The sequence below is a fragment of the Tachyglossus aculeatus genome, chromosome 2 (assembly GCF_015852505.1).
Source record: "Tachyglossus aculeatus isolate mTacAcu1 chromosome 2, mTacAcu1.pri, whole genome shotgun sequence".
Classification (NCBI taxonomy): Eukaryota; Metazoa; Chordata; class Mammalia; order Monotremata; family Tachyglossidae; genus Tachyglossus; species Tachyglossus aculeatus.
The window spans coordinates 14693444-14967559 of NC_052067.1; the positions used below are offsets into that span (position 1 = coordinate 14693444).

Below are 274116 nucleotides of genomic sequence, written 5' to 3' on the forward strand. Positions count from 1 at the left end.
ATTTCGGTCCAACTCAGATTCAAAACTTCTAGAGCTCCTGCCCGAATTTCGGAAAAATGAGGTAGTCAACCATTCAGATAGGAGCTGATAGGGAGTCCTCCGCCATTGCTTAGTAATCTCGCTCATTTTCAGAATTAATAATTGGTGAAATCTGACAAAATGTCTGCGTTGCACTGATTCTTACTCAATTGGCAGCAAAAACCTGAAGCAATCAGGTGCTCAGAGACTGTTACCCATCTTCATGCTAACTGAATCTCAAACTGCCTTGCTTTGAAAACATTAAGCTTACATAGGCAGGTAAGGCCGCATGTTTCCAAACATCCAGCTGCTGCAGCTTTTGATGACTTCAGCCCCGAAATTGGCTGCTGTCCATCAACCACTGGCTTAAAGTCTACCGGATTCGAGTGGGCAGAACGACTTCTGTCTTGAAAGACCAATGAAAACTGAACATCAGGCGTCTGGGTGATTCCCCTCGTCGAGCTCTAGCTCTGCAGCCTTTCGGCGGCCTCTTGTCTCTGCCTCTATCTCCGCAGGCACTTCCTGATGACCTCAAGAGCTCTCGTAGAGTGGAAAATCGGCTCGATAATCGGCCATATCATCCCCAGCCGAAGCACCTCGGCCAACCTCAAAATTAAAGTGGGAGAGAAGGGACGATCCGTGGGGTGATCCACATTGCTGGGCAGATTGTTCATGCTGGGGAGCTGGGCCCACTTTCTTCATCCCGCCCTTGACTGTGGAATGGATGCCGAGGTCGCCAGTTGCCTTTGGCAGTGGTGGAGGAAAAGGAGGTTGGTAAAGAAAGAGAGGGTGGTTTCTGCTTTCACTCTTAGTAGTGTAGCTGAGCCCCAAGGAGTGCACCTCAGGGGGAAAAACAGGCACCATCTATAACACATAAATGTATAGGTTTCCTCTCTATCCAAACTGCTACTATGCTGATTCAAGCACTTATCATATTATTTATTATTGAATTAATTATAAGTAATTTAAAATTACTTATTTTGTTAGTATGTTTGGTTTTGTTCTCTGTCTCCCCCTTTAAGACTGTGAGCCCACTGTTGGGTAGGGACTGTCTCTATATGTTGCCAACTTGTACTTCCCAAGCGCTTAGTACAGTGCTCTGCACACAGTAAGCGCTCAATAAATACGATTGATTGATTTTATTGATATTAATGTCTGTCTCCCCCTCTAGACTGTAAACTCATTATGGACAGGGACTGTGTCTGCTAATTCCGTTGTATTGCACTCTCCTAAACGCTTAGTACAGTGCTCTGCACGTAGTAAGTGCTCAATGAATATGACTGGTTATCATATCTTGCCTTGATTACTGTGTCAGACTTCTTGCTGACCTCCCTGCCTCCTGCCTCTCCTTACTCTGGTCCTTACTTCATTGTGCTGCCCAGATCATTTTTCTGGAAAAAAGCAAAACATTCAGCCCATGTCCTCGCTCGTCAAGAACCTCTAGTGGTTGCCCATCCACCTCCCCATCAGACAGAAACTCCTTACCATCAGCTTTTAGAGAAGCAGCGTGGCTCAGTGGAAAGAGCAGGGGCTTTGGAGGCAGAGGTCATGGGTTCAAATCCCCGCTCCGCCAATTGTCAGCTGGGTGACTTTGGGGAAGCCACTTCACTTCTCTGTGCCTCAGGTCCCGCATCTGTAAAATGGGGAGGAAGACTGTGAGCCCCACGTGGGACAACCTGATCACCTTGTAACCTCCCCAGCGCTTAGAACAGTGCTTTGCACATAGTAAGTGCTTAATAAATGCCATCATTCTTATTATTATTATTTAAAGTGGAAAATCAGCTTGGCCCCTCCTACCTTACCTCCCTGATTTCCTACCACAACTCATCCATGCTCGCTTTGTTTCTCTAATGCCAACCTACTCTCTGTACCTTGATTTCATCTATCTCACCACCGGCCTCTTGCCCATGTTCTCCCCGGGCCCGGAACTCTCTCCCCCTTCATATATGACAGACCACCACTCCCTCCACCTTCAAAACCTGATTAAAATCATAATTCCTCCAAGCAGCCTTTCTCAACTAAGCTCTGATTTCTCATGCCCCTTCTCCTTTTTGTGTCGCCTACGCACTTGGATCTTTACCCTTTTGAGCACTTACTACTCCCATCATTTATGTACATATCTATAATTTAGTTTAACTTCTGTATCCCCCTCTACTCTCCTCTGAATCAAAACCTTATTGTGGCAGGAGACTTTTCATACGATAATGAAGCAGCGTGGCTCAGTGGAAAGAAGCCCGGGCTTTGGAGTCAGAGGTCATGGGTTCAAATCCCGGCTCCGCCACTTGTCAGCTGTGTGTCTTTGGGCAAGTCACTTAACTTCTCTGTGCCTCAGTTACCTCATCTGTAAAATGGGGATTAAAACTGAGAGCCCCCCGTGGGACAACATGATCACCTTGTAACCCCCCCAGAGCTTAGAACAGTGCTTTGCACATAGTAAGCACTTAATAAATGCTATTATTATTATTATTTATAACGAAGCTTAGAGCTATGCCATTCAGAGATACCCTTTCAATCAGGGTTACCCATAATGGAAAAGTCTAGGCCAAAGCATTAGACAAAATTGATTCACCTTTGCTGGACAGCAGCAGCACGGGAAAGAGTCAAAGGCAGATGATCGAAATGTTGATCAGAGACAATGGCAGAGATTTAAGTTTTTACTGTGCAGAAGAAGGCCATGGTAAACCACTTCTGAATTTTTTCCCAAGAAAAGTCTATGGAAAAAGAACCATAAAGTTACTGTGAATCAGACACGACTTGACGGCATCTAAGGAGAAGATATAATACTAATAATCATCATCATCATCAATCGTATTTATTGAGCGCTTACTGTGTGCAGAGCACTGTACTAAGCGCTTGGGAAGTACAAGTTTTGGAATCAGAGGTCATGGGTTCAAATCCCTGCTCCGCCAACTGGCATTTATTAAGTGCTTACTATGTGCAAAGCACTGTTCTAAGCGCTGGGGAGGTTACAAGGTGGTCAGTTTGTCCCACGGGGGGCTCACGGTCTTAATCCCCATTTTACAGATGAGGTAACTGAGGCCCAGAGAAGTGAAGTGACTTGCCCAAAGTCACCCAGCTGAGAAGTGGCGGAGCCAGGATTTGAACCCAGGACCTCTGACTCTTTCCACTGAGCCACGCTGCTGCTCTAAGATCTCCCTCTAGGCTGTAAGCTCCTGGTAGGCTGTGTCTGCTACTCTCCCAAGCGCTTAGTAGAGTATTCTACATGCAGTAAGTGATCGATGCATACCAATGATTGATAGCATTTGAGTGTCTGTTGTGTGCAGAGCACTGTATTAAACACTCGGGAGAGCACCACAGAATTAGTAGGCACGATCCCTGTCCTCAAGGGAAGACAATCTAAAGTAAATTACTGAGAAGAGGAAGTAATAGAGTTAATGATGTGTACCTAAGTGCTACAGTGGTTTATGAATATTCATTCATTCATTCAATCGCATTTATTGAGCACTTACTGTGTGCAGAGCACTGTACTAATCAATCAATCAATCAATCGTATTTATTGAGCGCTTACTATGTGCAGAGCACTGTACTAAGCGCTTGGGAAGTACAAATTGGCAACATATAGAGACAGTCCCTACCCAACAGTGGGCTCACAGTCTAAAAGGGGGAGACAGAGAACAAAACCAAACATACTAACAAAATAAAATAAATAGAATAGATATGTACAAGTAAAATAAATAAATAAATAAATAGAGTAATAAATATGTACAAACATATATACATATATACAGGTATATACATATATACAGGTATACTAAGCACTTGGGAAGCACAAATCGGCAACATATAGAGATGGCCCCTACCCAACAGCGGGCTCACAGTCTAGAAGGGGGAGACAGACAACAAAACAAAACGTGTACACAGGTGTCAAGTTGTCAGAACAAATAGAATTAAAGCTAAATGCACATCATTAACAGAATAAATATAATAGTAAATATGTACAAGTAATTAGACTGATAAATCTGTACAAACATACATATAGCAAATATGTACAAGTAATTAAATAGAGTGATAAATCTGTACAAACATACATACAGGTGCTGTGGGGAGGGGAAGGAGGTAGGGTGGGAGGATGGAGGAAAAAGGGGGCTCAGTCTGGGAAGGCCTCTTGGAAGAGGTGAGCTCTCAGTAGGGCTTTGAATACTGAACTGCTTAGGTTTGGTGGAAGTGCTGAAGTGGCAGCTGGGGATATTGTATTTTCCAAGCGCTTAGTACAGTGCTCTGCACACGGTAAGCGCTCCATAAATTCGATTGAACGAATGAATGAATAAAGAGGGGAAGATAGAGATTAACTGGGAAAGCATCCTGGAGGGGATGTGATTTCAGAAGGGGTCTGAAGGGAAGAGCTGTGTCCTTCTGGATAGGGAGGAGAGGATATGGAGTCTAGGATGAGACACATTGAATAGGTTGGCTTGGAATAAACGAGGGGTGTGATCTGGGGTGTGGGATGGGAATAGTGGTAACTGGGTAGGAGCGAGAGAGCTAGTTTATTAAGTACTTTAGAGATGCAGCGTGGCGTAGAGGATAGAGCACAGGTCTGGGAGTAGGAATAATAATGATGGTATTTGTTAAGTGCTTACTATGGACCAAGCACTGTTCTGGTTCTAATCCCAGCTCTACCGCTTGACTGCTGGTTGACCTTGGGTAAGTCACTTCACTTCTCTGTGCCTCAGTTACCTCATCTTAAAATGGGGATCGAGACGGGGAGCCCCATGTAGGCAAGGAACTGTGTCCAACCTGATTTGCTTGTACCACCCCAGCACTCAGTAAGCCTGGCACACACTAAGCACCTAACAAATACCGCAATTATTATTATTATTACTTTAAAGACAATGGGCAGGAGTTTCCGTCTGATGCAGAAAGGAATGGGCAACCACTGGGGGATTTTGAGTAACGAGGAGACATATGCAGAACAATGTTTTAGAAAATTCATCTGGGCATAGCGAAGTATGGACTGGCGAGGGGAGAGACTGAAGGTAGGAAGGTCAGCGACGAGGCTGATGCAGTAGTCGACCCAGAATATTAAAAATGCCTGGGACAGCATGGTGGTCATTTGGCTACAGAGGAAGGGGTGGAACCAGAAATAATGCGGAGGAAATACCAACAGGGTTTGGGAACAGGACTGATTATGGAGGTCGAAAGAGAGTGGAGTCAAGGATCGTGCCAAGACTTGTGAGTTCGCGGCAAAAGAAAGGTCAAGCGGGGCAGGTGAGGTAGACTTGAAAATCCTCCTCCTAATCCAAGAATCAAGGGTATTTATTGAGCACTTACTGTGAGCCGAACACTATACTAAGTGCTTGGGAGAATACAATACGGCAGAATTAGTAGACAGGTTCTCTGCCTATGAAAAGCTTATAGTGTAGAGGAGGAACAATGTAGAGGTGGTAGCGAAGGCTGTGGGAGTGGATGAACCCTTCAATTAATATTATTATTCTTATGGCATTTGTTAAGCGCTTACTATGTGCCAAGCACTATACTAAGTGCTGGGGTGGATACGAGTCAATCGGATTAGACAAGGTCCCTGTCCCGCATGGGGCTCACAGTCTTAATCCTTCCTCTCCTTCCTCTCCCCCTCGTCCCCCTCTCCATTCCCCCGTCTTACCTCCTTCCCTTCCCCACAGCACTTGTATATATGGATTTATGTTTGTACGTATTTATTACTCTATTTATTTATTTATTTATTTTACTTGTACATATCTGTTCTATTTATTTTATTTTGTTAATATGTTTGGTTTTGTTCTCCGTCTCCCCCTTGTAGACTGTGAGCCCACTGTTGGGTAGGGACTGTCTCTATATGTTGCCAACTTGTACTTCCCAAGTGCTTAGTACAGTGCTCAGCACACAGTAAGCACTCAATAAATATGATTGATTGATTGATTGATTGATTGATTAATCCCCATTTTACAGATGAGGGAACTGAAGCACAGAGAAGTGAAGTGACTGGCCCAGGGTCCCACAGCAGACAAGTGGTGGAGCCGGGATTAGAACTCCCAGGCCCGGGCTGTAGCCACTACACCATGTTGCCAACTTGTACTTCCCAAGCGCTTAGTACAGTGTTCTGCACACAGTAAGCGCTCAATAAATACGATTGAATGAATGAATGCTTCACGGAGTGAACGTAAATTAGAAAGGGAAGGGGACCCAGAGCTGAGTCTGGCAAAAGAGACTGCAGAGGAGCCTTGAAGTAGTGAAAGGAGAATCAATCAATCAATCAATCGTATTTATTGAGCACTTACTGTGTGCAGAGCACTTTACTAAGCGCTTGGGAACTACAAGTTGGCAACATATAGAGATAGTCCCTACCCAACAGTGGGCTCACAGTCTAGAAGAACCAGAACCAGAAGAACCAGGAGAACCAGAAGATAGCTGTGTTTGAAAAACTAAGGCGAGGTCCACAGTGTTGAAGAGACTGGAGAAGGAAAGGACAGAAAATTCTCTGCCTCTTTCCCTTAATTCACCAGATCCCCATTCTTTGGAATGGGTACGGCCTCACATGGGTGCGTAAGAAGGGGGAAGCTGTGTTGGTGCCTGACTGTGATGGAACACCAGTTTAAGTAGGAGTCCTCGGCAAACATAGCCCTTGAGGCCCCACACATACACGCATGGAAGTGCCTGGGCATCTACTTAGTGCCTAATCACATTGCAAAACTTTCTCACCCTTCATCCTTCCAGAAGGCAGGTTAGGCACAATTATTAGAAGTAACCAAACGAAGACATTCGGGTCAGGTACAGGCTTTGCCCTCGCATGGCTCGCCTTGGCTTGGGCCAGTCCTGAGCCCCACGGTTTTGACCCTTGCAAGTCTTCTCTTTCAATTCAAACATTTCTTCCTGTCAGTGGCACGCACCAAAAGCATGCCCGGCTTGATGCTCTCCACCCACATTTTCGAGGAAAATCGCGGATGAGGGTCGTGCTAGGGTTTGCGTTCTCCTGGAGAAATGCACACGTGCTTTTCCAAAAATCCTCCCTTGCTCTAACATTCCAGTAAGAGAGCATTAGAACGGAAGAAGCAAAATTAAAGGATGAACCTTCAGAAGGAAGAACAAATACTTTCAGGCTTTGACACCTCCAGATTTATGCGGGGAATCTGAAGGCATCTGGAGTGGACTTACAATCATCTGTTCCCCAACTCTACTGATGACAGAACAAGAGGAAGTGGAATTAAGTCTCAGCGTGAGGGATTTAAGTAACACATAGGGAAGAATTCTGTGACAGGGGGTTGTTAAAACACTGGAATGGGTTACCAAGGGAGGCGGTGGGATTTCCTCCTCTGGAGGTCTTCAAAAACAAGGTAGATTCTCCTCTCTCTGGGATGTTTACAATATGGTCCTGACTGAAGACAGAGGAATGGATTGGATGACCTTTCAAGGAGGTCTCTTCCAGCCCTACAGTTTATATATATATAATGTTTAATATATATTTAATATATTTAATCGTATATTTAATATATAATTACATATTAAATTATATTAATTGTATATTAAATAATATGATTTAAATATAATTTAATATAACATTTAATAATATTAAATTATATTAATTATATATTGAGTAATATAATTAAAATATAATTTACTATAATATATAGTATATATTATGATTTTAGGGGGGAAAGGATAATGATCTAATACGTATCACTTAGTCCCTGAACTTTCCCCCTCACCAGCAGCTATCCCTTATGTCAAGGGTACAAGTAGAGTCCTGAAGGGACCACAGCTTTAAAGTGTAAGCTCACTGTGGGCAGGGAATGTGTCAACCAACTCGGTTGTATGGTAATAATAATAATACTAATGGTATCTGTTAAGCGCTTACTATGTGCCAAGCACTATTCTAAGCGCGTGCTCTTTCCACTGAGCCACGCTGCTTCTCTAACCTCCCCAGAGCTTAGGACAGTGCTTTGCACACAGTAAGAAGCAGCATGGCTCAGGGGAAAGAGCACGGGCTTTGGAGTCAGAGGTCGTGGGTTCAAATCCCGACTCCGCCAGTTGCCAGCTGTGTGACTTTGGGCAAGTCCCTTAACTTCTCTGGGCCTCAGTGACCTCATCTGTAAAATGGGGATGAAGACTGTGAGCCCCCCATGGGACAACCCGTTCACCTTGTAACCTCCCCAGCGCTTAGAACAGTGCTTTGCACATAGTAAGCACCTAATAAATGCCATCATCATCAGTAAGCGCTTAATAAGTGCCATTATTAGCATGGCTCAGTGGAAAGAGCCCAGGCCTTGGAGTCAGAGGTCATGGGTTCAAATGCCGACTCTGCCACTTGTCAGCTGTTTGACTTTGGGCAAGTCACTTCACTTCTCTGGGCCTTAGTTACCTCATCTGTAAAATGGGGATTAACACTGTGAGCACTCCTTGGGACAACCTGATCACCTTGTAACCTCCATAGCGCTTAGAACAGTGCTTTGCACATAGTAAGTGCTTAATAAATGCCATTATTATTATTATTATTATTATTATTTCGGATGAATGAATCCCTACTGAGCCCTTAGAACAGTCGTTTGCACATAGTAAGTGCTTAATAAATGCCATCATCATTATTATTATTACTGTGAGCTCACCTCCTCCAGGAGGACTTCCCAGACTGAGCCCCCTCCTTCTTCTCCCCCTCCTGCCCCTCTCCATCCCCCGGCCTTACCTCCTTCCCCTCCCCACAGCACCTGTATATATGTATATATGTTTGTACAGATTTATTACTCTATTTATTTATTTATTTTATTTGTACATATTTATTCTATTTATTTTATTTTGTTAATATGTTTTGTTTTGTTGTCCGTCTCCCCCTTCTAGACTGTGAGCCCGCTGTTGGGTAGGGATCGTCTCTAGATGTTGCCAACTTGTACTTCCCAAGCGCTTAGTCCAGTGCTCTGCACACAGTAAGCACTCAATAAATATGATTGATTGATTGATTAATAATAATAATAATGGCATTTATTAAGCGCTTACTATGTGCAAAGCACTGTTCTAAGCGCTGGGGAGGTTACAAGGTGATCAGGTTGTCCCACGGGGGGCTCACAGTCTTCGTATTTATTTGTTTTACTTGTACATATTTATTCTGTTTATTTTATTTTGTTAATATGTTTGGTTTTGTTGTCTGTCTCCCCCTTCTAGACTGTGAGCCCGCTGTTGGGTAGGGACTGTCTCTATGTATTGCTGACTTTTACTTCCCAAGGGCTTAGTCCAGTGCTCTGCACACAGTAAGCGCTCAATAAATACGACTGAATGAATGAAATCCCCATTTGCCAGATGAGGGAACTGAGGCCCAGAGAAGTGAAGTGACTCGCCCAAAGTCACACAGCTGACAAGTGGCGGAGCCGGGATATGTTGCCAACGTGTACTTCATTCATTCAATACATACGATTATATACACCTGTATATATGTATATCACCTGTATATATGTTTGTACATATTTATTACTCTATTTATTGATTGATCTTACTTGTACCTATCTATTCTATTTATTTTATTTTGTTAGTATGTTTGGTTTTGTTCTCTGTCTCCCCCTTTTAGACTGTGAGCCCGCTGTTGGGTAGGGACTGTCTCTATGTGTTGCCGACTTGTACTTCCCAAGCGCTTAGTCCAGTGCTCTGCACACAGTAAGCGCTCAATAAATACGATTGATTGATTGATTGATTGATTGATGTATATATGTATGAGGTATATATGTATATACCTGTATATATGTATATATGTTTGTACATATTTATTACTCTATTTATTTATTTATTGATCTTACTTGTACCTATCTATTCTACTTATTTTATTTTGTTAGTATGTTTGGTTTTGTTCTCTGTCTCCCCCTTCTAGACTGTGAGCCCACTGTGGGGTAGGGACTGTCTCTATGTGTTGCCGCCTTGTACTTCCCAAGCGCTTAGTACAGTGCTCTGCACATAGTAAACGCTCAATAAATACGATTGATTGATTGATGTATATATGTATGAGGTATATATGTATATACCTGTATATATGTATATATGTTTGTACATATTTATTACTCTATTTATTTATTGATCTTACTTGTACCTATCTATTCTATTTATTTTATTTTGTTAATATGTTTGGTTTTGTTCTCTGTCTCCCCCTTCTAGACTGTGAGCCCGCTGTGGGGTAGGGACTGTCTCTATCTGTTGCCGACTTGTACTTCCCAAGCGCTTAGTACAGTACTCTGCACATAGTAAGCGCTCAATAAATACGATTGATGATGATAAGCGCTCAATGAATACGATTGATCGATTGATTGATTGATGTATATATGTATGAGGTATATATGTATATACCCGTATATATGCATATATGTTTGTACATATTTATTACTCTATTTATTTATTTTACTTGTACCTATCTATTCTATTTATTTTATTTTGTTAGTATGTTTGGTTTTGTTCTCTGTCTCCCCCTTTTAGACTGTGAGCCCGCTGTGGGGCAGGGACTGTCTCTATGTGTTGCCGACTTGTACTTCCCAAGCGCTTAGTACAGTGCTCTGCACATAGTAAGCGCTCAATAAATACAATTGATGATGATGAGTAAGCGCTCAATAAACATGATTGATCGATTGATTGATTGATGTATATATGTATGAGGTGTATATGTATATACCTGTATATGTATATACCTGTATATATGCATATATGTTTGTACATATTTATTACTCTATTTATTTATTGATCTTACTTGTACCTATCTATTCTATTTATTTTATTTTGTTAGTATGTTTGGTTTTGTTCTCTGTCTCCCCCTTCTAGACTGTGAGCCCGCTGTTGGGTAGGGACTGTCTCTATGTGTTGCCGACTTGTTCTTCCCAAGCGCTTAGTACAGTGCTCTGCACATAGTAAGCGCTCAATAAATACAATTGATGATGATGAGTAAGCGCTCAATAAATACGATTGATTGATTGATTGATTGATGTATATATGTATGAGGTATATATGTATATACCTGTATATATGTTTGTACATATTTATTACTCTATTTATTTATTTTACTTGTACATATCTATTCTATTTATTTTATTTTGTTAATATGTTTTGTTCTCTGTCTCCCCCTTCTAGACTGTGAGCCCGCTGTGGGGTAGGGACCGTCTCTATGTGTTGCCGACTTGTACTTCCCAAGCGCTTAGTCCAGTGCTCTGCACATAGTAAGCGCTCAACAAATACGATTGATGATGATGAGTAAGCGCTCAATAAATACGATTGATTGATGTATATATGAGGTATATATGAAAATACCTGTATATATGTATATATGTTTGTACATATTTATTACTCTATGTATTTATTTATTTTACTTGTACCTATCTATTCTATTTATTTTATTTCGTTAGTATGTTTGGTTTTGTTCTCTGTTTTTTTTTTATTCGTATTTATTGAGCGCTTACCGTGTGCAGAGCACTGTGCTAAGCGCTCTGTCTCCCCCTTTTAGACTGCGAGCCCACTGTTGGGCGGGGACTGTCCCTCTATGTTGCCAACTTGTACTTCCCAAGCGCTTAGTACAGTGCTCTGCACATAGTAAGCGCTCAATAAATACGCTTGATGATGATGATGATTGATTAAATAAATGATTGAATGAATGAATGAATGAATGAATGAATGACGCCCGCGCCTCGCGCTCGGCCGCGCCCCCCGCGTCTCGCGCCCGGCCACGCCCCCCGCGCCTCGCGCCCGGACACGCCCCCAGAGGGTGACGTCATCGCGACGGGAACACCGCGGCCAATCAGGCGCCGGGAGGCGGGCACGCCCCCGCGTCTCGCGCGCCGGGCACGCCCCCCTTGGGTGACGTCAGCGCGAAGGGAACGCCGCGGCCAATCAGGCGCCCGGAGGCGGGCACGCCCCCGCGGCTCGCGCCCGGCCCCCGCGGGTGACGTCATCGCGAAGGGAAGGCCGCGGCCAATCAGGCGCCGGGCGGCGGGCCGCGGGGGCCAATGAGAGCGCGCCGTTCGCGGGGCGCGCGGGCGGGGAAGATGGAGGCGTGCGCGCGGGTCTTGAGGCGCCTCGAGGGGCCTCTGAGGAGAAGGAGATGGCGGGCGGTCGGGATGGGGATGGGGTCCGGAACCGTCGTCCCCGTCGTCCCCGTCGTCCCCCGTCCTCCCGGGGCGTCAAGCCGGGCCGTTGTCGGTCCGCCTCCGGTCCGGCCCTCGCCCTCCTGGCTCTTCCCCTCAGCGCGCTCCGCCATGTTGTCGCGGGGCCTCCATGACGGCGGCCCGCCGGGACGACGGCCGCCCGACCCTGCAGGTACCCGCTCGGCCCCCCCCGTCCCCATCCCCTCCTCACACCACCTCGATGGATCTTTGGACTTCTAGACCGTCAGCCCGCTGTTGGGAAGGCACCGTCTCTCTCTAATAATAATACTAATGGTGGTATTTGTTAAGCGCTTACTAGGTGCCAAGCACTGTTCTAAGCGCCTGGGGAGAGACGAGGTGATCAGGTTGTCCCCCGTGGGGCTTACAGTCTTCATCCCCATTTTACAGATGAGAGGGCTGAGGCCCAGTGAAGTGACTCGCCCAAGGTCACACAGCTGACAAGTGGCTATGCTGCCAACTTGGACTTCCCAAGCGCTTATTCCAGTGCTCTGCGCACAGTAAGAGCTCAATAAATAATAATAATAATAATGATGGCATTTATTAAGCGCTTACTAGGTGCCAAGCACCGTTCTAAGCGCTGGGGAGGTGACAAGGTGATCAGGCTGTTCCCCGGGGGGGCTCAGAGTTTTCATCCCCATTTTACAGGTGAGGGGACTGAGGCCCAGAGAAGTGAAGCGGCTTGCCCAAGGTCACACAGCTGACAAGTGGCTATGTTGCCAACTTGGACTGCCCAAGCGTTTAGTCCAGTGCCCGGTGCACAGTAAGCGCTCAATAAATAATAATAATAATGATGGCATTTATTAAGCGCTTACTAGGTGCTAAGCACCGTTCTAAGCGCCGGGGAGGTGACAAGGTGATCAGGCTGTTCCCCGGGGGGCTCAGAGTTTTCATCCCCATTTTACAGGTGAGGGGACTGAGGCCCAGAGAAGTGAAGCGGCTTGCCCAAGGTCACACAGCTGACAAGTGGCTATGTTGCCAACTTGGACTGCCCAAGCGTTTAGTCCAGTGCCCGGTGCACAGTAAGCGCTCAATAAATAATAATAATAATGATGGCATTTATTAAGCGCTTACTAGGTGCCAAGCACTGTTCTAAGCGCTGGGGAGGTGACAAGGTGATTAGGGTGTCCCACGGGGGGCTCACAGTCTTCCTCCCCGTTTTACAGATGAGGGGACTGAGGCCCAGAGAAGTGACTTGCCCAAGGTCACACAGCTGACAAGTGGCTAGGTTGCCAACTTGGACTGCCCAAGCGTTTAGTCCAGTGCTCGACAGTAAGCGCTCAATAAATAGTAATAATAATGATGGCATTTATTAAGCGCTTACTAGGTGCCAAGCACCGTTCTAAGCGCCGGGGAGGTGACAAGGTGATTAGGGTGTCCCACGGGGGGCTCACAGTCTTCCTCCCCGTTTTACAGATGAGGGGACTGAGGCCCAGAGAAGTGACTTGCCCAAGGTCACACAGCTGACAAGTGGCTATGCTGCCAACTTGGACGGCCTAAGCGCTTAGTCCAGTGGTCTGCGCACAGTAAGCGCTCAATAAATAGTAATAATAATGATGGCATTTATTAAGCGCTTACTAGGTGCCAAGCACCGTTCTAAGCGCCGGGGAGGTGACAAGGTGATTAGGGTGTCCCACGGGGGGCTCACAGTCTTCCTCCCCATTTTACAGATGAGGGGGCTGAGGCCCAGTGAAGTGACTTGCCCAAGGTCACACAGCTGACAAGTGGCTATGCTGCCAACTTGGACGGCCCAAGCGCTTAGTCCAGTGCTCTGCGCACAGTAAGCGCTCAATAAATAATAATAATAATGATGGCAATTACTAAGCGCTTACTAGGTGCCAAGCACCGTTCTAAGCGCCGGGGAGGTGACAAGGTGATTAGGGTGTCCCACGGGGGGCTCACAGTCTTCCTCCCAGTTTTACAGATGAGGGGACTGAGGCCCAGTGAAGTGACTTGCCCAAGGTCACACAGCTGACAAGTGGCTATGTTGCCAACTTGGACTGCCCAAGCGTTTAGTCCAGTGCTCGACAGTAAGCGCTCAATAAATAGTAATAATAATGATGGCATTTATTAAGCGCTTACTAGGTGCTAAGCACCGTTCTAAGCGCCGGGGAGGTGACAAGGTGATTAGGGTGTCCCACGGGGGGCTCACAGTCTTCCTCCCCGTTTTACAGATGAGGGGACTGAGGCCCAGAGAAGTGACTTGCCCAAGGTCACACAGCTGACAAGTGGCTATGTTGCCAACTTGGACTTCCGAAGCACTTAATTCAGTGCTCTGCACACAGTAAGCGCTCAATAAATAATAGTAATGATGATGGCATTTATTAAGCGCTTACTAGGTGCCAAGCACCGTTCTAAGCGCCGGGGAGGTGACAAGGTGATTAGGGTGTCCCTCGGGGGGCTTACAGTTTTAATCCCCGTTTTACAGATGAGGGGACTGAGGCCCAGTGAAGTGACTTGCCCAAGGTCACACAGCTGACAAGTGGCTATGTTGCCAACTTGGACTGCCTAAGCGCGTAGTCCAGTGCTCTGTGCACAGTAAGCGCTCAATAAATAATAATAATAATAATAATGATGGCATTTATTAAGCGCTTACTAGGTGCCAAGCACCGTTCTAAGCGCCGGGGAGGTGACAAGGTGATTAGGGTGTCCTACGGGGGGGCTCACAGTCCCCATTTTCCAGATGAGGTAACTGAGGCCCAGAGAAGTGAAGTGACTCGCCCAAAGTCACACAGCTGACACTGGGTGGACCTGGGGCTTGAACCCATGATCTCCGACTGTCTCTACATGTTGCCAACTTGTACTTCCCAAGCGCTTAGTACAGTGCTCTGCACACAGTAAGCGCTCAGTAAATATGATTGATCGATTGATTTATTGACTCCAAAGCCCGGACTCTTTCCATTGAGCCACGCTGCTTTTATACGATTGAATGAATGAATGAATGAATGAACGAACTCTATTTTACCTGCCCCAGACTGAGCCCCCTCCCCATCTCCCCCGTCCCCATCCCCTCCTTCCTTCCCCTCCCCACACCACCTCGATGGATGTTTGGACTTCTAGACCGGGAGCCCGCTGTTGGGAAGGGACCGTCTCTCTATAATAATAATAATAATAATAATAGTAATAATGGTGGTATTTGTTAAGCGCTTACTATGTGCCAAGCACTGTTCTAAGCACTGGGGGAGATACGAGGTGATCAGGTTGTCCCACGTGGGGCTCACAGTCTTCATCCCCATTTTACAGGTGAGGGAACTGAGGCCCAGAGAAGTGAAGTTACTTGCCCAGGGTCACACAGCTAAGTGGCTATGCTTCCAACTTGCACTGCCCAAGCGCTTAGTCCAGTGCTCTGCGCACAGTAAGCGCTCAATAAATAATAATAATAATGATGGCATTTGCTAAGCGATTACTATGTGCCAAGCTCCGTTCTAAGCGCTGGGGAGGTGACAAGGTGATCAGGCTGTCCCCTGGGGGGGCTCACAGTTTTAATCCCCATTTCACAGATGAGGGAACTGAGGCCCAGAGAAGTGAAGTGACTTGCCCAAGGTCACACAGCCGACAATTGGCCATGCTGCCAACTTGGACTGCCCAAGCGCTTAGTCCAGTGCTCTGCACACAGTAAGCGCTCAATAAATAATAATAATAATGATGACATTTATTAAGCACTTACTAGGTGCCAAGCACCGTGCTAAGCGCTGGGAGGTGACAAGGTGATCAGGCTGCCCCCCGGGGGGCTCACAGTTTTAATCCCCATTTGACAGATGAGGGAACTGAGGCCCAGAGAAGTGAAGAGACTTGCCCAAAGTCACACAGCTGACACTTGGTGGAGCTGGGACTTGAACCCATGACCTCCGACTCTAAAGCCCGGGCTCGTTCCACTGAGCCACGCTGCTTCTATACGATTGAATGAATGAATGAACTCTATTTTACCTGTCCCAAACTGAGCCCCCTCCCCATCCCCCCCACCTCCTTCCCCTCCTCACAGCACCTGGATAAATATTTGTACTTATAGACTGTGAGCCCACTGTTGGGTAGGGACCGTCTCTCTATGTTGCCAACTTGTCCTTCCCAAGCCCTTAGTCCAGTGCTCTGCACACAGTAAGCTCTCAATAAATACGATTGAATGAATGAATGGATGAATGAACTCTATTTATTTTACCTGTCCCAGACTGAGCCCCCTCCTCCCCCTCCTCCCCTACCTCCTTCCCCTCTCCACAGCACCTGGATAGATGTTTGTACTTCTAGACTGTGAGCCCACTGTTGGGTAGGGACCGTCCTACTTGTCCTTCCCAAAAGCTTAGTACAGTGCTGTGCACACAGTAAGCGCTCAATAAATACGATTGAATGAATGAATGAATGACTGTGAGCCCACTGCTGGGTAGGGACCGTCTCTCTATGTTGCCAGCTTGGACTTCCCAAGCGCTTAGTCCAGTGCTCTGCACACAGTAAGCACTCAATAAATACGATTGAATGAATGAATGAATGACTGTGAGCCCACTGCTGGGTAGGGTCCATCTCTCTATGTTGCCAACTTGGACTTCCCAAGCGCTTAGTCCAGTGTTCTGCACACAGTAAGCGCTCAATAAATACGATTGAATGAATGAATGGATGAATGAACTCTATTTATTTTACCTGTCCCAGACTGAGCCCCCTCCTCCCCCCCTCCCCCCCCCCCCCCACCTCCTTCCTCTCTCCACAGCACCTGGATAGATGTTTGTACTTCTAGACTGTGAGCCCACCGTTGGGTGGGGACCGTCTCTCTATGTTGCCAACTTGGACTTCCCAAGAGCTTAGTCCAGTGCTCTGCACACAGTAAGCGCTCAATAAATACGATTGAATGAATGAATGAACTCTATTTTACCTGTCCCAGACTGAACCCCCTCCTCCCTGTCCCCATCCCCCCTGCCCTACCTCCTTCCCCTCCCCGCAGCACCTGTGTATATGTTTGTACGTATTTATTTCTCTACTTATTTTATTTGTACATATTTATTTTATTTTGTTAATATGTTTTGTTGTCTGTCTCCCCCTTCTAGACTGTGAGCCCGCTGTTGGGTAGGGACCGTCTCTATATGTTGCCAACTTGTACTTCCCAAGCGCTTAGTCCAGTGCTCTGCACACTTTAAGCGCTCAATAAATATGATTGAATGAATGAATAATACTTTGGCAACTTCTGAGACAAGCATCCTCCTTCCCCTCCCGCCCGCCCTACCTCCTTCCCCTCCCCACAGCACCTGTATATATGTTTGTACAGATTTATTACTGTATTTATTTTACTTGTACATATTTACTATTCAATTTTGTTAATGTGCATTTAGCTTTAATTCTATTTGTTCTGATGACTTGACACCTGTCCACAAGTTTTGTTTTGTTGTCTGTCTCCCCCTTCTAGACTGTGAACCCGCTGTTGAGTAGGGACCGTCTCTATATGTTGCCAACTTGTACTTCCCAAGCGCTTAGTCCAGTGCTCAGCACACAGTAAGCGCTCAATAAATGCGATTGAATGAATGAATGAATGAATGAATGAACTTTTATCTATCCCAGTGCTTAGAACAGTGCTTGGCACAGAGTAAGCGCTTAACAAGCATTGTTATGGTTATTATTTATGGCACAGTACTTCTGTGTGTCCAACCTGATGAACTGCACATAGTAAGCGCTCAATAAATACAATTGATGGTGATGACGATGATGAACTTGTATCGTCCCAGTGCTTAGAACAGTGCTTGGCACATAGTAAGCGCTTAACAAGTATTATTATTTTTAACTATTGGGCACTGGGGCCACAAGGCCTTGATCTCATCTCTCAGCCCCTTTTGTGCTGTCACTGGGTTAGGGGTGCTTGACACCCCCAGCACACTTTACGAGGACGATTTTTGCTTGCTGTTGGGGGTCAAGGTAGAAGGTGAGGTTCTCCGTCCTTTACCTTGCTGAGTCTTTTTGTAAGCGGCTTTAATTTCTTGTTAATAATCCTGACAGTGATATGTATTAAGCGCTTATTGTGTGCCAAGCCCTGTGAGGGAAGCCAGGGTCAGTACGAGATAAGCAGATCAGACGCAGGGCTCACAGTCGTCGAGGTTGAGAGAACAGGTTAGAAGTCGAGAGAACAAGTAGGTTATCCCCCCTCTTTAGAGATGAGGTGCAGAAAAGTTAGTTGACTTAGCCAAGGTCACACAAAAGGCAGGTGGCAGAGCCGGGACTGCTGCAAGGGTCTCCTGACTCCCAGTCTCACACTCTTTCCCCTAGGTGAAGTGTAATCACAAAAGCATTTAGAGATGTTCTTCGAGCCTGAATGGAGATTAAAAGAATCTTTCTGATTCTTAAGGCTTTTTCTTGCTGGTACTTTGCTCCGAAATCACGTCTGGATCCAGGCTCACAGTTTCTTTCCTCCGAACCAGCTGTAGTAAACAATCTCCCTAGATCGGTGCTGGCTCTCATGAATATCTGTAACATGACAGCATTAAAGTGGGATTTGCAGTTGGCACCAAGTAGTGGTAACAAGGCCATCGTTCGTGTCCTTGAGTGTCTCCGGATCATTCTGTGACTTCATATCCGTTTCCCCACTGAAGTAAAAAGCAGGAGGTTCTGCTTGTGCATTGTGCTGTTTCTCTGCCTCTTCAGAGTGGCAACAGATGATGGGAGAAAGGCATGGATTGTCTGTCACCATCAATATAGTCTGAAGGTCATCAACCTTGCTAACCCTAAATGCCTAGGGATGGCCCGTCCCAAACACGCAGTTGGCAAAGGGGAGTGGAGAGAAAAGAAAGAGAAAGTGAGAGAGGGAACGTGTCAGCCAACTCTGTTTTATTTTACTCTCCAAGTGAATAATATAGGGCTCTGCACACAGTAAACACTCAATAAATACGACTGATTGACTGATGGGAGGAGGCCTAAAAACGGTCCGTTCAGCTGCAGCATTCTGGAGCTCTGGGTTGCCGTGGTCATTGTCCTTGCGTCCTTACCTTATTTTGTCTTGATCCAGGCTTTTCCCGTGGGCCGATACCAACTTCCCAGCCCCGCCTTTTTAGGTTGTCAGCCCCCTGAGAACCAAGGACCAAATCTACTTTATTCTTTATTGTAGTCTTCCATTGCACTCAGTATGGGTATGCCCAGATTCACAAGCCGCACAGTCTGGAGATGGTGTTCGACGTTGGCAGCTCGAATGTCTCCAAACTTACGGCAGTGGCTGAACCTCCCCTCACTCTGACTCCACCATGCCATTTTATCAGTCACTGCTTTGACTGGTGTTGTAAGGCAGAGATTCATTCATTCCTTCATTCATTGTCATATTTATTGAGCGCTTACTGTGTGCAGAGCACTGGACTAAGCGCTTGGGTAGTACAAATCGGCAACATATAGAGACGGTCCCTACCCAGTAACAGGCTCACAGCCTAGAAGACAGTAGTCACATAATGAGTCGGGGTGGAAGGGGCAATCAATCAACAGTCGTTTTTGAGTGCTTGCTCTGTGCAGGGTACAGTACTAAATGCTTGGAAGAGTCCATTAGAACTAATAGATAGGCTCTCTGCCCTCATGGAACTTAGAACTGATAATAATGATAATAATAATAGATACTAAACTAAATTACTGATAGAAGGAAGCAGTAGAAGATCAATATATGTTATGTTCCTAAAGTGCAGCAGAATAGGGGAAATGAATACCCAAGGGCTGAGATGATGCCAAAGTGCCAACTGCAGTGGGAGTTAATTGGGTGTGGAGCTGAGTAATCAGGAAAGGCCTCCTGGAGGAGATGTGATTTTGGAAGGACCTTGAAGATAGGAGAGCAGTGGTCTGCTGGATGTGAAGGAGGTTGTTCCATGCAGCAGTGAGGATGTGAGGAAGTGGTCAGGGGAAAGGAGAGATGAGAAGCTGCTTGGCCTAGTGGAAAGAGCACTGGATTGGGAATCAGAGACCTAGGTTCTGAAGTCGTCTATGCCACGCTTACTGCATGACCTTGGGCAAATTACTTCTGTGCTTGTTACCTCGTTTGTAAAATGGGGATTAAGACTGTGCGCCCCATGTGAGACATGGACTGTATCCAGTCGATTAGCTTGTATCTACCCCAGTGCTTAGGACAGTTCTGGCACATAGTAAATGCTCAACAAATGTCATTTAAGAAAAAACGATCTAGGCAGGGAGTAGGTTGACTTGAGGGAAACGGCGCACAGGAGAGTAGATAGGTAGGAGAGAGAGTACCAATTGAGTGCCTTAAGGCCAGTAGTCAGGAGTTTCTGCTTGATGTAGAGTGGAATGAGAAGCCATTTGAGGTTTTTCGGCTGTGAGTAGACATGCTCTGAATGATATAGAAAGATTATTGTGGCAACCAAGTGAAGTGCAGACTGGAAAGGGGAGAAATGAGGCCCGCGAAGGGGCCGACTCAGTCATCAAGTCGGACTATGACAAGGACCTAGACCAGTGTGGCGGCTGTTGATGGAGAGTGGCGACTTGCAGTTGCTGCCCCAGGGCTCTGCTGTCCTATACAGTGGCCGAGCTCTGGAGTAGAGTCCTAGGGGCTCTCATTCCTGGGGAGAGTGCAAGGGCCAGATGGGAAGGTGGCAGCCAGCTCCTCACCCCTGGGGGTGAGGAGGAGGGGCAGGGACCCAGGTGTCTAGTTATCTCAACGGGAACCTGGTGACACTTTATGCCCCCCCCCCCCCCCCCCACTTCCTGCTGACTGGCATTTCCTGGGTGTCCTCATTGCCATAACAAAAACCCAGGGGTTTGGAAGTGCATGAGGGACGCCAAGCTAGCTCTCTTCCTCCCTTCAAGGCCCTGCTGAGAGCTCACCTCCTCCAGGAGGCCTTCCCAGACTGAGCCCCTTCCTTCCTCTCCCCCTCGTCCCCCTCTCCATCCCCCCATCTTACCTCCTTCCCTTCTCCACAGCACCTGTATATATGTATATGTGGTTGTACATATTTATTACTCTATTTATTTTACTGGTACATATCTATCCTATTTATTTTATTTTGTTGGTGTGTTTGGTTTTGTTCTCTGTCTCCCCCTTTTAGACTGTGAGCCCACTGTTAGGTAGGGACTGTCTCTATGTGTTGCCAATTTGTACTTGCCAAGCGCTTAGTACAGTGCTGTGCACATAGTAAGTGCTCAATAAATACGATTGATGATGATGATGATGGAACAACTGATGGGGGTAATGGGCATGGGTGTCATTAAGGGAAGAAAAATAGTTTTTCCTGGCAGTGGAGAGGGAAGAGTTAAGGCAGGAAAGGTTTTGTTCTCTGTCTCCCCCTTTTAGACTGTGAGCCCACTGTTGGGTAGGGACTGTCTCTATATGTTGCCAATTTGTACTTCCCAAGCGCTTAGTACAGTGCTCTGCACATAGTAAGCGCTCAATAAATACGATTGATGATGATGATGAGGGACCGGAAAGATTCTAGGCAGATCAGGTGAGGGGGCAGAGAGGGGTCTGCAGTCTAATTCATCTCTTCCAGTAAGGCTTGTTAGTCGGGCCTGGACTATCCTGGAGCAAAATTTAACTAATTGCATGTAAGTCTATGGGGAAACATACCCTGTGACACAGCCTCATTGTTGAGGAAGGTGGTATGGCTTTATTGTGGGGCACACGGATTCGGTGCTTTGCTGAACATGGTAGGCCCTCAGTGCCATTCTGTGAAAGAATCAGGGGGAGCAAAAAACATGAATTGTGTTGCGGTCCACTTAATGGCACTGGTGCTACAACTTGTCTAATAGTAATAATAATAGCGGTTTTCATTAAAGACTTACTCTGTGCCAAGCACCGTTCTAAGTGCTGAAATAGATACAAGGTAATCAGGTTGTCCCACGTGGGGCTCACAGTCAATCTCCATTTTACAGATGAGGTAACTGAGGCACGGAGAAGTTAAGTAGCTCCTCCAAGGTCACACAGCAGACAAGTGGCAGAGCCGGGATCAGAACCCACGTCCTCCGACTTCCAAGTTCATGCTCTTTACGCTAAGCCACGCTGCTTCTCTCGTCTGCTAGCTTAGAGGCTTTTGTAGAGCCCCTAACAGAAAATCAAAACAGAAAATGAACTTTCCCTTTGCTGTATTGTAAAATCAATATCTCAGTTCCAGTTAATTCTGGTCTTGGAGTATTGTAATGAGACAGGGTGCCCCAAAGCAATCTCCAGATATACTCCCGTCCAGGTTCTGCGCGTCATGATACCACGAGGAAATCTTAGCGGAATCCGTCCCCTCTGATCGACCCTAGTGTGCCGGGCTTGACCATCCCTATCGGCTCAGACCGGCGGTCCAGCCTGCTCTCCCTCCTCCAAACTCTCTCCCTTCTCTCTCCACCCCCACGTGACTCCTTAGCTTGGGAGATCCTAACTGAAGGCTGGTTGCGTTTCAGGTCCCACCGATCCCAAGTTTGACATTGACACGGTTGTATCACTCCTGAGGCAAGAAAATGCAAAAGATATTTGTGTGATCCAGGTTCCTCCGGAAATGAAATACACAGATTACTTCCTAGTCGTGAGCGGATCCTCCACCAGGCACCTGCATGCTATGGCCAACTACATAGTCAAAGTGGTAAGGATGCCTTATGTCTATTATGGGGACCTTTAGTCAATCCATCGGTCGTATTCACTGAGTGCCTGTTGTGTGCAAAGTACAGCTTGGCACATAGTAAGTGCTTAACAAGTGCCATCATTATTATTATTACTAAGCGCTTGGGGAAAGTACAGTAGAGTTAGTAATAATAGTAATTGGGGTTTTTGTTAAGCACTGGACTAAGTGCTGGGATAAATATAATACAGTCGGGTTGGACAGAGCCCCTGTCCCACTTGGCGTTCACAGTCTTAAATAGGCAGGAGAATAGTTATCAGATCCCCATTTTACAGATGAGGAAATTGAGACACAGAGACATTAAGTGACTTGACCAAAGTTACACAGCAGGCAAATGGTGAAGCAAGGATTAGAACTCGGGTCCTCTGGCTCCTAGGCCATGCTGCTTCCCCAGAAGACACGATCCCTGCCCTTAAGAAGTTTATCATCCAGATGGGGAGACGGACACTGAAATACACTATAGGTAAGAAGGAAGAATATAAAGATATGTCCAGGGGTTGTGATTACATAAGTGCCTAGGTGACATCAGGTTGGTTGATTGAGAGGGGGAGGTGAGAAATCAATTGAGGAAGGTCTCCTTAAGGTAATGTGATTTCAGAAGTGCTGTGAAGATGGGGAGAACAGTGATCTGTCAGATGTGAAGAGGAAGGGGCTTCCAAGCGGGGTGGGGTGGGTGGGTGTGTGTACATGCACAAGCACATACATGCACAAGAAGCTGGTGTTGGGAGAGGTCAGAATGAGGCGTAGTGAGCATGTGAGCTTTGGGGAGTGAGGGTTAAACTCATCTGAAGTGGGGGAAAAGATTGAATAAGTAGGAGGGAGAGAGATGATTGAGTGCTTTAAAGTCAGTGAGCAGAAGTTTCTGCTTGATGTGGAGGGGAATGGGCAGCCATTGGAGATTTTTTCCATTGTGGAGAGCCATCTGTGCAGAGCAATATTTCAGAAAAATTATCCAGGCAGCGAAATGAAGTGTGGACTAGAGAAGGGAGGCTGGAAACAAGGACATTAGCACCCTGGGCCAGTGTAGTTGCCGTTTGCATGGAGAGAAGGTTGTGGAGCAAGAACCAGTAGGATTTGGTGGCAGATTCAATCTGGGGAAGTTAGGTATAGGAGAGGATATGAGGGCGGCAAAGATGAGTTGAGTATTGGACACGTTGAGTTGAATTGGCAGGAGGACATATGGGTAGAAATGGTCCCAGGGGCATGAGGAAATGCCAGATTGCAACAAACAGGTTAGAGCTAGTGTCAGGCTCCACACAGAGGATTATATAGCTCTGTTGTGATGCCACAGAGATCATAGAGGTTGAAGTCGTGGAAGCAAATGAGCTCCCAGGAGCCTTGATGAGTGGTTGGCAGAGGAAGGGTCAGCGAAAGACTGAGAAGAGATGAAAAAGAACCAGAGAGAAGTGTATGAGAAACTTTGTCTAGATAGTGCTTCCAGATGAAGGGGGTGGTCCACGGTGCTGAAGGCAGCTGAGAGGATTAGGATGGAGCAGAGTTCTTTAGATTCGGTAAGGAGGAGGTCATTGGAGAAAGCTGTCTCGATGGAGTAGGAGGGGCAAAAACTAGATTGTGGAGAGTCTAGGAGACAGGAGCTATAGGAGTGGAAGTAACGGCATTGGGAGCTTAGACCAGTTGGAGGAGTTAAGGCTAGGAGTGGGAAGAGAGAGATGGGGAGATGGCTGAATGGCACAGTGGGATCCAGCAAAAGTGTCCTTCCGCTGTGGACAGCACCGACCATCCTTCCCGTCTCACCAGCCCCTAACCTTGGTGTTATTATCTGTGACTCATCTCTGTCAGGTCAGCCTTCACAGCATCATTAAAATCTGCCCTTTCCTCTCCAGCTAAACTGTTTCCACGTTAATCCAAGCGTTTCTCCTATCCTGCCTTGATTACTGCATCAGCCTCCTTGCTGACCTCCCTGCCTCCTTTCTCTCCCCACTCGAGGCCATACTTGACTCTGCTGCCCAGATGATGTTTCTGCAAAAACATTCAGTCCATGTTTGTCCACTCCTCAGGTACCTGCAGTGGTTGCCCCTCCACCTCCGCATCAAACAGCAGCTCTTTACCCTGGGCTTTAAAGCACTCAATCACCTCGTCCCTTCTTACTCATTTCACTGCTGTCCTGCTACAACCCAGCCCGCAGACTTCGCTCCGCCAGTGCCATCCTACTCACTGTACCTCATTCTCGTCTATGTTGCCGCCGACTTCTCTCCCACCTGATGCCCCTGGCCTGGAATGCCCTCCCTTTTCATATCCAACAATTACCTCCCCACCTTTAAAGCCTTATTGAAGGGCATCTCGTCCAGTAGGCCTTCCCTAAGCCCTCATTTCCTCTTCTCCCACTCCCTTTTGTGTTAGCCTGATTTATTCATCCCCTGCCCCTCAGCCCCACAGCACTTATATACATATCTGTAATTTATTTATATTAATGCCTGTCTCCCCATCTAGACTGTAAGCCTGTGTGGGCAGGGAATGTCTACCCACTCTGTTATATTGTACTCTCCTAAGTGCTTAGTACAGTGCTCTGCACACAGTAAGCGCTCAGTAAATATGATTGGACAGAACGGGACATTAGAGATGACTGATTGAAAATGGCAGCCAGGGAGGGAAGGAGAGAGGGCCAAGGGGTTTAGCTGTCTCCTGACTTGATACTAATACTCTGTCACAGTTCAGCACAAAAGGGCCACTTGACAGTGAGAGATTCTTCTGCAAGTTTATCGTTTTGCCTGATAAGCTGGCAGTTCAGCCTCCGTCCCCCCAGCCCCCTTACTGCCACCCTGCTTGCCCCGGGAGCCCCATCCTCTGGCCGCAGTGACGCACCCAAGGTCACACAGCAGACAAGTGACTGAACTGGAATTAGAACCCAGGTCCTCTGACTCCCAAGCCTGTGCTCTTTCCACTAGGCCATGCTGTTCTTTGAACGGCAAACTGCCATCTTGGTTTAAATTTGCAGATAATGCAGGAAAATTCTCTTCAGTGTTTCTCTAAAGTAAGCACAGGCAGTGTGGCTCTGCCCTTGGGGACTTTTTCAATTGGGACGGTCCAAAATTATCAGCTTCCAGTTACTAGCATCGGGCCCACATTCATTCAGGAAAGTTGGTTGTCAATTCTCCTATAACAGCAGGGTTGTGTTAGTGAAGAACTCCCCCCCAACCCCCCATGTGGGCAAAAACATTTATTCCAACACCGAGCTGTGCTCTGTGCAGGCAGGATTATGTTGTTGTGGAAGTGGTCTGTCCTAAACGTTTGGGATCATTTCTCTTCTTGTACTCTCCTGAGCGCTACTGTGCACACAGAAGTCGCTCAGTAAGTGCTACTGATTAATGAAAACCCTGTCCTGGCAAAACTGCCGGAGCAGGGAGTAGGAGTAACGTTCCAGGTGAGGATGTCCTGATCCAAGGTTGGATACTCCTTTTACCAACATTATGCAGTCGGGTGATCAGTTACAGGCAAGTAATAGAGCTACACCGATTGATATGGGCATCGGTTTCCACGACAGGATAGCTGATTTTCTTCTTTATTAAAAGTAAAGTGGATATGTTGCCTCTCCTCTCCCGCCACACCTCTTAAACGTTTTTCCCCCATTTCCCTGTGGCCGCTGGGTCCCGCCAGCGTAGGGCCCTACAGGAGGCTAAAGTCAAAACTGCCCCATTAAAAAGCCGCAAGGTTTAAACGTAGAAACATCAGCTCCATTTCTCAGAGACCGCCTCTGTTACTTCCACGCATTTTTTTTTTTCCAGTACAAGCAACTGAAATGCCCAAGTGAGCCTCATGTTCTCATCGAGGGGAAGAGCACAGAAGACTGGCTGTGCATCGATTTTGGTATGTTTCGCATGTGCGATGACTGCGGCAGCTGTCGCAGAGGTGGCCGCATCCGACAGAAGACACCACTTCCCAACTGGGGCGAGGCTTAGACATTGTGTTTTCAGAGGGGCTAGACAGTAGGCGTCTTTTGATCACGGTTGCCTGTGGTGGTGAATGCCGTCTGGCCTTAGACATTAAGCTGGCCTGTTGGCAGTTTCAGAGCTGCGAAACTTTCAACACTGGAATTTCTCAAAACCGGGGGATGATTTTGAAGTCTGGTTTTGGGTGTGTGTTTTCATTAACATGCAGAGAATTTAAGTAGAGCGGCCGTGAACGTAATGTGCTTCAGCTTCATTAGAGGGAATTGACCATCCGTCACGCTGATCCTGCCAAATGGGACCGGGCACGTGTTTTGTTTTTCCTGTACCTTTGTGGTCAGTAACCTCCTCCCCCCCCAAAACCTAAGGTTGGGTCATTTAAAGAGGAAAGCGGGATGTAAACATTGCACTTTATGTAGTTTCAAAGGGCAAATGCTGTTTGTTCATATGGAAAAAGTTTCATGGGCCACTTTGAATCCCCCCTCCCAGGGGTTATAGTTAAAATTAAACAGTAAAGGCTTGTTCAAAATGGGTATTTCTCCCCCAACCCCTTTTCTATCGGTGCCACCTAAGCAGCTGCTTAGCACTCGTGTTAGTAAATACCATCATTAGCGGTTCCTTTTTTTAGCGCTCAATACGTGCCAAACACCGGAATAAACGGTCAGATCAGTCCTCTATGACTCACAGTGGCTCATGGTCAGAGTGGGGTGGCAGGGGGAGAGGGGAGGAGAAAGAGAAAGAAAAGAAGGGTCTAGTCCACACTTACGGAGGAGGAACCAGAAGCACAGACAAGTGTAAGCACCGTGTCTAAAGTCACACAGGAGGCCGGGGCAGAGTCGGGACTAGCGCCTGGCACTGACAGCCAAGCCCTTCCTTCTTGCCACATGGAATAGGTTTGCTTCTGCCCCTGAAGTGCAAACCCTCCAAGGGATTATGTTGCCAACTTGTTCTTCCAAAGCGCTTAGTACAGTGCTCTGCACACAGAAAGCGCTCAATAAATACAAATGAATGAATGAATGAACTTTCCGTTGTCTTTCCCCATGCACCCAGTGAGGTGCCCTCCCCAAGAAGCATTCAGGACTTCAATGAATAGAACAGTGCTAAGCGCTTAGTACAGTGCCCTGCACACAGTAAGCACTCAATAAATACGATTGATGAATAAGGCTGGAAGAGAGCTACCAGTGCTCATTCAGTAGCTCTTAACACTGCATGGACACATCATGGGTCTCACTGCAACGCTGCTTTGAAAAAAAATGTAAAAAACAGTCTAACCCAAACCCGCTTAGTGCTAATTTGAGGTATTTTAAGTTTTATTATGAATACAGTATTCAATATACTTGATTAACATCCGCCCCAAATCTTTAAATAACCTTTCAGTGCCTTAAATCTGTTAAATGGGCAGAAGTCTCTTTGCTTGCATTATTACAGTAACTTTAAGGATAAAACCTGTGTACACTAATTACTGTGGAAACACTCAGCTCCCCTAATGGTTTCACTGGAGAGTTAAGTGAGGATGGCCTGAAGTGGGAAGGCTTTCTACCACCGTTCTAGTGTTCCTTCCTCCCTTTAAGAGATAACAGCAGCACAAAAGCGTCACCATTTGCTCTCCCGTCACTTGTATCTCTCCTTCCTACTTCACAGGCAAAATGGTGGTACATCTGATGCTCCCCCAGACTCGTGAGTTTTATGAATTGGAGAAGTTGTGGACGCTCCGCTCTTTCGACGATCAGTTAGCTCAGATGGTCACAGAATCATTACCGGAAGACTTCATTCTTGACTCCGCAGAGGACGATCCTGAATATACGGTGTCAGAGGTCGACAGCAAGTAGAAGGGGAGTATTTACTTCTTGGGATCCTCCCACTTCGCCTTACTCTTTCCCCGGTCTTTAAGATCGTGGCAGGGCTAGACTAGGGGGAAGCCCTTGACAAAGGGCAGAGCCCGCCTGCGAAGCAGAGGGGTGAGAAGGGAGCTCGGCCGGCCCCCTCCAACTGAGGCGCTGGCCCTGCAGAGAGACTAAGGTGGCAGCTGAAGTGCTCAAAAGGGCTGGCTATTTTGGCTACGACGGGTGGTCTCACTTAAGAAAGGCACCTGTGCACTACAGACATCATTTGCCTGGCCCCCCTGGACCTCAAGCAGCACCAGCTCTGCCTTACAGCGGGACCGTGCTTGCAGGTGAAATAAAGTTGAATGACACCATTTTTTATGGTGGAGTTCCTTTTCTAAGGATATAACATTTCACGCCCCCGGGCCTCCTGCTATCCTGCGACCAACTACGGTGTTAACGGGGGGTGGAGGTGGAGAATGCAGCGGCTCTGATGGATGTATTGCCACCAGGAGGGTTAGATGGGGGGCCCCTTTGGGCCACTCCTTACCTTTAAGGTGGAGCACCCATTCCCACAACATTAATGTCGTTTCGTGGGTGGGCGGGTAGGCAGGCAGGTGGCCCGGGGAGGACCGACGGTTTGACCCGAGAGACGACGGCCGCGATCCGAACGTGTCCGGTCCTAGGCCCCCTGAATTCCAGCTAGAAAAAGAACAGATGCCTCTGCACCTCGGCTTTAGCTTTACTCACGTGAGTCCGATAAAAGCACACGCACACACACACACCACGGCACCTAAGGATAGGAGTTAAACTCTTTATTCCATTCAGAGGCATCTGGCAAGTGGAGCTGCATTGGGGGGCACGTTACAGATGAGAAATGATCCATACTTTGCGGGTATTAAATTCCTTTACAGAAGAATTACTTCCTAGCTATTCCCAGATACTCCAAATGACCAAGTCTTCATTGAAAAATAAAATGATTCACCACACTAGACAGGCTAGAAATTCAAGAGAGATGACAGTATTTAAATCAGCAGATGGAAACGTAGCACCTATTTGCAAACAAACTTTACGGAAAACAAAAGTTTCTCTCAAATGTTAAGAAGGCGTGGTGGGGCTTAAACGTGCCTCAACCAAAAATCCAAAACACTAGCTCATGACTGTAAATACTTCAGTAACATTAATTCATTTTAAGAAAAAAAAAAATAGCTAAATACTAGGTGAAGTTCACTGTCAGGAGGAAAAGAACTGTTCATTTCTCTGCTAAAACTACAACATAAGTTTGAGGGTTTTCAACCAATTAGTAAAGAAGAGATGCAGGAAAAACACTTCAGACCATTTTCAAAGTTAGCTAATCTGTACAATAATGATCTTTGGGAGAAAAAAAAAATTAACTATTCTATGTAGAAATGCCTCTATTTCAATATGAATCTAAGAGGTAGATCAACAAAATGATGAAAAATGGTTTTGCTAGTTGTGCCCCTCTAATCAGTGCAGCATGGTGATGCTGATCATCTCATGCACAAAAACATCACAAAAAAAAAAAAATAAAGGTTCAGAGGTAAATAGCATGGCTCTGTGTAGACCACACCCGCACGCACCCGCACACACCCATACACACAGCAGTCTTTATGCACCAAGTGTTGCCGCCACATTTCAAAACTGAGGTAGACTGAAGTGTACTGTGGGAACTCGAACGTGTTGTGTCACCACAATCGTTACTCAAATTACATTCTGAAATGAAAAGGAAATTTGGTAGCTTTCCCGGTTTCCCTGCCTTTGATGATTTTTGTTTGTAAAAAATGGTTCAGAATGTGCATAAATCCTGCTGCATTCTATTGTAAGCCAGGCTAGGAGGGTTTTTTTTTTCTTTTCCTTTCTTTCTCTTTCCTTTAATAGCGTTTTCTCCACGTTCCTTGTTTTTGTCATTTTGCTTAAAACCTTCAAAGTGGCTTAGTGTGGCCCATGACAGCGGCTCGTTTTTCTTTAAATGTGGTCAAATCGGGTTTGACCTCCTCCCAACCTCCCTCCCCCACACCTCCCCCCCCCGCCCCCCGGTCGTCGTAACGAAGCATTTAATGTTGTGGCCTGCTGCGAGCGGAGACTCGACGGCCTCAGAAATGCCCAGCAGACGGTGTCCTATGAAAACTGAAGAAGATGAAGCTTGCTCTTTGAACAGAATGGCAAAGTCCAAATGGGCTGCACGTTTCAATGTAGCATCATTTCTTTAGGTAGTGATGGTCAAAGGCACAAAGGGTTCATGCATTCAATCAAATAGCACACGCAAAAAAAAAATTCAGCCTCCTGCACCCACCTCAACTTCTCCCCGACCCCAGCCTCTTGCCATCACTCCCTTGTTCTGTTCCCAAAAAAAGTACCGTCACAAACTTTTTTCATCCCATCTTAAAAAGAAAAAATAAACGGCATTGCTGCTCTCAGAACGTTGGCATCATTCAGTATCTTTAAACATTCACTGAATTATTATTTTTTTTTTTAAACAAATGATGGTGTCAGTCTCAGAAAACCTGAGGTTCTTTTTTTCCAACTTACTCCCATCAGCCATCAGCTAGAAGCCGCACACCCTCTTATTCCCAGTAATCCTGTAGTACTCCTGGCTGGTGGCTGATCAAATTTTAAATTTTTTTTTAAAAAAATAAAATGCTCAAGAACTATTAGCTTTATAAAGTATACAAAATACCAAAAAAAAAAAGAGCAAAAAAAGGAACAATTTTTCATTGAGGTACTAAATGCCTGAGGTAGTTTAGTAAAAAATGCATATTTCTCTTTTCATGCCCTGGACAACACCATGCAACACTTCCCTTAGGTTATTCTTGGCAGTGTTAGGTAAAAATGCAACCAATCATTTTAAAAAAATGCCATTTTCTTTAACATCGGGTCTAGCACGTAAACTCTCGTTAACATCTCGGCTCTAATTCTAACCCACCCGTAAGCCCGCCCGCCTAATTTTTTTTTTGTTGTTGTTGTTTATGCAACTGGACCTATAAGAGCAATGCCTTTTTTTTTTTTTTTAAACCAGTAAACTCAGAAGAGAAAGCTTCATTAAACCAAGTCCTAAAATTGCTGGGGGTTATTAAGAACAATAAAACGAAAAAAAAAAAAAACTAGCAAATTTACGCTAAGTTGTGAGAGTAGAACGAAAGGGAAGTGAAGGGGTCCTTATCTTTTTTTAAAGCTGGGTTTCGAAAGTTTGAGAGAGCGTAAAGAATACATTCTCACAGAGACAGGAGCTCAAAGGTTGCCTGGTCCTCCAAGAAGCGACGGGCTAGGTGGAACTTGCGCACGTCACCCTGGCGACGGGTGGAGGGCACCCGTCCGTCTTGTCCACAGTCTGTCTTTGGTCTGGCGTCTGTCTCCGCGATGGGCCGTTTCCCGAACCTCTACTTCCGTCTGGGCTGAGGCTGTCCGCTCTGCGCCGTCTTCTGCTGCTGTTGCTGCCTTCTCACCTGGGCCAGAATCTCCTGGATCTTTCTCTGGGCAAGCTGAGAGAGGGGACGCGGCCTTTTTTTTTTACGGTGGGACACCGGCCATTCGGTCGGACTCACCGGGCCCGAGGACCGACCGTCGACGGAGTCGGCGGAGACGTTCTCCGCCCTCAACGAGCTTAGAGGATATTCGCGGTTACCCGGCGGCTGTTCGATTTCCTCCAGGGGAGCCCCCCCGCCAACAACCCAAACGCTCTGGAAAGGGCTGCCCCGGATGCAGGAGAAGCAGCGTGGCTTCGGGGATCAAGCACTGGCCTGGGAAGCAGAAGGACCCGGGTTCTAATCCCGGCCCTGCCCCGTGTCTGACGCGTGACCGTGGACGAGTCACTTCACTGGGCCTCATCTGTACCGTTGGGCAGGGACCGTCTCTATATGTTGCCAACTTGTACTTGCGTGCAGTGCTCTGCACACAGTAAGCGCTCAATAAATACGTCTTGATCCCCATTTTACAGATCGTCATCATCATCAATCGTATTGATTGATGATGATGACGATCTGTAAAATGGGGATCAAGACTGTGAGCCCACAGGGACGGCGTCCAACCTGATTAGCGGGTATCTACCACAGAACAGTGCTCGGCACGTAGTAAGTGCTTACCAAGGGCCAGTATTAGTGCTCGTATTATTATTGTAGCAAGACCGTAGCCACCCACATCGCCGGGAAGAAAGCAGGAGGATGCGCCTCTTACCTGGCACGCGTAGAAATGGCCAGTTATTTTGACAACCACTTGGTCGTTCTCATCGGGTGTCTGGTCACGAGGAACTACCACTTCCGCACTGGTCAAATTCTGCAGTTCGTTTACCTGCGAGGGGAACCAGTCCGTGAAACGTCAGAAATCTCAGAGAGGGATTTTTGCCCCCGCTGAGCGGTCCCGATTCTCTTCACCCACCCCAGCAGGACTGCTTGCTTGGAGGAGAGGAGGGGAATGCGTTTACGTGAAGGGAATTCTGCCGCCATCCCACGGCCTTCCGGTTCTTTCCCAACCAGCTACACCGCTCGGCGGGTAACGTGTGGGGGTTTGATGTGGGGGTGGAGAGGGGGAAGAGAGGAAGGCGGAAAAAAAGATATACTGTGTGTCAGACCATGCGCCCGTACGGTACAAAACGGACCACGCTGCTGGATACACACTGCTTAAATACCGTAACTAAATAATGGGCAGTTTCACCACCTTGAACTGAAGTTGAACCCACACGCCTTGCGGTATCGTACAGATTCCACACCTGTGCGCATGGGATAGCTGAACGTACCGTCGGGAAAAGAAACTATTATTTCAAGACACTACGAACAGGTCGCCAGACATACGTGACTAAGGAAGGGTGAGGAATTTAGGCTTTCCCCACTGCCCACCCTTATTTTCTTCCTTCAACCCAACTGGAGACAGGAAACTACCATCCACATCAGGAACACACATCTTGAAGGCCAAATGTTACAGTTCTCCCATGCCAAGAGCTGCTCATTCTAAATGCTCTAAAGCTTTCGGTTACGGTCAGAATACCTTGTTTTTATAGCATATGGCATTAACCTTGCCCGGGGAATTAAGATCCCACTAACGACACACCTTTACGAACTGGTTTAAAACCCTCAATTTTATGTTGTAGACGTAGCAGAGAAACGAAAGAGCCGGTCAGTGACGGGGCCGTGGTTCAATTACGGTCATCCAGGTGCAAAATTATAGATTTAAAAACTGCAACTCACATTCTCAGAGGACCCGGCCGGTCAGGAATGCCAACAGCCAGAAGTCACTGGGCTGCCAGAACACCACCGTCTTTTTCCCTTTGACAACATGACACGGATTTTCTAAAGTACTTGCCGTTTTGCCTCCTTTACCAATGACTCTACCAGCAGCATAAGATGGCACTTTTATATGAGCTTCAAGTTTCACTTCTTCTTTAGGTCCAAAGAAGTTTTCTTCTTTAAGCTTCCCGTAGATTCTTCCTTGAGCCTGGGAGGTGAAAATACACCATCAAATTATTGATTCCATGCACCAACTGAATGACACCTGATCAGTGCCAAATAGAAAAACAAGGGCAATGGGTAAAAGGCTCCGCCAAATAACAATCTGAAGCTACTGTTCCACAACCGGATCTTATTAGGACCCATTTAGTCATTTCTAGAGCTGCAGAGAGATACTGGAGGTCAAAGAGGAAGAGCCCCACACACTCTGCTCTCCAATTAATTAAGTGGCTTGAGCAAAAGCAGAAGCAGCGTGGCTCAGTGGAAAGAGCCCGGGCTTTGGAGTCGGTGGTCATGGGTTCAAATCCCGGCTCCGCCAATTGCCAGCCGCGTGACTTTGGGCATGTCACTTCTCCGGGCCTCAGTTACCTCATCTGGAAAATGGGGATTGACTGTGAGCCCCCCGTGGGACAACCTGATCACCTGGCAGCCTCCCCAGCGCCTAGCACATAGTAAGCACTTAACAAATGCCATCATTATTATCATTAAAAGCAACAAACATTTTTTTTTTGTTTTAAAAAAGGGCAACAGTCCCAAGACAGTGCACCTAAAGAGGACCCCAGAGGACAAAACTTGGAATTTGGTGGGGAATGCGCTCAAAAGGAGCAGCCGAGGTCCAGAAATCTGTGGTTGCTTACAACTCGCCCCGGAAAATGGAGTCGGCCAGTGGTCCAAATGGCACGCAGGGACTTGAACTGCTATATCCCTTAGCCTGCCTCACTGGCCCGTCAGAACATTACCTATACGGCCAGGCAATCAATCAGTCAGTCGTAGTTGAGCACTTAACTGTGTGAAGAGTACTGTACTAAGCGCTTGGGAGAGTACAATAAGCAGCATGGCCTAGTAGAGAGAGCACAGGTCTGGGACTCTAATAATAATAATAATGGCATTTGTTAAGCGCTTACTATGTGCAAAGCCCTGTTCTAAGCGCTGGGGAGGTTACAAGCTGATCAGGTTATCCCACAGTCGTAATCCCCATTTTACAGATGAGGTAACTGAGGCCCAGAGAAGTTGTGACTTGCCCGAAGTCACACAGCTGCCAACCGGCGGAGCCGGGATTTGAACCCATGACCTCTGACTCCAAAGCCCGGGCTCTTTCCACTGAGCCACGCTGCTTCCCATCATCGCCACTCGTCTGCTGTGTCACCTTAGGCAAGTCACTTCACCGTGCCTCCGTCACCTCATCTGTAAAATGGGGTTGGCCGTGACTGCACATGGGACGTAGATTGTGTTCAACCTCATAAACCCGTATCTACCCCAGAACTTAATACAGTGCCTGGCACATAGTAAGCACCTAACAAGTGCTATTAAAAAAAACAACCAAAAAGAGTTTACGGTCTAGGGGGCAAGGATGGGGAGAGTGTTTCCTCTCCTAAGAACCTGCCTACTTAAAAAGAACCGTACATTCGTTAAATCATGCTCAGTCGCCATATAAGCCATGTTTTCATTTCTTACCGGCCACTCTCAGGGGCTCGTGGAAGTCCTTAACGCTGCCCATTTTAAAAATTTAAGAAATTTCCTCTACTGACAGCACTTCCCACTTAGTTCCTTCAGTTGGCTCACCTCAATTTTGTTAACATCGCCCAAAAAGAGCCAGTAGAAACCGGTGAGAGATCCAAACTAAGATGATGATGGCATTTGTTAAACGCTTACTATGTGCAAAGCACTGTTCTGAGCCTTTCTTTAAACAAATTAAAAACCCTCCCCACAAAATTTGACATACTTCAGCCTTCCACTGAAGTTAGCTACTTGTTGCCTTGCCCAGGGAGGCTCCTGACACTAACCACTCAATGATTTTCACTCAGTAACCATCATCGTCATCAATCGTATTTATTGAGCGCTTACTATGAGCAGAGCACTGTACTAAGCGCTTGGGAAGTACAAATTGGCAACATATAGAGACAGTCCCTACCCAACAGTGGGCTCACAGTCTAAAAGGGGGAGACAGAGAACAAAACCAAACATACTAACAAAATAAAATAAATAGAATAGCTATGTCCAAGCGCTTCCTCAAAAGGAATGAACACTTTAAAAACTCCACTAACTGCCCAAAGGAAACTTTCCAAGTCATCTCATCTATACGGTTGAAACGGCCACGTGTTCACCAAATGAGATGAGGGGTGGGAGGGGGAAGGAGATGTAGGAAAGGTGGAGAACAGATAGTAACGATAAACACCAGTAATAATAATTATGGTATCTATTAAGCGTTTGCTATGTGCCAAGCACCGTACTAAGTGCCGGGGTGGATACAAGCAAATTGTGTTGAACGCAGTCCCTGCCCCACATGGGGCTCACAGTCGCGATCCCCATTTTAAAGTGACTGAGAAAGCGAGGTGACTTGCCCAAGTTCGCAAAGCAGAAAAGTGGCAGGGCTGGGATTAGAACCCAGGTCCTTCTGGCTCCCAGGCCCGTCCTCTAAACACAATACCATTCGGCTTCCCAATGACAGTGACACCCAAAAATCGGCCCACTAAATACTGTTGTAAGCGCTCAATAAATACGATTGATGATGATGATTTGAGCCTCTGTTCACCCCGGGGAAAGGGGTGGGAGAGGGAGTCCGGTGGCCCTCCTTTCCTGGCAATCCAGTCATTTACAGGTTAATTTACCAAGGGAGTCAGGTGGGCAAATAAAGTTGGACATCGATATTTGTATTTAAATAGGGGCGGTGTTAAAAAATTGAAGGACAGGGAGGAGGAACACAGGCCTCCCAACCTCACAGATAAGCAAACAATTTAACAGTAGCACAGTAAACCTTTGAAAGGCTATGCAAGTGAGAAATCTCAGCAGTAGTTGGGTTATAATAGGAAACACAGTTCTGGCCATTACGGCCAGAAAGTCCGGGTGAAATGCAAACACTTTGGCTCTTTCCGTGCAACTAAGCAACTTCTCAGATCTCCAGAAATCACCTTGAAAGCATTCAAAACAGCAAAGGGAAAAGGCAGCTTTCTGCCCAAGGTCAAAGCAACCATAAACCCAAACACAACTGGCTCGAAACCAACAATCCCATCAAAACAAGCACAGGACAGACTTTGCACCTAGGTTGCAAAACAAGTCACTTATCAAGCGTCCAGCTAATTTCAACTGTGCGACTGCGGATCGTGCTGTAATTTCTAGCGAAAGAAGTCATTCGCAACCCCTTCCTTGTATTTTAGAAGTTACCATGGAAGCCGAGCGAAGATAGAATAATAATAATGCTGGTGATATTTGTTAAGCGCTTACTATGTTCCAGGCACCGTTCTAAGCATTGGGGTATATGCCAGGTAATCAGGTTGGGCTCACAATCTCAATCCCCATTTTACAGATCAGGGAACTGAGACACAGAGAAGTGAAGTGACTTGCTCAAGGTCACACAGCAGACAAGCGGTGGAGCCAGGCCCAGAACCCAGGTTCTTCTGACTCCCAGCCCGAGCTCGATCCACTAGGCCATGCTGCTTCTCAAATCAATCAATCGTATTTATTGAGAGCTTACTGTGTGCAGAGCACTGTACTAAGCCCCCATCCCGTACGGGACTCACCTTCTACGTGGAGCAACAGGTTTTTGAGTCCCCATTTTACAAGTGAGGAAACCTGAGGCCCAGAGTGTTCGAGTGCCTTGCCTAAAGTCACACAGCAGGCACCAGAACCCAGGTCCCTTATGAGTGTGAACCTGAGCGGAGAAATAGGAAATCTTGCTTGTCTTCAAGGCAACCATTTGGAGGAAAAGCAAACGGGAAGAGTTTCCGGATAAAGAACTCGTCTCCTATCCAATCTTTATCAGCTGTATTCTTTAGGGAAAAAAGCATTTAGGCGACATTCCTCCCCCCGACCAAGGATATCATCAGGTTGTTAGGTAATGATACAAACCTCTACGTCGCAGAACCTACCTTAAACTGAGCCTCTGGCGGTCCTGTGATTATCACTACTCTCAGCTTTGCATCGGGTCCTTCAGCGGGTGCAATCTGCAATACAACGTCCCCCATCAACTGGGTTCAGGTAAACTGCTGAAGTTAGCAACCATATCTAGGCAGGGTCTCTTAATAAATGGATTTGGCAAAGGGCTATTTAGAGGGGAACAACCCTTTTCCGCTACAGGAGAGCCGGAGTGAATTCTTACTGTGTACCCTTCTCCAAATCAAAAGAGGAAATGCCACCCTCTGAAAGGAATATTGAAGATGGAGCAGTCTAATGCTTTACCGCCTAGTTTGGGGATAGGGAGGAAATCAGAATGAACTCTAGAAATCATGACTCTTTAAAGTTCGGATGATAAGAAGAAAGCTACTTTGTGCGATGGACCTTCAGACCCAAGTTCAGAGAGTACTAAATAATTAAAGCCTATTTCTGGCAGCGTGATTCAACCTTTTGTTGACTTCAACTGTCGTTTTCAGTGGTGGGTCTGATATTACATAGTAATTACTGACCAGGCAATGTATTAAAGATGAAAAATGCTCCTATGCCAGAAGCCAGGATCACACTCTTCAATGTTTAACAGCTCTGGTTTTAATTCATCAGGCTGTAAGTGACGGTATCCTTTTCACTCAAGTTTTTCACATACTACTCATATTACAGCCCATGCTCAAAGGAAAATAGCTTTGCATACTACAGACAATTAAATCCTAATATTCTGCATCTAAGCGGTTGTCAACACCCTACATTCATCTGACGAACCTAACAGAGGTAAGACAGGGCAGGCAAAATTCACATGATATAAAGATGGTGGGTCTTGACTCTGCAGATATTTTAAGATATCTTCATGACATCCATATTGGCATTCTCAATACAGCCTTAGATAACATTTTCTTCCTTATTGCAGATTATAATACCTGCTATTTTAATAAATATTTGTCTTGGTTCACCCGTACAAGGTCCGAGATAGAAAGGACGAGTTTGCCTAGCCTCGCCTAACAGAATTTTGAAAAAGTGAACCTGTGTTTGAAACGGGTCTTTGTTGGGCAAAGATAAATTCAAATACAAACGTGAATCTCATCTCATAACCTCAGAAAGGGACACATGCTGTTTAGCAACCCTAAATGGGCATTTCCCCTGCGGTAAAAAGCCGAGTTAAAGGAAAAAGGAAGCATCCCATTGCCCACCCAGTTGAAGTAACATCACCTTGTAAGCGCATTCAGAGCAAGTTCCAAAGAACGTATGAAGTTAGCCCTGCGACTCAGAATTGCTTAATTTACAAATTTACCAATTTCCGATCGATGGTGTAAGGTTTAATGTGGGTTTCAAAAGAGATCATCATCGTTTATGTATTTCATTCCTATTGTACACCCAAGTTCAGTCATGCATTGTCATATTTATTGAGCGCTTCCTGTGTGCAGAGCACTTGGGAGAGTACAATCTAACAACAGACACATTCCGTGTCCACAACAAGCTTACAGTCTAGTACTTACTGTCAGGTCCAGCGTTACACTGAGTGTCCCCTGACTCAGTGACGCCCTGACTTGCTCCCTTTGTTCATCATCAATCGTATTTATTGAGCGCTTACTATGTGCAGAGCACTGTACTGCAAATATCCACAATATGTACAAATATCTGCTTTGTTCTTCCCCCTCCTAGCCCCACGGCACTTCATTTATTTATTTGTATTGATGTCGGTCTCCCTCCTCTACACAGAAAGCTCACTGTGGACAGGGAACGTATCTGTTTATTTTTGTACCGTACTTTCCTAAGCGCTTAGCAGAGTGCTCCGCACATAGTAAGTGTTCAATAAATACAACCGAATGAACTCAGCCTGCATTTCTCGCTGACCATTGAGTCAGTTCCTGGGTGTGAAGAATCCAAGATGCCTTATTAGCCAAGGCCCTCAAGTAGCCTGGATGGCTCAAACTATCTCGTCTTTGAAGTAGCACCCCCGACGTGCTAAACATGATACAAACGTGTTCTCAAATATCATCGACAACACGGACGTTCGTATAAAGAGCAAGAGCTCAAGATCTCCGAACTGATCCTTTGGGATTAACCGAAATGGACTCAGTAGTTATGTGGAACTACCCTGTTCTCTTTGGAAGTCCAGTGCTCTCTGCTATTGTTTCCAAAGACACGACAAATGGAATTTTTCCTCTGAGAAGTCCAGGCAACAAAGGTGGCAAGTGCTCTTTACACCTCAACAGTTCACGCTTCAAAATCCTCACTAGGTACGTCCAATTCCCTCACTGTTTTCGGTTCTTAAAAAACGGGGCTGTTAAAAAATGTATCGGTCACACACGAGGAGGGGCGGGAGGCAGGACGCAGCTTCTCCGGAACGTGTTATCGAGCCAGATCTGCCCAAAAGCATCAAGATTAAGTGATACGGGATGAAGTCAACAGTACCTTGATAGAAGCTCCAGCAAAACGAGAAAGCTGTTTGATGTGTTGTCCCTGCTTGCCGATAATGGCTCCCACAGCCAAGGCTGGAATGAACAGATGAACGGTCTCTGATTCGGGTTGTTGCTGGATGGGAAAAGATAAGAGGAAGTAAACGTTTGGGTTTGCCGAGGATCACATCGAGAAGCCCCCTCCGTCTGGGGAGATGGCACTCTACCCTGAATGCTGACGGCAAAATAAAGGCAAGGGAGAAAAGGAACGGAGCGCGGCACGTCAATCAGTGGCGTTTGTTGAGCGCTTCCAATCTGCAGAGCACTGTGCCAAGCAGTTGGGAGAGTACAAGAGGTAGTTTACAGTCTGGTACTTCCCGAGCGCCTAGTCCAGTGCTCTGCACACAGTAAGCGCTCAATAAATACGATTGATTGACTGATTGATTAGCGGGGCAGTGCTCTGCACATAGGAAGCGCTTAATAAATGCCATAAAAAAAATAAATAACTGTCCGTGGAATGATCTGGGGGCAGGCCTAATGTTGAGCAGGGAAACGCATTTTCGGCAGGATCTTGGAGGCAAATCTAAAGCTATTTGGAGCCAAGTTACCTGAGTGTTGTTTCATGGGGCTTGCCTCTAGAAGAGCAAAATGGCAAACAATAAAAAAACCCACACCCGTGACTACTGAGCACCGTTAATGTACAAGATTATAAAAAGCTTGTGATGTCATGGGTATTTTAATATAGAAAATAGATAATGATAATAATGGTATTTGCTAAGCACTTACTATGTGTCAAGCTCTGTACTAAGCGATACACACAATCGTCTACACTGGAATAATCCCCAACACATCGCCCACGAACTGAATGACCGATGAAAGATGACCCGAAAGCTCGCTGTAGGTAGGAAATGTGTCTACCGACTCTGTTGAATCATACTTAACTGACCGCTTAGTACGTGTTCTGCACACAGTAAGCACCCAATAAATGCCACTGACTGACTGATTCATATCTGGTTTTTAGTCTAAGAAGATTGTGGGCAAAATTAATTAGGCTAAAGGTGAACGGCGTGAGCTCTTTCTAGATTTCCTTTTCGTTTGATTGTGGAGGTAAATACCGCTGAACTTCGCACGTAAATTGCATAACAGCCCTTAGGAGTTTCATAAATTTTATGGCTTCCTTTGTGTAGGAGTGATCTGGAATGATAAACAGCCAACTTTAAAACTGCCAGTGAGCCCTCTCTTGTGCAAGATTATGGAACAGTCAGCCAGTTGGCAGCCCTCCTGAAGACTAGCAAATTAAATGCTAGGCCGCTTTTCGACAAGTAACAGTGTATTCTCAAAGACCTGAAAAAGACACATGTGGGGTTTCGCATGTTGTGTCTTTAAAGTACACCATTTACCGACACAATCGGCAGCATACTTACTAAAAGAAAAAAATGTCTTCGGCTATTATGAAGGACGCTGTGTCACTGGACACAGTGATTAATACTGATTTAGATGCCAGGACCGATTTAGAAGATTTCTGAGCCTCAAAGGAATCTGAGATTCTAATACAATCCGTTATTCTGCTCCATTTCAGTGAGCTTTGAAGAAGCCTGAAATAAGTTCTCTAACACCACCTTTTTTAATGGCTTTAACCACGGCACGGCATAGTGAATAGAGAACAGGTCTGGGAGCCCGAAGGTCGTAGGTTCGTAGGCTCCGCCACTTGTCTGCTGTGTGACTTTGGGCAAGTCACTTCACTTCTCTGGGCCTCAGTTCCCTCATCTTGAAAATGGGGACAGACTGTGAGCCCCACATGAGACAAAAACTGTGTCCAACCTGATTTGCTTTATATCCCCTCCCAGCACTTAGTATAGTGCCTGGCACATAGTAAGTGCTTAAATACCACAATTATTATTGCCCGTTTTACTTATTTTCCCCTTCTTGCTCTTGACATTGTGTATTAATCATCATCACCATCATCTTCATTGGGATTTGTTAAGCACCTGTAAGCCAAGCACTGTATTAAGTGCTGGATTTGTACAAGATAATCAAGTTGGACACGACCAAATCACATTGTTCCAGATTTTCTATTCTTATAGCCTGCACTTTTGCCAACCTACACAGAAACTCCCAGTGCGTCCCAGAGATCACAACACCCTCATAAAGAGCCACAGATTGTGTGTACTTCTTAAAAAAAGGCTATATCTATTTATTGGGCTTTCAAATGTGTGGTGTAAGAATTAGGTCATGGAAGGGCTGGCTCGGAACTCAGGAGCGTGACATAGAAAGCACAGGGACCTAGCTCATTTCATTTTCACTTGCCCTGCCTGCTGACAGATACAAGAAGAAGGTAACAAAGCCCGGGAGAGGGAGAGGGAGAGAGTGTGTGTGCGCGTTGGGGGGGGACACACCACCAGACACATTTCAAGGTGAAAAAATAAGAACATGCCTAGAGTCCACATAACATCATTTATGAACTTGGTGCCTTCCAAACATTTTCAACTTACAGTTAAAAAAAAGTGCACACACTACAACCCATTACTTTTGTACTAAAGGCTTCAATTAATGAGCCATTTGCTCCTATTTCAGAAAGACATATTTCACCTCCCCATGATCTGGTATAATCTGGTGGAGGTTCTCCTATCCTCCTCCTATTCATCCACGGCAAATAACCTCCTGTTATTCAGAAAGTAACTGCTTTTTCCCCTCCCCATGCAAGCAAAGCCCATCTTCTCCGAAACCTCTGGACTAAGCCATAAGTCACCGAACCCTTCTCTAACCAGACTTCTGCTGGAAGTCCCCAAATCTAATTTACTAAGTCGTGTTCCACGTTTTTTCTGGTTTTGTCCCACATACACTAGTCTGGCATAGAAATGAATTCACTTTCACGTCATTTCTTCAACAGACATTCCTGCCCAGCAGTTTAAGTTAAATTTAACACCAGAGGCTTCCTTCTCTGGAATCACTCTCCTCCAAGAAATCTTCCCCAGCTAATTTCTGTCCTGTCCCCCCAAACCAGCGCCTATTCCCCTACCCCATTAGCACTCCCACCCCGACTCCACAGTTGTGTACTCACAATCATCTGCAGCACTTTTCTACAATCAATCAATCGTATTTATTGAGCGCTTACTGTGTGCAGAGCACTGTACTAAGCGCTTGGGAAATACGAGTTGGCAAGACATAGAGACAGTCCCTTTACATATCAGTTTACCAGACTAACAACCACTAGCTCGCACACACATTCACTTAATTCTAGCCACAAATTATTTCTGGGTCTGGGTCCTTCACTAGACTTTAAGTCAGTACTATTGTACTCTCTCAAGGGCTTAGTATGGTGCTCTGCAGAGCAGGCCCTCGATAACTACTGTTTTTTAATTTATGGTATTTTTTTTTCATTAGTGGTATTTTCCAGGCACTGTTCTAAGTGCTGTACTAGCAGCTAACTAGTTTTCCTTTTGCAAACAAAACCTGAGGGAGTTAAGGAAAGCATCATCATCATCAATCGTATTTATTGAGCGCTTACTATGTGCAGAGCACTGTACTAAGCGCTTGGGAAGTACAAATTGGCAACATATAGAGACGGTCCCTACCCAACAGTGGGCTCACAGTCTAAAGCAGCCAGAAGCCATGATGACATATCCGTTTTTCAGAGATTTCTGGGAGAGTGTGCACGTGAGAAGAGTACAGGGTACCCTCGCGATGACATCTCACGCTCTTGCAATTCCCGAACTTCAACTCATCCAAGTTCTTCAGGAACACGCGAGACATCCCTGTGCCACGCGCATCTCCTTCGCAGGATGTGCCTTCATCATTCCGCTTTCTAGGAATTGTCTGCTCAGCTCGATTCCAGCAGGGCTCTCCCCACAAACCCCTCTCCCTTGTTGAGCAGAACTAAGTGGAATACAACGCAGGTAGGAAAAAATATCTAAATTTCCAATCTTGGCTTCTGGATAACTATATGCTCTTCCAGTTAAATAAAATTCCCCACTACCCTGCTACACCTCCAATGCTTCACTTTAGAAAAACCACCATTTCAGTATCTCCCCTTCAGGCATCTGCCCTGTCCTCCTGAGTGAAGTTGTGGATACATGGTCTGTGTTGTCTGAGGTAAAGCTAAATAAACCAGAGGTCTCCTGTAATCAATCAATCGTATTTATTGAGCGCTTACTGTGTGCAGAGCGCTGTGCTAAGCGCTTGGGAAGTACAAGTTGGCAACATATACAGTCCCTAGACTGGTAGCTTTTATGTGGACAGGGACAGTGTCCAATCCAATTACTTTGCCTCTACTCCAGCGCTTAGTACAGTGCCCGGCACACAGTGAGCGCTTATGTGCCACAGTTATTATTATTGCTACTAATAATATTAATCACACACCACAAATTATTATTATTATTATTAATGATGGTTGTGATTTTCCCTTTTAGACTGTGAGCCCACTGTTGGGTAGGGACTGTCTCTATATGTTGCCAATTTGTACTTCCCAAGCGCTTAGTACAGTGCTCTGCACATAGTAAGCGCTCAATAAATACGATTGATGATGATGATGATGATTTTCCTCATTTTCTGTTTTTTTCCTCACTGACACCCCAAGTTCTATTTTAGAAGCTTACTACATCCTCAAGACCCAGCTGACCGTGCAACAAATTCGGCGGCTAATCATCTCTTTATTTGGTGGCATTTTAAGTCCTTTCCCAAAACAGATTTGTTATTCTTAGCATCAAGAAAAGAGATAAAAAATATTTCCCTGAGATGAACCAAAACCTTCCTTTTTGAAGGGTGGACAACGGCACGCAGTTTCCACTGGTCAAGTTGGGAAGCCAGGGGCCAGAACAAAGAAATAAAAGATAGAGAGTGATAAGGAGGTCTTTGTATGAATAATAATAATAATAATGGTATTTGTTAAGCGCTTACTATGTGCCACACACTGTTCTAAGCGCTGGGGTAGATCCAGAATACAGATACAGGATTTATAGAACTAAGGAGATAAAAAATATTTCCCTAAGATGAACCAAAATCTTCCTTTCTGAAGGGTGGACAACTGCACACAGTTTCCACTGGTCAAGTTAGGAAGCCAGGGGCCAGAACAAAGAAACAACAGATAGAGAGTGATAAGGAGGTCTTTGTATGAATAATAATAATAATAATGGTATTTGTTAAGTGCTTACTATGTGCCACACACTGTTCTAAGCGCTGGGGTAGATCCAGGATACAGATACAGGATTTATCGAACTACAGAGGTTGAAACAATTGAAAAGTCAATCTGTTGCCCTACCTCGTGTTCACATTTACACAATCCCAAATTAGTGGCATTAAAAAGAGCAGAAGTGTGAGGGCTAAATAAATATATAAAAAACACCATTTAAAATACTGTTCAGGGTTTATTTTGTGTGGTGGCCGTTGCCTACTGAAGAAAGATTCCACTGCCAGAGTGGCAGGCAGGCACCCTTACAGTTTGAACTGTGGCCCCACTGGCACACACGAGTCAGTGGCCAATCAATCAATCGTATTTACTGAGCGCTTACTGTGTGCAGAGCACTGTACTAAGCGCTTGGGAAGTACAAGTCAGCAACGCATAGAGACAGTCCCTACCCAACAGCGGGCTCACAGTCTAAAAGGGGGAGACAGAGAACAAAACCAAACCTACTAACAAAATAAAATAAACAGAATAGATATGTACAGGTAAAATAAATAAATAGAGTAATAAATATGTACAAACATATATACATATACACAGGTAATAATGGCATTTATTAAGTGCTTACTATGTGGCAAAGCACTGTTCTAAGCGCAGGGGAGGTTACAAGGTGATCAGGTGGTCCCACGTGGGGTTCACAGTCTTCATCCCCATTTTACAGATGAGGGAACTGAGGCACAGAGAAGGAAAGTGACTTGCCCGAAGTCACACAGCTGACAATTGGCGGAGCCGGGATTTGAACCCATGACCTCTGACTCCAAAGCCCAGGCTCTTTCCACTGAGCCATGCAGCAGACGAGAAGCGGAGCCAGAATTAAAACCCAGGTCCTAAGGCCAGCTAAGGCCAGCTAAGGAGGCTATTCCGCCCAGAAATCATCATCATCATCATCATCAATCGTATTTATTGAGCGCTTACTATGTGCAGAGCACTGTACCAAGCGCTTGGGAAGTACAAATCGGCAACATACAGAGACAGTCCCTACCCAACAGCGGGCTCACAGTCTAAAAGGGGGAGACAGAGAACGAAACCAAACATACTAACAAAATAAAATAAATAGAATAGATATGTACAAATAAAATAAATAAATAAATAGAGTAATAAATATGTACAGGAATATATACATATATACAGGTGCTGTGGGGAGGGGGAGGATGTAAGGCGAGGGGGAGGGGGAGGAGGGGGCTCAGTCTGGGACAGGTAAAATAAGTAAATAGAGTAATAAATCTGTACAAACATATATACAGGTGCTGTGGGGAGGGGAAGGAGGTGGGGAGGGGAAGGAGGTAGGGCGGGGGCGGGTGGGAAGGAGGATGCTTGTGTCAGAAGTTGCCAAAATACTATTCATTCATTCATTCATTCAATCGCATTTATTGAGCGCTGTGTGCAGAGCACTGTACTAAGCGCTTGGGAAGTACAAGTCGGCAACATATAGAGATGGTTCCTACCCAACAGCGGGCAAAATGGTGAGAGCCCAGAGAAGAGACAGCTGCTCTGGGCTTCTGCTCAGCACCTTCCCATTTCCCTAACCACAAAGTACTGATGGATCCCCCGCGGCTCCGCCCCCACCATCCCTATTTCCTCCTCTCCGAGGAATCCTAAAATCATAATTTGCTTTCTTCCCCACCAACCTCAGGGGGTTTGGGTTGGGCACCACAAACGTTAACCCCATCAGGCCTGCCACCTTTCCTCCCCATCGCCCCCGCCGCCCTACCCCTTCCCCTCCCCACAGCACCTGCGTATATTTGTACATATTTATTACTCTATTTTATTAATGATGTGGATGTAGCTGTAATTCTATTTATTCTGATGGTATTGACATCTGTCTACTTGTTTTGTTGCCTGTCTCCCCCTTCTAGACTGGGAGCCCGTTGTTGGGTAGGGACCGTCTCCGCATGTTGCCGATCTGTACTTCCCAAGCGCTTAGTACAGTGCTCTGCACACAGTAAGCGCTCAATAAATACAATTGAATGAATGAATAAATGAATGAATAGAATGATAAGGACCCTGCCTCACATGGACAAGTGGGGGCCTTGTCCTTCATCATCCTTCCTAGCAGGATTGGCAAGGGGGAACCGATCTAAAGGGAAACTCAGGCTAAAGGGGAAAACAATGGGAAGATAGTCGGACACTATCTAATGTTAGGAATCTTGGCAGGTCGGGGGAGAACACACGGGGGAGGGAAAATGCATGGACAGGGTGTATACTCCACCCCTCTAACACACATCACACATTCAGGGCACTTTTCCTGTTTGTGGCTTTCAAAATCTGGGTATTTCAACCCACTCGTTCAGTTCCCCCAAAGCCAATCTTCAAACTGGGCTTTGCTTTCGACTCTCCTGCCTCTACCCTCGTTCTCAGTTTCCCTCGGCTCGGCTCTCCTCCCTACCCTCACCCAAATCCTTTAGATTACAGTTCTCCCCGTGTTCAAGCGCCTTCCTGACACTCCACCTCCTCCCATGTTTTCTCCAATTAACTCCCAGCTTTCCGTCCGGCATAAGCGCCCACTGGCCATCTCTACCATGAAGGTACCTACTTATACCCATCCTCGGGTATAAGTTGTATTCTTATTATTCTGTAAATAAGCACTTTAATGTCTCTATCCCCCATTTGATTATCAGCTCCTTGAGGGCAGGGGATGTCATTGGCTTGTTTTGTATTTTCCAAGCAGAGTGCCCCAGGAGCACCAAGTGGGCATTCAATATCAACTACTACTACTACTACTTGTCAAGATAAAATTAACTTTTGGGTACATGGAGTAGTCTCACCAGCCATAATTAGATGTGCAGCATTGTACGGGGGTTAAAACTGATTCCTTAAATGCAGCCTGGATGCAACAACTTGAAACTTCCTCTTTCTACCGCAGCGTTACCGTTGAGGGAGGCGGGGAGGGAGAAGAGTATTCTGCAAGGTCGGAGGCAGCCCTCGTTCTTATTTAATCGCTTCCCCCTAGCATTTTCTTTATCACACCGGGGAACACCTGCAGAGCCTCATTCTGACACACTTGATTTCTCTAAGTCAATGAGGAACTGCTCTTAATTCTTCGTAAAAGGTATAGCACAAGCAAACATCGGGTGGCACAGACTTATCTGGGGGAAGGAGGAACCCAAGGAGTCAAAACACAGAATGGAAATACAGATTTACACGTACCAGGCCTAGCTTTGGGGCACACGGTAAGTATGCCAGTGAATCCCTTGGCTTGGAAAAGAGGAAAAAACAAAAATAACCGAGTGGAAAGTGTTCTCCAGGCACAGAGTTTCTGCCTAGGTGAGATCCTGTCTGAGGGTGACAGGGACCATCAACTTAAGCTGTACTGGCTGCACGACCAGGTGGGAGCCAGGAAAGGGAGGGAGGTTTGAGCTTCCCCGGGATATGAGCGAGTGGCCTAGGCAGCGGCAGGAGGAGGAAGAGACATAAGCTCCCCTGAGGTCTGGGAAGCAGCGCGGCTCAGTGGAAAAAGCCCGGCCTTTGAAGTCAGAGGTCTTGGGTTCAAATTCCGGCTCCACCAACTGTCAGCTGTGTGACTTTGGGCAAGTCACTTCACCTCTCTGTGCCTCAGTTCCCTCATCTGGAAAATGGGGATTAAGACTGCGAGCCCCCCGTGGGACAACCTGATCACCTTGTAACCTCCCCAGCGCTTAGAACGGCGCTTTGCACATAGTAAGCGCTTAACAAATACCATCATCATTATTATTATTAATATATGAGCGAGTGGTGACCACGGCATGAGGGGCAGGGGTGCGGGGGTCCGGCTTTCCCGGGACACGGGCAGGGGCGGACTCCAGTGCTCTGCACACAGAAAGTGCTCAATAAATACAAGTGGCTATGTGGCTCAGTGGATTGCCATTCCCCACAGCACCTGTATATATGTATATATGCTTGTACATATTTATTACTCTATTTATTTTACTTGGACATATCTATTCTATTTATTTTATTTTGTTAGTATGTTTGGTTTTGTTCTCCGTCTCCCCCTTTAAGACTGTGAGCCCGCTGTTGGGTAGGGACCGTCTCTATAGGTTGCCAATTTGTACTTCCCAAGCGCTTAGCCCAGTGCTCTGCACATAGTAAGCGCTCAATAAATACGATTGATGATGATGATGAAGTGACTGGGGGGCTCTGGCTGCCGGTGCTGTGGGGCTGTCAGAGATCAGAGCCGGGGCTCCAGCTTCCCTTCCACCTTCTCCTCAGAGAGCTTGGGCATCCTCTAAAGCTCACTTTCTCACTGTACCTCCATCTCGCCTAGCTGGCCGCCGAACCCACATCCTGCCTCCGGCCTGGCCTGCGCTCCCTCCTCCTGACAGACAATCCCTCTCCCCCCATCTGAAGCCTTACTGAAGCCACATCTCCTCCAAGAGGCCTTCCCCGATTCAGCCCCCCTTTCCTCTTCTCCCTCTCGTGTCGCCCTGATGGGCTCACTTTATTTGCCAGAGAAGCAGCGTGGCTCGGTGGAAAGAGCCCGGGGCTTTGGAGTCAGAGATCATGGGTTCAAATCCCGGCTCTGCCAACTGTCGGCTGTGTGACTTTGGGCAAGTCGCTTCACTTCTCTGGGCCTCAGTGACCTCATTTGGAAAATGGGGATTGAGACTGCGAGTACCACGAGGGACAAGGGACTGTGTCCAACCCAGTTTGCTTGTATCCATCCCAGCGTTTGGTACAGTGCCTGCCACATAGTAAACGTTTGTCATACCATTAAAAATAAATACTACTGACTGATTGGAGGCGGGAGATGCAGCCCCCGGCGTCCTGGAGCCTGGGTGGGACATGGGGTGCCGGGGAAGGCCCCCACTTCGGACCCCTTTGGTCTCGCGGGTCCAGTGGACAACGCACAGTATTTCTGTGGCCCCATCCCCCCCGCTGTACCTCCTTCCCCTCCCCACAGCACCTGTATATATGTATATATGGTTGTACAGATTTATTACTCTATTTTGTTTGTACATATTTATTCTATTTATTTTATTATGTTAATATGTTTTGTTGTCTGTCTCCCCCTTCTAGACTGTGAGCCCACTGTTGGGTAGGGACCGTCTCTATATGTTGCCAACTTGTACTTCCCAAGCGCTTAGTACAGTGCTCTGCACACAGTAAGCGCTCAATAAATACGATTGAATGAATGAATGAATGAAATGGGGATTAAAACTGTGAGCGCCCTGTGGGACAACTTGATCACCTTGTAACCTCCCCCAGCGCTTAGAACAGTGCTTTGCACATAGTAAGCGCTTAACAAATGCCATCATCATCATCATCTCCCGCCCACCAGCCCCACGGCACTTATGTTCATATCTGTCATTTATTTATTTATACTACCATGTTTCCCCCTCTAGCCTGTAAGCTCGTCACGGACAGGGAATGCGTCTGTTATACTGTTCCGACGACTTGACACCTGTCCACATGTTTTGCTTTGTTGTCTTGTCTCCCCCTTCTATAATAATAATAATAATAATGATGGCATTTATTAAGCACCTGTATGCACAGATTTATTACTCTATTTATTTGACTTGTACATATTATTTTATTTATTTTGTTAAAGATATGCATTTAGCTTTAATTCTACTTATTCTGACGACTTGACACCTGTCCACATGTTTTGTTTTGTTGTCTTGTCTCCCCTTCTTCTAGACTGTGAGCCCGCTGGTGGGTCGGGACCGTTTCTATATGTTGCCAACTTGTACTTCCCAAGCGCTTAGTCCAGTGCTCTGCACACAGTAAGCGCTCAATAAATACGATTGAATGAATGAATGAATGTTACGTGGTTCCCTCCCAAGTACATAGTACAGTGCTCCGCACACGGTAAGCGTTCGATAAATACAATTGACCGAATGACCCTCCCTAAGTCCCTCCTGACTTCACAGCGGTCAACCTCAAGGAGCAGGTTCCCAGGCTCCAGCCGTTGCACTCTGGAGTTGGAAGAGGTCTGACCCCGATAATAATAATAATAATAATAATAATAATAATAATAATAATAATAATAATAATAATAATTGCAATTGTTAAGCACTTACTATGTTCAAAGCACTGTTCTAAGCACTGGGGGGGATACAATGTGATCAAGTTGTCCCACGTGGGGCTCACAGTCTTAATCCCCATTTTTACAGACGAGGGAACTGAGGCTCAGAGAAGTTAAGCGACTTGCCCAAGGTCACACAGCAGACTTGGGGCGGAGCCGGGATTCGAACCCATGACGTCGGACTCCAAAGCCCGGGCTCTTTCCACCGAGCCACGCTGCCTCGCCTCCAGGCCCAGCACGCAAACCCTGGCCCGCTCGTGTAAGCGCTTAGTACGGTGCTCTGCACGCAGTAAGCGCTCAATAAATACGATCGATTGGTGGCAAAAAGACGACGGTGGGATTGGCTGCGCGAGCGGATTGACGGCCCAGCAACCAGTGAAAAGCCACAGGAGGATTTACACCGGTGGGACTGTTTGGAGGAGGGAAGGCGTCAAAGGCCGAAGCAATAAGAGCCCTGATTAGCAGGAAACGCTAATTAAGCATCCAGACCTGCCACCATGTCCTGGGAGAGAGCGGGAATAGAGGCGCTTGGACCAGAGTGAGTTGCTATTGCACCTCACCTCTCTGGGAAACGGCAGCGGAAAGACGTATCACTTACGTTTGACGGATTGGGGAGTCGATCGTGTTAACCCACACCAGAAAGAAGAGGAGAGATCACTCTGCTCCCCTCCCTCACAAATCCTAAGCCCCCGATCCCTCAAACAAACCCACAAGATGCCCCTCAAACAAAACTAAAATAAAGCAAAGCATACGCCTGACTTTATTGCTGCCATCTGGCCGGCCGGGAGAAAGATCCTAAAGAGGTTGAAGCCGTCACAGGGAACAGCAGGTTTCGATGGTCTTGAGCTGACACCTTCCAAAAAGAAGTCTGCGGCTCAAAGGACTCTACCACCCGCGGGCTCGGATCCCCGCGACTCGGTGCAACCAGTGTGGGACGGGGGACCGTGACCCATCCGCATATACTGTGTCTACCCCAGCGCTTGGCACATAGGAAGTGTTCAAGCGCCACAATTCTTATTATTCCAAACATTTGAGTCGGAGTATTTCCTCTCCCTCCGGTCTGCACGAAAAATGAGTGTTCATTAATTGGTTCCGAAGGAACGTACCTCGGATAGAACCAAATTAAATGCCGTTTCCCCCTATCTCCCCCCACTATCCCAAACAGCAGCTCGGCGAAGCGAATTGTTATAGAATTACTCCCGGCCCCCGGAGAGAGGCCTGGGAACTTCATGAAGGAACTACGAGGAATAGAAATTCAAAGAGATTCCAAAGGCTACTCCTGCCAAACAGCAAAACAAGCTGCCAACACACCACCAGCTATTGGTGTCTTAAGCGGTGCCAACTCAACTCCCGTTCTCGCCACGGGCTGCCAATCCCGTCTCTCTCGCTGTTGGAGCATTTCTGGAAGTGGCACTTCCTGTCAATTCCACGCCAGAAGCGCTGCCAGCTCGGGGCTGGGAGAGCCAACGGCGTGGCAGGGCCTGGACATTTCGAGGCTGTTTTTGGAAAAATCAATCTGGCATGGCCGGTTTCCCGGAGGCGGGGAGAAAGATACGTCAGCGGCGAGGGATCGATCTAAAGGAAAGAAGGGATGACTTTACCTGGACATTCCAAAGGAGGGATAGGAGGGGCTAGGGAAAAGGATCTCATGAAACTTAGATCAGGGAAAAGAAGGAAAATGGATTTTTACAAGCCCCACTTAATTTCAGAGCTTTATGGACCTCATTAAGTAGGCCTAGATTCAGGGAAAAGAAAAGACCTAGTGAGGAATAGTTCGGCTTTACTGGAAAGACCATGGGAGTGGGAGTCTGAGGATCTGGGTTCTAGTCCTGGCGCTGCCAGTTTGCCTGCTGTGTTGCAACTTAATAATAATAATGGCATTTATTAAGCGCTCACTATGTGCAAAGCACTGTTCTAAGCGCTGGGGAGGTTACAAGGTGATCAGGTTGTCCCACAGGGGGCTCACGGTCTTCATCCCCATTTTACAGTTGAGGTAACTGAGGCCCAGAGAAGTTAAGGGACTTGCCCCGGGTCACACGGCTGACAATTGGCAGAGCGGGGATTTGAACCCATGACCTCTGAGTCCAAAGCCCGGGCTCTTTCCACTGAGCCACGCTGCTTCTCCATTTCTCTGTGCCTCTGTAAAATGGGGGTTTAGTGCCTGTTCTCCCTCCTAACTTCGACGAGAGCCCCAAGTGGGACGGGGACTATGGCTGACTTGATTAACTTGTATCTACTCCAGTGCTTAGAACTGCGTTTGATGTGTAATAAAGCATTTAACGCCATAATATTTTTTTTAAAAAAATCAGGCCAGAAACAAGCATGATTAACAGGTGAATCTGATCAGCAGGGAACAGACGATTGTGATTGTGCTGTTCCTCCCTCCACGTTAGCCTTGGGCCCTGTTAGGCCAGAGGCCCGGGAAAATTACGCCATTGCCGCCCCTTCCCACCTCCGTCACTCGGGAGAAAGAGGGCAACAGAAGCACGAGGCCAAGAGAGGACTGTGGCAGAAGCTGCTACGATACAATCCGCTCAGACACTGTCCCTTCACCCCTTGTGGCTCACAGTCTAAGTGGGAGGGGGAACAAGTATCTTAGCCCCACTTGACAGATGAGAAACTGAGAAGTTAAGCGGCTTGCCTATGGTCCCACCTTGGGCAAGCGGCAGAGCCGGGACTTGAACCCAGGTTATAAGTGATTTTATAGTATGGCTCAGATTAGGTCAATCAATCGTATTTATTGAGCACTGAACAAAGCATTTATGGGAGTACATAATGGAGTTGGCAGACAAGTTCCCTGCCCACAATGAGCTGACAGTCTAGAGGGAGAGACACTGGGGGATTCGGTCAACTCTTCTCTTTTTTGGGGCTACCAAAGCCCGACCACTTCCACTCAACAGAGACCTTCAACAACCCCCACCTCCTTTCGCTCACTCCACCCTCACCTCTGCCTGGAAGAAGGTGCATTTATCAAGGACGTTAGAATACTGAAATGCCGTATGTGAGCAGTGAGCTTCACAGAAACCCAGGATTGAAATGTCAGGCATTTTTCCCCCCCACCTAACATGGAGTTTTAAATGTTAATTAAGCCCGAGGAGGCCTCAAGTGCTGCACAGAACACAAGTTGGATTTCCTACTGAACTCCAAATCTGAGCAGGCTTGTAAGTCCCAAAATTGAAAAAAGAAAAAAAAAACCCAAAACAACCAAACAACCACCTTATTGTATCAGGAGAATGGGTTAAAATTGGTCTCTTTCAACTCATTGTGCTGTTGCCATTGTCTACGAAGCCCTACATCCTGCCCTCGGTTCTCCCTCCTCTGTGCAGGATGGTATCACTAAGAACCCACTAGTTCATTCATCTTTTTTCTAACACATTTGGCAGGGGAGAAGTTCCGCAGTTTTAGGCGGGCAAGTGTTGAAAATACTTCTTAATCCTCTCCCTCATCTTGGGGGCATTCTGGCATGGAAATGCAAACCTACAGATAAACTGTCCCATTTTCCAGAGGCAAACATGTTTTTAAGGTAGATCTGTGGAAAGGCAATGAAAGAAGCAACAATTTTCAGTTCACAGTGACGCCTCCTGCTCCTTTAAATTTATCTTTAGTCACAGAATACAGACCTGTAAGGCAGATGCTAACTCACACCCCTGGAAACAGTGCCACAGTTGGGGGAGAACAGGAAGAAAAAGTGACCAAAGCACAAGGAACAAGATGAACGAGCGCAGCCCGAGCAGCTAGAATTCTAAAAGAAATATTTAGACCTGCTGTGAGACTGCAGCAGAATTTGAAAAATATTGAAAATTAAAGAACGTTAAAAAAAAAATGTCAGATGGTTTGCACTTGCTGCGGGTGAACAGATTGTATCTTTAAGTAGCTGATACTGTTTAAGGATTTTCGGCTACAACCAACAAGTGCAAATTCTCTGCCATTTTTGAAGGCCCTAATTCTATCTCTGACCCATTCTGAATGCCAAGAAAAGTTTTTCTTATAGGCATGTCATCAGTGCTACCCTGGTTATCTACAGGGAAGTTTCTTTTACCACAGAGGTGAATATATTCATTCATGGACTCTTGCCCCGTGTTTTACGACAAGGCTACAATATTATGATATTTGCAGCTCTACATTTCTCTCCTTGACAACGCTCTGATGACAGCACATACCCTACAATATGTACGAATACTTTCCTCGCTTTCCTCTCTGGGAATAAATCCCTTCAAATTACTGGGCTCCTCTTAGCTCCTCTGAGAGTTGCACCCTCCAGGAGTAACTCGATTATGGTTTCCGTTCACCTGCCCCCGACAGTCTGAGCCCTAGACTTCCTGATAACTAAAGGGCGATGAGGGGTTTTAGAAAGTCATCCACATAATCATCACTTATACCACAACTGCTTTGACACATTTGAGTGCAGTGACCAATTTTTCCTTAGATCGTTTGCCACAGATAAAGTGCAAAGAAGAGCCCACACTCCTTTCCTCAGACTCCCAAGACTCCACGTTGCTCCTTGTAGAAAACAAAAACATCTCAGCACTGACTTCAGCAGGCTCCATCATCGTTCATACCACAACTGCTTTGACACATTTGAGTGCAGTGACCAATTTTTCCTTAGATCGTTTGCCACAGATAAAGTGCAAAGAAGAGCCCACACTCCTTTTCTCAGACTCCCAAGACTCCACGATGCTCATTGTAGAAAACAAAAACATCTCAGCACCGACTTCAGCAGGCTCCATCTCCATCAGCGGGCAGCCTCTTGTGTCATCTGCTCTATTCTCCCGCCACATCTCAACTGGGGCTCTGTGCTCTCAAACTCCCCTACCCTTTTCTCCCAGGAACACGGTTTTACCACAACTTTGCCAAACCAGCAAAGGGCAGCAGTGTGGCTTAGTGGATAGAGCGGGGGCCTAGGAGTCCGAAGGACCTGGCTTCGGTTCTAATCCCGGCTCGGCCACTGCTCTGCGATGTGATCTTCGGCAAGTCAGTTAACTTCTCTGTGCCTCAGTCACCCCATCTATAAAATGGGGATTACAACTGGGAAGTTGGACTTTGTCCAACTAATTTGTATCCACCCCAGTGCTTAGTACAGGGCCTGGCACAAAGTAAGCACTTAAATACCATTAAAAAAAACATTCTCCCAAACAGGTCTTTCCTCCAATACTACTAATTGATTTGTAATCCCACTCAGTAATTGCATAAATCCACCACCTGTCATCTCCTGCTTTGTGCCGTCCCACCTTTTCCCGAAGCCCTTCTTTAACTTCCTCTTCCTTCCCCTCTCTCCACTGCAGTTACTGAAATCATTTCCCCATTTCCTCCTGAATTCCGTACACTCCTCACCTAAATCTCCCATCGTCCCTGGCATGTGATGCAGCCTATCAGCCACTTCAGTTGCATCGATTATTTACATTTTACTGTCTCCCTCTTAACTATGGATTATTTGTTCATTTATGTCTGTTATCGCCAGCAGATTTAAGCTTCTCAAGTGTAGGGACCTCATTTAACTCCTTTTCTAGGTCTCGCACGCACTGAAGAAGTGTCGCACAGTAGGAACTAAAATACTTTGGATACTGACTGCACTATGGCAACTGCATTTAGTAGCTCAGTGTTTGCAAATTCAGTTTTAGTAGTTTGGACTCAAATTTCACAAATTTCATGTCTTTACCCTCCAGTGACTGCCCGTCCACTTCTGCATGAAAGAGATACTCCTCACCATCGAACTTAAAGCACTCCATCAGATCACCCCTATCTACCTTACCTTCTGATTTCTTACTACAAGCCTGCCTGCATATTTTGCTTCTTAATGCCAACCTACTCACTGGACCCCAATCTCATCTATCTTGCTGCCGACGTCTCACCCACATCCTCCCTCTTCGTACCCAATAGACGATCACTCGCCTCACCTTCAAAGCCTTATTCAAAATCACATCTCCTCCAAGAGGCCTTCCCTGACTAAGCCCTCATTTCCTCTTTTCCCACTCCCTTCAGCGTCACTCTTGCACTTGGGTTTGGAGCCCTCGTTCACCCTACCCTCAGCCCTACAGCACTTACGTAATTATCCATAATTTACTTATTTATATTAATGTCTGTCTCTCCCTTAAGACTGTAAGTTGGCTGTGGGCAGGGAATGTGTCTACCAACTTTATATAGAACTTTCTCAAGTGCTCAAAACAGTGCTCTAAACACGGTAAGCACTCAGTAAATATGACTGATTAAGGTAAGGCAAGCAAAGAGGTTGAATCCTTCTCTACTTTGGGTGGACAACATAAGAAAACAAGGGATGCAATGAATTTCCCACAGTGCAAAAGCCACCTGTTCTTCTAACCACTAAGCAATAAAAAGGGAAGAAGTTATATTCGTTTCTTTGAAGCCTGACTCCTGTAGGAGTCAGAGTCCCCAACAACATGCAGAACTGTAGTTTTGATTTGGCAAGAGAAATGGACTGCTAAACTGTTCAGGGATGCATTGCCTATAGGACAGATAATTCATTTGATACGATAGCCTAAGGAAAAAACTTTGCAAGTTATATCGAAACTGAGTCTGTGAAAAGTTTTCACAAGAAAACAAGATACAGTGAACAGTATCTACTGTTGGCAATATTGTCACCACTATCATTTCTACTCAAGAAAGCCCTTCACAATTCTTGAAAGAGAGAGAATATAGAGAAGAGATAAAGAGATGATTTTGGTCCCTTGGCCTTCCTGTACCTATTAGTGCAAAATTACTACTGTTACTAGTAGTAAATTTTTTAAAAAAACAACCCTTGTTTGATAATAATGACTACGGAACTAAGTTTTGGCACTTTATCTGCAAGGATGCATTAAAAATTGTGATTACAAATATGGAGACCCAAAAGATTTCTTATTGCTGCTCTGATTTGATGACATGGACACGTGATAGTTTTAGGGTACAGTTTTGGGGAGGCAGGCTGAAGAAGAGATCTGTGAAGGTGGGATGGTGCAAACCTGAACACCTCTAAAGGTTCAGAAGCTGCTCGTACTCCAGATATGAATCCCTGAAGCTTGCCTCCCCAAATAAGGCAGAGGGGAAAAGTACAGCGTTCCTTACCTATCTCTGAAGTTTAGGTCACCCTCATTTTCATCACCATGGAAAGCCCAAAATATTCACAAAAACCAAATTTGGAGATCCTGATACTATGGTAGTTCCTGAGCTATCAAGTATAACAACTTTTTTTTAGAGGAATAAACCAAAAGCTGGTATCTGAATTATTCTTTTTAATTCTTGGCCCATTTCTCAGCTATTTCATTAGAGGTTCTCTCACAAAGAACCAACATTGGATAGCATCACTACTCCCATTGCAAATCATTTTCACCTGCAGCAGAGTCAAACTCGTGTTCAACAACCAAGCAGGGATGGTGACTGAAGTAAATACACAACTGTGCCTGCTTCCTAAACCATTGCCACAGCTCTGACGCGACCAGTGGTCTATTGGGTCTCCCAACTTTATTCTACTGTACTTCTCCAAGTGCTTAATATGATGCTCTGCACACAGTATGCGCTGAATAAATACCACTGATTGGTTTCCACTTGCTTCTGAAAATCTCCCCCACCCGGTTGAGGATTGGTGAAATTCAGGAATACTAGTTAGCAACAGTCCTTTGAAAATAATCTGATGAAACCATTTGGGAACAAGGAGGCAACCAGAAATAGCAGATCTTACCCCAAATGGCGGATAGGAAGTAGCAGCTGCGGCTGAGGCAACTCCCACTGTGGGAGGGGGTATCCCTGAAGAGGAAGGTGGGAACAGACCCAAGGCATTCAGATTTAATCCAGGAATTAAATGTGCTTGAAGCTGCAACAGGAGAAAGACCACTTTAGTGTACAACGGATATGAGCAAATTTCATTTTGAGAATTCACGTTCCCAGACAGGTCATTAAATCACCCCACATCTTCCTCGACTCATTTCAAAAGGCAACAAGCAATTTTTGACGTGATGTTCTGGTCGGAGATGGACCAAGCACTGATGTCTTTCGGGGGAAGTCACACTGGCTAAACCAAAAAACACAAACCAAAAACAAACCAAAACAAATAAAAAAACACCCTAGAAACCCCAGGCTTGTCCCGGTGTTTCACACCAAGTCTTGTTCTGGACACTCACCACCCTCCCAGCACTGACCCACTACCTCTGAGGAGCAGGATAAGGAATGGGAAAGTCTACTGCAGAGCCTCAACACCATTAAAAAAAAGACAGATTAACTCTCAGGCCACAATCAACCGATAATTCCTTTGAAAATACTCTAGAATCTTCATCTTAAGGACAGCCTAATTTCTCATCCCTTGCTCCAGATGTTTCCTTGTCATCTAAAGTGATCTCTCAAAAAAGCTCTACCATTACTTATTACGAGAAGCAGCGTGGCTCAGTGGAAAGAGCCCGGGCTTTGGAGTCAGAGGTCGTGGGTTCAAAATCCAGCTCTGCCGATTGGCAGCTGTGTGACTTCGGGCAAGTCACTTAACTTCTCTGTGCCTGTTACCTCATCTGTAAAATGGGGATTAAGACTGTGAGTCCCTTGTGGGACAACCCGTTCGCCTTATAACCTCCCCAGCTTAGAACAGTGCTTTGCACATAGTAAGTGCTTAATAAATGCTATCATTATTCTTATTATTATTACTGCAGAGTTTTCATGGTCTCTGAGTAAGGCAGGAGACAATACCTCCAGCAGTTTTTCGACCTTAAATCAAGAAGAGTGTGGCCAGAAAAAACAGTCCCACAGCAGTCCTTCAAGAACACTAGTGTGTCCTTTTTAAATACAGATTTGGGTAGTGGGAATTGTTTACACCAGAATGTGTAATCATTACTATTGGAAGCTACAATCTAACATTTATTGCTTAAAGAACTCAGCACAACATAATTTGATCCAACAGTTTAAATACACTAACACACACACACAGTTCTCATTCTGTGAGAGTTAGCAAGGCTGCTTTCTCATATACGAAAGAAATAGAAAGAAAAATAACATCAGAATGAGTGCCTAAGAGTAACCATACACTGATCAGAGCCGATGTTAAAGCACAAACCATCAGTGATAAAAGGGGCCATTTGGTAATAGCATTTGAGTTCAGAGGTTCCCAGTTTCACAGTTTCTTGAAGATGATAATTCCAGTCCCAGTCCAGATTTGGACAAGATGAGAACTCAGCAGTGAAAGGTCAGAATCTATCCTTATTATCAGTTAAATTCAATGATACTTATCACCTCTGCTGATAATGTAAATTACTTGCTTACTAAGATAGGGAAAGCACTTTATTTACATAAGGTGGCAGAATAAAATGGAGCATTTTCCTTCTTGTTACAATTTAAAAACGGATTTAGAAAGCTGGGGTGGAGTCTAGATACAGAAATGGAACATATCCCATTTTTCTTAGTCCCCTGATAACTCCTCCCTTGCCCCAATCACTGAACTAATTAACCAGTTATCATCAATCATTTGGATACTATTTTTTCCTCCTCTTTGGTACTGTTAAATATCAAATTGTGTCCTGACAGGAATTACCCTGGCCTAACACGGGCCCCAGATTATCTCAAAAACAATCAGATGACTCCTTTCAATTCTCCACGTGGCAAAGCAACACTAACCTCCTAAAGGATCACGGGAATGACTAGAAAAAGGGGAAACATCCAAACAACTCTCCACCCCATCATGTAACAACTCACATTCATAGCAGCAATATCATTTTCATAAGACTCCCTGATTTTCTTCATTATTTCCTCCTCAGCCTTGGCACAAGTTTCAATACTGCCTTTTACTGTAATGGTCCTTTCTGGGTTATACAGCGTTAAGTCCTGCAAACTGCAGGGGGGAGGGAAAAAAAAAAAGATAAGAAGACAGTTAATTAGCATTTAGTCACAGATGGCAATCAAAGCCCAACCACGGAGGCTAGCAATATCTGAAAGTGGGTGGGCCAACGTGACAAAGGAATGAGCAAGATGTATTTACTGGAGACTAAAAGGCCTAGAATACAGGAACTGCAGGAGGGAAAAGAGGAAAGAGCTTTTGCTCCAAATTGGTGTCTGAGGTTCCGCTTAGTGTTTTAAATGTGCACATATCGGGATCAGTAAAGGTAAAGGATGTTCATCATTTAACTGAGAAATACAGGAAGACAACAGTTCTGAGTGGAATGCAGGTTTTGAGGTCGTTCAGTAAAGGATTTTACAGCACCTTTAAATGTGCTCTTATTGTACACTGAAAAGCCCATGGGCTAGTCTAGATATGATACACGCATACAGAATGCAGGGCTGACTTTCTAGATATTCAGCTGTCTTAATCGAACCCACCACGCACGTACACAAATGTTTCTCCCGACATCGGCGTTCTGTCCCGATAGCTGTATATTATCAAATCATCCCTTAATTTCCTACCAGAGGTGTAGCCGATGTGTATAATGAACACTCACGTAACGGATAAACCGATTGGACTGTATCCATTTGCCATAATGGAAACCCCAGAGGCTTTATGGAGGCATCTGGAATTGTTCCCCCGATTCCCACCCCCAAACAATGCTTCTTGGAGTATCCAAAGGGGAAGCGGCATTAAGAGCTTTCAACATGGTAAACTGCATCTTGGTGGCTTTCTCAAGTCTACCACAACCTACATTTGGTAAGATAATGTCATACGTGATTACGTTACAAAAAAACACCCAAAGATAGTTAAGCAGCTTGAAAGATACAACTCAAAATGGAAAGATAATGCTCCTCTGGTGTGGAGCTTCTCTCCCTGGAGGAAGCATTCAGAGGCATTTTGCAGTTTGTTTTTAATGTGACTTTTCAATGCTAATAATGTTTACCCTTCCTGAAGAAAAGGGCAAAATACTCCATTCTACTACGTATAAATTCTTACTCATTTTGAGCATGTAGAGAATGTCTATTATTTAAATTAAAGCAAACTAGTTTCTAAAAACAGAACTACGGAAATCTTAACAGATTCCACTTTGTATAATTTCAGGGAAATGTTCTCAGACAACTTTCTATTGGTGCACACACAGATATCTATACATGTAGATCTTGCGTATATTTGTACACTTATTACTCTATATTTTTAATGATCTATTTATTTTATTTTGATAGTACTATTTGTTTTATTTTGTTAGTCTATTTTATTTTGTTAGTATTATTTATTTCATTTTGTTAGTTCTATTTATTTTATTTGTTAGTACTATTTATTTTATTTTAGTTCTATTTATTTTATTTTGTTAGTACTATTTATTTTATTTTGTTAGTACTATTTATTTTATTTTGTTAGTCTGTTTATTTTATTTTGTTAGTGCTATTTATTTTATTTTGTTAGTATGTTTGGTTTTGTTCTCTGTCTCCCTCTTTTAGACTGTGAGCCCACTGTTGGGTAGGGACCGTCTCTATATGTTGCCAACTTGTACTTCCCAAGCGCTTAGTACAGTGCTCTGCCCACAGTAAGCGCTCAATAAATATGATTGATTGATTGATTGATCCCCCCCAGCGCTTAGAACAGTGCGTCACACATAGTAAGTGCTTAACAAATGGCGGTGTTATTATTATTATTATTATTATTATTATTATTACACAGATCAAAAGGTAAACTGTAGCTGAGTGTTCTTTTAGCCATTTATACCATTTGCAAATATTGGAAAGCCAGCAGGATTACCAAAGAAGCTGTTGCCTGGAAAATACTGCTCTATCAATCAATCAATCAATCGTATTTATTGAGCGCCTACTGTGTGCAGAGCACTGTACTAGGCGCTTGGGAAGTCCAACTTGGCAACATGTAGAGACGGTCCCTACCCAACAGTGGGCTCACAGTCTACGTGAATCATAAAAGTAAAAACATGTAATTACTCTGCATATCTTGTAGAGAAGCAGCGTGGCTCAGTGGAAAGAGCCCGGGCTTTGGAGTCAGAGGTCAGGGGTTCGAATCCCGGCTCCACCACAAGTCTGCTGTGTGACCTTGGGCAAGTCACTTCACTTCTCTGAGCCTTAGTTACCTCATCTGTAAAAATGGGGATTAAGACTGTGAGCCCCACGTGGTACAACTTGATCACCTTGTAACCTCCCCAGCGCTTAGAACAGTGCTTTGCACATAGTAAGCGCTTAATAATAAATGCCATCATCATGTGTATATAGCTATAATTCTATTTATTCTGATGGTTTTGACACCTGTCTCCTTGTTTTGTTTTCTGTCTCCCCCTTCTAGACTGAGAGCCCATTGTTGGGTAGGGAACGTCTCTATATGTTGCCGATTTGTACTTCTCAAGCGCTTAGTACAGTGCTCTGCACACAGTAAGCGCTCAATAAATACGAATGAATGAATGAATGAATAAATTAAAGCAAAATAGTTTCTAAAAGCAGAACTACGGAAATCTTAACAGATTCCACTTTGTATAATTTCAGGGAACGTTCTCAGACAACTTTCTATTGATGCACACACAGATATCTATCCATATAGATCTTGCGTATATTTGTACACTTATTACTCTATATTTTTAATGATGTGTATATAGCTATAATTCTATTTATTCTGATGGTATTGACACCTGTCTCCTTGCTTTGTTTTCTGTCTCCCCCTTCTAGACTGAGAGCCCATTGTTGGGTAGGGAACGTCTCTATATGTTGCCAATTTGTACTTCCCAAGCGCTTAGTACAGTGCTCTGCACACAGTAAGCGCTCAATAAATACGAATGAATGAATTCATGAATGAATGAATACCAGGTTAACCCACCTCTTTCCAGCTTCCCTTATTTTGCAATCTTATCTGTATCCTGAATAGTCCTATTAATTGGCAGCCTCTCTGCTATAATAGGAAAAGTATTTCTAGTCCTTTCTCTGACCCTGAACACACACTCTCTGCTCTACATTGTCTCTATCCTTCCACACTCCTCTCTTTCCATTTTACCCCAAATGCAAGGATAACTCAAGTTGGAGTATTCAAACCATTCAGCACTTACTCATCATCATCATCAATCGTTATTTATTGAGCGCTTACTATGTGCAGAGCACTATACTAAGCGCTTGGGAAGTACAAATTGGCAACATATAGAGACAGTCCCTACCCAACAGTGGGCTCACAGTCTAAAAGGGGGAGACGGAGAACAAAACCAAACATACTAACAAAATAAAATAGAGTAGATATGTACAAATAAATTAAATAAATAAATAGAGTAAAAAATATGTACAAACATATATACATATATACTCCTTCCTGCTCTCCACTGGATGATGTTCCCCTCGGTCGCAAATGGAAACAGTAATAGTGGGCAGAAAGATGGAATGGGTGTCATGTCAGTACCAGTTCTGCAATATCGGAGTTGACCAGAACGTCCTTAGAGATTCAGGGAACGTATATGTTTGTACATATTTATTACTCTATTTATTTATTTATTTATTTATTTTACTTGTACCTATCTATTCCATTTATTTTATTTTGTTAGTATGTTTGGTTTTATTCTCTGTCTCCCCCTTTTAGACTGTGAGCCCACTGTTGGGTAGGGACTGTCTCTATAGGTTGCCAACTTGTGCTTCCCAAGCGCTTAGTACAGTGCTCTGCACACAGTAAGCGCTCAATAAATACGATTGATGATGATGATGATGAATACGAGCCCGAATGAACACTGGAAGAAACTGCGTATGTCTATGTGCATGCTGTTGGAAGGAAAGAGTACTTGTGTGTTTTCTTTAATGCGGGTTTTTGCCACAAAGCAACCCCATTATAACAGAAAAATTGGGTCTTCAAAGCCCAGGCCTCTCCGCTATTGATTAAAGCAGAGAATTATCTAGGTGGCTTTTGAGAACTGAAGAGGAGAGTGTTCCCCATTTCACAGTAAATCTTAATTCCTGCTCTCCCTCTGCAAATGTGTGTACTTACAACGCATGTTTTCATTTGGGTTTGGTTTTTTTTTGGCTTCACCTTCAAGCTCCTTAAGGGCGGGGACTGTATCTGCTATTTCTTTTGTACATTTATTCCTCCTTACCCATCCACGCAAAGCCGGACGTGTGCTTCGAACTCAGTGGATGCTCGGAAAATCTCCTCAACCTCATAAGCACTGGGAAGGTTTTAGAGAGAAGGGCTTCAATATCATGGTCCAACTGATATATTACTAAGCCCATGACAACTTCAGAGTCCATGATGCAGGCAAAACTTTCACCACGACACTACTTACGGGGATATTGTGATTTTAGTGTCCGTGTCCTGTTCAATTTTTTTAAGATTTCTTCCTTCTTTGCCGATAAGTCGACCCACAAAGTTGTTGTGTGCTAAAATCTTCAAAGGTATTTCTTCAGTACTGAAAATGGAAACACGGAAGATTTTGAACGGGGACAGGCATGTTACAGTGAACTGCATTACAAAACAAACTCAAATTAATTTAGACCGTAAAGTCATTGTGAGCAGGGACTGTGTCTACCAACTCTTTTGCATTGTACTTTCCCAAGAACTTAGCCCACTGCTCTACATACAATAAGCACTCAATAATTACCATTAAATTCACTGTTCAAGGATGGCTGCATGGAAAAGCCCCATGAAAAATATTGTCAACAGACTGGGGTGAAGGTTTTAACTGGAATGCTTCGTGGTTTGTGGAGTTTCTTTAAAATTGAAAATCTCTGACATGGTTCGGGGAAAGGTTTTTCAGTACTTACCAGGAGGAGGCCCAATTTAATAATGGTGAAAGGATTAAGATACCAGTCCCCATCTCTTTTTCCTGATTAACAACTTGGTATGCCACTTGAACTAACAATAAAATAGTTGACACCTACTATGTGATCCTTCAAAGCTTTCCAAAGACGGTTTGTTAGTCCCCCACTGCCAGGGCTTACACCTGACAGATCTCAGATCTGGTTCCTTTTTTTAAGTAGGTGTGAGAAGAAGAGGAAAAATGCTCTTGTTGTCATTCAAAACCTGCATTGTTACCATGCCTTCTATAGCAGCTTCCTGGGACATTGCTATTCATTATATAATCAAAACCCTAGCAACACAAACTAATATAGACTAAAGGATTTTGTGTTCCAGACACCAAACACCCAATTGGAGATTAAAGAGTTCCTTAAAGACTTCCTTAAAGAAGTAATAATAATAATACTAATAATAATGGTTTTTTGTTAAGCGCTTACTATGTGTCAAGTACTGTAGTAAACACTGGGGTAGATACCAGATCCCATATGAAGCTAACAGTCTAAGTAGGAGGGAGAACAGGTTTCAAAACCCCTTTTACAGATGAGGGTACTGAGGCACAGATAAGTTAAATGACTTGCCCAAAGCCACACATTAGACAAGGGACAGAGCCGGTCTTAGACCTGTGCTCTTTCCTCTAGGCCACGCTACTTAGCAGTGTAAGCGAAAACACCGCAAATCCAAGCTATATTTTCCCATCCTTAAATGGAAAATCAGCAGCACAGTTATTGTGCCATTTGGAGTCATTTTCAATTTGAGCAAGTTTGGGACCTGCACCTAACTGAAAAGTCCCCAGGATCAGTTCTATGCCAAAAGGTTTTTGCCAAACCTGGTATTAAGTCTCTGCTTCTACAAAAAAAAAAAAAAAAAATAATGAATGAATGAAATCCTTCCTCAAAGACGATCAGGCAGAGGAACTCCCGGCTACGTCACTAAATCGGCTTTTTTCCTACTCGGTACCTATTTTGGGGCTAAATGTACCGGGGAGTGAGATTGGTAAATAAATTTGTTTAGTTAGCAAACACGCTGCTCCTCAAGTGCCCTCTGGTGCTAGATTTGTGATGCTGTTGGAAAACAGATACCCCGTAAGCTAGCGGGACAGCTATAACCGGGAAATGGATTTTGAAAATAATGATTCCACATAACTACTTTTCGGCAAAAAAGAATATCAGAAGTAACTCACCATGTGAAGGAATACAGCAAGATATAAAATGGTGAAAAATAAGAACAGCGTATTTCTTCCGATAAACCCAGAGGGCATGATATACATTCCGTTTTTACCACACCATACAGGAGCTAATGTTTTCCCCATTTCAGATGCAGGTAAATTAGATATTAATTAATTACGACAACTGGAGTATTTGTCAAGTGCTTACTGTATGCCACACAGTGTACTAAGCGTTTGGGATATAGGATAATCAAGTCCCACATGTGGCTCACAAAGTAAGTAGGGGGGAGAGAACAGGTACTGAATGCCCATTTTACAGATGAGGGAATTGAGGCCCAGAGAAGGTAAGTGACTTGCCCGAAGTCTCACAGCGGGTAAGTGGCAGAGCAGAGATTAGAACTCAGGTCCTCTGATTCCCAAGCCAGGCAATTTCCACTAGACCACACTGCTTCGGGAGTAAAGGGATTTGTCTGATGTTACACAACTAGCTCCCTAGCGCTCTATTGTTACTTGAATTCCATAACTACTTTGAAAAAAAAATGGAAAAGTCACCAAATCTTTGACTTTTACATGCCTTAAAATGAATCATTCCTGAGTTCTGGAATAGTAAATTATAATCTTAAAACAGAGAGCAACTGCTACCTCATCATATTTGCACTACCTGACCGCTTGTGAACTCACACGCAGCCATAGCACATATGTACATTTTACAGACCTGAAAAGTCACCAGCTCCTGTACATCTTGCCCTTCTTCTCTTTCCTTCTATCTATACTTTATTTCGAATCCCAGCTCCAGTTGTCTGCTGTGTGACCTTAGACAAGTCACTTGACTTCTCTGGGCCTCGGTTACCTCATCTATAATATGGGGATTAAGACTGTGAGCCCCATGGAGGACAGGGACAGTGTCTTGTATCTACCCCAGTGCTTAGTATAGTGCCTGGCACATGGTAAGCACTTAACAAATGCCATAAACAACAACATGTTTGCCTCCTCCACTAGAATGTACAGTTCTTGGGTGTCAGGATTTTTGACTAACTCTATTGACCTGTCCCAAGTGCACTAATAATAATAATGATAATAATGGCATTTATTAAGCACTTACTATGTGCAAAGCACTGCAAAGCGCTGGGGAGGTTACAAGGTGATCGGGCTGTCCCACGGGGGGGCTCCCCGTCTTAATCCCCATTTTACAGATGAGGTGACTAAGGCCCAGAGAAGTTAAGTCACACAGCTGACAGTTGGTGGAGCCGGGATTTGAACCCATGACCTCTGACTCCAAAGCCCGGGCTCTTTCCGCGGAGCCAAGCTGCTTCACAAAGTAGATGCTCAGTAAATACTATTGACTGATTAAATACTGGTTTTTGTAGTGAAGGCTTAGCTAATCCAGGGATGAGAACACGATAGACTAACACCAATAAAATTCTGCAACCCAACTAGCCAGTTGGCATAGGGTGCCCAGGCCAAGAGATATTCCCAGCACCTGTATATATGTATATATGGTTGTATAGATTTATTACTCTATTTATTTTATTTGTACATATTTATTCTATTTATTTTATTATGTTAATATGTTTTGTTTTGTCGTCTGTCTCCCCCTTCTAGACTGTGAGCCCACTGTTGGGTAGGGACCGTCTCTATATGTTGCCAACTTGTACTTCCCAAGCGCTTAGTACAGTGCTCTGCACACAGTAAGCGCTCAATAAATATGATTGAATGAATGAATGGTCTCAGACAGTGTCATAACCCTTGACAGTTAGCCCCCCTCCTCTCCCCAACCCCATCAAAAACAGAGGATTAATTAAACCTAAATTAACACAGTAGTATGTGAAATAAAGTGATTCACCTGTATTTCTTGATGTACACAGCAGAGCTTTGTTTCAGTGGAGCCAACATGAGGCAGTACCGGCATGTCAAGTTTTTAGAATAAAGCTTTCTTTACTCACAATTTTGTATCTTGAGCTTCCTTTTGCATAATCTCCATAATAATTTTACATGCTGTCGAGCAGCCTTCGGGCGTAGAGTGGATAGTAATTGGCTTCTCAGCGGCACCTGCATTTTCTTTACGATGAATATCAATTCTTCAAGTGGGAGCAATAACAATGGAAGAAAAGGTGAGCAAAAAGCACTGGTCTATTCTTAGTAACCACAGCAGGAATTATCAATCAATCAATCATATTTATTGAGCGCTTACTGTGTGCAGAGCACTGTACTAAGCGCTTATCAATTATCAATATCAACCTATAGCAGGATTTCTTAAGCTAGTTGTTGAGTTATTATACATCAAAATAACTACACACCGATACTCAAAATATCCAATGAAGAAGAAGCTCCTCTTTGGTTTAAAACAGCGATGCACAAACTTTTGGGGGCCTACTTTTTCAAGCTGAAATCACTGATTTCACCACTGCTCATTTAATTTTTTTTTAAACTACGCTCTATTTACCAACCTTCCCCCAAACCCTGTTTCTTTACCTCACAAATTGTCCAGAGCCTTGTTTGCATCCTCACCTGCTCTTCTTCTATATACTTATGCTTGAAAAACCCCCTTCAGTGCTATCCTTGCATTCTAATACATACAAGACTCCCACGTGGGAATATACTGCTTTCCAAACTTCCTAGAATACTCCCCAGTAACAGCAAAAAAGTATATGATCTACTTTTTTGTGCACTGCAAAAAAGGAGCAATGAGAGTATCTATCAAATTCATGGGAACCACCCACCAATAAAAAAAATTCTGTGTCTTTTTCCTAGTGGAAAAACCCATTTTAATTTCTGGGTGGAATTGGAGAGAGCTTTTTTTTTAAAAAAAGAAAAAAGGAACGGAGCTGGCGGGGAAAGTTGGGAGAGGTGAACAGCATGGGAAAAACAAGACTACAGGACTACTACCACATTTCCAGTTAATTCCTCTCTGAGATTTCTCCCTCATTAGTTTTGTGACCACACTGCTTCAGAATAGAACTCATGGGGTCAGGGAGCATTCCTCCCTTTGCGCTGATATAATAATAATAATAATAATAATAATAATAATAGCATTTGTTAAATGCTTACTATGTACAGAGCACTGTTCTAAGCGCTGGGGGGGATACAAGGTGATCAGGTTGTCCCACGCGGGGCTCACAGTCTTAATCACAGTCTTCATCCCCATTTTACAGATGAGGTAACAAGCACAGAGAAGTTAAGTGACCTGCCCAGAGTCACACAGCTGACAAGTGGCAGAGCCGGGATTAGAACCCATGACCTCTGGCTCCCAAACCCGTGCTCTTTCCACTGAGCCACGCTGCTTCTCAAGCTCCCAAGCTTTGGTTTTCCCTATGTGGACCAATGGCATGACTCTGACCCTACAATCCTTTTCAGAAACCCTCCTGAAGAGCTGAAATCTGCCTCTGCAAAAAAGAGCAGGGCAGCAGACTTTTTTTTTTTGGTGGGCAGGGGGTTGGGGGGTAAGAAGGAGAAGAGGGGGTGTGTTGAGAATGGTCCCAACTACCCTACCCTCTACTTTTCCCCTCGTAAAGAGTCACCAAATACCTATTCCTCGATCTTGACTCACAGATACACTTTTAAAAGACATTTCCAGAGCGCCTTCTGTTCAGCAGATGCCAATTCTGCCAAAAGAGGTGCATGGCACATCTTCGGGGTGGAGGTGCCAAGCTTTATAACGTGGGTTTTCCCCCAGATTACTGGGAAACAGAAACGAGGGACTGAAGTCAGGGATTTGACAGGCCCAACTGGCTTTGATGCTAAAGTGAAGAGCCAGCTCTCTCTCAATCAATCAATCAATCGTATTTATTGAGCGCTTACTGTGTGCAGAGCACTGTACTAAGCGCTTGGGAAGTACAAACTGGCAACACATAGAGACAGTCCCTACCCAACAGTGGGCTCACAGTCTCTCGTCCACCCCTTTCCTAGCAAGTTGGTGAGACACAAGCAGAGGCTTGCAGAATCACATCTACTCCCAGAGTCACCAGGAGAGGAGTTGGAGATGGAGAGGCGAAGGACGGAAGATTTAAAAAAAAAAAAAGAAATGCTAGTCACATAATCCACTCGCTTCCAAGAGACTAGGGGGGTTGGGAGAGGGTACTGGAGGAGAAAAAAAGCCAAGTAATTTATGAGAGGCATGGTGACATCTTCACTGCACGCATTCATACGACCAAGTGACCCAAATACGGAACTCGAGATTAAGATAGCATCCTCTTCCTGGAGCTCTGCTGATCAAGAGCCAGAACTGAAGTGAGGGAGCAGAACCCCGCAAACCACTGTTCTGTAGCCACTCCGTCCAGTCTGAACTATGAAAAAAGCATCAACGGGGTATTCCTGCTCAAGAGGTGGCAGGATAACCCCGGCTTCTGGTGCCTCGCACGATATTTGAATTTCAAACACGGTCCGGTTTTTGTGATGTGCCACACCACCTCGGCCGCCAGTATATTTCCATCCCTTTGCCAGGATGGAGATTATTTACTGGGGGGAATCCCTTGAGGGCAGAGAATGTTATGCACTGATTAGGCCGGCCATCTGAGACTACTCCAGAAACCACAGGGGAAAATAATGACTGATTTTTGTGGCAAAAGTTAATTAAATCCTGTGGCAGGACAAAGGAAATGAATCGTTGGAAGGAATAAAGCCTCTACACCTCCTTTTTCTCCCCCCGTATCTCCCGCTTCACCTCCTGCTCCCATCTTTTCCAGCCCGTGGCACCCCAACAAATTTTTCAGAGTTTAAAAAAAAAAAAATTAAAACAATCAGAGAAGCCCACAGGCACATGACTCATCAAGGTACTGTGACCTAAACAAGCAAGAGGAATGGTATTTATTGAGCACCTAAGTGCCGCATACTGTAGTGAGCACTTGGGAAATTACCACAGAAGCTGCATGGCCTAGTGGATAGAGCACGAGTCAAAAGGATCTGAATTCTAATCCCAGCCCTGCCACTTGCCTGCTGTGTGACCTTGGGCAAGTCGCTTCACTTCTCTGTGCCTCAGTTCCCGCATCTGCAAAATGGCGATTCAGACTGAACGCCCCATGTGGGACAGGGACTGTGTCCAACCTGAATATCTTATAACTCCCCCAGTGCTCAGAACAGCGCCTGGCACGTCGCGCTTAGCAAATATATCTATAATTCTATTTATTTTGATGGAATTGACACCTGCCTACTTGTTCTGTTTTGCTGTCTGTCTCCCCCTTCTAGACTGTGAGCCCACTGTTGGGTAGGAACTGTCTCTAGATGTTGCAGAATTGTACTTTCCAAGGGCTTAGTACAGTGCTCTGCACGCAGTAAGCGCTCAATAAATACGACTGAATGAATGAATACCACAATTAGTACTGCTATTATCATCACAGAAAAGCAGAACCCACGTCCAACTTATCTTGTATCTACTCCAGCACTAAGCACAGTACCCGGCACATAGTAAGAACTTAAATACCATTAAAAAAAAAAAGGCCCACCATTTAGAGGGTGTGGGTTTCAGAATACACCTACCTCCTTTCTGCTTCCCTCCACCCTAAATTCCTTATACGTAAACTCCGAGAGGGAGGGGGATTTTCATTCTATAGGTACAACTCCTTATCTTCCCTCCCAAACCCTGCCCTCTCCCTGACTTTCCCATCACTGTAGACGGCACCACCATCCTTCCCGTCTCACAAGCCCGCAACCTTGGTGTCATCCTCAACTCCGCTCTCTCGTTCACCTCTCACGTCCAATCTGTCACCAAATCCTGCTGGTCTCACCTCCGCACCATCGCCAAGATCCGCCCTTTCCTCTCCATCCAAACCTGTTGGTTCAATCTCTCATCCTATCCTGACTGGATTACTGCATCGGCCTCCTCTCCGGGGAGAGGACCTCGGGCACGAGCACCAGAGGGTGAAAAGCCGTGATTCTCAGTCAGGGGCTTCTGGTGGGCTAGTGCAAATCATCACCGCTCTTGGCCTCTTCGAGACCGAGGCTGTCTGCCAGACCACCATCAGCGACCGGCCCCGGGGCACCAAAAAAGATGCCCTCCTTATCCTGACTCAACTGGGGTTAGCCACAAGACAAAAAGTGGTCTGTTCGCCTAGACCCGGAGGAGCATTTTGTGGTCCTGTTAGCTCGTAGACAGGAAGGTGGCAGGGACATCTCAATCACCCCTTGATGTCAGGAAGGACATTGGGAGAGGGCCGGAAACAAGTTGGGAGGTGTCACACAGACAGCTCGATTCTCCAGCAGCTGCAATGGTAAGCAGCTGTGGCCAGAAGATAAGAGGGAGGAGGGGACGGGGCAAAATTTGAAAATCCTTTCTATGTGCAAACACAGCAGCTCTTCTGGGTTTCCTCTGTGGGAGAATTTTAGGGAAGCAGGGCGGCTGGGTGTAAAGAACAGAGCCCAGGAGTCAGAAGACCTGGGTTCTAATCTTGGCTCCGCCACATGTCTGCTGAGTGACCTTGTGCAAGTCACTTAACTTCCCTGGGCTTCCACGGTAAAATGGACTGTGAGCCCGTGTAGAAAAATGGACTGTGTCCATGTAGAGAAGCAGCGTGGCTCGGTGGAAAGAGCCTGGGCTTGGGAGTCAGAGATCGTGGGTTCTCATCCCGGCACCGCCACTTGTCTGCTGTGTGACTTTGGGCAGGTCACTTCACTTCTCTGGGCCTCAGTTCCCTCATCTGTAAAATGGGGATGAAGACTGTGAACCCTACGTGGGACAATCTGATTACCTTGTATCCCCTCCAGTGCATAGAACAGTGCTTGGCACATAGTAAGTGCTTAACAAATACCAACATCATCATCATTATTATTATTATTACCCCAGAGTCTAGTATAGCACCTGGCACACGCTCATCCTCTGGCTGTAAGCTCACTGTGGGCAGGGAATATGTCTGTTTATTGTTATACTGTTCTCTCCCAAGTGCTTAGTAGCATGCTCTGCACAGAGGAAGGGCTTAACCAATACCAACAGCATCATCATCATTATTATTATTATTACCCCAGAGTCTAGTATAGCACCTGGCACACGCTCATCCTCTGGCTGTAAGCTCACTGTGGGCAGGGAATATGTCTGTTTATTGTTATACTGTTCTCTCCCAAGTGCTTAGTAGCATGCTCTGCACAGAGGAAGTGCTTAACAAATACCAACATCATCATCATCATCATTATTATTATTACCCCAGAGTCTAGTATAGTGCCTGGCACACGCTCATCCTCTGGCTGTAATCTCACTGTGGGCAGGGAATATGTCTATTGTTATATTGTTCTCTCCCAAGTGCTTAGTAGCATGCTCTGCACAGAGTAAGTGCTTAACAAATATCAACATCATAATATCATCATTATTATTATTACCCCAGAGTCTAGTATAGTGCCTGGCACACGCTCATCCTCTGGCTGTAATCTCACTGTGGGCAGGGAATATGTCTGTTTATTTTTATACTGTTCTCTCCCAAGTGCTTAGTAGCATGCTCTGCACAGAGTAAGTGCTTAACAAATACCAACAGCATCATCGTTATTATTACTATTATTACCCCAGAGTCTAGTATAATGCCTGGCACACGCTCATCCTCTGGCTGTAAGCTCACTGTGGGCAGGGAATATGCCTGTTTATTGTTATACTGTTCCCTCCCAAGTGCTTAGTAGCATGCTCTGTACAGAGTAAGTGATTAACAAATACCAAATCATCATCATTATTATTATTATTACCCCAGAGTCTAGTATAGTGCCTGGCACATGCTCATCCTCTGGCTGTAAGCTCACTGTGGGCAGGAAATATGTCTGTTTATTGTTATACTGTTCTCTCCCAAGTGCTTAGTAGCATGCTCTGCACAGAGGAAGTGCTTAACAAATACCAACATCATCATCATCATCATTATTATTATTACCCCAGAGTCTAGTATAGTGCCTGGCACATGCTCATCCTCTGGCTGTAAGCTCACTGTGGGCAGGGAATATGTCTGTTTATTTTTATACTGTTCCCTCCCAAGTGCTTAGTAGCATGCTCTGCACAGACTAAGTGCTTAACAAATACCAACATCATCATCATCATTATTATTATCATCCCAGAGTCTAGTATAGTGCCTGGCACACACTCATCCTCTGGCTGTAAGCTCACTGGGCAGGGAATATGTCTGTTTATTGTTATACTGTTCTCTCCCAAGTGCTTAGTAGCATGCTCTGCACAGAAGAAGTGCTTAACAAATACCAACAGCATCATCATTATTATTACTATTATTACCCCAGAGTCTAGTATAGTGCCTGGCACACGCTCATCCTCTGGCTGTAAGCTCACTGTGGGCAGGGAATATGTATGTTTATTGTTATACTGTTCTCTCCCAAGTGCTCAGTAGCATGCTCTGCACAGAGGAAGTGCTTAACAAATACCAACATCATCATCATTATTATTATTATTACCCCAGAGTCTAGTATAGTGCCTGGCACACGCTCATCCTCTGGCTGTAAGCTCACTGTGGGCAGGGAATGTGTCTGTTTATTGTTATACTGTTCTCTCTCAAGTGCTTAGTAGCATGCTCTGCACAGAGGAAGTGCTTAACAAATACCAACAGCATCATCATTATTATTACTATTATTACCCCAGAGTCTAGTATAGTGCCTGGCACACGCTCATCCTCTGGCTGTAAGCTCACTGTGGGCAGGGAATATGTATGTTTATTGTTATACTGTTCTCTCCCAAGTGCTCAGTAGCATGCTCTGCACAGAGGAAGTGCTTAACAAATACCATCATCATCATCATTATTATTATTATTACCTCAGAGTCTAGTATAGTGCCTGGCACACGCTCATCCTCTGGCTGTAAGCTCACTGTGGGCAGGGAATGTGTCTGTTTATTGTTATACTGTTCTCTCCCAAGTGCTTAGTAGCATGCTCTGCACAGAGGAAGTGCTTAACAAATACCAACATCATCATCATCATTATTATTATTATTACCCCAGAGTCTAGTATAGTGCCTGGCACACGCTCATCCTCTGGCTGTAAGCTCACTGTGGGCAGGGAATGTGTCTGTTTATTGTTATACTGTTCTCTCCCAAGTGCTTAGTAGCATGCTCTGCACAGAGTAAGTGCTTAACAAATATCAACATCATCATCATCATCATTATTATTATTACCCCAGAGTCTAGTATAGTGCCTGGCACACGCTCATCCTCTGGCTGTAAGCTCACTGTGGGCAGGGAATGTGTCTGTTTATTGTTATACTGTTCTCACCCAAGTGCTTAGTAGCATGCTCTGCACAGAGGAAGTGCTTAACAAATATCAACATCATCATCATCATCATTATTATTATTACCCCAGAGTCTAGTATAGTGCCTGGCACACGCTCATCCTCTGGCTGTAAGCTCACTGTGGGCAGGGAATACGTCTGTTTATTTTTATACCGTTCTCTCCCAAGTGCTTAGTAGCATGCTCTGCACAGAGGAAGTGCTTAACAAATACCAGCATCATCATCATTATTATTATTATTACCCCAGAGTCTAGTATAGTGCCTGGCACACGCTCATCCTCTGGCTGTAAGCTCACTGTGGGCAGGGAATATGTCTGTTTATTGTTATACTGTTCTCAGTAGCATGCTCTGCACAGAGTAAGTGCTCAATAAATATGATTGAATGAATACCATTAAAATAGAGCTTCAGGTTTACAACAAAGCGGGGTTGACGGGCTCCAAGTTTCAGTGATCACCCACAGGAAGTCCATCCCTGATGTTTTACGAGGGGAGGCGAAAACCTTTCCCACCCTTTCCCACCTTTCTGTCGTCAAGAAGCCAAATTTAAAGCCCATCGGCGAGTAAAGCCGCAACGACTCACTTGGACTGCGTCTGCTTAGTGATGTTTCGGATGGTTGCGCCTTCCTTGCCTATGATGGCTCCGACGAACTGGGTGGGGACCAGCATGCGTAAAGGCACGTCCGACTGGGGCTTCTGCCTCACGGCGGCTCCGGGGGATCCCTGGCGCTGCGGACCCCGCTGCCCGAACCCCCGGCGCCCTGGGGGGTGCGGCTGCGGGGGCTGCTGGGCCGCCATCTCGTCCGGGATGTAGGCGACTTTCAAAGCGTAGTTCTCCAGCTGGAAGCCATTCAACTTTTCTATTGCTCTGAATTTGCACCGAGGGGAAGAAGCGGTGGGGGGGGAAGGAAAAAAAAATAAAAAGTCACACACACGCAGGTTTAACTCTCAACGGTGGGATGAGGGGAGGTGAGCGCGTTGTGAGAAAGGTGCCATTTAAACAGCGACGAAGCCGGACCTTACAAGCTCGGCATTCAAGGATCCTGATTCCAGGGACCTTCACGACAACAAAGAGCAGCGATGAAGGTTTACCCTTCCCATGAAGAGGCCACAGTTCCCGCTTTAGTCTGGATGCCACACTATACGTTGCAGAGTTCCTCACTCACCTCATGTAACCACTGGGACTGTCAGTGATTGCTTGGACAAGCCAGGAGAAGTCTCCAGGGCTACTCAAACTCAATCCCCCCCAAAAAGCATCACCCGACCTCTTGTAATCAATCAATCGATCGTATTTATTGAGCCCTTACTGTGTGCAGAGCACTGTACTAAGCGCTTGGGAAGGACAAGTTGGCAACATATACAGTCCCTACCCAACAGTGGGCTCACAGTCTAAAAGGGGGAGACAGAGAACAAAACCAAACATCCTAACAAAAATGGAATCGAATTGTAACCCACAGACGTCGTCGAAACAAATTACTGAATTAGCAACAATAGAAGATGTGTTCATTACCTGGTAACAGGAGAGGCGGAATGGGAGAATTTTTTTTTAAAAAAAGAAATAAGCCTGGCCTTACAGGAGAAAAATGATTAAAATAAATGTAAATCTTGACCCCTAACTGATCAAATTTTTTTTTTAATGGTATGTGTTAAGCACTTAGTATGTGACAGGAACTGTATTAAGCATTGAGGTAAATACAAGCAAATGAGGCTGTCATCATCATCATCAATCGTATTTATTGAGCGCTTACTGTGTGCAGAGCACTGTACCAAGCGCTTGGGAAGTACAAGTTGGCAACAACTGTCCCACACGGGGCTCACAGTTTTAATCCTCTTTTTACAGATGAGGTAACTGAGGCCCAGAGATGATAAGTGACGGAGGCAGGATTAGAACCCCGGTCTTTTCGAACCCCAGTCCTGAGTCCCAGCCCTCAGAGAGCATGCTGCTACTCTTTGAAATTTACAGTCCGTGGCTATTTCAGGTTTCCCTCCATTGTGTAGATTTTAGTGTGGGGTGGGAAGAGAGAAGTTATATCTTTATAACCTCTCTCCCCAACCCACACTAAAAAAGGGGAGGGGGAAAAAAAAGAAAACCCAAAGAGTACACTTCTCACTAGGTCCTGAGAATACAATTTCTGAACACTGTGCCTATCAGAGACAAACTCAAGAAAGAAAAAGGTAAGGATCAACGAAGAGGGCAATGGGCATTTAATGATTGTTTTATTAACGCTTAATATGTGGCAGGCACTGTGCTAAGTGCTGATAAACAAGACAGTCGCTGTCTCACTCAGGGCTCCCACAGTTTAAGAGGAAGGGAGACAGGTATTTCTGTTTTCCCCATATTAGTTCCCACCCCTTAGTGGAGTTGAGAAGCCCAAAGATATTTATGTGACTTGCCCAGGGACACAGGCAGGCAAGAGGTGGAGCCAGGCCTAAGACCCTGGTCTCCTGATTCCCTGTTTCATCATAATAATAATAATAATAATAATAATAATAATAATAGTATGTTAAGTGCTTGTTTTGTGCCCAGCACTGTTCTAAGAGTTGGGGTACATAAGAGTTGGACACAATCCCTGTCCCACGTGGGACTCAAGGTCTTAATCCCTATTTTACAGATGAGGTAACGGGCACAGAGAAGTGAAGTGACTTGCCTAAATTCACACAGCAGACAAGTAGCAGAGCCGGAATTAGAACCCAAGTCCCTCTGATTCATAATAATAATAATAATGGCATTTGTTAAGCGCTTACTATGTGCAAAGCACTGTTCTAAGCACTGGGGTATACAAGGTGATCGGGTTATTCCACGTGGGGCTCACAGTCTTCATCCCCATTTTACAGATGAGGTAACTGAGGCCCAGAGAAGTTAAGTGACTTGCCCAAAGTCACACAGCTGACAATTGGCAGAGCCGGGATTTGAACCCATGACTTCCGACTCCAAAGCCCGTGCTCTTCCCACCGAGCCACGCTGCTTCATGTTATTTACATCACGAAGCCCAGGGTTGGGTTGGTTTTAAGGGAAGGTTGCAAAGGATAGTCACGGACAGCCCTTAGGACGTCAGGGAAATTTAGATTAGCTTTGTTTAAAAAGAAACTAAAAACAAAAGCAAGATGGACATGGTAATGCTAAACCCGAGTGCTGGATACTGAGCAAATGGTCTCACAAAGAAAGGGAAGTCTGGGGACCGGGCAGTGAGGGTGTTAACCTGGTGAGAACTTTAAGTTATATTTCTAGGAGGTGGATCAATAAAAGCAGCAGCATGGCCTAGCTGATACAGCATGGGAGACACAAGGACCTGGGTTCTAATCCCGACTCTGCCACTTCTCCGCTGTGTGACCTTAGGCAAGTCAGTTCACTTCTCTGTGTCTCGGTTACCTCATCTGTAAAATGGGGATTAAGACTGTGAGCCCCATATGGGACAGGGACTGGGTCCAACCTGATTATCTTTTATCTACCCCAGTGCTTATTTTATTTTGTTAGTATGTTTGGTTTTGTTCTCTGTCTCCCTCTTTTAGACTGTGAGCCCACTGTTGGGTAGGGACCGTCTCTATATGTTGCCAATTTGTACTTCCCAAGCGCTTAGTACAGAGCTCTGCACATAGTAAGCGCTCAATAAATACGATCGATGATGATGATGGCACATAGTAAGTGCTTTAAATACCATAAAAGGGGAAGCGGGGCGGGGAGGAGGAGAAGATATGCAATGCGTGGCTCAGTGGAAAGAGCCCGGGTTTTGGAGTCAGAGGTCATGGGTTCAAATCCCGGCTCTGCCGATTGTCAGCTGTTTGACTCTGGGCAAGTCACTTCACTTCTCTGTGCCTCAGTTACCTCACCTGGAAAATGGGGATTAAGACTGTGAGCCCCCCGTGGGACAACCTGATCCCCTTGTAACCTCCCCAGCACTTAGAAGAGTGCTTTGCACACAGTAAGTGCTTAATAAATGCCATTATTATATGCAATGATGTGGGAAGGGCTGGGAGGGGAACAGAAAAGAAAGCTATAACTTTTCAGGACATGTACATGCTTTTCAAACACTGGTCCTTCCTCCCTTCTACCTCCCCACCAAATGCATGATGGCGCAGATGACAAGGAGGAGTGACTGGGGGTACTCGGGAAGCACTACCCTTGACTTCACTAGGATATGAAATCACGGCTCACCATCTGGATGACATGGAATCAAGGATGTTCAGGGAAGACAAGTAGGAAAACTAGGTAGGTAAGGTACTGTCATTTTGAAAGTGAAGATTACCTTCTGCTTGTTGGGCCTAAGAAATACAGGAGGCCCAAAAAGCAGAGAGGATCCAGATTAAAGGAGAAAGGACTTTGAAAGACTTGGAAAATTGGGTTTTTTAACCCAAATCTGCGGCAGCAAAATAGAACTTTAAGCAGGAACTGTCCCACGAAGACATTACTAACACTTTGGTGACTGCAGGAGGACCAAAACAAGGAGGATGGTGGTTCAAGCCACCATCTGACCGGCAGGTAAGATTTTGAGCTTTTCAAGCGTCTCATCCTGGTTCCTCCCTCCCCACCTTTCTGGCTTTCACCTCTACTCAGCTGTCCTCAGGGGAATCAATCAATCAATCGTATTTATTGAGCGCTTACTGTGTGCAGAGCACTGGACTAAGCGCTTGGGAAGTACAAGTCGGCAACACAAGAGACAGTCCCTACCCAACAGCAGGCTCACAGTCTAGAAGGGGGAGACGGAGAATGAAACCAAACATACTAACAAAATAAAATAAATAGAATAGATATGTACAAGATAAATAAATAGAGTAATAAATATGTACAAACATATATACATATATGTGGGGAAGGGAAGGAGGTAAGATGGGGAAGATCTAGAGAGGGGTGAGGGGGAGAGGAAGGAAGGGGCTCAGTCTGGAAAAGCCTCCTGGAGGAGGTGAGCTCTAAATCACCAGCCGGGCTGGCAGAGTAGGATGCGGGAGAACAGTACGGACACCAGCATTTCAAAGGTGGGTCATCGACTGGGAAAACTTTCAGTCAGTGCTTCCCCACAACACTGGGGCAATCTGGGGAAACTGTCAGTTCTGTCCTGAAAACTTTTGGTCTTCCCCAACTACTCCTAAATTGTGACGTCTGAGTGCGCAGATCTGGGGACACTGGCTTGCAAGTTCAAAAGCCCTTTGGAGCCTAGATAGAAGCATCTAAAATGGTGCCCCCGATTGGGGTGTTCCAAGTTGGGAGTCAATGACCCAGGCAAAACAAGTTCATCCCTAAAGGACACTTAAAAATAAAAATAAAAAAAAAATAACTGACTCCAGGCCAACAAGAGGTGAACAATGGTGTCCTCTTGGAGTTCACCCACGGGCCAATTTCCAGTTTTTTACTGGCTATGTTTGAGCGATGTCCCGGATGAAGACACAGAGCATGATCATTAATGCATGATCAGTATGCATTAATCTGGGGGATGTGGCTAAGCACTAAGGAGACGAGGACAGCGAATTTAAAGTGTCCTCGATAAATTGAAGGAGCGGGTCTTAACTGGGATCCTATTCAACAGGATCAAGTGCGAATGGGGAATCTTAAAATCTGCACAGATGCAAAATGCGTGGCTGCCTGGCTGAGCAACGGGAGTCGCTGTGTGACTCGACCCAAGTAGGATACAGCAAGCTAACCTGACCCTGGGGATGTGTCTATTTATTGTTGTAGTGTACTCTCCCAAGTGTTTAGTACAGTGCTCGACACACAGTAAGTACTCAAAAAGTACGACAGAATAAATCTATTAAGGGTAATGTGATGTTCATGACCTGAGAAGCCATCTCTTAACTACACTCCCCGTTTGTCAGACTGTGCACAGTTACAGAGTCCACATTTTAAAAAGGATGTTGAGAATCAGGGGAGTATTTATTGAAGGGTAATAAATGTGATTGGGGGGAAAATGGCCTCTTTGAGGAGAAATTAAATGATTTGGGTTGTTTAGTGTGGAGATGAGATGACTATAAGGTCTTACAGCATATAAAGTTGTTACGATCGGGAGCAAGCAAGAGCAAATGAGCTTAGCTGCAACAAGAGAGCTCAGACACAATTGACTGTATTGGTGATTAAACACTGGACCACAGGGGAGAGGATCAGATTTTTTTTTTTGCACAGAGAATGGACTCTCCACTACCTGGACATCATATTAAAAATAAGACAATTGACTGCCACGAATGGTTTCGATGGAAGGCTCTAGAGGCTCCTTGCCGGACTAAGATTCTAAATTTAGCAAGGGCCAAAATTCCTGCTTCCTTTGGGTTTCCATCAGCTCTTTCCATCACTTTCCCAACCTTGCATAATTCTTCCCAAGTTGTTTTTCTTCAAAAGTAAGCAAACTGGTCTCTGGGTGATGGGGCTGGGGTCGGGGGTGAAGGATGTGCTTTTCTTAAGGAAAAGCACAGCCCTAAAGGAAGTCTTGGAATCCTGTGAAGGATACAGCAACACTGAGGGGGAATACAGAGGATGAAAGGAATGGATGAAAGGTGGAGGACTGCATGAGTGTGTTACACTTTTTCCAATCCTCGAAGCAACAAAGGAAAAGTATCCCTCGGTAATTAGAATGTAAACTTTTTTTAAGGGAGTTTCAAGAAGTGACAGCCTTACAAAGGTTATGAACGGGCCTAGAGATGGGGAATTTTCCGGCTCCGATTGCATGCCGCCAACGTTCGAGGTGAGCGTGTGTGTTTGTACAAAACACCGCAGCTGCTGCTCCCGGCGATCTCACAGCAGAAGTATTTACAAGGAATTTCTAAGTTGCGTAACAACTTATAGGAATAAAAATAATTCCACCCCATATTATTGTTTGTTGTTAAATACAGACGCTTACCTACAAACTGGATTCGAATCTGGTCCAGTCCTACCTCCTCAGAAAAAAGATCCCACTATGACAAGACTGCAAAACTGAGGGCCTGAGATAGTTGAATAAAAATATGATCCAGAACCTGAGATATCATGGTGTTATTTGGACATTGAAGCTATCCCGTCTGGCCAGGATGCCAACTTAACAGAGAAGCAGCGTGGCTCAGTGGAAAGAGCCCGGGCTTTGGAGTCAGAGGTCATGGGTTCAAATCCCAGTTCCGCCAACTGTCAGCTGTGTGACTTTGGGTAAGTCACTTAACTTCTCTGTGCCTCAGTTACCTCACCTGGAAAATGGGGATGAAGACTGTGAGCCCCCCGTGGGACAACCTGATCACCTTGTATCCTCCCCAGCGCTTAGAACAGTGCTTTGCACACAGTAAGCGCTTAATAAATGTCATTAAAAAAAAAAACTTCAGCCCCCACTCTAAGCTCGTCGTGGGCAGGGAATGTGTCTATTTATTGGTGTTATTATTATTGTACTCTCCCAAGCACTTAATACAGTGCTCTGCACACAGTAAGTGCTCAATAAATAGGATTAAATGAATGAATAGATTGAATGCAGAGGCTGTATTCTTAAAGAACCAGCTCACTGTGGGCAGGGAATGTATCCATTAGTTATACATCACTCTCCCCGGTGCTTAATACGGTGCTTTGCACATACTAAGTGCTCAATAAATACGAGTGAATGAGTGAGTGTGGAGGAGAATTAATCAATGACATTTACAGGCGTCTACTGTGCGAAAAGCCCTGTACTAAGTAATCACGCTCATGTGCGCAACTGCTTTTTCTGACACTGGATTGCAATCTTTCCAGACAGGTGAAACAGTGTGCAGAGAATGTTCCCTCCATTCCCTAATTCTTCAAGAGCTTTCCATTCAAACCACATGATGAAAACCCACAGGACAGCAGAACTGGCTATCGCCACAAGACTGAAAAACACTCATTTACAAGTAAGGTAAACAGAGGCCGGTTGGCTTACTATCTTCCTTTGAAAGGATTCAATCACACCTAAGAACCAGAAAGCGCTTAACAAATACCATCATTATTATTATTATTGTTATTATATCATGGCAGTCTAGCGGCCAGGTTGCCCAGGGAAAGAAGTGAAAACACTTCAGCACCGATAACTCAATATATATATATTTACTCTTCCATAAAATGAAATGTCAGTTGTACGAAGTGTCTTTTCTGCTTCTCTAGGTCCCTTGTACAAATTACCACCATACTTTATCTCGAGAAATCTTGAAGCAGAGTGGTCCAGGGGAAAGAGCATGGGCCTGGAAAACAGAAGGCCTGGGTTCTAACTCCAGCTTCACCACCTGCCTGCTGTGCGAACTTGATCAAGTCATGTAACTTCTCTGTGCCTCAGTTCCCTCATCTGCAAAAAAATGGGGTTTCAAAACCTGTTCTCCCTCCTACTTAGAATGTGAGATCTGACCCTCTAGTAATTACCCCAGGGCTTAGTACAGTGCTTGGAACATAGTATAAGGACTTAAATACCACAATCACTACTATTATATTAGAGTTTTATGTACTTGGTCAGTGTCCACTTACAAGCCAGCTCTTCACGAAGCTGGATTAAGTGTAGATAGATGCTGAGCCCCTAAAAGCTGTCATTCTGATCGTGTCATTTAGCCTGGAATCCACATATATTGTTCCCAATTTGATTTGTCATTTAAGCTGTCAAAGTTTTCCTTAGTTCATCTGCTTTACCCTACCACCCTTCAAAAACAGCCCTTTCTCCATAAATTGTTAAAACTCACTCTCAATTATTCTCCCGGTCTCTCTAAATAATGAAATGGTCAGATGATGGGCAGTCCCTAGCACTTTCACTAGAGGTTACACAAGGAAAATAGATTAAGTCGGAACTGGACTATTTTTGCTTTTTTTTTTGTAATAAAAAAAGGAAGCTGAAACTAAAGACAAAATTAGGTGTTGGCATTATCGGTGGATTTCATATAACCACGGTAGTTCTATCCTCCTGCCCTGTTTCCATGGAAAAGCAATAGTTAACTGTGCAAAGTTCTTTTCCATCTTCTTTATGAATGATTAATTTTATACAGCGAATCTCCTCTGATCCAAAACTGCATGAGATAACGTCTAAAGAATGCTCTGAGCTCTTCAGAGATAGACACTATGTAAACAGGAATGCATTGAAAAGTTATTAATAAAATAAATTCTTGTTTGCATCTTCATGCCATGACGTAGACAGGCCCTAGAAAGCAGCAACTGGGAAATTCAAGGAGATTACTTCCCTACCTTCCAGATACGGATCTTAAAAAAAAAACAATCAAGAAAAGGAAGGCTTCAGCTAGGGTTTTTATTGTTGGGGAAGGGTCAGTTGGAAATCTGCCTTAGGAATGACTACTTTAAGGAGCTGGGGTGGGGGGAAAAATGGGGACACATCTCCCTTAATGCTCTCTAGACAAAAACCTGGATTTGCAAAAGTTTGTATTTGGTATTTTTGCGTCTGGTTATGTTACATTACCCTGTTGATTTTACTTAGCCACAAGGTGGCAGGAATTTCAAAGTTAAAAAAAAAATAATCAAATTCACATGGTATTTTATGCCTAGGAAAAAGACAGTAGTATAAAGGGGGGCAAGGAGATGGGGAGGGGGCGGCAACTGGATGAGAAAGGGAACCAGACTAGCTAAATCAGATCCCTCAAGTAAACAAAACTTCAGCGAGGGACCATGGGTTACAATTCAAACTGAGGCCATTCCATCTTAAAAGAAAATAAAGAACTTTAGGCATGCTCCCAAGTACTACCGACTGAAATTTTATTGGTCTGCTGTAGGGAATTTTCAACCACCGTATCTATACAGTGATACACCGATTTTTCAGAACTGGGAGGAGCTCAATTTGGAAGTTATGAGAGCCCATTGCATGGCAGCATTTGTCGATCACGTTAAATTATAACTGTGGATTGCCAGAAATGATGGAAAACTTCGTATGAAAGTTCTTGAACACACACACACAAAAAAGAGATGGTCAGAAGTCACAGGCAAACCCGAGTCAAAATAACGTTACAAAAATAAGATTACATTTTACTAGATAGTTTAACAAATTACATAATTCATAAAAGCAGCCAATGTGGAGAAATCAAAATAAGCTGGCAACAATCCAAAAGCTTATCTTTTCTATTCCTAATCCCATAGAATAGGTGGGGAGAGGGGGAAAGGCTACTGTTGCATATCCCCTTACCCCCACCCCTCCTTTTAATACTAACTGCACAAAAGTTAGTAGAAATACTTCTGATACGGCAATAATTTAAGTAATTTAGGAGATGAGTGACAAGGCAAAAAGTTCTTAAAAGTACTTACTGCCTAGCCTGGTCCTTGTTGGCGTACGTTACGTTTACTACTGCAGTCTCTGTGTCAGTGTTCACTAGAGAGAGAAAAATGCAAACAACAAAAAAAAACACTTAAGTTTCCTTTCCATATCTTCCTTTGGCAAATTTGAAAGCAACTTAGTTTAGAACACAAGTACCTTGCTCACAGTTCTCCACCGTTCCATATTGAGCTAATAAACTATCCAGCACCTATCAGAAGGAGGGGAAAAAGTTACAAATTTTGAGTTCTGTAATTGTTAGCAAGGACAGGAATAGATTTTTAATCACAAAGAACATTATAATGGAAGAGAGCCAGAAGATTTATTTGGTCTTTGATCTAAAGAATTGAGGGCATGATGCCATAGGGTGAACGTGTAGCTTGCTTTTTGCTCTCTCTACTGCCCATCCCTAGATCCCTGGCTTTGAATCCAGCTTCCGCTGGCTAAACTGGAAGCATGAAAGCTTGGCAGCAATGTAGAAATCAAAGGTACCTTCTTTCTAAGGTTGGAAGAAAATGGAAGAGAAAGCTCTCTCTCTCTCCTCCCTCCCACCCTCCATAAAACACACCGGCACTAACCGAGATGAAGTTAAGACAAATTTCCCAAAGAACTTAATATTTCAAAGAATTTCTCTTTGGACTGGGAGATGGGCATCAATGCAACATTAAATTCTAGGGCATGGGTAGCAAAGAGGAAGAAACAGTATTAATGCCAAAGCTCTACCGGGGCCTTTTTCAAACTGTGAAACCTAAGACAGATACTATTAGAAACATGATTTTGATAACAAAACACTTTACCAGGTGAACACTCCTCTCATATTTAGGCATCTTTAGAAGACAAAAAAGGCTACTTCCCTATTTTTCCATAGGGAAGTATTTTTTTTTTAACACCTTTTGAGAGTTGTCATTCTCAGCTTTGGCACAACACAGGTTTTAACGCCACGTTTTGGCTAGAACGCTGTTAAGGAATTAGCGACCGTCCGGCTGACAATACAAGCCTGCCGGGTTACAGCACACGGCCGAGTGGGAACAAGGACATGTGCATGCATGAATGTGCAGCGGACGGTGACTACTATGAGCTTCCAATCACTCAATCGTATGTATTGAGTGCCGACTGTGCAGAGCACTGTACTAAGCGCTTAGGAGAGTTCAATATGTTCAATATGTTCCCTGCCCACAACCAGCTTACAGTCTAGAGTGGGAGCTTACAGTCTAAAGCGGGTATTTCTGAATGTGCCTTCTGGGTTGCACGGAGAATGAAAACCGCTCTACTTCAGATTAACGCAACTAGATTGAAAGGGAAGAGTGAATTGAAAAAAAAACATTCTTAAATGTCACTCAGTACTGAATATACCCCTCCTTCTCATAATGAACATGTGGATTTTTTTTTTTAAATAGCCGTAGTCGCAACAATCTGGGATTCATCCTTAGCTCCTGGAGTGGTGAACGCGAAGTCGACCAAAGCAGAAAAACCATGAGGCAGAGAAGAGCTATTTTTCCTTCAACAGCTCTAGCTTGAACAGATAGAAAAATCAAGGCTCTGGGCAACCCAGAAGAGAGGGAGAGGGAGAAATCTGATTGCCTACTTCTCCTGACACAGTACTTCTTCTGTCCCCTACCCTCGGTTTCCTCATCTCCTCATTGTAGCCCTCCTCTCTGCTTCATTTTCTCATTTGTTCCTTCCAGCCCCACCTTCCTCCCTCAGTGAGCATGGCAGTACCTCGCCTCTCGTTTCCTGCTTTTTTTTTTTCCTAGGGGAGCCATTTTCCTCTGGCAGATTTCTGCAATAAATGCTATATTCATGACAGCATACAGTAGAACTTCACTCTTGATCACCGCGAATGTAGAGTCTGAATTCATGGACTTTCATGGTAACCTTTCCCATTACAATCATAATTGAGACAAAGCAATCCACAATAATATGATTCATATTTTAGCTTTAAATCACATATCCTAATACAGTAGCTAATCCACTCGAAGAGTCTTTCTATTCACACTCCTCCAGGCCTCCCCACACACACAAAAAGGAAAGAAAACAACTTGTAGGACAGTATGGTTTGACGCGTAGTTTAAAGGTCAATATACCATCATTACTGATAATGAAGACATGGTGGAAGAGAGCAATTAAAACTTCTTTCAAAGCCTGGGAAATTCTAGCCACCTGTCCCAAACTAAAAACAAAACAAAACAAAAAACTAGGGCTTCTGAGCATCATATGCACCTACATTTTTAAGACCAGTTTAAAAAAACATCAAAATGCAACTCACCCTCCTCATAAGAGAAGACAAAAGAATTCTGTCAAAGATTTAAAAGCTGTTCGCCATTAGCTTTTACTAAAGTACCAAAAAACTGTGCATAAATCTATTGATTAATTGTTTCAACTGAGCTAGTTAATCAGCGACGTTGTTTGCCAGTTTGCTGTCCTTTTCCAAATCAAAGGCAAGCCCCATGTCACTATTTGTAGTACAATATTCATTCAATTTATAAACCGTGAAAGGCAAAAAAAGTTGAGGGAAAAGTACAACTAGATTAAAACCTAGGCTAAACGACTTCCTTTTATGTGTTACCTTAAAGCAGTTTAGCTATTCAGTAATTAAATATTGTCTCATATGCCGCACACAATTATACTTCATTTAGATTAAATATTGAATAAATGAAACTCCTTTAGGAATAGATGTGTTAATTAAGTTCTTTATATTCCAAGTTAATGAGAAATATTGAGAAATACTTCTACACTGTTTACTAACCTGGTACCAAAACACTGGCTTTCTCCTTTCCATTTTTACAGCTTCACAACCATTCAACATATTCACTATTTGCCTGTGATTTCACCAGTTTTAAATTAGTCTAATTCTTATTTACTAAACATCCAGGAGAAGGAAAATCTCTTAATCGTAAACAAGATTGAGAATCAACGGCCTTTTTATATGGCTGCATACTTGCAGACCAAAGAATAATGAAATCTGTCATGTCCCGATTGTAACCATTCGACAACCATTAGGAGTTAGAAGCCCTGGATCAAAATTGGTACAGCGACTCCAATAAATAAGTTGTTTAAACAGGTTGCACCATTTATTAATCTTAACTCATGAAATACAAGGTTTACTTGCTGCGGCACACATCAAGTGACCCCTCTTGACATCCCCTGAAGGTGTAAATCAGCGATATTTATTGAGTGAGCACTGTACTGAGCGCTTGTGAAGTGTCCTGGCAGAACCTCAAAGGTCAGCCTGCACAGGAAGCCTAAATTAGGTAGGGATCAGACCCCATTCCTCCCTAAGCCCAAAATACTTCCTGCCTATACCAATTTCCACTAGAACTGGAGTACAGATAAAGTTGAATGCAAAAATCACCATCTTGAAAGGAAGGCAGGTGGGATCAGCCAGCATGCCCACGTCCCCTTTGAAGGAGAACTCCCACGACAGGAAATAATCCATGTTTCACCTACAGGACCCACAAAAGGATCATTCTGGGGTGGCCCACTGCTTACCCAGAAAATCGGGGCAAACCTGTCCAAAAAGCTGCTGGAGACTCAACCACAGTAAGCCTCTGGGGAGGCTCTATTTAGGCCGAATTGAAGGAAAATCACCTATGGGTTGCCCCTTTTAGGAACATATCATATGGACTGGGCTGCCACAGAGCCCTAAAGAGGATATCCTAACCCCCAGGTACGTTTGAAGACAATTCATCCTAAATATACAGTCATGGCTGTGTAAGAGACAATCAACGCACGCAATGCAGAATGTCATGCCCAGGCCTAAAGTGGGGAGACTGGCCTCCTTGGGAGAAAGAAAAGGATAGTTTCCTGATTAACACAGAGGCCTGAAGTCACCTGGAGAAGGTGGTCTGATTTTGGTTCTTGGAAAATCCTGACAGAGACACAGCCGAAACCTGAGGCCAGGGAAATAAACAGCCAAATACCCCCAAAACTTCCATGAACATTTAACCGCAAATGTTCCATAACCCTGTCGAATGGCTTCTTGCCCACAACTTCGAGGCCTGGCAGTGGTGTCGTGGCTATAGCGTCAATCATCTACATCCGCCGAAAAGCGACAACGAAAATATTTGGGACGCGCGGGGGAGGAGGCGAATAGGAGGGCAAGAGGTAATAATAATGATGACATTTGTTAAGCGCTTACTCTGTGCAGAGCACTGTTCTAAGCGCTGGGGGTGGATACAAGGTGATCAAGTTGTCCCACATGGGGCTCACAGTCTTAATCCCCATTTTACAGATGAGGTAACTGAGGCCCAGAGAGGTTAAGTGACTTGCCCAAGGTCACACAGCAGACATGTGGCGAGCTGGGATTCGAACCCATGACCTCTGACTCCAAAGCCCGTGCTCTTCTCCACTGAGCCACACTGCTCCTGTTATAATGATGGCATTTATTTATTTTTTTTTAATGGCATTTATTAAGCGCTTACTATGTGCAAAGCACTGTTCTAAGCGCTGGAGAGGTTACAAGGTGATCAGGTTGTCCCACGGGGGGCTCACAGTCTTAATCCCCATTTTACAGATGAGGTAACTGAGGCCAAGAGAAGTGAAGTGACTTGCCCAAAGTCACACAGCTGACAACTGGCGGAGCCGGGATTTGAACCCTTGACCTCTGACTCAAAAGCCCTTGCTCTTATCCATTGAGCCACGCTGCTTCCTATCCCTTTGAGGTCCTTTGAGATCCCTTTGAGGGAGGCACAATTTATCAATCTGGTAGCAGGTGAACCGGTTATTAAGTGTGCAGCCCATCCCGATCCTCCGTTAGCAGGTGGCTGGGATCCCTCCTCAGAGCCTTTAGGCAAGGACTGCTGTCATCATCATCATCATCATCATCAATCGTATTTATTGAGCGCTATGTGCAGAGCACTGTACTAAGTGCTTGGGAAGTACAAATTGGCAACATATAGAGACAGTCCTTACACAACAGTGGGCTCACAGTCTAAAAGGGGGAGACAGAGAACAAAACCAAACATACTAACAAAATAAAATAAATAGAATAGATATGTACAAATAAAATAGAGTAAAAAATATGCACAAACATATATACATATATACAGGTGCTGTGGGGAGGGGAAGGAGGTAAGATGGGGGGGATGGAGAGGGGGACGAGGGGGAGAGGAATCAATCAATCGTATTTATTGTATTTATTGAGCGCTTACTATGTGCAGAGCACTCTACTAAGCGCTTGGGAAGTACAAATTGGCAACACATAGAGACAGTCCCTACCCAACAGTGGGCTCACAGTCTAAAAGGGGGAGACAGAGAACAGAACCAAACATACCAACAGAATAAAATAAATAGGATAGAAATGTACAAGTAAAATAAATAAATAGAGTAATAAATATGTACAACCATATATACATATATATAGGTGCTGTGGGGAAGGGAAGGAGGTAAGATGGGGGGATGGAGAGGGGGACGAGGGGGAGAGGAAGGAAGGGGCTCAGTCTGGGAAGGCCTCCTGGAGGAGGTGAGCTCTCAGCAGGGCCCTGAAGGGAGGAAGAGAGCGAGCTTGGCGGATGGGCAGAGGGAGGGCATTCCAGGCCTGCTGTCCCTGCTTATTCCACTCCAGAGACAAAGTGTAGGGAGAACAGGTCCGGCTTGGCCCATTATCAGTTATGAAGTTTAAGGAGACCAACACGTCATCTCTTCCGATGGAGTAGGATAGAAGCGTTCAGGGGTTCCCTGGTTAACTGAGAGGGGTGGGGGGGGGAGAGTCAGGTGTTGGATATGGTCAGTGAGTGATTTTGTTCTCCGCACTTGCTGGCTCATCAGTTCGATCATCTGCTGAGCAAACAGTCTGGCGCTGCAGCGTGCGCTGATGTTGCATGCCTGGGTGAGCTTGGAGGCGGGGAGCTGGGTCGCTCAGTCCTACCACGCTGAAGCCTGGCAACTTTGGCAGGTTTTGCACGGGATTTTTAGGCCGTGGATGAGAAGGGAGGAAGGGGGAGAAGCAGCGGCCAGAACGCAAGACCTTCCAGTCTTCACTGCCCTCCTGGCTGTACCGCTTTCGACTCTTCCAAATTCATCCCCTCACTCACCGTGTTTCCCCAGCTTGGGACTCCCCTAATTTGGTGACCTCGGCATTTTCCAAATTCAAATAATAATAATAATAATAATAAATAATAATAATGGCATTTATTGAGCACTTACTATGTACTAAGCGCTGGGGAAGTTACAGGGTAATCAGGTTGTCCCACGGGGGGCTCACAGTCTTAATCCCCATGTTACAGATGAGAGAACTGAGGCACAGAGAAGTTAAGCGGCTTGCCCAAAGTCACACGGCTGACAATTGGCAGAGCCGGGATTTGAACCCATGACCTCTGACTCCAAAGCCCGGGCTCTTTCCACTGAGCCATGCTGCTTCTCAAAGTCCTCCTAAAGTCCCATCTCTTCCAACAGGCCTTCCCTGGATTTTCTAGCACTTGATGTATAAACTATGAGCTAATTCTACCACTAATGAATTTACAGCCAACTTCAGCACACTTGTACAGTTGTTTAATTGTGCACTGTAACTTCTTTCCACTACTCGAGTTGAAAGTGATTATATGCATCTCCTTTCAAGTGGACGCGCTATGGAGAGGGGGCATATCACTCTATATTCTGTGCTTCCCAGCACCTAGTATAGTACACTTCACCGAGTGGACACTCAAGAAACGCTACTACTTAGTAATAATTGTGGCATTTGTTAAGTACTTACTATGTGCCAGGCCCTAGGGTAGATACAAGATAATCAGGTTGGACACAATCCCTGTCCCATGTGGGGTTCACAGCCTTACTCCCCATTTTACAGAGGAGGGAACTGAGGCACGGAGAAGTGAAGCGACTTGCCCACGGTCACACAGCAGACAAGAGGTAGAGCCGGGATTAGAACCCAGATCCTGAGAAGTCCCAGGCCCGTGCTCTATCCACTAGGCCAAGCTGTTTCTCACATTCCTATTTGTCCCCAAGTGGTATAGAAGCCCAGAGGGGAGAGCAGAAGTGGAGAGTCCACCCAACATGACCTGAAACTTCTTTAGCTGCTGCCAAAAATAGTGATAATTATAAATGACATTTTTGTTAAAGGTTTACTACGCACCAAGTACTGTATAAAGCACTGGGGCAGATACAAGATCAACAGGTGAGATACTGTCCCTGTCCCACATGGAGCTCACAGTCTACGTAGAACAGGTACTTGACCCTCATTTTACAGATGAGGAATCTCTGAGAGAGTCGAGTGAGATGACTTGCCCAAGGTTACGCAGCAGACAAAAAGGGTTGTGCTAGGATTAGAACCCAGGTCCTCTGCCTCCTAGGCACATGCTCTTTCCACTAGGCCCCACTGCTTCTTATTCCAGTAGAAACACTGATGGGGCCACAAATCTCCTTACAGAGGAGATAGATATCTGCAAGAGAGTCAAGGCCTTGGGAAAATCTGGGAACAAAGCCTCTCAAAAACCACGTTTATAGGGCAACATGGGAGGTAGCCACTTCCAGACAGCCGAGGGGAAGGAATGTTTTCCAGGCATGGAATTTGTGAACATGGGGCTCCCCTTCCAACAGAGAATCCCAGTTTAGCCTAAGGCAGAAAACCCTCAAAACATCAGTTGTGTCTCTCGGGGCGGAGGGAGAGAATTTGTAAGTGAGCGTGCCCTTTCCTCCCAAGCTGGACTTTTGAGTCCTGAAGCTGTTGGAGAAGGATCCTGGAGGTGTCTTCTCTTGTCTTTTCCGGAGGGGAGGAGATTCCTGTTCAGGACCCTGAGGATGGAGAGTGGGACCCTACCTGGGGCTAGGACCCTCTAAGTCCTTTTTTTTATGGCATTTATTAAGCACTTACTATGTGCAAAGCCCTGTTCTAAGCGCTGGGGAGGTTACAAGGTGATCAGGTTGTCCCACGGGGGGCTCGCAGTCTTAATCCCCATTTTACAGATGAGGGAACTGAGGCCCAGAGAAGTTAAGTGACTAGCCCAAAGTCTCACAGCTGACTAGTGGCGGAGCCGGGATTTGAACCCACGACTTCTGACTCCAAAGCCCGGGCTCCTTCCACCGAGCCGCGCTGCTTCTCCTAGCAGGTAGGTCTTCAAGCCTTGGCGATAAGCGTCCTAGGAGCAGTTTAGTACGGGTGATCATCTGGGCCATCCCTTTACTCAGTGATGCTGCAAATGTCCTGCCTGGAATTCCGGTTCAGCATCTATCTGTACATGGCCTTGGTTCAGTTCTAGCTTTAGAGAGACATATTGTAAGGCAGTAACAGGTCACCCACTATGCTAAGCCCTCGAGGGTTCCCCACAACCTTCCAAATTCCTGGTCATGAACTCTTATCAATTTACATTATTTTTCATCTCTCCATGTCCACCGCTAGCAATCAATCATGCCTGTTCATTTCCCCACATCCAATTGGAGATCTTTCTGCTTCCCAGTACCCGAAACACGTCGTTTTTCCCACCCATGTAATACTTCCTTTAAACTTTAAAGTAGCTCTCTGAGCCTTTTTCCTCCACTACACAGTCTTACTCAACTAGCTATAAAAGAGTAGTCTTTCATCTATTCTTAAATAATAATTATTATAACGACGGCATTTATTAAGCGCTTACTATGTGCAAAGCACTGTTCGAAGCGCTGGGGAGGTTACAAGGTGATCAGATTGTCCCACAGGGGGCTCACAGTCTTCATCCCCATTTTCCAGATGAGGTAACTGAGGCCCAGAGAAGTTAAGTGATCTGTCCAAAGTCACACAGCTGACAGTTGGCGGAACCGGGATTTGAACCCATGACCTCTGACTCCAAAGCCCATGCTCTTTCCACTGAGCCACGCTGCTTCTCTAAGACAATTTGCCTTCTCCAACCTAAAAGATTTTCGCTCTTTCTGCAGCCTAACCCCACCTTCCCCTAAACCTTCTGCACAATGGGTAGTCTAAATAAATATTCAGTGGAAGAGCTCCTAGGTTCATGCACAAATCACCCTTAGACACATGTGTGGCAATGGGCACTCCTCAAGTTCAAATCCAATATATGCATTGGCCTCATTAACCGAAGTCTTTCCAGGCAGCAAAGATCACACGAGCAGTTAACCCACCAGCCTCTACAACCCTTCTATTCTCTAAAGAGCTCCTCAGATGAAAGAAAGAAGGAAAAAATAAATAAAAAAACAAGTTTGGACAAGTTTCAATCCCAATGGAAAACACACACGCACACACACACACACACACACACACACACACAAAAAAAAGACAGTTTAGTGAGAGCCTGGGGGGAAATACCTATGTGGAATTTCCCTCCAAATTGTGGATTTACATCAGTGGTTTAAAAAAGTTTGGGGTTTTGTGGAAATACCTTATTTAATTTGCAGCTTTTAATGTTTGACTATAGATGAAGTACCAACCCAGAACACAGTAAGCTGGTCTGGCAGATAACTATGGGTCACATCATTAGTAAAGAATTCCCATTTTATCTTTTTAGTCCTTAAGGTGGGGTGGAAAGCCGGTGAGCATCTTCATCCTTATCTGCAAGCCTGAGTGCTTGGCACATAGTAAGCGTTTAAGAAATACCATCATTATTAAGAGACCCACTGGAATGTTGCTTCGGGAATTAATCACCAGATCTCACAGACCGATCAACCGATGGCATTTACTGAGTGCTAATTGTGTGCACTGTATGAAGCACTTAGGAGACAACACCACAACAGAATCAGTATATTTGTTCCCGTCCCACTAGAACCTTACAGTCAAGACGGGGAGACAGACGATAAAATTATAGATGTGCCCTTACGTGTATAAATGCTATGGGGCAGAAGGTGGGATGAATAAGGAGTGTTTATGGGTTCAAATCCAAGTGCATAGATGACACAGAAGGGAGAGAGTAGGGGAAATGAGGGCTTAGTCATGGAAGGCCTCTTCCATAATAAGGGTTTGAAGGTGGGGAGATTGGTGGCCGGGGGATATGAAGCGGGAGGGAGTTAATGGACGAGGGGTCAGCAGGGAGGTAGATAATAATAATAATAATGGCATTTATTAAGCACTTACTATGTGCAGAACATTCATTCATTCAATCGTATTTATTGAGCACTTACTGTGTGCACAGCACTGTACTAAGCGCTTGGGAAGTACAATTTGGCACCATATAGAAACGGTCCCTACCCAACGGCAGGCTCACAGTCTAGAAGAAGGGGAGACAAGACAACAAAACAAAACATGTGGACAGGTGTCAAGTCGTCAGAATAAATAGAATTAAAGCTAAATGCATATCTTTAACAAAATAAATAAAATATGTACAAGTAAAATAAATAGAGTAATAAATCTGTACATACAGGTGCTTAATAAATGCCATTATTATTATTATTATAGAAGGGGGAGACAAGACAACAAAGCAAAACATGTGGACAGGTGTCAAGTCGTCGGAACAGTATAACAGACACATTCCCTGTCCATGATGAGCTTACAGGCTAGAGGGGGAAACATGTTAGTATAACTGTTCTAAGTGCTGGAGAATTTACAAGGTGATCAGGTTGTCCCACGTGGGGCTCACAGTCTTCATCCCCATTTTACAGATGAGGGAACTGAGGCCCAGAGAAGTGAAGTGACTTGCCCAAAGTCACCCAGCTGACAAGCAGCGTGGCTCATTGGAAACAGCACGGGCTTTGGAGTCAGAGGTCATGGGTTCGAATCCCGGCTCCACCACGTCTGCTGTGTGACCTCGGGCAAGTCACTTAACTTCTCTGAGCCTCAGTTCCCTCATCTGTAAAATGGGGATTAAGACTGTGAGCCCCACGTGGGACAACTTGATCACCTTGTATCCCCCCAGCGCTTAGAACAGTGCTCTGCACATAGTAAGTGCTTAACAAATGCCATTATTATTATTATTATTATTATTAAGTGGTGGAGCCGGGATTTGAACCCATGACCTCTGACTCCAAAGCCCGGGCTTTTCCCACTGAGCCACGCTGCTTCAAAGTACAGCGAGTAGGCTGGCGCTGGAGAAGTGCAGGCTGTGTTGTAGGAAATCAGCCCGAGGAGGAGGCACGCTGATTGAGTCTTAACGATCGTAGAGAGTTTCTGTTTGCTGTGGAGGTGAATGGAGCGGGAAGAGAAAGGAGGCAAGATGGACTATGGCACCTGCTTGGGTCGGCACAATAGCAGTTTGGACGGAAAGGAAACGGCAGATTTTAGCGATGTTGTAAAGATCGAATGGACAGATTTTAGTGACAGATTGAATGTGGCTTGAATGAGAGAGATCACTCAAGGATAATATCAAGGATCCGGACTCGTTCAACAGGGAGGACGGTGGTGCTGTCTACCATGATGGGAAAGTCAAAGGGAGGGCAGGGTTAGGGTGGGAAGATGAGGAGGGCTTTTTTGGGCATGTTAAGTTCGAGGTGTTGGTGGGACATCCGTGTAGAGACACCCTGAAGACAGGAGGAAATGTGAAACTTCAGAGAAGAAGAAGTGAGATGAGGACAGAGAAGGAGATTATCTGCAAAAAGATGGGAGTTTAAAACCATGGGAGCTTGCGTAATAATAATAATGATGGCATTTATTAAGCACTTACTATGTTCGAAGCACTGTTCTAAGCGCTGGGGAGGTTACAAGGTGATCAGGTTGTCCCACGGGGGCTCACAGTCTTAATCCCCGTTTTACAGATGAGGTAACTGAGGGCCAGAGAAGTTAAGTGACTTGCCCAAAGTCACACAGGTGACAAGTGGCGGAGCCGGAATTTGAACCCATGACCTCTGACTCCAAAGCCCGGGCTCTTTCCACTGAGCCACGCTGCTTCTCTACCCCCACGCTGCATCTACCCCAGCGCTTAGTACCGTGCCCAGCCCGTAGTAAGCGCTTATCAAATCAATCGTATTTATTGAGCGCTTCCTGTGTGCAGAGCACTGTACTAAGCGCTTGGGAAGTACAAGTTGGCAACATATAGAGACAGTCCCTACCCAACAGTGGGCTCACAGTCTAAAAGTCTAAAATGCAATTTTAAAATGTGCTTAACCACTCCATGTTGATGCTCCTCAGATTTACCCATTAAAATGTTTGGCAACCACATCGGATAACAAGATCTCATCTCCACGGACGATATGACCCGTCACCAGAGCTCCGGAGAAGGTGCAAAATGAAGAGTCATGTTTGATTCTTCTCAGAAATTGTATTTTCGGTAAGCAAGCTTGACCATTCTCATTATCACAGGTGAAGCTACCTGTAAAGCTGTCCAAAGCATAGACTGATCAAGCCTATTCTGAACTGAGAAGGGGAAAGAATCTAAGCCTCCCACAACGATTCTGCCCACTTCTCATTTCACATTATCTCTTACAAAAGAAAGCTGGAATGGAAGACTGTTTGCTAAGAAATCTGATGGTATTCAGCAAATGTTCCAACACCGGTTTATGGGACCCAATCTCGACCTACCTGAAAGCACCTAATTACTAAAATGCCACAACAGTGTCTTTCGACCTTCAAAACTAACCAAAAAAAAAACCCTAGTTATTTACTTCAACCCCTCTGGGGAGACTAGGAGCAGTAAAGTATCCCTCCTCTCCCCTACAGTTGGCCCAAAAATCCTTGGTAGAACTTGGGGGAAAACACAAAGGACAAGACACTCATATCCAATCTGGACTCGTTCCTTGGATACGTGAGTTAAAAATCTGAACTGACTTGACGGGTGTGTTGATGAATGACATGATTTCTTTCCACTCCACCCCCTACAACTTTTTATATCATTTGTTTAGGCATGTTGCCTGCCTTGTTAGTTTTGGAATTTCATTTTATTAAGGCTTGTTAAGGAGTCCAGAAGCCTTTGGGGATGTTGAACTACAAAACAGGATGATGAATGATTACGCCGCTCAGCGTGGCCAGCTGTGTCTAAAGGGAATGTCGAGTAACCGACGTATGATAGGCTTGAGAGTGAAGCTCATGCCACGCTCCTCTTAGTTTGCGTGCCCCATTCACATAACCCAATGATCCTAAAAGAAACATAAGCCTATTGTTGTCTCTCTAGAGCCGGAAAAGGGTAAAAATGCAGAAGACCATCCCCATGCGGAGGGGCAAACCTTTCAGTGTGAGTCCAGGAGCAAAAAACGGGGCCAGGGGAAGGAAGACAGAGGTGATGGGCCTTAAAGAGCTGATCGGTCAGGTCTTTTCAACTCTGACCAGAAACCTCTCAGGTTTTGTCAGACTCGGAATGAACCAGTCGGGGAGTCCAGCTCAAACAGCTGTCGGGGACAACGGTGAACTGAAAGTAAAATTAAAACCGAAGACACGCTTCCAAAGGAACCATAGTGAGTTATTCTCAAGGGAAAACTGGTTTCAGATGGGTGGGGTGAGGACGGAGGTGGAGGTTTTATGGGAAGGGGAGGAGAAAAGTAGGGGGGGAACGTGTACCCCATTTTTTAAGACAGAAATTATCTGTCAAAAAAGGTTCTATCAAGTGGGGTAGAAGAGGGGATGAGGGGGAGAAAAGAGACACACACACACACACAAAAATGAAGAATGTGCCTGTTGGTACTAGCAAATGCATGAGTTCTAGAAGCACAATTAGTGTCCGGGACATTATCCCAGGAATGTTGCCTCTTGTTTCAAATCAACAACATCATTTATTTAGCACTACCAATGGGCAAAGCACTGTAGTAAGTCCCGAGAACACATGGACATTAAATCAGACACGGTCTTTGATCCAGAAGGATAAAAAGTGACAATCGGGAACAGTAGTACAAAATAAAGCAAACCCCACCACCACGAATAACAAAAAAAAAAACCACAGTACATTCCTCGATTCATCAAGCTTCTCCTGCTCCAATCTTGGTTGCCCCGTTCAAAAACAGAATTCTCCTATAATGATGGGGGTTGTATCCTTGAGGAACCTTGATGTTATGGGAAAATCATGTTGTAATAACTATTGACTCAACTGAGATTTAACGGGTCGGGAGTTGATGGTTCAGCGATACCATCCCGACTGACATTTTGATACAAATTCCTATATTATTATGTCCAATGCTAGCAGACTGCTTTTATACCCTTGGCATCCATTGCTATTTTATGGTATTGAATACTGTAGGGTTGCAGAAACACAACTGACTGTGTGGTACAGAAGTTCAGTAAGGCAGAGGCTGGGAAATGCAAATACACAATTGTTTTTTCATCCACCAAAACCACTTGCAGCCAACTGGTAGACCACGCTACACCAGAACTAACTCATGTAATGGGAATTTTCCCTAATTCTTCCATCAGGTTATACTCAAATGGTGTACAAAAAACACACGTTAAAGCAGAACTCGTACTCTAAATAATGGCCAGGACAGGCTCTCTACCAGTGATGGACAGGGAGATGGAGGCAGTCTGGGGTCAGTCTTCCCATCTGGGCCACAGAGCATCCGCTCCGATATTTGACACTGCCAAACAATTTTCACATACTTCTATCTGGGGGGAAAGTAATTTCACAGGGAAATTCCATATGAAGTGGGTTTAGATAACCAGCTCTTCTATCAACCAACTGTATTTATTGAGTGTTTACTGCAGGGCACTGTTCTAAGCTCGGGAGGGTACACGACAACGGAGTTGGTAGAAATATTCCCTGCCCCAAACAGCGTAGCTTGGTGGAAAGAGCCCGGGCTTGGGAGTTAAGCATCGTGGGTTCTAATCCCGGCTCTGCCGCTTATCAGCTGTGTGACTTGGGCTTTGGAGTCAGAGGTCAGGGGTTCGAATCCCGGCTCTGCCGCGTGTCTGCTGTGTGACCTTGGGCGAGTCACTTAACTTCTCTGAGCATCAGTTACCTCACCTGCAAAATGGGGATTAAGACTGTGAGCCCCACATGGGACAACTTGATCACCTTGTATCCCCCCAAGTGCTTAGAACAGTGCTCTGCACATAGTAAGCGCTTAACAAATATTATTATTATTATTTGGGCATGTCACTTAACTTCTCTGCGCCTCAGTTACCTCATCTGTAAAACGGGGATTAAAACTGTGAGCCCCATTTTGGGACAACCTGATTACCCTGCATCTACCCCAGCACTTAGTGCTTGGCCAGAATATGGCTTAATATTATTCTCTTGATCCACAGATCCATAAATATTTTCACAAACATTCAGTGGTGTTCTCATCCTCTACTCTTAATTTCTATCTCCCCCCTAGACTGTAAGCTCACTGTGGGCGGGGAATGTGTCCGGTTATTGTTAGATCATACTCTCCCAGGCACTTAGTACGGTGCTCTGCACACAGTAAGCGCTCAGTAAATATGATGGAATGAACGAAGTAATGAATACCATGTGCACATCCACTGACTGGAGTTTCCACTTGAGCAGAAAAATACACCAGGCTCATGGGTCCATGCATTCAGAGTAAGATGTTAGCAGCAAAAGTGCCATATTTTCAATAGAGAAAATATCAGCATAATGCATTATTAGCTGCTGCGATCTTCTATCATTTCTCTCCTAGAGAATTATGGCTATAGCACTGAGGATATAAGACCTACATGTGGTCTGTGGGTCTGTGTGCCCCATGTGGGACAACCTGATTACCCTGTATCTACCCCAGCACTTAGAACAGCGCTTGGCACATAGTAAGCGCTTAACAAATACCATCATTATTACTATTAATAAAATGAGCTCATAGTCTAGAGGGGACTAGTAACTAAGGTCTGGACAATATTAGAAATGTCCTCTTGAATGTGCATGGCAGAGGGCAGAAGTGAGGATGAGAAAGTGTCTAACTAATGGAAGCCTTTTTAAAAAACTGGACCACCTTACGTTTATGGGCAACAAAAAGTGGCAGAGAAATCCCTGCCTCTACAAAGCAAAAATGGATCATGTATTAAAGCTCATCTTTAAATGGACAGTCACCTCCTAAAGTTTGTAAATGGAAAATTGCATAGTAAAACTGGGAACGAGTGCTTGGGCATCGGTGAGTATGAGTATCTAGTGACAGGGGAATAGTAGTGATTTTCCCACTTAAGTCCCCAGGTTCCTAGAGTATTAGAGCCCAAAATATAAGCAGACACCTAGTCCAGCCAACTAATATTATTAATAATAATAATGATAAGATTTGTTAAGCACTTACTATGTGCCAAGCACTGTTCTAAGCGCTGGGGTAGATGCAAAGTAATCAGGTTGTCCCACATGGGGCTCAGTCTTCATCCCCATTTTACAGATGAGGGGACTGAGGCACAGAGAAGTGGCGTGACTTGCCCAGAGTCACATGGGGACAAGTGGTGGAGCCAGGATTAGAACCCAGGACCTTCTGACTCCCAGCCCGGGCTCTTTCCACTAAGCCACGCTGCTTCTGCGTCTGTATTTCTCAAGTGCTTACTGTGCACTGAGTATATACTAAGTACCTGGAAAGTATATTACAATAGAGTTAGTAGGCATGATCCCTGCCCACAAGGAGCATACAATCTAGACAGCCACTCCAAGGTGTCACCACCACTACCCTTCCCTTTCCTTAGCCATCTTTCCACCTAGCCCCAGGCTAAACCTCAGTACCCCTTTTACCTCTCCCTCCCAAGAAGCCATATCTTAAGTACAAGATATTAAGAAACTTCAGGGCATTCAATGGTAGGGGAATGGGTTGGACTATAAAATGATCCTCTCTCTTTTTTAGACTACATGAAGCTTAAATCATTTTTTTTTTTGGTTCCTAGTGTGGCATCAATTTAGGATTGTATTTTTAGGAATTAGGCAATACAGCAGTTACGAGTGTCAGAGGAGAATTCACCAGTTAGAATGTGCCTGGAAATTCTTATAGGAGGGAAAGAGGATTATGGAGGTGGGAAGGTAGTTCTCCATTTTGGCTTCTAAAGCCCAGTTCAGGACTCAGCACCCTGCTTCTGGGGTCCCCTGAAGAATAATAATAATGATGGTATTTGTTAAGCGCTTGCTATGTGCAAAGCACTGTTCTAAGCGCTGGATATGCTATTTGTTAATCAATCAATCAATCAATCATATTTATTGAGCGCTTACTATGTGCAGAGCACTGTACTAAGCACTTGGGAAATACAAATTGGCAACATATAGAGACAGTCCCTACCCAACACTGGGCTCACAGTCTAAAAGGGGGAGACAGAGAACAAAACCAAACATATTAACAAAATAAAATAAATAGAATAGATATGCACAAGTAAAATAAATAGAGTAATAAATATGTAAGCGCTTACTGTGCGCCAGGCACTACACTAAGCACTGGGGTGGTTACAAACAAATCAAGTTGGACAGAGTCCCTTGTCCCATGTGGGGCTCACAGTCTCACTCCCCATTTTACAGATGAGATAACTGATGCACAGACTAGCACAAGGTCACACAGCAGACAAGTGACAGAGCCAGGATTAGAATCCATGACTTCCTAATTCCCAGGCCTGTGGTCTATCCCCTACGCCAGGCTGGTCCTCAGCCTGTGGGGCCAAAAGTGACCTGTGTCAATGACGGCCAAAAGAACAGGCAGGAAGCCCAGGGCAAAGGCGCTGTTTATTTTATTTTGTTAGTATGTTTGGTTTTGTTCTCTGTCTTCCCCTTTTAGACTGTGAGCCCACTGTTGGGTAGGGACTGTCTCTATATGTTGCCAACTTGGACTTCCCAAGCGCTTAGTACAGGGCTCTGCACACAGTAAGCGCTCAATAAATACAATTGATTGATTGAGAAGCTTCTGACTCTGAAGGGGCAGAGACGTAAGATCCCGATTACTAACCCTAGAGGTGGCTGCCATGTTATGTTGCCAACTTGTACTTCCCAAGCGCTTAGTACAGTGCTCTGCACACAGTAAGCGCTCAATAAATACGATTGATGACGATGATGACGCCATCCTTGTTTGAGTTTCACAGGCGTGGCCAGTTCTTTGGGTATGTGAAATGTGACAAGAGCATTGAAATAATTCCTTGGAACCCAATGGGCTATGAACCCCGAGGCAACTGACTGATGAACAAGGTGAAGCTACTGACCTGCGAAATGATATAGGGGAATCAATCAATCAATCAATCGTATTTATTGAGCACTTACTATGTGCAGAGCACTGTACTAAGCGCTTGGGAAGTACAAATTGGCAACATATAGAGACAGTCCCTACCCAACAGTGGGCTCACAGTCTAAAAGGGGAAGTAAAGGAAAGGGAAGGATGATATGCAGGGGGACTGTCCACCCGAAAAGAACCTGGTCAAAAAGTACATTTTCCCCATAACATAAACCTGCTAGTAGCAGTTGCCTACTTGTAGTTAACCCATGTTGCTGCTGAGCTTGGAAGTAGCTGCTCAAAATTATTTCCATTTATTTCCTCTGTCTCTCTCGCAGCTAAGACAAAGGAACCAAGGAGAAAATACTGATGCCACCTGAGATGTGAGCAGGCCACTTCCAACTGCTGTCTTAGCCCTTTCTCCCCTCACGAGAAACTGTCAATCAATCAATCATATTTATTGAGCGCTTACTGTGTGCAGAGCACTGTACTAAGCGCTTGGGAAGGGCTCCATTCCGCACTGGCATCAGAAGATAGACCCGTGCTGTACTAGTCGCACTGCAGTGATTAAAATCTGTGCTTTCTCAGTGGGAATCCCCAGCTGGTAACATGCATTCATTCAGTTGTATTTATTGAGCGCTTACTGTGTGCAGAGTACTGGACTAAGCGCTTGGGAAGCGCAAGTTGGCAACGTATAGAAACGGTCCCTACCCAACAGCGGGCTCACAGTCTAGGAGGGGGAGACAGACAACAAAACTTATTAACAAAATAAAATAAATAGAATAAATATGTGAAGTTGGATTTGCACCCTTTACTCACTCCTCTCTCAGCACCACGGGACTTCATTCATTCAATCATATTTATTCAGTGCTGTATACAGTACTAAGCACTGAGTACTAAGTGTATGCAGCACTGTACTAAGCGCTTGGAAAGTACAATTCGGCAAACGATACAGTCAATCAATCAATCAATCAATCGTATTTATTGAGTGCTTACTATGTGCAGAGCACTGTACTAAGCGCTTGGGAAGTACAAATTGGCAACATATAGAGACAGTCCCTACCCAACAACGGGCTCACAGTCTAGAAGGATTTATAATAATAATGATGGCATTTGTTAAGCGCTTACTCTGTGCAAAGCACTGTTCTAAGCACTGAATTTATTTATGTACATACCCTTAATTCATTTACTTACATTAACATCCGTCTCCCCTTCTAGACTGTAAGCTTGTTGTGGGCAGGGAACGTGTCTACCAACTCTTTTATTGTAGTTTCCCAAGCACTTCATTTAGTGCTCTGCACGTAGTAAAATGCTCAATAAATATTATCGATTGACATCACAATGAATAGGTCTCAAGCTGGGATATAATTTCAGTTCAGAGGGGATATTTAAGGCACAAAATTCACTCGTTCCTCCTTTCCAAATCAGGGTTGGGAATGGGTTAACTGGAGAAATACACAGTGACACACACACTGTACCACCTTTAAAAAAAAAAAAAAATCAATCAAACAGCATTCAGTTCCTAGAACTGCCACTTCTCTATCTGTACCCAGAAATAATGTGGTGTGGAACCCACTAGGCTGAAAATGAGATTTAATCAACCCAGAAAGCTTTGTTTCTGTGAGATTTCAAGCACCTCAAGGTTTTGATTGTGTTAAATACCATGAGAACAATGCTCATCACGGCCCAGCCGCACTTTCAGACCCCAGAAGTTAGTGTGCTAAGGGAGTTAAACACTCATTAACTGTATTTTCACATATTTCCCATTACCAACTAAGTTTGCACTTTGAGAGCTCCACTTAGGAAGAGGAAGAACTTCATCAGCCATTAGCTCAAATTCACCAACACACGAATTTGTTTTATTGGGCCACCAGAAGAAAAAGTTTACACGGGAGGTTTAGAGATATTAGTCCTCGAACAAATTTGTAGTTAGGATGCGTTCCTGGGCACGTCCATTTATAAAAATACTAATTTTGCTACAATGATCATCAAAATGGATTTTGTTAGGAATTTACAACTAGAAAGGGGGAGTCCTGTAGCTACTGGCAGAAGTGGGAATCTGGCATTATGCTGACCTCATCCCTTTTCCTGCCTCTCTCAGGAGGTAAAAAAGTGAAATGACCCTTCAAAACTATTAAGGTAGTAAACATTCAACCAATCAATGGTATTCATTTTTATGGTATTTTTTAGGCACTATGTGCCAGACACTGTTGGAGTAGAGACCAGCTAATCAGGTTGGACACAGTCGAGGTCCCACACGTGGCTCGGTCTTAATCCCCATTTTGCAGATAAAGTAACTGAGGCACAGAGAAGTGAAGTGACTTGCCCAAGGTCACACAGCACGCAAGGGGCAGAGCCAGGATTAGAATCCAGGTATTTCTGACTCCCAGCCCTATGCTCTGTCCACTAAGCCGTGCTGCTTCTCTATTTATTACGCACTTACTATGTGCACAGCATTGTGCTAAATGCTTGGGAGAACACAATAGATAGAGTTGGTGGACACAAGGATCTTTCCAAAATAATCATATTAATCCTAACTGCTACGGTAGATAACACATTCCCCCATTTCAATTTTCCTTACAAGATTGAAAAGGGAAAATCCACTAATTTTCCTCAAGAATTTAAAACCCAGCCATTTCTCCTGCACACCTTTTGGAAGACATGTACAAATATCAGGATCTAATCAATCAATCGTATTTATTGAGCGCTTACTGTGTGCAGAGCACTGTACTAAGCGCTTGGGACGTACAAGTTCAACTAAGAACAAGTTGATCTAAGAACTTAAGCCAAAAGTCTGGGACAAATGAATGAGATTAGGGCTTTGGTCTTCAATTAATCAATGACATTTATTATTATTAATAATAATAATAATGGCATTTATTAAGTGCTTACTATGTGCAAAGCACTGCTCTAAGTGCTGGGGAGGTTACAAGGTGATCAGGTTGTCCCACGGGGGGCTCACAGTCTTAATCCCCATTTTCCAGATGAGGGAACTGAGGCCCAGAGAAGTTATATGACTTGCCCAAAGTCACACATCTGACAATTGGCAGAGCCGGGATGTGAACCCATGACCTCTGACTCCAAAACCCGGGCTCTTTCCACTGAGCCACGCTGAGTGCTTACTATATGTTTGTACATATTTATTACTCTATTTATTTTACTTGTACATATCTATTCTATTTATTTTATTTTGTTAATATGTTTGGTTTTGTTCTCTGTCTCCCCCTTCTAGACTGTGAGCCCACTGTTGGGTAGGGACTGTCTCTATGTGTTGCCAACTTGTACTTCCCAAGCGCTTAGTACAGTGCTCTGCACACAGTAAGCGCTCAATAAATACGATTGATTGATTGATTACGTGACTTGCCCAAAGTCACACATCTGACAATTGGCAGAGCCGGGATGTGAACCCATGACCTCTGACTCCAAAACCCGGGCTCTTTCCACTTAGCCATGCTGAGTGCTTATTATATGTTTGTACATATTTATTACTCTAGTTATTTATTTATTTTACTTGTACATATCTATTTATTTTATTTTGTTAATATGTTTTGTTCTCTGTCTCCCCCTTCTAGACTGTGAGCCCACTGTTGGGTAGGGACTGTCTCTATATGTTGCCAACTTGTACTTCCCAAGCACTTGGTACAGTGCTCTGCACACAGTAAGCGCTCAATAAATACGATTGATTGATTGATTATGTGTGGAGTACTGCTCTAAGCCCTTGGCAGGAATACAACAGCATTAGCAGACATGTTCCCTGCCCGTAACGAGCTTACAGTCTAGAGGGAGAGAGTGGGATCTTGACCCCAATGTGAGCCCACTGTTGGGTAAGGACTGTCTCTATATGTTGCCAACTTCCCAAGCGCTTAGTACAGTGCTCTGCACACAGTAAGCGCTCAATAAATTCGATTGATTGATTGAGTGATTGATCTGTGGCACCATGAAGCATGACTGGGGTGAGATCACCCTGTTCTGTCTGTTCTAAGTGAGCCTTCATGAAAGAGCGCCAATAGGAAATAAAATAGGAAATAAAGTCAAAAGCCTAGAGGCCGGTTCAGAGATGACCTGCTGATGGGGCATCACGCTGAAGCAGCGTGGCTCAGTGGGAAAGAGCCCGGCCTTTGGAGTCAGAGGTCATGGGTTCAAATCCTGGCTCCACCACTTGTCAGCTGGGTGACTTTGGGCAAGTCACTTCACTTCTCTGGGCCTCAGTTCCCTCATCTGTCAAATGGGGATGAAGACTGTGAGCCCCACATGGGACAACCTCATCACCTTGTAACCTCCCAGCGCTTAGAACAGTGCTTTGCACATAGTAAGCGCTTAATAAATGCCATTATTATTATTATTATTATTATGGGGGTAAATATGTGGGAAGACTGGGTGAGTAGGACAAAAAGGCAGGAAGATCAGACAAAGGGAGAGGACAGGGTCTACGCCCTCCGGGCTATTGTACTTTGCTGCTTTACAATAGCACCTTTAGCCATGGTTGCAGCAATCAATCAGTCGTATTTATTGAGCGCTTACTGTGTGCAGAGCACTGTACTAAGCGCTTGGGAAGTACAAGCTGGCAACATATAGAGACAGTCCCTACCCAACAGTGGGCTCACAGTCTAAAAGAAGCAAGCCCATGCTGCCTATAACAGATAATAGAGAGTGAGAGTGAGAAGGAGGGAAGACAGGAAGGACACCAACTTAGGTGTCAATGATCTGTATTTATTCAGCACCTAGTGCGTGCAGAGCACTGTACTAAGTGTCTGGGACCGTACAATACAACAGAGTTGGTAGACATGTTCCCCGCCCACAAGGAACTTACAGTCTCAAAGGGAAGACGGACACTATTAGAAATTATGGATACGTATTTGGATTTCCACCCTTTATTCACCCCTCCCTCAGCCCCACATTCATTCATTCAATCGTATTTATTGAGCGCTTCCTGTGTGCAGAGCACTGGACTAATTTGGTAGAATTCGGTAACAGCTAGAGACGGTCCCTACCCAACAACAGGCTCACAGTCTAGAAATGTAGACATCCATACTTTATATTAATGTCTGTCTCCCCCTCTATACTAAGTTCATTGTGGGCAGAAAACATGTCTCCCAACAATATAACGGAGTTGGTAGACATGTTCCTCGCCCACAAGGAACTTACAGTTTCGAAGGGAAGACGGACATGATTAGAAATTAGGGATACATATTTGGATTTCCACCCTTTATTCACCCCTCCCTCAGCCCCACATTCATTCATTCAATCGTATTTACTGAGCGCTTAATGTGTGCAGAGCACTGTACTAATTTGGTAGAATTCGGTAACAGATAAGAGACAGTCCCTACCCAACAACAGGCTCACAGTCTAGAAATGTAGACATCCATACTTTATATTAATAAAGTATGCCATATAATGATGGCATTTATTAAGCGCTTACTATGTGCAAAGCCACTTAGAGAAGGCTCTATTTATTTTATTTTGTTAGTATGTTTGGTTTTGTTCTCTGTCTCCCCCTTTTAGACTGTGAGCCCACTGTTGGGTAGGGACTGTCTCTATATGTTGCCAACTTGTACTTCCCAAGCGCTTAGTCCAGTGCTCTGCACACAGTAAGCGCTCAATAAATACAATTGAGGATGATGATGATGATGATATTAATGTCTGTCTCCCCCTCTATACTAAGTTCATTGTGGGCAGAAAACATGTCTCCCAACTCAACTCGCCTAAGTGCTTAGTACAGTGCTCTACTACTAGTACTACTATTACTACTACTACTACTAATAATAATAATAATAATGGCATTTATTAAGCGCTTACTATGTGCAAAGCACTGTTCTAAGCGCTGGGGAGGTCACAAGGTGATCAGCTTGTCCCACAGGGGACTCACAGTCTTAATCCCCATTTTACAGATGAGGGAACTGAGGCCCAGAGACTTGCCCAAAGCCACACAGCTGACAATTGGCGGAGCCGGGATTTGAACCCCTGACCTCTGACTCCAAAGCCCGGGCTCTTTCCATTGAGCCAAGCTGCTTCTCTAAGTAAGCGCTCAATAAATATGATTGATTGATAAGTGTTGTGGGGCTGATTGGGGAGGTGGATGAATAAAGGGTGCAAATCCAGGTACAAGGGCGATGCAGAAGGGAGAGGGAGTGGAGGAAATGAGGGCTTAGTCGGTGTCCCGAGGTGACCCTTGGGTACCGGCCATCTCAAGGTCAAAAGCTATCTCGTGACCACCTGAGCCCACTGTTGGGTAGGGACTGTCTCTATGTGTTGCCAATTTGTACTTCCCAAGCGCTTAGTACAGTGCTCTGCACATAGTAAGCGCTCAATAAATACGATTGATTGATTGATTGATTGAGCCAGCAGGCGGAACTCGGAAGTGAGGGTGGGATGGGAGCCCACTGTTGGGTAGGGACTGTCTCTATATATTGCCAATCTGTACTTCCCAAGCGCTTAGTACAGTGCTCTGCACGTAGTAAGCGCTCAATAAATACGATTGATGATGATGATACCTCCCCCACGACCAAATCTGCTAGATTGACAGCCCAAGCTGGGAATACAGAAGGTGTCCCTCGCCCCCGTGCCAATCAAATTAGGTATGGGGGGGGGGGGGAGGGCAGAGATTGGATAGACTGAGGCTGGAAGCTGGAATGGCCTAGGGGCCCAGGCAATAAACACCTGTCGCCTCTGACCTTCGGGGTCAGAACACCAGGACACGCAGCAGCAGGAGCAGCAGCCCACGTGTGTCTCCCTGCCCAGAAGGCCAGATGCCCGCCCGACAACCAGAACCAACACACTGAGGCAAGGGCCGCGGGATGGGTGAGTGTCTCGTGGGTGGGACCCAGGTATCCCACTGCTGATGGGAATCATGAGTGGATTCCTCCCACGTAGGGAGAGCACATTGTGAGAGCTAGCCGCCCACCACGTGCGCGGGGAATGGAATGAATTCTTCCCATGTGGGAAAGTAAGTGGATTCTTCCCGAGTGGGAAGTGCACATGGGTGAGAGTTAACCAACTCACCCACGCGCGATTAACGGATGATTGTGTTCCTCCCGTGTAGGGAAGCTCTAATATTGCTAATTGATTATATTCCTCCCGAAAGGGAAGCTCAATCCATTGCGCCTAAACAATTACATAAATTCAATTCACCTCGCGGAATAAATTTTATATAAAACTTAGGCTTTCCGTCCCCGGCCTCTCTCTCTCTCGCCTTGCCAATCACTGAACGAACCCGTCCCCGGACGACGGGTGACAGTCGGGGAAGCCTCTTGGAGAAGATATGCTTCCAATAAGGCTTTGAAAGTGGGGGACAGTGAGAGTCTGTCAGATATCAGTACAGTGCTCTGCACACAGTAAGCGCTCAATAAATACGACTGAATGAATATGAAAACGGAGGGAGTTCTAGGCCAGAGGCAGATCATGGGCGAGGTGTCAGCAGCAAGACAGAGAACAACAAAGAACAGTGAGTAGGTTGGCATTACAAGGGGACTGTCTCTATGTGTTGCCAACTTGTACTTCCCAAGCGCTTAGTACAGTGCTCTGCACACAGTAAGCGCTCAATAAATACGATTGATTGAAGTGCGAATGTTGGGATGTAGAACCTCTAGACTGTAAACTCCTCATGGGCCAGAAACATGGCTCCCAACAGTCTTGTACTGTACTTTCCCAAGCGCTCAAGACAGCGTTTTGCCCACAATAAGTGCTTAATAAATACCACTGATTGATTGATTTGGTTCATTCATTCATTCAATCATTTATTGAGCGCTTACTGTGTGCAGAGCACTGTACTAAGCGCTGGGGGAAGTACAAGTTGGCAACATATAGAGGTGGTCCCTACCCAACAATGGGCTCACAGTCTAGAAGGGGGAGACAGACAACAAAACAAAACATGTGGACAGGTGTCAAGGCATCAGAATAAACAGAAGTAAAACTAGTACAGTGCTTAGTACAGTGCTCTGCACACAGTAGCGCTCAATACGATTGATTGATTGATGCACATCATTAACAAAATAAATAGAATAGTAAATATGTACAAGTAAAATAGAGTAATAAATCTGTACAATGTAATGTTTGGGCATTATTGCCAATACTGTTTGAGAGAATACAGAGAATTTTCAGGAAATGACCCAAGAAAACATCCGGGACAATCACAGTGGCAATTATATGACAAACCTACCACCTCTCCTCAACAAACCTCCTACATTAACAGCGTCTGTTCCTTCTGATCACCTGTCCAAACATAGGACTCAAAATAGTCATCATCATCAATCGTATTTATTGAGCGCTTACTGTGTGCACAGCACTGTACTAAGCGCTTGGGAACTACAATTTGGCAACATATAGAGACAGTCCCTACCCAACAGTGGGCTCACAGTCTAAAAGGGGGAGACAGAGAACAAAACCAAACATATGGCCAGTTCTCAAAGCAGGGGAGTGGGGTGTGCATCAGCCTTATGAGACGAAGGGCTTCACCCTCTCATGCCTCACCAACTTTACCTCATTTTGCAAATAGGAATATTGTGGCCAACATTTTATTTCCAATGTTCTGGGGTATATGAACCCCACAGAGTATCAAGGACATAAACACAAGTACACCTTCACTATATGACATGTAGTAGGACTTTCCTAACCATACATCAAAAATAGCAAACCTTCCCACCCCCCCCCAAAAAAACCCTCTCCATTCTCAAGTAAACTAAAATTTTCTTTCTGAGTAATGTAGCACACACCTACCCCATCTGTGCCAAAGAAAACACTGCATTTCAAGATAACCTGTGGTTCCATTTCCGGGTGCATCACTATAAAAACCAATGCTCGTGGGAGATAGAAGTTTGGCGATGTTATCACGCAACCTATAAATCTCCTTGGACATGAGTCACAGTCTGTGATATAAAAATCAAATTGCTCTGGGGAACACGTGGGAAAATCCACCGATGAAATATTTAAGGGCCGAGGCAGCCCATTAATATCAGCCAAGAATGAAACACCTCTGGAATCAGAACAATTATTTCTACCTAGTCCACTCAGACCTTTCTTTCGGCTGCTTTTGCGCTAGGCTGCAGCACTGACAAGCCCTACATCTTCTGATGTGAAATGTGAGCGCTTTAAGAGAGAAACGGCAATCAGGTTGCGAGCACCCTCCAATATTAAGAAAAACTTCTGAAGGCGAGAAAGGGCAAGGTCTACAATCTTCTAACCCCGGTTTCCTTAAATATTCTTTTCCCAAAATACACAAGCTCAGAAGACCAGAGAGACCCATAAGAATGAGTTACTTACCTGAAATTCGCTTTTTCTAACGGGGAGTAGCCTGCCAGATCTAGAATCAGGGGGAGTGGGCAGACACTTGGATCGCCTGCCTCTCCCTCTGGATTGCAAACGCCTTATGGGCAGGGAATGTGTCTGCTGAGTCTGCTATATTGTATCCTCCCAAGCAATTAGTACAGTGTTCTGCACATAGTAAGTGCTCAATAAATGCAATTGAGTGAATGATTGATTATAGGCAGGTACAAGTGGCCTCTGGGCTGAGATCAGAATCAGTTAACAGGAAGCCGATTTTATTAATTTGCTCCACCCCCTTACTAAGCCTCCTCCCCCAGTGCCTGAGCTGGACACCCCCAATCTCCTTCCACACCCCACTCCCAGCACCCCCCCACCCACCTGAGCCTACAGGGGCTTCAGCAGTCACCTCTGGATCAGGTCTCATTCATTCTTGAGGCAGACCAACCAGGGACATCCCCCCTGGCTTCAAACAATCTCAATCAATGGGATTTACTGAGCTTTTACTGGAGTCCTAGCCCGACTGGATTACTGCATCAGCCTCCTCTCTGATCTCCCATCCTCCTGTCTCTCCCCACTTCAGTCTATACTTCACGCCGCTGCCCGGATCATCTTTGTGCAGAAACGCTCTGGGCATGTTACTCCCCACCTCAAAAATCTCCAGTGGCTACCAGTCAACCTACACATCAGGCAAAAACTCCTCACCCTCGGCTTCAAGGCTGTCCATCACCTCACCCCCTCCTAACTCACCTCCCTTCTTTCCTTCTCCAGCCCAGCCCGCACCCTCGGCTCCTCTGCCATCGCTAACCTCCTCACTGTGCCTCGTTCTCGCCTGTCTCGCCATCGACCCCCAGCCCACGTCCTCCCCCTGGCCTGGAATGCCCTCCCTCCGCACATCCGCCAAACTAGCTCTCTTCCTCCCTTCAAAGCCCTACTGAGAGCTCACCTCCTCCAGGAGGCCTTCCCACACTGAGCCCCCTCCTTCCTCTCCCCCTCGCCCTACCTCCTTCCCCTCCCCACAGCACCTGTATATATGTATGTACAGATTTATTACTCTATTTGACTTGTACATATTTACTATTCTGTTTATTTTATTTTGTTAATATGTTTCATTTTGTTGTCTGTCTCCCCCTTCTAGACTGTGAGCCCGTTGTTGGGTAGGGACCGTCTCTATATGTTGCCAACTTGGACTTCCCAAGTGCTTAGTACAGTGCTCTGCACACAGTAAGCGCTCAATAAATACGATTGAATGAATGAATGAGAACACGACAGAGTTGGCGGGCACGTTCCCTGCTTATAAGGAGCATCACGGGAGCAGTTAAGAAAATGATCCCCTAGCGTCAACTTCTACTAATTAGTATTACACATGGAAAACTGTGGTAAACCAAGGCCTAAAACATCTTTATGTTGAGACTAACGCTGTGGTACTCAATCAATCCCCCTCCTTCCTCTCCCCCTCTCCATCCCTCCCGCCTTACCTCCCTTCCCCACAGCACCTGTATATATGTATATGTTTGCACATATTTATTACTCTATTTATTTATTTATTTTACTTGTACATATTTAGTCTATTTATTTTATTTTGTTAATATGTTTGGTTTTGTTCTCTGTCTCCCCCTTCTAGACTGTGAGCCCACTGTTGGGTAGGGACCATCTCTATATGTTGCCAACTTGGACTTCCCAAGCGCTTAGTACAGTGCTCTGCACACAGTAAGCGCTCAATAAATACGATTGATTGATTGATTACTGTGTGCAGAGCACACTACTAAACGCTCGGGAGAGTTGGTAGACACGTTTCCTGCCCACAGCGAGTTTACACCCTACCGGAAGTTTACAGACCAGAGGGGTACTCTCCCAAGTGCTCAGTACAATACTCTACTGTGTGACTTTGGGCAAGTCACTTCACTTCTCTGTGCCTCAGTTCCCTCATCTGGAAAATGGGGATTAAGACTGTGAGCCCCCCGTGGGACAACCTGATCACCTTGTAACCTCCCCAGCGCTTAGAACAGCGCTTTGCACATAGTAAGCGCGTAATGCCATCATTATTATTATAAGCAAAACCCCCCTAGATCATGGGCCACACCCAAGCTTGTAGACAAGCACAAAATTGGTTACTTTATGAAACCATTAAGTGTAAATCAGTTAAAGAAATTGCCAATGTTTTGAATGAATTCCTTACAGTGGGTGCATAACCCCTAACAAGTCCAGCTGAATAAACTCTTCTGATTGCATTTCCGTCCATTCAGAGGGTTCAGTTTTCAGGAGCCAGAAATGCTGTGGGGACACAAGGACCGATATGAACTAAAACTGGTCTCTAGCACCAATCTACAGTTATGTTATTTAATCATTTCAATTTTTCACTTGTACCGTTCTCGAAAAGTAAAAATGCTCTTTTCCCCAAATTAGTCAGAACACGCGTATGATTTTGTGTGCTAAAGTGTTGGATTATAGAGTCCTAACTTTCCCCGGAATCTAGCTGGTGGGAAACCGGTCTCTCCAGATGTAAAAAGTTAACTTTTGATGGATTATGTTAAGAAATACAAACGTTAACCTCAAACAAAATAGAGGGATCTGTTTTCAATTGTCTTAAGAGCCTTTGAATCAAGCAACCTTAAGGGCAGGATCGGAATATTTATCAGGAATATAATTGCCAGAACTCTCCTTGTTTCCCATACGAGGCAGCAATTGTAAACAATTTAACTGAAGGACCAAACTAAACTTGGGCCAAGATTTCTTTTGACCAACTAGGAGCCAATTTGAGCCATCGGAGCACAAACCTAATAAACTAGGAAGTTCTCTATTCCTGATCCTTGCGCTCCAGTGGCCTTGGATGTACAATTCCCCTCTCCCTGCTTTCTGTCTCCAAACTTCAAAAGCTACGCTAAAGGAAACACCCACTTCTATCGGTTAGCCTGAGGTTTGTTTCTTTTTTCAAAGAATTAGAAACCGTTTCACCTAGATGGACACACCCAGCAAATCGTAAACACCGCAGCTTGCCTGTTGTACAATGTGAGTCCGGGGTTGCTATCATCACCTGAGCAATTAGGCATCCTCGCACTAAGAATTTCATTACAAAGCTTTGATGCTGATAACTTTTTCCCACATTTGCCAGGCTGGCTATATAATAAATAATAGTAATAATGATAATGGCATTTATTAAGCGCTTACTATGTGCAAAGCACTGTTCTAAGCGCTGGGGAGGTTACAAGGTGATCAGGTTGTCCCAAGGGGCTCACAGTCTTCATCCCCATTTTACAGATGAGGGACTTGCCCAAAGTCACACAGCTGACAAGTGGCGGAGCCGGGATTTGAACCCCTGACCTCCGACTCCAAAGCCCGGGCTCTTTCCGCTGAGCCACGCTGCTTCTCATTAATAGTAATAATGGCATTAAGCGCTTACTATGTGCAAACCGCTGTTCTATATATTCACTGCTATGTAGACCGCACCTCTTTGGCAGTGTATCTGGATTAAGACTTAGGTTTTATTTATTTTAGGTAAAATGACTACTTGAAGGGATGTGCTTTCGAGCAGTTTCAGTTGAAGAAAAAAACAGAGAAAAGTCAAGTGAATTTAAACATCACTGTGCGCAAACGTCTTTCAAATGTGAAATCACATCTTACTAAAAAAACATTGCAGAGCTAGGGGGGGAAATTCACTTGGTGACTGGGAGCGTGATAAGCCACTAGCAATGAATTTTGTTAAATAGAAAGGTGAGTGGATAGCTGAAAATCACTCCAGTTCATGCTACTCAAACCAATCAATCAATCATCAATCAATTGTATTGAGTGCTTACTGTGTGCAGAGCACTGTACTAAGCGCTTGGGAAGTACAAGTTGGCAACAGTCCCTACCCAACAGTGGGCTCACAGTCTAAAAGGGGGAGACAGAGAACAAAACCAAACATACTAACAAAATAAAATAAAATAAAATAAAATAAAATAAACCAGCAGAAAATAAAAAGACAGAAGCAGTGATTTCTGTCCAGGTACTAGCTTGTCTTGGGGACCACCTCTTTGAGCCACAAATGATAATACCTTTTCTCCTAAAGACAACCCAAGCCTCAAACACTCGTTCTATAACAGCTCCAAGTTGTCCAGAGAATTAAGTAAAATCTTCCCTGGCAATATCCTATACCCACAAAGGAATTAATAATCAATCAATCAATCGTATTTATTGAGCGCTTACTGTGTGCAGAGCACTGTACTAATCGCAATAATAATAATAATCCTGGTATTTGTTAAGTGCTTACTATGTGCCAAGCACTGTTCTAAGCGCTAGGGTAGATACAAGGTAATTAGATTGTCCCCCATGGGGCGCACAGTCTTCATCCCCATTTTACAGATGAGGTAACTGAGGCACAGAGTAGTGAAGTGACTTGCCCAAAGTCACACAGAGCTGGGAGGCCTTCCCAGACTGAGCCCCTTCCTTCCTCTCCCCCTCGTCCCCCTCTCCATCCCCCCCCATCTTACCTCCTTCCCTTCCCCACAGCACCTGTATATACGGATATATGTTTGTACATATTTATTGCTCCATTTATTTATTTTACTTGTACCTATCTATTCTATTTATTTTATTTTGTTAGTATGTTTGGTTTTGTTCTCTGTCTCCCCCTTTTCGACTGTGAGCCCACTGTTGGGTAGGGACTGTGTCTATATGTTGCCAGTTTGTACTTCCCAAGCGCTTAGTCCAGTGCTCTGCACATAGTAAGCGCTCAATAAATACGATTGATGATGACGATGATGATTAGAACCCACGGCCTCCCAAGCCCGGGCTCTTTCCGCTAAGCCACGCTGCGTCCTGTAGTTCCCTTTTCCAGGTAACCTAGGAAAACTTTTAACATTGAATGTTACAAATGTGTGTTTCAAGGGTGGTGGAATCAGAGTATCTGAATGCGCGGTGGGGGAGGAAAGGGGGTGCGCTGCAGATAGGCAGTGGTCTCAGGGGGCTGCTGAGACCAGGCGTCCCACCGAGTACACGTGGTTCTTAAACACTGTGCAGCAGAGCTGTAGCCAGAGTGAGGGAGATGGGGGAGTCAAAAAAAAAAAATTTTAAAAATGGGGAAGAGTTAGCCCAAGCCCAGACAGACCCCACTATCTAGGGAATTACAGCCACCCTGCCACCTTATATATATAAATATATATATATATATATGTGTGTGTGTGTGTGTGTGTGTGTATATATATTTCATATATATATGTGTGTGTGTATATATATATATATATGTGTGTGTGTATGTGTGTATATATATTTCATATATGTGTGTGTGTGTATATATATATATTTCATATATATATGAAATTATATATATATGATTGAATGAATGAGTGTACCTGTATATATGTATATATGTCTGTACATATTTTTTACTCTATTTATTTATTTATTTATTTTGCTTGTGCATATCTATTCTATTTATTTTATTTTGTTAGCGTGTTTGGTTTTGTTCTCCGTCTCCCCCTTTTAGACTGTGAGCCCACTGTTGGGTAGGGACTGTCTCTGTATGTTGCCAGTTTGTACTTCCCAAGCGCTTGGTCCAGTGCTCTGCACATAGTAAGCGCTCGATAAATACGATTGATGATGATGATGATGTGTGTATATAAACATATATGTGTGTATATTACAGCCACCTTGCCACCTTTCTCATATATATGAAATATATATTATATATAATATAATATATATGAACATATAATATATAAACATAAAATATAATCATCATCATCATAATATATATAATATATACTATATATATGATATATTATATATATAATATATATAAGCATGTAATATATAAACATATAATATAGTATCTAAGCATATATATTTCATATATATGAAAAAGGTGGCAACGTGGCTGTAATATACACACATATATATTTATATACATTTTAGACTGTGAGCCCACTGTTGGGTAGGGACTGTCTCTATATGTTGCCAACTTGTACTTCCCAAGCGCTTAGTACAGTGCTCTGCACACAGTAAGCACTCAATAAATACGATTGATGATGATGATATATACACACACACACACACACATACATTCATTCATTCAATCAACTTTATTGAGCACTTACTATGTGCACAGCACTGTACTAAGTACAATACAGCAATCATCATCATCAATCGTATTTATTGAGCACTGACTATGTGCAGAGCACTGTACTAAGCGCTTGGGAAGTACAAACTGGCAACATATAGAGACAGTCCCTACCCAACAGTGGGCTCACAGTCTAAAAGAGAGAGAATCCCTGCCCACAACAGGCTTAGAGTCTAGAGAAGCAGCACGGCTCAGTGGCAAGAGCCGGGGCTTGGGAGTCAGAGGTCGTGGGTTCTAATTCCGCCTCCACCACGTGTCAGCTGTGTGACTTTGGGCAAGTCACTTACCTTCTCTGTGCCTCAGTTCCCTCATCTGTAAAGACCGTGAGCCCCTCAATGGACAACCTTGATTACCTTGTATCCCCTCCAGTGCTTAGAACAGTTCTTGGCACATAGTAAGCGCTTAACAAATACCAACATTATTGTTATTAGAGGGGCTACACATACCACCTTTTCAAACCAGTAATCTATAGACCAGGCATAGCCATCCTGGCTCCAAAACTCAACTGTGAAAGGTCCTACCCAGAAAGAGTTCTGGCCAAACAGATTCAGGCCCAGGGCTCAGTTCAATCAATCATATTTCAATCAATCATATTTCTTGAGCGCTTACTGCATGGAGAGCACTGTACTAAGCGCTTGGGAAGTCCAAGTTGGCAACATATAGAGACGGTCCCTACCCAACAGTGGGCTCACAGGCAAGAAGGGGGAGACAGAGAACAAAACGAAACATATTAACAAAATAAAATAAATAGAATAAATATGTACAAATGAGAGTAATACATACAAACATATATACATAGATCAATCAATCAATCGTATTTATTGAGCGCTTACTGTGTGCAGAGCACTGGACTAAGCGCTTGGGAAGTCCAAGTTGGCAACATATAGAGACGGTCCCTACCCAACAGTGGGCTCACAGGCTAGAAGGGGGAGACAGACAACAAAACAAAACATATTAACAAAATAAAATAAAGAGAATAAATATGTACAAATGAAATAGAGTAATAAATACATACAAACATATATACATAGATCAATCAATCATATTTATTGAGCGCTTACTGTGTGCAGAGCACTGTACTAAGCGCTTGGGAAGGACAAGTTGGCAACACATAGAGACGGTCCCGACCCAAACGTGGGCTCACAGGCTAGAAGGGGGAGACAGAGAACAAAACAAAACATATTAACAAAACAAAATAGAATAAATATGTACTAATGAAATAGAGTAATAAATACATACAAACATACATACATAGATCAATCAATCGTATTTATTGAGCACTTACTGTGTGCAGAGCACTGTACTAAGCGCTTGGGAAGTCCAAGTTGGCAACATATAGAGACGGTCCCTACCCAACAGTGGGCTCACAGGCTTGAAGGGGGAGACAGAGAACAAAACAAAACATGTTAACAGAATAAAATAAATAGAATAAATATGTACAAATGAGAGTAATACATACAAACATATATACATAGATCAATCAATCAATCGTATTTATTGAGCGCTTACTGTGTGCAGAGCACTGTACTAAGCGCTTGGGAAGGACAAGTTGGCAACACATAGAGACAGTCCCGACCCAACAGTGGGCTCACAGGCTAGAAGGGGGAGACAGACAACAAAACAAAACATATTAACAAAATAAAATAAATAGAATAAATATGTACAAATGAAATAGAGTAAGAAATACATACAAACATATACATATATCAATCAATCAATCAATCATATTTATTGAGCGCTTACTAAGCACTTGGGAAGTACAAGTTGTATACCTCTTCAGCCCCCCCCACGAAAACCTTACTTTATAGACTTCAAGTTGCTCAGTTCAGGGTAGCCCTTTTGCATATCCACATCGGTGACTGCCCTGTAGGCTGCTGGGACTTGTAGTCCCAGGGGATAAAATAATTAATAATAATTATTATAATAATTATTATTAAAATAATAATTAATAAGTAATTTTATCCATGGGATAAAATTACACATGGATACCAGAAGCCACGCGGCCACACCACAACCATGCTAACCCAAAATTCCTTGAATGGGGGGCAAGGGGGACAGGGAAGGGACAATATATTTGCTCTGCTTCCCACCCCAGGTCCAGCAAGAACAGTTCTCAGTAATGACTCCTAACTGAATGTCATATCCAGGTTAAGAGACGTATTACAGTTGGAAAGCGGTTTTTCTCTTTGCCGAAGGCTTCCTAACAACTGACTCTGAAAAGCCTAAGAAATGGTTGACTAGTCCTCCACACAAACTCACTAAACACCCACCTTCACATGTTGCCATCTTGTACTTCCCAAGCGCTTAGTACAGTGCTCTGCACACAGTAAGCGCTCAATAAATACGATTGATTGATTGACTGATTCACAAGGATGTCTCTAGACTCAAGAAAGCAAGCCTGGAATCAGAGTTAGGGGGTTAGATTTATTCAGCTGAGAAGGCCTGGAGGATGTAAAACCATATTCACCTGCTGGAATGGAGACTGTTGGAGGGGGCGAGAATTTATTTACAATCTCCTTACTTGTCCTTATAACAACAACAATAATAATGATGATGATGACGGCATTTATTAAGCCCTTACTATGTGCAAAGCACTGTTCAAAGTGCTGGGGAGGTAACAAGGTGATCAAGTTGTCCCACGGGGGGCTCACAGTCTTAAGGCCCATTTTATAGATGAGGTAACTGAGGCACAGAAGTTAAGTGACTTGCCCAAAGTCACACAGCTGACAATTGGCAGAGCCGGGATTTGAACCCATGACCTCCGACTCCAAAGTCCAGACTCTTTCCACTGAACCACGCTGCTTCCCAGTTTGGGTCAACCACATACCCAAGCTCCCAGAAAGGTTTTCTGTCTTTTTCCTGGCAAAAAAAGAAATCCATTCCTCATTCATCATTCAATAGTATTTATTGAGCACTTACTGTGTGCAGAGCACTGTACTAAGTGCTTGGGAAGTACAAGTCGGCAACAAATAGAGACAGTCCCTACCCAACAACGGGCTCAGAGTCTACTGGGTCCATACCCTCTAATACTCCCAGTTCAACCAGCAAATTGAAGATTTTAGAATTCACTTTCCTGGTGCACAAGCGCTTCTAAAATGCCTAAGTGCTGTTTCTATCCTAAAATCCAAAGTACAGAGTAAAAGAAAAATCAAACTGTTCCTTCAGGAAAGTGCTCTGGAGGATGAGACTATTTACTGCAGAACCTCATAGAAGACTGTTTTCTTAAGTGCAGGAAATCATGTAAAAAGTGGTTACACAAATGGTTTGTCCAGATCTGGCTCTTCCTACTCCATCCAGAGTAGGATCCTGGTTTAAGCTCAAGAGTCAAGTCTATTATTAAAAATTACTATTATTCCCAAGAATTTTTTTTTCTAGTGACCAGATCAAAATGATTCCCTCCTGTTCTGCAAACACCTAGAAAGTTAAAGAGAGTAAGAGAAGACCATCCACTCTCGCAGCTCCTTCCAAACTGCTACCAAGGTAATCCAAGCACTGAATCCTTTCCCGCCTTGATTATAATAATAATAATAATAATGATAATGGCATTTATTAAGCACTTACTATGTGCAAAGCACTGTTCTAAGCGCTGGGGAGAATACAAGGTGAGCAGGTTGTCCCACGGGGGGGCTCACAGTCTCAATCCCCATTTTACAGATGAGGGAACTGAGGCCCAGAGAAGTGAAGTGAGCCCCCTCCTTCCTCTTCCCCTCCTCCCCATCCCCTCTGCCTTACCTCCTTCCTCTCCCCACAGCACCTGTATATATGCTGGTACATATCTGTTACTCTATTTTACTTGTACATATTTATTCTATTTATTTTATTTTGTTAATATGTTTGGTTTTGTTGTCTGTCTCCCCCTTCTAGACTGTGAGCCCACTGTTGGGTAGGGACCGTCTCTCTATGTTGCCAACTTGTACTTCCCAAGCGCTTAGTACAGTGCTCTGCACACAGTAAGCGCTCAATACGATTGAATGAATGAATGAATGAAGTGACTTGCCCAAAGTCACACAGCTGACAAGTGGCAGAGCTGGGATTTGAACCCATGACCGCTGACTCCAAAGCCCAGGCTCTTTCCACTGAGCCACGCTGCTTCTCCTAAGAAGAAGCAGCCTGTTCGCTGACTTCTCTGCCTCCTGTCTCTCACCACTCCAGTCCATACTTCCCTCTGCTGCCAGGATCATTTTTCTACAAAAATGGTCAGTCCGTGTCTTCTTACTCCTCAAAACCCTCCAGTGACTGTCCGTCCACCTCTATATCAATCAATCATATTTATTGAGCGCTTACTATGTGCAGAGCACTGTACTAAGCGCTTGGGAAGTACAAATTGGCAACATAGAGAGACAGTCTCTACCCAACATTGGGCTCACAGTCTAAAAGGGGGAGACGGAGAAAAACAAACAAACAAAAAAAAACAAACATACTAACAAACAGAAACTTATATCAAACAGAAACGTCTTACCATCACCTTTAAAGCACTCCATCGCCTTGCCCCTTCCTACCCCACACCTCACTGCTCTCCTATTACAACCCAGCCCACACACGTCACCCCCTAATAGTAATAATAATGATGATGGCATTTATTAGGTGCTTACTATGTGCAAAGCACTGTTCTAAGCGCTGGGGAGGTTACAGCTCCCAGTCTTCAAACCCATTTTCCAGATGAGGTAACTGAGGCCCAGAGACGTTAAGTGACTACTTTAAATCATCTAATGCCATCCTATTCACTCTACCTCAATCTCATCTATCCCGCTGCCGACCTCTTGCCCATGGCCAGCTTCTGGCCTGGAACGCCCTCCCTCTTCATAATCGAGAAATAATTACTATTTTCGAGCCTTTTGGAAGGCATATTTCCTCCAAGTGGCCTTCCCTGACTAAGCCCTCATTTTCTTGTAATAGTGTCCTCTCCCACACTCTTACAGTGCTCTGCATACAGCAAGGGTTCAATAAATATGATTGATTTACCCCACCTCGCTATCACCCCTCTTATTTAAATAAATGGAATTTAATCACTTACTTCGTACCAAGTACTGGGGCCGATCCAAGCTGATCAGGTTGGGCACTGTCCCTGTCCCACACAGGGATTAAGACAGCGAGCCTCCTTTTTCCAGATGAAGTAACTGAGGCACACAGAGGTGAAATGACTTGCCCAGGTCACGTAGCAGACAAGTGATGGAGCCGGGATTAGAACTCAGGTCCTTCTGATTCCCAGGCCCCAGCAAACAAGGAACATAGTGATTCTGGCACATGAAACTCATCTGAGAAGACACTTCTCCTTTAATTGGAATTGGGAGGGACTAGGAGAAGGAAAGAGAATTCCCACAAAACCATTCAGTCACTGTTCTGGATTGACTCACTCAAGAGGAGGAAGGAACCTTAGTAAAGATGGGATGGTTTTCCCACCACATACAGGATCTTCTCATCCCTGTAACAATCCCGTTTGGATGCTGCTCGTATGAGAGAGCTAACTACATGTCTCACCATGGAGTCGGAGCTACAGTCGTCGGCGAGGACGGCAGCAGCCGCAAGAAAACTTGTAGGATGCTTCCTGTCTAGTTGCAGAGTAATCTAAGAGCTTCATAGAGAATGAGAAGTACAGCAGGAAACCTTTGATAAAGCAGTTTAAAAAAAGAAATCACCACTTCCCCACTGGTTTGCATCACACTGGGGAGGAGAACAGTGCATTTTAACTGCAGAGTAAACACAAAAGCTAAAGACTGTTGGAAAAAAGCCCAATTGATCTGTACTTCCTAAGTGAAATTGGTAACTTAAGTGGTAGGTATTCCAAGGAACACCTCTTAAACTGCAGAGTGGAAAACTAATTACAAACACCACTATAAAATTAGGTTTTCAAAATCCCTTTTATATCTTGCCTTTATAAAGAAAATAAAAAGGTATACTGATCTCAAAACTGGACCTGACAAAATATAAGAAAAGGAAATAAATGGCTTTAAGATAAGAATTAGTAGTAAATTTCTTAAAGAAATTGGACGTACTGAAATCCGCAATCTTCTCCATCTCCATACGCCACTTCCCAAGATTGGCTTAAGTACTCTCAGAATCACTAGCTATCTTTCTTGAGAATTGGTGTGGAATCTAAAATATGGGACTTGTAGGCTTAAATTCTACATCCCCCCCAAAATTCAGGGCCAAACTATTCAAAAAGAAAGAAATCGAAGAGAATGGGAGCGTGTGAAGCCTGAATCATGGACCCATGTGATTAAGTATTTCTACTATTCTCAAGGGTACTTGGACACTTTCCAGATAAGCTTAAAATTTTGAGGTTTTATTAATAATAATAACGACTGTATTTATTACATGCTTCCTATGTGCCAGGTACTGTGGTAGATACAAGATAATGCTTCTACTGTACAAAGGACCCCTAAAGATGGAGAATAGGCAGAAAATACGTTTAATATTTGCTTTTGCGCATTATGCTGTTGAGACAATAAACTTCATTGTCGTGGCCTTTATAGTAAATATTCATTTGAGACATTATATACAAATGGAAGCCGAACAATACATTTTACTTCTAGATGGGTGTAAAGCCATACTTGGTGCTCTTAAACTACAATATTTTTAAGGTAACTCCAACCTAACTCAGCTCATTCTTTTCCAACCTTCCTCTCTGTGCTACACACACGCATACACACCACCTCCCCGCAAAAAACTGAAAATCCAAAGAGGTCATCACTGAATAAAAACAACAGTGATAATAATTCCTGTATTTGTTAAAGGCTTGCAATGTGCCAGGCACTGAACTAAGCGCTTGGGTAGACGACTCCAGATGGGAATCTGGGCACCTTAATTGAAAGAGTATTCGGTGGTTTCAGGACCCATTTGGGAAACACCACACACTGCCTGCTGTTGTTGTCTTTACATTGCCAAGAAGCAGTGTGACCTCATAAGCACAGTCCTGGAAGTGGGAAGGACCTGGGGCCTAATTGCGGCTCAGACCCTTGCTTGTTGTGTGACTTTGGGCAAGTCACTTCACATCTCTGTGGCTCAGTTATCTCATCTGTAAAATGGGGATCAAGTCTGTGAGCCCCACGGACTGGGTCCAACTTGATTAGTTTGTAGCCACCACAGGGCTTAGTGTACTGGCTGGCACGCGGTAAGGGCTAAAACACCCTTTAAAAATAAAATAAATAAGGAAGAAAGTGAAGAATGCTGTAGACAGCGTGTAAAACAAGCTTCTAGTAATGACATTCGCTCCCAGCCCCACAGCCCTTACATACAAATCTATAATTTATTTATTTATATTAATGTCTATCTCCCCCTCTAGACTGTAAGCTCGTTGTGGGTCTGTTTCTTGTTATATTGTATTCTGCCAAGTGTGCAGTCCGGCGCTCTGCACACAGTAAGCACTCAATAAATATGACTGAATGTAATAAACTTCTAACTCAGTGGCATCAATATCTGCAAGTATCCCGAAAGGAATACAGGCTAAGTTACGTGTTACCTACCATGCAAAGAGCATCTAAAAATCAGTAGATACTCAAGCCTTGAATTTTTTATTTAAGTAATAGTGTGTGGCACTGTTAATGAACAGAACAATTTAGCACTCAAATATCACGGTACTGAGCATTTGGGGGTATACCACAAAAGATCTGGTTGACATACTCCCCACCCTCCAGATGTTTACAATCTGGTGGAGGAGACAGCCAAAAAAATGAGTTCACTAGTGCAAAACCAAGTGTTCCATTCACCTCACTCTTCTTGAGAAAGGGTAATCCCCAAAACTATTTCAACAAACCAAGGAAAGGAAGGGGAGCCAATAAGATGCAGGAGATAGGAATGTCCTACAAATCTTTGGCCAAAGTCAACAGCACAAAACACAAACACAGGCATTCATGCTGATTCGACTAGGAAGACTAAATTAAATCCAGCCTTCTCCTATAGGTTAACGGTTGCTTCCTTCTCCCCTCTCGTGACAAATATTCTTAATATTAAGATGTCACTTTGGATCTCGCCCCCTGGGCCATGCGGTACCACATTAAGAGCAAAGAAAATTTCCAGAGCCAATGAGCCAGTGACTTCTTTTGTGCATTTGCTCCCACTAAAATTAGAAACAAAAGGTTTGAGAAGTGCCATAGGGCATTTCCAGCTGTAACAAGTAAATAAATCTCATGACGGAGATTTATTTCCTCATTTCCTAGATCCTTTGTCATGGCCATTTTCTTGATAAACCCCTTGCTCAACCATCTGGGCAAGAGCCTATTCAAATCTTTTGAACACATCCCAGATCAGTGCCTCAAAACAGGATAGTAAGCTTGGATCGATTCATTTGTCCTTCAGGACAGGTTGGGGTGTGATGAAGACAAGTCCGCATACACACACAAACACACACACACACACTCATGAGTATGAAATGTGTGAGTGGATTTTCAGCAGCCAACCCAACTCCCCAAATTTTTAAAATTGCAAGGAGCACTGCTCCAAGAAGGTTGCCATTTAAATGAGCATTTTCCTCCATCCTTTCCCTTCTCTTTGTACCTAGTCCCTGGTGGTTCAGGGTAACCAAGCCCAACTAGCCAGAATTAATTTAGTATCAAATCTTGGCTTCGCTTGACTGGAAACCCGTTGTGGGAGGGGAATGCGTCCGCTATATTGGACTCTCCCAAGCACTTAGTACAGTGCTGTGCACAGAGTATGTGCTCAATAAACACAATAGATTGATTCATTGACAAATACCATAAAAAAGCCAGACCACTACTCCCAACTTTCAAAATCCTACTACTACTAATAACAGTTGTGGTATCTGTTAAGAGCTTATTATGTGTCAATAATAATAATAATAATAATAATATTGGCATTTGTTAAGCACTTACGATGTGCAAAGCACTGTTCTAAGCACTGGGGGGATACAAAGTGATCAGGTTGTCCCATGTGGGGCTCACAGTCTTAATCCCCATTTTACAGATGAGGTAACTGAGGCTCAGAGAAGTTAAATGACTTGCCCAAGGTCACACAGCAGACATGTGGCAGAGGCAGGATTTGAACCCATGACCTCCGACTCCTAAGCCCGTGCCCTTTCCACTGAGCCACGCTGCTTCTCAAGCACTGTTCTAGACTGTGAGCCCATTGTTGGGTAGGGATTGTCTCTATCTGTTGCTGAATTGTACTTTCCAAGCGCTTAGTACAGTGTTCTGCACACAGTAAGTGCTCAATAAATACGACTGAATGAATGAATGAATGTTCTAAGCACTGGGGTAGATAAAGGTGAATAGTATCAGACACCATTCTTGCCCCACATGGGCTCACAGTTTAAGTAGGAGGGAGAACAAGGATTGAATGCCCATTTTAAAGATGAGGAAACAGGCAGAGAGTGACTTATCCAAGGTCACCCAGCAGGCAAGTGGTAGAGCTAGGTTTAGAACCCAGGTCCTCTGACTCTCGGGCCTTGCTCTTTCCACTAGGTCACACCTTTCCTCTTACTAAAAATCCCATCTCCTCCAAGGTCTTCCCTGACTTAATTCCTCATTTCCCTTACTTGTTCTTCCTTCTGCCTCGCCTATGCACTTGGAGCTGGATCCTTTGAGCCCTTGCTATTCACCTCACACTTTTCCTCTTACTAAAAATCCCATCTCCTCCACGGCCTTTCCTAATTCCTCATTTTCCCTATTTGCTCTCCCTTCTGTATCGCCTATGCACCAGGATCTGTATCCTTTAAGCCCACCCTCGGCCCTACTGCACTTTAGGTACAGAGCTGTGATTTATTTTAATGTCTGCCCTGCCCCCAGACTGTAAGCTGCTTTGTGGGCAGGGATCGTGTCTACCATCTCTATTGTACAGTGCTCTGCACACACAGAAATTACTCGAGTACCATCGGTTGACTGACATCACTGGGCCAACCCGATCGAATCCTTCAGTCCATGTAGAACAAGGAGGCACAAACACACACAAGAGGCACATATTTTCCCCTCATCCTCCTGCATCCCATCCATCCACGAGTGCTAGGGCAAAATAAAAGTGTGCTATTTCACTTATGAATGTGGCCGTTCTTTCACACACAGTAGCTCCTAACTGGTCCCGAGCCCGTCTTGGATGTAACCAGTTATCAGCCCCCACGTGCCACAGCCCCAGGAACAGTGGCATGTGGGAATTAGCACTCTTATTCCCAGCGGACTTGGTGGCAGTTCAGCTGCTTCTCCATCTTCAACTCCCCTTCCAGCCTGGGATTCACCTCTTCAATTCCCCTCCCGTCTTGGGTTGCAACACCTGGAGGAGTTTGTGGGCGGCCCTCGTCAAGCTTTTGAGATTGGCTTTCTGATCAAAAAATAATAATTGCCCACCTCTCGTCGGTCCCCCGTGTAAGAATCACAAATAAATTAAAGCATCCATTAAGATCTCCTTATAAAAAGCACTTGCGAGCGAATTGCTAATATGCTAATACATGTTCCCCTCTATTTACACTCCATTATCAGCCATTTTAACCTTCACTCGCTCCGACAGAGCTTTTCTAGCAAGTGCGAGTATAATAAATACACAAATCCTGACATATTTACAGATTTATTTCAAAACATCAGAACATTTACTCCGCTTGTGGATTTCCTAACATTTTGAATGTAACTTCTGCTCTTCCACCAATTAATGTGGCCAAAAAGCATCAATCCAAATCACTAGCCATCAGTTGTCACGTAAAAAAAATTCCCATAAATGTAATAAATAAGGTGCCTGGCACCCTAGGGTCACCCAAAGTTACTACTCATGACTCCAGAGTCATTCCTTGCCAGACAACTCTCCGAACCTTCCACAACACCGACCAGTTTACAGTTTCTAAAGTGCAACAAGTACATTGGTACTGTGCAATGAAGAGACTATCTGTATTTAGTGAGGTAATGAGAATATTAGGTGTTTACGGATGACAGGTCAGGCAGCAATTGACTTCCCAGGGAGTTTGAAATTGGGAAGTGAGGTCTAATTCCAGGTCTGTTCCCCGTTATAATTTGTGTGTGTGTGTGTGTGTGTGTGTGTGTGTGTGTGTGTGTGTGTGTGTGTGTGTGTGTTGGGGCAGGGGGGTTGATAGGAAGACCAGCAGAACAATAATTTGCCTCCCACTAAGGTTTAATGATGTAATCAATTAAGTCAAAGGGCAATATGAAGACTGCCCTAATAATTTTTATTCTTCATGGCATGGCGGTCCTACGGTCATATGTCGCACTCAGTTCTGCATAACCTGTTTTTGCTTGAATGCTGTCAGGGAATTCAAGGATGTTTCAACAACAGAGCTAGTCTATTAGGATACCCGATGCAGTGACAGAATAACTGTTTGTGTGCAAGCACAGGACACTGTCGTCGCCGCAACACAAATTTTCCTCGAAACTGGATTGTGCAAAAACTCAATTCTTGCATTGTGGGTGAGCCAGGTGACTACAGGCATGTACACCGTGGGTCACGGCCTCCTGATACAACCACCCCACTACTATTTTGGTGCCTTCCCCTTGTTTCACCATCCCACAATACAATCCCAGGGACATAACTGGTGTCGCTTATTGCCTCATGCCACACATTCGGCCAGCCTGCACCAACATTTCAGCAAGGTGTTACCGGTAAGTACATCCTTTCCTATTCTGTTCCTTCCTTGGCTGAGACTGAGCACTAAATGAATGGATCTTGGAGGGAGCTCTGGCCAGCCGGGACAGAATCCCTGTGCCGTGAAGAGACCATTGAGTGGACAACCTTAAAGTTGTTCAACGGCAGCGGCAACTTAATTTAGAATTGGAGAAGAGGCATCATTGTCCTACGAGGGCCTCATTAAGCTTTAAGAATGCGAGATGCCAAAACAGGTGAAGTTACACTTTCTGTACCACGAGCTACAACTCTAAAGACTGAAAAGTCATGGAGCAATTTTCAGTTAAGTGGATGAACTTATCGATAAAATGCTCTAAAGTCTACAGGCTGCCCCAAGAAGGACAGGGACTGTGTGTGACCTGATTATCTTGTATGTACCCCATTCATTCAAACGTATTTATTGAGCGCTTACTGTGTGCAGAGCACTGTACTAAGCACTTGGGAAGTACAAGTTGGCAACATATAGAGACAGTCCCTACCCAACAGTGGGCTCACAGTCTAGAAGACTACCCCAGTGCTTAGTACACTGCTTGGCACCATCATCAATCAATCATTCATTCAGTCGTATTTATTGAGCGCTTACTGTGTGCAGAGCACTGTACTAAGCGCTTGGGAAGTACAAGTTGGCAACATATAGAGACAGTCCCTACCCAACAGTGGGCTCACAGTCTAAACAAGAGCTTAAGAGCATAAGAGCTTAAACAAATATTACATTTACCATTATTATTACAGAAGAAGAGGCTAAGAAGTAGAAATGATGGGGGTAAGAGTCAGAGGCTCTGAATAAGATCTTAATGAAAGTGAGCTGGTGTTCATCATTATCACCGTCTACATCATCATTTAGTGAGCGCTTACTGTGTGCAGAGTACTGTGCTAAGTGCTTGGGAGAGCACAATACAGAGTTGGTAGAAACGTTCCCTGCCCACAGTGAGCTTACGGCATTACAGACACCCATTAATGTGAATAAACAATTTATAATATAATTTATAAATAGGTACATAAGTGCCGTGGAGTTAAGGGTGGGGTGAATGTCAAATGCCCAAAGGTCGCAGAGCGAAGTGCACAGATGACCTGGAAGGGAAAGGGTGCCAAGGAAAAGGACATTTAAGTGGGGAAGGTTTCTCGGAGGAGATGTGACCTTAATAATGCTGTGAGCATGGGGAGAATGGTCGGCTGGCATAAGAGGAGGAGGAAGGAGTTAGAGCCTGGGGAGAGGATGTGGGAAAGGGGTAAACTGGCAATAAAGGAGCGACGTGTGCGGGCTGGGCTGTAGGAGAAGATGAGCGAGGGAAAATAGGAGGGGGAGAGCTGACAGTGCTTTAAAGCTAATGGTAACGAGTTGCTACGTGATGCAGAAGTGGATGGGCAATGACTGAAGGCTCTTGAGGAGCGGGAAGATGTAGACTGAACTTTTTTTTTTTTTTTTAGAAAAGTGTTCCATGCAGCAGGGTGAAATATAACAATAATAATGATGGTATTTGTTAAGAGCTTACTATGTGCAAAGCACTGTTCTAAGCGCTGAGGAGGTTACAAGGTGATCAGGTTGTCCTACAGGGGGCACACAGTTTTCATCCCCATTTTACAGATAACTGAGGCCCAGAGAAGTGAAGTGACTTGCCCAAAGCCACCCAGCTGACAATTGGTAGAGCCAGGACTTGAACCCATGACCTCTGACTCCAAAGCCCGGGCTCTTTCCACTGAGCCACGCTGCTTCTCTGGAGAGAAGCAGAACTGGAGAGGGGAGAGACAGAAGGCCAGAAGGGATACGCAGCATGGCCTAGTGGATAGAGCACGGGCCTGGAGTCAGAAGGTCATGGGTTCTAATTCTGGCTCCACCTCTTGTCTGCTGTGTGACCTCGGGCAAATCACTTCACTTCTCTGGGCCTCAGTTCCTTCATCTGTAAAATGGGGATTGAAAGAGTGAGTGCCACATGGGACAGGGACTACGTCCAACCCGATTCACTTGTATCTACCCCAGCGCTTTGAACAGTGCCTGGCACACAGTAAGCACTTAAATACTATAATTATTATTATTAAGGCAGAGAGGGTAGCAAGGAGGCTGATGTAATAAAGGTGGGATAGCAGGGCTCTGCTGATTGTCAGCTGCGTGACTTTGGGCAAGTCACTTAACTTCTCTGTGCCTCAGTTCCCTCATCTGTAAAATGGGGATTAAGACTGTGAGCCCCCGGTGGGACAACCTGATCACCTTGTAACCTCCCCAGTGCTTTGAACATAGTAAGTGCTTAATGCCATTATTATTATTATTTTTATTATCATTGTTAATAGTAGCAGTTTGGATGGAGAGAAAAGGCAGATTATAGCAAATGTTTTGAAGACCGAACCAAAAGGATTTGGTGACAGAATGAACACTGGGGTTGAATGAGAGAGATAAGACGAGGATGATGTAAAATTTACGGGTTTGGGAGATAGAAAAGATAATGGTACGCTCTACAGTGATGGGAAAGAAAAGCGTGGGAATATGAAGAGTTCTGTTTGGGACATGTTGAGTTGGAAGTGTCAGCAAGACAACCAAGTAGAGATGTCCTGAAGGTGGGAGGAAATGTGAGAGTGCAGAAAAGGAGAGGTGAGGGGAGGACTGGAGAGGAAGATTTGGGGGATCACCTGCATAGAGACGGTAGTTGAATTTATGTACATATAATATATTTATCTGTATTAATACCTGACTCCCCAGCTAGACTGTGAGCTTGTTTTGGGCAGGGAAAGAGTCTTCCAACTGTTATATTTTACTCTCCCAAGTGCTTGGTACGGTGCTATAATAATAATAATGATGGCATTTATTAAGCGCTTACTATGTGCAAAGCACTGTTCTAAGCGCTGGGGAGGTTACAAGGTGATCAGGTTGTCCCACGGGGGGCTCACAGTCTTAATCCCCATTTTACAGATGAGGTAACTGAGGCCCAGAGAAGTGAAGTGACTTGCCCAAAGTCACACAGCTGGTAATTGGCAGAGCCGGGATTTGAACCCATGACCTCTGACTCCAAAGCCCGTGCTCTTTCCACTGAGCCACGCTGCTTCTCTAAGCAGCATTTACTATACACACAGTAAATGCTCAATAAATATGATTGATTGACTGATTGAAGACATGGAAGGAAATGAGTCCTCCAAGGGAGTAGATGTAGATGGAGAATAGAAGGGGACCAGAACTGTGCCTTGAGAGACTCTCAAGACTGTAAACTCATTGTGGGCAGGAAGTGTGTCTGTTTCTTTTATTGTACTCTCTCAAGCGCTTTGTACAGTGCTTAGCCCCTTCCTTCCTCTCCCCCTCGTCCCCCTCTCCATCCCCCCATCTTACCTCCTTCCCTTCCCCACAGCACCTGTATATATGTATATATGGTTGTACATATTTATTACTCTAATTATTTATTTATTTATTTATTTATTTTACTTGTACATTTCTATCCTATTTATTTTATTTTGTTGGTATGTTTGGTTCTGTTCTCTGTCTCCCCCTTTTAGACTGTGAGCCCACTGTTGGGTAGGGACTGTCTCTATGTGTTGCCAATTTGTACTTCCCAAGCGCTTAGTACAGTGCTCTGCACATAGTAAGCGCTCAATAAATACGATTGATTGATTGATTGATTGCACACAGTAAGTGCTCAGTAAATATGACTGAATGAATGAATGAGCCTCCACTGTCAGAGGAAGGCAGGCAGAGGAGGAGCCTGCAAAAGAGACTGAGAAGGAGAGGTCAGAGAGATAGAAGGAGAACTCAGAGGACAATGTCAGTGAAGTCAAGGCTGGATAAAGTTTCAAGGAGAGGAGGGTGTCTCCAGTGTCTAAAGCAGCTGAAAGGTCTGGGTGAATTAGGATGGAGTAGAGGCCATTAGATTTAGCAAGAAGGTCATTAGTTACCACTGGTAACTAGTAGTAGTAGTAGTAGTAGTACCATTGGTTACTGTGGAGAGAAGGGGGCAGAAAACTAGATTGGATGGGATCAAGGAGTGGGCTGAAGGAAAAGTGGAGACAGGTTGTAAACAACTCTCAAAAAGTTAGGAGAGGAATGGTAGGAAAGAGATGGGGCAATAACTGGAGGGAGCCATGGAGTTAAATGAAGGGTTTCTTTAGGATAAGGGGTACGTAAGCAGGACAACTTAGCCCGAAATAGGGCACTTTAAAAATTAAAGGCCGCCATTCAAACTAAATTGGCTCAATACTTTGCTAAAGTTGAAAAACAATTACCACAGTTAGAACGAGCTTCTACTTCTGCAGGCTCCTGCAACTACAGTCATACTGTACCTCTCTTTGTTTATATTATAATTATGCCTTGAATTCCTTGGATAAAGATTAACCATACTTTCATGACATTTACCAAAACAGTATTCAACAAAAGAGACTTATATGCTACTTTTCTAGAGTATCTGGAACACAACTTAATTTATAAACTATAAATCTACAAGACATACCCATGACACCACTCAAGATACAAGGAATAGAACCTGCTTACTGTCAAATGTACCTGCAAACTTTGTGTGTAAAATTATTAAATCGATATTATAGAACTGAAACCCTAGAGATGCAGTTGAGACAGCGATAGGAAAACAAATTAAAATTTGCTCTCATAAGACAGATTATCTTCAGAAATGTGCTTCTTAATTAGTAAAGTTAATGAAATGAATGAAAATCAGTACGACCTTTAACGCAAATTATCCTTTTAAGAAGAATGGAGGAAAAGGTAAAAACAAGTGGAGTGCCCTATGGGTGAAACTTCAATAGGATAACTTCTCCAGAGAAGAGGAAAAATCCTCATCCCATTGAGTTTGACTTCCAACAGCCATAACAGTGCCATATACAAGGAAAAGAAAAAAAAAAATCGCACCAATATCCTGACCCACCTACAAGCACTGAGTACATTATGTTAGCCCGCCTTCTAGACTGTGAGCCCGCTGTTGGGTAGGGCCCGTCTCTATGTTGCCAACTTGTACTTCCCAAGCGCTTAGTACAGTGCTCTGCACACAGTAAGCGCTCAATAAATACGATTGATGATGATTGAATGAATGAATGAAATGAATTACCTTATAGTTCCATCATTCCCACCCTCGTCTCCACCTCGGGAGCATCAGAGCTAGGCTCTCAGCTCCCAGGAGCAAAGAGACAGGAGTATTAGTGCAAGCGCTTAATCAAGCGCTTAGTACAGTGCTCTGCACATAGTAAGTGCTCAATAAATACGATTGATTGATATTAGTGAGCAAGCAAGTGCCAAGCCAAAGAGAACTAACCCTGACTGTCTGGGAAGGTTTAGGAGAGGTGTCTCCTCTGGCCAAGCAGATGTCCCCAGTTCTCCTATAATCACTCAACCAGTGGTACTTATTGAGTGCTTCCTGTGCGTTCAGAGCATTGCTCTAAGCTCTTGGGAACGTTCGACACAGAGTTAGCAGGCACATTCTCTGCCCCCAAAGAGCTTACGGACTAGAGGGGAAGACAGAGATTAATAATAATAATAATAATAATAATGGTATAGGTTACGCACTTACCAAGTGCCATCCACTGTTCTAAGCACTGGATATAAATACATAATTGATCATCATCATCATCATCAATCGTATTTATTGAGCGCTTACTATGTGCAGAGCACTGTACTAAGCGCTTTGGAAGTACAAATTGGTAACATATAGAGACAGTCCCTACCCAACAGTGGGCTCACAGTCTAAAAGGGGGAGACAGAGAACAAAACCAAACATACTAACAAAATAAAATAAATAGGATAGATATGCACAAGTAAAATAAATAAAGAGAGTAATAAATATGTACAAACATATATACATATATACAGGTGCTGTGGGGAGGGGAAGGAGGTAAGATGGGGGGATGGAGAGGGGGACGAGGGGGAGAGGAAGGAAGGGGCTCAGTCTGGGAAGGCCTCCTGGAGGAGGTGAGCTCTCAGCAGGGCCTTGAAGGGAGGAAGAGAGGTAGCTTGGCGGATGGGCGGAGGGATTGGGGGCATTCCAGGCCCGGGGGATGACGTGGGCCGGGGGTCGACGGCGGGACAGGCGAAAACGAGGCACGGTGAGGAGATTAGCGGCGGAGGAGCGGAGGGTGCGGGCTGGGCTGGAGAAGGAGAGAAGGGAGGTGAGGTAGGAGGGGGCGAGGTGATGGACAGCCTGGAAGCCCAGGGTGAGGAGTTTCTGCCTGATGTGCAGATTGATTGGTAATAATTGATAATATATAATTTAGAGATCTGTACAACGGGGGGGGGGGGGGGGGTTGCATTTTGAAAAACCCCACCTTAAGGAAAATCCACACTGAATGATGTCACGCTCGGGCCCACAAACCACCCCTCGGGACACTTGCACGCTGCATCCAAACGAATCCACGTTGCCGGATGAATCTTCCGAAATTTCCTAACAACGTGTCGCCAAAGGGGATGCTGAAAGCATGGGTTTTCACAGAACTGAGCACACTCTACTGAACGGTATTCTCCCCAGACCTTAGTTCAGTGCTTTGCACACAGTAAGCACACTAAAAAGAGAAGCAGCATGGCTTGGTGGATAGAGCACAGGCCCGGGAGCCAGAAGAATCTGGGTTCGAATCCCAGCTCTGCCACTTGTCCGCTTTGTGATCACGGGCAAATCACTTACTTCTCTCAGTTACCTCATCCGTAAAATTGGCATTACGACTGCGAATCCCATATGGAACAGGGACTGTGTCCAACCTGATTACCTCGTATCTACCCGGCACTTAGTACAGTGCCTGGCACATAGTAAGCACTTAATAACAGCATAAAAATATTGAAAAAAAAAGCTGACATTGATCAGACTAGTCTGCTGCTCCCGCTAAAAGTCAGAGCTGGGCCCCACAGAACCTTCATTTAAAGGAAGAGTAAGAGGGCAGCAGAAAAAGGGGGAGAATGGCAAATTATTATCATAATTTTCCTTGTTTCCAAGATTGAATTGAGTGAATTTCAGGGTGCCTGATTCCACCTACATACCAGGTACGAGCCAAAGAACAAATGTTTCCCATTTATTAGCTGGAGAAAGAAAGCTAGGAGAGGACATGAAAAGGCAGATGTCTCTAATGTTCATTTTAATCTGCAGAGATAAAATATGAACTGCAAACCAGAGTAGGGAACACGTGGTAGGGAAGGGCAGGATAAAGGGTAAAAATGTGATATGATTTAATCATCATCAATACTCCGTATTGAGCATCTTGTTTCTTCAGAGCACTGTGCTTTGATGATTAACACAATTAGCCCGGCTTTGAGGGGCCCTTAACTACTATTGTTAAGTCTGCTCATGGCACTAATGAGGCACCTGAAAAATAATAGACATAAAAGCTTAATTTCTGTAATCTGGAAAAATACTGAAACAATTATACTTAAATACACGAGCACCTAGAAGAGAAAAGAATACGGGGTATCATCCATCGTGGCTTTACCGAAACAAGTCCCTTCGGACTGATCTAATTTCCTCCAATGGTGGTCTGATGAGCCTGATTTAAAAGAAAAAAGTCAAGGAGTAGGGATAGATGCAATCTATCATAGCATAGTAGGAAGGACCCTGGTTCTCATCCTGGCTATGCCACTTGTGTGCTGTGACACCCTGGGCAAGTGACTTCTCTGGGCCTCAGTTACCTCATTTGTAAAATGGTGACTAAAACTGTGAGACCCATGTGGGACAGCGACCGCTTCCAACGCGATATGCTTATATCCACCGCAGCGCTTAAAACACTTCCTTCGCATAGTAAGGACTTAAATAGTACAATCATTATTATGACTACTTTAGCAAAAGTTTGGATTCTCAGTTGATGCGCTTACTGTGCTAGGCGCTTGGGAAAGAACAATACAAAAGGGCCGGTAGGCACGATCCCTGGCCTCAAGGAGCTTACAATCGGACCCATAGACTCTTCAGCTGTTAAACTACAACGCAAACATTGAAAACCTTTTTCAGTATCCACAGCACGCTGCAGGGGAATACTGACACACATCAGTGTTTCCGATCTAAGTAATGGAGGGACAGGTAGTGCCCAAGATCAAAAATTCTGCTTTTTGCAGTGTTTTTATTTTTCCAAAGAGATTTCACATCAGCAATCTAATTTTATGCCCACACTGCACCTACTCGATACACAGAGCGTATGCCCACTCCCCATTTTACAGATGAGGAAACTGGGGCCTAGAGAGGTTAAGTGAAGCGCCCAAAGCCACACGGCTGGGAGTAGGACCCCAGGTCTCTTAATTCCCAGCCAGTCCTGATCGATTTCCACTGCTGCCTCAACTCCTCTTAATTAGCTCATAAAGACAAAGCAGCTTTTAATAATGTGAGCGTTAGGCTTGGAATTGAAAGAGCTGGCTTCAGTTTCCATCTTCGACGTAAATTCTGGGTGCGACTTTAAGCAAATTGGCCATGTCTAACCATCTAGTTAAATTCCACTTGCTTCTGGATGCACACACTACACAGATGTTCAGAGGATTGATCTAAGGGTCCATAAAACATCTGGAATGCTTTGGAAGGTACTCGATGAAAACAGTGCATTGAAAAGAATTGATCATTCAAAGGCAACTTGACATTTATGCATCTATGTTAATGCCCCTTTTTAAATGACTAATTTATTTCTGAAGAATAAAAAACAATAAAAAAAACCCTGCACACATGATACGCTCTTGTAGTGTTTCTTCTACCATTTATGATCTTTCAATATCCCTACCACCTCTTGATTCTTGCCCAAAGCCTTTGATCTGTCAACTAAAGCTACAAATATGAGTTACAAATGAAACAAAAAACTACACCAGCAGTGCAATCATAATGAGTGGGCTCAAGGAAAGAGATGAAGCAGTTTGCAACGTTAACTTATCAACAACTTTTAATATCTAACAGTATATCCATAGGAGTGGTAACAAGAGAATTGAAAATAGGGAAAGGAGAAAACAGTGTAGCAGAAAAGTTGAGCAACAGAACAAAAACACACGTCCCACATCAGCAAATCTGACCTTCACCCTGAAGCTCAAAGCAGAGGGGACAGCAGAAGGAATCCCATAGATTCTGCACACCAGAAATAAAGGGAACTGTGAAGTTACAATGATTGCCAATTAACATTTATTGAGCACCTATAATGCACTAGTACTATGCTCCCCCTATACCTGAATTATACAGTGTTTGCTCAGACAGCAATCGACTAATTTTGCATCAAAAAACAGCACTAGAAATTATTTTGGAAGCATTTTCACAAGATACCACGTTGAACAACACTGAATTTTCAGGTTACTACTCCTTTCAGTAAATTAGGCTTTGCTATAGAGCCTGATCAGTAGGAAGCTAATTGTCTGAATTGCCAGTTTTCCAAACAAAGCTAACCCAGATAACTTTAAAAGAAAAACAGAAAGCGCTTAGTACAACAGTCAGCACGCAGTAAGTGCTTAATCAATGTGACTGAAAGAAAAGTCTGTTAATTGGACTGCCTGATCGGGTACTTGTCTAAGATTTTGATGTACAATCTAAGCTACAATTTGTTCTCAATTAGGGGGATCAGTTCAACTTTGTACCCTAAAAACTAGGGAGATAAATTTCATAAACACACTCTTTCAAATGTTGCATTAAGCTTCCTTCAAACTGTTTGAAATTCTTGGAGAGGAAGGTTTTATTTTTAATAGCGTTTGTTAAGCATTTTCTATAATAATAAGTTGGCACGCAGTAAGTGCTTAATCAACGTGACTGAAAGAAAATTCTGTTCATTGGACTGCCTGATCGGGTACTTGTCTAAGATTTTGATCTACAATCTAAGCTACAATTTGTTCTCGATTAGGGGGATCAGTTCAACTTTGTACCCTAAAAACTAGGGAGATAAATTTCAAAAACACACTCTTTCAAATGTTGCATTAAGCTTCCTTCAAACTGTTCGAAATTCTTGGAGAGGAAGGTTTTATTTTTAATAGCATTTGTTAAGCATTTTCTATAATAATAATAATAATGATGATGGTATTTGTTAAGCGCTTACTGTGTGCAAAGCACTGTTCTAAGCACTGGGGGGATACAAGGTGAATACTATATGTTAAACACTGTTCTCAGCACTGGGGTAGATATGAATTAATAAGGTTGGACATAGTGTCTGTCCCACATGGGGCTCTTAATCTAAGTAGAAGGGAGAACAGGAGAGCTGAGGTACAGAGAAGTTAAGTGTCTTCCCAAGATCACACAGCAAGCAACTGTGGCATTTGTTAGGCACTACATGCCAGGCACTGTACTAAGCGCTAGGGTGGATTCGAGCAAATCGGGTCAGACATAGTCCCTGTCCCGTGGAGCTCACAGTCGTAATCCCCATTTTCCAGATGAGGTAACTGAAGCACAGAGAAGTGAAGCTATTTGTCCAAGGCCACACAGCAGACAGGTGGAGGAAACAGGATTAGAACCTGTGACCTTCTAACTCCCAGGCCCAGGCTCTGTCCATTAAGCCAAGTTGCTTTCCAATAATAATAATAATAATGGCATTTATTAAGCGCTTACTATGTGCAGAGCACTGTTCTAAGCGCTGGTTTCCAATGTTGTGTTTGCTCCCTCTGGCTAAAATCTTGCATTTTCTTTTAGCAATAAGGTACTTCATCGTCATCATCATCATCAATCGTATTTATTGAGCGCTGTGTGCAGAGCACTGTACTAAGCGCTTGGGAAGTACAAGTTGGCAACATATAGGTACTTGGTAAATCCCAGTAGATAATCTTATTTACTGAGTTCTTACTGAGTGCAGAGCACTCTACTAAGCACTTGGGTGAGACGTAGCGTCTCAATTCACTCAATTCAATTCACTCAATCGGATTTATTGAGCGCTTACTGTGTGCAGAGCACTGGACTAAGCGCTTGGGGAGGACAAGTCGGCAACATTTAGAGCCGGTCCCTACCCAACAGCGGGCTCACAGTCTACAAGGGGGAGCCAAGACAACACAACAAAACATATTAACAAAATAAAATAAATAGAATAAATATGCACAAGTAAAATAAATAAATACAATAAATACGTACAAACATAGATACATATATACAGGCGCTGTGGGGAGGGGAAGGAGGTAAGACGGGGAGGGGGAGGAGGGGGAGAGGAAGGAGGGGGCTCAGTCTGGGAAGGCCTGCTGGAGGATGCAATGATTCGAAGCACCATAATCATTACTATTATCATTATTAATCCAGCCCAATGATTCTATGCAATGATTCTAAACGCTTAACAGCTATCATAAGCACTGCGGCTCAGTGGAAAGAGTCCGGGCTTTGGAGTCAGAGGTCATGGGTTCAAATCCCGGCTCCGCCGCTTGTCAGCTGCGTATCTACCCCAGCTCTTAGAACAGTGCCTGGCAAAGCGTAAGCATTTAACCAATTCCATAAACAACGAAGGGATTAAGAGTGTGTCCCCCCCCATGTGGGACGGCTACTGTGCCCAACCTGATTAATCTGTATCTATCCCAGAGCTTAAAACAGTACTTGGCACAAAGCAAGCGCTTAACAAGTACCATAATTATTATTATTATAATACAACAGACACATTCCCTGCCCACAACAAGCTTACATCTAGATAGTTCTCGCATAACTAATATTTTTATAAACTCGATATCATAAGGACAGTAGGTCGTATCTATCAAGAATTAAATATCCGGCACTTCAGGAAAATCCTTTAAAAGGCAGCTACTATTTACAACTTAAAAGCAATGTTTTCTATTTCATAAGGATCCATTTACAAATTCTCCATTCTGTCGCTTGCATCTTCATTTGGCGGGTTCAGAAAAGGAACGAACAGATTTAAACATCGAGTTGATATACACATCACTCCATTAAACTCCAATCCCCACCCCTCCTGCTCTTTATGCATGATTTCCCACTTATCTGCTGCTCTGATAGGAACAGCAGCTGGTTTTGTTAGAATCCAGCCCTCTGAACAGTACTAAAATAATCCTGTGAAAGGCTCTTTTTTTAAAGACACACATTTGGAGGTAGAAGATTTGAGTCACGATTTGCTCTTCTACTAAAAGCAAGAGCTCATAAACTATTGAAACCAGCCAGGGGGCTGGATTTCCCCTACCACCAAACCTCGGAGAGGGGTTGAGTTTCAACAGCCCTCACCCTTTGCCAGGACAGATTTTAACTTAATTCTCAGAAAGAAAGCCGTCCTGATCTTACAAAGAGCCTTTATTTTAGTTTTATGAGTAAAACAAGACACAAGTTTAATGCAGATTAATGTAACTACAATTCAGCATTGCTGTAAACTGTTATTTTGGTAATTTAAGCCACCAGGACACTCTGTGCTTAAGTGCAGACTAATTGTGTGATCGACGGAAGTTAGGCTTCCTTTCCCATCATGTTACAAATCCCAACTACATAGTTTATCTTTACTTTGCTCCAGAAAATAAAATGGTCTTGACAGTTGTAGCAAGGGAAGGGTGTGGAAATGGGGGGTGGGAGGGGAGAGAGAGAGAAAAAAAATCACAAAATGCATCTCTTCTGGATCACAAAGATGACATGGGCGTAATAGGAGAAGCTGTGACCGGCTATCCTCCGGAACCTTTAAGAAAAATAAAATTCTTCAAAAGGCGGTACTCTCCCTCAGAGGAGTAAATATTGTGCTTTCCTTCATTTTTCATTCTAAAACCTTAGGTAGTAGTGACAGCATTGGTGTGCCCACCAGTGCAATGAACTGTACACTAAGCACTTGCGCAGGACAAAACAAAGTGGCAAAATATTCCCTGCCCAAACATTTTGGCTTTTTATTATCATTATTCCGATTCTACCATCAGCCAGTAAAGTCTGCAACTGGGGGTCCGACCGAACGACCTAAAATTATAACTCTGGGACTCAGTTTGCAGGGTGCGATACTGAACTTCCACACAGCTCCCATACACAGTAAACCAAGCCTATATCATCAATCGTATTTATTGAGCGGTTACTGTGTGCAGAGCACTGTACTAAGCGCTTATATGAAGAGAAGCAGCATGGCTAGTGCCAGCTTGCACTTCCCAAGCGCTTAGTACAGTGCTCTGCACACAGTAAGTGCTCAATAAAAACGATTGAATGAATGAAAGAGCTTGGGGCCCGGGAGTCAGAGGACCAGGGTTCCAATCCTGGCTCCGCCACTTGTCCGCTGTGTGACCTCGGGCAAGTCACTTCACTTCTCTGTGCCTCGGTTTGCTTGTCTGCCAAATGGGGGTTCAACACCTGTTCTCCCAGACTGCAAACCCCATGTGGGACCTCAGTGCTCAGAACATAGTAAGAGCTTAAATGCCACAATCATTATCATCAGAGAACCTTCATTTATTAATAATAATAATAATAATAATAATAATGGCATTTATTAAGCGCTTACTATGTACAAAACACTATTCTAAGTGCTGGGGGGGATACAAGGTGATCAGGTTGTCCCACGTGGGGCTCACAGTCTTAATTCTCATTTTACAGATGAGGTAACTGAGGCCTAGAGAAGTGAAGTAATAATAATAATAATAATGGCATTTTATTAAGCACTTACTATGTGCAAAGCACTGTTCTAAGTGCTGGGGAGGTCACAAGGTGATCAGGTTGTCCCACGGGGGGGCTCAGTCTTCATCCCCATTTGTCAGATGAGGGAACTGAGGCCCAGAGAAGTTAAGTGACTTGCCCAAAGTCACACAGCTGACAGTTGGCGGAGCCAGGATTTGAACCCATGACCTCTGACTCCAAAGCCCGTGCCCCTTTCCACTGAGCCACGCTGCTTCTCATATCTATTCTAAGTACATATCTATTGTACATATCTTTTCTATTTATTTTATTTTGTTAGTATGTTTGGTTTTGTTCTCTGTCTCCCCCATTTAGACTGTGAGCCCACTGTTGGGTAGGGACCGTCTCTATATGTTGCCAACTTGTACTTCCCCAGTGCTTAGTACAGTGCTCTGCACATAGTAAGCGCTCAATACGAATGATTGATTGATTGATTATGTGACTTGCCCAAAGTCACACATCTGACAATTGACAGAGCCGGGATGTGTGGGTAGGGACTGTCTCTATATGTTGCCAACTTGTACTTCCCCAGCGCTTAGTACAGTGCTCTGCACATTGTAAGCGCTCAATAAATACGATTGATTGATTGGTTGAAGTGACTTGCCCAAAGTCACACAGCTGACAACAGGCGGAGCTGGGATTTGAACCCGCGACCTCTGTCTCCAAAGCCCGGGCTCCTTTCACTGAGCCCCGCTGCTTCTCTGCGGCTTCATTTCACCTTGTCGCTCTCCAAAAAAGCTTTCAGAAATGAATTCAGATCCCAGGTGTGGTCTACGGGAAAAGAGCATAAAAGGAGCGGATTTTCCCGCGTGCAGGAGTCGGAGGGGACAGGATCCGGACCGAAGTGAGCCGTTTACGCATCTGCGGATTCCAGTGTTTGCAAGGCAATCGAGGTAAAAGGTCAGGAACAAAAAGCGAAGCCTCAGGTCCTCGAATGCCTCTCCCTTCCTCCATTTTGAGGGCATTTTAAACTCCATTTTAAATGTAAGGGCAACAATCACAGACTTGGGATCTACAAACCAATCCTGCCTTAAGCAGGTGAGTACTGAGGAATAGAGAATTTTAAGAATTTCAAAGTTCGGCGAAGTCTACGGGTTTAGTAATGTCAGGACAGTTTTGGTGCTAAGGAACAAGCAAAAAAATCTAGCCAAGAATCCAAGTTCTTTTCATTTAAGTTCCCAGTTGCAGGAACACGGTGAGGGGGGAAGGATTCATTCATTCAATCGTATTTATTGAGCACTTACTGTGCGCGGAGCACTGTACTAAGCGCTTGGGAAGTACAAGTTGGCAACGTAGAGAGACGGTCCCTACCCAACAGCGGGCTCACAGGCTAGGATTTTTCAACGCTTACTATGTGCCAAGCACTGTTCTAAGCGCTGGGGAGGTTACAAGGTGATCAGGTTGATCAGCTTAGTACAGTGCTCTGCACACAGTAAGCGCTCAATAAATACGATTGATTTGATTGATTGATTGACTGATTGCAGGCTTGTGAGTCAGGGAGGATTAATCAATCGGTGTTATTTATTGAGCACTTACTGGGTGCAGAGCGTGGTACTAGATACTTGGGGAAAATACAATACGACAGAATTGGTAAACGAGAGCCCCACATGGGGCTCACAGTCTTCAACCCCATTTTACAGATGAGGGAACTGAGGCCCAGAGAAGTTAAGTGACTGGCCCAGAGTCACACGGCAGACAAGTGGCAGAGGTGGGATTCGAACCCACATCCTCTGACTCCCAAGCCTGGGCTCTTTCCACTGAACCACGTGGATGGAGTTATCGACAGGGAACAGGTCTACCAAATCTGTTGCACTGCATTCTCCCAAGGGCTTAGTACAGTGCTCTGCATGCAGTAAGCGCTCAAGAAATACTTGAGAAATACTCAAGAAATAATGAGAAGCAGCGTGGCTCGGTGGAAAAGAGCCCGGGCTTTGGAGTCAGAGGTCATGGGTTCAAATCCCGCCTCTGCCACTTGTCAGCTGGGTGACTTTGGGCAAGTCACTTCACTGGGCCTCAGTTCCCTCATCCGTAAAATGGGGATGAAGACTGTGAGCCCCGTGTGGGACAACCTCATCACCTTGTATCCCCTCCAGCGCTTAGAACAGTGCTTTGCACATAGTAAGCGCTTAACAAATGCCATCATCATCATCATCAAGAAATACCAGAGAAGCAGCGTGGCTCAGTGGAAAGAGCACAGGCTTCAGAGTCGGAGGATGCGGGTTCTAATCCCGGCTCCACCACTTGTCTGCTGTGTGACTTTAGGCAAGCCACTTAACTTCTCCGTGCCTCAGTTCCCTCGTCTGTAAAATGGGGATTAAGATTGTGAGCCCCACGTGGGACCTTGTATCTATCCCAGTGCTTGGCACATAGTAAGCGCTTAACACATACCATAATTATCATTACCACAGATTTATTGTTAGGCAGAACGTAAATAACGGTCGTGTGATTTCTCTACTCTGAAGAACACAAAGCACTTAAAAAGCCTCAGCACCCCTGTGACTTAAGTAGAGAGGAGTTACCGCCCTATAGAAACTTTTCACTTGCTCTAGGATCACATGGAGTCAAAGCCAAAAAACAAATTCTCACCCAGACTCCAGACCAATTTAATATTCCTCACAGAAGACTAAGCGTTGTTTCAACTCTAAAAATAATTAGGAGTAGAGGGCTCGTATAGAGCCCGGAGTCAATCAGTACAAGAATCATTTGCCGGGAATATTAAGTACAAGAATATTTGCTGTATATATGTGTATATGTTTGTACGTATTTATTACTCATTTTACTTGTACATATCTATTCTATTTATTTTATTTTGTTAATATGTTTTGTTCTCGGTCTCCCCCTTCTAGACTGTGAGCCCACTGTTGGGTAGGGACCATCTCTATATGTTGCCAACTTGGACTTCCCAAGCGCTTAGTACAGTGCTCTGCACACAGTAAGCGCTCAATAAATACGATTGATTGATTGATCGGCCAACACCACCCTACTCAATCGGTTCTTCCCCTACCTGCTGTGAGAAGCAGAATGGCCTAGCGGAAAGACCACGGGCTTGGGAGTCAGAGGTCATGGGTTCTAATCCCGGCTCTGCCGCTTTGCTGTGTGACCTTGGGCAAGTCACTTCACTGCTCTGGGCCGCAGTTCCCTCATCTGTAAAATGGGGATGGAAACTGTGAGCCCCACAGGGGACAGAGACTGTGTCCAACCTGATTACCTTGTATCTAACCCAGAGTCTAGAACAGTGGCTGGCACAAAGTAAGGGCTTAAAAAATACCATTATTATTAGTAGCGGTTATTATTAGTAGTGGTTTCAAACAGAAACCACTCATCATCGGATTCAAGGCACCCCATCAGGCCTCTCTCCCCATTCCCTAACCTCATCCTTTCCCACTACAACCCAGACTGTACAATTCCCTCTTCTAAGTTGGTTCTACCTCCACTCTTCTCACACCAACCTACTCTCTGTACCTCCATCTCTTCTATCCCACTTGGCCACATCATCATCATCAATCGTATTTATTGAGCGCTTACTGTGTGCAGAGCACTGTACTAAGCTCTTGGGAAGTACAAGTTGGCAACACATAGAGACAGTCCCTACCCGACAGTGGGCTCACAGTCTAGAAGGGGGAGACAGAACTAAACCAAACATATTAACAAAATAAAATAAATAGAATAGATATGTACAAGTAAAATAGAGTCATAAATATGTACAAACATATACACATATATACAGGTGCTGTGGGGAAGGGAAGGAGGTAAGATGGGGGGGATGGAGAGGAGGACGAGGGGGAGAGGAAGGAAGGGGCTCAGTCTGGGAAGGCCTCCTGGAGGAGGTGAGCTCTCAGTAGGGCCTTGAAGGGAGGAAGAGAGCTAGCTTGGCGGATGGGCAGAGGGATTGGGGGCATTCCAGGCCCGGGGGATGACGTGGGCCGGGGGTCGATGGCGGGACAGGCGAGAACGAGGTACGGTGAGGAGATTAGCGGCGGAGGAGCGGAGGGTGCGGGCTGGGCTGGAGAAGGAGAGAAGGGAGGTGAGGTAGGAGGGGGCGAGGGGATGGATGGACAGCCTGGAAGCCCAGGGTGAGGAGTTTCTGCCTGATGCGCAGATTGATTGGTAGCCACTGGAGATTTTAATAATAATAATAATGATGATGATGGCATTTATTGAGTGCTTAATATGTGCAAAGCACTGTTCTAAGCGCTGGGGAGGTTACAAGGTGATCAGGTTGTCCCATGGGGGGCTCACAGTCTTAATCCCCATTTTACAAATGAGGTCACTGAGGCCCAGAGAAGTGAAGTGACTTGCCCAAGGTCACACAGCTGACAATTGGTGGAGCCGGGATTTGAACCCATGACCTCTGATTCCAAAGCCCGGGCTCTTTCCACTGAGCCACCCAGATCAGACAGTCCAGTACTCTCTCCTGCCTTCTAAGCCCTCCTTAAGAATCACAACTCCTCCAAGAGGTCTTCCCTGACTAAGCCCTTATTTCCCATATCCTCCCTTCCCTCTGTGCCGACCACATGTTTGACCGTGTACCCCTTAAGAACTTTTGATACTCACCCCAGCCCCTCCGCACTTATGTAGATACCCTTATACTCTAGCTCCCCGACTTGTAATTTATATTAAGGGCTGCCTTCCCCTGTAGACTCTAAGCTTCTTGTGGACGGGGCTCTCGTTTACCAATTCTGTTGCATTGTATTTTCTCCCAAGTATTTAGTACCATGCTCTGCACCCAGTAAGTGCTCAATAAATAGAGAGAAGCAGCATGGCTCAGTGGAAAGAGCCCGGGCTTTGGAGTCAGAGGCCACGGGTTCAAATCCCGGCTCTGCCACTTGTCAGCTGTGTGACTTTGGGCAAGTCACTTCACTGGGGCTCAGTTCGCTCATCTGTAAAATGGGGATGAAGACTGTGAGCTCCCCGGGGGGCAACCTGATCGCCTTGTAACCTCCCCAGCGCTTAGAACAGTGCTTTGCACATAGTAAGCGCTTAATAAATGCCATCATCATCATCAATAAATAACACCAATTGATTAATCCTCCCTGATTCACAAGCCTGCAACCCAGGCATTATCCTCAACTCATCCCTTCTAGACTGTAAGCCCGGTGTGTGCAGGGATTGTCTCTCTCTATTGCTGAATTGTACTTTCCAGGTGCCTAGTACAGTGCTCTGCACAGTAAGTGCTCAATAAATACGACTGAATGAATCTCCCTCATTCAGTCCACCTGTTCAGTCACCAAATCCCGTTGGTTCCACCTCCTTAACCTCGTTCCTTCCTTCCTCTCCATCTAAACTGCTACCCCGCTGGATCAAGCCCTCGTCACATCCCGCCCGCTTCCACTGCCCATTCAATCAATCAATCGTATTTATTGAACGCTTACTGTGTGCACAGCACTGTACTAAGCACTTGGGAAGTCCAAGTTGGCAACATATAGAGACAGTCCCTACCCAACAGTGGGCTCACAGTCTAAAAGGGGGAGACGGAGAACAAAACCAAACATACTAACAAAATAAAATAAATAGAATAGATATGTACAAGTAAAATAAACAGAGTAATAAATATGTACAAACATATATACAGGTGCTGTGGGGAAGGGAAGGAGGTAAGATGGGGGGGATGGAGAGGGGGACGAGGGGGAGAGGAAGCATTCAGCATCCTCGCTGACCTCCCTGACTCCAGTATCTTCCCCCTCCGCTGCTCAGATCACTTTCCCCAAATATCATTCTGGGCACATCTCCCCACTCCTCAAAGACCTCCCTCAGTTGCCTAGCCATCGCCACATCAAACAGAAACCACTCATCATCGGATTCAAGGCACCCCATCAAGTCTCTCTCCCCATTCCCCAACCTCATCCTTCCCCACTACAACCCAGACTGGACAACTTACTCTTCTAATACTAACCTACTCACTGTCCCTCGCCATCGACCCCTTGTTCACATTCTCCTTCTTGATTAGCTTGTATTCACCCTACATACGATGCCTGGCACATAGTAGGCATTTAACAAATACCATTTAAAAAAAAAAAAATCTCTGTTGCACTTTTCCAAGGATTAAGAATGGTGTCTTACATAAAATAAATCATCATCATCATCAATCGTATTTATTGAGCGCTTACTATGTGCAGAGCACTGGACTAAGCGCTTGGGAAGTACAAACTGGCAACATATAGAGACAGTCCCTACCCAACAGTGGGCTCACAGTCTAAAAGGGGGAGACAGAGAACAAAACCAAACATACTAACAAAATAAAATAAATAGAATAGATATGTACAAGTAAAATAAATAATAGAGTAATAATAAATAGAGCAATAAATAAATAGAGTAATAAATAAATAGAGTAATAAATAAATGCTCAGGAAATATCATTGAGTCACCATTAATTTGCTACAAAATTAAGTACTTACTAGGAACCGTCCCCCTTCTAGACTGTGAGCCCGCTGTTGGGTAGGGACTATCTCTGTGTATTGCCAACTTGTACTTCCCAAGTGCTTAGTACAGTGCTCTGCACACAGTAAGCGCTCAATAAATACAACTGATTGATTGATTGATTGATTGAACCAAGGGCTGTGCTAAGTGCTGGGATAAATAATAATAATATTAATAATAGTATTTGTTAAGCGCTTACTATGTGCCAACTGCTATTCTAAGCGCTGGGGGAGATACAAGGTTAACAGGTTGCCCTACGTGGGGCTCACGGTCTTCATCCCCATTTTACAGGTGAGGGAACTGAGGCCCAGAAAAGTGAGGTGACTTGCCCAGAGTCACACAGCGGACAAGTGGTGGAGCCAGAATTCGAACTCATGACCTCTGACTCCCAAGCCCGTGCTCTTTCCACTTAGCCACGCTGCTGTGCCCATAACAGATGTTCAATAAATGTCACTGATTGACACATTATACACAGTCCCTAGGTACTCTCAGTTTGAGAGGTAAGTAGAGCCAGTTTTTAACCCCATTTTACAGACGAGTAAATCGAGACAGAGAGACTAAATGACTTGCTCAAAAAAGGCCAGTGACAGAAGTGGAATTAGGTCTCTTTCTACTACTACTACTAATAATAATGATGGCATTTGTTAAGCGCTTACTATGTGCAAAGCACTGTTCTAAGCGCGGGTGGGGGGGGCGTGGGATACAAGGTGATCAGGTTGTCCCACGTGGGGCTCACAGTCTTAATCCCCATTTTACAGATGAGGGAACTGAGGCTCCGAGAAGTTAAGTGACTTGCCCAAGGTCACACAGCAGACATGTGGCGGAGCTGGGATTCGAACCCATGACCTCTGGCTCCAAAGCCCATGCTCTTTCCACTGAGCCACGCTGCTTCTCACTACATACACAGTGCTCTGCTCTTTCCACTCTGACAAGCTGACCGCCTCATAGCCAATGGAGCGTAAAGGAATGAAGACCTCAAAATTTCTTAATTCTTCATTCTCCTTTCAAAGTTTTTTGAAGTCCTTAAATGGGAACATTTGAGTGTATTTATACATGAAATCCATTCAGACTTTACCCAAAAAAGGAAATATTGTCTAAAACTGGCATCTCACTTCACACTACACTCTACAAGGCTGGAAGTATGGAGAACCATGACTGTCAAAATGAGATTTCCTGAAAATGTAGAGCTTTGATAGGAGCGCTGTAAAAAATTTAAATAGATTGTCTCTAAACAAATTAAAAAAAAAATCCACTGAGCTGAGGATCCCTTCCTACAACTTTCCAGCAGCGTGTTCCTTAGAAAACGGTTTCAACTGACACCAATCCATCAATAGGAGATCTATTTTCGGTTTTAGAACTGAAGCAATTTGGAATTTGAGAATGCCTCCCGCACAAGAAAGGAAAACCCTGCCGATACTCAACAGGGGGAACTTGTCCACGAGACTGGAACAGCAGCTTCTGCGGCCACCGAGGCAGCAGTTTTTTCATGCAGTTACCTCAGTTCCCTCCTAAACACCAATGTACTGTGTTGATGCACTGAAGTGATTTGAGGCTTACAGCTAATGTCAATTTTTCCCCTGTAATCGATGAGTGCACAGAAACGAGGACCACATTCTCTTGAGAGCTGCACAAAAACCAATTAACGTAATAATAATAACTATGGTATTTGTTAAGTGCTTACTATGTACCAAGCACTATTCTAAACACTGAGATAGATACAGTGGGGCTCCCTCTCTCAATCCCCATTTTACAGAGGAGGTAACTGAGGCACAGAGAGGTTAAGTGGCTTACCCAAGGTCACACAGCAGACAAGTGGTAGAGCCTGGATTAGAACCCACGTCCTCTGGCTCCCAAGTCCAAGCTATTTCCACTAAGCCATACTGCTTAGCTCCTGAACTATCTCCTTCAGACGTGCTACAGAAATATCCAAATTTCTCCTTGAGTTGAACCGGTCTGGTCTCCCTCTTGTCCAAGGCCACCCACAGCAGGTAAGCAGCAGAACGAGGATTAGAACTCAGGTCCCCTGAGTTCCCCCATGCTCCTCCTACTAGGACATGCTGCTTCTCAACACACTCACTACCTCTTTTAGAGACCTCTGAAAATATTTTAGCAGCATGCTTCCGTTAGAGAAACGGCAAAAAACTAAATGAGGGGGTAGTGGGAAGAAAAAGTCGGCTGATTGATAAAGAAAGAAAAGCAAACCTAAGATAACTAATAACCTCAACTGAATGTCTGCTTCCCTTGAATCAATTAATCAGTGGAATTTATTGAGCACTTACTATGTGCTGAGAACTATACTAAGCACTTGGGAGAGTACAAAAGAATTAGCAGACATATTCCCCGACCATAACAAGCTATAACCGTCTATAGGGTGAGACGTTAATATGAATAAATAATTTATAATATATAATTTAAAGGTATATACATAAGTGCTGTGGGGTTACGGGGGGACAAATATCAAATGTCCATAGGTCACAGATCCAAGTGCATAGATGATGCAGAAGGGAGAGCGAGCCGGGAAAGAGAGGGCTTAATCGGGGAAGGCCTCTTGGAAAAGGTGTGACCATAATAATGCTTTGAGGATGAAATCTGCATCAAAGAAAACATCAAACAGCCATTCAAAATAAGTGAATGAGCAGTGGTCATAAATTAGGATTTGGGATTCTGAGGAACTGGGGTGCTTAGGTCAACTGAGGCTTAAATCCATAGAACCCCTCACCTTGAAATTAGCATTTGGAAAACATCTGCTTTGGTAAGAGAGTTTCACTGGGTTTCAGTCCCACTAACACGCACCTTCTGTGGAAAGGTTTCTTTGTACCCAACTTACCTATTTGGGTTTGGAATGAGTGGACAGAATGAAGACCTTACTTGCCATAAGTCACCAAAAAACAAGGATAAGTTGAAGGCGGCCACAGTTTGGTTTTCCTCTTCCTGAAGCATTAGTGACTAGAGTGCTATCTTGAAGCCAAGCCTTTCCTAGACTTTCCCTTCTGACAGGCCTTAAATGACAGCTCTGTCAAGGCTCAAAGCATTTCTGTTTCATCTTGACAGACTTCACTGTGTGCCTTGCTTATCTTTCCCTCTCTTCTCTCCCTCCCTCCTCAGTCAAGGAGGCACTGCTGTCCTGTCCACAGTTAATATGTTCTTTGCCCCAGCGATGGGGAAACTCACTTTCCTTCTCCTGCAGTATCTGAATTATTTCAAAAACCTACTCCAGGAAGTAGGGAAATATATCCTGGGTGGCTATCCTTGGCGCTCCTTTAGATTAAAAACTATGGCAACTGGGAAATTCCTAACAACGGGAAATCAATCAATCGTATTTATTGAACGGGAAAGACCCAAGAACTGCAGGGTCTATGCTGGGTTTGCTGTCAAGCTTTGGCATCAAGCCCACCACCTACCTGGGAATTTGCTGGTGTAAGTCAGCAACTTCCAAACACAGTTTTCTGGGAAGGCTATCCCAAGGCATTTGCTGGAATGAGGTAGACAACTTAAGATGCAGGCAATAGGGTATTTGTATCCATTTGTAACTTGGGTCCCATAAGTCCTGATCCTTGGCAGGGTCTCTGCTTAAAGCAGCAGCAAGGGCCCGTGGATAGAGCACAGCCCTGAGGGTCAGAAGGACCTGGGTTCTAATCCCGGCTCTGCCACTTGTCTGCTGAGTAACCTTAGGCAAGTGGCTTCACTTCTCTGTGCCTCAGTTACCTCATCTGTAAATGGGGGATTGAGACGGGAGCCCCATGTGGGATGTGGACCATGTCCAAACTCATCATCATCATCAATCGTATTTATTGAGCGCTTATTGTGTGCAGAGCACTGTACTAAGCGCTTGGGAAGTACAAAGTGGCAACATATAGAGACAGTCCCTACCCAACAGTGGGCTCACAGTCTAAAAGGGGGAGACAAAACCAAACATACTAACAAAATAAAATAAATAGAATAGATATGTACAAGTAAAATAAATAGAGTACTAAATAAATATGTACAAACATATATACAGGTGCTGTGGGGAAGGGAAGGAGGTAAGATGGGGGGGGTGGAGAGGGGGATGAGGGGGAGAGGAAGGAAGGGGCTCAGTCTGGGAAGGCCCAGATTAGCTTGTATCTATCCTAGTGCTTAGAACAGGACCTGGCATATGGTATCTATTTATTTTATTTTGTTAATATGTTTTGTTCTCTGTCTCCCCCTTCTAGACTGAGCCCACTGTTGGGTAGGGACCGTCCCTATATGTGGCCAACTTGTACTTCCCAAGTGCTTAGTACAGTGCTCTGCACACAGTAAGCGCTCAATAAATACGATTGATATAGTAGAACAGTGCTTTGCACATAGTAAGCGCTTAATAAATGCCATTATTATTATTATATAGTAAATGCTTAACAAATACCGTCAAATAAAAGCGGTGGAACCAGGATAAGAACCTAGGTCCTCCAACTCCGAGGCTCTTTCCACAGTGCCATGTTGCTTCACCGGGGCAGTTACTGAGGCTAGTGATGGCTGGCAGGCAGGGGGAAGGGGCGGGAAAATGTCCAGCCTCTGACTACGCATCAGGATATTTAATAAACCATTGTCTCTCTCTGTTCCTTTCCCTCACAGTTTTCCTCTGGCCACCCCAGCTCTGTTCCTCATGTGGCCGAGGAAACCGAGGGAGCCTCAGATAGAGGTGGAGGATTCCAGAGCGGTCTCCAAGGCAACTCAAATCCAGAAGCAACTGCAATTTCACCGCACATCGCACTGAGAGCCTGGTCGCTTGCCCGTAATACCTCGCCGCTGAGAGCGGCTCTGGTTATAGTTGCAGCCAAGGCCAACGCTGGTTGTCCGGACCCACTCCGCAATTTTAAAGGGAGTTTTTTTCCCAGTCCACCAGGGAACGTAGTCGTCGCACCTCATCCATGTTTTCCCACGCTCCAGCCCCCTCTAACGGAGAATGGGGAATGTTTCTGGGCTGAGGATGCCGCAGAGGGGAATCAAAATGGATGAGGAAGATGGAGAAGTTTCTTAGGGAAAGAACTGAAGCAGAAATAAAGGAAAATTGTTAAATCTGGAGTCCCAACATTACACATCCCTAAGCTTCTAGTCATCATCTATAACATCTAGGGACTGTCTCCATATGTCGCCAGCTTGTACTTCCCAAGCGCTTAGTACAGTGCTCTGCACACAGTAAGCGCTCAATAAATACGATTGATTGATTGATCATCTATAAAATGGGGATTTACAGATTTACAGATTTAATTTACATTTACCTCATCTGTGAAATGGGGATTAAGCCTGTGAGCCCCCTTTGGGACAACCTGATCACGTTGTAACCTCCCCAGCGCTTAGAACCGTGCTTTGCACATAGTAAGCGCTTAATAAATACCATTATTATTATTATTATCATCCTTCTCCCACAACATATTTTCTCCCAACATATTCTCCCAACATATTTTACCTCAGTCTATTTAAAAAGAAAAGAAAAAAGAAAAAGGTGGAAAGGTTAGGAGAGGATCCCATATTATGGATCCCATAATATGAATTTTATCTACAGGTATTCCAACTCTTCCACTTTCTCTTACCTAGGTTCTCCAACTCAGTCATCTCCATTTCTCTGGCATCTTTCTGGGCACGGCTTCAGCTTGGAAGACATTAGCATCTCCCCTACTCCCTTTGCAGCAAACAAGGCCAGAGTTTGGCTCACTTCTGGACCACAATGACCCACATTTTACAGGGTCACTAACAAAATAGGTGAGCTTTCCCAAGTTCTGTACAAAGTAAGCACTCAATACCACTGACTGACTGATGAAAGTACACAGGCACAATATGCATACATCTGTAATTTATATATATTGCTTTTTACCCCCCTCTAGACTGTAAGCTAATCACGGGAAGGGAATGTGTCTCCCAACTGTTTTATTGTACTCTCCTAAGCACTTAGTACACTACAATATGACTGAAAGCAAATTCTTCCTTCCCCATAGAGGCTAACAATTATAATCGTGAACCAAATGGAAGGGTCCATGGCCCCTCTGTATTTCTTTGGGAAGTTTGCAAACTTCTCCTAGAGCTCTAAATGAGCTAGATAACCATGAATCTGTGAATAAGTGAAGAATTTTCTACAGCATGGGCATATATACAATTACACTAAAGTGGTGGCAGACGAGGAACATGGGGAGGGCAGTGAAAAGGTCTAGTGGATAGAGCAAGGGCCTGGGAATCAGATGGATCTGGGTTCTAATCATGGCTCCGCCATTTGTCTGCTGTGTGACCTTGGGCAAGTAAGTCGCTTCATTTTATCTGTAAAATAGGAATTAAGACTGTGAGCCCCATTTGGGACTTAGGCTGTATCCAACCTGATTAGCCTATATCTACCGCAATGCTTAATACCATAAAGACATAAAAATAAAGAATTTCTATCTTGTTAGGTATACATTTTCTTAAAATGCAATATTTCTCAAGTCCCTTTTGATGATTTCTTTGTCATGAAAAAAGTCAAGGGCAATTCCAAATCCAAAATATGGTGAATGCTTCATATATCTCTTTTCCAGGTCAGGCTGAATGGGAGAATCCAAGTCCTGGTAGGATCGGGGCTGATCTGACTACCGGAGGCAACCTCTATGATGGGGGTTTTGAGGGATGCAAATTATAAAATGTGTGTTGAATAAATACGACTGATCCTTCCAGCACTTGAGTTCCAACACTAACATATCTACCAACTCTACTGTTCTGTCCTCAACCAAGTGCTTAGTACAGTGCTCTGCACACGGTAAGTGCTCAATAAATACCACTGACTGATGGAACACTGCTTTGATATTTGGCTCTTTTTGGGGAAGCTCTGGCTGCCACAGGTGCAACAAAGGAGGTGAGGGATTTTCCCCCCACTCTCCTTTTCTCAGAAAGCAAAAAACAGGACCACAGGTGACCACCCTTTTCCCTAATTTCAGTTTGAATGGTTTTATTTCTTTGAGCTTAGAAGACCGCAGAATGGGGACTCCAGCCTGGGAGGGTGGGAAGGAGGCAGCTGCGTACTTTGATTTTCTCAGCAGAGAAGTTGCATGCCTTCCCAGGCCACAAGTCAGAGATGTCTGCTCACAACGCCAGGGGCCTGAAGGCTAATTTAAGTCTGAGGATGCATCTGTTTCATGAAGAGGCCAGTGACTTTTGTTTTTAATAAATAAATAAATAAAAACCCATCTTGTCCTTGGAGACCTTCACTTCCTTTAATTCATCACACCAGGCCCTGGCTAAGCATACAGCAGAAAGATCTCTGGAGTGCTGTAGCGACTGCCTCAGAGGATACTTCCAAAGATAGCCTTAATCCCTCTGACTCCATTCAATCCTTTGCAGAACTGTCTCCCTCAGCTGTCTTCGTGCACTTTATAGGCCGGGGCATGGTTTCACCAACTTTTGGAATGGACACCATACTGGGTTTAGATTACTGAATTTGATAATGTTTTCATATTTTATAATTTAAGCCACATTTTCCCATGACTGTACCTTGAAAGACTGAGCCGAAAAGGAACGCCCATCTCCTCACCTAACCCAAGGTCAGGTGTTTTCTGTTTTTGAGAGTTCTCCCTCTTGGTCTTGAGATCAGACATTGATAAATTCCAAGAGATGCCATGTATCCTCACCTCCATTTATGGAATTGGAAGTCCCTTGACTTCCCTTGTAGGGAAGAGATCAGCATGGTTTATTGGGTGTTTCCTCCTCCAGTTTTTATTTTTTGATGGTGCAATGGGATGTCTAGTTTGTTTATGTGTGTTTGCCCTGGTGTGATGAATTAAGGGAAGTGGAAGTGTCTGAGGGCAAGAAGTTTAAAACCTCAACAGCAGCCAAAAAAAACCAACAAAAAACCAAAACCCCAATGGCCTCTTTTGGGACCATTTGAAATGTGCTAAGATATCCCTTTCTCTGCAGGCTTCCCTATCACTTGGGGTTTAGTTTATTAATGGTTATCGTAGGCACCCTTGGGTCTCCTGTAACTGAGGACTATGTTCTTGCAAAACTCTGTGTTAAGGAAGACATTCACTGTGTTCACAGTAAACATACAGACTGTATTAAGCACTTGAAATACTTGTTCCAAGAGCACGTTCTGCTATATCCCAACTGATGTTGTCGGATGAATATTCCCTTAAAGAACTCTTGGCAAACCCCTTCGAGAGTGTAGCAAAATTACCATTAGTGATTCTATGGTTTTATTCTATCACTTCAATAGTTTCCCCAAATATGTTTTCCCCCAAAACCATCATAACACCTGTAACTGGAGAGATTTACTTAGTTGAAAGGGCTCACCACTAAAATATCTAAGGCACAGAGTAGATTTAACTCCCTGCTCAGAAGCCTACATAATAACAACAATGATGGTATTTGTTAAGCGCTTACTTTGTGCCAAGCACTGTTCACATTATTAAAACTATTTGACTGCGCTTCCAATTTTTTTTTTTTAAGGCTGGACCACATCTTCCTCTTGTATCTTACCACAAAGCCAAGCAGGGTTTGTTTGGCAAACTGGTATTTTGGTCTCTAACATATCCTATACTTGGGTCTCTTACACAGCAGGGTGGCATTTTTTAAAAAAAACCCCTCATCCTACCCTTTTAATTTTTTTTTAAAAAAATTACCCCTTTCAGCTTTCTCCCCAACTCCATATCTTTTACAGTGTCCTTTTCTAAAATTCAGTATTCTTGGATTTGGGGGGTTTGGGGTGCATTCCCTTCCAAACCGAGTGTGATATTTTATCAAGTTATGGTCTCTATTGCAGAGTGGCACTTCCACATATACCTCCTAGCCATAAACCACCACCCCCCACCGTCCCAAAGCGCACACGTGTGCGCACACACACACAAACATACAAAAACACACACACATTCTGCTGCTCCATGTTGTGCCGGCGTTCTAATACCCCCAAACCAAAAGATGGTTTTCAAGGGGGAAGCTCAGAGATACCAGAAAATAGAGGGCTCTAAATAAATACCATTACAACGAGCGCAAAAGCAAGACGGTAGCAAAGCACAATGTGGACCTTGGGCTTTTAATTAAAGTGCACTTCAATAGCTAATATTCCCTGAAGTTTGGGTGAGGACTGAGGGGGACGCTTGGATGTTGGAGGACAGCTATAGGATTAATTTAAAACAGCATAACAAAAAGGTTACAGTTTATCTTCAATATTACCATGGAATAGATGAGCAGGTCAACTTTCCACTGATGCAGAAAGAGGGAATCGGGAACACACAAACACACACACACACGCACTAGCCCCACAAAATGCATTACAATGTAAGCAACAAATCAGACTTCATGGCTTTAAATTCAAAGCTGATCACACTTCCCGAAGCATTTCTCTACCTCACCTTTTTTCCAGTAGCTTTTCATTCACTTAATAGTATTTATTGAGCACCTATGTACAAAGGTCCGTGCCAGGGGCACTTGGCTGAGTGTGGTGAAAGTGACTTGCCCCAAACCTGAAAAAGCTTAGAATATTCCACGGAAAAACAGACTAGCAAACAAGTGTTCAGGGATCCTCAGAATATATAAACTTCGGTTAATTTTACAATTTTTATACCGCTGTCAATTAGTGGTATTTGAGTGCTCACTGTGAGCAGAGTACCAGGCTACTTTCTTTAATGGAGAAGCCATTATTTCATCATTTAAAAGTTAATTCTTTTAGAAATATAAACTAAAGAGCTCATCTCTATTTTCAAGCAGTAGATTAAAATAAATATAGATTTTCTTATTGGTTTCAAATGATAGTAAATGAATGCCCCCATAGAATGCATCTACATCTGTGTGTGTGTGTATATATATATATATATACACACACACACACACACGTATGTATATGTATATATGTAGAATTATATGTATATAATATATGTAAATAAGTAGAATTATATGTATATATGTATATGTATGTATGTCCATATGTATGTACATATGTATGTACATATATATGCAGAATTATATGTATATAATATATGTAAATAAGTAGAATTATATGTATATATGTACATATGTACATATGTATATGTATATATGTACGTATATGTACATACGTAGATGCATTTATTCTATGGGGGCATTCATTTACTATCATTTGAAACCAATAAGAAAATCTATATTTATTCTAATCTACTGCTTGAAAATAAATGTATAATACATATACATATAATTCTACTTATTTATATTGATATATATTATATATATATACACATATAATTTCTACTTATTTATATTGATGCCCGTTTACTTGTTTTGATGTCTGTGTCCCCCCTTCTAGACTGTGAGCCCGCTGTTGGGTAGGGATTGTATCACTCTGTTGATGAATTGTACTTTCCGAGCACTTAGTACAGTTCTCTGCACATAGTAAGCGCTCAATAAATACAACTGAATGAACGAATGAATCTATGCTAATACTCTAACCATTTCCATAGAGCATGGCCCCCTCCCCACCATAAAGAAATTCCATTTGTAGTTACACTGACTTAATGGGGCTCTTGAAGAGCCACCCAATAGAAAATATGACCATCTTTATAATACAGATAACCTTGTATCCCCCCTCCAGAGCTTACAACAGTGCTTTGCACATAGTAAGTGCTTAAATGCCATTATTAATTAATTAATCAAAAGGGGAAACCCTTCTGCTAGGAGATTAGGAGTTTAAATCTGTCAGGGGGAGCTAGGAAGAGAAGCCGCACTTTTCCTAGTCATCATAACAGTCAAGGAGATCCAGTACCTCAATCTTGTAAACTGTAGGTATGAGCTACACAATTTGTGTGTGACTGTGAGGCTACCCTGTGTCAATAATAAAAATAATAATAATGTTGGTATTTGTTAAGCGCTTACTATGTGCAAAGCACTGTTCTAAGCGCTGGGGTAGATACAAGGTAATCAGGTTGTCCCACGAGGGGCTCACCGTCTTCATCCCCATTTTCCAGATGAGGGAACTGAGGCCCAGAGAAGTGAAGTGACTTGTCCAAAGTCACACAGCTGACAGGGGGCGGGGCCGGGATTTGAACCCACGCCCTCTGACTCCAAAGCCCGTGCTCTTTCCACTGAGCCACGCTGCTTCCCACAAAATAGCAATAATAATTGTGGTATTTGTGGAGCACTTACTATGTGCCGGGCACTATTCTGAACCCTGGGGTAGATACAAGATTATCAGGTTGGACGCAGTCCACAATCTTACAATCCCCATTTTAGAGATGAGGTAACTGAGGCCCAGGCAAGTCCAGTGATTTACCCGAGGTCTCGCAGCATACAAGTTGTGGAGCTGGGATTAGAAACGGGGTCCTTCTGACACCCCATCCACTATGCCACTCCGCTTCCCAAATTCAATCCTAGGAGTTTGGCAGACCTAAAAATCCGTACCAACTATACCAGCCGTTGGATGATCATTACAACGGGGTACGATCCACGAGCAGAGTCCAAGCGTGTGAATTTACCTGTTCTGCTTTGTACCTCTGACCACGAAACTGAGTCAAGACGACTGCACGGTCCTGCGCCAGCTATGTTTGTGAGCTGCTGATGCCGAATTGGAATTCACGATGTTATACAAATTGCAGGGGGATAATAATTAATAACAATTATGGTATTTGTTAGGCGCTACTATGTGCCAGGCACTCACTGGACTAAGCACTGGTGTGGAGACAAGCAAACTGGATTGGACTAAGCGCTTGGGAAGTCCAAGTTGGCAACATATAGAGACGGTCCCTACCCAACAGTAGGCTCACAGTCTAGAAAGGGGAGACAGACCACAAAACAAAACATATTCACAAAATAAAATAAATAGAATAAATGTGTACAAGTAGAATAGAGTAATAAATATGTACAAACATATATATATATTCATTCATTCATTCAATCATATTTATTGAGCGCTTACTGTTTATTTATTTTACTTGTACATATCTATCCTATTTATTTTGTTAGTGTGTTTGGTTTTGTTCTCTGTCTCCCCCTTTTAGACTGTGAGCCCACTGTTGGGTAGGGACTGTCTCTATGTGTTGCCAATTTGTACTTCCCAAGCGCTTAGTACAGTACTCTGCACATAATAAACGCTCAATAAATACGATTGATTGATTGATTGACACAGGCCCTGTTCCACCTGGGGCTCACAATCCCAATTCCCATTTTAGAGATGAGGTAACTGAGGCACAGAGAAGTGAAGCGACTTGCCCAAGGTCACACAGCAGGCAAGTGGCAGAGCCGGCATTAGAACCCAGGCCCTTTGGACTCCTGGGCCTGTGCTCTAACCGTTACTCCTTGCCGCTTCCCTAATCAAAACGGTGTGAAAAATCTAAACCCTGAGGCAAATCTATAGCACAGAGCAAAATTTAGGTATCAGGGTGAAACTGTATTTTTGGAAACCTGGCCTTTTAAGGACCCAGGTCAACTGATGCTCCCCATCCCCCCCGCCTTACCTCCTTCCCCTCCCCACAGCACCTGTATATATGTATGTACATATTTATTACTCTATTTATTTTACTTGTACATATTTATTCTATTTATTTTGTTAATATGTTTTGTTTTGTTGTCTGTCTCCCCCTTCTAGACTGTGAACCCGCTGTTGGGTAGGGACCGTCTCTATATATTGCCAACTTGTACTTCCCAAGCGCTCAGTACAGTGCTCTGCACACAGTAAGCGCTCAATAAATACGACAATGAATGAACGCAGCCAAGTCACCTATATCAGAGAGCCAAATCAATGGGCAACGGATGGCATTTTGTCACCTGTGTACATTCTCGGCTGACGCAGGCACGCAAAGCAGAGCGTGATCCTCCTGAAAGGCCACGTGTGTGCAAGCCGGTGAACCCGAGAAGCAGCGTGGCTCAGTGGAAAAAGCCCGGGCTTTGGAGTCAGGGGTCATGGGTTCAAATCCCGGCTCCGCCACTTGTCAACTGTGTGACTTTGGGCAAGTCACTTCACTTCTCTGGGCCTCAGTTCCCTCTTCTGTAAAATGGGGATGAAGACTGTGAGCCCCACGTGGGACAACCGGATCACCTTGTAAATTCCCCAGCCTTAGAACAGTGCTCTGCACATAGTAAGCGCTTAATAAATGCCATTAAAAATAAAATAAAAAGTGCGCTTAGAGTGAAAGGTGCCATCCATGCCGTGGGCCACCTCTGTGGACTACGCGGCTCCCGGAGAACGGGTAAACGAGCAACGCATGGGAATGCACAATCCACCCGGGGGTGCGAAGTCATTCGAGGATGGGGATCTTCGAACGTGCCAGCCCCTCAGGGGCACGGGGCCAAGCGGAGGCACGGTCTGTGCAAGTTGGAGCTATCGCATTCATCTTGAGTCACCGAGCCGCTCGAGGCTGGCGGGATGAGCTACGCGTTCAGCAGACTGCACGGATATGCCCAGATATGCAGCTGGAAATCCATGCGGCACTCTACAGCCGCACAAATGGCAACTTCAAACGAGCGGCAGATTCCCTCTGCAAGCGGCAAGGGCCCGTGTAAGCTGACAGATCGGGAGATCTGGAGATTTTTAGCGTGCAAGTTGCATTTCTTCTTTAATGCAAGCAGCAGAATTTTAGTACAAAACAGATGCCTAGCAGGGGTCTGGATCACAAGAACATTTACGCTGCAGAAGACCAAACAGTGGGTCACAACACCGGTAATAATAATTGTGGCATTTGTTAAGTGCTTACTATGTGCCAGGCACTGTCCCAAGCACCAGTCTCCATCCAGGATAAGGGGCAGGGAATGTGTCTGCTTAATAATAATAATTTTGGTATTTAAGTGCTCACTATGTGCAAAGCACTGTTCTAAGCACTGGGGAGGAGACAAAGTGACAAGGTTGTCCCATGTGGGGCTCACGACCTTAATCCCCATTTTACAGATGAGGTAACTGATGCACAGCGAAGTGACTTGCCTAAAGTCACCCAAGTGACAAGCAGCGGAGCCAGGACTTGAACCCATGACCTCTGACTCCAAAGCCCGTGCTCTTTCCACTGAGCCAAGCTGCTTCTCTACTGTTTATTGCTATATCGTACACTCCCAAGTGCTTGGTACAGTGCTCTGCACTAAGTAAGCACTCGATAAATCATCATCAATCGTATTTATTGAGCGCTTACTATATGCAGAGCACTGTACTAAGCGCTGGGGAAGTACAAATTGGCAACATATACAAATTGGCAACATATATGCGACTGACAAGCTGTCTGTGTGGCCTATATTGATTGCTGGGTCAGTCGAGGCTCTGGGGCAATCAGTACACTGCCACGTGAGTCTAAGCTGTATGGAAAACTGCTCTGGGGTGAGCCCCAGAAGGAGCCTCAAAGACCATCTAGCTGAGCAGCTTATACAGATGGATTGTAACTCAACATCACCTGGTGTCAAAGGAACAGTTAAATGGTTTGGGCGTTTTTTTTATTTATTTCCAGAGTGAATATGAATTTGAAAAGCATAAGGAAATGCAAGCATAGATGACCCTATCCCTGTTTTTCTAGCAATTCCTTCCATTTAGAAAGCATTTTCATTTTTCCAATATACATTCATACAAGGTTGCGTTTCATAATAATAATAATGATGGCATTTGGTAAGCGCTTGCTATGTGCAAAGTACTGTTCTAAGCGCTGGCGGGGGGATACAAGGTGATCAGGTTGTCCCACGTGGGGCTCCCATCTTACATCATCACCATCAATCGTATTTATTGAGCGCTTACTATGTGCAGAGCACTGTACTAAGCGCTTGGGAAGTACAAATTGGCAACATATAGAAACAGTCCCTACCCAACAGTGGGCTCACAGTCTAAAAGGGGGAGACAGAGAACAAAACCAAACATACTAACAAAATATAAGTGCTTGAATCGGCATAGTAGCAGTTTGGATAGAGAGGAAACCTATACATTTATGTGTTATAGATGGTGCCTGTTTTTCGCGCTCAATAAATACGATTGACTGAATCCCCATTTTACAGACGAGGTAACTGGGGCACAGAGAAGTTAAGTGACTTGCCCAAAGTCACACAGCTGACAAGTGGTGGGGCCGGAATTAGAACCCATGACCTCCGGCTCCCAAGCCCGGGCTCTTTCCACTGAGCCACGACGCTTCGCAATTTCATCATCATCATCATCAATCGTATTTATTGAGCGCTTACTATGTGCAGAGCACTGTACTAAGCGCTTGGGAAGTACAAATTGGCAACATATAGAGACAGTCCCTACCCAACAGTGGGCTCAGAGTCCCCAGGAGACAGGGGAAGGCAGATATTAATTGTGCCCAACCTCTAGAAGGGGAAAGTAGGACTCAGTTTATAACGACTTGTCTGAGGACCCACAGCAAGGCAATGGCACTCTGTCTACAGGCCAGCCCTTCTAACTTCCAAGCTCCTTCCATTAGACCTTGCTGCCTTCCTTACAATGGTGAATTTTGTTGAATTTACTCCAAGTGTTCAGGTTTTTGAGGGGCAAAAAATACAAGAACGCACACTGCAAGAGTCAAGCCCGGGCTCTTTCCACTGAGCCACGATGCTTCTCAATTTCATCCACAAAGAGTCCCCAGAAGACAGGGAAAGGCAGATATTAATTGTGCCCAACCTCTAGAAGGGGAAAGTAGGACTCAGTTTATAACGACTTGTCTGAGGACCCACAGCAAGGCAATGGCACTCTGTCTACAGGCCAGCCCTTCTAACTTCCAAGCTCCTTCCATTAGACCTTGCTGCCTTCCTTACAATGGTGAATTTTGTTGAATTTACTCCAAGTGTTCAGGTTTTTGAGGGGCAAAAAATACAAGAACGCACACTGCAAGAGTCAAGCCCGGGCTCTTTCCACTGAGCCACGATGCTTCTCAATTTCATCCACAAAGAGTCCCCAGAAGACAGGGAAAGGCAGATATTAATTGTGCCCAACCTCTAGAAGGGGAAAGTAGGACTCAGTTTATAACGATTTGCCCGAGGACCCACAGCAAGGCAATGGCACTCTGTCTACAGGCCAGCCCTCCTAACTTCCAAGCTCCTTCCATTAGACCTTGCTGCCTTCCTTACAGTGGTGAATTTTGTTGAATTTACTCCAAGTGTTCAGGTTTTTGAGGGGCAAAAAATACAAGAACGCACATTGCAAGAGTCAAGCCTGGGCTCTTTCCACTGAGCCACGATGCTTCTCAATTTCATCCACACAGAGTCCCCGGGAGACAGGGAAAGGCAGATATTAATTGTGCCCAACCTCTAGAAGGGGAAAGTAGGACTCGGGTTATAACGACTTGTCCGAGGACCCACAGCAAGGCAATGGCACTCTGTCTACAGGCCAGCCCTCCTAACTTCCAAGCTCTTTCCATTAGACCTTGCTGCCTTCCTTACAGTGGTGAATTTTGTTGAATTTACTCCAAGTGTTCAGGTTTTTGTGGGGCGAAAAATACAAGAACGCACATTGCAAGAGTCAAGCCCGGGCTCTTTCTACTGAGCCACGATGCTTCGCAATTTCATCCACACAGAGTCCCCAGGAGACAGGGAAAGGCAGATATTAATTGTGCCCAACCTCTAGAAGGGGAAAGTAGGACTCAGGTTATAACGACTTGTCCGAGGACCCACAGCAAGGCAATGGCACTCTGTCTACAGGCCAGCCCTCCTAACTTCCAAGCTCCTTCCATTAGACCTTGCTGCCTTCCTTACAGTGGTGAATTTTGTTGAATTTACTCCAAGTGTTCAGGTTTTTGAGGGGCAAAAAATACGAGAACGCACATTGCAAGAGTCAAGCCCGGGCTCTTTCCACTGAGCCACGATGCTTCGCAATTTCATCCACACAGAGTCCCCGGGAGACAGGGAAAGGCAGATATTAATTGTGCCCAACCTCTAGAAGGGGAAAGTAGGACTCAGGTTATAACGACTTGTCCGAGGACCCACAGCAAGGCAATGGCACTCTGTCTACAGGCCAGCCCTCCTAACTTCCAAGCTCCTTCCATTAGACCTTGCTGCCTTCCTTACAGTGGTGAATTTTGTTGAATTTACTCCAAGTGTTCAGGTTTTTGAGGGGCGAAAAATACAAGAACGCACATTGCAAGAGTCAAGCCCGGGCTCTTTCCACTGAGCCACGACGCTTCTCAATTTCATCCACACAGAGTCCCCAGGAGACAGGGAAAGGCAGATATTAATTGTGCCCAACCTCTAGAAGGGGAAAGTAGGACTCGGGTCATAACGACTTGTCCGAGGACCCACAGCAAGGCAATGGCACTCTGTCTACAGGCCAGCCCTCCTAACTTCCAAGCTCCTTCCATTAGATCTTGCTGCCTTCCTTACAATGGTGAATTTTGTTGAATTTACTCCAAGTGTTCAGGTTTCTGAGGGGCAAAAAATACAAGAACGCACATTGCACGAATCAAGCCCAGGCTCTTTCCACTGAGCCACGATGCTTCGCAATTTCATCCACACAGAGTCCCCAGGAGACAGGGAAAGGCAGATACTAATTGTGCCCAACCTCTAGAAGGGGAAAGTAGGACTCGGGTTATAACGACTTGTCCGAGGACCCACAGCAAGGCAATGGCACTCTGTCTACAGGCCAGCCCTCCTAACTTCCAAGCTCTTTCCATTAGACCTTGCTGCCTTCCTTACAATGGTGAATTTTGTTGAATTTACTCCAAGTGTTCAGGTTTTTGAGGGGCAAAAAATACAAGAACGCACATTGCAAGAGTCAAGCCCAGGGCTCTTTCCAATGAGCCATGATGCTTCTCAATTTCATCCACACAGAGTCCCCAGGAGACAGGGAAAGGCAGATATTAATTGTGCCCAACCTCTAGAAGGGGAAAGTAGGACTCAGGTTATAACGACTTGTCCGAGGACCCACAGCAAGGCAATGGCACTCTGTCTACAGGCCAGCCCTCCTAACTTCCAAGCTCCTTCCACTAGACCTTGCTGCCTTCCTTACAGTGGTGAATTTTGTTGAATTTACTCCAAGTGTTCAGGTTTTTGAGGGGCAAAAAATACAAGAACGCACATTGCAAGAGTCAAGCCCGGGCTCTTTCCACTGAGCCACGATGCTTCGCAATTTCATCCACACAGAGTCCCCAGGAGACAGGGAAAGGCAGATATTGATTGTGCCCAACCTCTAGAAGGGGAAAGTAGGACTCAGGTTATAACGACTTGTCCGAGGACCCACAGCAAGGCAATGGCACTCTGTCTACAGGCCAGCCCTCCTAACTTCCAAGCTCTTTCCATTAGACCTTGCTGCCTTCCTTACAGTGGTGAATTTTGTTGAATTTACTCCAAGTGTTCAGGTTTTTGAGGGGCGAAAAATACAAGAACGCACATTGCAAGAGTCAAGCCCGGGCTCTTTCCACTGAGCCACGACGCTTCTCAATTTCATCCACACAGAGTCCCCAGGAGACAGGGAAAGGCAGATATTAATTGTGCCCAACCTCTAGAAGGGGAAAGTAGGACTCGGGTTATAACGACTTGTCCGAGGACCCACAGCAAGGCAATGGCACTCTGTCTACAGGCCAGCCCTCCTAACTTCCAAGCTCCTTCCATTAGACCTTGCTGCCTTCCTTACAATGGTGAATTTTGTTGAATTTACTCCAAGTGTTCAGGTTTCTGAGGGGCAAAAAATACAAGAACGCACATTGCAAGAATCAAGCCCAGGCTCTTTCCACTGAGCCACGATGCTTCGCAATTTCATCCACACAGAGTCCCCAGGAGACAGGGAAAGGCAGATACTAATTGTGCCCAACCTCTAGAAGGGGAAAGTAGGACTCGGGTTATAACGACTTGTCCGAGGACCCACAGCAAGGCAATGGCACTCTGTTTACAGGCCAGCCCTCCTAACTTCCAAGCTCCTTCCATTAGACCTTGCTGCCTTCCTTACAATGGTGAATTTTGTTGAATTTACTCCAAGTGTTCAGGGTTTTGAGGGGCAAAAAGTACAAGAATGCACACTGCAAGAGTCAAGCCCGGGCTCTTTCCACTGAGCCACGATGCTTCACAATTTCATCCACACAGAGTCCCCAGGAGACAGGGAAAGGCAGATATTAATTGTGCCCAACCTCTAGAAGGGGAAAGTAGGACTCGGGTTATAACGACTTGTCTGAGGACCCACAGCAAGGCAATGGCACTCTGTCTACAGGCCAGCCCTCCTAACTTCCAAGCTCCTTCCATTAGACCTTGCTGCCTTCCTTACAATGGTGAATTTTGTTGAATTTACTCCAAGTGTTCAGGGTTTTGAGGGGCAAAAAGTACAAGAATGCACACTGCAAGAGTCAAGCCCGGGCTCTTTCCACTGAGCCACGATGCTTCACAATTTCATCCACACAGAGTCCCCAGGAGACAGGGAAAGGCAGATATTAATTGTGCCCAACCTCTAGAAGGGGAAAGTAGGACTCGGGTTATAACGACTTGTCTGAGGACCCACAGCAAGGCAATGGCACTCTGTCTACAGGCCAGCCCTCCTAACTTCCAAGCTCCTTCCATTAGACCTTGCTGCCTTCCTTACAATGGTGAATTTTGTTGAATTTACTCCAAGTGTTCAGGTTTTTGAGGGGCGAAAAATACAAGAATGCACACTGCAAGAGTAACCAAACACGGGATGAGCCCACCCCCTTTCCCCTAAGGTGAAAGACAGGTGGGCTTAATCGATTAGGTAAATGTTATCACTCTGTTCAGATTCATGCAAATCTGAAATGCTTTGTGCTCCCATGTTATTGTATGCAAATCAAAGTGGGATGATCAACTATCAAATCAAATCAAACACACCCTGTTTGTGGAGGAAGGGGGACACCTAGGACTCCATACCCAGTTCTTTCCCTCCCCCAAGAAGGGTCAGAGAAGGTGGAGAGAGGGCAGTCCATCGGGTGGGATGAGGTGTGCCCTGTACTGCTTGGGCTGTTTTTATTTTTAACGGCATTTTTAAGCGCTTACTATGTGCAAAGCACTGTTCCAAGCGCTGAGGGGGGGTACAAGGTGATCAGGTTGTCCCACGTGGGGCTCACAGTCTTCAACCCCATTTGACAGATGAAGGAACTGAGGCTCCGAGAAGTTAAGTGACTTGCTTAAGGTCACCCAGCAGACATGTGGCGGAGCCAGGATTCGAACCCCTGACCCCTGACTCCAAAGCCCGGGCTCTTGCCACTGAGCCACGCTGCTTCTGTTCTGTGCACGCACACTGGAGAAGCATTTCTGAACACACACAGACACATATTGTGAATCCTGGGCCACTTCAAATGCATCCAGTCCTAGTCTCCTTCCTTTGTAGCCCAAAAGACCCTCCCAGTCTTTCCCAAGGAAGCCCGTGCCCATGCCAAACAAAAGCAGGAGGAAAACTAGGGAAGGCAGTAGCAGCAGTGGGACACATATTTATTACTCTATTTATTTATTTTACTTGTACATATCTATTCTATTTACTTTATTTTGTTAGTATGTTTGGTTTTGTTCTCTGTCTCCCCCTTTTAGACTGTGAGCCCACTGTTGGGTAGGGACTGTCTCTCTATGTTGCCAATTTGTACTTCCCAAGCGCTTAGTACAGTGCTCTGCACATAGTAGCGCTCAATAAATACGATTGATGATGATGATGATGACACGCAGCCCGTCCTTCTCAGTTTCCTTTGCTGTCACAGTCCTCCTCGCCCCTCTTTTAAAAAGCGGCGGGTGCTTAGAACAGTGCTTTGCACATGGTAAGTGCTTAATAAATGCCCATTACTATTCTCCGTGCCTCAGGTTCCTCATCTGTAAAATGGGAAGGTATCCCCATTGTATCCCCCCAGTGCTTAGAACTGTTACATAGTAAGCGCTTAATAAATCCCATCATTATTATCATCACAATTGTGGGTGTCCCACAAGTCTCCTTTCCCTCCAATCAATCAATCGTATTTATTGAGCGCTTACTATGTGCAGAGCACTGTACTAAGCGCCCTCCATTCATACTCTGACAGTTCATGGGCTCAGTTTCCCACCAACTAAATATTCATTCATTCAACAGTATTTATTTACCACTTACTGTGTGCAGAGCTCTTGGGAAAGTACAATGAGCCCGCTGTTGGATAGGGACTATCTCTATATGTTGCCAATTTGTACTTCCCAAGCGCTTAGTACAGTGCTCTGCACACATTTAGCGCTCAATAAATACGATTGAATGAATGAATGAACAGACTCATTCCCTGCCCTCGACAAGCTTAGAGGCTAGAAGTTGGAGTCTCACAACTATCATGGCCTAGTGGAAAGAGCACGGGCCTGGGAAGCAGAAAACCCGGGTTGTAATCCCAGCTCTACCAATTACTTGTTGTGTGACCTTGGGCAAGTCACTTCACTTCTCTATGCCTCAGTTCTCCTGTTCTTCCTCCTGCTTACACTGTGAGCCCCATCTGGGACAGGATAACCCAATTAACTTGTATCTACCCCAGAGCTTAGAACAGTGTTTGACACATAGTTAGCCCTTCAATACCCTAAAAAAAGTTAGCCCCCTCACTCCTGACCTCTCATAATAATAATAATAATGTTGGTATTAAGCGGTTACTATGTGCAAAGCACTGTTCTAAGCGCTGGGGTAGATACCCTTGTACCCACGCTCTCATCCGCTTAGTACAGTGCTCTGCACACAGTAAGCGCTCCATAAATACGACTGAATAAATGAGTGAATCTGACCTCATACCTCCTGAACACTTCTGTGTGAATGACCCCTCCAACACTTTCAAGCAGCGTGGCCCAGTGGAAAGGGCCTGGGCTTGGGAGCCAGAGGTCATGGGTTCTAATCCCGGCTCCGCCACTTGTCTGCTGTGTGACTTTGGGCAAGTCACTTAACTTCTCTGGGCTTCAGTTCCCTCACCTGTAAAATGGGGATTAAGACTGTGAGCCTCTCGTGGAACACCCTACTCACCTTGTATCCCCCCCAGCGCTTAGAATAGTGCTTTGCACATAGTAAGCGCTTAACAAATACCACCATTATTATTATTATTTCAACTTATCGTGGCAAAAACTGAACTACTCGTCCTCCTTCTACACCTACACGTCCGTCCTCTCGCCTTTTCCCCGCTACGAGTGATAACCGCCACCATCCTCCCTGTTCGACAAGCCATCCGCTGCGGGTTAGCGGGAGGAAGGAGGGAGCCCGCCCCAGGCTCACCGACAAAGAGGAACCGCACTCAGGACGGCTCGGGACGTCGTCCGCCTCCCGGCTCCAGAACTTCCATGTCGGAATTCTGAACGGGAGGGGTGGACGAGAGAAATGGTGCCAGGGAGAGCTGGCGATCGAATGGCGCCTCTGACTCAGGGGAGGCCTAAAAAGGATTTCCCTCCTCGGTTAACTGTGCCAACAAGAGGAAGGGAAATTGCAGTCTGTCTCCTCTCCACCCTTCACTCGGGCAGAGGTGCTGGGTGAATACCCATCCCGTGCTTACGGAATGCTTATTAAGTGCTTGGGAGAATGCAACAGAGTTAGCAGACAGGATCCCTTGTCCTCAAGGAGCTTACAATCTAGCAGGAGACACAAATCCTAAAATAAGGTACCGGTAGGAGGTAGAAACAGAGTGTAATGATGCATAGGGGTGATGTAGAAGGTTAAGAAAACAAGTGCTTAGATGAAGTGGACCTTTTGGAGTAGCAATTGGGGGGATATGTAGGATAGGGAGATGAAAGTAGCCACATGGGGAGGGAAATCCACAGCGGGTTGCCTACCTGGATTTGGATGTAGACGCTTCTCGATCCTTCTTCAGTGGTGAAAAGATGTAAATTTTGGTTAGGAAGTCCAGGGCACAGGAAACTGGGCATGGGGCTACTTATAGCTCGGGAAGATTTGCCTCCCTGGACCGAGCCAGGGCAAAGATTTACGAACTGCCACGCTACGCCACCTTTGGAGAACTCCAATTCCATTTACATACCTTTATGCTACCATTTGGGGGCCAAAAAAACAAAAAAAAAAAACAGCAGAAAAATAGGGGGAAGACAAATGACTACTCTTGAAATGTATTTTTTAAAATATTTTCTTTTTTTTTGCCAACTTTGGAAAATTCAGTTCTAAACGAGATTACTGAGCTCATACCAGGAAGGTATGTATGAAGTGGCCAAGCCCTCAGTCAAGGAGGCAGGGCTACTTCAGGAAGTCAGCGCTCACTCAAGAATCTATTTTAACATTTTTTTACATTTAACTCAGAGAGCAGAAATGAAGGCAGCGAACTGAATTGCTTAGAAGGCTGTATTGTTCTCTCTCCTCCAGAAGGTTCCCTCCCCCACAACACCCCCTAAAAACGGAATGGTGTGTGTGTGTGTGTGTGTGTGTGTGTGTGTATGCGCGCGTGCGTGCTTTCAGAAAAGGAGAGGAAGGGGAAAATTTTGTGGAAGAAGAAAACAGTAATACAGCGTTAGGCACGGGGGGGGGGGGGGGGCGTCTTTAGGTTTAAACATGAATTCCTACCTCCCACTGCAAGTGAGGCGGGATATTTCTGATCTGAAGTTTCCGACTCCTGCAGATGAATTAAAGAAAAGAGTTAAGGAAAAAAAAAAAAACAAAAGAAGATACCAACAGCAAACATGGACATTTGAAAATTATACAGTGTCAGTCACCATAAGATTTTACCGCCTCTGAAATTGGAGTCAAATGTTCATGAATTTTTTTTTTAAAAAGCCAATGTGGGAAAGAATTAAAGCCCTTTTAAATTCAGTGTTACTGAACTGTTACGATGTTTTAAAAAATATTTTAAATTTGTGGTTTTCATGAAAGCATTTTCAGTTACAAAAAAAACACAAACCTTAATTTAAGCTTTTGATCATAAAGGTGAAACTCCCCGGTTTTCAAAAGCACAAAGACCAAGACACTACCCAATCATCTTTCTCCCAAGAGAAAACGTGGGTGCTACATTAACTATGTTACAAGTCCGAACAAACTGCCACACACATACTTAACTCCTGAAAAAGGTTTGTTAATAATCAAACACAAGTAACGAAACCACACACAACCAACAGATGAGATTTTTAACAGTTGGATTCTCCGCAAAATCATTATTTCATTCAATCATATTTATCGAGCGCTTACTGTGGGCACAGCACTGTACTAAGCGCTCGGGAAGTACAAGTCGGCAACATATAGACACGGTCCCTACCCAACAACGGGCTCGCAGTCTTCCTTGTGTTACTACATCATTTCCAGGAGTTGATATTTCATTTCAGTTATTTTGTAAATAAAATATTTACAAATATTTTACTACATCATTTGTAGTGTTACTACGTCATTTCCAGGAGTTTATATTTCATTTCAGTTATTTTGTAAATAAAATATTTACTCTGAAGGCCTCCGGAAGAGACCAGTAGTGTTCAGCCTAGGTTTACAGCCTCCTCCTTTGTCATTTCCCTCAAAGCAGAACAAATAAATGCCAGAGATGCCACAATGCCCTAGGGATTTTAAAGAACGTGTATGTTAACCAAGCTCCAATTATACACAGGTAGTGAATGTGTGTGGGGAGTTTGAGGAGGGCGGGAAAAGGAAGGGAGGGAGAAGAGGGAGAGGGAGGGAGAGAAGAGGGAGAGAGGGAAAAGAGAGGAGAGGGAAGAGAAAGAAAAAGAGAGAGGGAGAAGAAGGAGGGGTCCAGAGAATAGTAAGGAAGGAGCACAGTTAAATTGTTTTAAAAGATCAAAACTAGTCTAACAAAAACATAGTATTCAGTGGTAATTGGAAAGGTGGCAAGGTACATGAATTAAGACCAAATCATCATCATCATCAATCGTATTTATTGAGCGCTTACTGTGCGCAGAGCACTGTACTAAGCGCTTGGGAAGTACAAGTTGGCAACACATAGAGACGGTCCCTACCCAACAGTGGGCTCACAGTCTAAAAATGTATTTTAAATGGTAGCAACAGAATGTTGCTGTTTTCTCAACCTCAAGAGGCTCACTTTCACGAAGGCCTAAAAATCTGAAAATGGTACTAACTATGATGAGGGGATTAGAGAGGTTTGCGGGGAGGAGGGATTGCTAAAACGGTTAGGAAAAGTTCACTTGGGAAGGAAGGAAGATTTAGTAAATGCGTTTAACGTTTGAGTGTCTTAATAAAGCAGCTCTGGGAGCACACCCTTTTATGGAAGCTCCGGTCCCAATTCACCCAATTCAAGTAAAACCCAAGTTGCATTTTAAAGCCACTGAGAAGCAGCAGGCCCGGGAATCAGAAACCCCGGTTTCTAACTCTGGCTCTGCCACTTGCCTGCTGTGAGACCGTAGGCAAGTCACTTCAGTTCTCTGTGCCTCAGTTTCCTCATCTGTAAAATGAAGTTTATAATAATAACAATAATAATGATGGCATTTATTAAGCACTGTTCTAAGCAATGGGGAGGTTGCAAGGTGATGAGGCTGTCCCACGGGGGGCTCACGGTCTTCATCCCCATTTTACAGATGAGGGAACTGAGGCCCAGAGAAGTTAAGTGACTTGCCCAAAGTCACACAGCTGACAAGTGGCGGAGCCAGGATTTGAACCCATGACCTCTGACTCCAAAGCCCGTGTTCTTTCCACTGAGCCATGCTGCTTCTCTAAGTACTATAAATACTAGTTCATCCTTTCTCCTAGACTGTGAACCCCACACAGGATGGGGAATGGGAACCCCACACAGGAGGGGGAATGGGTTCGACAGACTAACTTGTAAATGTCCCAGTGCTTAGCATGTAATAAACACTTAATACCAGAATGAACATTGCTATTACGAGAAGCAGCATGGCCTAGTGGCCTCGCACCCCTTGTTACGAGCCTCCCGCCTGAGGCCTCGCGCCCAGTCCTCCATCACCTTGCCCCCTCTTACCTCACCTCCCCACAGCACTTGCGTATATTGGTACATATTTATTACTCGATTTATTTTATCAATGATGTGTATACGGCTATATTCTATTTATAGCCATCTATTTACATCCAAATCTCCCCCCATCCCCCCCACCTTACCCCCTTCCCCTCCCCACAGAACCTGTATATATGTTTGTACAGATTTATTACTCTATTTATTTTACTTGTACATATTTACTATTCTATTTATTTTATTTTGTTAATATGCTTTGTTGTCTGTCTCCCCCTTCTAGACTGTGAGCCCACTGTTGGGCAGGGACCGTCTCTATATGTTGCCAACTTGTACTTCCCCAGCGCTTAGTACAGTGCTCTGCACACAGTAAGTGCTCAATAAATACGATTGAATGAATGAATGAATGGAGCACAGGCCACGGAGTCGGAAGGTCATGGGTGCTAATCCCAGCTCCGCCACTTGCCTGCTATGTGGCCTTAGGCAAGTCACTTTATTTCTCTGTGCCTCAGTTACCTTATTTGTAAAAGGGGGATTTAGACTGTGAGCCCCATGTGGGACAAAGACTGTGTCCAACCTGATTTGCTTATATTTCCCCCCAGTGCTTAGTACACGTCTCTGGCACATTCATTCATTTATTCGTATTTATTGAGCACTTACTGTGTGCAGAGCACTGTACTAAGCGCTTGGGAAGTACAAGTTGGCAACATATAGAGACAGTCCCTACCCAACAGTGGGCTCACAGTCTAAAAGGGGGAGACAGAGAACAAAACCAAACATACTAACAAAATAAAATAAATAGGATAAATATGTACAAATAAAATAGAGTAATAAATACATACAAACAGATATACATATATACAGGTGCTGTGGGGAGGGGAAGGAGGTAAGGCGGGGAGGATGGGGAGGGGGAGGAGGGGGAGAGGAAGGAGGGGGCTCAGTCATAGTCAGCCCTTAACAAATACCATCAGTATTATTATTATTATCATCTTGCCTTAGTATGTTTGGTTTTGTTCTCTGTCTCCCCCGTTTAGACTGTGAACCCACTGTTGGGTAGGGACTGTCTATACGTTGCCAACTTGGACTTCCCAAGCGCTTAGTACAGTGCTCTGCACACAGTAAGCGCTCAATAAATACGATTGATTGATTGACTGATTGATCAGGACCTATCTGCTGCGGACTAAAAGTTCCTGCGGGCAGGGATCACCTCTACCAACTCTGTTACACTGCATTTTCCCCAAGTACTTGGGATAGTGCCCTGCACACAGTAAGTACTCAGATACCAGCCAGTCACTCATATTTATTGAGTGCTTACTATGAGCAGAGCACTGTACTAAGCACTTGGGAGAATATAATATAACAATAAACGGCTTCCCTGCCCATAATGAGCTTACAGTCTAGAGGTGGAGACAGATATTAATACAAATAAATACCACTGATGGATTGACTGACTGCGTGATCTGCTCAAAGTTTGAGTGTCAGGGTCTGCCCTATCCTGCAGCTCTGAGGGCCTCCCAGTTATGTCCACCCTGCTGAAGAAGCATGGCCGAGTGGATAATAATAATAATAATAATAATAATAATAATGGCATTTGTTAAGCGCTTACTATGTGCAAAGCACTGTTCTAAGCGCTGGGGGGGATACAAAGTGATCAGGTTGTCCCACGAGGGGCTCACAGTCTTAATCCCCATTTTACAGATGAGATAACAGGCTCAGAGAAGTTAAGTGACTTGCCCAAGATCACACAGCAGACGAGTGGCGGAGCCGGGATTCGAACCCATGGCCTCTGACTCCAAAGCCCGTGCTCTTTCCACTGAGCCACGCTGGATAGAGCATGGCCCTGGAAGTTGGAAGGATCTGCACTCTAATCCCGGCTCCACCACGTGTCTGCTGTGTGACTTCGGGCAAGTCACTTCATTTCCCTTTGCCTCAGTTAGCTCATCTGTAAAATGGGGATTAAGACTGTGAGCCCCACGTGGGACAGGGACCGTGTCTAACCCGATCTGCTTGTCTCCACCCCAGTGTAAGAACAACGCTTGGCACTTAGTAAACTCTTAAATACCACAATTATGATGATGTTGATTATTATTATGGCTACTTACTTTATGGGGTCTTACGTTGGTTTATGGCTTATTCGAGAGAGCATGGGCCTGGGAATCAGAAGGACTTGGGTTCTAGTCCCGGTTCCGCCATCTGTCTGCTGGGTGACCTTGGCCAAATCACTTCCCTTCTCTGTGCCTCAGTTACCTCATCTCTCAAATGAGGATTAAGACTGTGAGCCCCACGTGGGACCTGTACTGTTTCCATCAACATCATCATCATCATCATCATCAATCGTATTTATTGAGCGCTTACTATGTGCCCAGCACTGTACTAAGCGCTTGGGAAGTACAAATTGGCAACACATAGAGACAGTCCCTACCCAGCGGTGGGCTCACAGTCTAAAAGGGGGAGACAGAGAACAAAACCAAACACACCAACAAAATAAAATAAATAGGGTACATATGTACAAGTAAAATAAATAAATAGAGTAATAAATATTTCCAAACTTGTATTTACCCCAGCGCATAGTACAATGCCTCACATTGAACCAGAAAGCAAAGCAAAGACTTGTTCTGAGCAAAGTAAATCAGTTGCTACGGGAAAAACCCACTCCCATATGTGATGGGGGATAGAGGTTTGAAGTGCCTAATTTCATCTCACCCCTTCTAGTCTGTGAGTTCACTGTGGGCCAGGACTGTCTCTCTTTGTTGCTGAATTGCATGTTCCAAGCGCTTAGTACAGTGCTCTGCACACAGTAAGTGCTTAATAAATACAACTGAATGAATGAATGAATCTAAGCAGCTCCCTATCTGATCGTGTGAATGGAGGCCCTCTGTTGCTGAGATTTTCTCCTATTATATCATCATCATCATCAATCGTATTTATTGAGCACTTACTGTGTGCAGAGCACTGTACTAAGCGCTTGGGAAGTACTAATTGGCAACATTTAGAGACAGTCCCTACCCAACAGTGGGCTCACAGTCTAATGAAATGAAATGTCATTCCTAAAAGTTTAGTTCAGAGTTACAAAACCGGTTTTTGGATGCATGAAATATTTGTTACTGTTTCAACCATAAAGCACCTGCAAAAAAAAAAAAAATCCAGTTTTGAGAGCATAAGCCCACCTCATGCTATTTCCCTAATTAAAATAAGATCATTTGTCTCAATTTGCAGTTACATTTTCTAGTCTTTCTCCAATAAAATAGCACCCCACATTCAAGAGAGTGGGTCGCCTCTGCCTTGTTTGGAGAGTACTGACAGGATATCTGAGGTAGTTGTGAAAGACTATTAGGCATCAGTCAATCATACTTACTGAGTGCAGTATTCTCTTGGGAGAGTGCAAAATAGAATTAGTGAACACATTCCCTGCCCACAAAGAGCTTACAATCTAGAGGGGAGACAGGCATCGATATAAGTAATACGCATCTTCAAATTATGGTGGAAAATAATAAAGGAGATAAATCCTGGACCTTGAAGCTACTTACCTTTTAAGTTTCTCATTCCCTAAGCATTATTGGTTATCCAATGCTCTTAGTCATTAACTATTTTCCCAAAATTCCTGAGCTTCCTTTCAGCCTTTAGATTTTTAAGTCTTCCCCCAGTGGACTCAACCCAGGTCAAAATCCAGAGAGGACATAGATCAATGTCAATTCACTCTTCTGTGCCTCAGTTCCCTCATCTGCAAAATAGGGACTCGATACCTGTTGTACCAGGCTGTGGGCCGTACATGGGAGCTCTGACACCCTCCCACTGTTGGGTAGGGACTGTCTCTATATGTTGCCAATGTGTACTTCCCAAGCGCTTAGTACAGTGCTCTGCACACAGTAAGCGCTCAATAAATACGATTGATGATGATGATGACTTGCTCCCTTTACTCATCCCCACTCCCAGCCCTCAGGACTTATGTCCATGTCTGTAATTTATTTATTTATATTAATGTCTGTCTCCCCCTTTAGCCTGTAAACTCACTGTGGGCAGGGAATCTGCCTGTTCTATGTTATATTGTACTCTCCCAAGCGCTTAGTACAGTGCTCTACACTAAGTAAGCACTCAATAAATATGACTAGACCGACTGATTTTGTCTGCCCTGCCCTCCCTTCTTCCACACATCCAACTGACCTTCCTCCCCAGGCAAAACCAGAGAATAAGCAGAGTTAGTCCCACCCCTGCTGCTCAAGAACAGGATTAATTCATGTAAGATTCACCTCCTTAGTCCATCTGCCTGCCCTTATTAGAAATATTAGTTTTTTATGGTATTTGTTACGTACTTACAACGTGCCAGGCACTGTTTTAAGTCCTGGGGTAGATATAAAGTAATCAGTTTGGACACAGTCCATGTCCCACATGGGACTCATGGTCTTAATCCCTATTTTACAGATGAAGTAACAAGCAGAGAGAAGTAAAATGAGTTGCCCAAGGTCACACAGCAGACAAGTGGTGGCACCGGGACTGGAAACCAGGTCCTTCTGATACCCGGATCCATACTCTATCCACTCGGCGATGCTGCATCAGTGAAATCAAAGTGAAATATCAGAAAGCAACCAAGTGTTTAGGAGGAAGAACACAGAACCTACAATCTGGAAAATCCATTCAAATTTCCAGGAGTTAAAGATATTCCTTTTGATCCTAACATTCTGGAAATGTTATCTTCTCCCATTCCACCACACCCAAAAAATATTACTAACACACACACACACACCACACACACACACACCCGTAGCAAACCTAAAGCGTTATGGCTAAAGAAAATCAGAGAGGTTTATTTACTATTTAAATCAAATTTTCACTGTCAAGTGAGTAGGTACCTAAAAGTATGTCACTAAAATACCTAAATGACATTTCTTCCTTGGAAACTATACCATTCACCAAGAAGAAATAAAGTAGCCTACGAGTAACTAATGTGTTATTCAGGCACATTTCAAAACATTACCTATTATTCATATTTCACCCGCCCCTACTGTTACAGTCTATCTTGTTTCCATTCCTGCTCTTAACTGAGAAAGCCCACCTTTCTAATCGGACTTCCCCAATTGTTTAGAAAATGATACTGTATGTTGTTCACTCTCACTCAAAGGCGTTTTATATGTTGTTGCTATTGGAAAAAATACCTCTAGAAAAAAATGAATCTAGTGTATCAAATCAACAGTGACTACTTTCTCAAACAAGTTTACCCTTCCCACTGAGTACTTAAATCAACTGTGTTCAAACCGTCCATTTTCACTGACCATTTGACCAACACAAGAAGTCCTACCCAATTTTAATGGAAGGAACCTCAGCAGCTCCCTGCTGGGGCCAGGAAGAGGATCCGGATCATGGATCGTGGTCGGTCTGGATCATTCACCAGTACGGCAGAGCCATGCTGGGGCAGCTGAGGCCAATCATAGCCAGAGCAAGTCTTCCTTTAGGGTTAATATTGAGAGGATAATATGAAGGAAAAATAAAAAAAAAAAGACACCACCCCCCTCCGCCCCACCAGGGACACACCTCCCCTTCATCCCTGCCTATCCCTGTACTTCCCAAGTGCTTACTACAGTGCCTGCACACAGTAAGCGCTCAACAAATAAGACTGAATGAATGAATGAATGAACATATTGGGTCTTCTACATTACTGAGCTCTGACCTTCCTCTCCAACCCGTCTCTCCCTATGCCAGCCTGCACTACCACAACTACTGGCATGTGGCATTAAAAAAAAAAAATTCTTCCTCAAAAATCAGGGAATGGGGAAATTACTCAGTGGTAGCATTTATACAGGTAAATCAATCGTATTTATTGAGCGCTTAGAATCAATCAATCGTATTTATTGAGCGCTTACTGTGTGCGGAGCACTGTACTAAGCACTTGGGAAGTACAAGCTGGCAACATATAGAGACGGTCCTTACCCAACAGTGGGCTCACAGTCTAGAAGGGGGAGACAGAGAACAAAACCAAACATACTAACACAATAAAATAAATAGAATAGATAGGTACATGTAAAATAAATAGAGTAATAAATATGTACAAACATATATACATATATACAGGTGCTGTGGGGAAGGGATAGATATGATATCATATCGTAAATATGATAGATTAAATATCTCCACCCTAAATACATATGTCATCAGTTCAAAGCGGATTCTCAGATAAACACTTTTGAAGGTAAGAGAATATACAAAAAATTTTGAAAAATGGAAAAAGTAAAATTGCCCCATTCCTAACTAGTGCTCCAATAATTTTGGGTGAATCCTAATACATAATGTGTTCAGAGAAGTAAGAGAACCTAAAATGCTTTCTACGCTATTTGGTTTGTCTGGTTACACTATGGCATGATTCTTGTAATATTAGCTGTTCAATTTCACTTTTCATTCATTCATTCAATCGTATTCATTCATTCGTTCATTCAATCGTATTTATTGAGCACTTACTGTGTGCTAAGCGCTTGGGAAGTATAAGTTGGCAAAATATAGAGACAGTCCCTACCCAACAGCGGGCTCACAGTCTAGAAGGGGGAGACAGACAACAAAACAAAACATATTAACAAAATAAAATAGAATATGTACAAGTAAAATAAGGTAATAAATATGTACAAACATATATACATATATACAGGTGCTGTGGGGAGGGGGAGGAGGAGGAGAGGAAGGAGGGGGGCTTCCTCCTTCCAATTCCTTTTCCAGACCGAAAAAACTCAAATACCAGTTATGTATTATGTAGGCAAATCAGTCAATCGTATTTATTGAGCATTTACTGTGTGCAGAGCACTGTACAAGCTTGAGAGACTACATTATAACAACAGACACTTTCCCTGCCCACAGTGAGTTTACAGTCTAGACGGGGAGACATACATTAATGTAAATAAATTATAGATATGTACCTAAGTGCTGTGGGACTGGGAAGGGGGATGAATAAAGGAATCAAGTCAGGGCGGCACAGAAGGGACTGGAAGAAAAGGAAAATACGGCTTAGTCAGGGAAGGCCTCTTGGAGGAGATGTGCCTTCAAGAAGGCTTTCAAGGTGGGAGAGCAACTGTTTGTGGTATGAGGGAGGGAGGGAGGGTGTTCCAGGTCAGAGGCAGGACCGTGGGCGAGAGGTCAATGGTGAAATATCATCATCATCAATCGTATTTATTGAGCGCTTACTGTGTGCACAGCACTGTACTAAGCGCTTGGGAAGTACAAATTGGCAACATATAGAGACAGTCCCTACCCAACAGTGGGCTCACAGTCTAAGAGCTCACAGTCTAAAAGATAGACAAGATCGAGGTACAGTGAGGTGGTTAGCATTAGAGAAGCCAAGTGTGTGGGTAGGAGAGTAACAGAGTGAGGTAGGAGGGGGCAACAATAATGATGGCATTTGTTCAGGGCTTACTATCTGCAAAGCACCGTTCTAAGCTCTGGGAGGGATACAAGGTGATCAGGTTGTCCCATACGGGCTCACAGTCTTAATCCCCATTTTACAGATGAGGTAACAGGCTCAGAGAAGTTACGTTACTTGCCCAAGATCGCACAGCAGACATGTGGCAGAGCCAGGATTAGAACCCATGACCTCTGACTCCCAAGCCCGGGCTCTTTCCACTGAGCCACGCTGCTTCTCTACGCGATTGAGTGCTTCAGAGCTGGTGATAAGAAGTTTCAGTTCGATGAAGAGGTGGATGGGCAAACACTGGAGGTTCTTGAGAAGTGGGGAAAAATGGGCTGAATATTTCTGTAGAATCAATCGTATTTATTGAGCGCTTACTGTGTGCAGGCGCTTACTGAGGGAAGGCCTCCTGGAGGAGATGTGCCTTCAAGAAGGCTTTCAAGGTGGGAGAGCAACTGTTTGTGGTATGAGGGAGGGAGGGAGGGTGTTCCAGGTCAGAGGCAGGACCGTGGGCGAGAGGTCAATGGTGAAATATCATCATCATCAATCGTATTTATTGAGCGCTTACTGTGTGCAGAGCACTGTACTAAGCGCTTGGGAAGTACAAGTCGGCAACACATAGAGACAGTCCCTACCCAAAAATGATCCGGGCAACAGAGTGGTGTATGGACTGGAGAGGGGAGAGACAGTAGGCAGGTGGTGAATAAGGAGGCTGTTGCAGTGATCAAGGCAGGTTAGGATAAGTGCTTGAACTAATGCGGCAGCAGTTTGGAAGGAGTGGTAAGGGCAGATTTTGGCGATGTGAGACGGGAAGAATGGTGGTGTCGTCTACAGGGATGGGAAAGCCAGGGGAAGGACAGGGTTTGGGTGGGAAGATTCTGTTTTAATATCAATAAAGTGGTTCACAAGGAAATAAGTCAGCATTGAACGAATCCTTATTTGGAAACAGAATTAACCCCACAATCATATAGGTCAACAACTCTCCTAGCAACAATGGGTAGCTGAACTTCAAATGATTCAAACTCCCTAAATAAAAATGGAAGACTTGTCAACTGTCTTGATCTAGGCAGAGTAATCCTTAATAAAGGGGTTATTTTAAAACTATAGATAGCCTATAAAAACAGTGACTCACACCTGACTCATGACAAAGTACTATGAACACCCCCACCTCTATATCCCTTTTACTTTCCTCTGGATTTCATGCTCTTTTTTCCCCTCCTGAAACTCATCTGAGGTGCCTGATGAGCTCCTTTAAAACCCAATGGTCTCTGCTCTACTCTTGCTTGACCTATCATCTGCTGCCTTGGGGTCAACCATTCTTCATCATCTCGAAAAATCAATGAATCAATAATATTTCTTGAGCACTGACTGTGAGCAGAGCACTGCACTAAGCATTTGGGGGAATACAATACAAAGGAGTTGGGAGGTACAATCCCTGCTCACGAGGAGCTTAAGATCTTCAAGGGGAGAAACTCAAAATGCTTTTGAGCCTTATAATGTTCTTTTTCACCTCAAACCGCTCTGACTTCCAACTCCTGCTTCCTTTGTTGGCTTTTTTTCCTCTTCCTCTCCCCACCCTCACCCCCAACACAGAATTTTGGTGTCCATTAAAGCTCGGTCCACGCTTTTCCTCACCAAGAGATTTCAACTGCCCCGCCGGCAACCACCAGCTTCAATCATGATTTCTATGTTCATGGAAGCAGCGCCTGGTAGTCAGAAGACCTGGGTTCTAATCCTGGTTCCTCCCTTAACCTATGTGACCTTGGGCAAGTCACAACTTCTCTGGGCCTCAATTTCCTCACCTGTAAAATGGAGTTTCAATACCTGTTCTCCTTCCTATTGAGTCTGTGAGCCCCATGTGGAACAAGGACTGTGTCCGGCAAACTATGTGCTTGGCACATAGTAAGCACTTAAATACCACCACTATTATTATGACTCTTGGTCTCTTATGTTCTCTCCAGCTTTACAGGTATTTACTTCTGTCTTTGGGAGGGCTTTTTGAGATGGTCTTTTGCCATCTCAAATTTATCAAAGGCCGAACGTCTTATCGCCATCCGAAACTGCCCCTCTTCAGTGCCAATACCATCACCCTCCTCCCAGAAGGATAATTAAAAATCACCTTTGGACTCCTCTCCTTTGTTCATCCAAACTATTACCAGATCCTATCAACCCTTTCTCAGGAGCACTACAAAGTCCCACCTCTTTCTCTCCACTGTACTAAAATGATCCTAATTATTCCTGGACTGGATTACTGTAAAAAGCTAGCACCGGTCTCTTTGCTTTACCTTACTATAATGAAGCAACAACCCTTTGTCCTCAATCAATCCAATCACGTGACTCCCCTTTTAAAAACTCTGATTTAAAATTCTGACCGTGGCCTTTTCACCAGATGGTTTCTCCTATCTTGCTGACCCTCTTCTCCCACTATAACCCAGCTCACACTCTTGTTGCCCACTGTGTGATCTTGGGCAAGTCGCTTCACTGTGCCTCGGTTTCCCCAACTGTAAAAAGGGGATGAAATACCTGTTTCCCTCCTACTTCGACTGGGAGCCCCACATGGTACAGGGACTGTGCCCAAACTGATTTATTTGTATCTACTACAGCGCTTAAGTGCTTGACGCACAGTAGTAGTAATATTAATACTGGTACCTGTTAAGCGCCTACTTTTGGCTAAGGACTGAGGTAGATACCAGTTACTCAGGTCAGATAGAGTCTATTCCACCTTGGGCTCACAGTCTTGATCCCCATTTTACAGATGAGGTAACTGAGGCCCAGAAGTTACGTGACTTGCCCAAGGTCACACAGCAGAGAAGTGACTGAGTCGGGAATAGAACCCAGGTTCTTCCGACTCCTGGGCCCATGCTCTATCCACTAAACCACACTGTCTCTCTTAGGTAAGCACTTAAATACAATAATAACAATAATAATAATAATAATAATAATAATAATATCTGCAGGGCGGCCACCCCCACCAGTCGTCCTCTGTTCTCCACTTTTTCCCTTGCCCAGAAGGCCTTCCTCCCTGCATCTCCCTACCTCCCTTCAAAATAACATTGAAAACCTTCCTCCGCACCAAGCCTTCCCAAATTCTCTCCGTACCCTGCCCACACCATTGACTCCAATTACTTCCTGCTTCCAGTTAATCCTGTAGGTGCATATACCTGCCATTTTGGAATGTTATTAATAATAATAATTTTGGTATTTGTTAAGCGCTTACTATGCACCAAGCTCTGTTCTAAGTGCTGGGGAAGTTACGAGCTAATCAGGTTGTCCCACGGGCTCACAGTCTTCATCCTCATTTTACAGATGCGGTAACTGAGGCACAGAGAAGTGCAGTGACTGGCCCAAAGTCACACAGTTGACAAGTGGCGCAGCTGGGATTTGAACCCACGACCTCTGTCTCCCAAACCCGGGCTCTTTCCACTGAGCCACGCTACTTCTCTATTACTAGACTATGGAATTTCAAAACCCCCGGAGTCCAAGTACCCTCCCTACATAGGAATTTGATGCTCACCCTAATTACAAGAGGGGTTAAAGGTGCTGTAGAATATTTTTATGCATCTAGTGAGAAACAGACTTGCTCTACAAAAAACTCACATATGGATGGACTCACTCATCAGCAGCATCACTGAACTCAGTGGGCAGCTATACACACTCAGTTTTCCCATTACTAGTATTTTCAAATCATTTACACATTATACATTATTTATTTATATTAATGTCCGTCTCCCCACACAGACTGTAAGCTCATGTCTACCAACTCTGCTGTACTGTATTCTCCCAAGCGCACACAGTAATCACTCAAGAAGTACCACTGATTGATGGATGGATGTTTTGGCTACTGCGTGATGTGGGCTTCTGACAATACGAACCTGCTCAGGTCACGTATGCCGCAAATTAACTGCTCTGCACATACGTGTCGTGTATGGATGAGTGACTATTGGAGCTCAAGTTTATCTTATGCCAGAGCTTAGCAAAAATGCAAGTCCTGCATTTTAGTAGGACTGCCATTTGAACTCTGTAGTTATCCCCTTACAACATAGTTTTATCTAATTGTATGCTAATCTTTCATCCTAACTAGATTGTACATTAAGAACTATAAACTGAATACCCTTCTTTCCTTTTTTTGCAAACCCCCAGAATTTAGTACAATGTTCAGTAGAAAACAGTGTTTTTATAGTGTCATTAAAGCAGTATTTTCAGTGACATTAATAACCGTGGTAACTGTTAAATGCTAGGTGCTGAGCACTATCCTAAGCTCTGGGTTAGATGCCAATACTCAAGTGTGCAACCTGATTATCTTACAGCTACCTCTGGGCATAGTACAGTGCTTGGCACATAAGTGCTTAAATACCAGTTATTATTATTATATCAGACAGTCCCTGTCCCGCAGAGGGAGAACAGGTATCCTATTTCCACTGTATAGATGAGGAAACTGAGGCACCTTGGGCAGTTAAGTGACTTGACCAAAGTCACACAACAGTCAAATAATTCATTCATTCAATCAGATTTATTGAGCACTTACTGTATGCAGACCACTGTACTAAGTGCTTGGGAAGTACAAGTTGGCAACACATGGAGACGGTCCCTACCCAACAACGGGTTCACAGTCTAGAAGGGGGAGACAGACAACAAAATAAAATGGTTAACAAAATAAAATAAATAGGTGGAGCCAAGATTAGAACACAGGTCCTCTGACTCCCAAGTCCACGATCGCTCCATGAGGTCTACTGATCGAAAGCTATTTTTGCAAGAGCATACGTATGCCCAAACAAGGTGAACACTGATGCCCTTTGGCAGGTGCCACAATTCAAAAATCCACCACGGATGCACTGGGATAGAGGGGAGGCCTCCCAGCTTTGGTTCACACACCTTTTGGAGGCGACCCCAAATCCCCATGACACTTCTGGAATTCCAGTAAATCCTGCCCCAGGCCCAGAAGATCCAAGTCAACCAGAGGAAGTTCCTATTAACTGACCATCACCGTTTGAGAGGCTACGGAGTACAAAACGCTGCACAAAGTGCTTGTGAATGGACCTAAGTAAAAGCCCCTGCCGTCGAGGAGCTTTCAATCTAATGGGGAAAAACGAGCTAACAAACCTATAACCCGCTCCCGAGCCTTTAACGGGAATGCTCTTAGAGAGGGCTTCAGTTAGCAGTTAAAACCTTGGATTGTAAACACACAGAAGGGCTTTCCAGGGTGGGAGGGAAAGAGGAAGAAGGGAGGAAGAAAAGAGAGAGAGGCAGCACTGCACAGACCATCTGGTGCAACACAAGGATTCAGGGAGCAGAGAGCAGGGAATCCATGGAATGTCTGATTCATGTTGCGGCCTCCCTCTCTGCACTCCCCAACTCTTCCCTGGTTCAATTCTTATGCTAAGTCCCCAACCCACCTCTTTTCCTCTCCCACTTGACTTCTTCCCTTAACCCCTGTAAAACAAAGAAATTGGCAGTCAGGGTGCCAGAAAGCTTTTGACTCGGGTCTTTGTATCCTCCCAAGAGCATCCTCCCAGACCAAACCGGGGAGGATGTCAGTGGTGCAGGGACTGTGTCTGATCTGATTATCTTGTATGTACCCTGGCGCTCAATACAGCACCTAATGCTCTAACTACACCAGCTTATAGACTTAAGAATGGACACACCATCCTACTCCTCAGAGGCAGGGAAATTTGCCTCAGAGTAGTGTATGGCAGTTGAATAAATGGAACCACACAGCGAAATCCCAACTGAAAAGTCTAGCTTCATTTATCTGAAGAAACAACAGTGACTGGGCTGGATAACTAATAACAATAGCAATAATATTTGTGAAGGGCTTACTGTGTGTCAAGCATTGTTCTTAGCACCGGGATAGGTACAAGCTAATCAGGTTGAACAGGTTGCCCCGGATGGGACAGGGGCTCACAGTCTTAATCCCCATTTTACAGATGAGGTAACTGAGGCACAGAAGTTACGTGACCGCTCAAGGTCCCAGCAGACGAGTGTCAAATACATTTGACAAGTATTAACATCATCAATCGTATTTATTGAGCGCTTACTGTGTGCAGGGCACTGTACTAAGCGCTTAGCACTATACTAACAGATATTATGTATTATGTACGGATATTATATTATATTATAATATTATATTACATACAGCTATGTACAGATAGTATGTATTAACAGATACCATAATCGAATTAAAAAATAAAAATGTGTAATGAAGAATTTTGTTGAACCTTCCTGAAGTTTGGGTAAAAAAAAAATATTGATCAATCCATATGGTTTCATTTAAATGGACCACCCTGTAAACAGAGCCTTAGTCAACTCAATTGTTTTTACTATAGAGGGAAGAGAAAAAAAGAAAAAACAGAGAACGCATTCATTTATAAATTCCAGTTGCCCTGCAAGACTGAGTGATTCTCTGGAATATCACCATGCAAGGGTTTTCTTTTTAAGTAGATACTAGCTAGGAATGCTCAAATGGAGAATTAAGAATAAAAAGAGCTCACAAAGGGCTATTAGATCCACATTTCTCTCTCCCTGCAGATGTTCTTTAAGAAGTTATTTTCCAACTTCCTCACTTGCTCTATCCCCTTCCTTCCTCATCACATTTGAAGGCATCCTTATCATGCGGCACTTTTAATGGTTTCAGGTCAGTGTCATGTGTCCCAAACAAGCCTTTCTGCTGCAAATTAAACCAAGCCCATATGCCCTCGTCCCACATTAGAACCATGCAAATAATGGATTTTGCTTTTGATGATTTTTAGCGACACCAAAAAGAAGAGTGAAAGCAGGGGAAACGCAAATAGATCTTTCTTTTCAGGAGCCAGAATACTAAAACCCTTGGCAGATTCAGGCAAGAATAGGCAAACAATACCAAATTTCGTTCATTCAATCAGTCGTATTTATTGAACACTTACTGTGTGCAGAGCACTGTACTAAGCATTTGGAAAGTACAGTTTGGCCACAGATAGAGACGATCCCTACCCAAAAAAGGACTCACAGTCTATAAGGGGGAGACGGACAACAAAACAAAACAAGTAGACAGGCATCAACAGCATAGTTTAAAACTAAAATTGAATTATCTCAACCTCTACCCCCTTCTTTTCCTGGGCTGCTTCAGGCTCTGCAAGTTTAAGGATTGTGTGAATCTAATACTGAGTTTCTTTACTCCAAGCTCATTGTAGGCAGGCAATGTGTCTGCTATACTGTTCTCTTGTACTCCCCCAAGCTCTCAGTACATTGCTCTCTACGCAGTGCTCGAATATGACTGATTGATCAATCATCTTCATCCAGAGAAAGCCTAAATTAAAAGAACAAAATCATATCTTCAAATGCCTAGAGAAGCTGAGAATATTAAAGTGTCTAAGCATTGAAGGCACTGAGGCGCCTTGCCCGTAAGTCTTCACCTTCAGTTGGCTGTGGTGACCGAATAGTTAGTGCTAGTAGGTAACTCTTCCAAGAAGAGGAAATTTCAGACACCTGACTTGTTCCCACATGCAAATTGGCATTCCACCTCACTAAGGAGCAACGGCTTCGGAAAGGGAATTCGGGAGCTGCAGCTTGCATGTCTGTTAAGCAGCAGAACTAGCTAGTAGGTAGGAGAAACAGGAAACTAGGAAATGCTAAGGAGGAATTCATTCATTTTTAGCTTGCAGCCAAGCTACTCGACTGGAGGCTGCTTGCTGTGGGCAGGGAATGTGTCTATTTATTGCTATTTTGTACTCTCTCAGGCGCTTAGTACAATGCTCTGTACACAGTTCGCACTAAATACGATTGAATACTCTGTGGCAGAGGGAAGAGGGGTACTAGGAGCTGGGTAAAGGCTTAACCAAGCATGCGTTCTTCCATTACTATTGATTTTCATTATTACTATTCATGGATAAATACAATAGCTAGTAAGCACCACTCCTTCCTTCAGGGTACTTATGCTGTACAATTTGCTATCATTTAAATATTTCCGGTTGACCCCCGGCCCACGTCATCCCCCGGGCCTGGAATGCCCTCCCTCTGCCCATCCGACAAGCTAGCTCTCTTCCTCCCTTCAAGGCCCTACTGAGAGCTCACCTCCTCCAGGAGGCCTTCCCAGACTGAGCCCCTTCCTTCCTCTCCCCCTCGTCCCCCTCTCCATCCCCCCATCTTGCCTCCTTCCCTTCCCCACAGCACCTGTATATATGTATATATGTTTGTACATATTTATTACTCTATTTTACTTGTACATATCTATTCTATTTATTTTATTTTGTTGGTATGTTCGGTTTTGTTCTCTGTCTCCCCCTTTTAGACTGTGAGCCCACTGTTGGGTAGGGACTGTCTCTATATGTTGCCAACTTGTACTTCCCAGCGCTTAAAACAGTGCTCTGCACACAGTAAGTGCTCAATAAATACGATTGATGATGATGATGATGATGAAAACATTTAGACTGACTGAAGCCCTGGGCTAACCCAAAATATTTAAGAAGGGTGCGTTTTACCTCAGGTGAAGAACACAGCAAGGCTGACTCGAGGGTCACAGCCAAAGTGTCAATGTTGATTATCTGGAGTCAACCTAGGTGGATATTACCAAGCACTGCCCTATTGTTCTATCTTTGATAACCTGGACAGCAGAATTGAAAATACGCTCATTGAATTTGTGGATGGTAATAAATTGGCAGGAATAAAATTCAAAGTGACAGAGCCACTTACAAAATGAAATGTGAGACAAAAGGGATAGGACATTCGAGGAACAAGTAAACCCACAGACATGGGATAGGGACAGGCTGGCTTTGAGTACAGCAGGGGTTCTTGGAGTCACCAAGTCACTGTCGGAGTCAGGCTGCCGGGCCACCCTTATATTGACATCAGGTTGCAGTGCCAAGTTTGGAAAGTCATCCTACTCCTGTACATTGGCCATACCCTTACTAGAAGGAAGTACTGTATCCAGCTTTGGTTGCCACCTTCTCACGGATACCCATCCTTACTGAAGAGCTGTCACTTCACCTAACTAGAAAAAGTGGTCCCTTCTATTATTCTTTGGCTTTTTGTGGGGGGAGGAGGGGAGTATTTGCTAAGTGCTTGCTATGTCTCAAGCGCTGTTCTACGATCCCTAGGGTAGATACAAGATAATCAGGTTGGACACAGTCCCTGTCTCAGTCTCAATGAGAGAGAGAGAGGAGGCTTTAATCCATATTTTACAGATGAGGTAACTGAGGCATAGAAAAGTGAAGTGACTTGCTCAGGGTCACACAGGAGACAGGTGGCCGAGCCGGGATTAGAATCCAGTTCCGCTGACTCCCTCGCCCAGGCATTTTCCGCTAGGCCGCTGCTTCCCATTAACTTCCCAAAGAAGCAGCATGGCCTGGAAGGAGCCCCTTCCTTCCTCTCCCCCTCGTCCCCCTCTCCATCCCCCCCATCTTACCTCCTTCCCTTCCCCACAGCACCTGTATATATGTTTGTACATATTTATTACTCTATTTATTTATTTTACTTGTACATATCTATTCTATTTATTTTATTTTGTTAGTATGTTTGGTTTTGTTCTCTGTCTCCCCCTTTTAGACTGTGAGCCCACTGTTGGGTAGGGACTGTCTCTATACGTTGCCAATTTGTACTTCCCAAGCGCTTAGTGCAGTGCTCTGCACACAGTAAGCGCTCAATAAATACGATTGATGATGATGATGATGATGGTGGCAAGAGTACAGACTGGAAGTCAGAGGACATGGGTTCTAGTCCTGGCTCCGCCACTTGCCTGCTGCATAACCTTGGGCAAGTCCCTTCACTGCTCTGGGTCTCAGTTACCCACCTCATCTGTAAAATGTGGATTAAGACTGCGAGCCCCATGTGGGACAACCTGATTACCTTGTATCTACCCCAGTGCTTAGAACAGTGCTTGGCACATAGTACTTAACAAATGCCATCATTATTATTAATAACTGCTGCTGACAAGTAGAAAAGTAGTTAAGGGATGGGAGAACAGTGTGGCCAGCAGAGCTTGGGGGAGGACTAGCTATTTATTTATTTATTTATTTTACTTGTACATTTCTATCCTATTTATTTTATTTTGTTGGTATGTTTGGTTCTGTTCTCTGTCTCCCCCTTTTAGACTGTGAGCCCACTGCTGGGTAGGGACTGTCTCTATGTGTTGCCAATTTGTACTTCCCAAGCACTTAGTACAGTGCTCTGCACATAGTAAGCGCTCAATAAATACGATTGATTGATTGATTGATTGATTGGAAGGCCAGGGAGATTCAGTCATGTGGATCCTGGTGCTCCTTGTTGTCTTTTATCTGCTCCTCCCCCAAATATCCCTGGGGACAACTCACTCCCTCAGGACCAGTGGCAAGACAGACGTTGGCTGATCAAAAAATATGGACACATACATTGACTTTTCTGATCAGAATCTCTGTTGCATTAATAGCTGATTCAGTGAATCACCACACAAACATTAGTGTTTTTACCAGACACTTTTGGAAACGGCTTTTTTTTTTTTTTCCAAACTATCAGGTAAAATTTTAACTTCAATACTAATCCTTAAACAATGCAGCACACAGTGCAAAAATCACTAGGGCCCCTCCCTTCATCCCCCTTTTAAAGACAAAGTTTTTTTTAATCCTTCCTTCTTCCTTACAGCCACTAAAAAATTCTTTCTTTTCCAGTAAACAACTTGTTTTCCAAGATTTGAAACTTAACCAAGGCACCTGCGACCTAACCACAGGTACGGTGTAACATGAAAAGCAGTCAGAAGTTGTCAAAGGGAGCACTTGATCAACAACAGCCTACTCACAGAGTGATTTACATAACCACTCGGAAAATAAGCTGTCTTTTCAAACTAATAATTTTGAACATCGTCTCATATCGATAAGCAGCACAAGCCCTTCCGGAAGCCCCGCCAGCCTTCGCTGAAGGAATTGGGTTCTAATCCCGCTCTGCCACTCTTCTGCTGTGTGACCCTGGGCAAGTCACTTCACTGGGCCTCAGTTACCTCATCTGTAAAATGGGGGTAGTAAGAGCTTAACAGATACTTTCTAAAAAGGCTTTTCCTCCACTCCCACCCCCTTTGCGGGTGAGTGACGGCTAAATGGAGACGAGAGAACAGTTGCAAACACCTTTGCACATCAGCCATCAGTCAGCCAGTCAATCAATCATATTTATTAAGTGCTTACTGTGTGCAGAGCACTGTTCTAAGAGCTTGGGAGAACAGGCTATAACAATATAACAGAAACATTCCCTCCAGGGAGCAGACAAAGCATAACCTACTGCTTATCTCTTCTAGCCCAGCCCCTTATTATCATGGGGAATCAAGCTGAATTGAGACAAAAAATGCTGGTTACCAACTCCCCCCTTTTGAGAGGCTGAAAATGAAGCTGGAACCGCCATAGCCATTAAGCAACAGGCAATAGCCACTCATTCTTTTTATTTTTTTTTCCCCATTTGCCACTTTATTCTCCTGATTGTAATCAGGATCTGTAGGTTTAACTCTCTGCAGTAGAGCCCTGGCAGACATGCAACACAATCAAGCATGTCAGTGAAAAAGAGTGGCCTTATCTTTCAGTGGATTTAGGTAGGGGATTCTATATAGAGCTCAAATTAGGTCATCTGGAAGAGGTGTGGGGCACACTTAGGAAAAAAAAAAATTCACTGCTTTGTTAGGAATCTCATTTTTCAAATACTGACAACATTTATGAAAGTATATAAACACCCATAAATAAAGCCTGTAATTTAGGCTCTAAATTACCATCGTGGAATTTAATATAATTTTATAATAAAATTTATTTTAACAGCAGAATTTATATACTGCTTGTGGGCAGGGAATGTTGTCTACCAACTCTACTTTGTTGTACTATCCCAAGTTTTTTTATTTTATTTTTATTTTATTTTATTTTGTTACTATGTTTGGTTTTGTTCTCTGTCTCCCCCTTTTAGACTGTGAGCCCACTGTTGGGTAGGGACTATCTCTATATGTTGCCAACTTGTACTTCCCAAGCGCTTAGTACAGTGCTCTGCACACAGTAAGCGTTCAATAAATACGATTGATTGATTGATTGATTGCTCTGCACACAGTAAGCACTCAGTGAATACCATTACAAATAGAGGTGAAACTCTGGTTACTTGTGTTTGCAAGTGTCTACGTACAACAAGAGAAGACACATTCAAAACGCTATATTATAAAAATTATTATGGCATCCGATAGCTTATGTACCAGGCACTAAACTAAGCATTGGGGTAAATGCACTACAACCAGACCAGACAGTCCCTGTGCCACATAGGGCTCAAAATTGGGAGAGAACAACAAATATTTAAATCTCCATTTCACAGATGGGGAAAATGAGGCATTAAGAAGTTAGGTGATTTGCCCAAGGACCCACAACAGGCAAGTAGCAGGCAAGAGAAGCAGCGTGGCTCAGTGGAAAGAGCCCGGGCTTTGGAGTCAGAGGTCATGGGTTCAAATCCCGGCTCCGCCACTTGTCAGCTGTGTGGCTTTGGGCAAGTCACTTCACTTCTCTGGGCCTCAGTTCCCTCATCTGTAAAATGGGGATTAAGACTGTGAGCCCCACGTGGGACAACCTGATCACCTTCTATCCCCCCAGCGCTTAGAACGGTGCTTTGCACATAGTAAGCGCTTAATAAATGCCATTATTATTATTATTTTTATTAAGTAGTGAGGCCAGAATTACAGCTACGGTATCCTGACTCCACTAGGCAGAACAGCTTCAAGACCACACATGATTTCTGTTTTCATGATACAGAATTGCAAATAGGGATTTCAATGTGAAATTTACTGAGTGCCTACTAAGGGTGTAGGACAAGCCCACCGAAGTAAAAATACATTGCCTGCTCCTCAAGAAGCTTTCAATCTAATGGGGGAAGACAGCGAAAAAAAAATTACAAATAGTGAGAGCAAAATAAAAAAAATCAATAGAGGCTGTTGAAATTAATTCCAAGTATTTATCATCAAATTATGCTGCAAGAAGTGAGCACAGTTGAAGGCAAAACAGCCTGGGAGTCAAAGGACCTGGGTTCTAATCCCAGGCCTGCCACTTGTTTGCTGCATGACCTACGGCAAGTCACTTGCTTCCTTTCTCTGTGCCTCAGAGAAGGGAAATTAAGGCAGTGAGCCCCATACGTGTCCAATCAGATTAGTTTATATCTTCCCCAGTGCTTATTACACAGTGCCTGACTAGTAAGCGTTTAATACCATAAAAAGTAAGGCATCTTCAAATGATCTCTTCTTAAAATATGCCCACAAAAAAATTATGAGCTGAAGATACAGTAAGGTGGCCAGCCTTCCGGTTTAGGTTCCCTCCTCACCAGAGGCCAGAGATTATTTCTTTGGAATTTTTTTTTCCTTTACTAATTGTGGGTCTATGTCTTGTTCATAATTTTTTAGTTAACCTGAAAGTATGAATTTCATTTAGAAAAATGTATACACAGTTAAAACCAACTACTCATTTACAATCAAATTACTGCAATCGAAGGTAATTCCTAGACGCATTCGCCTACCCTGTAATGTTTGCAGCTTTAATAAAAAAAAGAAAGCAAAATGGGAAACTGTGGAACAGCAAATTAATCTGAAATAGATGCTCATGAGGTAATTTTACTCACCAGTGAAATCATTTAAGGTTATAGATCCAGAATCTATATATGGTCTGCTAAATGCGTCTAGGAATTTGGTAATTTTGAGCGCAATAAAGGTTAGATACAACATACTCGGGGGGGGAAGTATTTTAAAAATTTAACCTGTTTGTCTATCCCACAAAAATAGCTCGGCAAGCTTAATTTTACTTAAAGCATAATTTTGGGGAAAACTAAGAGTATAGTACGACTATGCATGCACAAATAGTCTATCAATAATTCAATTGCTATTAACACTTACAATCTTCTCGTTTCCATTTTAGAACATTTTTTACGAGAAACCAGTACGTTTTTAAATCTTGCCGCACATATATAAACTAACCAGAAACTGACCCTTGGCCCAATAATCTTTGAGACGAATAAACTCACTGAATTGAATCAAGTCGTACCCTCAATCGCTAACACCTCCATCTGAGGTTTTGAATTTTACAAGTAAACGTGGAACGAGTTCTTGAATGGACACCGGAAAGTGAAAAACTAACCCCATCCAAGTGTTTAATTTTTAAGGGTTTTTTTAAAAAAAAGTTCTGCTAAAGAAACCTTACCCACAATTAAGCATTTCGTAGTATAAATTATCGATCTGTTCTCGATGTAGACATTACTGTCACCTGAATCACTGCCTTCAAGTGATCTGACTCAGAGGAAGCTATTGGGCCCCAGGAGAGGCAGAAACAGTGACAAGATGGAAGGGGGAAAGGAGGGCCTGGAGCAAGCGGTGAGGAAGAGGAGGATTGGGAGTCGGGAATTTGGAGATATCGATGCATCTGGTGGGAGGAATGAGCAGCATAACGGAGCCTGCTCCAGGCTGTGTATGCTGCAAAGCTGAGCTACCATAGGGCAATTCTGCCAATAAAAAATTCAATTCCAAACTATAGAGTCACTCTGAATTTTTGGGGTACACTCAGCTCTCCCATAATTCGTATTTCCATGTCTCCCCCTCTGGAGCGTAAGCTCGTTATGGACAGGAAATGCGCCTGCTAATTCTGTTGTATTGTACTCTCCCAAGTGCTTAGTACAGTGCTCTGCACATACTCTATTTTACTTGTACATATCTATTCTATTTATTTTATTTTGTTAGTATGTTTGGTTTTGTTCTCTGTCTCCCCCTTTTAGACTGTGAGCCCACTGTTGGGTAGGGACTGTCTCTAGATGTTGCCAACTTGGACTTCCCAAGCGCTTAGTACAGTGCTCTGCACACAGTAAGTGCTCAATAAATACGATCGATTGATTGATTGATAATAAGGGCTCAATACGATTGATGGGCTGGGCCCGGTCAAGGAAATAGAGAATGTTCACCTGTCTGGATAATAACAATAATTGTGGTAATTTTTAAGCGTTTACCATGGACAAGGCACCGTTCAAACGCTTAGTACAGGTCTTTGCACACAGTAAGCGCTTAATAAATACGACTGAATAAATGAATGGGGTAGATACGAGGTAATCATCATCATCATCATCAATCGTATTTATTGAGCGCTTACTATGTGCAGAGCACTGTACTAAGAGCCACTGTACTAATCCCACATGGGGCCCCACAGTCTTAATCCCCATTTTACAGATGAGGCACCCAAGGCATATTTGTTGGGACCAATTTCAGAATGGGCAGTACAATACATGTTTTCCTTCATGTGGGGGTTCATTAAGAACGTAACCAGCGCACTATAGGAAAACAGACTGCATTGTAAACATCCGATGCAATCCTATCCATTAAGCAGTGGCAATAATAATTGCGGTATTTGTTAAGCACTTACGATGTGCCAAACACTGTGCTAAATGTTGGGATGGATGCAAAAACAATCAGGTCAGACCCAATCTGTGTCACACATTGGGCCTGCAGTTTAGATAGGAGACAGAGCAGGTACTAAATCTCCATTTTACAGATAAGGGAACTAAGAAAGTGACTCGCCCATGGGTATCCAGCAGGGATGAGAAAAAAATTAGGGACTATATGATCCTCTGAGAGCCAGGGGTGGGCGAGGAGGGGACAGGAAGAGATAATATATTTTCTGGTATTCTCCCAGTGCTCAGACCTCAGACTCCACATATAACCACCAACCCTCAAATGGACAGGAAACAGCTCTCCTGCAGAAGCTCAGAGGGCAAAACTTAGAAAGGCCTGATCGCTTTCCAAAAAAAAAAAATAAAATAAAAGGCACTTACTACGTGCCAAGCTCTGTTCTAAGCACTGCGGTGGATACAAGGTAATCAGGTTGAGCCCCTGTTCCACATGGGGCTCACAGTCTTAATCCCTCTTTTACAGATGAGGTAACTGAAGCACAGAATAATAATAATAATAATAGTAATAATGGCATTTATTAAGCACTTACTATATGCAAAGCACTGTTCTAAGCACGGGGGAGGTTACAAGAGAAGCAGTGTGGCTCAGTGGAAATAGCATGGGCTTTGGAGTCAGAGGTCACGGGTTCAAATCCCAGCTCCACGAATTGTCAGCTGTGTGACTTTGGGCAAGTCACTTCACTTCTCTGTGTCTCAGTTACCCCAACTGTAAAATGGGGATTAATACTGTGAGTCCCACGTGGGACAACCTGATCACCTTGCAACCTCCCCAGCGCTTTGCACATAGTAAGCGCTTAATAAATGCCATTATTATTATTATTGCAAGGTGATCAGGTTGTCCCACAGGGGGGCTCACAGTCGTCATCCCCATTTTACAGATGAGGTCACTGAGGCCCAGAGAAGTGAAGTGACTTGCCCAAAGTCACACAGCTGACAACTGGCGGAGTCGGAATTTGAACTCATGACCTCTGACTCCAATGCCCGTGCTCCTTCCCCTGAGCCACGCTGCTTCTCAGAATTCTTCACAGAAGTGAAGTGACTTGCCCAGGGTCACAAAGCAGACAAGCAGTAGAGCCGGAATTAGAACCCATGACCTTCTGTCTCCCAGGCCCGTGCTCTATCCACTAAACAATGCTGCTGAATCTCAGCAGACAAACTCTAGGAACCCCAGAAGCTGTACTCATTCATTCAATCGTATTTTCTGAGCGCTTACTGTGTGCAGAGCACTGTATTAAGCGCTTGGGAAGTACAAGTTGGCAACGGTGTGTACCTACCGCAATACCTCCCAGGACAGGAAGCAGCATCACACAGTGGATACAGCACGACCTTGGAAGTCAGAAGGACCTGGGTTCTAATCCCAACGCTGCCCCTTGTCTGCTATGTGACCTTGAGCAAGTCACTTCACTTCTCTGTGCCTCAATTGCCTCATCTGTAAAATGGGGGTTAAGGCTATAAGCCCCATATGGGACAGGGACTGTGTCCAATCTGATTAACTTGTATCTGCTTCGGTGTTTTTAACAGTGCTTGGCACGTAGGACTTTAAAAGTACCATTACTATAGAGAAGCAGCGTGGCTCAGTGGAAAGAGCCCGGGCTTTGGAGTCAGAGGTCAGGGGTTCGAATTCCGGCTCCGCCATGTGTCTGCTGTGTGACCTTGGGCAAGTCACTTAACTTCTCTGGGCCTCAGTTACCTCATCTGTAAAATGGGGATTAAGACTGGGAGCCCCCCCGTGGGACAACCTGATCCCCTTGTAACCGCCCCAGCGCTTAGAACAGTGCTTTCCACATAGTAAGCACTTAATAAATGCCCTCATTATTATTATTATTATTATTATTATTATTATTACTGTAATCTAGTCCAGTGCTTAGTACCGTGTCTGGCACATGGCATTTTAATACCATCTAAAAAGGAAAAAAAAAAAAAAGCCTTCCCTATTACATCTTCTAATGCCTCCACCATCTAAGGAGAAAACAAAAGTACATAAGATAATATGGAAAGAAAGACCAAGCCCCCCGGCAGGAGCCACGATACGGGGGTGGATATGCAGGGAAGACCCGAGCACCAAACTCCAGAATTCCAACTGGAATGTTCTGGTTTTTAAAAGTCATTTGAAGAAAGGGGTGGGGAAAAGTTATTTTTTGGGTTGTTTTTAAGAGTCTATAAACTCAGAATTAGGAAAGAATTACACACGAAGTGATTACATCTGGCATTAAAACACCCCACTCAAACATTTTATTTTTGTTCAAAATGAAACATTTTACAATTTATTAAGTTTCATTTGTGCACTATTCCTGTAAACAATCTGACACATATCAGCTCATTAAGATTCCGTTTTATATTTTCAGCATCAAGAATTTACTAACTTCGAGATCTGTAGCTCAGCCCACTAAAGCAGATTTTTTAAAACTCCTTACTGATTTCAAAACACATTTAGGAGTACTAGATGAGCAAATTTCATTATAGAATTACATTCTGAAATATCGTTTCCTTTTTCAAGGATGCCAAAATAAGCACCAGCTACATTTTTGTGCAAAAGCAAGATCATGTTGTACCAAGTGTTAACAATAGCTTCTACCATTTATGCAACAATTTCAATATTGTCTAGTTACATGGGACTATTAACCTATTAAATACGGGGAGAAAATGTACTACATCACCAGCACACAAGTCTATCCCTTAAAGGTAGAGCAGAAACTGATTTTTGCTTTAAAAATGCTATTTTTAATTTACACTCATAATTAGGCCTGTTTGATTTTAATTTGGAATGGTTTGTAGCTAATAGACCCCTGTCAATTCAGGAATGTCGTTTAAGATTCTATTGATAGTATTGATCCGTTGGATCTATAAATTGTTAGCCACTTAAAGTAACAAACTGAGTTCAAAATAAACATTATGGTTAAGCTTCCTGTTCGGTGATGTTGCCTAGATTTCCTAAATACTACGCAGTACAGTCATGGAATGGTGCAGAAATGATAGAAACAGATGACAGAACTTGCACATAATTAGCATTCTTCTCTAGTGATGCAGAGCACATCATATAGTATCATTCTATCCTATCAGCTCTGTTAAGAGCTACTAAATTTAGAATAAATGTGATGTTTGACTACTTATAGGATAGTCATCTATTCTCCTGCCTACGGACACCCTAAAAAAAGTAGCAATTTCTACTAGGCTTGTAGAAGCGGCGGCGGCTGAGATTTGAACAAATTTCAAATTTCTTTGACAATCTCCAACTTCAAATTGTAGCGGATCTGAACAAATATGCATTCCAAATGGGCACAAAATATGCTCGTTGAAAATGTGCCGGGTCACCGGGGACTTCAAAAAATACGCACATTAAACATCACAATAACTGCTCAACATGCAGCACTCTCCAGATGAGCCATGAGAAAAGTATGGATGGCTGAGCATCTCTTCACTCCCTTCCTCTCCAACCCGGAAAGTCAAATACATTTTTCCAAAATTTGTTTCAGTATATCTTTCAGATTATTCTACCTCTTAGATTAGGGGTCTTGTATAGTATAGGGACTGTGTCTAATCTGATTACCTGGTCCTATCCCAGTGCTTAGCGAAGTTCTTTGGTATGTAGCAAATGTTTGATACCATTTTTTTTTTCAAATGCATACCACTTGCTGTAAGAAACTATGACAATTAAGCAGCCGTTTCTAACTTTTTCCTCAAAAGGTAAACAAGGCGTTTTCTCTTGAGAAAACTCTTATTTTTTACTCTATTTATTTTATTTGTACATATCTATTCTATTTATTTTATTCTATTTATTTTATTTTGTTAGCATGTTTGGTTTTGTCCTCTGTCTCCCCCTTTTAGACTGTGAGCCCACTGTTGGGTAGGGACTGTCTCTATATGTTGCCAATTTGTACTTCCCAAGCGCTTAGTACAGTGCTCTGAACATAGTAAGCGCTCAATAAATACGATTGATGATGATGATGATGATGAGAGCTATAGGTAAAGATATAAATGTCAAATGCCAAGTTGAAATTGTGGTTCTTCTGTTTAATCAATGAAATTTACTTACATGCTAGGAAATAAATGGCCACAGGCTACCCAGAAATAGCAGTACATTCTCAACCTCAGGATGAGTTTATTCTAATGCAAAGACTTCGATTCCATATTAAATAACTATGAAAATCTCAAAGCACCCAGGACTTTGACAACCATTCAGAGCAGCGTGGCTCAGTGGAAAGAGCTCGGGCTTTGGAGTCAGAGGTCATGGGTTCAAATCTCAGCTCTGCCACTTAGCTGTGTGACTTTGGGCAAGTCACTTGACTTCTCTGTGCCTCAGTTACCTCATCTGTAAAATAGGGATGAGGACTGTGAGCCCCTCGTGGGACAACCTGATCACCTTGTAACCTCCCCAGCGCTTAGAACAGTGCTTTGCACATAGTAAGCGCTTAATAAATGCCATCATTATTATTATTATACGTATCATCTCTAAATGATTCAAGAAAACTAAGAGTTGGATGCAGTTCTTGCCTTCCATGTCTGATGTACAAACCATAATAATAATAACAGCATTATTTAAGTGATTACTATTTGCCAGGCACTATACTAAGCGCGGGGTGGATACAAGTAAATTGGGTTGGACACAGTCCCTGTCCCGCATGGGGCTCACAGTCTCAATCCCCATTTTACAGATGAGATAACTGAGGCACAGAGAAATGAGGTGATTTGTCCAAGGTCACACAGAAGATGGGTGGCAGAGCCAGGATTAGAATACATGACCTTCTGACTCCCATTTCTGTTCTCTGTCCACTACACCATGTTGCTTCTCACCAAATGTTCAAACGTTCAGCAACCCTCAGAGACCATAGTCAAACCCCAGAAGCATCAAGTCATAGTGGAAAGAGCATGGGCCTGGGAATCAGAAGACCTGGGTTCTAATCCCAGCTCTGTCAATTGTCTGCTGTGTGATCTTGGGCTAGTCACCTAACTTCTCTGTGCCCAGTTACTTCATCTGTATTGTAAAATGGGGATTAAGACTGTGAACCCCATCCTTCCTTCGGCTCTAATGTAACAAGCATAACTTACTGATTGCATATATGAAATTATTCCTAGACTGTGAGCCCCATTGCAGTACAGAAACTGCATCCAACCTGATCAGCTTCTATCTACCCCAGTGCTTAGTTTAGCATCTGGCACATAGAAACCACTTAACAAATACCACTTAAAAAAAGAAAAAAAGCAATAGAGCAGGCTTGGTCCTGAGATTTCAGGCCCAAATACTTGCACAAAGGAAGATTACAGTGATCATCGTTTGCATAATGCCACTTACACTCCTCAACCCTGCCAAGTCTGTTCCAATGAAATCAAAGTCAGCTACCCTAATGGAGAACCTGACAAAATACAAATACATTAAAAGATGCTATATCACATAATTCTGGGCAATTTTGTAAAATGGTCTACCTTGGTATGAGTATTGTTTCTCCACTAATAAAACTGTTCCTCTGAGAAAACTAGCTACAACTACAACCATTTTCAGAAACCAAAAACAGATTAAGTCCAACGACTGCCTGTAACTCTACACCAAATCAGAATGGTTTATACAAAAATTTCACCTTAGCAATCAGTAAATCAGGCCTGTTACATTATATCTGTTATAAATATTTATACATTTGCTAAGCACTATGTGTCAAGCACTGTACTAAACACCGAGGTAAATACAAGATAATCAGGTTGGACAGTTTCTGTACGGCAATGGGGCTCACAGTCTAGGAATAATTTCATATATGCAATTAGTAAGCTATGCTTGTTACATCAGAGCTGAAGAAAAGATGAGGCAGTAATATTTTACCAACAAGTTTATTCAGAAAATCAAGTAACAGTTGCCAAAATTCCCAAGTGATCAAGTCATATTTATAAAACAACATAATCAGCAGCAGTTTCTATCAAGTACCTGGAGAAGCTAAAATATCACATTGTATAAAGACATGACCAAAGACAACCATACCAATTAGAAGTTTTCTCTTCATCTCTTCATTTTCCTGACCACTTAGGTTAATAGGGCGAGTTTTTTTTGTTGTTGTTTCCACTGCTTTTGTTTGTTGCTTGTTAAATACATACACTTTTCAAGCTAATAAAAGGTAGGAATGATCTATGATTATTTTAAGTTTTCTTAAAAGAAATACCATGTCAATTTTTGTTTCTGGCAGAGAGACTTGCCCTTAACAATAATTATGTTAGGTATCAAGCACTTACTATGGGCCTGATAAAAGATAATCATATCAGACACACTCCCTAACTTGAGACTCACATTTCGCAGGGAGTCAATAGCAGGGTTCACACTGGAACTGTAGAGTCCCAGGGATCAATTTCAATGCTTAACCCCCTGAAGCATGCTGTCACTTTTTTCTGCACATTGATGAAACAAGACAGCCCTCAATTCCCGGCAAAGAGAGGAACTCTTTGAGAAAGAGTTGGGATAGCCATCTAGATTCCATTACATTAAAAGCTCCTTGAGGGCAGGGAACATGTGTCTTGCTATTGTTGAACCCTCCCAAGCACTTAATATAGTGCCTAGCACTCTGAAGGCACTTAATAAACGTCATTAATTGATTCCTGGTTTAGATAAACGCTTTCTGTCTGCTTCCAAAAGCTATCTCTATGACCTACGCTGACCTCCATCTTTCAGCTTTCAGTTTTGAGCCTCATAAAGAGGGGAAGAAAGAGTGTTTGAAATTCAGGCTGTTCCCCCAACGCTGGAAAAAGTCCCCATATTCATTCATTCAACTGTATTTATCGAGCACTTACTGTGTGCAGAGCACTGTACTGTAGTGTTTGGGAGAGTACAATACAACAATAAGCACATTCCCTCCCCACAATGAATATAAACAGTCATCAGTAGGAAAAAGGAAGCAAAACTATTGACCAGGAAAAAAAAAGAAGAGCTTCCTTCATCTTCCCACCTGTCTTGATCCCTGAGTTTTAGCCCTCAGTCCTGCTTTCCTTCCATCTGCGGCCACTTCAAACCCTGCCATCTCTTGAGTCTAGACGTTTGGGATGAAGGGGAAGCAGCAGGAAAGACAGTAGAGGAGGGTCTGGATTCCCAGGGCTCTTTTCTAGGAAGGAAGCTGTAGCACTCCCAGCCCTGCACAGTAGTTCTTGTGCACCCACTGAGGCTACAAACCCCAGCGACGATGTGATCAATAGTTCACTCCCAGAAAGAGTTTTGGCCCCATGCTCATTCAGCAAAAGTCAATCATATGTATCAAGCGCTTATTGTGTGCAGAGCACTGTACTAAGCGCTTGGGAGGGTGCAATATAACAATAACACAGACACATTCCCTGCCCACAATGAGCTTGCAGTCAAAAGTCTATAGTTTGGTCCACGTGTAGCTCTGCCATGCCCAGCCCTGACAGAATTTCAAACATCCTCAAGACCTCATGCTGTGTGATTAGGTGCTTATTACCCACCTACAGACCGTGCTTTAAACCCTAAGGATGCATCATCTTGCAAGGCCTCCTATTTGGAGTAATTTCCTCATGCACACTTTTTACTAGCCTTGCCAGTTTGTCCTTCACTTCCCTTAACTAATAATAATGATTATGGTATTTGTTAAACGCTGGGGTGGATATAAGCAAATCGGGTTGGACACAGTCCCTTTCCCCCACAGAGCTCACAGTCTTCATTCCCATTTTACAGATGAGTTAATTGAGGCACGGAGAAGTAAAACGGCTTGCCCAAGACCACACAAGCGGACAATAATAATAATAATAATAATAATAATGGCATTTGTTAAGCGCTTACTATGTGCAAAGCACTGTTCTAAGCGCTGGGGAGGATACAAGGTGATTAAGTTGTCCCACGTGGGGCTCACAGTCAATCCCCATTTTACAGATGAGGTAACTGAGGCTCAGAGAAGTGAAGTGACTTGCCCAAGGTCACACAGCAGACATGTGGCGGAGCCGGGATTCGAACCCGTGACCTCTGACTCCAAAGCCCGTGCCCTTTCCACTGAGCCACGCTGCTTCAAGTGACAGAGCGGGGATTAGAACCCATGACCTTCTGATTTCCAGACCCATGCTCTATCCACTACACCATGCTCCTGCTCCTTAACTATTTTCTCCTCCTTTGCTGCTCTATTCTCTCCCTCCTCACCCAAACGCAGAGCAATTTTTTTTAAAGGAGAAAAGCCATTTTTAAAAAGAAAATTAAGGATTTTCCTCATTATCCTTGGGAAGTAATCTCTTCCTGAGTTTCACCAATTTCGGTTATGGTGACTAAAACTGGGGTAAAATAGATTGGAAGCTCCTTGAAGTCAGGGATTGTGTCTACTAATTCTCAGAGCATTCAGTAAGTGCTCAATAATTACCACTGACTGATAGGAGAGAGAAACAATGACTGTAAGCTTGACTCAGACTTCTGGTAGAGCACAGCCACACAGGAACATGATTTGATTCATTCTCATCATCATCATCATTATCATCAATCGTATTTATTGAGCGCTTACTGTGTGCAGAGCACTGTACTAAGTGCTTGGGAAGTACAAGTTGGCAACATATAGAGACAGTCCCTACCCAACAGTGGGCTCACTCAGGACAGAGAAGGGGAGTCAACTCTCATGGTTCAGAGAGAGAGTGGATCATTGGTTGGTTTCCACCATCTAAAAGTTCATCTTAGCCACACACACCCCACACACACCACCACAGCAGCTAACAAGAACGATTTCCATCCAGCTCTGTTCCCATGCCACGCTCTGTGGTCCAAAATGATTAAAAATGCAGCATCAAGAGAAATGAATAGCAAGTAAAAGGGCATAGTTCATCCCCCATTTGGATAATCAGCCCCTGAAAAAAAAAAAAAAACTGAAAATTCCCTGAACGCTGCAGTTGGAGAGCTGTGAACTCAGTACACTCACATAACAATGCCAATGAAAGAATGAGACTCCCACTTGAGTGGTAGAGAGTTTGATGCTAACAATTCACCTTTTACTAAAGCTTTACTCATCAAAACGTTAATAAAAAGTTTGAGATCTGAGGAAAAATTACCTATACCCCTACATGTTCAGAGAGTACACTTTTCAATCAATTGGAGGAGTGCCTAAGAACAGACCCCAATTTTGGACACTCTTCATAAGCAAATGGTTCCCTAAAACACACAACTCATTAATATCAAAATGTGCAATACAGTTAATAAGGGCTGACCTGAAGGAAGCCTTCTGGCAAGTTCTCTTTCCGAGGCTATCCCGGGAGGGGCTGTGTGAACCTGCTTGAGTTACCTCGGGCTAAAGAAAGAAGCAGAAATGTCTGCCTCCACCTTAGTCCAAGGGGAATGTTTGGAGGTGAGCCAGGGAAGGATATCAAACATGGCTGCCTTGGGGCTAATAGTAGCAGTAATAATAATAATAATAATAAAAAGGTATTTGTTAAGCACTGTACCAAGTGCTGGGATAAGTACAAGATAATCAGGTCAGGATAGTCCCTGTCCCACACAGTGCTCACAGTGTTAGAAGAAGGGAGAACAGATACTGAATCCCCAATTTAGGGGCCAGGAAACTGCAGTACTAAGAAATTAAATGACTTGCCCATAGTCCTATAGCAGGCAAAGGGCAGAGCCGGAATCAGAACTCAGGTCCTCTGACACACAGACCCATGCTCTTTCCACAAATCAATCATCTGTATTTATTGAGGACTTACAGTGTGCAGGGCGCTGTACTGAACACTTGGGAGAGTACAATGTAATAGAGTTGGTAGGCACGTTCCCTGCCCACAAAGGTGTAGTGTAGAATCGTCTAAGTGACTCTCTTGCCAGTACTGTACGCCCAATGTCCTGAATCCTGCTTCCCACAAGGAACGCCGTCACTGCCCACGGATCCCGTGCGCCCCAAATAAAGTCCACAACTTGAAAGAAAACCAGCCTAGATGGGGGTAGATTCAACTTGGGGCCCAAGCGCTGTATCTGCCCAGAGCCCACTGTTGGGTGGGGACTGTCTCTATATGTTGCCAATTTGTACTTCCCAAGCGCTTAGTACAGTGCTCTGCACATAGTAAGCGCTCAATAAATACGATTGATGATTGATGATGATGATGATAGTGCATTCTAGGTGCGGCAGGGAATTTAGATAAGGAAAAGAACTCTTCTGGGCTAAACGGAGATACGGGGGCTACCATGTGTTTCAAGGAAACTCACAGGGCAAACTGGACGGGCCAGAGCGAAAGGGAACAAAATCACCCAGTGACCACTACCAATCTGGAAACGGAGGAGCCCACAATACTGGAATGGGGAGGATTCCCCCTCTAGACTGTAACCTCTTTCTGGGGAGGGAACATGTTTAACTCTATTATATTGTACTCTCTCAAGCACTTAATACAGTGCCCTGCACACAGTAAGTGCTCATTAAAGGAGAATGGTTGGAAGGGGCGGGGGTGTCCTCTAGGTTGAGGATAAAAAAGGAAGACCACTACATGCAAATCCAGCTCTGAGGTCCAAGGTGGGCCACTTATCTGACTTCTACGGGATGAAAGGCAAATGGTTAATAGGACCTCTTTCTCCCTGAGACCAGAGGAGTTGAAATGCAATCTGGGCTTCCTAGAGTACCCACTTAGGGGTCACTAGAAGGAGTCCAAAGCAAGCTTGGCAGAAGGCACAAGGAGGGGGGTTGGGTGTAACCACATCCTCCATTCCTCTAAACTATTGCTTGCAGACTTTGGCCCAATCCTTGATGGTAATGCATCTTGCAGGACATTTTCTGGTGGAAAAAGCATATGGTCTTTGAAATCAATCCATCGTATTTATCGAACATTTATTGTGTACAGGGCACTGTACTAAGTGCTTGAGAGAGTAAAACACAAGAGTTGGAAAACATGTTTCCTGCCCACAAGGAACTTATAGTCTAGAGGGGGACACAAGTAATATAAATTACAGACATGTACTTAAGTGCTAAGGGTGGGGTAAATAAAGGGTGCAAATCCAAATACAAGGGAAAAGGGAATGGGAGAAGAGGAAATGTGGGCTTAGTCAATCAATCAATCGTATTTATTGAGAGCTTACTGTGTGCAGAGCACTGTACTAAGCGCTTGGGAAGTACAAGTTGGCAACAAATAGAGACAGTTCCTACCCAACAGTGGGCTCACAGTCTAAAAGGGGGAGACAGAGAACAAAACCAAACATACTAACAAAATAAAATAAATAGAATAGATATGTACAAGCAAAATAAATAAATAAATAGAGTAATAAATATGTACAAACATATATACATATATACAGGTGGGGAAGGCTTCTTGGAGGCGTGACTTTAATAAGGCTTTGAAGGTGGGGAAGTGTGATGATAGTGTGTCAGATATGGTTGAAGGCGGGGAGAAGAAAAGTTTTCCAGGCCTGAGGCAGGATGTGCATGAGGGGTCGGCAGAGAGACTGAAGAGACTGAGGTACAGTGAGTAGGTTTGACTTGACACCTGTCCACATGTTTTGTTTTGTTGTCTGTCTCCCCCCTCTAGACTGTGAGGCCGTTGTTGGGTAGGGACCGTCTCTATGTGTTGCCAACTTGTACTTCCCAAGCGCTTAGTACAGTGCTCTGCATACAGTAAGCACTCAATAGATACGATTGAATGAATTAATTAGAGGAGCCAACTGTGCAGGCAGAGAAGTAGTAGATAATCAGAAAGGTAAGGTAGGAGAGGGCAAGGTGATTGAGAACTTTAAAGCCTATGGTAAGGAGTTTGTTTGATGTGGCGGTGGATGGGAAATTAACGGAGGTTCTTGAGGAGGGGGGAGAAACATGGACCGACTGGTTTTGTACAAATGGTCTGGGCAGCAGGATGAAGCACGAACCCATGTGGGGATAAGAAACATGGTGGTCAGCAAGGAGAGGGATGCAAGTAATCCAGGTGGGATAGGATAAATGCGTGGATTATCATGGGGCTGGTTAGATGGAGAGGAAAGGGCTGATTTTAGCAATGTCATGAAGGTTGAATTGACAGAATTTGGTGACAGTTTGAATATGTGGGTTGAATCTTTTTTTAATGGTATTTGTTAAGCCCTGACTAGGCCTCAAGAACTGTACAAAATGCTGCGGTAGGTAGAAGATAATGGGTTTGGACACGGTCCCCACCCCACATAGGGCTCACAGTCTGAGTGACAGAGATGAGTCAAAAAAAATGCCAAGGCTTGAGACAGAGGAAGGTGGTGATGCCTACAGTCATGGAAAAGTCAGGGGGAGGACATGGTTTGGGTGTGAAGATGAGGAATTCTGTTTTGGAGAAAACAGCTAACACTTTGCTACAAGTGTTGTGGACAGGGACTGTTTCTGTTTATTATTATCCTAAATATTATTATTTATTACTATGATACTTGTTAACCGCTATGGGCCAAGCACTGTTCTAAGCGCTGGAACAGATACGAAGTAATCAATTTGGACACAGTCCCAGTCCCACATGGGGCTCACACTCTTGATCCCATTTTACAGATGAGGGAACTGAGGAACAGGCAAGTGCAGCGACTTGCCCAGGACCACATAGACACGTGGCAGAGCTGGGATTAAAAGCCAGGTCCTCCTGACTGCCTGGCCCGGGGTCTACCCACTAAACCACACTGCTTCTAAACCTGAACTTAGCACAGTGCTTTTCACTCAATAAATACGACTGAATAAATGAAGTCTAGCCTAAGGGACACAAAACTACCAGCAGCCCTGACTCTACACTTTAGAACATAAAGTGCTTTATGAGCTTGTAACTATCTGTGTACCTAAACCAGAGGCTAGTAGTACAATGCTGGAAAGGATCTAACTAATACCACAATTATTATTACAGCTCAATGAACTTCAACGACAAGGGCAAAGGAGTTAGATGCCATACAAGCTCCTATTACAGTTGGCTTGAACCAGGGAGGGGCGTGGAGGAAATAAACCCCTCAGCTATGGTTTTGAGGACATGGGAGAGAAGTAGTGATGAAGGGTCCAGGATGTCTACCTCACTGAAAGATGGATGCCAAGCTGGCAGGCTCCTAAGGGCACAAATGACTGCTTCCTGGGAGCCCACTGTGGGCAGGGATCGTCTCTACTTGTTGCTGAATTGTACTTTCCAAGTGCTTAGTACAGTGCTCTGCACACACTAAGCGCTCAGTAAATACGACTGAATGATCGTGAGAACACATGTGGAGGTAATAAACAAGCGCCATGAAGCAGCGTAGCCTGGTGGAAAGAGCATGGGCCTGGGAATCAGAGGACTTGGGTTCCAATCCCAGCTCTGCCAATGGTTTGCTGTGTGACTTTGGGCAAATCACCCAACTTCTCTGTGCCTCAGTTTCCTCAACTGTAAAATAGGGATTCTACACTTCATTCATTCAATCGTATTTATTGAGCACTTACTGTGTGCAGAGCACTGTACGAAGCACTTGGGAAGTACAAGTTGGCAACATATATACCCTTGTTCTCTCTCCTTCTCAGACTGAGTGCCCCATGCGGGGCAGGGACTGTGTCCAATCTAGTTAGCCTATACCTATCCCAGCACATAGTAAGTGCTTAGCAAGTCCGTTAATAATTATTACCATTATTTAGAACAGTGTTTGACACACAGTAAGCACTTGAATAAAGTTAAAAAAAGAAACTAAAAACAACTCCAAGAACAGGAAGGCTGAAGACCTTCCTGAATCTTCAAGCACTGACAATCCTGAAAAGAGGGCAGGCAGGAACACAGACCGTGAAGAGAGATATTTCCTCCACTTGATTGGCCTCCTCAATGAATCAAAATATGTACTGAGCACCTGGTGCAGAGCTCTATACTAAGTGCTTGAAGAGTACAACAGAACTAGCAGACATGATCCCCGCTAACAAGGAACTTGCAATCAAGGAACTTAGAGAAGCAGCGTGGCTCAGTGGAAAGAGCAGGGGCTTTGGAGTCAGAGGTCATGGGTTCAAATTCCAGCTCCGCCAATTCTCAGCTGTGTGACTTTGGGCAAGTCACTTCACTTCTCTGTGCCTCAGTTCCCTCATCTGTAAAATGGGGATTAAGACTGTGAGCCCCACGTGGGACAACCTGATCACCTTGCATCCCCCCAGCGCTTAGAACAGTGCTTTGCACATAGTAAGCGCTTAACAAATACCATCATTATTAATTATTATTAGTGCAACCTAGGAGGAGAGACAGACCTTTAAATACATTAGAGTTAGGAGGAAGGGATCAGTGTACAAAGATATGGACCTAAGTGTAATGTGGGGGGTGGGCACTCAAGTGCCTAGGGCGCATAGAAGTGCTGAACTGGCATTTCAGGGGATACAGGATGGAAAGATGAGAAACTGGGGAAACTTTTAGACTGTGAGCCCACTGTTGGGTAGGGACTGTCTCTATATGTTGCCAATTTGTACTTCCCAAGTGCTTAGTACAGTGCTCTGCACATAGTAAGCGCTCAATAAATACGATTGATGATGGGGAAGGCTTCCTGGAAAGGATGTGATTTTAGAAGGGCAATTGTCCCCTTCCCAGGGTGGGGTAGGGGAAACCCCAGGAAGCACTCAATAAATGCCTGTGATTGATTGATTACCCTTCCAGAGCACTCTCTGCCAGCAGTTCAGCCAGAGATTTAGCAACTCAAATCCACTTGCAGTCTCCACCCCATAAAATCTGACCCATGCTGGGTGAAGGATTTCACAGTATTGTCCAGTGGCACCACCCTGAGTGAGTGACAGAAGGAATTTTGCTCTCTAGGATGGGTAGGGGAGGAGTGGGGAGGAACTGAGCAAGGGGATGAACCCCTGACTCAGGCTCTGGTAACAGGGTGGGGAGAGGCTGACCAAATGGAATCCCAGACAGCCCTGCTGATGGATTTCCCTAGGGTCCTCAGGCAGGGGGAGGGAAGGAAGGAGGGAGGGAAGGAGGGAAGGAAGGAAGGAAGGAGGGAAGGAAGGAAGGAGGGAAGGAAGGAAGGAAGGAAGGAAGGAAGGAAGGAGGGAAGGAAGGAAGGAGGGAAGGAAGGAGGGAAGGAAGGAAGGAAGGAGGGAGGGAAGGAAGGAGGGAGGGAAGGAAGGAGGGAGGGAAGGAAGGAGGGAGGGAAGGAAGGAGGGAGGGAAGGAAGGAGGGAGGGAAGGAAGGAGGGAGGGAAGGAAGGAAGGAAGGAAGGAAGGAAGGAAGGAAGGAAGGAAGGAAGGAAGGAAGGAAGGAAGGAAGGAAGGAAGGAAGGAAGGAAGGAAGGAAGGAAGGAAGGAAGGAAGGAAGGAAGGAAGGAAGGAAGGAAGGAAGGAAGGAAGGAAGGAAGGAAGGAAGGAAGGAAGGAAGGAAGGAAGGAAGGAAGGAAGGAAGGAAGGAAGGAAGGAAGGAAGGAAGGAAGGAAGGAAGGAAGGAAGGAAGGAAGGAAGGAAGGAAGGAAGGAAGGAAGGAAGGAAGGAAGGAAGGAAGGAAGGAAGGAAGGAAGGAAGGAAGGAAGGAAGGAAGGAAGGAAGGAAGGAAGGAAGGAAGGAAGGAAGGAAGGAAGGAAGGAAGGAAGGAAGGAAGGAAGGAAGGAAGGAAGGAAGGAAGGAAGGAAGGAAGGAAGGAAGGAAGGAAGGAAGGAAGGAAGGAAGGAAGGAAGGAAGGAAGGAAGGAAGGAAGGAAGGAAGGAAGGAAGGAAGGAAGGAAGGAAGGCCTTCAAGAGAGCCAGATTCTTTCAGGGTAGCGCCCTGCTAGAGTGTAGCTGACCCCACACAGGTCACAGACATACCCAGAAGGTGCATGCTGCTTGGAAGCAAAAGAAAACACTGAGAATCCCTTAGGGAAAAAGAGAATACCAAAAGGAAAAAGGAAAGCAAAACGCTGTTAAAATGATAATGATTTAAACAATAAGTGTGGTACTTGTTAAGCACTTACTATGTGCCAAGCAATCAGTGGTATTTATTGAGTTCAGGCACTTGGGAAAGTGCAAAACAATAAAATTGGGAGATGAGTTTGTCTACAGAGGGAGGCAGACATTACAATAAGTTGTCCCACTTGGGACTCAGTATGAGGGAGGTATTGAATTCCATTTTACAGATGAGGAAACTGAGGCCCAGGGAAGTTAAATGATTTCTCCAAGGTCACATAGCAGGCAAGTGGCAGAGCCAAAATTAGAACACAGGTCCCCTGACTCCGAGGCCCTTTCCATTAGACCTCAGGGCTTCCCAGCAACTAACTGGTTTCATTAGTTAAGGAAAGTAGCAGGGGGCAGAAGTAAAGAAAGGTAGGAACAGTCCATGGTTGGAGATCCTCACCTGCAGGCCCATCGGCTGCTACAACCACCACAGAATTACTAAGAAATGAGAAGCAGCTGCAGTCACCTGCTCACAAATCCTGGGACTCTCATCCCCTCCAACCTCCGTTTTTTTTTTTAAAAAAAAAGTTATTTGTTAAACACTTACTATGTGTCAGGTACTGTACTAAGCACTGAGGCAGATATAAGATAATAATAATAATAATTTTGGTATTTATTAAGCGCTTATTATGTGCAAAGCACTGTTCTAAGCGCTGGGGAGGATACAACCTGATCAGGTTGTCCCGTGTAGGGCTCACAATCTTAATCCCCATTTTAGATGAGATAACTGAGGCACAGAGAAGTTAAGTGACTTGCCCAAAGTCACACAGCTGACAAGCGGCGTAGCTGGGATTTGAACCCATGATCATCAGGCTGGACACAGTCCCGTCCCACACGAGGCTCCCAGTCTCAATCCCCATTTTACAGAGGAGGTAACTGAGGCTCGGAGAAATTCAAGATCACACAGCAGGTACGTGGCAGAGCTGGGATAAGAACTCAGGTCCTTCTTCCTCTCGTCCCCCTCTCCATCCCCCTCATCTTACCTCCTTCCCTTCCCCACAGCACCTGTATATATGTTTGTACATATTTATTACTCTATTTATTTTACTTGTACATATCTATTCTATTTATTTTATTAGTATGTTTGGTTTTGTTCTCTATCTCCCCCTTTTAGACTGTGAGCCCACTGTTGGGTAGGGACTGTCTCTATTATGTTGCCAACTTGTACTTCCCAAGCGCTTAGTACAGTGCTCTGCACACAGTAAGCGCTCAATAAATACGATTGATTGATTGATTGATTGATTCTGACTCCCAGGCTCCCAGGCAAATGCTGTATCCACTAGGCTATGTTGCTTCCCTACGTCCCTCTGCATGCCTGCCCGGGACCGCCCCTCTAGGGAGGGCTGAGTAGGGTAGGGAAGAGATTCCCAGTGGCAGGGGCGGCTCCGTCATTCCCAGCATCATACCCTGCCTGGACTAGACTGCACCCCCTCAGCTGTTTCCCTGGCCTGGAGAAGTCCCTTCATCCTCACCCTAGGGAAGAGGCTGAAATCAAAGACTCCACCAGCAGGAACTGAACCTCAATCTGCTGAGGGCCAGAAGCCAAAGCCCATAAAGCTTTAAGGAGCCTTAACTCTCCAAATAGCTCTTATCTCCCTAAGCTCCCTTTGTTTCTCTTTGGTTTGTTTAAGAGGTCCCCAACAGGCCTAAAAATAGAGGCCACTCAAGGTGGAAGGAGTGGGGAACTGACCAACCCTGGCAACAATCAAACCACGGCAGGCTCTGGGTTTTTAGGCTGGAAACTCACCTCATTAATCCTGGATTGCGGATGAGAATGGGATGAGCTGTCACTAAGTTGGGGAGCGCTGAAGGCCTGCAGTTTAGGGGGACCAAGCACTGCAAACGTCAGCCCCGTGGCTGGGAGGGAAGAGAGCACTGCAGCCTCCATGAGCCCAGGACAAGTTAGCTTACCTGAAATCATCACTGCTTATGACAGAGGCAACTGCTTCAGGGCACCTCGTGAGGAGCGTTGGTTTAAAAACGTAAGAGCATCCAGCCGGACTCGGGAGCCGCACCCATCCAAGCACTGATCCAGGAGGGGAGCGCAGTGGCTCTGGAGCAAGACTTGGGGGGAGGGAAGGACAGCAAGTGTCCCCTTGGAGAAGCGCTTCACGGTCAAAGGTTCCAACAAGCTGTACCTCAAGACAGTAACATTCAGCAGCATGGCTCAGTGGAGAGAACACGGGCCTGGGAGTTGGAAGGACCTGGGTTCTAATCTCAGTTCTGCCACTATCCAGCTGTGTGACCTTGGGCAAGTCACTTAACATCTCTATGCCTCAGTTACCTCGTCTGTAAAATGGGGATTAAGACTGTGAGCCCCATGTGAAACATGGACAGTGTCCAGTGTGATTACTTTGTATCTACCCTGGTGGTTGGAACAGTGCCTGGCACTTAGAACAGTGCCCAGCGCTTAGAACAGTGCTTTGCACATAGTAAGCACTTAATAAATGCCATCATTATTATTATAGTAAGCTCTTTAAAAATACCACAAGTCTTACTATTATTAGACTGTGAGCTCCTCGTGGACAGGGAACGTGACTACCAACTCTCTTGTATTGTACTCTCCCAAGCACCTGTATGGTGCTTTGTACACCGTAAGTGCTCAAATACCATTGACTGATGCTATGACATATACGGAATGGGGTGGGAAGTGGAGGGGAAAAGCTGTCCCCATTTTGGAGCAGCCAAACTTCTCAAGTCAATCCTGTTGAGGTGAGTCTCTAAGGTCTTCACAGCCAGGGGTCAGGAGGGAAGCTGGAGGAGAGAGCGGTCATATGCAACAAGAGGGACGGGGTTGGACCACGTTCTGTTCAGGCTACCTATCTCCAATGGCTTCTTCCCCACTGTTTTTAATCATGCTCATTTCTCCCCTATTCTTAAAAAAAAAAAAGATCCTCCCTTGACTCCTCGGCTCCCTCTAGTTATCACCCCATCTCCCTCCCTCCTTACCATTCCTCTCCAAATTCCTTGAGATAATTTTCTACCTATTGTCTCAAGTTCCTCTCCTCCAATTCTCTCCTTGACCCCCTCCAATCTGGCTTCCATCCCCTCCACAGAAGCCACCCTCTCAAAGGTCACCAGTGATCTCCTTCTTGCCATATCCAAGACCTCTCCAATTCCTTCTCCAACGGTGTCATTTCCTGGTTCTCCTATCTCTCTGGCCACTCATTCTCCGTTCCTTCCTCTATCTCCCCCGACCCCCTAACTATGGGTGCCCCTCAAGGTTCAGTTCTGGATCCTCTTCTATTCTCCATCTACACCCAGTCCTTTGAAGAACTCATTCACTCCCGAGGCTTCAACCACCAACCGCTTCGCGGATGATTCCCAAATCTACACGAATGAGTCCCAGATTTATAACTCCAGCCCTGATCTCTCTCCCTCTCTGAAGTCTCGCATCTCCTCCAGCCTTCAAGACATCTCTACTGCCATTACTTCGACCTTAGTGTCCAAAACAGAACTCCTTGTCTTCCCAACTAAGCCCTGCCTCTCCGTGGCTTTCCCATCACTGTAGACAAAACGACCATCCTTGCTGTCTCTCAAGCCCGTAACCTGATGTTATCCTTGTTGTCCTCGACTTCTCCCTCTCATTCAACCTACATATCCCCTCCTCAAAAATCTCTAGTGGCTGCCTGTCAACCTGCGCATCAGGCAGAAACTCCTCACCCTGGGCTTCCAGGCTGTCCATCCCCTCGCCCCCTCCTACCTCACCTCCCTTCTCTCCTTCTCCAGCCCAGCCCGCACCCTCCGCTCCTCCGTCGCTAATCTCCTCACCGTACCTCGCTCTCGCCTGTCCCGCCATCTACCCCCGGCCCACGTCCTCCCCCGGGCCTGGATTGCCCTCCCTCTGCCCATCCGCCAAGCTCGCTCTCTTCCTCCCTTCAAGGCCCTGCTGAGAGCTCACCTCCTCCAGGAGGCCTTCCCAGACTGAGCCCCTTCCTTCCTCTCCCCCTCGTCCCCCTCTCCATTCCCCCCATCTTACCTCCTTCCCTTCCCCACAGCACCTGTATATGTTTGTACATATTTATTACTCTATTTATTTTGCTTGTACATATCTATTCTATTTATTTTATTTTGTTAGTATGTTTGGTTTTGTTCTCTGTCTCCCCCTTTTAGACTGTGAGCCCACTGTTGGGTAGGGACTGTCTCTATATGTTGCCAATTTGTACTTCCCAAGCGCTTAGTACAGTGCTCTGCACATAGTAAGCGCTCAATAAATACGATTGATTGATTGATATTCAATTAATCACTAAATCCTGTCGGTTCAACCCTCACGCATCACTAAAATCCATCCTTTCCTACCCATCCAAACTGCTACATTAATCCAATCTCGCCTTGACTACTGTAGCAGCCTCCTTGCTGACCTCCAAACCTCCTGTCCCTCCCCATTTCAGGCATACTGTTACACACAGTAAGCACTCAATAAATACAATTGATCGATTGAGAGGTAGCATAAAACGTTTTACAAGGTATCCGGTAGTGGCTACCAGAGTGACACTAGATGTGTTCCTTATCCATCTTTAGAGAATCTCCAAGGGGGCCGGAATTGACTATTTTGGGAAGGTTTGTATCTTAAAGTGCAAAACTATTTTCCTCTTCCAATTTCTACATACACCTCTTTCCAAACTAAGGTTTTGAGGCCAGCGATTCCCAAAGATAGTTTTAATAGAGGGTTCAATTTAGAGAAATAGCGTCTTAAGTCCACAATGCTTCCATCCTCACTTCCAATACCAGGACCCCAAAGAAAAATATGATACAACATACACACAACCTATGAAACAAACCAAACTTTATTCTTTGTACCACAGTAATTCGCATCGCAGGCAGAGCAATACCTAAAAAGGAAGCAGAATCAGGCCAGAGTCCCTGTGACACTAGAAAGTGAGGCATTTGGTAAACAGTTTCAAAAAGCAAGTCTTATAATCATAGGACATTGTAAAGACAACAGATTTCTGGTTTAAGTTTCACTTTGCCATTTTACTGCCACAGCTCTCCCAGAATCCCACAAAATTGTCAACAACCACTCTGCTTAATGCACACTAGATTTCTCAAGAACCTGCCTGAGCAGAAACAGAGCAATTCATTTCTCTGTCTCTGTCTATCCCCACTTCTCCCTGGCCCAAAGAAAAAAAAAAAAGATTTTATTAGAGCCTCTCCCTTTCTTCCCCTCTAAAGGCTGCCTAGACATCAAGTTTAAGTAATCATTTTTAAACATTCCCCACTGAAAACCTAGGTCTCCAAGAGCTCAGCGTGTCTCAGTGGAAAGAGCACGGGCTTTGGAGTCAGAGGTCATGAGTTCAAATCCTGGCTCCGCCAATTGTCAGCTGTGTGACTTTGGGCATTAACTTCTCTGTGCCTCAGTTACCTCATCTGTAAAAAGGGAGATTAAGACTGTGAGCCCCCCGGGACAACCTGATCACCTTGTAACCTCCCCAGTGCTTAGAACAGTGCTTTGCACATAGTAAGTGCTTAATAAATGCCGTTAAAAAAAGAGCAAAGATCCATTTCTTTCTTAAAAAAGTATTTTAATTTTTCTTCACTATAAGTCATTAACGCCAATCAAAACTGCTTAGAGAATTTCAATTCAGAGTCAGAATGGAGGGAGCTTGTTTGGAAAACAGCACTGGCACTGCACTTAATTCCCTTTACACCAAGGCCAGATCTACAAACAAAATAAAGAGATTTGTCAATTACCAATTAATTTGCTCTATGTAAATATAAGCAATTAATCCAGATCCTTCGAGGCAAAAAAAAAAAAAAAAAACCCCACCACTTTTGGAGGGCTTCAGTTACCAGTTCAGCTGTCTTTCACTGAAAATGAGTTTGGGTGGTATATTCTACACTACATGGCTAGGATAGAGAAGACGGCTTCAGAAAATAATTTTAACTTTTTTCAGAACTTTAAAACTAGCCAGAATTATTTTAGAAATGGCAGGTGTACAAGGTAAGTCCAACCCTGCTGACTTAGAAGACAACCCATAGGAATTTATTCTGAGATGTCACCCAATCATCGGGTCTGTAATACAAGCTGTTTTCTAACAGTAATTTCCAAAGGAAAACTCCATTTCGGCCACAACTGAACAGAAGGAAAACCTGCGCTCACTGTGTAGCCCATTCTCTCAACTGCTAGTAGACTCCCACGATTTATTAAGCTGATTACTACGTTTCAAGCACTATACTGTGGGGAAAATACAATCAATTATTCAATGGAATTTGAGTGCTAATTTGTGCCAAGCACTATACCAAGTGCTTGGGAAATTACAATACAGGTGGTAAGCATGCTCTCTGCCCAGAAGGAGCTTTCGGTCTAGATGGAAAGACAGACATTAAAATAAATTAGATGGGGGGGTCGGGGGGAATGGCCAAGCATAAAGATATGTACCTAAGTGCTGTAAGGCTGGGGTGACTATCCTCACTTTTTACAACAATGAGCCCCTTGTGAGCTCGGAAAAAATACAATAAGACTGTACATAATGTGTCGAGTACGACACTCCAGTATCTCTGCTCTTCCCAGCACTCAGTACCGCACTTCACACATAGTAAACACTTAAATGCTATGATTATATCAACTGATTGGTTCTTCCTCCCACCTAGTCTATTAACCAGTGGTCTATTTATTGAGCCCTTACCGAGTCCTGTACCAAGCATTTGGGAGAGTAAAATAAAGATAAAGTAAGCACACTCGATCCTTGCCCTCCAAGAGCATAGACGGATCACCTCAGGTCTTACCTTCTCAGCTTTCCTCAAACAATGCCATTTCCCTTATCCCAGCCCTCCTAAAAGTCACCTTCTCCAGAAGACATTCCCTGATTATTAATCCCTTTATCTTCTCAGTCAGGCAATCTCAGCAGCCATCTTGGCACTCATTTTATTTATTCATAACTATTTGTTCACTTGTGTGTTATATCTCCTCTCACTCAACTACAGTATATTCATCAATTTCACTCTCCTACCTCCCCCAATTAGATCGTAAACTTAGGGCAAAAATTGTGTCTTTTACTTATATCATGATACGCTCCAAGTACCTAGAAAGGTCATCTGCACACACTGGGCACTCGAGTCTATTCTGTTGATTTTGATTCATCATCTTTCCATCCCCACAGGCCCCAAGCACCGTGTGTCAATCATACGGATCCCTGCCTCTCTGCTCCATGATCCCAATCCCCCAATGTTTAGCCCAGTGCTTGACATATTGTAAACATCTAATACAATTCTAAATAAGCCTTGGAGAAAAAGTGTCCCTGAACTGCAACCAAAGCCACTGTTTGCCAATCCTTTTTTCACTGGATTAAGTTCCCAACTCAGAACGCAGCCAAAGGTATCGACTAAAATTTTTATTATTTTTTTTTCAAACTACTGCGCCTCTAATTAGCCTGTGGGGTAAACCCACTAACTTGATGGTCACCTATTCATGTGAGCATCAAATTCCACTGCATGGGACCCTACACTCTCTTCAGGGGAAGTGTCCTGAGGTGCATTACGACTATAGTTTTGAGCACTTTCACATCCAAGCTTCTCTGATCTAATATATGAAAGATCGTTATTGAAACGTTGGGAGGGCTCAAGACAAATAAACAGAGCTAGAGGTCTCAACTGGAATAGAAGCTCTCCAAAGGAAAACAGCACCATATAACACAGGTTTCAATTAGGTTATATTGTTTCAATACTGATTCAGCTGTTTGTCTTCATCCAGGAGCAAAGGTAAAAGGCTGCTTTTTGACAAGAAAAATGTCATTTCACAGTAACGGTTTATAGCTTATTTGCAAGTATCAATTTTTCAATTACACTGCTACAGGGAGAAAATTTTATACCTCAAACCCTGACATCCCCACTCCATACCAGGAGTGATGCTGAAGTGGAACAGAAACCATGCTAGTATGGATTTACTGACAGTTCAAATGTGATTTTCTTTGGACTCCAGAGCCAATGACTTCCAGGTATTCTTTCTTTTCCCCTTCCTCAAATGTACCACTTCTTAATCCTGGCTATGGGTAAGATGCTGCAGACTTGAGATAGTAAGGGGAAGGTAAGGACTACAATGGCATAAATCACCAGAGGAATTATTTTAAGAATGGGCGATTCATTAATATCTGAGAAAATTCTGACCACTCGCATGGGTTAACCCGTTCTACCCCCTCTTCAAATCTGGATTACATTACTCATCTTTAAATACCTTGAGTTGATGCCACAGGTTCACTAATACAGATGAGACCCTGCCTCAAGTCTGTAGTCATTACTGAATTTGGAAGGGCCACACTAGGGAGCCCATTTTAATGTGTCTGTTTATTGTTGTATTGTAGTCTTCCCTAGTGCTTAGTACAGTACTCTGCATACAGTCAGTGCTGAATAAATACGATTGAATGAATTTTGTCTCCCAGGTCTGATGTCAATCGATAATATCAAAACAACTGAAGTCATCTCGATAACTTAAACCTCTAGTTTAAGGGCGGGGGGGGAGGTGCTGGGAAAGTGAGAAAGGTGGCACACTAAAAAGCCAGTCTTTGTTGGAAAGTTATACAATATTGGCTGAAAAAACACCTTAAGTTTACTTTTTGAAGCACTCTTCCCACCAGTAACTTTAGATAATTTTAGTTTATTTTTGATGATTTTTCCAAGAACGCTGTGGGGGGCAAAGGCCACCATTTGACAGAAAGGAAATTTAAATTTGGGGAAGACTAAGGTCAAAACTCAGAAAGACAGCTGTTGAGAAAACTAAGACCTCTCAACTCCCACCTCTAGCCCTAGTCCATGTTTTCGTCTCAGTGTTAAACCAGTGGGGCACAGAAAAATGTGAAGTCATAGCAGCAATTTGTGGACAATTGAACGGATCTCTGATCAACACTGTATCCAAAAGCAAAGCAAACACAACTGAAATATTTGAATATTCTTAATTCCAAAAATGTTTTCCCAAAAAATGAAATTATTTAAAAAAAAAAAACAAACCCATACAGTACACTCTCATCCACCTTCTGGTTCTTTTCTATTAACTCATGGACAAAACCACGAACATATTCCTTCGCTATTCCTCTGTAGTGCACTGCTAACATTCTGTAAAGTTTTAATTTAGGAGTTTTCGTAACAAAAATCAAACTTTCCTTCTAAGTGGGGAAAAAGAAGCATTTATGAATTTTAAGTTTGAAGCCATCATTAAAAACTCTACAAACATCATTACAACACTCACCGTTCTTGGGGAGGAAACTTCACATGCCAAGAATAGTAAATATGTTTTTCTGGATATAATACAGTCGACAAACTGCTCACAACCAGATACACTGAAGCACTTTTATGTGCATTACTCATTTCATAAGTGAGGAACTTCAGAGTTGTAATTTCCTACAAAACGTTTCACTAGCCACAAAAACAAACCTATATTCACTAAAGACTGCATGTATTTGTCACATAGCAGGACTCCATAGCTCACTGAATTTACATTTTTAAAATGAACTAGGGGAGGGAGAGAAAAAAAAAACCCACCACCCTAAAGTTCACATGTAAAATCTGAAGATAGTTTTCTTCAAGTGCACACTTTAGAGTGTTGAATTGTATTATTTTCTCAGTATAATTTCCTTATTCTGAACCTTGCCTACATACGCCACCGTTATACATGGGTTTTATCCTCTCCTTACAAGAGATACTAGGTGGAGCATTGAGAGTAATCCTGTATTTTTACTTCAAATTACACTTCACTATTATAGTTGCTCTTCTAAAGGTAACATACGTGATACTGGTCAATTTCCAAGGGCAACATTTCAGAAAGGGTCTTGCTTTAGTATCTGTCGTCCGCTTGAAACATTTAATGGCACTCAATGCTAGTATACATGCGGTTTCAGAAATGCTTTTCCGGCTAACCTACGTTCATACAAGATATACATTTCACTATAACCTAACATTTTAATTTCCCACTCTTACAAATACCCTGAAGTCAGAAGAGGGGTATGCAAACAAATATTTAGAGGAACCGATTTTTTTCCTAAATACAAATGATTCGAGGGAGGAAATCAGGAATAGACTGAGAACTACAAAAACTCAACCCTGCATTAAAAAATAAAAAGGGCGGGGGGGGGGGGGAGACAAGAAAGAAAACCTCCCACTGTAGCTTGACCAGGGCTGTCTGCTTTGATCACAACAATTTCTTTCAATCTCACAATCATGTTCTAGCCAGACAGATGTACAGTGTCAAGATATCATTCCCTAACAACATCCCATACAAAATGCAGAGTAAAAAAATATATATATATATTAGGGAAGAAATGGTTGCACTCTAAAAGGGTCCTTGGGAAACTTTTGATAACTAATGACCTAGTTAGTGATGGTGGTATAGATTAACCACTTCACACAACTGCCCCATAATCCTAATCAAAAATTACAGTTACTATCAGCCAAATCAACTCATGTCAAAGGTAATACAACAGCTAACTTCAAAGGAGTGGAGGCGCACAAGGAAACATAGGATTTCCTAAATGAAAAGCATGAAATAAAAGAGCGCTGAAAATCAAGGCTCCTCTAAAGTAATGCAGATTTTCTAGGTCAAAAAAAGTTTGTTTCTATACAGTGGGTGGTCAGGCTATCGGGGTATAGCACTTCAGAAATACCACATTTATTGTCATTATTATTAAAAAGACAACAGGATCCTGAGCGCAGTGTCAGTTCCCTTCTTCTCTCCCCTTCCCCCAGCTAAATTATATATTACACAATATTCAGGTCTATTTAAATAACCAGATTCTAGGGTGTACATTTCCCTGGCTGCTCTTGCAACAAGAGTGCACAACTTTTAAGCCCCCCCATTTCTTCAAATATTCTTATTAGAAAAAAAAATCGCTACCTTCCTGCTCAAGAGAGAACAGGGCTCATGAAGCGAGTCACTGAATGCTTTGCTTTTGAAGTTGCTTTGGGTCACTTTATTCAGAATTTAGGGAGGGCAGTGTGGCAGTTTCGATAATGCATTACAACTAGTCATCCCTAATAAGTATGCTGTGCTTAAATGTGGAAATTCCGCATTCCTTTCTCATTCCCTGAGACTTCAGGAGTAGTCAAGAACCAACATTTGGCCTCAATTGATTATTGCAAGCTGAAATACATTCAACCATCTGCCCCTCCTCCCAAAGGCTTCTCCACCCAGATAGCCGGGGAAAAACCCTGACCAGCCCGGCCCAACCTCCACCGCCCATTTTAACTGCACTAGGCCCATTCACCGAATATTTCCATAAGCATTCTGCTGCACCATATTCCCAACCTGCCTTTCACAGCAGGTAGAAAGGTCATTTTTGCCAATGTGGGTGTGCCTATTTCAGATCTGAACATCCCAACAAGGGCTGGAATGCAGTGACTGCTGGGCCTAAGAATTTCTCTTTGAATAACAAATCACGCACACTTTGCAATGATTGGCCTTCTGGACTCAGCTCAACTTTATGGCAACCTTAACTGACACCACCTCTTGACCTTTCTTTACGTGATGGGGATATGGATTACCAGCCAGCATTCTCTCCTGCTTCCCTCTCCCTCCACTCCCCACTGCCCCCATCCACATCTTCCCCTCCTCCAACCTAGCCCATAAGCCAAACCTTAGGAAAAAGTCCGGGGAAACGAAAGTTGTTCGCTCACCGCAGTTCTGGTGTTCTGTCAAAGTACAGATTTTTCATTATTTACTGGGACTTTCCTTCTCCTCCATGGTATTAGTACCACGCATGACTTTAAACATTCCAGGGCTAACAAGTACTCGTTACTCAGATAGCCAACATTTCTGCTAAAGTTCTTTTTTTAAAACCTCTGGCCTTCAAGAAAGTGTTCATGGCTATAATGCTAGTGAAACTGAGCGTGGGTGTAATCAAGACAGATTCACTGGTGGTCCCATGAAAATCCAGTTCTAGACTTTCAGCAAAACTAGGCGTTTTCCATCTGTAAACTGTGGCACGATCGATCATGAAAATTACACTTCTAAAACCTACCATGCTTGGTTTGCTAAGACTATAATCTAAAGAATTTCTCCCCTACCTTCCCCTCAAGGAAGCTACTTTTCCTTATCATGGATCTATTTTTTCTTCAAAGGACATTCAGCGGAACAAATAAGCATTTTGTTAACAAATTTACAGAGTTCTTTTCTAGGCCACTTAGATAAACTCAGCAGGCACAGGCGGTTTAAAAGTCTCTTCCCCACCACCCCATTCCCAAAAGAAAGTAGAACAACTTGGTATGGGAAAGTCTTTTTTCAAAAAAAATTACTATCTGAGGATCAGCAGGTTTAAAATTAAGAGGGTTTAAAAATTAAAATGGTAAAATTTGCTATTCATTCTATAGCTTTTAAAGGGAAAAGTCATCTTGTACCTAGTGTGTAAAAACCATTCCGGTCCTTCAAAATCTAATACAAATCAGTCTAGAGAAACTTATTTTTTTTTTTTTTTTTTTTTTTTTTACAAACTAAAGCCTGTAAACACATGGCTGAGCGCAGTGTCAGCTCCCTTCTTCTCTCCCCTTCTCCAAGCTAAATTATACATTACACAACATTCAGTTCTATTTAAATAACCAGATTCTGGGGTGTACATTTCCCCAGCTGGAACGTATATCATAATTCTGGAATGTATATGTCTACTTCCTTTGGCAGCTCGAAAATATTTGAAGTCCCTCCTAAAAAGATCTTCAGCAAATACGCTCCACCCCCTCTACGCTTTTTTTTTTTAAAGACTTTCTTTCCCAAATACCGAATACACGTAAAGGCAAGAGGAACAGAGTAGCTCAAACCACCTGGGTGTGGGTATCACCACGGAGTACCAAATTCACAAGCTCAGTTAAATGCTGCTATTTTGTTCATGTTCTGGGCGCTATTTAGTTCACAGCAGTGATTAATAAATTTAACAGTTACCATTTAATACATTTTAATGTTACCCAGACTGAAAGGTCTTTTCAACATTGATCAATTCCTACACGGACCATTACATTTTCCATTTAATCCTAATGGATATTTTAAGTACAGGAGTCCACGGAAAAAACACTGGCACTTCAAACATACAGCTTGCAAAACACATGAGGCACCACACTAAACAACATGCCAGCTTCCAAATTCAAACGTATAAACACCCTGGAGAGGACACGACAATTTCACCTCTTATAAACAATTCTAGAAGAGGGTCTCCCCTCCCCGCCGGCCCCCACACACGCTCCGCCCTCCCTTATGGAGAAATAGAAAGTCCACAAGGAGTTTCCAAACGCTGCTCCAGGAGTACCGTTCCACATGTCAAAGTTTTAAAACACAAGCTCATCTGCACAGGAGGCCTAAAGCCCACCAACATCCTATTTGGCCCCATACCACATCTAGAATTTTTGATATTCACCCCACCCCCAAACCCACAGCACTTACAGACATCTTTAAGTTAGATTTGATCAATTATTTATTCATATTAATGTCTGTCTTCCCCTCTACACTGTAAGCTTGTTATGGGGCAGGAAATTCTGTGCTAATTCTGTTGTACTCTCCCAAGTGCTTAGTACAGTGTTCTGCACATAGTAAGTGCTCAATAAATGCCCTTGATTGATCTAGAAATGGTTTAAATTGGAAACGGAACCTACGACTGGCTTAAATTAAAAACTAAACCAGTCATCGCTCCTAAAGTAACAACTAGGAGAAAGGGGACACATGTACTGTTCAGTCTAGGCTTACTACTCCTCCGTGAAAAGTTGAAAGGAAAATAATTTCATAAAGCAATTGGTGTTAAATAAATCTTAATTATGCTGTTAAGTAGACCTAAACAGTCTCCTGCTCGTATATAGTCTGAGAACTACCGGCTTCACCTTGGGCCCACAGTGGGGGGGAAGAGGGGGAGAGAGGAAGAAAAAAAAATAGATCTAGTTACCCAAGACCCTGCTAAGTCAGGCAAATAATAAGGAATAACTACTTAATTTTTTTTTTCCTTTAATCGCGCATGAAGCACCTCAACACTGGAGGGAATTCCGAGTTTACTCACGTGTTTGCATTACCAGATGCAAACAGGAAAAATCTCTTCTCAGATCAGATGCACTGCCAGCGTATGGCAGTGTGGCTCTTGCCGCGGGACAACTATTTCCGATTTCGAGTTGGGGAACCCAACTTGGGTTCAAGAAAAATAAATAGATGTACCGCAAGATGCTGTGTTGTCCTGCCGAATCACAAGACTCACGTGTCTGCCCGTTATATAACGCAAAACATCCCATCTCATTTCCTGTTAACGCCCCCCCCCCCCCCAAATTAAATAACTCATGCCCTCTTTTCTGAAGTCTTCACTTTTCACACTGTACTCTTTCCTATCATCTTGCCCAGGGAACAAAGATGATTTCTCCTACAGAGGGAACGCCAGCCTAAACAGTTAACACTGATTGCTCAAAAAAGGACGCACGCACACACACACACACACATCTTTAAATATTTCATGGTTCAAAACAAATGTCTTAGCAGGAAAATAAGGGGGAAGGGAGCCACACAGACAGCGGTTATCCATGACAGCCACAAACACAAACATAAGCGTAAGTTGTTTTGGTCTTACTTGGAGGGGTGCTTTTTTTTATTTAAAAAAAGTGTGGGCATTCTGTGGCATGGAGAAAAGGGAAAAAAAATATTTACCTTTGCCTTTTGGGGACTGAGTGTTCGACTTCTATGAGTTTGCCGTGCAGTTCCACTTTACCTGTAAAAACAGACAAAAGTGGAAAATACCTGCTGAAGGTTTTACACGCCCATGTCATGCCCACGCTTCGTACTGTTGAGTTGTAAAATAGAGAAGGCAGAGTCCGATCGGCACTGCCTCTCGACTCATTCACTGTGTGCAGCCACTACACACTTGCCTAATAGGTTCTTTTTTTCTCTCTTTTTGTTGGGGCCGGGGGCTGGGGGTTTAAATCAGATCAGGTAATCCAGGATGCTATTAAATTGGGAGTCGGGAACGTGGGAATCGACTTGTTTTCAAATCATTATTTTCTGAAATAAAATATGGGGGTGGGGGGGGGAACCGGTTCTTCAACTAGAACCTAACTCGCACACGCGGCCCTTATAGTAAAGGAAAAAAGAGAAACACCTCGAACCCTAGTAAAGGCTGGTGTGGACACACACACACATAGGAACACACTTCCCCACCCCCTCAAGGCCTCCCACTCTTCGATTTTTTCGGGGAGAAAGAAAAAAAAATTTCCCTGGGATACCTTCCCCACCCCAGGGTCCAAGGCCAAGCTCTCCAGGAATGATTTAAAGGTGGGGTCATGAGGGGGGAGGAGACGAAAGAGGAGAGGGGAGGGGAGAGGGAAGGGACAGACACACAGAGACGGAGAAAAACCACAGAGTTGCATTTTGAGAACAGGATGTACATCCAAAAAGGGGCGGCCGGGTGCACGCAGGCGAAGTTGGTGAAAGGGGGGTGGGGGGGAGAGAAGGGAGGGAAGGGGAAGGACACAACCGAAATAAACAATCCGCAAGGAATGCCGTCCCGTCCCGTCCCGTCCCCCTGGCCCCAGACGGGCCGGTCCTGGAAGCGCAGGCCTCGGGGAGGGCATTTGTTGGACTCCCCTCTCCCCTCCTTGCCGGGGCCGGGGGAGGGCGAGGCCCGGGGCGATTGTATGTACGAATGTATGTATGTATGTATGTATGTATGTATATCGGGGGGTCGGTTGGGGAAACCGCCTGGGAAGAAAGGGGGATGGTGCGGGGGGGAAGCCTGCCTGCTTCCAACCTACTGCAACTCCGCCCAGGGGAAAGGCGGCGGAGGCAGCCCTGGGCGGCCACACACACACACACACACACACACACACACACACGATGCCCCCCTCCCCTCGCCCCCCCCCCGGGGGGGGGGTGGCACCATGAAAGACTTCCCTGTCCCTGGAGCGCGGCACTTGGTGCCATTTCCAGGAGCTCAGCCGCCGTCTTGTCCCCGGTTTCCCCCACCACCACCACCACCACCCCCCGGGAGGGCGGGCACCCCCCGTTGTGCCCCCCTTTGTGCCCCCCTTGGGCCGGGGCACAAGTTTCGGGATGCCGGAGGGAGCCGGGGCCGCCAAGTGCGGCCGGCGCGACCCTGGCCGAGCCCGGGGGGCGACTGGGCCTCCTTTGGCACCACTACGAGGCCGCCCCTCACCACTCCGTGCCTCCCCATCTCCGTGCCCTGAAAGGTGCCCCCTCTTCTCCTCCTCTTCCTCCTCCTCCAGCAGCAGGCAGCGTGGTTGCAACCTGACAGCGTGTCCGCGGTCCCAGGGGCTGGGCAGGGGGTGGGCACGGCGGTGGGCACGACGGTGGGCATGGCGGCGGCCGCGTGGGCGAGCCCCCTCCCCTCCAGTCCCTTCCCCTCCCCTCCGGCCTGGGCCCGTGGGAGCCCACCCAGCTTCTCCCCCCGGGGAGGGCCAGGCCGAGCCCGCCCTGGGGGGCACCGGGGGGTGGGCGAGGGGCGGAGGGCAGGGGACCCACCTGAAAGCGCCTCGATGGCCTTCATGGCCCAGTTTTCGTCGGGGCAGTCCACGAAGGCGTACCCCGTCTTCACCAGGAACGGGCCGGTGAAGGGGATCTTGGACTCCTTAAAGACACTTTCCAAATCCGAGGGGCTCGCGTTCTCGCTGAGGTTCCCGATGTACAGCTTGTTCATTTTAAAAATTTTTTTTAAAAATAATAATAATAAATTAAAAAAAAAAACCACCCCAAACCCCGTACGCGAATAAACGGATCACCGGTCGCTCCTCTCCTCTCGCCTTTAAAAACAGCAGCTCGGTAGAGAAAAAAAAAAAAAAACGAAGGAAAGGAAAGCGAAAAAAAAAAAGAAAAAAAAAAGAAAAAGACCCAGCTCGGCAGGCTGAGCGTGCGTGTATTTCTCTCTTTCGGGGATTAAAAAAAAAAAAAAAAAAAAAACCTCACTGCAACCCAAATGCAATAATGAGTGTTTCTGTGCTATCCGGATGTACAGAGAAAAACCACCCAGCTTTGTGAACTAGGATGGCGGGATTAGAAAGAGAAAGAAGGAGGAGGAAGAGGAGGAGGAGGAGGAGAGGGAGGAGGAGGAAAAAAAAACTACTTTTTGTCTCTTCCCCCCCCCTCCCCAAACCCCTTTGGCAGCAGCAAGCGGACTGTGAAAATGTCACACTACGTGAAGGCAGGCGCCGCCTCCCCATAAAACACCCAGAGACGGAGCCGGGCAGAAAGGGGTGGGGGCTGGGGGAGGGGAGGGGGAGGGGGCTGGGGAGGAGGAGGAGGGAAAAAATCACTCGGATAGTCCGGCTTTTTGAATGAGCCACGTGTTCAAACTACAAATCAACGTCTCACGTGAGGAATCCCAGCTCCTCAATTAGAGAGTAGATTTAGAAAGGAAAAAAAAAAACCAGAGGGAGGGAAGGAGGGGGAAGAGGGAAAGAGACGGACAGAGACACAGAGAGAAAGACAGAGACGAGGAGAGAGACCCTAGAGGGAGAGGAGAGACGGGGGGGAGGAGGGAAAGAGGAGGGGAAGGGATGGAGGGCTGGGAAGGAGGCGGGGGAAGAGGGAAGAGAAAGGGGAGGAGGGAAGGGGAGAGAAAGGGGGAGGGGAGGGAAAAGGAGAAAGGGGGAGGGGAGGGAAAAGGAGAAAGGGGGGGAAGGGAGAGAAGAGGGGGGCAGAGATGGGGGAGGGAACGAAGAAAATGAGTTGGGGTGAGGAGCTGGCCTTTGGGAGCGACCGTCCGATGGCACCCGTCTAAGTTGAGCGAGAGGGTCGGTGGGCTTCGACGAGCCTGGGGGAAGGGGGCTCTTGGAATGAGAGGTGGAGAGTTCCTTTTTTTTTTTTTCCATAGGAGGGAGGTGGGAAAAATTGGCCGCGTGGCTCCTCTGTTCTGTTTACTTGGGCTTTATCATAGGGTTTATCTCTAGGGGAAGGCGTTTACTGTGGGAACCGACGCCCCCCCCCCCAAAAAAAAAAAATCCGACTCCCTTCTGCCGGGGACCCCCTCCCCTCTGGTGGGGGGGAGAAGAGCTCGAAATAGAGAATGACATCTCTGCAGAACGAGAGAGCGAAGGGAAGAGCGGGTCCTCCGCGCCGGCCGTGGACGAGATGATGGGGGAAGGGGAGGGGGGGAGACCGGGATTGCAACCGAAGCCCCCGCCTCCGCCCCTTCCCCGGGCCCCGGGGGTCTCGGTGTTCTCCGTTGGGGCCTGTCGGGCAAGGCCCCCTTTTTGCCACCGTGGCCTGAGCACGCTGGGCTCGGGGGATCGTTGAGGAGGGCGAACGGTGCGTGGCCCGGGGAGGGGGAGAGGGGAAGGGGGCTGGGGGGGGAGGGAGGGACGGGGTCGCTTAGAGTTGCAAGGGGCGGGAGCTGGGGGAGGGGAGGAAGGGGGGCGGGGGGTCCTTATCAGCATCCTGAGCGGCATCTTCTAGGCGCCCGGCCCCCTGTCGCCTCCGATTTCGTGTCTGGTGGCTTTTCTGGGGTCTTCTTCGCAATTGGTCGCGCGTTCTAGAAAAAGACAAGGAGAGTAAATGAGGGTGGGGGGCGTAGGGTCTTTCCAGCTTCGAAGGAGCCCCCCCCTTCCCTCCTCCTCCCCCTCCGTGGTAATGTTTCTGGCTTTGCCATTAGAGTTTCGTTGCACTGCCTTTTGGTCTCGGGCGCTATGGGGAACAGGACAAAGGGACGGGGAGGGGACGGGGAAGGTGGTGGCGGGAGAGGAGGTAGGAAAAAAGTGGGAGAGTTGGTGCCTACGGGGGAAGCAATCTCTTCCTGTAGTTTCTAAAAGTAGAGTGGGGGGGGGGGGGGCGGAAGGGAAACAACGTTTCCTCTATTTGAATCATCTGGGAAGGAGGAGATAAAATGGGATCCCGGGCATCGTGATTCCCGGGGGTGGCGAGCATCCACCAGCTCTCTTTCAAAAACGTCTCTCTACCTTTTTCCTTTTTTTGTCTTTTGTGCGTGTGTGTGGTGGTGGTGGTGGTGCTACCCGTTCCGTTTGAGGAGCCATTCATAATTTTCACCATTTGTAAAAAGAGTACAATGGTGGGTTTGTGGGGGGAGGGGGTTCGAGGCCGGCGGAGCCTTCCCGGGGCAGACAAAATGTTGACTGAAGATGAAGAAAGGATTCGGAAATGAAAGCCGGCGCTGCCTTTAATAGAGAAATCTCGTAGGTTTTGTTTAATGATTCAATGTGCAGCGGTCGAAGGTTTCTTTTCCTCCGATTTGGGGGGGGGGGGGTTAGCAGATATGCCACGGAAAACGTTTAAAGTTACATTTTATCAACAGCGAGTGAGATTCTCTGTCGAGTGCATATGGCAATCTAAACAAAGTATTTAATAGCTTTGTTACCTCGTGGGCAGAAAATTAAGAAGTGGGTTGTGCAACCTGATCTAGGAAAAATATAACTTAATCTGGATGAATGCTCGTCATTTCCTGGGTAATTGGTTTATTCGTGATCAAACAAAACTGGGTGAAACGTTGAAGTGTAAGCTATACCTCCACGGTTTATAAATATACAAGGGGAGTTAAGAAAGACGGGACAAAAATAATTGGAGACCACCATGCTTAAGAATACTACGCCTCAGTAAAACTTGGAGTTGTTTTTTTTTGGTTTGTTTTCTTTATAAAAGTAACTTTTTGCCTAGCAGTCCCGCATTTTTAAATAAAGGAGCGGGTACGTTGCAGTAACTTAACAAATGCACCTCATCTTTCAAACTGATTTCAGTTTCCTGTTGAACAATAGATATCTTTTGGTAATTTAAATTCGCTGTTCTATCTTTTTTCTTCACCAACTGAAATTCTTAAGAGACAAAAGCGTTTTTTTTGTGTGTGAATCAGCACTTAGAACTTAAATCATAACTTCCATTTTAGAGCAAAGAACTGAGTGAAGTGTCCATGTTTTTTTTCAGATTAACTGTTGCAACATTAACAGTGTCTAACTACTATTTGACCAGAACACTTTTTTCTTTAAAAGAATCTTCACTTTGATTTCTTACAGAACGTTAGTTTCTCTGAAATGCATTTTAGCTAAGAATCAACATTCCCTTCCAATCTAAGGCTAAAATGAACAGGAATTTTGTCAAGAACTCTCAAGTTGTGTGTCATTCTCTGGGTATCACTAATTAGTTGCACCGAATTTGTAAATCCATTCAGCCTGTGCCATTTCATTTGATCAAAAAAAAAAATTCAAGGTTCTGCTCTTTTTATCCAAGTAATTGGACATTTCTAAATTTCACTCTGACCTGTAAACTGGATTGCTGTCTGCCTCTAGAGCAATTATAAAGGGAGATCCATGATCCTGAAGTTGATACAAATGCAGAAATATTTGATCGTCTTAAAACTGAACCAGTACAGGTCACCACTGGATTTCTTCTGGTGTGCAGAGTGTGAAACCTTATTACTTCTTATTAACAGTGTAAATGATTTAGATTGCTCGTTTTTTATACAAAGCTAATCAATGATGATTAATGATATTTAACTTATTCCATAATTTAAGATTGACTGAGAAACGGCTGTATCTTTTGTTAAATTGGTTAGTTAATCAGAATTTAGTGTGTATCTTTTGTTAAATTGGTTAATCAGAATTTAGTGTGTCTACATACATACCTCTGTACATTCATGGAGTGGATGAACCGAGTTAAACTTTTTACTCCATCTTGGGTCCCAGAAATCACGAAAACTAGAAATGTGACTTGGGTTTCTCCAAACTTTCAAAAACATTTGAATTGATACTTTTCTCGCCGCCTAAAGACAAATACCTTATTTTCCTATTTCAAGTCCCTTTAAGTGTAGCCTTTTTTCCTTGGAAACGACACTCCTTTCCAAACTAATTCTGAAACCTATTTTCCGTATCCTTAATTTAATGAAACTATCTTTACACCCAATCCAAATTCCATTTTAACAGCCTCCATCATTTCCACCGAGACGTCGCGATACCTGCTTATAGCAATTGTGTTTTTTCCCACTCCTGATTCCGAGGAAGGCAGATTTCACATCGAGTGTGTTTTTATTATCAGATGTGGCAGCATTTTTCAACCACACGGCGTGTTTACTCCCTGGAACTGCTTCAGAAACTCGACTTATCAGCTGACCCGGGGGTAATAAAATGTTGAAGGGTCACTGGGATATAAAAGGAAGGAAAGCCACGTTTGGAAGGTCACTGATCTTTGCAGTGCTCTCAAGTTATCAGACTAAGAGTGACCAGGTGAAAGAGTGGGGGAGGCCTCCACCCCCCCGCCCTCCTCACCCGTGCCTTCAAAACACATCTGGCAAAGAAACAACCACAAAAAAGGGGGGAAAAAATCTTCCCTGTAGGAGGTAACAGGGCTATCCTCCATTTGCTCCTTGTAACTGATCCACTGAACTCTGATCTGTTTGAGCAGATCGCCTGTGACGAAGGCCGAGCCCTTTTAGACTGTGAGCCCGCTGTTGGGTAGGGACTGTCTCTCTATGTTGCCCACTTGTACGTCCCAAGCGCTTAGTCGTCATCATCATCATCAATCGTATTTATTGAGCGCTTACTGTGTGCAGAGCACTGTACTAAGCGCTTGGGAAGTCCAAGTTGGCAACATACAGAGACAGTCCCTACCCAACAGTGGGCTCACGGTCTGAAAGGGGACGCACACGGTAAGCGCTCAATCAATACGATTGTCTCTCTATGTTGCCTATCTGTACTTCCCAAGCGCTTAGTACAGTGCTCTGCGTACAGTAAGCGCTCACTAAATACGATTGATGATGATGATTGAGCGCTAACCCGCCTCTGCCCTCTCTGGAATCGGCCTTCACTTCTTTTCTTTGCGCACAAAGATGGCGCCCGGCGCGCTCGGCGGATGGGGTGGTTTCCTCTTTTCCCTGGCCCGGGCCCAAGCCAGCCTGGAAACCCTGAATTGGGTGGGAGGGGATGGGTCTTTCGTCCATCGCCGCCAGGTCGTCCAGTACGCTAAATAAATAGAGTAATACATACGTATATATGTTTGTACATATTTATTTATTTTGTTAGTATGTTTGGTTTTGTTCTCCGTCTCCCCCTTTTAGACCGTGAGCCCACTGTTGGGTAGGGACTGGCTCTGCATGTTGCCAACTTGCAGTTCCCAAGCGCTTAGTCCAGTGCTCTGCACAGGGTAAGCGCTCAATAAATAGGATTGATGATTGATGATGGACGCCATGGCAGCCCTGGGCCCACCTCTCCTTGGCACCACCCCCTCAGGGTTTGAGGCGGGGAGGCCTTGGGGCCTCCTGAAGGAGGGGAGGCGGGCCCTGCTGACAACATCCCCCATCCCTTTCCCCTTCCTCTCCCCCTTCCCCTCCAGCTGTGGGGAGCTAAATGGCAGCGGGCGGCCTGGAGTGGTGGTTGGGGGGGGGGGCTCCCGCCACCGCCTTCTCCTCAGGCCTCGGGGGGAGGGGTGCGCGTGCGCGGGGGCGCGCGCGCGCCGCCTCCGCGGGGGGCTGCCGGGGGGGGCGCTCTCCCGTTGGCGGAGCGAACCCGCCTATCCCCGTCCGCGGCCTCGTCCGGGCCCGCGCTCATTGGCCCCCCGAGCCACCCCGGGAATTGTGGCGCGAAAATCGGGCCCGACGGAGGGCGGCGGGCGCGCGCCGTCGCGCCTGCGCGCCCCCTTCGTCTCCCCCGTCCTGAGGCAGTCGGGGTGAGGAGGGGTCGGCGAAGCTCCCCATGTCTGAGGGAAAAAATCGCCCCCAGCCCCTCCAAACTCATCCTTTCCAACCTCTTTAGGTCCCCGCACGGTCCGCGCGTCTTTTTTACCTCAGGTCGCCCGCTCTTTCCCAGATTTTCTTCAGCAGTCGATGCCCGCCTTCCCTCTTCTCCCCCGCCCCCGAGTCATCATCCTCCTCCTCCTCAATCGTATTTATGGAGCCCTTACTGGGTGCAGAACACTGGGCTAAGCGCTTGGGAAGTCCAAATTGGCAACACAGAGAGACAGTCCCTACCCAACAGTGGGCTCGCAGTCTAAAAGGAGGAGACAAAACCATACTAACAAAATAAAATAGGATATGTACAAGTAAAATAAATAGAGTAATAAATGTGTACAAAAATTCCACCGAGGTGCGAGAACAAGGCCGCAATAACACACACACACGCCCCCAATAAACGAAAAATGTCGGGGGAGGAACCACAGTCCTTTAAAAGAGCGCTGAAGGCGCCCGGGGGCTGAGGAGATTTGGAGCGGGCCCCTCCGTGGCGGCCACCAATCCGCGGAAAATAAACGAAATAAAAACGTTGGGACCGATTAAAGCCCCAGAAGGGCATTTCTTTTAGACTGTGAACCCACCGGTGGGCAGGGGCCGTCCCTCTACGTTGCCAACTTGGACTGCCCAAGCGCTTAGTACAGTGCTGTGCACACAGTAGGCGTTCAATAAATACGATTGATTGATTGATTTCTCGAGGGGCTGGTGCCCCAGGGTGCGGTTTTAGGGGTTCCTGCTCCTCCACATCGTTTTTTCGAGTCAAGTGTCACTAACAAAGAAGGGAAGGGGGGGGCCGGGCTGGCTGGTTTGAAACGGGCCAGACCAGACTGTGGTCCTTTTTTTATGTTAATGGAGTCTCCCGGGTGAATGAAAAATGCTCTGGGAAGAGTGGGTTTGGAGATCTTGTTGATCCGAACCCGGTGCTCGAGGTGGGTGAGGAAGCAGCCGGAGGAAAAGCCCCAGTTGACAGAAAGTTTGAAGATCTTAACTTAAAATGGTGGAATGAAAATGTCCCCCATGTTACCAGTTTTGTCAGTGGTGGTGAAGTTACAACCGACTGCAAACTACCCCTCTCTGGCACTCCGGAGACTTGGCTCTACGGGATTTTCCCTTTTTGCCCTGGGACTTTGTTTCTTTTCATTCACACTGAGCTCCCCTCTTAAATGCAAGGCATAAAAACATTAAAACGACTCGTGGCACGTTTTGGAAGACAGAAGAAAAAAAATTGTTAACCTTATTAGGTAACAGCTACCTTTCTGTAACAGATCATGAACGAAACCACTATTTTTAGAATCACAAAGATGAAAATCCTACACCATTTCACTTTCCTCTCCTATAATTCTACAAAATGCCACCGGCTCGAAACGTTTTTTACCTTTTGACTTTTAAAACCGAACAGGATTTCCCACCTCCATGAGCTATTTTCACTTTTAAATGATCCCGTAAGAGGTCCAAACAAAAGAATTGGTTGAGATACAGTGACTACCAAAGATTACGATGGTGAAATGATTTTAGACTCTGTGAGAGTTGAAACAACGCTTTACTGACCAAGGAGAGCTAAAATGTTAAACCTTAATCTCCTTTAGAAAATTCTAAAAATTGAGGTTTCTACAGCTCATAATTTGGAGGATAAGAATGATGTTAAGTCCGGAAGAGGCGTATGAGAAAAGATTGGACGGTCCAAAACAACCCCCCAAATCTTGGAATAAAAATTCCTTCACTCTGATAGTGGCGCTCAGTGGCACTTTTGGCTTAATAGATGGACTTATAGAAGACAATATCTGCCCAAACATGTAATATATTCAGGTTGGCATCACCGAATTAAGATTTCCGGTAAGATATCCTCAATAGGCGTTTTATCAGTGCCTGAAATTTAGCACATAACTGTTACTGATGAAGATGAAGCTCGATTGCTGTATTGCCACTTACTTCTGTAACCATACTACTTGTCAACTACTCTAAATAAACAGCTATGTGTAATATAGGGAGTCAGGAAGAGTTAATCAGGTTTCATCTGGTAACCAACACACAAATACTTGAAGATATGGGAAACTGAAGTAGACATAGGGACTTCACACAGATAGGAAATTGAATGTACCACAGACTTGTTTATTAAATTATTCACTTTGGTTGTGGCGAGACGGGGAGAGAGAACGAGGAGTCCAAGTAGGTTTATTGTTCTCTATCCTTTTATCCATCAGCCTTCTTATTAATGGATTAAGCAAATAAATGTTTGCAGCGATTGGAAAACAGGAACTGGAGATAGTTATTTCACACAAACAGTCAATAGAATGTACTCTGGATGGTTATTTAATAAATCGTTTGTTGCCTTGTTTGTTTGCTTTGTGAGGTAAGGGTGGAAAGACTAGAAGTCCAGACACATTTGTTTTCTATGCTTTGATCCAGCAGCTTTCTTGTCAAAGGGATACAGTGTATCAATTAAGAAGTAGAAGTCCACTTTCTCAGCTTAAAATTACACTAAGTAGCTCTCCACTATTTTAGTACTTTCAAGTTCCTCTCAAAATTTTAGCTTAGTATTCAGTAGTCAGAGCACTTGATTGTTGTCACCCTAACATTCAGGAGAGAAACCTAAATTTTCTTCTCATAATCCTATTTTGTGCTTGGGTCTTTGTCCCCTTCATACTTTGGGGTCAATTCCACAAGGACACATTTGATTTTAAACTATTATTTTTGTTTGTTTGTTTGGTTGGTTTTGGTTTTCCCTAAATAAAACAAAGCTGAATAATAGTTCCATCACTCTAACCACACCTGAAAACTTTCCTCAAATTCACAAATGGATAACTGAATTTACATACCACTTCTCATTTATTTAGGATAAAAATGCACTGACTACCTTTACTCATCGATCCATTCACAGTCTTCGTTTTCAATTATTTCCAATACATTCATTTTGTTTTAAATTGATTTATTCTTTCATTTTGCAACTAGTATATCGATAGGACGACATATCCCAAATTTGAATGGTAAAGGGAGAGAGGAGGAGGACAAGTTTGTTACAAGTGATAGAGGGGTGGGTTAGAGTTCGGTGAAGTGATCACATATACTATATTAAGATCTCTTCTTATCAGAATATTTAAAAATAAACAGAGAATGCAAATTTGAAGGGAAGATTTTAGTGTAAAAACTTATCTGATCTTACACTTCAAAGGTACTCTTGAAAAACTGGCTTGCATTTTTAGTACATTGCTTCCCTTTATGATTACAAAAGATTACGTACCGTTCAGGTACAACTTGGTAAACATTTTTGTTCAATTTTTATGAAAATAATTGAATTCTCTCATCCTGGGTAAAATCAACCCAGAGATTGCACCAGTAATGGCTCTTTTGCAGCCAATAGTGCTTATACATGGGATAATTTCATTTTATCTTCAGTTAATTCCACCATTTACCCAATTTGGGATTTCCCATTGTTTTAGTTGTGTTTTTCATGTGAGTTTGGGTAGGGAGTTCTGCCCCCGAGTCCCACAATGCTTTTAAAAGTTTTCTTTATATTAAATCGTTCATAACTCACTTTTCGTGCCATAAAGTTTTGTTTTGTGACCATTATTAAGGGACTTAAATTTCACTTTAAAACATGTTTCAAAGCACTGGTTTATAACATCTATGTGCTACGTGCCTTATACTCACTTGCCATTTTAGCAGGTAGAATTGGATTCAACCAATTTGGAGGGGGGGAATAGGAAATATTGAATGAATATAAATTTATCAGTTAATCCTTACCAAAAGATTTCACTGCATGACCATTTGACATGAATATTCTAACACAGATGGGAAACTCCAGCTCCCAGAAGGTTTACTGTCAATCCATCAGAGAGCGTGAAGGCCATGGAATAAAGTCAGTTTTGTTGCATCAGACCTGTGATAGCTTCTACTTGTAGGTCAATCTTCAATAAATACACTAATATAAAACCATTTTAAGGCAAAGTAATAGCCACATTTGTGCTTGAGCCGTGGTACAGTTGTTTTGAATTTTAACTTTATAAATATTTGTATTTCGATATTTTAATTATTTTTAGAAAGACGCGAGTGATGCCTTGGTTCATTACAGTAATAAACAGTAATATAAGAAGAAAATAAATTACGAGTTCCCAGAAGATTCATCACTGCACTTTTGGGAATGTACTGTGAAGCTGTAGAAACCCCAATTATGTGAATATCGACATAGTACAAAAATCAGGAATAATAAAATACGTATTTAGAATGGACTGAATGTGAAAATTCTCTGCAAGGGAAACAACAACTAGTTTTCAATATTATCAAAACAAAATAGTTCAGCAGGGTTGGCTGAAGAGACGAATGGAGATTAAATGTAACTTTACTCTTCTCATTGTTTCCCCAAAAAGCCCAAAAGATTTTGACAACTGAAAGCAATTTTCCACCCTGTATGGAATGTAGTCAAAGACAGATATGTAGGTTTGCGCTATAGGACACCCTTAAACTGTGTACACATCCTGTTGAGAAATCCTTTGTGGAGTTTTGTGAGGTGGCAAAACAAGATGGAACTTGTTTTCAGGTTCTGAAGCTGCAGGTTAAAACAAGCAATGCAAGGATAAAACTGTCCTGAGATTATTTCTAATCAACTGAGCAGTTCAATAAAATACTGTATTTCTAAACTTGCTCCCAGCTCTCAACTGAGATCAAAAACTTCAAAACGAGGTTTCACATCAGAACTTTTTTTATTTAAAATTTCCATAATGCAAGTGCATCTAGTTGGGTTCAAAGTTTGTAGAATTTTCATGTTTTGCCCAAGTCTTGTTTAAAACCTGTTATTTTAGCAAAACTACATGTGAAAATATCCTACATAATGTTGTGAGAAGTGTATAAAGCTTACCAAAGTGCATGTTACTTTTTTTAAGTGTACAAAAATAATTCTTTCAACACGGCAACTTTTTTATATGTCTTCAACCTCTGCCTCCCAATCACTGTGTTTTCATCAGCAACCCTGCTTATCTTAGGTGGCTTTCACCCTCTTTTGTCTAGTTATGTGAAAGATATGTAATTCATTTGTTTTGAAACAAAATACCAAACTTTACTGGAGTTAATGTCCCTAGAAAAGAGTCTCCAAAAGGTAGCAGTTTCCTGCTGCTTCAAGGAAGATCACTGAAATTTAAAGATTGAAGTTACATGATATTTTTTAAAATAATAATTCCAATTTTGTATCTTATTGATATTCTTTCATTCAATGGCTTTTTCCCTCTTCCCTCAAAAAAAAAGTAGATTGTAAATTTGCTTTAGGGCTGACCACAAATTAAACTTTGAGTGTCTATTAATGAAGAATGCTGTTGCTGTCAAGTGAGAGCATCAGCCTAGTCTATTCTTGAAAAACTTCATTTTCCTGGGAGTAGAAAAAAATATTTCTTGTAGTAACACATTAGTTTTGGTAACATCATCTCGGAAATATTTGCATCACTAAGTCAAGATGAAGAAAAGTTGTGTTAAAATAGGAAAGCTCAGCATTTAATTTAACACTCCACTTCAAACAGGTGAAGACTGTCAGCTGCTTAAAAATAAAGTGGATGGTTTGTTGCAATCAATGATAGATGTATTTTCCTTGTAGTCTGCAGAAGTAGCCTGCCAAATACTGTACATGTTTCTGCAGTTATGGGTAGTTTGTTTGTTTGTTTTGTTAATAAAAAGGGATGTTATCACCCAGAAATTCCCAGTAATTTCATATAAGAAAGAAGCGGCACAACGATTTTCTGTTCTGGATATCCTTCTCCATAGCTGGAAATATAGATCTATTTCCAAACCTTAAAATTGATGACAAAAGTAGAGAGATCATAGTTTTAACATTCATAGATCATTTGCTTTGGAGAAGTGTTTTACTATTTTACTGGTTTTACTATTACTAGCCAGCTATTCTTGGACATCACTTGAACTAGCATTCTCTAATAGGCTGAAATTAATATATCTTTAATATATTAATGACTTAATTGCTTTATTAAAATTATTTTAAACTGTCCCTTTTATGTCATTCTTTAGAAAGACTTCTAAGATTACCCTAGATTAAAACTGTTTTGGCTTCAGAAGATAGGAAACAAACATTCAAATGTCAACCTGAAGTTCTCTAAATGAAGATTGGATTGAAATCTACATTGTTAAAAACAAAAAGATTCAATTTCATTTACAAGCTCATAGAATTGGTTTTGCTGACTTATGGCCAATCTAACAGATAATTTAAGGGCAGTGGTGAATTTGGTTTCCTATAGGCACAGCTGCTTTCAGACAAGATATTTGAAAAAAATACCCTTTTGGAAAACAATACAGTTTATTTAAGAAAGTTTGGTAATTATGCAAAACAACTTATTGACACTTGGTACATTTAAAGAGATGGGATACTTTTCAGCTAAAGCAAAATTCTATCAGGTATCCTGTGGAAGAACAATTATTATTGAATTGGAATGGGAAGTAGGCATTTTCAAAGCACTTTTAAAAGAAAAAGGAAGTACACAAAGGTAGCTAGAATCAGGTAGCAGATAGTCAAAAGACCTTGTTGGTTTGAGAGTGAATTCATGGCAATTAACATCTAAATTTCTATTACTAATAGCCCCAGATTTTCATCTGCTAGGGAGAGAGGAAAGGTCACTGGGAATGTTGTTGTGATGTATCAAAGAGAAACTAATAACCAAAAGTGACCCTGTTACCCATTCTTCTACATATTCTAAAGGTGAGCATACAGGTGAATGCACGTCACTGTATTCGTTTAATTTACTTCTCAATAGTTGTTACAGAAGGTATAAAGTAAGATCAAATGTAAAAAAACCTTTAAAAGGAAATTGAAGAAAATATCCCAATCAATCAATCAATCGTATTCATTGAGTGCTTACTGTGTGCAGAGCACTGTACTAAGCGCTTGGGAAGTACAAGTTGGCAAAACTTGTTTCCCAGTTTCCCAGTTTCATTAGATTTCACCTTCTGGCTTTAAATGGAGTATGAATGCCTTGGGTAGCTTTAGTTAGTGCCTTTCTTCTGAGGTCCTCGGAGCACTTCATTTCCATGAGAACCGGTATTTGAGTGTTATATTATCTTATTTATTTTCACAACCTCCCTGTGAAATTTGTAGGAATATGGAATTTGCCCAATCACAGTAGTGAAGCTGAGAAGTGCTGCTCCGTTCTGAAGGCTACTCAGGAAAGAGGTTGAACATCACAAAGGGCAAATATTGAGACCCTTACAGCTAAAAAGGATGATAGAACATCTTCAGGAAGGACAACATTTAAAACCACCCCTAACTATCTCTCAAACAACAAAGAGAAGAGTCTACGACCACATCAGTAACTTTTTCTAAAGTTTTACCATCATCATTTCATAATATTCAACCTTTCATTTGGTCTAAATACCTGATATTTCCTCTGGTTCTGTCCTCAGTGAAGTTGGTGTGCAGCTGGCAGAACCTAAGACCAAAATTAACACACCTGAAGGAAGTATTGGTCCTTTGACAGAAATCATCCTGGCTTCCCCGTGTAACTCATTATATAAAACATAGTCTGTTGTAAACTACACTGGGTTGAATGCCAAGAGTTCTGACTATTAGTCACTGACTAATTGGTCATTTCTCGATCACTGCACTTAGCCAGTCAATTGAAAACTCTTGCGTTGACCTGAACTACCCAGGTCATTGTGGCACAAATCTGTTTTCCCTTGCCTTTGGAGATCTAACAGCTATATAACCTCGCATTAGTTCCTTCAATCTCCCTGAGCTTCAGTTTCCAAGTCTGTAGAGAGACACTATTTGGGAGAGTGTTTTTAAAACATTTTGAGTTCCTTGGAAAAAAAGATTAATCACTCAGGACTATTTATTGAGCACCTACTGTGTGCTGAGAACTGCCACTAAGCATTTGGGAGTACAATAAAGTTAGGAGACCTGATCCCTGTCTACCAAGAGTTTACAGTCTAACGGTGGGGAAAAAAAGAGCAAATATTCTTGCTTAATTCTGTCTTGCATCAAATAGCACATATGAGGTTGGAGGATCCTCAAATGGATCAGAACTGAAATGGGATTAACCAGAAAATGTTCAATCTTACACATCTGTTTTGGGGATTGATGTATTTTTAAATCACACGAAAGCTAAGTACAGTTAACGGATAATGGATTGTAAGTTCTTCAAAGACAAAGACTACTCTTCTACTTGTATGTTCCCAAGCACCTAGTGCAGTATTCTGCATAAAGTAAGAGTTCAATGAATTCTAAAGCGGAAGGGGAAATGAAGCTTCCCCAAATCATGGAAGGAAAAGTGAAGAATAAAACGAAGAGTCTCACCATTCACAGAAAAACTTCAAGAAAGTTTCCACAACTGAAGCAGAGCATCATTAACTTTTGGTCTGAATCTTTTCCCAAAGACCTAAGCACATTCAGCTCGGTTGTATTTTGGACTGCTTTAAGTGTGCCTAAGATTCCAAATAAATCTTGTCTATTACCGTATTACTTAATCCATTATAGACAACTGATATGTAAGCAGTGAAAAATGCAGTTGTTACTCTATGAGGCATATCAAATTGCTAATCATTGAAGATGAAAAATTGTAAATATTACTTGACCAAACAGAAAATAATCAAGTTTAACAGTTGTTAACAAATTAACAGTTTAATTCTAGATTTCTGAAATAGTAAAAGGAACTAGGACGAGTCCATTTTTTTTCCCAAATGTACTATTTAGAATGGAAACGTGGAACGAAAGAGGGTCCTTTTGCCTAATTGGGAATTATTAGAGTAGCAAGTTAAAAAACAAGCAAACATATATTTTCATTTGTAACAAGGCAAGGTTACTCTATACAGATATTTTGTAGTTCAGGGATAATAACCTTGCTTGGTCCTTCTCCCTTTATACCAGACATTTTAATGTAAAAGAACATAACTGTGAGAGGGAACTCTGAAGACCTAGGGCACTTTCATGGAAACAAATTCTATGTAGCAGGCAGTACCTACTTTTCCTATAAGAGCCTTCACTTGGACAATCCTTCATTTGAAATCTTGAGGAAATTTCATCCCATCATTTCCAGGAATAATTTGACAGCGAGAGCCTACCCTTATGTTTCAGAGTTGACTGAGAAGGTCACTGTGTGACTGTCAAACCAATAGATATGATGTACACTTAAAGATGATCTCTTGCCATTTGTAGAACTTTTTTTAAAAAAAATCTCCTTTCTGGTATCACAATTTTTCAGAGCTTCTGCTGGAATAGAGTGGTCCCTCTTTGGACTGTAAGTTCGTTGTGGGCAGGGAATGTGTCTGTTATAATGTTTTATTGTACTCTCCCAAGCACTTAATATAGTGCTCTGCACCCATTAAGTGCTCAATAAATACGAATGACTGACAGCTACCTGCCAGGTTGATGATTCTGCTACTGTTGTCTTCCAACACACACACATCTTCACTAAAGAAAGTCTATAAACCCTGAAACATGAAAAAAAAATGCTCTGGGAGAGAAGAGACTCTTCAAGGAGTGTTGCTTTCCTTTTAAAATCTTAAAGCGGTAAGTATCTAGAGTCCTGCAGATTTCAAGTGTTTCTGTGCGTTTTTATTAATCTCCATACAATCATCGGATGGGCTTGCTGGGGGAATGTGTTTGGGGGTGTGAACAGAAATAATCAAGGAAGGATTGTTTAGTCCTACTGGTAAAAATAGAAAATAAAATGTTACTCGGATGGAAAGAAAGAATGAAAAAGTCTGGGTTGGGAAATCTAGTTTTGAGAGCTCTCCAAAAGGCTTGGGATGACTCTCCAGGGAAGGGAAATAGCACAGTAAATCTGAATTATGTTTTCAAATTGCCAGCTAATTAATGTCACTTTCTAATACAAAAATTCTCATTTTTAAGGCAAATTTGGGCAAAATCTCTTGCCACAAATATTAGTTTTGAAGAACCAATTCAGTCCTTTTTTTTAAAATGTCATTTTAGCCAAAGGAAAAAAGAGGAAAATCATATAGTTCTTAGCCTCATGTTTTCATTCCAAGACGAAAACGGTAGTCTCCCTAGCAGCAGCAGTAGTAGTAGCAGAGTTGTCCTCTGGTTTGAAAGATGCTCTCTAGCAGGATTTGCAAGGAGAAGATGGCAGTGGAAGATTCCTCCAGGAACAGGGCTGGATGATTCTGTGGCTCTCTTTTGCCAAGCAGGCTTATCAGAAAACACTTTGTTGTGTCACTCCAGTAGATATTACCCTAAATGCTTGGAAAATTTGGTTATTAAAGCATTCCTTTAATGGCTTTGGCAGTCAGGAAGCATTCAAGGAAATGAAGTCTGACTATGGAGACACCAGGCAAATGTGGAAGAGAGTTTGGTAAATAAACATAAGGGCTTATGTTGCAGACCCGTTGACTCTTAAGAAATCCCTTGTTGGGTTTAGTTAAGATCGAAAACCACACCTGTATCTCAGAGGCCAATTTCCAGAAAGGAGTAATCTTTGTTAATCAGTGCTTATTGTAAATAATTCTGAAGTATGTGCCTGGGAGTCAGAAGGACCTGGGTTCTAATTCTGGCTTCACCACGTGTCTGCTGTGTGACCTTGGGTAAGTCACTTAACTTCTCTGGGAGTACCTCACTGTTAATTATCCCACCTCTCCTTATTCATGCTGTTCCCCAGCTCGAAATTCCCTCTTTCCCAACATCAGGCAGACCACTGCTCTCCCTACATTCAAATCCCTCCTTAAATCCCACTTCTTCCAACAAGCTTTCCCCGATTAATTTCTTAGCACCCTGAGGCTTATCATCCCTCCTAAGCACTCATGGATATGTGTCCATTTGATTTCTCTATCTCCAACCTTTCTACTTGTAAATATAGTTGTGTAAACTCCCTCTGGGCAGGGAACACTGTTATTTTGTTACTTTATTGTTTAGTTACTTTATTTTGTACTTCCTGAGTGCCTAACACAATGCACTGCCCCAAACGGGTGCCCAATAAATACTATTACTACTGCTATTTAAAAAGCTTAAAGTGTAATGTGTTCGTGAAGATCAAAACATCAACATACGTTTGGAACAAGAGAAAAATGTAGGCACAATTAATAATAGCAAGAGAATGAAAAAGTGAATAAATAAGTAGAGAACATAAATCCATACAGAAGTGCTGATCAGTGGATGAATGAGCGCTTACTGTGTGCAAAGCACCGAACTAAGCACTGGGAAGAGTACAGTACAACAGAGTTGGTAGACACGTTCCCTGTCCACAACCAGCTAACAGTCTAGAAGAGAAGGCAGACATTAATATGAATAAATAAATTACAGATTTGTACATAATTATTGTGGGGCTGAGGGTAGGGAGAACTGGTTAAAACCAGTCAGAGCCAGTTAGAACCAAGAATTGGCAAAATGGAGGCAGAACCCGACTGAACCTGGCAAAACCTGGCAGAATTAAGGGGAGCCAGGGAGAAGCAGACAGCACCAATCATCAATAAATGGTCTTCATTTGCATTTACTGGGTGCAGAACACTGTACTAAATGCTTGGGAGAGTACAATACGATAAAACTGGAAGACATGTTCCCTACCTACAGCAAGCTTCCAGCCTAAAGGGGGAGAAAACTTGAATATAAATTAATAATTTATATAATATATAAACATTAAATACTATATATTATATGGTATATATTATATATTATATATTATAATTACATATTACATATTATTATATATTTTATATAAAGTATTATAATATAATATATTATATAATATATTATTATGTTATTATATTTTACATTATATTATATATGTTATGATTGTATATTATATATTATTGTATATATATAATATATATATGGGTTTGAATCCCGGCTCCGCCACGTCTGCTGTGTGACCTTGGGCAAGTCACTTAACTTCTCTGAGCCTCAGTTACCGCATCTGTAAAATGGGGATTATGGCTATGAGCCCCATGTGGGACAACCTGATCACCTTATATCCCTCCCAGCACTTAGAACAGTTCTTTGCACATAGTAAGCACTTAACAAATGCCATCATTATTATTATTATATATGTATATATAATAATGGCATTTATTAAGCACTTACTATGTGCAAAACACTGTTCAAAGTGCTGGGGAGATACAAGGTTATCATGTCCCGTGTGAGGCTCACAACCTTAATCCCCATTTTGCAGATGAGGGAACTGAGGCACAGAGAAGTGAAGTGACTTGCCCAAAGTCACACAGCTGACAAGTGGCGGAGCCGGGATTTGAATCCACAATCTCTGACTCCAAAGCCCGGGCTCTTCCCACTGAGCTACGCTGCTTCTCACCAAAAATGTACTAAAAATGTACTTCAATTCTTTGAAATCATAGTCCTGGTTGCAAATTTTTATTTTAACGGAACTTTCTGAACTTTGATCCTAGGGAACCTAAGCATCTAAGTACTTCTCTGCCCCCTTCCCCCAATAACATTGAGGTAGATATCGATATAAGTGCTGTAGGGCTAAGGATGGGGTGAATGCCAAATTCCCAAAGGGTATAGATAAAATCAATCAATCAATCAATCGTATTTACTGAGTGCTTACTGTGTGCAGAGCACTGTACTAAGTGCTTGGGAACTACAAGTCGGCAACACATAGAGACAGTCCCTACCCAACAGCGGGCTCACAGTCTAGAAGGGGGAGACAGAGAACAAAACCAAACATACTAACAAAATAAAATAAATAGAATAGATATGTACAAGTAAGCTAGATAAATCATTACTATTGAATTATTTTATCATTAATAATGATTAATAATTATAATTATTAATTATAATAAATTGATATTAATATACTATTGATTATAATTATTGATTACTATTGAATTATTGTATTATATTGAATTATTATTATTTTGAATGAAATAAAAGTGAATAGATGATACAGAATGCAGAGGGGCAGAGGAGGGCTTAATCGGGGAAGGACTCTTGTTAAGGCTTACCGTTGGAATGACATGACCAGGGATGATTTGCCAATTTGTACTTCCCAAGCGCTTAGTACAGTGCTCTGCACATAGTAAGTGCTCAATAAATACGATTGATTGATTGATTGATTGATGATAGAAATTAGTTAAGGAATGCCTCCGGGAGGAGGTGGGCTTTTCAGGAAGGTTTTGAAGATGCACAGAACTGTGGTGATGATGATGATGGTATTTGTTAAGTGCTTACTATGCACCAAGCATTGTTCTAAGCGCTGGGGTAGGTACAAGGTGATCAGGTTGTTCCGCTTGGGGCTCACAGTCTAAATCCCCATTTTGCAGATGAGGGAACTGAGGCACAGAGAAGTTAAGTGACTTGCCCAAACTCACACAGCTGACAAGTGGCGGAGTCAGGATCCCAAGCCCAAACTCTTTCCATTAAGCCATGCTGCTTCCCTGTGTCTGCTAGGTTTGAAGGGAGAGGGAATTCCAAGTCGGGGTAAGGAAATGAGCAATGGATTAGAGACAGGAAAGTCAAGAATGAGGTAAAGGAAGAAGTTTCTCTATGGGATGAAAGTTTGAACCGGAGAGCAGTTATGTAAGGAGAGAGTTGGGGAAGAACCTCAAAGAATCTGAACCTTGATCCTGAGGCAAAGGAAAAGCTGAGGAAAAGCAGGGTGATATGCTCAGAACAACATTTAGGAAGACTGGAGAAAGGTTGCCAACTTGTACTTCTGAAGCGCTTAGTACAGTGCTCTGCACACGGTAAGCGCTCAATAAATTGATGATCGATCGATTGATTGATTGAAGAGTGGAGAAAGGAAGATCAAACACAAGGAGAGCAAAGAGGAGACTGATGCTGTAGTTTAGCTGGAGATATTGAGAGCCTGAACCAAAGCGGTGGTCATACGGGTTGGAGAGGAAAGGGAAGTTTTTAAAAAATATGGTGAGGCATAACCAGCAGAATTTATTCTGAATATGAAAGGCAAAAAAAAACCAAAACCCAGACAGGTGTCAAAGAGGACACCAAAGTAATGAGCTTCTGGGGCACAGAAAAAAATTAGAAAGGAGAGTATGATTAGGGACTTTGCATGGGATGGAGACTGTCTACTCTCCTTATCTCGTATCAAAGACAACCCTTAACATATAGAATGCTCTCACTAAATACCATAACTATTAAATCATTACAATTGTAACGATGTTGTAGGGGTCTGCACATAATAAGTGCTCAATAAATCCCACTGATTGATGCTGTGTTTAATTAATTCATTCAATCGTATTTATTCAGCACTTACTGTGTGCAGAGCACTGTACTAAGTGCTTGGAAAGTACAGTTCAGCAATAAAGAGAGACAATCCCTGCCCATACTGGGCTCATTCTCGGTCTCCTTTGCGGGCTCCTCCTTCCCCTCCCATCCCCTCACTGTAGGGGCTCCTCAAGGGTCAGTTCTTGGTCGCCTTCTGTTCTCTATCTACACTCCCTCCCTTGGTGAACTCATTTGCTCCCACGGCTTCAACTATCATCTCTACGCTGATGACACCCAAATCTACATCTCTGCCCCTGCTCTCTCTCCCTCCCTTCAGGTTCGGGTCTCCTCCTGCCTTCAGGACATCTCCATCTGATTGTCTGCCCGCCATTTAAAACTCAATATGTCCAAGACTGAGCTCCTTATCTTCCCTCCCAAACCCTGCTCTCTCCCTGACTTTCCCATCACTGTAGACGGCACTACCATCCTTCCCGTCTCACAAGCCTGCAACCTCGGTGTCATCCTCGACTCTGCTCTCTCGTTCACCCCTCACATTCAGTCCTTCACCAAAACCTGCCGGTCTCACCTCAGCAACATCGCCAAGATCCGCTGTGTCCTCTCCATCCAAACCACTACCTTGCCGGTTCAATCTCTCATCCTATCCCGACTGGATTACTGCATCAGCCTCCTCTCTGATCTCCCATCCTCCTGTCTCTCCCCACTTCAGTCTATACTTCACGCTGCTGCCCGGATCATCTTTGTGCAGAAATGCTCTGGGCATGTTACTCCCCTCCTCAAAAATCTCTAATGGCTGCCAGTCAACCTACGCATCAAGCAAAAACTCCTCCCCCTGGGCTTCCAGGCTGTCCATCCCCTCGCCCCCTCCTACCTCACCTCCCTTCTCTCCTTCTCCAGCCCAGCCCGCACCCTCCGCTCCTCTGCCACTAACCTCCTCACCGTACCTCGTTCTCGCCTGTCCCGCCATCGACCCCCGGCCCACGTCCTCCCCCTGGCCTGGAATGCCCTCCCTCCGCACATCCATCAAGCTAGCTCTCTTCCTCCCTTCAAAGCCCTACTGAGAGCTCACCTCCTCCAAGAGGCCTTCCCAGACTGAGCCCCCTTTTTCCTCTCCTCCTCCCCATCCCCCCTGCCCTACCTCCTTCCCCTCCCCACAGCACCTGTATATATGTTTGTTCAGATTTATTACTCTATTTATTTTAGTTGCACATATTTACTATTCTATTTATTTTGTTAATGATGTGCATTTAGCTTGAATTCTACTTGTTCTGATGACTTGACACCTGTCCACATGTTTTGTTTTGTTGTCTGTCTCCCCCTTCTAGACTGTGAGCCCATTGTTGGGTAGGGACCATCTCTATATGTTGCTAACTTGTTCTTCCCAAGCGCTTAGTACAGTGCTGTGCACACAGTCAGTAAGCGTTCAATAAATATGATTGAATTAATTAATTAATTAATCAAAACAAGTAAACAGGCTTCAATATAAATAAATAGAATTATAGATATATATACGTCAAAACAAGTAAGCAGCAGGCTATTCAGAAGGAGAGATCCTACAAGCTAGAAGAAATGTGAGATTATATGGCTGAGGAGAGCATCCTCTAGGCTGTAAACTCATTATGGGCAGGGAACGTAACTGCTCATCCTGTTATATTGTATTCTCCCAAATGCTTAGTACAGTGTTCTACACACAGTAAGAGCTCAATAAATGCCTTTGATTGATTGTTCTTGATTGGTAAAGTAGTAGCTGAAGCAATGCGAACTCTCTGAGTAAGTGTGTGTATACATATGCATAATTGAAGTAGCATGGCTCAGTGGAAAGAGCACAGGCTTGGGAGCCAGAGGTCATGGGTTCTAATCCCGGCTCCGCCACTTGTCAGCTGTGTGACTTTGGGCAAGTCACTTAACTTCTCTGGGCCTCAATTACCTCATCTGTAAAATGGGGATTAAGACTGTGAGCCCCGCATGGGACAACCAGATCACCTTGTATCCCCCCCAGCGCATAAAACAGTGCTTTTCACATAGTGCTTAATAAATGCCATCATTATTATATATAATAAGAATAGGACTCTTAAAATACAATAATGTGGGGCATCCACAAGTGGGTGAGAAATGGAAGAAGAGCCAACAAAAGAGAAGCAGCATGGACTGGTGGTGAGAGCATAGACCTTCAGGGGTCCTCAATCGGTCATATTTATTGAGCACTTCCTGTGCGCAGCACACTGTACTAAGTACTTGAGAGCGTACGATATAACAGAGTCGGTAGACATGTTCCCTTCCCACAGTGAGCTTACAGTCTAGAGGGGGAGATAGACGTTAATATAAATAAATGATGGATAGGTACAGAAGTGCTGTGGGATTGAGGGAGGGGTGATGCAGAGGGAGTGGGAGAAGAGGAAATGAGGGCTTAGTCGGGGAAGGCCTCTTGGAGGAGATGTGCTTTTAATAAGGATTTGAAGGTGGGGAGAGTGATTGTCTGCTGGATATGAAGAAGGAGGGAGTTCCAGGCCAGAGGCAGGTCTGTGGTGGGATAGACAAAATTGAGATACAGGGAGTAGATTGGCATTAGAGAAGGGAAACGTATGGGTTGGGTTATACTAGGAAAACAGGGAGGTAAAATAGTAGGGGGCAAAGTGATTGAGTGCTTAAGTAATTTCTGATCCATGTAGAAGTGGTATTTGTTAAACGCTTATTATGGGCCAGCCACACTAAGCACAGGGGTAGATACAAGTTCATCAATTTGGACACAGTCCCTGTCCCACATGGGTGTAGTTCACAGTCTCCATCCCCATTTTACAGATGAGGTAACTAAGGCAACGAGAAGTGAAGTGACTTGCCCAAGTTCACACAACGGACATGTGCTAGAACCTGGATGAGAACCTGACCTTCTGAATCCCGAGCCCGTGCTCTGTCCACTATGCCGTGCTCCTTCTCGACGGGCAACCACTGGAGGTCCTGGAGGAGTGGGGAAAGCCGGAGGGAACCGTTTTGTAGAAAAATGATCTGGACAGCCAAGTGAAGTTTGGACCGGAGTGGGGAGAGACGAGAGGCAGGGAGATCAGCAAGGACGCTGATAAAGTAATCAAGGGGGGATAGGATAATCAATCAATCAATCAATTGTATTTATTGAGCGCTTACTATGTGCAGAGCACTGTACTAAGCGCTTGGGAAGTACAAATTGGCAACATATAGAGACAGTCCCTACCCAACAGTGGGCATGGTAGCAGTTTGGATCTGGATTTTAGTGATGTTGTTAAGGTTGAGTCGACAGTATTTGGTGATAGTTTGAATACGTGGGTTGAATGAGAGAGATGAGTCGCGGTTAACACAAATTTATGGTCCTGGATTCTAATCCCACTTCTGCCATTTCTGTGCTGTGTGACCTTGGCCAAGTCACCTAACTTCTCTCTGCCTCAGTTTCTTTATCTTTAAAAATGGATATTAACTGCCTATTCTCCTTCTCTGGGAGTCTTATGTGGGACGGAGACTGTGTCTGACCTAAATATCTTGTATATATCCCAGTGCATAGTACAGGGCCTGGCATATACATATATATATTTTTTGATGGCATGTATATCAATCAATCATATTTATTAAGCCCTTACTGTGTGCAGAGTACTGAACTAAGCACTTAGGAAAGTACAATGCAACAGAGTTGATAGGCTCCCTGCTCACAAGAACTTTGTATTCTAGAGAGGGAGGAGGACATTAAAATAAATTACAGATAAGTACAGAAGTCCCGTGGGCCTGTGGCTGGAGTGCATATCAAGGGCTTAAAAGGGTATAAACCAAGTGCAAGGATGACAGTGAAGGGAGAGTGAGTAGGGGAAGTGAAGTCTTCGTTGGGGAAGGCCTCATGAAGGAGATGTGATTTGAATAAGGCTTTGAAGAGAGGGAGAGCAGTAGTCTGTCACATATGAAGGGGCAGGGAGTTCCAGATCAGAGTGGGGTTGGCAATGAGAGAGACAAGATCAAGGTACAGTGAGTAGATTTGGACTGCATTGTAGGAGGAAATCGGGGAGATAAGATGGGGCTGAGGGGAGGGTGTGCTGACTGAGTGCTTTAAAGCCCATAGTAAGGAGTTTCTATTTGATGTGGAGGTGAATGGGGACCCACTGGAAGTTTTAGAGGACTGGGGAAATGTGGCCTGACTGGCTTTTCAGAAAAATAATCCGGGCAGTAGAGTACAGTATTGACTGGTGTGGGGAGAGGCTGTTCAAGACTGAACGCCTTATCTTCCCTCCCAAACCCTGCCCTCTCCCTGACGTTCCCGTCACTGTAGATGGCACTACCATCCTTCCCGTCTCACAAGCCCGCAACCTCGGTGTCATCCTCGACTCCGCTCCCTCGTTCACCCCTCACATCCAATCCGTCACCAAAACCTGCCGGTCTCACCTCCGCAACATCGCCAAGAGCTGCCCTTTCCTCTCCATCCAAACTGCTACCTTGCTGGTTCTCATCCTATCTCGACTGGATTACTGCATCAGCCTCCTCTCTGATCTCCCATCCTCCTGTCTCTCCCCACTTCATTCTATACTTCACGCTGCTGCCCGGATCATCTTTGTGCAGAAACGCTCTGGGCATGTTACTCCCCTCCTCAAAAATCTCCAGTGGCTGCCTGTCAACCTACGCATCAAGCAAAAACTCCTCACTCTCGGCTTCAAGGCTGTCCATCCCCTCGCCCCCTCCTACCTCACCTCCCTTCTCTCCTTCTACAGCCCAGCCCGCAACCTCCGCCGCTAACCTCCTTACTATTCCTCATTCTCGCCTGTCAACCCCCGGCTGACGTCCTCCCCGTGGCCTGGAATGCCCTCCCTCCGCACATCCGCCAAGCTCGCTCTCTTCCTCCCTTCAAAGTCCTACTGAGAGCTCACCTCCTCCAAGAGGCCTTCCCAGACTGAGCCCCCTTCTTCCTCTCCTCCTCCCCACCCACCCCGCCCTACCTCCTTCCCCTCTCCACAGCACCTATATATATGTTTCTTCAGATTTATTACTCTATTTTAGTTGTACATATTTACTATTCTATTTATTTTGTTAATGATGTGCATTTAGCTTTAATTCTATTTGTTCTAATGACTTGACACCTGTCCACATGTTTTGTTTTGTTGTCTGTCTCCCCCTTCTAGACTCTGAGCCCGTTGTTGGGCAGGGACCATCTCTATATGTTACCAACTTGTACTTCCCAAGTGCTTAGTAGAGTGCTCTGCACACAGTAAGTGCTCAATAAATACGATTGAATGAATGGATGAATGTAGTTATCAAGGCAGGATTTGACAAGGTTTTGGCTCAGCATAGTGGTAGCTTAGATGGAGAAGAAAGGGTGGATTTTAGTGATGCTGTGAAGGTAGAACTGGCAGGATTTGGTGACATTAAATATGTGGGTTGAATGAGACAGCTGAGTCGAGGATATTGCCAAGGTTTTGGACTTAGAGACAGGGAAAATGGTGGTGCTGTCTAGTCAATCATATTTATTGAGCGCTTACTTTGTGCAGAGCCCTGTACTAAGCTCCAGGGAGAGTACAACAATAAAACAGACATATTCCCTGCTTACAGTCTAGAGGTGATGTGGGAAATAATAATGATGGCATTTATTAAGCGCTTACTATGTGCTAAGCACTGTTCTAAGCGCTGAAAGTCAGGGGGAGGACAGGGTTTGGGTGGGAATAGGAGTTCTGTTTTGAACACGATAAATTTGAGACGTCAGCGGTTCATCCAAGTAGAGATGTCCCGAAGGCAGGAGGAAATATGAGACTGCGGAGGAGAGAGGTCTGATGGATTTGGGAATCATCCATGTAGAGATGATAGTTGAGGCTGTGGAAGCAAATGAATTCTCTGAAGAGTGGGTATAGATGGAGAATAGAAGGGGATCCAGAACTGAGCCTTGAGGGACCCCCACAGTTAGAGAACGAGGGGCAGAGGAGGAGTCTGCGAATGAGACTGAGCGGCCAGAGAGATAGGAGGGAAACCAGGACAGTGTCAGTGAAGCCGAGGTTAGACAGTGTTTCCAGGAAAAGGTGTGGTTCCCGGTGTAAAGGCAGCTGAGAAGTAGAGGAAGATTTGGATGGAGTAGGAGCCATTGATTTAGTAAGAAGGAGGTCGTTGGTGACCTTAGAGAGGGCAGTTTCTATGAGGTGAAGGGAGCGGAAGCCTTTTAGACTGTGAGCCCACTGTTGGGTAGGGACTGTCTCTATATGTTGCCAATTTGTACTTCCCAAGAGCTTAGTACAGTGCTCTGCACATAGTAAGCACTCAATAAATACGATTGATGATGATGAAGCCAGATTGGAGGGGGTCAAGGGGATAATTGGAGGAGAGGAAGTGATGGCAGCAGGTGTAAGAATTTGCTCAGAGGGTTTGGAGAGGAACTGTATTATAAGAAGGAAATGGGGCGATAACTGTAGGGAGCCATGAGGTCAAGGAGAGCATTTTTTAAAGATAGGGGACATGTTACCATGTTTGAAAGCAGGGAGGAAGAAATCATTGGAAAGTAATGGTTGAAGATGGTGGTCGAGGTTGGGGGTTGGGTGGGTGATAGGGGGTGGATTTGGAGAGGAGATGGGATATTTCTTGAGCTACTTAGTAAGCACTTAAATACCAAAATCGTTATTATTATTATTATTAGGAGGTTGTGGAAAAGTGGTGTTAGGAAAGAGGACACCAGGTGGATACCCTGTTGGTAAAACTAAGATGGGATAGCCCTACTGAGAGCTCACCTCCTCCAGGAGGCCTTCCCAGACTGAGCCTCCTTTTCCTCTCCTCTTCCTCATCCCCCCCGCCCTACATCCTTCCCCTCCCGACAGCACCTGTATATATCTTTGCACAGATTTATTATTCTATTTATTTTACTTGTACATATTTGCTATTCTATTGTGTTAATGATGTGCATCTAGCTTTATTTCTATTTATTCTGATGACTTGACACCTGTCCACATGTTGTCTTGTTGTCTGTCTCCCCCTTCAAGACTGTGAGCCCGCTGTTGGGTAGGGACCGTCTATGTTGCCAACTTGGACTTCCCAAGCGCTTAGCACAGTGCTCTGCACACAGTAAGCGCTCGATAAATACGATTGAATGAATGAACGAATAGCCTTTCTAAAAGGGAGTCAAAGGCAATGTCAAGGGCAGCCGAGAGATCAAGGGGATTTAGGACAGAATTGATCCTAGTGGACTCGGCTAAGAGTATCGGAGACCTTGATGAACCTGCTGTCAATCTGATGAAGGGTGGTCAGAGAGCTCGTATAGGGGAAATAAAGGCCGTGAAACCTCCAAATCTCAAAAAGAGGGCTCAGACTCCTCTAGACTTTAAGCTCACTGCGGGCAGGGAATGTGTCTGTTTATTGTTATATTGTACTCTCCCAAGGGCTTAGTTCAGTGCTCTACACACAGTAAGCCCTTAATAAATACAATTGAATGGGTGAATGAAACGTCAAGAAATTTGGACAGGATAGGACTAGGGAGAAGGGGTCAGGAGCCGGAGAAAGTAATGGGATCCTGAGAAGACTCTCAAAGAATAGGCCAGTCAGCTCAGATTCACTTCCTACAACTAATACAGTACCTGAGTTGATGATGATGATGATGATGATGGCATTTGTTAAGCGCTTACTCTGTGCACAGCACTGTTCTAAGCGCTGGGGAGGATACAAGGTGAGCAGGTTGCCCCACGTGGGGCTCACAGTCTTAGTCCCCATTTTACAGATGAGGTGACTGAGGCTCAGAGAATTGAAGTGACTTGCCCAAGGTCACACAGCAGACGTGTGGCGGAGCCGGGATTCGAACCCATGACCTTGATGAGAGCTCACCTCCTCCAGGAGGCCTTCCCAGACTGAGCCCCTTCCTTCCTCTCCCCCTCGTCCCCCTCTCCATCCCCCCATCTTACCTCCCTCCCTTCCCCATAGCACCTGTATATATGTTTGTACATATTTTTTTTACTCTATTTATTTATTTACTTAATTTATTTGTACATATCTATTCTATTTATTTTATTTTGTTAGTATGTTTGGTTTTGTTCTCTGTCTCCCCCTTTTAGACTGTGAGCCCACTGTTGGGTAGGGACTGTCTCTATATGTTGCCAATTTGTACCTCCCAAGTGCTTAGTACAGTGCTCTGCACATAGTAAGCGCTCAATAAATACGATTGATGATGATGATGATGACCTCTGCCTCCAAAGCCCGGGCTCTTTCTGCTGAGCCACGCTGCTTCTCGAGTTGTGTCGTGGCTTTATTTCCCGGTAACTCCCTACAATGTGTTGCGCAGCTGAATTAGTTCATCACAGCTGAGTCTTATCTAGTTGAAGAAAACTGTGGTCCAATGTTGATGAGGCTGATATCTGAACTAGTATCCTATTTTTATTAACTTTTTAGAAGACTTCCGAGTTTAATTGTAAGGCTTGCCAGTAGATTTGGCAGTCAGATTTGAAGAGTTGCAAAATGAAACCTACTATCGAAATTAGGATCATCTGCATTGTTGTGAAATGCCCTTGTTGAGTTACAAAGAGGATCAAAAGTATTATTGTAGATGCAGATAGATATTACCCACCCAAGGTTTTACTGAATTCTCAAGTATTGTCTTGGTAGAGTGTTTCAATTGGCAGTCTAAAAGGGGGAGACAGAGAACAAAATCAAACATACTAACAAAATAAAATCAATCAATCAATCAATCAATCATATTTATTGAGCGCTTACTATGTGCACAGCACTGTACTAAGCGCTTGGGAAGTACAAATTGGCAACACATAGAGACAGTCCCTACCCAACAGTGGGCTCACAGTCTAAAAGGGGGAGACAGAGAACAGAACCAAACATACCAACAAAATAAAATAAATAGGATAGAAATGTACAAGTAAAATAAATAAGTAAATAAATATGTACAGGTAAAATAAATAAATAGAGTAATAAATATGTACATTTTCTGTCCAATAGACTGTAAACTGTAAATTAATTGTGGGCAGGGTGTGTGTGTTTATTGTTGTATTGTACTTTTCCAAGCTCTTAGTACAGTGCTCTGTCCAGAGTAAGTGCTCAATAAATACAATTAAATGAAAGAATAAATGTCCTGTGAGGACATTTTTGAGTGTGATCCCTTTCCGAGGGGTGATTAGTGAGACTCCCTTTTAGTTCTCTGGTACCATTACATGTTTAGTTTTCAGAATAATTACTATCTGAAAACTAGTAATCAATCAATCGTATTTATTGAGCACTTACTGTGTGCAGAGCACTGTACTAAGCATTCAATTGCTCAATTCTCAGAAGACATCTTTGGTTGTGGTTACACATTTGGACATTTTTTGTTGGTTTGTCAGATTGGCTTTCAGCTGCTTTTAATCTCCATAATTTTGTCAATAAAAAATTCTGCTAAAATAACCGAGGGAATATTGAAAGTATAGCAGAAAGCATGAGTCCTACTCTGTTTCTAAGTATCGTAACTGGGTTTTCACCTTGAAATCATGTTAATGAAGCACCCACGGCTTTCGTTTCTCATCTCACACCTTTAAGTGTATGGGATGCACTCAGTGCCTTTCAATACTAACAAGCTCTTTAAACTTTTTAGACTGCGAGCCCACTGTCGGGTAGGGACCGTCTCTATATGTTGCCAACTTGTACCTCCCAAGCGCTTAGTACAGTGCTCTGCACACCGTAAGTGCTCAATAAATACGATTGATTGATTGATTTAAAGGCAGAGAATGTGTCTACCAACTCTGTGGTACTGTACTCGCCCAAGCGCTTAGTACAAGCTCTGAACAGAGTAAGTACTCAGTAAATTCCATAATTGATGAAATATGTAGCCAAAGTGCTATTTTCCAAAGCCTGATACTCTACTAATTTGAAGGCTCTGTAGTAAGGACAAAAAGTCATTTTGTGCTTTTAATTTTATAAAGTTATTATTACCTCCTTCCCTACCCCACAGCACCTGTATATATGTATATATGTTTGTACGTATTTATTACTCTATTTATTTATTGTACATATCTATTCTATTTATTTTATTTTGTTAATATGTTTTGTTTTGTCTCCCCTTTCTAGACTGTGAGCCCACCGTTGGGTAGGAACCGTCTCTAGATGTTGCCAACTTGTACTTCCCAAGTGCTTAGTACAGTGCTCTGCACACAGTAAGCGTTCAATAAATGCAATTGATTGATTGATTTTGCTCTTAAAAATGATTGGAGATTAAAATTGCGGCATTTCTAGAAAATGGTTTAATCTCAATGTAGACCGTGAGCCCCATTCGGGACAGGGAGTCTTTGCATCCCCACCCAAGAACAAAGAACATAATTAAGAAATTTGGGATGGTTGGGAAGGGAGCTATGCAATGAGGAGTTGCGGTAGAGCTAGAGTGACCCCTGACGACATTAAAAAATTCCAGACATCCCTTTGAAGACTGCCCCTTTTGATTTAAATACGATTGATTGATTGATTTAAAGGCAGAGAATGTGTCCGCCAACTCGCCCAAGCGCTTAGTACAAGCTCTGAACAGAGTAAGTACTCAGTAAATTCCATAATTGATGAAATATCTAGACAAAGTAAATAAATCACTATTAGAAACATCAAAAATTAAAACCAGTGTCAACTTACCACGGGAATGACTGGTTTCAGTACTCTGTCCATTCTTGCTGACATTCGTAAATTTGTTTTTATTTGTTTTTATGAAACTGATATGAACACATTGTGGGCAGGGAACCCGTTTGGAAACTCAGCAGCACTGTGCCTTCCAAGCACTCAGCAGTGCCCTGCACGCAGTTAATTTCTCAATAAATACGATCCATGGTGATGAAGAGAAGCAGCGTGGCTCAGTGGAAAAGAGCCCGGGCTTTGGAGTCAGAGGTCATGGGTTCAAATCCCGGCTCTGCCCATTGCCAGCTGTGTGACTTTGGGCAAGTCACTTCACTTCTCTGGGCCTCAGTTCCCTCACCTGTAAAATGAGGATGAAGACTGTGAGCCCCACGTGGGACAACCTGATCACCTTGTATCCTCCCAGCGCTTAGAACAGTGCTTGGCACATAGTAAGTGCTTAACAAATACCATAATAATAATAATGATGATGAAAAATACTGTTGACACCAGGAGTATACCTAAGGCCCCATAAGGACATTTACCAAAAGGTTTGGTCCGGTAATTGTAGAACCTGTAAGGTTTCTGGACCTGTATCTATGTTTGTACGTATTTATTACTCTTTATTTATTTTATTTGTACATATTTATTCTATTCATTTTACTTTGTTAATATGTTTTGTTGTCTGTCTCCCCCTTCTAGACTGTGACCCCGCTGTTGGGTAGGAACCGCCTCTCTATGTTGCCAACTTGGACTTCCCAAGCGCTTAGTGCAGTGCTCTGCACACAGTAAGCGCTCAATGAATACGATTGATTGATTGATTGAATGTCACTTTGCTATGCTGTAGTAGTAGTAATAAATGCGATTGAATGAATTAAAAAAAATACATCAGACAGAAAGGGGTCGAGTGCCATTTCAGAACTAGGTAAGGGACAGACCGACTGAAAAAGTATAAGGATGGAAAGGTCAGCATGGCGGAAGAGTCCGTGGGAAAAGTTTTCCAAGGGCTATTACACCTGACAAGTTCCCTAATTGAATCGTAACAAGGGAAGGGGCAACGTCTCCCCAAATAGTCTGTTCTCCCCCTCCACCCCCTCTCCATCCCCCCTGCCTTACCTCCTTCCCCTCCCCACAGCACCTGTATATATGTTTGTACGTATTTATTACTCTATTTTATGTGTACATTTTTATTCTATTTATTTCATTTTGTTAATATGTTTTGTTCTCTGTCCCCCCCTTCTAGACCGTGAGCCCACTGTTGGGTAGGGACCGTCTCTATAGGTTGCCAACTGGGACTTCCCAAGCGCTTAGTACAGTGCTCTGCACACAGTAAGCGCTCAATAAATACGATTGATTGAATGAATGTTCTTCAGGGCTACAGGGTTATGCTCTCAGTGAGGACTGAGATCAATTGATTGATTGATACAATTGATTGGTATGAATCGATTGATACCAATTGATTTAGACTGTGAGCCCACTGTTGGGTAGGGACTGTCTCTATATTTTGCCAACTTGGACTTCCCAAGCGCTTAGTACAGTGCTCTGCACACAGTAAGCACTCAATAAATACAATTGAATGAATGTTCTTCAGGGCTACAGGTTTATGCTCTCAGTGAGGACTGAGATTAATTGATTGATACAATTGATTAGTATCAATCAACTGAAACCAATTGATTTAGACTGTGAGCCCACTGTTGGGTAGGGACTGTCTCTATATTTTGCCAACTTGTACTTCCCAAGCGCTTAGTACAGTGCTCTGCACACAGTAAGCGCTCAATAAATACGACTGATTGATTGATTGATTGATACTGCATCAAGAAAAAAGCATGCATGGTAGCATGCACAACTCGACTGACGTTTCAAACACAGCATCGCCATTTACTCAGCTGCACGCCATTGGCGGAATATTCACTATTTATTTCCCCAATATTCATAACGTGCAGTGAAGAGACACGTCCATTATGGCAGAACGATCTTCATTGCCACCCCCACCCCTCAGAAGAGGAAACTGAGGCACAGAGAAGTTAAGTAGCTTGCCCAAGGTCACGCAGCAGACAGGAAACGGACTTGGCGACCGGGGCACTGACCAATCCATCAAATCATGCTTATTGAGAGCTTATTGTGTGCAGAGCACTGTACTAGGTGCTTTGGGGTATAATAATAATAATAATAATAATAATAATAATAATAATAATAATAATAATAATAATAACAATAATAATAATAATTATGGCATTTGTTAAGCGCTTATTATGTGCAAAGCACTGTTCTAAGCGCTGGGGGGGGATACAATGTGATCAAGTTGTCCATGTAGGGCTCACAGTCTTAATCCCCATTTTTACAGATGGGGTAACTGAGGCTCAGAGAAGTTAAGTGACTTGCCCAAGGTCACACAGCAGACTTGTGGTGGAGCCGGGATTCGAACCCACGACCTCTGACTCCAAAGCCCGAGCTCTTTCCACCGGGCCATAACAGAGTTGGTAGACACCTTCCGTGCCCACGATGAGCTTCCACTCTAGAGGGGGACATCAGCGTTAAAATAAATTACGGATATAGATAAAATACGGATATAGAAGTGAGTGCCCTGAGGTTGAGGGAGAGGTTAATCAAGGAAACGGATCCAATCAATCAATCAATCGTATTTATTGAGCGCTTACTGTGTGCAGAGCACTGGACTAAGCGCTTGGGAAGTCCAAGTTGGCAACATCTAGAGACGGTCCCTACCCAACAGTGGGCTCACAGTCTAAAAGGGGGAGACGGAGAACAAAACCAAACACACTAACAAAATAAAATAAATAGAATAGATATGTACAAGTAAAATAGAGTAATATGTACAAACATATATCATCATCATCAATCGTATTTATTGAGCGCTTACTGTGTGCAGAGCACTGTACTAAGCGCTTGGGAAGTACAAGTTGGTAACACATAGAGACAGTCCCTACCCAACAGTGAGCTCACAGTCTAAAAGGGGGAGACAGAGAACAAAACCAAACATACTAACAAAATAAAATAAATAGAATAGATATGTACAAGTAAAATAGAGTAATAAATATGTATAAACATATATCATCATCATCATCAATCGTATTTATTGAGCGCTTACTGTGTGCAGAGCACTGTACTAAGTGCTTGGGAAGTACAAGTTGGTAACATATAGAGACAGTCCCTACCCAGCGGTGGGCTCACAGTCTAAAAGGGGGAGACAGAGAACAAAACCAAACATACTAACAAAATAAAATAAATAGAATAGATAGGTACAAGTAAAATAAATAAATAAATAGAGGAATAAATATGTACAAACATATATACATATATACAGGTGCTGTGGTAAAGGGGAGGAGGTAAGATCCAAGTGCAAGGGCGACACAGAAGGAAGCCTTCCCAGACTGAGCACCCCACTTCCTCACCTCCTTCCCCTCCTCACAGCACCTGTATATATCATCAATTGTATTTATTGAGCGCTTACTATGTGCAGAGCACTGTACTAAGCGCTTAAAGCACAGTTCTAAACACTGGGGAGGATACAAGGTGATCAGATTGTCCCATGGGGGGCTCACAGTCTTAATCCCCATTTTACAGATGAGGGAACTGAGGCACAGAGAAGTGAAGTGACTTGCCGAAAGCCACACAGCTGACAATTGGCGGAGCCGGGATTTGAACCCATGACCTCTGACTTCAAAGCCCGGGCTCTTTTCCACTGAGCCACGCTGCTTCTGTAATGCTGTATATATGTATATATGATGTTTGTACATATTTATTCTATTTATTTTATTTGGTTTATCTGTTTGGTTCTGTTCTCTGTCTCCCCCTTCTCGACTGTGAGCCCGCTATTGGGTCGGGACCGCCTCTCTATGTTGCCAACTTGGACTTCCCAAGCGCTTAGTCCAGTGCTCTGCACAAGGTAAGCGCTCAATAAATACGATTGAATGAATGAATGAAACTCAGGGGCCAGTTAGATTGGGAACGACACCAGGGATCCCGTCTACTACGGTGCTCTTCTAAGAACGCCGGAGTGCTCTGCGGAGCGACAGAGGTAAGATTTGGGTGTTCACTTGGTGCAGGGCACTATACTAGCTATTTGCAGTCCTTTCTGGGGCCAGGAACTGTGTTTATAAAACTCAACAGTGTTTTTCCCTGTGCTCTGCACATAGTAAACGCTTAATAAATACAATTACTACTATTATTACTACTACTACAGCATAGCAAAGTAACATTCAATCAATCAATCGTATTTATTGAGCACTTACTGTGTGCAGAGCACTGGACTAAGCGCTTGGGAAGTACTAGTTGGCAACATAGAGAGATGGTCCCTACCCAACAACGGGCTCACAGTCTAAAAGGGGGAGCCAGGGAACAAAACCAAACATACTAACAAAATAAAATATATAGAATGTATTTATTCCTTGCCCACAAGTCTCTGTTCCCATACTGGACAATCAATCAATCAATCAATCAATCGTATTTATTGAGCGCTTCCTGGGTGCAGAGCACTGTACTAAGCACTTGGGAAATACAAGTTGGCAACATATAGAGACTGTCCCCACCCAACAGTGGGCTCACAGTCTAAAAGGGGGAGACAGAGAACAAAACCATACTAACAAAATAAAATAAACAGAATTTATTTATTCCTTGCCCACAAATCTCTGTTCCCATACTGGACAATCAATCAATCAATCATATTTATTGAGCACTTACTGTGTGCAGAGCATTGTACTAAGCGCTTGGGAAGTTCAAGTTGGCAACATATAGAGACAGTCCCTACCCAACAGTGGGCTCACAGTCTAAAAGGGGGAGACAGAGAACAAAACCATACTAACAAAATAAAATAAATAGAATTTATTTATTCCTTACCCACAAGTCTCTGTTCCCATACTGGACAATCAATCAATCAATCAATCAATCGTATTTATTGAGCGCTTGCTGTGTGCAGAGCACTGGACTAAGCACTTGGGAAGTACAAGTTGGCAACATAGAGAGACAGTCCCTACCCAACAGTGGGCTCACAGTCTAAAAGGGGGAGACAGAGAACAAAACCAAACATACTAACAAAAGAAAAATAAATAGAATAGATATGTACAAGTAAAATAGAGTAATATGTACAAACATATATACATATATACAGGTGCTGTGGGGAAGGGAAGGAGGTAAGATGAGGGGGATGGAGAGGGGGACGAGGGGGAGAGGAAGGAAGGGGCTCAGTCTGGGAAGGCCTCCTGGAGGAGGTGAGCTCTCAGTAGGGCCTTGAAGGGAGGAAGAGGGGACAGACCAGCTGAAAAAAGTGTTAGTTGGGCCCAGAGAGTGGCAGTCCACTTAGAAATTGCCCAATGTTCAATAAAAACTACTGATAGTCAATCAGTAATCGGTAATCAATCAGTTTGTAATCTCCAGTCCCACCCCACTCCATCACAGCAGGAGTCCAGGGAAGCCGCCTGGCTTAGTGGACAGAGCACAGTCCTGGGTTCTAATCCCAGCCCCACCACTTGTCTGCTGTGTGACCTTGGGCAAATCATTTCACTTCTCCGGGCCTAAATTCCCTTATCTGGAAAATGAGGATTGAGACTGGGCACTCCACGTGGGACGTAGATTGGGGCCAACCCTATTTGTTTGCATCCACCCCAGCGCTTAGAACAGACAGGGCCTAGCACATAGCACTTAATACCACAATTTCAGCGCTTAGAACAGTGCTTTGCACACAGTAAGTGCTTAATAATAATAATAATAATAATAATAATGGCATTTATTAAGCGCTATGTGCAAAGCACTGTTCTAAGCGCTTAATAAATGCCATTATTATTATTATTATAATAATTATGAGAAGCAGCCTGGCTAGAGAAGCAGCCTGGCTCAGTGGAAAGAGCACGGTTCTCTGTCTCCCCCTTCTAGACTGTGAGCCCACTGTTGGGTAGGGACTGTCTCTAGATGTTGCCAACTTGGACTTCCCAAGCGCTTAGTGCAGTGCTCTGCACACAGTAAGTGCTCAATAAATGCGATGATTGATTGATTAATTGATTTTATTTTGTTAATATGTTTGGTTTTGTTGTCTGTCTCCCCCTTCTAGACTGTGAGCCCACTGTTGGGTAGGGACTGTCTCTATATGTTGCCAACTTGGACTTCCCAAGCGCTTAGTGCAGTGCTCTGCACACGCTAAGCGCTCAATAAATGTGATTGATTGATTGATTGATTTTATTTTGTTAATATGTTTGGTTTTGTTCTCTGTCTCCCCCTTCCAGACTGTGAGCCCACTGTTGGGTAGGGACTGTCTCTAGATGTTGCCAACTTGGACTTCCCAAGCGCTTAGTGCAGTGCTCTGCACACAGTAAGCACTCAATAAATGCGATGATTGATTGATTGATTGATTTTATTTTGTTAATATGTTTGGTTTTGTTCTGTCTCCCCCTTCCAGACTGTGAACCCACTGTTGGGTAGGGACTGTCTCTATATGTTGCCAACTTGGACTTCCCACGCGCTTAGTGCAGTGCTCTGCACATGGTAAGCGCTCAATAAATGCGATTGATTGATTGATTTTATTTTGTTAATATGTTTGGTTTTGTTCTCTGTCTCCCCCTTCCAGACTGTGAGCCCACTGTTGGGTAGGGACTGTCTCTAGATGTTGCCAACTTGCACTTCCCAAGCGCTTAGTACGGTGCTCTGCACACAGTAAGCGCTCAATAAATACGATTGATTGATTGAGCAATTGATTGACTGAGCACGGGCTTTGAAGTCAGAGGTCATGGGTTCAAATCCCAGCTCCTCCACTTGTCAGCTGGGTGACTCTGGGCAAGTCACGTAACTTCTCTGTGCCTCAGTTACCTTACCTGTAAAATGGGGATTAAGACTGCGAGCCCCACGGGGGACAACCTGATCAACTTGTAGCCTCCCCAGTGCTTAGAACAGTGCGTTGCACATAGTAAGCACTTAATAAATGCCATTATCATCATCATCAATCGTATTTATTGAGCGCTTACAATGTGCACTGTACTAAGCACTTAATAATAATATGGCAACATATTATTACTATCCTTATATAATAATATATTATATTATATATTATTATTATTATCCTTTTTCCAGGTCCCGCCTGAGCCCCCTCTCAGCCCCACAGCACTATGTAAATATCCATACTTACCTTCATGTCGGTCTCGCGCTCTAAATTCCTTTAGGACAGGGAATTTCTACCAAATCTATTAATATTGTACTCCCTCAAGCATTTAGTAAGATGAACTGCACACAGTAAATACTCAAATAATATGATTGATTCCTGTTGGAAGCTGGGAGGCTCCACCAGTTTGGAAGCAAGAACTGTGAACTTCAGCAAAAATGCCTTCAGTATTATCCCCTCCCGGTATTTTTCACTTATTTTACCCCTTAAAAATTGTTTTTAAATGGCCCTATTATCTTGTAGTGATCTCTTCTATGCATCTGTTAGAGAAACAGGGTGGCTCAGTGGAAAGAGCCCGGGCTTTGGAGTCAGAGGTCAGGGGTTCGAATCCCGGCTCCGCCAATTGTCAGCTGTGTGACTTCTCTCTGCGCCTCAGTTACCTCATCTGTAAAATGGGGGTAAATCAATCAATCCATCGTATTTATTGAGCGCTTACTGTGTGCAGAGCACTGTAATAATAATAATAATGGCATTTATTAAGCGCTTACTATGTGCAAAGCACCGTTCTAAGCGCTGGGGAGGTTACAAGGTGATCAGGTTGTCCCACGTAGGGCTCACAGTCTTAATCCCCATTTTACAGATGAGGGAACTGAGGCCCAGAGAAGTGAAGTGACTTGCCCGAAGTTACACAGCTGACAAGTGGCAGAGCCGGGATTTGAACTCCGTCTCTATATGGTGCCAATTTGGATTTCCCAAGCGCTTAGTACAGTGCTCTGCACCTAGTAAGCGCTCAATAAATACGATTGATGATGATGATGACCTCTGACTCCAAAGCCCGGGTTCTTTCCACTGAGCCACGCTGCTTCTAAGCACTGTACTAAGCGCTTGCACTGTACTAAGCTGCGAGCCCCCCGTGGGACAACCTTGTAACCTCCCCAGCGCTTAGAACGGTGCTTTGCACATAGTAAGTGCTTAATAAATGCCATTATTATTATTATTATCATCTGTTCTCCCATCTAGGCCGCGAGCCTCAGGTAGGATAGGGACTGCGTCTGAAACGTTTTATCTTCTCCTTGCTCTAGCGCTTGTCACATAGTGCCATACTTGGTACCAAATGGGGACTGAATTTGCACTCGGGATTAATTCCTAACTTCGCCGTATCACAGAGTCCCGACCTTAAAATTGAAACTCAGCAGGTGAGTGTCACCTGAAATCAGAGAAGTCCGTGACAAGCACAGCCCCAAACAGGTGAGTTCGAGGAGTGAGATGGGAAGGAGGAAGATGAAGCTGCTGGGCTGTCTCTATAGCAACGGAGAATCCCAGGACCAATCAATCAATCAATCGTATTTATTGAGCGCTTACTATGCGCAGAGCACTGTACTAAGCGCTTGGGAAGTACAAATTGGCAACATCTAGAGACAGTCCCTACCCAACAGTGGGCTCACAGTCTAAAAGGGGGAGACGGAGAACAAAACCAAACATACTAACAAAATAAAATAAATAGAATAGATAGGTACAAGTAAAATAGAGTAATGAATATGTCTGTCTCCCCCTTTTAGACTGTGAGCCCACTGCTGGGTAGGGACTGTCTCTATGTGTTGCCAATTTGTACTTCCCAAGCGCTTAGTACAGTGCTCTGCACATAGTAAGTGCTCAATAAATACGATTGATTGATTGATATACATATAATTGACCAAATGGGCAATTTTGCTCAATTCAAGAGGGGTGACCGCATGGGTACGGACACGGGAGCAAGAAATAAGGGGTGTGAATGCCGCCTTTTCAGTGCGGGGCCTCTTCAAAAGTGAGAACCCCGTCAGCCAGCAAGACTGCCACTTTCTCCCAGATCCCGGGGCAAACCTTTCGGCCGCATCACCCACCTTGGTGCGTTCTCCACGGAGCCCAGTGATTTTCGGTAGGTGATAAAAAGTTTAAATACCTTGGAGTCTTACTTTCGGACCCGTTCCATCACTCCTGAAACTCGGAATTGCCATTTAAGCCAGTGCGTTAGAAACACAAATGCACACCACTATTTGGGTGCTAAGTTTAAGCAGTCTGGAAGCCCATAAAAAAGGCCATTAGGAGAAAGAATGGGCAATTAGTATTTATACCAAAATAATATTACTGTTAAGTACTTCAAGCTACGTGGATAGGGGTCATATCTACCAACTGTGCTGTACTCTCCCCAAGCAGTTAATATGGTGCTATGAATACAATATATAAATAAATATTATAAATATATAATAAAAATGCATATAAATATATATAATATATAAAAATATATAAATATATAATAAATAAACAGCCCTCAATAAATATCACTGGTTGATCGACACCACCCACCTGTTTCCGGCAATCCTAGCGAGTAATTCAGGTGAAATTTTAAAAATACAAAGCAAGCAGGTGATAGTATTTGTTGAGCGTGTTCAGCACGTGCAGTTTCATATTTGGTACAGTGGAGAACGGTTGATCGACACCATCCACACCTTAGTTTCCGGTAATCATAGCGAGTAATTCGGGTGAAATTTTAAAAATACAAAGTAAGCAGGTGATAGCATTTGTTGAGTGTGTTCAGCACGTGCAGTTTCATATTTGGTACAGTGGAGAATGGTTGATCGACACCATCCACACCTTAGTTTCCGGTAATCCTAGCAGGTAATTCAGGTGAAATTTTAAAAATACAAAGCAAGCAGGTGATAGTATTTGTTGAGCGTGTTCAGCACGTGCAGTTTCATATTTGGTACAGTGGAGAACGGTTGATCGACACAATCCACACCTTAGTTTCCGGTAATCCTAGCAGGTAATTCAGGTGAAATTTTAAAAATACAAAGTAAGCAGGTGATAGTATTTGTTGAGTGTGTTCAGCACGTGCAGTTTCATATTTGGTACAGTGGAGAACGGTTGATCGACACCAGCCACACCTTAGTTTCCGGTAATCCTAGTGAGTAATTCAGGTGAAATTTTAAAAATACAAAGTAAGCAGGTGATAGTATTTGTTGAGTGTGTTCGGCACGTGCAGAGTTTCATATTTGGTACAGTGGAGAACGGTTGATCGACACCAGCCACACCTTAGTTTCTGGTAATCCTAGCAGGTAATTCAGGTGAAATTTTAAAAATACAAAGTAAGCAGGTGATAGTATTTGTTGAGTGTGTTCAGCCCGTGCAGAGTTTCATATTTGGTACAGTGGAGAATTAGGAGGGTGGTAGGAACAGCCCTTGCCCTCCTCTGTAAAAGGAAAGTGGCTTCGTGGGCTCTTACCCTTTAAACTCACCATTTAAACTTAAACTCATTTAAACTTACCGTTTAAACCATTTTACCATTTACCATTCCCCCTTTCAGACTGTGAGCCCACTGTTGGGTAGGGACTGTCTCTATATGTTGCCAACTTGTACTTCCCAAGCGCTTAGTCCAGTGTTCTGCACAAAGGAAGCGCTCAATAAATACGATTGATTGATTGACTGTCTCTATATGTTGCCAACTTGTACTTCCCAAGCGCTTAGTCCAGTGCTCTGCACACAGTAAGCGCTCAATAAATACGATTGATTAACTGTGATCCTGATGAAAGACAAGGATTAGGACCTGAACACTTTAAGTCTACTCCAGCACTTAGCACAATGTACTTAATAACCGTCATTGTGATAATCCAATAACAGATAGTAGTAATGGTATTTGTTAAGCGCTTACTTACAGATGAGGTAACTGAGGCTCAGAGAACTAAAAGTTCCTTGCCCAAAGTCAGGCAGCCGACAATCAATCATTCGTATTTATTGAGCGCTTACTGTGTGTAGGGCACTGTACTAAGCGCTTGAGTGGCCGAGCCACTTGCTGTTTCCACGAGCCCATGCTGTTTCCATTTATTTATTGAACTGCTGAGAGCGATGTATCGTACTTGCCCCCTAAGTCTGTTCCTTACCCTCAAGGAGTGTACAGTCATGACAAGCAGAGAAATATTTACAAGTAATGGATTCTGAAATTGAAGCAGCCTGGCCTAGTAGAAAAGAGCCCGAGCATGGAAGTCGGAAGACCTGGGACCTCCGGCACTTGTCTGTGTGACTACGGGCATGTCCCTTCACTTCTGTGTGCCTCGGTTACCTCATCTGTAAAATGGGGATTCAGACTGGGAGCCTTAAGTGGGACAGGGATGGTATCCAAATCAATTATCTTCCTCAACACTTAGTACAGTGGCGGGCACAAAGCAAGCGCTAAACAAATACCATAAAAAACTTGGTTAAGCACAGTACTAAGTGCTGGGGTAGAATCAATGTAATATGATGAATAAACAGATGGAAAGGGAAGATTCAGGAAAGGAGCAAAGATGACACGATGAAAAGTACAGGACAACTCGATATTCA

At 44.1% G+C, this 274116-nt stretch overlaps 2 protein-coding genes across 2 annotated transcripts; one reads left to right on the plus strand and one right to left on the minus strand.

The window, feature by feature from the left end:
• Positions 1-12047: 12047 nt before the first annotated feature.
• MALSU1 (mitochondrial assembly of ribosomal large subunit 1) lies at positions 12048-30232 on the plus strand. The gene is made up of 4 exons (XM_038741678.1): positions 12048-12261; positions 22446-22624; positions 26404-26485; positions 28207-30232. The coding sequence occupies exons 1-4, from the start codon at positions 12063-12065 to the stop codon at positions 28392-28394; spliced, it is 648 nt and encodes a 215-aa protein (XP_038597606.1). The 5' UTR covers positions 12048-12062; the 3' UTR covers positions 28395-30232.
• Positions 30233-31419: 1187 nt separating this feature from the next.
• Positions 31420-231964, minus strand: IGF2BP3 (insulin like growth factor 2 mRNA binding protein 3). The gene is made up of 15 exons (XM_038769399.1): positions 231790-231964; positions 229963-230023; positions 174486-174534; positions 86651-86702; positions 86485-86548; positions 76891-77175; positions 69064-69198; positions 65444-65566; positions 60972-61107; positions 58981-59112; positions 40142-40261; positions 37711-37785; positions 33702-33833; positions 32580-32693; positions 31420-31888 (listed from the first exon to the last, which is right to left on the minus strand). Exons 1-15 carry the CDS (start codon positions 231962-231964, stop codon positions 31787-31789), a joined length of 1755 nt encoding a protein of 584 aa, XP_038625327.1. The 3' UTR covers positions 31420-31786.
• Between the last annotated feature and the right edge of the window lie 42152 nt (positions 231965-274116).

What these genes read in the sequence shown, in the direction of transcription:
- MALSU1 (XM_038741678.1), top strand. Translation starts at nt 12,063, where the DNA reads ATGGGGATGGGGTCCGGAACCGTCGTCCCCGTCGTCCCCGTCGTCCCC. An exon ending in ACGGCCGCCCGACCCTGCAG is followed by an intron (nt 12,262 to 22,445) that starts GTACCCGCTCGG and finishes GTTGCGTTTCAG; the next exon opens with GTCCCACCGATCCCAAGTTT. An exon ending in CTGGCTGTGCATCGATTTTG is followed by an intron (nt 26,486 to 28,206) that starts GTATGTTTCGCA and finishes CCTACTTCACAG; the next exon opens with GCAAAATGGTGGTACATCTG.
- IGF2BP3 (XM_038769399.1), bottom strand. Translation starts at nt 231,964, where the DNA reads ATGAACAAGCTGTACATCGGGAACCTCAGCGAGAACGCGAGCCCCTCG. An exon ending in GAAGCTCAAGATACAAAATT is followed by an intron (nt 65,567 to 69,063) that starts GTGAGTAAAGAA and finishes TTCCATTTTCAG; the next exon opens with TACTGAAGAAATACCTTTGA. An exon ending in CTTCCTATCCGCCATTTGGG is followed by an intron (nt 40,262 to 58,980) that starts GTAAGATCTGCT and finishes TTTCCCATCCAG; the next exon opens with CAACAACCCGAATCAGAGAC.